The 283756-nt window shown below is 37.6% G+C and overlaps 2 protein-coding genes and 1 pseudogene across 5 annotated transcripts; 2 read left to right on the forward strand and 1 right to left on the reverse strand.

Annotated features, from left to right (window-relative positions):
• CERK (ceramide kinase) lies at positions 6356 to 50050 on the reverse strand. 2 transcript variants are annotated; one of them, XM_021384660.1, is made up of 13 exons: positions 49779 to 50050; positions 40236 to 40349; positions 39059 to 39181; positions 37082 to 37207; positions 36594 to 36657; positions 31427 to 31572; positions 23757 to 23831; positions 22482 to 22634; positions 20841 to 20946; positions 17580 to 17650; positions 12249 to 12451; positions 10032 to 10240; positions 6356 to 9080 (listed from the first exon to the last, which is right to left on the reverse strand). In XM_021384660.1, the coding sequence occupies exons 1-13, from the start codon at positions 49915 to 49917 to the stop codon at positions 8981 to 8983; spliced, it is 1629 nt and encodes a 542-aa protein (XP_021240335.1). In that variant the 5' UTR covers positions 49918 to 50050; the 3' UTR covers positions 6356 to 8980. The 2 variants fall into 2 exon arrangements, with proteins under 2 accessions (XP_021240335.1, XP_021240334.1); XM_021384659.1 differs by having other exon boundaries at positions 12249 to 12454; positions 49779 to 50048.
• Positions 74599 to 234170, forward strand: TBC1D22A (TBC1 domain family member 22A). 3 transcript variants are annotated; one of them, XM_021384663.1, is made up of 13 exons: positions 74601 to 74828; positions 77511 to 77567; positions 79188 to 79528; positions 80300 to 80479; positions 102488 to 102558; positions 107813 to 107941; positions 108852 to 108914; positions 112504 to 112618; positions 134033 to 134142; positions 145326 to 145401; positions 159519 to 159646; positions 197504 to 197599; positions 230924 to 234170. In XM_021384663.1, the coding sequence occupies exons 1-13, from the start codon at positions 74767 to 74769 to the stop codon at positions 231050 to 231052; spliced, it is 1557 nt and encodes a 518-aa protein (XP_021240338.1). In that variant the 5' UTR covers positions 74601 to 74766; the 3' UTR covers positions 231053 to 234170. The 3 variants fall into 3 exon arrangements, 2 of the variants coding, with proteins under 2 accessions (XP_021240340.1, XP_021240338.1); XR_002434349.1 differs by lacking the exons at positions 134033 to 134142; positions 145326 to 145401; positions 159519 to 159646; positions 197504 to 197599; positions 230924 to 234170 and adding exons at positions 116632 to 117033; positions 117927 to 118178 and having other exon boundaries at positions 74599 to 74828; XM_021384665.1 differs by lacking the exons at positions 134033 to 134142; positions 145326 to 145401; positions 159519 to 159646; positions 197504 to 197599; positions 230924 to 234170 and adding an exon at positions 116632 to 118178 and having other exon boundaries at positions 74599 to 74828.
• LOC110392434 lies at positions 279143 to 283293 on the forward strand (annotated as a pseudogene).

Genomic DNA, 283756 nt, shown 5'->3' on the forward strand with positions numbered 1-283756 from the left:
TCAGTAGAGGGAGCTGGAGGACTGTCGAACTTAAAACACTGAACAGCAGTTACCGCAGTAAGGCAGATAACTAAGTATTTACAGTAACATGTAGAATTATTAAACAATGTACTAGAGAGTTCAGTGTCATAATGTGATTTAAACACTAGACCTCTCCACTTCAGCTTAGAGTGTGGAGAAAAAGTGATACGTATATAACTGCGCGCAAAGGCATTGCCAGATATACTGCTGAAAGATATTTTCCTTTCCTGGATTGGAGACACTGATTTGTGATACAAAGGCTCTACAAACAAAACAAAGCCGTATTTCTTTCCTCATTGAAAGTTAGTGGCAATATTTCCAATATGGTGACTTCGGACTGCAGGTTCAGAGATTCAAACATGCACACCAGAAAACAACAGGCAGAGTTATCTATGCTGTCTCCATCCGGCTGTATTTGTATGCAAAATAATCTGCTTCTACCCGAAGGCAAATCTTGTGTGTGTGCAATTTTCTCTAGATGTGTCATTTTCAAACTCAGCATGCACTAAGCCTTTTTTTCTACTGAAACTGTTCCACCAGCATAGGCCAGGTAGCAACATTTGAAGCACTGTGCCACATACAGCTGTTTAGAGCCCCTCAGTGCTGGTGAGCCTTTCTGTACTGACATCACTGTGTCACCAGTGCCAGTGAAGGCTGAAAAACAAGACTTTGACAGGTGTCTGAAAAGAGGAAAATGAGGTTACAGTGAAATATCTGATGTTATTTACAGGTCTTAATACATCTATGAATGTGTCTGAGATTTTTTTTGGAGATGATGGCTTCTCTGCAGCCTCTGCTGCCAGTTGCCTCAGGCCTGTGAGTGAGCTCCGTTCATGTTCACAGCGAGACTTCAGGAGTCCCCTCCACGCCATGTCCATGCCACCAGGCAGATGGCATAAGCCCAAAGGACAATATGCTGCTTCTCCATCTTAACATTACACATCATATAGACCCTGCTGTCCTCTACAGAAGGACCCAGTGAGGTAATCTCTCACAGAACCACAGCATGGCTGAGGCTGGCAGAGCCTCTGGGTTCCTCTGCCCAATCCCAGCAGGGACACCCGGAGCAGGGTGCCCAGGGCCATGGCCAGGTGCCTTCTGGGGATCTCCGAGGAGGAGATATGCAGCCTCTGGGCAGCTGTGCCAGTGCTCAGCCACCCTCTGTGTCAGTCGTCCTCCTGCTCATGGGTCTGTTGTTATAGGCTGGTACTCATGAGAGAAGGGCAGAAGAACAAACAGGAGGCTGCAGAGTGTTAAATAGGAGTCACCATGCTAAGTGCATCAGTGCATCTCCAGAGTCAAGCTGCTTTAGCTATTTTCTAAACAAAGGATGATGGCTAAGTTCCTAAGGCCATCACTCATGAGAGCAGGTTTGCCATACCCTAAAGATCTGGGACTTGTGTCAGGACCTTACAACCTACCTGGCATAGCATAACCACCTAAAGCGGGCAACTTTTAGACTGCTGGCCAAGAGCTGACACAAGATCTGAAGGGCCAGCGCACTTGTTGCCAGGCCCTAGCCTCACCCTCACCTCAGTGAGTGGGCATTGCCTTCAGTCGGCTGGTTGTGCTCAGCCCCTGCAGCTCTGTAGTTCGGCAGTTCATAGTCAGCAAGTAATAAAACCACACGGTCATCAACAATGTCTCCACTCCTGCTAAAATGCCTGTGGTCTTAGCCTGGAGATAATGGCAACCTCATTTCATGATATATGTTTTCTGATTTCACCTTCACATGGACCAAAGCCTGTTGTTAGTAAGACATCAGTTTGATGAGAGTAGAAATCATAAAATATCCCAGATTGGAAAGGACTCACAAGGATCACTGAGTCCAACTCCTGGCTCCACAAAGCACCACCCAAAATTCAAACCCTATGACTGAGAGCGTTGTTCAAACACTCCTTGAACTCCAGCTGCTCGGGGCCACGCCTACTGCCCTGGGCAGCCTGTTCCATATCCACCGCCCTCTGGGGCAGACCCTTTCTCTAACCCCCCGACCCTCCCCTGACACAGCTCCATGCCGTTCTCTCGGGCCCTGTCGCTGTCACAGAGAGCAGAGCTCAGCGCTGCCCCTCCGCTCCCTGTGAGGAGCTGTAGCCGCCATGAGGCCTCCCCTCAGCTCCTCTGCTCTGGGCTGAACTAACCCAGGAACCAGCCACTCCTCACACACCTTGCCCTCCGGACTCTTAATCATCTGTGCAGCCCTCCTCTGGATGCTCTCTAATAGCATTATGTCCTTCTCATATTGTGGCACCCAAATGCACCCAGTGCAGGAGGTGAGGCCGCACAGCACAGAGCAGAGTGGGACAAGTCCTCCCCTCACCCGCTGGCAGTGCTGGGCCTGGTGCACACCAGGGCAGAGTTGGCCCTTTTGGCTGCCAGGGCACACTGCTAGCTCAGATTTAACTTGCTGTCAACCAGAACCCCCAGATCCCTTTCTTCAGGGCTGCCCTCCAGCCTCTCATCCTCCAGCCTGTACATTTTCCAGGGTTCTGCACCCAGGATGGTTCTTGCTCTTGTTAAACTTCATGCAGTTGGTGATTGATCACCATGTTAATTTGTTAAGACCTTTCAGTGAAGAACCTTTTCCTAACACCCACCTGATCCACTCTAGAAGCTGCTTCATGCCATTCCATCAAGCCCTCTCACTGTCACCAAAGAACAGAGTTCAGTGCTGTCCCTCCATTCCTCTTGCAGGGGACGTTTCAGGAGTCATGAAGATCTGACATGTGCTCCCCAGTAGAAATCTAATCCCACCTGAGGAGCATTAAAAACACAGTAAGTGTAGTGCATGTCAGTCATTGCCTTCCTCTTAAGGGAGCAAGGAGGCCCAGGAAGCTTTGGCCATCATCACTGAGAGATGGGACTGAAAAGAATTCAAAGTACAGAGATGTGTGCTTTTAAAATGGTACAGAATTCATTTCCTTAGCCCTCAACTACATCTCAGCAACCTTTGTTAGAAGGTAGAAATTGGAAATCTTGGTAGAAATCAGTAATAGTACCAGTAATCTCCCACAGTCCTTGCATGTTTAATACCAGATCCACCGAGTCAGACGGCCAGTAAGGGATGGGCTGTCAGCAAACTTTTTCATCTGCTTCATCCTCTTTAAATTCAGGTGATAAAACTGAGCACAATCCACTTTGCTAGCAAATTCCTGCTGAGTGTTTTCACAGCAGTGTTAACTGAATTTATCCAAGACCAGTGAGGTTTCCTCCAGCACACGAAGGCAGGGCAGCCAGCAATGGCCTTCAGTCCCAAAACTCAAGCAATTTAGAGGTGCAGGCAACATTTTTGTTGACTATGAGGATGAGACTGGACTGCCAAGTGTGCACAGCCACGTATCTTTCAACATTTGTGCTCATCTCATCCCCCTTCTGCTCTAAGCTGCTCAGAGGTGGGCCTACAACGAAGCACAGGCCCTGCGTGCTGCTCCCATTCAGCAGCCAGGGGACAGACCCCTCAGCACAGACAGCAGCAGGTGTCTGCTTCCTCCCTGCCTGGCTTTCCTCCACTGAGTCTGTACACACTTTTATCTAGGAAAAAATATGCATTGTTTCGTTAGCCCAAAGCTTTACCTACGCACAGAGGAGAGAACAAACAGCACAATCTGCCATTCCACTGAGAGAATACGCCCATGTTTGCTTTTTCCAGGTCCCTGCTACCAGGAAGCAGAGGATTTTCTGAAAATCTCTGATTGGAACTTGCAACTAAACCAACACCAGGGTGTTCAGGTTTCACCCATTTTCCCTTGATAATATCCAGCATTACAAGACAAAATGGATAAGAGAAGCACCTGAGAGCTGCTTGTTTTATTGGGTTGATTCTTCTTGGGGTAGGCCTTGCAACTCTCAGAGTGGTTCTTTCTTTGATAGGTATTGCTGAGGGGAGATACCTGTCCTAAATACATCCATCACAGCTTCAGACAGCATTCTATGAAGACATGATCTCTAGGAACTAACAGTACCAACTTTGATTGAAAACTATGCAGATACATGTTCCTTTTCTGCAGAGAGCCTGTCAATACTGCCTTTCTTTCTACAGAGTCACTTCTTTAGCAGTAAACAGAAATCAGCTTCAAGCAGTTTTTCTTGATATCGGTATTCTGCTCAAACACTGTTTTTTTCCTGCTCTGTCTGAATATTAATCCTGGCTAGGCAAAGAACAGTGGACTGAGAGGAAGCGCAGTAACATAGGTATGGGAACTCTCTTGGAGGGAATGAGTCCCTATGCCCAGTCTGGGCAGAACAAGCTTACGCTAAGGGCAGTTGAGTTAAGCAAGTAACTGAAGATTCTTAGCTACAAAAATCTTTAACATGATCTGTTCTGACAGCTAAGCTACTTCGCAGAACTCCCATCACTGAATGCTTTTAAGAACAGCTTACAGAAATACCCAGGAACAGCTCAGGGCTTTATGTATGCAGTCATTTTCTGTGGGAATTTTGCCCACAGAAATTACACAGTTTATGGATCAGCCCCTCAGCTGTGCGCGTTGCTGTCCTACAGCTTTAACCTCAGCATCACTGCCATGCTAACTCAGCCCTCCTCCTTGCTTGCTGCCCAATGGCCCCCTTTCCTGAAATACAGTTGCTAAATATTAACATGAAAAATAAATATTCAGCAGATTAAACTCATCAGCCATTTCAGATTACTGCACATTGCTCCAAGGAGTTGCTTTTACAATTGTCCTTTAGCACCTCTCTTTGAGATGCTGCTCTTCTGCTGAAGTTTGCAAATATAGAGTACAACTTTTTAGGATTATGTCTTCTCAAGAGCAATAAACCTTTTATTCTGTCTGCCAGTCATAAATATTCAGCTTCTGGTAATCTATCCAAGCCTTTATTGCCAGCTTCTCTCTGCAGTTAAAGTACACATGCCCAGGCAGTGCTTTCCAGAAAAAAAAAAAAACAACCAAAGACCCTGCCATATCTGTGCTTTGTTTTCCTATTTCTTATTTTTCTTCTAAAAACTTTTTTGCATTTTCTCATGATCATCCTTTCCAGGATTTGGCCTCCCTTTCCTTTTCCTTTTCCTTTCCCTTTCCCTTTTCCTTTTCCTTTCCCTTCCTTAAATTTGCATCACTTCTGTTATTCCTTCAGTACTTTTCCTTTATGGATAATCAGTTGCTCCCTTTTTTTTTCCCCCTGTTATACACTATGAAAATCTTTACACACAAACCAAACAAGTCAGCCCTATACCTTAGGTGAAACAGATGCCAATAACAGCAAGCTCTTCTCATGTAAGAGTCTTAAAGAAGCAAACACCTTCTGAAGACAATCTTTTGTCAGCAAATCAATATGTGCTTGCTAGGAACTGTTTCTAAACAGTAGGAAAATGAATAAAAAAAAATTGTTAATCCTCTCATAGCAGAGTATTTGAAAGGCCCAAAAGCAGACCAAATGTCCCACCTCCTTTAAAGCAATGGGACTAGTCACACATTAATTGAGAATGTGCATAAGCCCTGGCAAGATACACGCTGCATGTACATCAGTGGGTGAGACATGGACATGGCCTGGGGAAACTGCTGCTTCACTGTGGACAGAATTCATTTGCTAGAACTTGAACACCAGCTAGAATCTATTAAATGTGCTTAACTATCTGCTAAAAATTTGAAATAAGCAATGTGACTAAGACGAAGGATAAAATCCTATTATTCATATTAAGGCAGGAGTTCTAAAGAAACAGCAAGACAGACATGTTTGGAGAAATTTCTGACTCTAGATACATAACATCTTTCTGTTCATGAATATACGAGCTATATGGTGACATTCCTGCAAACACTGGCTTGTTGCATAACTTCAAAAGCAAAGTCTGTGAAGTGCTGAAAAGCATACTCTTACTGTGCCTACTGTTCACATATAAAGAACATGTTTTACTTCTTAGTAGGAAGCATACTGCATCAATAATTACTGCAATTCAAGTCTAAAAAGTACGTTTTTGGCATACAGTATGTATTAATTTAGTATAATATGTAGTCCATGTTTATTACAATGGTAGTTGTCTTTGACATTTTGTAGTTTACAATTTTTTAAAGCCAGTAACTCCAAATACTTACAACTAAGATTTTTCTTCCCCTTCAATCTTTAGTTTCTCTTAATAGGATTACATAGTTGTAGGAGCAATCCAGCCTCACTAGCTGCTTTTCTTCACTCTTAGCATTGCCTGCACTCACGCTGGCTGTAAAGCAGTGGTCAATGCTAATGAAAGCTTATGAATTACTTCGCTGCCGCTTTAACCCACCCACATCCATTACACTGGGTGCATTACCTCTGATAGGCAGAAACCTCACAACAGATATTTTCTTTCAAATCAAGCTGTAAAAAGAAGAAAACCACAGTATCGCTGTACAACATAATTTTATTTTTTTTTCCAATGAATTCCTTTAGCCTCATAAAACAGTACACATTTTCTAATCTTGAAGCCAGCAAGATTGGGAAATAAAAAAAAAACAACAAAACAGGGAATCAAACTTGGTTTTCCCATACTTGACTTTCATACTGAGACTACATTCTGAAGGAAAAAAACCTAGAATTAAAATGAAAGCATGTACTACGTACACAGCTCTCTTCTTAAAAATGAACTGGATATGTCATACAGCTCATCTATGCTGCTTTGCTAGTATAATATGCTACAAATAGAATTATTCAATTCAACTATGCAGCTTTCCTATTTTCTAAGATATTTTAATATGTTGCAATACCTTCAGTATTTACTTAACGCTTTATTATGATACTATTGAATGATCTTTTCCTCCTTCTCTTCCGGTGGCTCTCTTTCAGAATGGAGGCCTTCACTGTGGCCTTTTTTGGAAACACCAGGTGCAGTTTCAGACATTGCAAGTACTCAAAGCACTTCAACATCACAACCAGATTAATCCAGCATTTTTTTTTTTTTTAAGAGTCTCATGACTTACTAGCAAACTAATGGAAAAAAGCTGGTTAGTATTTCTGCTGTTCTCACAAATGAGAAATTGATCTAGATAGCTGTAACGCTTCATCTGTTGGTGAGTGGTATTTACACTGTCATATGCTAGCCAAGAATTACAGCAATTTGAAATCTTGGTTCTTTTACAGTATTCAGAGCTAGACCGAGCTAACTGTAGAACTTTTTAAACAAATTATACTTTCCAAAGGTATTTGTGTTTGTATGACTGCATCTTTCATTTTCCACAGGGTTCTTCATTCAAAAGTACCATTTCTCTTGCTAAATATGGCTTTAAAAATACAGTATATTTAACATTTTTGCATTACAAATGTCTGAAAAACATTGGGTAAATCAACTTTTCAAATCATTGTATTACTGAGGAAAGTAAACAGCACTACTTTTGGAAAAGTATTCAAGTATCTCCCTGAAATTTTATATAATGAAAAACAGATCCTAAACTTTGTATGACTGTACTTAAGCAATTATCATTCACAAATCTTTTTGGTTTTTTGTCATACGCAACAGTATGAATAATACTTGTAGCAACAATATAGCACATCATTTTGATATTACACAAAACTGGAATGTTTCAACAGAAAAAAATAAATCAGCCATATAAAACATATTTCAAGTGCTTCAGTAATAAACTGACCAATCACCATGGCTTACACAGAGCAAATATACAGGAAACATGAAACCAGCATAAGGTGAATGACAGAAATGCCAATAAATATACATGAATAGAGAATAATTAGCTGTTCAGATAGACACACAAAAATCTGAGATGCAGCGAGCTTTAACGAAGAGAGTGGAGGTTAAGTTCTGATCCTCATCAAACAGGAACAAATCTGCTTGACAAGAGGAAAATTTTGCCCCAAGACTACACTTTGGATGTGTGTGAGCCACAATACACAAATTCAAGTATAACTTAAATAATCACTCTGTAGTTGTACTTGATAGTCTAATGTATTTTCTGTAAAAACAAGTCAGCACAGTGATTTGTGATTTATCAGATGCCAGTTTCTTCCTTTGACTTCACGTCACACTTTACTTTGCTTCATATTTAATAAAATATTATTTTAAAAACATTCAGTCATCAAATAATATTTTCAAACTTAACATTCCAACATCTTATTTTGCAAAGACATTTTCATGTATGTTATAGAATCTCCAAAGAATTGTGTACTGAAGAGGAAAGCTTTTCATATGTTAATTTTAGCTATTTTTAAAATTGTAAAATTTGCTGGTGTTCTATAAGATATTTATATTTTCCCTTGCCTATGCCTTCCTGGTATTACACACACCCCTGTGAGTTGCTTGCAAGACATTTCAGTTGCAGTACACGGTATTTGGTATAATCCCAACAGTCATTAGACGCTTTATAATCCCAAACAGCAGCATGCAAGGAAGCACTTATAAACAGGATATACAGGAGAAGTTATGATCTATCTACAGATGTGCTTTTGTTTTTAAAAATATTTCTAAACTGTTATTGTTATTACTTAATGCCAGGAATGTGTATTTGAATTGCATTGATAAGTTGCAAAGTATTGTCAGAACTACAAAAGGAAAGATTAAAAAAAAAATATGCAAATGACAACACTGTTGTCCAGCATTTAAGCCACATGCAATATTTAACACTCCCAGCGGAACACATTCTCTCAGATACTGAAGATACCTTATCTTTGTATCCTGGTTTGATGGCAATATAAAGTTCAGTGTTTTATAACAATTACATATTATTGCAACACAACTGCTAAACCAGCTCTCTAAAAAAGCACAGTATTTATCAGTTGTTGTGTATACATATACGTACGCCAATTCTCTCTTCTCTAACATAACTTAGATTACATTACTCCAAGACATATTTTAATGACTACAGTGTTAAAAAAAAAGTGAAATAAAAAGTCTAAAATTATATTGAAACTATCACAAAAAAATCCTAAAATTTTAAAATACTTGTCAATTTGACTAAAACGTATATATACTCAATTTCCTTGAGCATTTATTTTTTTCTTCTCCTCATCGGAGGAACAGTACCTATACTAATTGTTCAATGCTACTCTGGCTGTAGGCAGCTTCATCTTTACAGTTTTCCTCGATTCCCCTTGCAAACAGTTTCATTAACTGGCAGTGAACCCTGAAAGAGATGGAAATCAATTAATCATACTTTAAAAAAAAGAAATGATGCTATATATTTAATTCTAATGATCTATGAATCTTGGGCGCTTGAACAAAGGTCCTCACTTCAGACTACAAAAATAGCCTTCATTCCTCTAACAATCTTTCCCTGCAAGGAAGGCTGCATGCTTTCACACTTCCATCACTCCTGCTAGTGATTTGTTCCACACATCAAGTTCCATGGGACATCAGGAGAAGATGACCTTATACAATATACATTGTATACACTGGACTAACTTAGATGCAAATATTTAGTTTTGCATTTTTGTTTCTCTTTGATCTAAAGCAAACAAAAACACACAAACCAAACAAAAAAAGCCCTTCAAATTTCAAGAGCCACTATTCTCTTCTAATTTGATTATCTGCAGAACTGCAAACTGCTTTCTCCATATGCCAAGGCTTAAGATAAGACTGGGCTTATCAGGCATCAAAATATACAGAAACACTGAGCATGTCCCATATTTTGTAAGACAGAGGTGTCAGTTAAGCAGCTATCAGTTGGTTTCTATATGACTTTTTAAAAATGGAAAAAATGACTAGCATTTTCCTGAAAAATACTCTGTTTAATAGAAAAGCTAGTGTTCAGAGTAACAAAATACTCCGTTCATTTAAAAAGAGTCCTCCCAACAATATCTCCAACTTCAGCCCTTCAAACATGTAGCATCAGATTCTAAGAACTAAGCTGGACTTCAAGGGTAGGGTTATCTCTCTCAAAGTGGTCATTTACGATAGATGGTTGAACTGGAAAGGACCCAAAACAGCAAAACCAAAAACAAATTAAGTTTATTATCAAAACACTCAAATATGCTGTGGTGGGGACATGTTTTGAGAATATCTTTATGAGCATCTTTAAATCAATGAAAAGGCTCAGTATATTTTCTGGTACATATAGGGAAAAATTGATGCTCACCTCACTTCAATTGCTGAACTGTCCAGAGTTTCTCCATCACAGTTCCAAGTGCTGTTAGCAATATTGCAGCAGCAGGCTGGATGATCTCTGCAGAACTGGCCAAAATGTTTCTTTCCTATGTCTGTGACACTGCTTTCATTGTCTTCTGAAAGCTTTGATGTAAATTGAAAACTCTTCACCCGATAAACATCTACAAACGAGAAGTCAAACTACAAAGAAAAAACAATCAATCAAAAAAGGCAATTACAATTATTTAAATATACTTGATACGTAAAGCAACTCAGCATGTCACATTCTGTACTCAGGAAAGTCTGTCATTTCCAATTTTTTAGAGAAGTTCACCTGAGGCATAGAATGACTTTTGTTTTTAAAAAACTGCACAAGCCAGAAAACATAAACTAAAACTGGAATCCTACTTTCCATGGTGCTCTTCAAGTAGCAGCAATACAGCCACTTTTTGGAAAATGAGGTAACAGGTTCTGAGATTAGAAGTAAATGGGATATAAGAACTATTAAAAAAACCTATAAAAATTGATTGTAACGTGGAATCTAAGTCAAAAAGGTTTGGCTTGGATCCTTCTACCATCCTTACAAATTGTTCAACTACAACTCTAAAGATGAGCTATTCTGAGCCTTATCCTTCAGCATTTAGGATAATCATAGAATAATCAAGGCTGGAAAAGACATCCAAGACCATCTAGCTCAACCACCCACCTACCGTCACCATTTCCCCACTAAACCACGTCCCTCAGTGCCACATCTAAACGCTTCTTGAATATTGCCAGGGTTGGTGATTCCACCAGCTCCCTGGGCAGCCCGCTCCTGTGCCTGACCACTCTTGCAGAGAAGAAATGTTCATAATATCCAACATGAACCACTCCTGGACCAACCTGAGGCCATTTCCTCTAGTCCTATTGCTAGTTACATGGGAGAAGAGCCCGACCCGCACATCACCACAACCTCCTTTCAGGCAGCTGTACAAAGCAACAAGGTCTCACCCGAGCCTCCTCTTCTCCAGACTGAACAATCCTAATTCCCTCAGCCACTCCCCATAAAGCTTGTGTTCCAGACCCCTCACAGCTCTGTTGCTCTTCTCTGGACGCACTCCAGGGCCTCAGTGTCTTTCTTGTAGTGAGGGACCCAAAACTGAACACAGTACTCGAGGTGCGGTGTCACTAGAGCTGAGTACAGGAGGACAATCACCTCCCTGCTCCTGCTGGCAACACTATTTCGGATACAAGTCAGGATGCCATTGGCCTTCTTGCCCACCTGGGCACACTGCTGGCTCATGTTTAGCCAAGTGTTGACGAATGCCCCTAGGTTCATTTCTTCCACACAGTCTTCCTGCCACTCTGACCCAAGCCTGCAGCGTTGCCTGGGGTTGTTTTGGCCAAAGTGCAGGACCTGGCACTTGGTCTTGTTGAACTTCACTGGGCCTCACCCCACTGATTCAGAAAGCACGTGAGAAGTGCAAAGCACTGCCTTGAATTCCATGGCAGTACGATTACATTACAAAAGTGGGTCTACAGGAAAGTAAGAGCAAAGGGAGATACTATACACCAACAAAATAAAATAATTTCATTTAGAAAGTAAGTAGGATCGGTTTGAGACTAGTTCTCTTTGATGTTTTTAAGAGATGATCTGACTGCAGGATTCAAATGCATACTAAGTTAGGAATAACTTTTGACTCTTTCAGGGATAGAGAAGTCTTGCAGCGAGGTCTTGACAGATTAGAGGGTTGGTCCATCACCAACCATGTGAAGTTTAACAAGAGCAAGAGCCGAATTCTGCACCCAGGACATGGTCAACCCTGAATATATGTACAGACTGGGAGATGAGAAGCTGGAGAGCAGCCCCGCAGAAAGGAATCTGGGCGTTCTGGTTGATGGCAAGTTGAATCTGAGTCAGCAGTGTGCCCTGGCAGCCAAAAGAGTTTTAATACCATCCAAATATTAAATACGTGGAAAATGTTATAAGACAGAATCCAAGTAGCAAAAGTGGAATTTGGTTAGAATGCTACGGCCCGAGACTTGGCTTAGGTAAAGTGACTTTTGTGATGGTACACATATTCAGATTAAGCCATACAAAATGCATAAGCTTTTTTTTTTTTTTTTTTTTTTTTAATATTTTGCAGGTATTCTTTTTGTCATATACAAACGTCAGCATTCACAACTTAAAACTTATTCTGGAGAGTTCATTGTCAAAAGGAATACACACCTGGTCATCTTGGTTTGTATGTCTGACAAGATAACGTAGAAAATCAAATCTGGAGCATTTACGAACTAGAATGAGGTCAGCTGAACCATCTGCTAAATGAGCTGCTGGTGAAAGACCTTTTGGACTTCGTGGACAGGCACAGCTCATATTTACTACATTGATGGCTAGAAATTTCCCTTTAATAACCTTCCAGTCTTCTTCATCTTCTGAAAGACATGAATGAACACATGGATATCAGATATTACTTGATCTACACATAAGAACAGTAAGAAGCAATCATCACCAGCATGGTAAAGGATTTTACTAGCCATGTTTATGCACGGCCAGTACATATCTAAAAAAAACCCCAACATTTCCAGATTTCATATATTAATAGAAGAAGTTGCTTCCCCTCCTCACACACCATCATTATCTTCTAGTGCTGCTTACCATTTCCGAGATAGGCATGTCAAATTCAAGATCAATGTATTTCGGTAAAATCACTAAGTTTCAGGCAAGGTCAAGAGACAGGCAGGTTATAACTCATGCAGGTTAAAAAGTTTAGGGGGATTTTTAATTTTAATCTTACTATTTAAGATGTTATTCTTAAGCAAGCAATGATGCAGAGACAGTGGTTTAGTGTCTGGTTTCTAACCCACTCCTCTTTCAGCCTCAATGCCACAGACTCTCTTGAAAAACAAACAAAAACAAAAAAAGATCAAAAGAGAGGAGATGACTCAGGGTTCAGGAAGTGCCAGCATGCAGCAGATCAGCAGCCCATTATGGAACTCCTCAAAAATGTCTGCAGATGAACAATATTAACAAAGAGTTGAATTTGTCTCTGCAAAATATTCAGAAACTGCTGGAAAAAAAAAGTGTTTTCAGTAATATAAAACTGTTCTGTTATATTAGACCTAAACTGACTTTAAATGCGTGATGAAATAGATACTGCCGGGAGGCAGAGGAAATTTCTGGAATGAAAATTGTTTATACTGGCAGCCACTGCACAGAGATATCTAAACTGTATTTTCTTGTATAAGGATAAAAATAGATTAAAAAAGCCTTTGCACTTTTACATTACACATGATTGCCTTCCTCACTACAATAAAAAAAAAAAACATAAAGCAGCCATACCACTATGTTTCGTCTCCAAATATAAGTGTGCTCAGATATATCAAATGAAGAACTCCACAGAACTAATGATCTCAGAACAGTCTGTGGAGATACACACAGTTCAAAAACTGTAGTCCATTAATGAAGTGTCACTGTAGATGATGGGGGTAAAAATTAAGCAACAAACAAACAAACAATATAAATTTTGTTTATAAAAGCTTGTTTAACCAATTTGATCATCAAACCACAGGCAGGTAGCTTTTGAGCCATATCAACTAATAGCAACTTAGAAATCTAGTATTATTCAGTTGCTCATGTTGGTATTAATTTATAATTAATTATTCAAGGTGCTTCTTTAATGAGATGATAGATGACTTGTATACTAGATATTTCATGTCCTGAAATTCCATTATTCTTTACTATCTTAGTTCTTAAATCTCACTATCTCAGTTCTTACATTTACTTTAGAGAGTCATTACCACCATTGTCTAGGTAAATGGTGGACCTAAGTTCTATAATAAACTTATTTTGAATTGACCTCTTCAAAGCTTTATACACCAGAAGAAAGAGGAAAAGGAAAAAAAAAGTACTGTAGCTCATCTTTGCTCTTTCAGCTTTTCTATCTTCCTGGACTATTTTTAATTATTTTTTAAAATGTATTGAAACTTCTTGCCATCCCTCCTTTTTAGTACCTGGAAAAATTCAACTCCAGGAAAACTAGAGTAGGATGGTTACGTGACTGAAGTCTTAAAGCAAACTAAAAATAACTTCATAATTTTTCCATCTAGTCTGTCCTCTCTATATTGTGATAAACAAATCAGTAATAAAAGAAATGCAGCTTTGTTAGATTCAACATTTTTGCATCATTTGCCAGAGTGGTTTTAGTATCAGTTATGTTTGCTTTACTGCCGATCATTTTTTATGTGCTTTCAAAAAAGACATTACAGAAAGAAATCATTTAAATTAGCTTCAAAATGTGTATCATAAGAGAGAAGACAGACACATACATAAAACTACAGAATGACTTTGTTCAGGCTGCAGGCAAACGATGAGACTGTTCTGAGATTATGGTAGCCAAACAGAATGTAAGAAACTACTGGAAACATGAGACATTGTGCAACCCAACAGTTATGTGAGAAACTGACAAAAGTTACAGGTGGTGTCATGCAGACTGTCTGAATTTCACAGGTGGTTAAGGGAGTTATTGGAAGGACTGCACAGAGAACTGAAGGAGACCATCTTTGGGGGAGCTGAACCTTGCAAATCCAACAGCACCTACTTAATCGTACCAGTATTGCACAGGTCATCCAATCAGAAATATCAATTTTCGGCACTGATGTAGCAAAACTGGAAACAATTAGGGAAATTTAGCTAAAAACAGCTGTTTATTTGGCAGATGAAAAGATTGGAGAAGGGGAAGAAGCGGACTAAGGAAGGACAAGTGCAGACAACAGGGAGATCAGGGGTCACTTGAGCATGAACGTGTACTGACCGGAAGCCCCCTTGATGTGCATGTGACCTGTTGAAAACTTCAAGTCACACTAACCAGACCTGAATCTGTAAGAACTCACAGTCAGAGCTGGAAGCCAGCTAACAGTGCTTGGTGTCTGGATTCTGGATGTACCAGAGTCTGAGGGACCCACAGACATACACAGTTCAATAACTAAGTGTATCTGTAGGTTCTGCTGCAAACTGGGTAAAAGATTCAGGATCTGGGCATTGATAGTAGAGAGACTTAAAGTACACACTAATATTTGAGGTATCCCTCAATACAAGCATTGTTGTGAATCAAGGCACTAAGGGGATGTGTATGTTCTACTAGCAAACTTCAGTCCTGATGAGGAGAGAAAGCAGGACTGGTACAGTTACGGTGCTCATGTTTTATGTGGGTATCTGTAAAGATACTGACATCCTGTCTGTGTTGGTGTCTGTGTGGCCTGCCACATCTGTACTGTGTGCATGTCTATGCCTGCATGGGAAAATGTGTTAATTGATGTTTCTTGGCTACAGCTGGGTACATGCACACTGAGAGGGGGAGAATGTCCCTGAATCTGAAAGTCCACAAGACTGTAATAGATTTAACGGACCATATTCATCACTCTGGAATCTCAGCTCATGCTAATACTGAATTTTATTTCATGCACAATGCTTATCAGTCATCTGTGTCCAGAACTATACAAGTGCTTTATTTAAAAGAAAAACAGGCACTCTCTGTTATAGAAGCAAGAGAACGGAAAAAAGACCCTTTAATAATGAAACCTTTTGCTGTTTATCTGAGAAGTATTAATAACTTGGTCCTGAGTGCATCTACATGTATTAACTTCTGAAGTATGGTCACTGTAATAATTAAGTCTCAATATACTTAGGGTAGAATGCCTATATACATTCTTACGTGGTGGAAAAGCACTGTTTAGTAAAAATTGAAGCACATCACTCTCTAAAGAAGCATAACTGCTCAGTAACAACAAAGTCTGGGTATTTATCACACCTTAAATAACCAACTGTTCTTCTAACCATTCTGCAGGATGCCTCCCTGTAATATCACAACTTACCTAAAATATCTTTTATACAGTAGGGCAATGATAAACAAGGGAGAAGGTAAATGGCACTCATTTCAACTGTCTGCTGTGTACACATACTGCCAGTTGCTGAAATCAGCCTGAAGTGTTAGCACTGAAAATTTACTTAGCACACGCACGCAGACTTCTTCACAATACAAAGAAATATGTTAAGTGATGGTCAATGCAAGCATTCTTTTAAACTCATCTGAACTGTACACAGACCAAGTATACACAATGAAAGAGTCAGCCAATACACTTTGTGAGTAAAAGCTTACACGGGTTGGTGATTTAAAATCTTTCTTACTGCAAGTCAAGAATAGTGAATTGTTATTGTTCGCTTACCAGTACTACATGGAGAAGAGACTACACAGCAAAGAAAACCAGCTACTGGAAGTAAAATTTAGGACAATGTCCTTCATAATCATTTGCTAAGCTGACTAAAGCAGTCAACTGCTCACTAACACGTATTTCACTTTCTTCAGCCTTTGCTCCTTTGCTGGATCAAAACTAATAACAAAAATAACAAAGAAACAAAAAAAGAAAAAAGACAATTTCTAACTACAATTACTTGCTTCTCCCTATGAAATTTTCTTACAGAAAAGAATCCCGGTATCAGATTTAATTCCTAAGAAGATATTATGTAAAGCAATTTATTTATGCCTAGGTTCAGTTACACAGGCTTTACAGGCTACCAGTGAATCTCTGCAGTATGATGATACTCTTTGCAAACAAATGGCTAGAACCACACGCAGAAACTGTGCAAAGTAAGTGTGATTACAAGACAAACTAGGTCATAAGGACCAATGTTTGTGTTAAGAAATTTATAGTTTTATGCATTGGACTCTGCAAGAAAAAAAGAAAGAGAAGAAAACAAGCCCCCAAGGTAAGGCTGCCTGTTGTTTAAGAGGGGTTATCTAAAAAGACAAACTGAGACCAGAGGCTAAACTTGGCCAACTGAAGTTTCATATTTTCTTTCTGCAGAGTCAAAAGTGTATCAGTGCTTCCTATTAGGAGGCAGTAATTGGACATAAAGAGATAGGAAGACTACTGCATAGCATCCAGCATGTAAATAGTTGTTTTAACAAAACAAAGGAAAAGGTATGCCCATATGAAAGTGTACACGTAGGGTCTGGAATGAAGAGAAGAGGATACGTATAGCAGAATGAGAGGAAGATGAGAAAAATCTCATTTAAATTAGATTTACCCCTTCATTTACTTAGAAATACCTAAAAATTCACTAGCTAGGTTATTATTATCCAAGTTCACAGCCTCATATGTATATAATAATGTAACGAAGGGTGACTTTTGTGTGAACAAACACTAAGCTGAATGCTCATCTATTCCGAAAGTTATCTTACTGAACTTCTTTCTATACTGGCTCACAGTTTATCAGTCAAATCCTACTCACAAAAAGACGACAAAGTCCCAGCTCACCAAACATATATTTCTTAAGGAAGCCCAACACATCAAAATATTTAAGTAGTTAATACAATGTCATCAGAATTGTCTGAGGCTTGGGTGGAAGTGATGCCTTACCATGCCTTTCATGTATTTTTTTTAAAACTTAAAAGAAACATCATTCTAGAAACCTGCAGTGACAAACACACTTGAGCTGATATATACTGAAAAACAGTAAGTTGCATAATACTACATCATTTTACTTTTTATGATAAATTACCTTCATGTTTGAATCCATACTTCTTGCGTTGTTCTGCCAGTTGTTGCTCACTTTCCTTGCAAACATAACATCTGAAAACAGAAATACTATTCAGTGCCTTAAAACAAAAGTATTCAGTTCAACTTTTCTGTGTTTTACCTAATAACAGTAAGAACATTCCCCTCTACAAGATGGAGCACAGCACCAGCAACCTTGATGTAGCATGAATCATGATAGCCCTGGAGACCCTACACGTACTTAAATACATTGCTAAAGATTATTGGAGGTCAGAAATAACAGCATTACATAGCCATAAGATCATACAGGTTGAAAGGGACCTCTGGATGCGGTCCAAACTTTTGCTCAAAGCAGGTCTGACAAGGAAAGGTTATTCAGTATGCTTTTCAGTCAAGTTTTTTAAGATCTGCTAGGATGGAGCCGTGAGGTCCTCCAGGCAATGTTTCAGTATCCAACTGCAGTAACAATAAAAAACAGTGACATACTGGAGCTAGTCTTTCATTTCACAAGCCCTGTAAATGGTCTGCCTTCTTTGCTGCAAGGACGCACTGCTGACATGGGTTATAGCCTGTTGTCCCCAGGACCCCCAAGACTTTGTCAGCAGAGTTGCTTTCCAAACTTTCAGTGCTCACTCAGTACTGCTGCATAGGACTACTCCACCCCAGGTTCACACTCCTCTTCCTGAACTTCACAAGGTTCCTGTCAACCATTTCTTCAGTCTGCCAAGATCCATATGAACAGCAGCCTTGACTTTCAACCTAGTGACCATTCCTCCCAACCTGCTGCCATCCATAAAACCACTGTCAGTTCACTCTGTGCCACCATCCCAGTCTTAAATAAAGGTGCTGCACAGTGCTGGCCCCTCTGTTGATTCCTGAGGCACACCATTAATAATTAGCTATGAGCTGGACACAGTACTCACAACCTTTCCATACAGTCTAACCAGTTTTCCACCTTACCACTAACGTAGTGTACACCTCACTGATTTAGTTTTAAGAATACTACAGAAAACACTATCAAAGGCCCTGCTAAAGTTAAGGTATTTAACACCCAGTGTTTCTCGCACATCCACAGGCAAAAAAGGCATTTCTCAGCCTTTCCCCTATCTTCTGCCAGTGAGTCCACTGCACCACTAAGCAGTAGGTCCACATTTCCTTCCACCTTTTATGATCAACATCCATAAATAATCGTTTTGTAAGACATAATGCTCTTCACATCCCTCACTCATTTCAACTCTACCCAAGCTTTGGCTTTCCCATTGGCATCCCCATGTTAAGCCAATGTGTCTGTGCTCCTCTAAGGTAACTCATTCCACTTCTAGCTTTTGTTTAATTCTCAGTTACATTTTGGTTTTGGTCAGGAAGATTTTTAGCATGTTTTTCTTTTTTCATCTTTACTCAAGTTTCTGCATATCAGAATGGTCTGTTCATGTACTACATACATCCTCAAAGACCAGTGAACTCTCCTAGACCTCTTTGTCCTCCAGTGTTGCATGGGATCTTGCCAAGATTCCTGAATAAACCAACATCTGTTCTTCTGAAATTCCAGGCTGTAATTCTACATTTTGTCTTGCTTGCTTCTCTCAGGATTTTAACCTTTGTAATCTCACATTAACTGCTGCCAAGACTACCATCAACCATTGCATCCCCCATCTTCATTTCCTCCAGCTGTCTAAAGGCATAGAATGGTTTGGGTTGGAAGGGACTTTAAAGTCCATCCATTTCCAAACCACCTGCTATGGTCAAGGTTGCAACCCACTAGATCAGACTGCCCAAAGTCCAAAGAGCTCATATGCTCACAGTACTCATGTGAGCAATCCCACTCTTTCTATGCAATCTCAAGGAGACACGAGCTCTGCAACCATGCATGGACTTAACTCCTCCTTTTTGTTTCACACAACATACTCCATGTGTTTGTGCTAAGGTACTTGAAATAGACACCCAGTTAAGTTGATATGACAGAGGGGAAGCTCTCACTCTCTAATGTAGTTTCTAGACACTTTCTCAGTACCATTTCTTCTCTCCAAGCTTTAGAAAACCTCAGCAAACCTAATCTGACCCTCCATACAAGGCTAGCCATACTGTCTGCAGAGGTTGCTCCACTTTGCCAGATGGGTGCCACTCCTCCCCAAAACTATGTTTTTCAAAGAATGTTCTTTAGTCATAAAAAACATCAGTCAGGTTTGCAGGTGGTTTCCTCCATTTCCTGCAGGAAGCAGTCTTCAGTGACTGTCATCCACTTCATTCATTCCTTGCATTGAAGGATTTGGGCTCTTGCCTCTGGAAAGATATTTTCAATCTACTGTTAATCTCCTCAGTTGCTAGATAGCTTGCTCACCTCTATGCTTTGATGACAATTCAGTGTTTTACCAAAACACACCTTTTACAGGTGAGGCTGCTATTGCCTCTAGACCCAGCTTCATGGAGACACATCAGGCACTCTTCCACACTGAGACCTGGATGACAGTCTTCTCCATCTGGAGCACCCCTGGCATCAAGACACCTGATGTGTCGGCACTATTGCTCTAGCTAGTTCCTGGAGACCACGTACTGTAGCATGTCACAGCACTATTACCACACAGTCTCAACAAATTCCATGTAGTCTCCCAGTTTCTGACTCCTCTGTACCCTGCTGTGCTGTTAGATGCTGTGACAATTGCTAGATTTCTGTTAGCTGCAATCATATATCAAGAATAATAAATACTGACACACAACTTGAAGCAAGAGAAAGCCAAGAGAAAGGAAGAAAAGCCAGAAGATTTAGTTAGGTCCCTTGACTGAATAAACAAATGAAGAACATCACACTGAATTTATAGAGGGTAATATTCCACAAAAAAAGACTAAATAGGCAGCACTCCATTAAATGACCTATCCTTACAACCACAAGTTGTCGTGAGACAAACAATTTATAAAATTGTTAGTTCGAATTACAGTGTGAACATTTGAGAATTTCTGAGTAATTATTCTCATTTTCAGAAGCTATGAGGCATCCAGAGTTGTCCTTTATTAGCAGTAACCAAGTATAATGCCCTCAGTATCTTTTTAACAGCATACTGCGCTGTTACACTTCATTTCATCTAAAACCGGGGAGTGGGAGGACACTAACAAAATTACAGTGTTCTCTTCAATGAGTAAACAAACTTCTTTTTTTAAAAAAGCGCATCTCTTCAGAGCAAGTATTTTGATATTAAAGAGCAACATTGCCATAACCTCTATTTACATACAGACATTATCAAACAGTACCCAGAGATAAACAGTAGCCTACCCTGTTCTGCAGCTATCTTTATCTCTTGGAGATCCCAGTGTGTGTTTTGCTGGTTGAAAAGAAATTGTTCCTTCATAGTAATGATGAGAAAGAAAAGTCTTGAAGCCTACATAAAAGAGGTATTAAGCAGCATTAAGCCTTTACAAAGCCACATTACAAACACCTCTGCTTACATCCTTTGACTGTTCTTCTCTTTCCTTCTCTAAGGACCACAAAAATAGTTTTTCTCCCCAGGCTCACTTCTTTTTGTGTTGTGATGTCTTAGATTGGAAAAGGACGTATTCTCCTCTTCCCAACAAAGAACTTACGAGTTTTTAAACATTTCCACTTAAGGCCCTTACTTTGATGTCTTTAGAAGACAACAGAAAATTTTAGTCATATGAAAAAACCAAAAAAGGCAAAAAATACTTCCCAGTAGCATAAGATTTGCCCAAATATTAGCTACCTGGGCTAAACCAGTCAGCTCGGTCCACAGTACTGAAATAGCAAAACAATTCATTCCAAGAGATGAATGTCCAGAACAGAAGAGTGTCTCTTTCCAACTGACTAAGAAAGTCAAAATGATTAACACAGAAAAGATATTACTTTTTGGGCAGCTATCACTACATGAGACACATCAACACATTTCTACAACTGATACAGAACAGTGCTGAAGTGCTAGCAATTTTACTACTGAAAAAAGATAATCAAATTTAATTAGGGTTGCTTTCAACATCACTCATGAGAGTTCAAAGCTTTTTAGTTCTTTCTAAGATCATAAAATACTGGAAGTATTAATTACAAGTTAATTTGCTAACTGCGCTATTTGGTCAAATTCAGTACTTTAAAAAGCAAACTGTTAATGTTATCCCTCAAGTTACAGTTTTACAGAACACAGTATCATAGAATGGCTTGGGCTGAAAGGAGCCTTAAAGATCATCTAGCTCCAACCCCCTGCCACGGGGAGGGACACCTCCCACCACACCAGGTTGCCCAGAACCCCATCCAACCTGGCCTTGAATACCTCAAGGGATGAAGTATCCACAACTTCTTAGGGCAACTTGTTTCAGTGCCTAAACATCCTGTGAGTTAAAAATTTCCTCCTGATATCTAATCTAAATCTCTCCTCTTTTACTTTAAAACCATTCCTCCTTATCCTATCATTAAGAGACCATGCAAAAACTTGGTCTCCATCTTGTTAATAAACTCCCTTTATGTACTGGAAAGCCCCACTGAGGTCTCCCTGGAGCCTTCTCTTTTCCAGCACGAAGAAGCCCAACCCCCTTGGGCAGGCTTTCTTCGTAGGAGAGGTGCTCCAATCCTCTGAGCATCCCTGTGGCCCTCCTCTGGACCCACTCCAACAGCTCTGCATCTAGAGTCCCAGGCCTGGACACAGTACTCCAGGTGTGGCCTCACAAGAAGAAAGCAGAAGGGAACAATCACCTTCCTTACCCTGCTGGCCACTCCTCTTTCAGTGCAGCCCAGGATACAGTTGGCCTTCTGAGACAAAGTGATTCAATATACTAGGTATCATAAGAAATTTAAAATCAAGTTCAGTCTATTCTTTACATTTAAAAGATACAGAGAAGCTTGGTTTAGAGAAGGGGTATCAACTGCTCCAATATGCTTACATGCTGACATGTAATTATTATGCTAAGTTACCTGAATAGTCGTATCTCATCGGACCCATCCACCGTTTCTTTTCACTGTCTTTTAAAACGTCTCCATAAAAACCGTAACCCAACAATGATACAGCGTACTTCAAAAATGTGTTGTTGTGATGCACAGATGAGACATCCAAAGGCTGACAGTCACCTACAAAGATAAATGCAAGGTTCTGCTAAGGCTTCTTTTGTTTCAACATGCAAATGTGATAATAGCTTTAATGTTACAGACTTTTTAAATATGTGAAGTATATTTATACACATGTCGTATATACATATGTATATTTTTTTATGCTTGCAGAAGGAGAAAATATTTTTGGAGGACTAGTTTCTTTCAATATTTAAAAACCATTTAGTATTAAGTGAAGAGAATGGCCAGTATGCTAGAAATATATTAAGAAGAATTTACACTCATGCTATGTAGGAGTGGGAAGGTATGTCATACAAGAGGTCAAAGCAGCATCTGTACATCTACTGAATACTAAATCCTGTATTTCATAGTAACAAGAGGACTCTGATGTCCGTGTAGTGGCAGCTCTTTAATCCCAGTCCAGTGGTGCTAAACTCTACATACGCTGAACAGCTTTAACCATAAGTAAGCAACAGAGAAGTATATGTATAAATCTGCAAGAACAGCTCCTAAGATTGCAACTGTTATGCATTCAGTAAACAGATAAAGTAACAATCATCTGGAAAATCCATCCTTATGCTTATACAGCATGGATATAACTGAAGACTATCCTGTATAATTTTTCAAATTAAGTATTAAGGACTACATGACTATGATTCTTCAGCATGTGGCAGATAGGACTGACATCACTAGTCACAATGCAGTGAATACACAAGCTGTCTCCACCTCCTTTAACCCCAACACAATTCAGGGACTCTATTACCTGAGGACTTGGAGAGTGGCAATGTCAGTATCTCTACTTACTGATGGCAATGTATCAAAAACTATTTACAGACAAATAGCTGTCTGCCTCCCTACTTCCTTCTCAAACATGTGATTTTTAGATTGCAAAATGGCAATTATCAGCTACTTCCAGTCAAACAGAAGTCACACTTGTAACTTGGCATGAAAGCATTAAATTGCACAAGATTACTTATACAAATAATGTTTTTTAAAATGTACATGCTACTCATGATAGCTTTCTTTAAGAGAGATTTATCATCCGATAATTTACACTGCTTATTGTATTTTTCTGCTATTTTAATATCATGCCAGAGAGCATGATTATATTTTCATAGCAAACAATGAACTGTGACCACCCACCTATAATAATATGAAGAGCTGATGTTACTGGATCAGAAATGCCAACAGTTGAATAGCATATGCAATCTGTTGAGCCTGAAAAATGAAGATCAAGAGATTACTTTATATCTTTTCAAAGCAAGTATTACTGGTATGGTCCTCCAAATAAAATCTTTATATTACTGCAGCCTGCCCCTTTGTATTTTATGGAACAAAATAAACATACTGACACAAATATTATGATTTATGTTGGAACAATAGCTTTCTTCCCACAGAAAGTAGAACCTATTTGTCCCTGTACAAAGGACCTCCAGTATATATGAAATTAATGTATAGCAGTTGGTGAAGGGAAATCAGGTACATGGGAAGATTATGTTACAGCTTTTGCATTCATTATGGAAGGAGGTGAAGGAAGGTGTACACTGATCTCAGGAAGAGATACCAGTTTCCTACGTTCTAGGGGAGTGCTCTAAGCCCCAGGCTGTCAGCATCCCCTCCCTCCTCCAGCTGCATCTTATAATCAGAAACTCCTGCTTAGTTTGATTATTTGAAAGTTAATAAATATTTGCTTTCAGGAATTGGTTTATAGATAGGAGAGCAAAGTAGACAGAGATATGCCTTTACAGTCTTCAGCAAAATATCTAAAAGCGTAAAAATGGAAGATTTAGGTTTCACCTGCGAATGCGAATCTTTTTTCTAACTACTTCAGTCCACTCCTCACTCAGTATGTCCACTCAGTATTAGCTGCCATTTAGAGACAGACAACATGCCCTCAAGCCCTATAAGAACAATCTAAGAGCCTAACGTGGAGTTCTGAATTCTATTCTGCAGCAGGGACTTTGAAGTCAGTGTCAGATGTACCAATGCATATAATTTGTTACAGCACCTGACTCCAAATCTATCTTGTAGTTTCTCCACTGTCTTTCCTCAAAAAGAATTCCCTGAAAGGGAAGGCTGGGAATATGAAAACAAAAACTTACTTTGTCCACATATCTAATCTTAGATTTGCTACTGATCTACAACATGCAGACCAGATAGCAATTGATTCCTAAATCAAAGTAAAACAGAAAATTAGGAATGGAAGAATGACCAATCGCTATATAAAATCCACTTTTGGACCTTCCTCTCTTTGAAAGAAATCAGAACATATACCATTACCAGTGGGAACAACAAAAAAATCCTTCTGCCTCTGACTCATTTCTCAGGTAATGGACATCACTTCCCCTATCAATTAAGTGCACGGAAGAAGCTTCTATCAAGCAAACATTATGCAGAAGGCAGCCACTGTGAGCAAGGAACAGCTGCAGGAGAGCAGAACTGCAGAACAAAAGAAACACTGTGACTACGATGTCTCTCGACAAAGATGGAGGTTCGCGATGCTGCAAGTGTAGCACTGCAAGCATATGTAATTGAATAGGAAACAACTCCAATTTCTTTCAATATCACATCAGAAAAAGTACACACAAAGTGTTACTGTGCCTCATATTGTCATCTATACTCATTAATTCCACTTAAGCAAAAAAGAAAATTCTCATTACTTTTAAAAAAAGATCAAACAAACAAAACAACAGCCACTAGAAGATATGACCTGTTTTTATTCTGCTAAATGCACAAGTCTAGTACTTCCTCCAAGCTTTCAACTTTCTCCAAGCTGAGTCTGCATTCTGCTACTAGAATTACCCTGAAGTCCATTTGGCACCTTGCACCATTTGAAGGGACGTAGGAAATAAGACATCTGCAAAATGCTGACAGCTACAACAGTAAGATTTACAGGCTCTACTAACTGTAGTGATTAGGCACCCCTTGACTATAACATCAGTTTAGGTGTCCACTGAACATGCAGGCAGCCGAACATAATAATCAAAATCTGAGAATCTATTTCTCATTGAAACTTGCCCTAAGGAGATTAACTCTGTTACCTAACAACGACCAGTGTCAAAGTGCTGCAGATGATTCTGCTTGGCTTCCAACTGCTACTGTAGTACACTAGATGCAGGGGGCTAGTACATTTCAAAGGGCACCACGCCACCATAGCTAAACAGCTGAATCCCAGACTAAATACCTAAAGTCTCCCAGCTAAAGAAAGTTCTCATTCCGAACATTTTAATACTAAGACCCTACTGAGAATAGTAAGTACGTAGAGGGCACAACAACTCCTTGGCCTTAGCTTAGCTGGTTCACGACAAAATAGGTCCGATTGCTTTGAATCTTTACCATACACCATGTACGTCTCATTAACCCATTTTCCCCAGAGGTTTTTATTAGGAGGTTTTATATAGCCACACAATTGCTATATAGGCAAATTCTTTTTTACATTCTATCCCTCTACAAATTTAAAAAAATTAACAAAATAATGATATAAAAATTAATAAAGGAAATCTTTTAGTTAGCTGTAAGGAGAAATGGTTAATATATATTTATTTAGATAATACAGCTTGTAACTCATACTCTCCATAGAACACTTTTGGTAAAGCAAAGAAAGTAAGGGGATGGTCTGCATTACAGAAAATGCAGTACAGTTAAATAACCAGATCCGTAACCAGACAGACCCTTTCCACTATATGTGTACGCAAATATTGTTGGACAGTTGTGAGTAGACAGATTGTCCAGACAGGTGCTCAGACACCACTTTATAAGCTTTAGATTGGTCACAGAACTACCAAAGCAATAAGTAAAAACATGGCGTCTTACTTGTTGTACGGAAGAATTCATGCCATATGATTCTATGGATAAAAATCAACAATTACCAGCTGAAATAAATGAGAGGAAAGCAAAGTGTTCAAACTAGTATTTTGAAAAATGATCAAGACTACTAACTTACCACTAATTTTCTCAAAACAGAACACACCCTGTTGGGGCTATGACTATTCATTTTCACACTTACATTGACAGAAAACTAAACAAATCCCAAAGAAGTGGAAGACTGCGACTATAGTACTAAACTAAGCAGATGACAGAAGCAACAGTCAGATGTTGACCCTAGGTAAGTAATGAATTTAATAACAAAATAGAAACACTCAATGCTTGTGAACATTGCGTCATGCAAGATGCCCATGACAATCTGGTCATGAGGCAGGCACACAGTATTTGCAGGATTCTCAAAGAGAAAGTAGCACCGTAATAGGACTTTGCACTGCAAATAAGTAGAATAACAGTTTTAGTGTGGTTCCTGTAAATTTTTACTATTTTTGCAAGTAATTTTTTTTTTAAGTCACCCTAATGATAAAATATTTAGTGAATCACTTTAATGGCAGAGCAACTGTGCATTCCTGGTTGAGTGGCTTGATGTTTTTAAACACCTAGAAGGCGACTTTTCTGGGAAGTGATTTTCAAATGACAAGGACCTGACACGTCCAGAAGTAAGCAGACAAAGTTACTGTTGCTGGGAAACATGAATGGTCTGGGCGTCCAGAAACCAAGAAATTGGTTTCACATCTTCAGAATGACAGGCTGGCTTAAACAGAAACACCTCCAGGGGACTTGGGGCATTTTTTGTCTTGTTTTATTTTATTTTTGGTAGATAATCACTTAAGCAGGAGTTCAGTACCACAGTACAACAAAAATAATAATAATGGCAAATTTAAAAGATGAAATTAATCTCGTCTGACTTGTCCTCATAGCAGTCCCAACATGTTCAGTGTAGTATTTAGCTCTGTCATTTCTGCAAGTATAACTGATTTAGAATTATAAAGGTGCAACACAAAACGCTGGACTTCAGCTTCCAAATTGAATGTATTCAACCTTGAAATGAGATGCTAACTAAACTGCAAAGATCATTAAATATTACAAATGTTATAACAGGGAAGACTGTGGATACACTGCAATCTTTAAAAAAATGTTTACAGCCTAGAGGGCAGTAGTACAGGGATCCAGTTACACTCCCTCCATGATTTCACTTCTATCTCCTTTTGAAACTTGCGAATGATCCCCCATTTTTCATCCAAGAAACCTTTTTAGTAGTTTTGAGCATTACTTTCCACAGTTACACATCAATATGCTGATTACATTCATTCCATATGCTTCAATCCTAGACATTAGGTCATATCCTTGACTGAAGCAAAAGCAAGAAGAAACGGGATATGCTAGAAGTCTCAATTATGACAGCAATTAACACTTTGTTTCTGCATGTTATGCAATCCTCCCTAGCACTTGAAGGATTTTTCCTCTGTTCCCAGTGTAGACTGTCAGCTTCTGGAAGGAGTAAAACCGCATTAATATTATGCCATAGCACAGTGTGCAGCGAGATTTTTTTTACCTGCTGAGATCACAAAGGCATTTAATCTGATCACTTCTCTTTTACTAGAGAAGCTTCCAACAGCAGCCGATAGCTTTGTCTCCTTCTTCTATGCCAGGTTTAGTTAAAAAAAAAAATTACTTTGGCTTACTCTATTTTACTCTAACAGTAAAATATGTGGACGAAATCTCAATGTCACATTTAAAAACTTAAAACCAGGGAGAACCTTTTATATTTATGTAGGCATACTACCACTCTGGATACAGTGAAAAACCACAGCTGAATTTGCTTTAAGGCTAGCTGGCACTAGCAGGAAATAGGAACCAAAGAGAAGTTTCTGTAGGTGCACTGTCTTTTAGTTACTGCGCTACAGTGCAGTCTGGTTGCTACAACTTCTAAGTACTTTCAACAGGAATTACAGTCAACTTACACTGGCAGATTTAAAGAATGGCTGCAGCTAATATAGAAATTTTGAAGTTAAAAAAGATATTTGAATAGAAGCCTTTATTCATGTAAATTAAAAAACAAGTTATTTCATAAAAATGTACAAGAAATCATAAGAACGGCTATATATTTTTTAACAGAAGATACATAAAGGAATCAGAATAGTCTATTGCCAGCTATCCTAAAAGGGCCAAGCAAAGGCTTTCTTCAGAACGCTAGAATCATGCCTTACAAGAATGATTAAATTTTAAGAAGACAATGGAGAATGGGATTCTGCCTAGGAAATAAAGCTAATTCCTCAAAAAAAGGTCATATAGATTTAATGCTAAAACACTTTAACATTTGTTTCATTTGTAGTTTCAAACCTTCATTCAATTAATTGACAATCTCTGAGCAAAGACCAAGTCCGCTGGATTGAGTGCTAGTTTCAATACAGACAGCCTTTACACAACAAAAGCACAGCAATGTGCCATGTTAATACAGCAAAACCACTGAGATGCTGTCACCTTACCCCGGGCTCCTATCAACACTGAATAAACTAAAGAGAATAAACTAGACTTTAGAACTTAATCGCTGGATAGCGCTCGTCTTCAATATCCACTGATGTGTTCTTAAGATCTTAAGAAAACGTTGGTTGTATGAACTGAAAAAGCATTATGGATGAAACTTTCCTCTATTCATAATTTGCGCTGCATTATTCCTTTTCACTTTTTCTTTTAGGATTGTTGGTTTAGCTAAAAAAACAACCAAACAAAAACCCCAAAGAAATACAACCATGTCTTTTTAAGGATTTCATTTATGCTGGAACAAACTCCTTGCACTACTTTATTTGGGAACCAAGGGATCTGCTGGAGTCAATACACGATCAGAGCTCCATCCCATCAAGTAAAGCACAGTACCTCCCAGCGGTCGCATAAGCAGCACAGAGGACAGCTTTAACTACAAGTTTCATCAGAGGCTGGAAAAAAAGATAAATCACACTGCCTTCCTCAGCACACCACAATGCACAGACTTGGCTATTTCATACACCATTTCAGGTCTCTGCGATAGTTACGTATGTTAAGAAAGGGTTCAGATTTGTTCAGTGTGTTTGATACTCAGACCAAAAGTCATATTCCTATAACAATTCTCTCGTATTTTCATTAATGAAGCATTTTAAGTATTGTATAAGACGCAAGGAGATCAAGGCGTGAATTATCTTCAGTGCTTCCAAAAAAACTAATTAACAGAATTTCAAGCTTCCTTATACACCACTATAAAGAATACTCAGAATAATGACTTGAAAATGTTTGAGCCTTTGCACTGATTACATGGTCGTACCTCATGTTAGTTCAGGAACACAGCATGTAGTATGCATTCAAACAGCTACAACAGACGAAAATATCCACAAAAACACTGAAGCACATCAGAGAAGAAAATAACTTGATACATGTTAGCAATACTAAAGCCTCAGTGAAGCTCATACTTTTTGGTTGCAGTTGGAAAAAAATGCATTAAGAAACTGTTGAAAAAGCAAGGTTAATCTTTCAATTTTACGATGCTTATAGCTCATTTCCTTTCCCTATGGGCAAAGAAATAGCTTTCAATAATGATGCTCTGTTTTTTCTGAAATGTCTACTTATTGTCATTACTATCACCAATAGCCAAATTTTTCTGAAACAAAATCATGTAAGCAAAAACTCTTTATCTAATAAACAAGCCTGAGTAAGGGAAATGAAGGGTGAAGGACTTCACATTCTACTGTTTTAATATACATCTGATTTTAATACAAAGCTTCAACAAATAAGATCAGAGTATGCTTAGATATGGTAAGTGCTACACAGAACTTTTAATGTGTTAGCTAACAACAGGAATGAAAAAATACAAAGGTATATTCACATTACAACCTGCAACCAATCCTTACTGTACTGCAAATGTAAGTTAATCTTCTTTCAAGCAACAATTCAGACATTTCGGTTTAAATGCATTCTTCACAAAGATACAAGGTGCATAAACGAGTCACCTAATGCCCGAGGATAGAAATATTCTATTTCACCTGATGTATTTTTATTGCTGATGTTAAATTTTCTCATAAAGTCCATGTTTTAGTTCTAGTCAGAGGCTTGTAGTATTTATTTCATATCTCAGTTCTTTAATTCAAATCTCAAGTGTCTGGCAAGGAAGAGAACAGCATACCAATAGCACTGAGAAGTGCACTTGTCTTTCCATACAGTCCTTGAAACTGCAGATGCCATTGAACAGTTGGAAGAATTAATATAATTTTGGACGGCACTGTCATGCAAGTGCCCTTTTCAAGGTATCCCACAAATTGGAGAAGTGAGATAACGTGTGGGCCACTCCATTTAACAGCAAGATTGATCCAAAGAGTTACTGTGATCGATGAAGAAGTAAGTTATCATCAAAGAAAAAAAGTGAATAATGAGAGTTTTCACAAATGCCTCTCAACAATAGTAGTCAGGATTGCCTGAAAATGTGGTTGAACTGTGAAGTTATAGCACCTCGCACCTCAAAAAAAGCAGCCAGGGCAGAAAATGCAACTCTGTCTGGAACCTGGGGACTGTTCCTCAGCTGCAGTTACTGAATGCTTTCTGTGATGACAACCGAGAGGGAAAAAAAAAAGGAAAAAACAAAACAGAATCAAACCGCTGTCAGAACACTGGGAGGTTCTCACTGCAATTCTAATTAACCTCGTGGAGCACACGGAACTGGAAAACTATTTTTTTTTCCTCCAGGTAAGTCTCTGTTCAATAGATTTCACTCATTAATGTGTTCAGATGAGCAAAAGCATTACTGTCAACATCTTACTTTGTATTAACATAAAATAAGACAAATTAAAAGAGAGCAAGAAAGGAACAATAAATTCTAGAACTACACATTTAAGACTTCATTTTGGTGTTTTTATGTAATACTACTGCTCGTTTCTCATGCTTAGGTCTAGTTTTGAGAAGTTATGAATCAGAAAAAAATTCAAGTAGAAATCAAAGAAGTAATCTGAAAGTTAACCCTTTCTTACCAGCCGGAATTATGCCAATCCTTATATTGCATTGGACTAACGGTGCTTTGGGATTATTTTGGTCTATGCCAGAGTCCTTCTGCATTCTTCCAATGAGACCATGCATCACTTCACTGAACATGCCGTCCCCACCAACACAAACAACACTGCCAGGAAACACAAATTAGAATGCACACTAACAGTCAATAAACAACACGGCAAATGTTCTACTTAGGGCATGCAACGCACATCAAAATAGTCGTCTTCTCCTCATCCACTTCTACAGACCATAATAGCCCACAGTCAACTTGGCATTAAACAAAAAGCAGAAAAAAAAATTCAAGCTACACAACTACAAATGCACCTAGACAGTTCTGTAATGTTTGAAAAATGTTGAAATGCAACCTAAAAAAACCTCTCTATTCTCTATTACTGTATGCAGACAGACAGATATCAGTGGAAAATAACCATACAAAGAAAACACTGAACAAGTACCTACAGCTTTCTAAGTAAGCAAACACGGCAATTAGATACCTTTACAAAAAGGGAAAGGTAAGTTAGTATTTGTAGCTTCAGGCAGAACTGATTTAACACTGCACATTTAATAGGGATATACATTACAAGAAGGTCAGAAACAGAAAAGCACATGCTTGCATGCTCTTTTGAACATGCTGCTAGCCCAAACAGACAGAAGTCATGTATATCTAAATAACCACTCATAACAAAGCAGGGTTCTAAATGTTACCAGAAGCAAAACTTTGGTTTGCAAAATTATTTCAGGTCAGAGTTGGTGCAGCAGCTATACAGATCCTCGATATGTTAAAGCTCAGCAGAGTCCACACCCAAGCAAATACTAGGAAGTAGAAAACTCTTTTACAGCAGCATATATTTCATGCACTATAATAAAACATCCACTCTGGTTAAAGAATGTTTATGATTTTGGAGTTCAAGAGAATGCAATTCAAATACACTTACAATGAAGATGTGACAAATTGAAACTTATGCATACATGATTTGGAACATTTACTGTTTTCTACAGCAATCATTTCCAATGCAAAAACTAACACTTACTCTTCCGCATAGTCAGCAATAGATATTGCAGAATGAGCACACATCCCACTGGACAAGTTAGTTGATTTAGTATTTAAGAACTGATGATTTAGATTTACTTATTACTGTATTTTCAGCATAAGGGAATCCTGAGAAACCAGTCATTTTTTATTCCATGAATGGAGAAGATAGTCTTATAAATACACTGTCCAACTCTAAGTCAAGACCTAAGAGACTGAGAGAAGGGAGAGAAGGGTTTTTGTTTCTCATTTTCATAACGAATTTATCTTTTCAAAGCTTAGCTACTTTACTTCTCAGCTTCAGAAACCTGTCTCATCTTTCTGAGCAGCCTCTAAGAGGAAGTAGGCAAGTTTCCATGCCAGTTTAAGGTCTATACTGTGCTAGTAGCATTCTTTAGGTAACAAATAGTATGTGTAAACACAGTGATGAGAGAATAATATGAACTTGTATTCCTACTGAGGGTAGATACTGAAAGTTGAAAAAAAATAAATCACATACACAAAATCAGCATGATGAAACTCACTGCAAACATCAGATCATCAACGTGTGAGACACATGTATGAAGGTACCTAATGGAGGACTACTGTAAGAGAGATCTTCCTAAAGTGCATCTTCCATTTCAAATTTATTTTTCTAATGGACTAGCATTTTACTTGTTAAAATGATATCAGTAAACTACAAGGGCTGATCTAAAATTAATGTTTCCTATTTTATTATGCTGGCCCATGACGTCAGAGGCAGATGTTGATGGTATGGCAGTAGGGTTTGAACCTTCCCCCCAGTCTTCCATTACATTTTGCTGCTGCGCTATGAATGGCAGCAGAGGAGCAGTCTCACAGAATGGTGTCTGACACAGAAGTGCGTATGAAGCAAAGGTGTGTCACTGAATTCCTCTATGTGGAAAAGATGACACCCACTGACATTCATCTACGCTTGCCGAAGATTTGTGGAGAACAAACAGTGGATGTTGGCACAGTGTCTGGAGTGATATGTTTCAGCACTGGCAACAGCAGTGAAAAACAAGCCACACAATGGACAGCCCTGCAGATTTTTATTTTTTTGCATGCAGGCATCACTGGTGAAAACATAGCTAACAATGGTGACTATGTTGAAAAATAGTGTTTCGTAGCTGATAATCTGCTTTATCAAATAGTGTTAGTGTGCTCTTTGTAGCTGCTGTAGTTTCCATGGAAATAAATAGGAGGCATTACTTTCAGAGTGACCTACGTAGATACACTAAAGGACCTGAGCAGCAAGTCCCACAAGACAAAGGAGTTTTAAACAATCTATGGTTCCTTCCGACCTCAACCTCTCTGTGAACTAATTCAAAATCTAGAAAAAAATGAAACAATTTTACATAGACTTGTTCCACTGTCATCCTTACCCATATCAGATCTACTCTAAACACAGTCATTATTTGCACAGTATTACAGCATGCTGTAATTGTTCCACATAACAACGTATAAGAACCTGCGCTGTGTTAATGCATGAATGAGTATGTCAAGTAACCATCTTCAGGGGAAGCTGCTCTACTACTGAACTATTAGAACAGTATGCTCACCAGAGGAAATTCATGTTAGGAGAAATGGGAAGAACAAATAGAAAACACATACAAAAGGTTTAAACAACATGCCTCAAGCACAGACATTCAGAAGTCTAGGAAGCAATTATCATTAGGAATCTCTATCTAGTTCCAAAAAATTCAAGCACATCTTTCCTAAATAGAGAATTTGGAAGAGATTAAATGAAGAATCTTATCACTCAGTGAAGGAAAAGTCACATAACATAAGTGATCTGTGAGGACAGGCGAACAACCATTGGATGTAGGAATCCTACACGGCTTTTCCTGTATGTGAGAAGAGTCAACTGAACTTGAAGAGAAACACACATATACATGATTCATTTTTTTTTTAAATTTTCCATGTAACCACATGATCTGCTGTTTAAAAAAGCATAAGTAAAATAATTACTTCCTAATGTTGCTGTTCACCACAGAAACACACCTGTACATGGTGATTAAAAGTCAGGCTTAGAGATACAGCTGGCATTTCCAAGCTAACTGCCATCCAGGCCTTGTCTGGGAATGGAAGAGTCAAGAGATTCTGACTACTCTGGCCAACTGTTTATCTCAGTCACGTTGAAGAAAGCAAAAGCAATCCCCTCCAAAACAAGATTTAAACTGAAACTATCAAAGAGAGATTCAGAAATCCTTGAAGAAAAAGTCTACGCTAGACATTGTTTGAATCTGTTAAAAAAATGTTTCAGGTACCACTACAATCAGTGACACCTGCTGTAAAAGCAAATTGCCAGCAGGAGATTATATCACATTTTAGAAGTTAACTTTGGAACAAGGAAGGCTCATTCTCCTTTTAATTTTGCTATATAGCAAATAGATGGTAGAACAACCTCTGTGTGGAACTAAACAACTCAATATCTGATTGCTAAGCTTCAGATTACTACCGTTATTCCTAAGCTTCTTAGAACATGCAACTACTACAGTTCAATCCAGATACAACACATGGTGAGATTCAGTAGTTTTCATTATGTGGGTTTTTTTTTTTTTTTTTAAACTTAGAGAGTTAACAATCTTTTTAGAGAGGCAAGGATTCTCTCTGCCTGTCTTCACACTTTGATATTACAGCATCACTTATAGTCCACCTCCCTTCCCTAAAAGTCACATTTGCTTAATGATTTATTTTTCTGTACCTCCTGAAAAATATTCACCCTTACTTTTCTGATGAAATGGTAAGTGGCCTTAATGAGAACAAAAACATGCACAGCTAGCAACGACACATATAATTTACATCAATATAAAGTGTTAGAACTTTCATGCTGAACTACTTCTCAATACTTGACTAGACTAAATCTATAAAGGTAAAGACTATAACACTGCAGTAGAGATGGAGTCCTCCCCTTTAAACGAACAAGTCTGGCTATAGGTTCTAGAATCTCATATGAGAGTAGCTTGTTTAGATAGCTGCTGACAAACCCTGCAGGCCATAACGATTACCATTTGGGGAATCTCTTCTTACAATAACCAATTCTAGACATTGACTTGCTTAATTTTCTACCCTATTCTGTATTGGAACTGCATCAACCTTCAGTACTATATACTTTATATACTTAAGCCAAACAAAAAGTTAAAAATTGTAACTATTTTTTTCTAAGTTACTCTCTTTTAATGTTTGCAAAATTAATGAAGTGTTAGCATGGCAAAAAGAACCTGCTCATTTTAAAGCAGTTCTAGGAACTTGTTTGAAGTCTAGGAATTCAATTTGTGAATTTAGTTTATAACTGTAACAATTTGTCAACATTATGCTCTTACTTGATTTACAGCCATGCATACAGATTTGCAAGAATACTCTGAAGAGATAAGACATTTTTTATTTTTCTAATTTACCAGCTTAAAAGCACCTGCCTCCAAGCACAGGAAGATATAACTTTAAAATACTGTAGTTATGAGAGCTTATTTACATAGGTTCTGCATATGTTTTCATTATTTTATCACTACATAACTCATTTCATATCACGAAACAGAACTGGAATAACTAGTTTATTTACTAAAATATTCTGCTTCTACAGCAGACATAACAACAGAATGCAATTTTACTGCTCAGCTAGGTCTTCTAAACCAGTAACTTCACAAACAGAACAAATACAGGTGAGAAATACAAAGCTAAATAATGTGACAGTTATTTGCACTTGGCAAAAGTGGTTTTACACATAGTCTAAATGCCACTAAAGCAATTTTTTGGACTCATGTATGTGCCAAGGTCATCTATACTATAAAACACTTCATGATACTTTCCAGGCTGTCAGAGAATGCCCAGTTCCTGGATCAGCAGAAGTAATCTTACACTGATCTGCACAATAATCTCATGCAAACATCATTATATTACACTTGAACATATTACGTGTTGAACATGTTTACTGAAACAGTTCAGTTTTCCTTTGATGCTCCTAAATGCACATCCTACTGTGGAAAAGAACACATCCCTGATCTTTGATCTGTTGCAAAAAATGTATCATCAATTAATGCTATTTTAAATTAGATATGAGAACAGATATTACAGAATATATCAGCTAATTAAAAAAAAAAGCAAATGAAGTGACTTACCCATCATATTTATTAATATTAACTTCAAATAAGTTGTCCTTAGCATGGTTAGCATGTTCAGTTACTATGAAGAAATGAAGAAATACACACTTAAAAATTAATGTTATAAAATATTGTTATAAAAAGGTATATGCATCTGTTAAAACTGTTATTAATTTATTAATAAGGATAATTATATTGCCAGTATGACCATAAAATCAACTTGCTCATAAGCTGTGCTTCAAATAATTTTATGCCAAAGAAAGAACTGAAAAACAGGGTAAATGTAAAAAATATTTCACTAAAAACTGTGCAAGTGAGCAATTGTTTTTAAACAGTAAAACTGAAAAAAAGAGGAAAAAAAGTATTTAATAAATGGAGAGATTCAGTGGCTCAGAAGTACCAAAACTCAAAAAAAAAAAACCAAAACAGTAAGAACTAAGCTACACAGAGATACTTTAAAGGGTCTATACAGTGTTTATTAAGATACAAAAACATTCATTACTCACTGACAACATCAGTAGAGATAGAAGCCAAACTGAAGAGTGGAGCGACTTTCTGTTCATAAATCCTCTTCCCTTGTCGTTTTCCTCCATATGGATTAATATACACAAGCAACTGCTTTGGTCTACACTCTGGTATAGAACACAATTATCTGTTAGAACATTTGCACTTCCTCAGACAATGTTCTATATTGTTATTTTAATAGAATAAACAGGTATTAGACCAATATACTTGCATAATAAATCCAGCAAAGTAAAGCTAGACTGTTTCTATGGTTTAAAGTTGCTAAAGGTTTAAAGTCACTAAAGGCCCAAAGCACTATTCTTTCTGAGAACCTGTTACCTTTCCTGAAATAGTTACCAACAGAAAAAACATTAGTACTCAGATGGAGATAACTGACCAGGCCGTATGTCTCACAGATTCAATTAGTGAGTGCACAAAACTCATTTCTTAAATGACTTTATTGAAAGACAGGTCCCCCGTGTAGCATATGCAAAAGAAAATCATTAGTAAGATGCATGCTTTCAATGCCTGTTCAAACAAGCATTTTTTGTTAAATATCTACTTTTAGTGTCTGAACCTTAAGTCCTTACCGGAGTCACATTTTAGGTGTACCTTTCTCTAGTCCCTTTCAAATGGAAGTCAGAACTCTGTTGTAGGTATCTTGACTCCACCCCTGCCTCCAGCCCACCTCCTGCTGCTCCTGCCTGGCCTCCCTGGACAGACAGCATCACTTTGTGTTGCCTAGGCTGTAGATGGGACCTGTTGCTATCCTCATCCTGCTCAGACACAGCTGAGGTTGTGCTACTGTTACCCTTGACTTGCCTTCTGTTGCAGAGTTGTTTTGTTCTTACTACTTCCTGACATGTATCAAGGTGCCTCTGACACAGATAACTCCCGCTAAACTACACTTAGCCTTCCAAAAGGTAAATTCCCTGGAGTTTCAGAAATTATTACTCAGAAGTCTTTCTACAAAAGGTATGTAGGTCATCCTGAAAATAATGACTCCTATTTATTTCCATGGAAACCAGAACAAATACAAAGAGCACAATAACACTATTTGATAGAGCAAATTCTCAGCTACAAAATGCTATTTTTCAACACAGTAACCACCATTAGCTGCGCGTTTTCATCAGTGACAAACAAGAGCCTGCATTTCACGCTCAAAAATCTGCATGCCCGTCTGGAATGCTGTCACCACTGCTGAAATGCACCACCCACCGCCCCACTGTGCTCACATCCACTTGTGGGTCTCCACAAACGTTCAGCAAGTGTAGATGAATGTCAGTGGGTGGGTTTTTTTTGCACAGAGGAATTCAATGATACACCTTTGCTTCATACACACTTCCACATCAGAAACCATTCTGTGAGACTGCCCCTCTGCTGCTGTCACATGGCAACAAAGCCAACAACATGTAACAGAAAGTTGGTGGGGAGATCCAACTTCTACTGCCATACCACCAGCATCTGCCTCTGACACTGTGGGCACACATAATAAAACAGGAGGCATCACTTTTGGAGCAGCCCTCGTACACTGTCAAAGACAGAGAGTGGATATGTGAAGCGGAAAAAGTCACCCGCAAGTTAACAATTACTACAATACTTGTCCTTGGATCTCCAGAGTACTTCAAATTTCCAATCTTAAACTTGTTCTTCCTCAAGAATAAAATCTTTTAAAATCTCTGCTACATTTCCAATGTGCCTCTATTTTGCAAAAAGAATTTACATCTAGGGAAAAGGTGCAAAATGCTTTTAGTCCTGACAGATGAGAGTAAAATACACATTTAGGACAGCTTAGGAAATACGCGTGATGCAAAGTAATGACAAGAGAAGTGAGACATTTCAGTTCCCACCACACTTACTCTTTGAGTAGAAGCTAGTCTCTAGAGTTCAAAAAGATATCAGAAATCTCAGAATAATCTTAATTGACACACATGCCCCTAAAATTGTGCTGCAAACATCAGTGCTTCAGTTGAACTTACTCTGCATTTCAAGTAATTCTTTCAGTGCCTGTATCCACTGGTTACACAAGTACTCATCAGCACACCAAAACGTCACATCTCTGCACCGCCAGCGGTGATTTCGGGCTTTTTTCACGTAATAAACTATTAAAAATAAATAAATAAATACATACATACATAAATAAGGGGAGACACAATGAGACTGTTCTGCGAAATGGCAAATCCATTTTGAACACATCTCTCAAACATCTGCCTTCTTAAAGAAGTGGTAATTAACCCCCAGTACACATTTCTGCAAATGAAAGGATTCAGAGCGTAAAAGGTAAAATTGAAAAAATAAGTGAAAACATCTGCTTCTAGGTCCTTACCTTGCCTCATAGCAGATACTAAAACACCAAATGCAACCCAATCTCCATAAATTGATACACAAGACATACACAAGTTCACAAAGCACAGATTTTTTTAAGCTATACTGAAGTCTGCATTTTCTACCCGATATAAATGGCCATAAGCTTATAAGGGTTTGGCATATACTTATATCAGCTCCCATGTAACCAACAGAACAGAGTGAATTTAATTTCATAAAGCTGAAGTTTGAGAAAAAATAGTTTAAAAATAGTAACAGAAAAAGGTTTAAATCTTCTTGTGCATTTTGAACTAGGTTGATGAGAAAGTAAGTGTTCTCACTTTTCCATCTACAGCATCACTGAACATTAATACAGAAGGACTGAAAGCAAAGAAAGCACTCTATAAGATAAACCTTTGCTTTGTGAGCAATCCCATTTGCCCTAGCTTTGCAGCACTGTTGCCCCCAAAACAATCTGAACATTTTCTTGGCACTTTAAAATCACAGTCAATAACACAAACAACACTTACAGGCACACATTCTGACAGTTAGGGATAATTAAAAAGAAAAAAAGACAAACTCCAAACGTTTAGGGGTCATTTTTCCAGCCTTCTGATTTTCTAGTAAAGCAGTATAAAGCAATTGTTCTACTGCAGATTCATCTAGCAGCAGAAATATAACACGTTAGCTAGCACTTCACTATGTAACCCAAATAGCATGAGTTCTTAAAAGAAGGGTTTAATTTTTCAAAATAGAAAATATAAACACATACTGAAAGACAGTTTATATACATCCTGTGGTATCTCTAACAAAATAACCAGTGTGTGCCTCCCGAGCCTCTATGTGCCTTACCTGTGAAAGCATGGGGCTTTGCCATTTTTTGCCATTTGCCAGTACTACGCTGCTTCTTGTTCAGTTCAGTTTCTTCTACAGCAATGATCTCAGAGGTTGGTACAAAACAGTTATCTGTATGAACACAAGGTTTTACACATCTACATCTTAAAACAGGCCCAGAATGATTATTCCTATACATGACATAGTCATACATTTAGAGCAACTCCTTCTTAAAGACAGTCAAGAGTGTAAGTAGAAATCTGCTGAATATTTCCAATTCCCTTTTGCATTTACTCAAAGCACACCATCCATAACCACCTATGAACTACCTCAATTAATGTTTAAAGTGTCTACAATTTCTGTGAAAGGTAGATATTCTGAGTATAAAAACATTTTTCGCATGAAGCCAAAATCCAGTAACTCTGCTTTCAGAGCAAGGAAACTGCCCCTTTGATGACCCCTAACCCAGATATTTGACAATGAATGGCACAAGCTATTTCAAAGAACATGCAACTAAATCTAGTGGCAAAGAGACTACAAAGGCTATCTGCCATTCTCAAGCAAGTAGATGGCTTATGAAAGAAGGGCATTCATATGAATTCTTACATCTTTAAATCCCATCAGACTTTAAAACTTTCAGATCTCCTAAGAAATATAACATTTAGAATTTGCTTATGTACTGTTAAATATATTTCCCTTTTATCAACTTTAATTCTGAAAAACAACGCTTTTAAAGATCTTTTTTTCCTCACATTATGAAAGAATTTCCTCCACCTACAACCTATTTTCCCTCTCTGATGGTCTCTCAATGCAATCCCAGTCTTCCTGAGTCCTGTCAAACAGAGGAGTTTGTCTCATTTTCATCACCACTTTCAAATTTCTCTGCTTTTATTTTAACTTAAAAAAACTGAAGTAGAACTGAAAATGCTGTGTATTTATGTACAAGCAAGCAGCATGAGTACACATGCATACAGAATTACAGAATCACCAAGGTTGGAAAAGACCTCCAAGATCATCCAGTCCAGCTGCTTACCTACCACCCGTAATTCCCACTAAACCATGTCCCTCAGTGCCACATCTAAACACTTCTTCAACTTCACCAGGGTTGGTGATTCCACCACCTCCCTGGGCAGCCCGCTCCTGTGCCTGACCACTCTTTTGGAGAAGTATTTCCTAATGTCCAACCTGAATCTCGTTGGCGCAACTTGAGGCCATTCCCTCTAGTCCTATCACTAGTTACATGGGAGAAGAGGCCGACCCGCACATCACCACAACCTCCTTTCAGGCAGCTGTAAAGAGCAATAAGGTCTTCTCTGAGCCTCCTCTTCTCCATTCTGAACCATCCCAGTTACCTCAGCCACTCCTCATAAGGCCTGTGCTCCAGACCCCTCACAGCTCCACTGCCCTTCTCTGGACACACTCCAGGGTCTCAGTGTCTTTTTTGCAGTGAGGGACCCGAAACTGAACACAGTACTCAAGCTGTGACCTCACCAGAGCTGAGTACAGAGGGATGACCACCTCCCTGCTCCTGCTGGCAACACTATTTCTGATACAAGCCAGGATGCCATTGGCCTTCTTGGCCACCTGGGCACCCTCTTGGCTCATGTTTTGCCATGTGTTGACCAACAGCCCCAGGTCCGTTTCCTCTACACAGTCTTCCAGACACTCTGCCCCAAGCCTGTAGCATTGCCTGGGGTTGTTTTGGCCAAAATGCAGGGCCCAGCACTTGGTCTTGTTGAACCTCATCCCACTGGCTTCAGCCCAGAGATCCAGCCTGCCCAGATCTCTCTGTAGGGCCTTCCTACCCCCAGGCAGATCAACACTTCCTGCCAGCTTGGTGTCATCAGCAACTCACATATAATATAGAGTTAGAATTATAATATTCTTTCTCATATAGAGACATAGCTGTAGATAATAAGAGATATTAGACAAAAACAAACAATAGTTTTGTTACTGTATTCTACTCTACATTTCCTATATTTCTTGCTAATTTGAACAAGTGCCATGTTGGTAGTAAGGAATGGAAAATTAAGAAACATTTTTCATGACCTCTTTGCAGTGGTGACTGCAACTCATTTGCTACTAATTCAGTTGGGTTTTTTTTCTTCTGTCAGCAGCTCCTCTCAGTTGTTGTATGCTGTCATATTCTACTGACAGCCAGAAATTATGCAAGTATGATATATTGGATACTTTTTAGCATTTGTGCTAGGAGTAGCAACAGAAGTTATTGTTCTATTAGACATTTTCTGTATTAAAAAAAAAAAAAGGAAAAAGTGAAAGCTTTCCAAACATACAAATAGCAAACAGATCAAAACCACTTCCAAATCAGTATTACTGGAAGCATTTATTTGGAGCATGTATTTTAGTATATAAAGCCTAACTTGTATTAACAACTTTGGACCCTGAAACCAGTTCTACTAAGCTCTCCTTACTCTTTAGGTATATTATCCCTCTGAGAATGACATGATTGTGGAAGTCCTGCTTTTCTAGCAAATCTCTTCACAGATGTGGCTAGAAAAAAACCCACTGAGAATAAGAACTTCAGTTAAATATGTGCACAAGAATTACGTATCCCTGAAAAACACATCACCGAACAAAAAAAAGAGGAACAAAACCAACAAAAACAAAACAACAAAAAACAAAACAAAAACCAGCCTGATCTCACCTTCCCTCTGTAAATCTGTGGGATCAGAGATAATCTTTCAGAAACTTCTCTTTTATAAACACCAGCAATGTCAATAATGTCCCTCAGTGCTATTTTAGCAGCTCTGCTGCTGACAGAATTCACCACTCTTATGGTATGGTCAAAAGCACACTCTCCCTAATACAGCAATTGTAGAGGGCCAGAAAGATGCAAAGCTCTCCTCTCAAATATAAACAGGTTATTCAGAAATTCCCTACTGCTTAAGAAAACTAAGCTTTTGTGTTTGAATAGAGCTAAGAATTTCTATCAGTCCAAATCACAGCATGGCTAAGGCTGGCAGGGCCCTCTGCATCCCTCTGCCCAACCCCTTTCCCAGCAGGGACACGCAGAGCAGGGTGCCCATGGCCACGGCTCCAGCTTCTGGAGATCTCCAAGGAAGAGATCTGCAGCCTCTGAGCAGCTGTGTCAGTGCTCAGCCACCTCCACTGTGCTGAAGTGCTGCCTCATGTTTAGATGGCACCTCCTGTGTTCCAGTTTTTGCCCATGGCCTCTTGTCCTGGCACCAGGCCTCTACCAAAAAAAGCCTGGCTCCATTTTCTTTGCACCCTCCCTTCAGGTATTTATAGACATTGATAAAATCCCTCTGAGACTCCTCTTCTCTAGGCTGACCAGGCCCAGCTCTCTCAGCCTCTCCTCAAAGGACAGGTTCCCTGGGTCCTGCATCATCTTAGTGGCCCTGTGTTGGATTCTTTCCAGTATGTCCATGTCTGTCTTGTACTGGACACAATGCTCCAAGTGTGGCCTCACCAATGATGAGCAGAGAGGAAGGATGACCTCCTCAATCTGCTACTGATACTTTGCCTAATGCAGCCAAGAACACCATTAGCCTCCTCAGCAGCAAGGGCACACTGCAGCCTTGTGTTCAACTTGGTGCCTACCAAGCGCTGAAAAAGAGAAATATGATTCTGTCACTACATAACTTAGTGTTAAAGAATCATAGAATAGCTTGGGTTGGAAGGGACCTTAAAGACCATGCAGTTCCAACTCCCCTTCCATGGGCAGGGCTGCCCCCCACCAGCTCAGTTTGCCCAGGGCCCCATCCAATCCGGCCTTGAGCACCTCTAGGGTTGGGGCACCCACAGCTTCTCTGGGCAGCTGTGCCAGGGCCTCACTGCCCTCTCAGAGAAAATGTTCCCCAACATCCAATCTCAATCTCCCCTCGTTTAGTTTGAAACTATTCCTACTTTTTTTATTCGCTATCTGCCTAAGCAAAATTCCATGTGAAATAACATGCTTTTTTCAACCTTTCTATCTAGATTCAAGAGACTGAATCTCAAGTTCAGAAAAGCTGAAGTACAGGTCAAATTTCTTAAGCTTAAACTCAAACAACTTCACGCATCTATGTTTTCATGTCTCACCTTGTTTAATGTCTAGCATACAAAACGCAATAATGACATGGAGTTGTCAAGCCAGAGCAGCTGAATGTAGAGACATGGAACAAAATAAAAATAAAGAAAATATTCCAATCAACAATCTTCCCAGTGCACTGGCTGTGCCACTCATCACTCACTCTGAGTCAGTGCAAACTGACAAATCACCAAAATGACACCTGTGTTAAATGTATACTACTTTTCCTCACTTTAAGCAAGTGGGAAGAAAAAAATCACATCACAAGGTGAACACACTGAGTTTGCTGTCTGAAAAAAGGAACTGAAGGTTGTGAAGTGCATTTTCTCTGTAAGAATGGATTTTTTAAGTGTATCATCTCTGTCTGCAACTCCCACAGAACAGTTCCAGAGCTTGCAAGCAAACTTGTTCAGAAACCAAGTCAAGATTTCTTCATTTATACCAACCATGTATTCAACAGGCCAAACCCTCTCCGAAATGTGCTAGCTCAGTGTGCCAGAAAGATATAAACAACCGTGATTACAACATTTAGTTTACTGTCAAGTAATCAGCTCAGCCCCGTGAGTACACCAGCATTCAGAATTAATTTACTAATGTGACTACTCTCCTGACTTAAAAATATTAATGACTAAAAACAAAACACATTTTTTCAGTCACTTTGAAAACTAGTTTACTGTTACAGACAGCACAAACAATAACTTTGGTGTTTTTTTTTTGGTCCTAAGTTTAAACTCTCCCATCACCTAGAGGCGAGAAGATAATAAGAAAGTTCTCCATCAGAAGGTATATTGCACTATATTGATCATACATTACAAAAAGTTGTGCTTAATAAAGACCAGGATAAGTGAAGACTCTACTTAAGGGTACAAAGCATAATTACAAAGAATTTACAAAAAAAAAGGAGCTGTGACTAGCATATTTCAGTACTAAAACGAGAAGCTACTTAACAAGTTGCATGTTTTTCCCTTAAGGAAAAAAGAAAAGGAAAAACAAAAAATAAGCAAACCATCAAAACAACAAGAACGCAACACGGTTTATGTAGAAAAACATGTACTGGTTAATTAAGTGTTCATCTGTGTTTGAATAATGCATGTTCCATTGAAAGCAGCAACTGCCAGGGCTGTTACTCCCCACATCCTACCAGCTCAATATAGACAGTGGAACATAAGCATGGTTCAGATTTCCTTACCAGCCCTCTGCCATTTGGGAACAAGTGAGGAAAGGCGACCTTGACATGGGACACATCAGCACACTGCAGGTGCTGGACAGACCTTGGTGCCAAGCAAGCCCACCTCTTTTGTCTCTGTACTGTGTTTATCAAACTGAGTGTTCTCTACAACCCACATCCTCAGAATGGCACTGGTCTTGTTAACAATGGCCCTGAGGTTTTCTCAAGGGGTTGTTTTGGCAGGAAAGCAGGAGAACACAGCCGAAGGAATAGAATTCTGAAGGAAGGAAAAAGAAGGGTGAGAGCACACAAGTGAAGGTACACAGTCCAGTGCCTACTTTGATCACAGCCCTCTTGCCTGTACTTTACAGTCACAACAACAACAAACAAAACAGAAAAGTGACAAAAGAATCTCATTCTGTGTTTGTAAACCCTTAGAACCAGGCATGATCCTGTCTTAGCCAAGACTTATAAATTCCTTTAATTATACACACACAATACATAAACTACAGAATTTTGCACACCAAATTTCATCACGTTACTTGAGGAAAAACAGAATGTGCCATCAGCATAAGGAAACAACAGAACAATAGAAAACAACTGATCAGCGCAGCTTTGCATAAGCTACTTATGATTTACAACTCAATCTCATGTACAAGTGTTTCAAGGTTGAAAAAGAACATTCTTCAGTGTTCTTGAAGAGATGTGTAGGAAAAAAGGTGTATAGCTAGAAGTGACTGGGAAGCATGTGAAGAAATTCAGATCAAGCTTTTCACTCTGAGTTCATACAAGTTCAACCAGAGAACAGGAAATAAGAACCTCAACACTGAAGAGAGCACTTGAAAACATGATACTTCTAAATAAGGGCCAAGAAGAGGAGGGAAAGTAAACAGTATGGAGGAGTTAAGGGTTTAAAAACATAACATGGCCCGAATAAGGATGTTACGTTTTTGCTATTACCTTCTCAATGACAGAATTAAAAGTAATATAGCTGAATTAACATTTATTTCTTCACAAGTGGCATTTTAACGTTTTTTTTTTCCAAAAAAATATTTTTATGTTGTGCAAAGAGGCAAAACCAGAAGATCTCCCCATATTTTACAAAATCACACTTTTCCTAAACACAACAGTCTCCGTTGCTTCCTATCTGATCCTGAATTTGGATGCAGAAAGGAAGAGGTAGATATTTCAGTACTTCTCCAGCACCTCTAACTATAGTTCTTGTTCCTCAGCTGTGAAAGTCTGAAAACTTTGACAAAATATGTACCAAACCACTTTAATTCACGCAACTAAGTGCAAGGCAGTAAATACTCAGAATATAGGCAGTTCTGATATTTATTAAGATTGTTTCACTGCAATGACTAGCTATCCAACAACAACAAAAATATAGAATGCTTCTACTGTATAATTAAGTCTCTATTTAGGCATACTGTACAACAGTCACGTAGTTAAATGCTAAACGCATGAAAGATACCAATCTTGGTCAAGCTACACCTCTGAAATTATACGCTTCTAACTAACCACCTTCCTTATTACAAAACTTATTTATATACCATCATGTACTTTGCTCATGTTTCCAATATAATTACAGAGAACACAATGAGCCATTCCAGGTCTTAAAAAAGCTGAAAAACAGAGAGACGGCAGTAATATAAAACTGTGACAGTACTGAAGCACAAGCTCAGGAAACACACAAATTAATCAGGGCGTTAAGAAGAGAAGTTACATCATTTACTGTATTTTCTCTACACATATTACAGCTGTGCTTCCAGAACACTTAAGCACTTCTATTTCTTCTCCCACTCCCCTTTTTCTCCTCTGATTCTACATATCTTTCAAAATCCTGTAAGCACAGGAGAGCAGCCACACTCAGTAACAGGCTTGCCACCTAAATAACCTCCAAATGAGTACTGCTTCAGAAATCACCTCAACAACGGCCTTGTTTATTATGTCCCACTCTGCCCCTTCCACTCCCAGGAGTCTGACATCCACCCTAGAAAGGGCTTCAGGACAGGCTCATATTTGCTTTCACCCACCAGAGTAATTCAAGAAAACTTGTTTATAAGCACTTGTAAACTTCAGAGATCTAATAATAGAGCTTTAAAGCTCCATGGCATTCTTTCACAGTCTAAAGCATGGGTGTCCAGTATTACGGCTTGCTTGGGCTGCATTGAGTAAAGAGAAATTATCTCAGGCTGCATATAAAAGATGTAATATAGTTAATGTATGTAACAAAACTATTTTTTTCTATTTTTTTATTAAAACATGTAAAAAAACTGAGCAACAAAACCATGCAACTAGTTGGTTGGGCATGTATGGTCTAAAGCAAGTTATCACAGAGTAGAATGGAACTGCCATTGAACTCGCTGTAGTCTGTCAGTCAAACAAATATTTCAGAAAGGGATTTTTAAGAAGGCTTTTTCAGAATTCAACAAAATTCTCTACAAAGCAGGGGCTACTTTACCTAGTGGGAGCAACAGTCCCCAAAAGGCTTTGAAACTTTGTATTTCACATTCAAAATTCAGATACATTCCTCCAGAATCATTTATATCATTTAGTTCAGTAGATTTAAAAAACTAATTTGTCTTCACAGCTTTAAGTTCATTTAGTTGTGCACCTAAAGTATCAAGCTACCGCTCTCAGCAATACTGCTGATAAAAAACTTAGACCATGTCAAACTGTATATGCACAATAGCAAGAGCACAATAACAAAGTATCGGTTTGATGTTATCATGGTAAAGAAAGGTATTCAAAACATGACCAAGTCGTGGTCATGTAAACTGCAACAAATTCACACAGTCCTCCCCTTTCCCTCTTCTTTCTTCAAAAATCATAAGTAATTAAGAAATTCTGAATTAAAAAAAAAAAAAACAAAAAGGAAAATAAACTTAAGTAAAGTACACTGTAAGGGAAGAACTATTTTACTACTCAGGTTTGGGAACTTGCCTGGGACTGGAGATATCTACACTCAGTCTTTCTACAGTAACCTTCTAGTCAACCCTTCTATCGTTCATTTAGTTCCTCTCTCTCTCTGTTTCAGTCCCTCCACCTCTAAAGTGAAGATGACAGCAGTTATCCACACAACGGTAGCTGCTGTGAAAGTAAGGAGGACGTTAACATTTTCAGATGTTCCTACATCGTCATAATAGGGACATACGAGTAACAGGAGTAAGAATCATATAAAAATCAAAAAGTCAAAGAATGTGATAAAATGCTACCTAAAAAGCGGCAAAAAGCTTGATGAATTGCTATTCCTACAGATACTTTCAGAAGTCATCCTACGATTCTGTCACACAAATTTGGCAGTGATCTCTCCCATCTGCACTTTTTAAAGTCAGCCCTATTCAAACCACACAAATGGGAAACTACAAACAACTTTGTTAGCACATTACAGACTATTGGAGTCTATACTAAATATTTTCAGAATGGGAACCCGCACAAGTTTAACTTTCTGTTTCACAGAAGCCCTTAGAAAGCAAACTACTTCAAGTATAACTACTTGGGAAAAACCAAAACAGAGACAATGCCTCAGCATGGAAGTGTTTTTTTAAGCTGTACCTAAGTCTGTAGATGAAAAGAGTCAATTTTAAAGTTCACAAAGTGCGTCATGTCCTACTATGATTAACGTAAATGCAACATTAAAAGCCACAGGCTGCCACGTATTAACAAGAAACAATAGGGTGAAATTAAACAAGCCGGCGGATTTCTCATCCAGCTGCAGGTTAGGTTCCTCCCTTTGTTATCAGAGCCACATTCCCAGATGCTTAACAGCACCCTCTGAAAGCAAGCAGCTCGCTGCGCTCACATCAGGTGCAGAGCTCCTCAGGGCAGCTCTCGGCTCCGTACCAAGGCAGGCAGCGGGCCGGCCCGGCGCAGCACTGCTGCCTGCAGGTGACAGCCCCGCCACTGCTCTGCCCCTGGGCGGCACGGCACGGCACGGCACGGCACGGCACGGCCCGGCCCGGCCCGGCCCTAAGGCTCCGCTGCCTGCCAGGTTCCAAAGGGCCCCGTTTCTTTAAACCGCCATCTGCCTTAGGCTGCTGGACTCTGAACCCCAGACGCTGCGGGTTACGCCGGCAGGCCCTTACGAGGAAAAGTCGCCCGACATGTGCGAGAAACACACAGCACAACAAAGCGCCCCGCGCGGGCAGGAAGCCGCGGAACCCGGCGGCGCTCAGGATCAGAGCAGCCCCGGGCCGCCCCGAGGCTGCTGCCCTCCCCCGCCCCACCGAGTAGAGGCCGGCCCGACACAGGCCGCCCGGCCCGGCAGGTGCTCCACGCCGCCCTCCTCCCCTCCGCGCGGCGCGGCCCAGGAGCGCTCCGCTCCCGCAGCTTCACTCACCGGCGCCGCGGCGCGGCGGGCGCGGGTCGCGCCAGGCCAGCAGCCCCCGCTCCTCGTCTAAGGTCACCTCCCAGCAGCGCTGCCCCAGCCCCAGCGAGGACGCGAGCCGGAGCCGCCGGCCGCCCGGGAGCTGCTCCATGGCCGCCGAGAGCCCGGGCCCGGCGCGTTCCGCTACCGCATGGCCTGCAGCGGGGCACCGCCGCGGGGCGACCCGGCAGCTAACGGCGCCCCTCGCCCGCCACTACCCGGCCTGGCCCCGAGGCGGGACGCGGCGTCAGCGCCTACGCCAGCGCCGCCGGGTCGGCCTCCGCCGCGCGGGGCGGGGCCTGTGGGCCGCGGGGTCGGGTCGGCTCCGTTCCGCCCGGCTGCAGTTCGGTCCCGCTCTGCTCGGCCCGCACGAGGCGGCGAGGCCTCACCACAAGAAAATGAGTTCAGACGCTGCCGAGCTCTCACTGCTGTAGTGCTTTTTGTGGGAGGATCAAACACCTCTCAAAGCGACAATGAGACAATGAAAGGGTAATGTGTCTGCCTGGGTAATCCCACAGACCTCTCAGTATAACCCTGCCTTCTCCTCTGTAAGCACACGTGTGTTTTCCTTTAGAATTGCATCAGATGGAATAATTCATTTGGAATACACCTACAAAGATCACCCAGTCCAACTGCCCGACCACCTCAGGGCTGACCCACAGATAAAACCTGTCATTAAGAGCATCACCAGGATGCCTCTGGAGCACTGCAGGCATGGGGCACCAACCACCTCTCCAGAAAGGCTATCCCAGTGTCTAACCACTCTCTCAGAAAAGAATTTTTTCCTGATGTCCAATCTGAACCTCCCATGATGCAGCTCTGAGCCATCCTTCGTACCATCCTTCGCACTGGGTACCAGGGAGATAGGACCACACCTCTCTCCACACTGCTCCTCCACAGAAAGCTCAGGGCAGGGCAGCCCTCAGTCTCCTCCCTTCCAGGCCTGTCACACTAAGTGCCCTTTGCCACTTCCCACAGGACATGCCTTCCAGACCAGAAGTAATTCTTGGTCCCATTCTTGGCAATAATTCCATGTGATTAAACTCTTGAGTCTTTGCTGCCCTTCACGTCCTCCATGGTGTCACTGTGAATCACAGAATCATAGAATGGCTTGGGTTGGAATATTCCTCCAAACATCATCTAGTTCCAACCCCCCTGCCATGAGCAGCGTTGCCATCCATTAGATCAGACTGCCTGGGGCCCCATCCCACCCGGCCTTGAGTGTCTCCAGGGATGGGGCACCCACAGCTTCTCTGCGCAGCTGTGCCAGGGCCTCACTGCCCTCTGAGTTAAGAATTCCCTTCTAACATCCAACCTAAACCTCCCATCTTTCAGTTTAAAACCACTTGTCTCTGTGAGCCCAGAAGCCTACTCAAAATACAGGCCAGAGTGAGGCAGTTCCTTTGCCTCTGACCTTACTGGAGACATGATTCTGAATATTTTCTACAGTTTAGAGAAAAAAAAATGCTGATCTGTTCCTACTTGTTTCCAGCCCTGGGCCTGGGCACAAGTCTCTGCTTCACAGAGGATGGCACAGAGCCCTCTGGCTTGCTTTGCTCAGAGCCAGCACAGGTCTAAATACTTCAGTTTGTAGAAGAGCACTCGAGCTGTGCTCTGAACCTTGCAGTGTACTTAGAGCATGTTCTGAAAACAAATGACCTAGTCATTTTCACCTGAACTATGTGTTTGGGATGGTCTTGAACAAGTATGTTTCACGTATTCTTGTCATCTTGTTCACTGATGCTTGAAACACACTTTCCTCTGGCCTTGAAAAGCACGATGTTATCACCTTTATTTTGTCAGACGCCTTGATATCTCATGCTGCCACATTTCCAAGGAAACTTTCCTCTGTCAACTATATTACTCATTACACTTTGGAATCCTTCCTCCCCACAGGCACCCAAGTACCTGTAAAGTTCTTCATACTGAGGTTTAAATTGAAGCTTGTTTGTCCTGGAAGTCTGTTGTGAGCATTACTTAGCCAAGTGCACTGCTTTGCAGCCATTAACGTCCTGCTGGTCCTTTACATTGTGCCAGCTACATCATCTGTTACCATCTACATAATCTGTAACCATCTATATCAACTGTTACCATCTCTCCTCCACTAGGACTGTAATATCCCTGGTCCAGGAAGGATCTTTTTGAATAGTTCCATATCTAGCATGTTTCACCTCCATTGTGTACAACAATATTATTATTTCTACAAGCCACAACAGTGACGTGGAAACAACAGTCTAATGCAGGTAAAATGAAACAGAACCTCTTTCAGTGCTGACCTCTTCAGACATGCTCTAGGAGCTACCCGCTGCAGTATTAAAAATATTATGTAGGTATACTTATTGTCATTTTAACAATTAGCAGATTAGATCTAATCTTTTATAGTCCACAGTCACTTGAATCAATATTCTTATGCCATGATCCACTCTAGCTAAAGAGGTAAAAAGTTCATTGTTTTTACATCTCTTCCCTATGATTCTTTCTTTTCATTCTTATTAACTTGACAACTCTTTTTGGCTTAGCTAAGGCTAAAACCTGCACATGTGAAACACAGAACACTAGCAGTCCCTCCAGCATTACACATCCACATTTCCTGTTTATATAAGAAATCCTTTACTTCTTGCTTGCACATCATTTTAGCATAGTAATGTTTCAAGCTCTTTTGCAGTACCACACAGTTTGTGGTGCAGGAACTCTTAACAGTGCTGTGTTTGCTGTGCTCTGACACTCTCTGACAGTTCTGTGAAGACCAATATTTACTTCTTCCCTTAGAAAGTGGCGGTTAACTTGGAGCCAACACAAAGATGGCTTCGTTTCCCTTTTCCTTTCCCTTTCCCTTTCCCTTTCCCTTTCCCTTTCCCTTTCCCTTTGCTTTCTTTCCCCTTTTTTTTTTTCCCCAGTCAGTTTTAGCAGTTTACAATTTTCTTTCCTAACGACAATTGAGAAAGAACTACTTAAGGGTGACTGACTTGGTAAGCTAAAGCATACAAGTGTCAATTATTGTTTTACTGCTTATTATATAACCCTACAATTACCACCGAGGAGCTGGAGCTGCAGAGGCAGCGATGCCAGCAAACTGCAGGATTTATAGCCTAAAATCTTGGTCTGAAGACAGATGATGACAGGGTTCCACCCTGAGAAATAGCATGGTTTCAAAAGCACCTCTCTTTGTTCACAGGTTAGTAGAGGCCACGGGAAGGGCTGCAGTTGTAGTTAACTCAGGAACTGTGATACATTGCATAACAAGCACTATTCTCAATGTCAAATGGAAAAAATGCAGAAAGGTAACACAACTTACAGGGTTTATATGGTCTCTATGACCCATTTATTTTATATAGAGAGCAAACAACATTTAAAGCTGCCTTTCTCTCCCCAGTGTCTGATTTTATAATAGGTCATTCATCTCTATAAAAAGTACTTACTCTGAGCAACTTTATGTTGCACTGAAGAGGATAATTATGTGACAATATAGGCAATCAATTAAGGAAGACTTCCAAGCAGGTACATCTTTCTAATTGACAGGATCAGACAGGTGCTCTTCAGCACAACCTACATTAACAAAACATTGATTTTAATCATTTCAAATTTAAGCTAAATTGCAAAATAATTATCTGGCTTTCTTCCAACTCTTTAGGAGGTTTACTGACTCATTAGGTCCTTGCAACTAATTTTTTCCACAGTGAAAATCAAGCATGCCCTTTGTATACCTTGGCAGAAGTAGAAGGCACTGTGTATGCAAGCTTATCTTAGACAGGGGAAGGTCTAAAGAGAAAAAAAAGTGAAATATCATAACCAGAGTGAAAGATGGATAACAGCCACAGAAGTGCATCAGAGATCAAAGAAGAATCGTATTCTACCATGTTTTCACTGCTCTGCACAGTTCTGTGCTGGAAGTAAGAGGGAATCAGATTTTCATGAATAACTCCAGAAACCACATGCAGACGTGATAGAACTCTTCAGCCACTGTGCCCTGTGCTCCCAGTGAGGTGGCTCCAGGACCCAAGAACCTTCGTGTCCCAGGGAACCTGCAGTGGTGCTTGGCCTCACTGAGGGAGGAGAAGTTCAAGATCAGTGGAGATGTTCCTAATACCGACCCTTGAACCTATGTGTGAGGCAGCTCCAGTCTTGCCCAAGTGACTGCTGGAAAAGTAGAGCGGAACTGAAACTGTAATCTCATTGCTCAGGAATTTAAGGCTGGAACCAAAGTCAAGGAAAAGCTGTTGCTTTGTATATTTTTATCATGCATTGAAACCTATGAAATATTTCTTTTCTTCCACAGAAAGAACTCCCCAAGAAAGTTTCAAGATAGCTGCTTGGAAGTTATCTTTTTTTAAAATTTTTTTTGTTTAATTTTGTTGCATCTCAGGAAGATTGAAGTACTTAGGATGAATCAAATTCTGTTCTCAAGTATGCATGCAAGTCCTGTCAGAACAGTGTAAATACAGTCAAAGACCACATTTGATTATTGAAAAACTTTTCAAAAATGGAAGCTAAAAGACAAAGTTAATAGAAGATAGAAAAATAATTCATTTTTAACATTAAAGTAATGGCTAATATTCTAATTCTCTTTCTACTTATCAGCAAACAAATACTAAAGAGTGGAATATTCTTGCCACTGATAGAAAGAATGACATCACTTTCTCTATAAAAATACCTAGTTATTTTAAAGCACTTCTGTGCTTATAAGTTTAAATTACAGTTATTATTGAAAATTATTTGGAAAAAGCTGTTTTAAAGGCTTGTCAGAAAGGATGATTGCAGCCTTTTATTCACTTGAACTAAAAGGTAATTGAGAGAAAGTTGTTGATATACTGGAGGGAATGGATCCAGAAGATAATTTTTCTTGTGAAGGGAAATGTCACATACTATTCCTGAGCCATGGAAATTTACAGATTCCTTCCTTTCTTCCAAATCTATCAAATCTATCTCGACATACTCTGTATAAACTACCCTTCACTGTGAAAAGTACTAACTAACGTTTGTTTCAAGCTGCTACAGTTGTGGCTTCCACTTACAGATAGACACAGAAGTACTTGATTGCCTGTATTTCTTTGATGACATCCTATTTTAATTATTAGCCTTTACTGAACTGCCTCAGGAGCTGTGAGACATACACACACCCCTCATGCAACTGCATCCTTTTAAGAAACAATGAAATTAAAGTAGGTTCTTACCTGCAGAGCTTGTAGGCAAGGATAACTGAGGAGGCAGAACTGAAAGAATGCTGGTAATATCCAAATGTTTTTCTCTTCTGTTCACCCTCAACTCTATCAGTTCTCCCAATAAAAAAGCATGCTTCTCTCTGCTTTGCCAATGTCTCTGATCCCTCAGAGCTGCTCTCAGGCTCATGCACACTTCCATGGAGCGCATCCATGTGCTCTTTTTTGCAGCTACATACAGACCCTTTCTACAGAATAGCTCTAACAGGCAGGTACTCTGGGCAGGCAGGCAGTTTTCTGTAGTTCCAATAGTAATAAACTATTATCAAACCACATATCAAGTTCACTAGTAAAGTCTCCTATATATAGTCTTAGTATAAGAAAAATCAGATTTTTTGGAGGTTTCTAACTCTGCCTGGGTGGTTTTCCTTAGCGCATTTACAGGACATGTGTGTGCAACCAGTGTCACACTTTGCAAATTTCAATAGAGGGCTCCAATCTCTGCAAACTGTCTGATGGACAATTAAAATAGCACATAAAAAGATATATAACACCTAGTACTTAAACAACCACAGAAGCATCTCTTCAAACAGCACCTATGGTCTTTGTAATTTTCAGTAAAATAAAATAGAAATACCTGAGCAGCAATGTCATTCAAGAAACTCAAATCACTTCTCATGTCAAAGAATCAGTGGACCAATGTTAAAATGTTAATAACTTCAAAAAATATAAACTGTGATTAGAATGTATATAAAAATAAACTACATTTATTAAAAAGTATTTCACTCTGTAGAGCTGCTAGGACCAAGACTGTACCTGGTACACGTAGACTCAGATGAAACATAAACCTAGTTTATACTGTTATTTTTTTTCTGTTAGTGACTGGAATGATGCTGATGTGTCATTTTTTATTATCTTTCCTGTGATCACAGGTAGATTGAGCTCACCTAGAAGCTTGTGAAATGCTTAATCACCACTCACTTCTTCCTGCTCCCTTCTTGACTTCTTGGAATCTTCAGTGCTTCAGTTATGTTTGGTTCTTGAGAATTTACCACCCATCAGCTGTACTCTGAAATACAAAAACTCACACCAATCTCCTTGGAAGACATTTTCTCCTTTTGACCTGCTATTCAAAAGCTCATAGTTTGTTAAGCACCTCTAGAAAACTACAAATAATTGCAGTTGAAAATGGATGTAGAGGTCCATCTTAGAAGTGCAAGAGGTGTTCTAAGACGTAGCCACTATTTGGAAGATAGGACAGTTTCTGCATGAGGAATGAGGATGTTCAGAAGGGCAAAGACTGAATTTGGCTAAACTGAAAAAAAATATGATGTGCTAAACTCTTTCTTGTGAATACCATCATTTTAAGTAAGGTAGAATAGACGACACAGACCTGACTTTCCTAAAAACGTTGATAAATTCATGTTCTATACTTAAGAAACTTTGCTTCATATTTTCATTTCTTCTATCCCTCCATTTCAGTTATAGCAGAAAAACAAAAACCAAATCAAACAGCAACAAAAAATGAAAAAATGAAACAAAAAAACCCCACAACCTTTCAGTAACAATCTTTCTACATAACACCCTTATGAGAACAAAATTAATTCAGAAAAGGTAAGACTATATATATATATACATATACATTCATACAGGTTTCCTCAGATGTATCAGTCTTTGGATACAACCTCATCAATCTTATTATTCATTCATACTTTAATTGAAAATTTACAGGTGCACAATCTTTTATTTCGATAATATCTACCTTTGCAAGGACAAAGATTCTGGTTGTAAATTCTTTTAAAGTTGTCTGGGGATTTAAGGTAGAAGAAGAAAGGTGTTGTTTTTTGTTTGTTTATTTGTTTGTTTTCATCTTCAAATGCTAGTGAGTAGTCTCCTGGAAATGGATGTGAATTAGTTCATGTGATTTAATTAATGATGTTACTTTGTGTGGTTAGTACTATATTTTAAAAACACAGTATAAACTAGAAGAAAATGCTTAGAAACACAAGTAAAATTCTCTTTAAAAAACTGAGCTTCTGAGTGATCAGATCAAAGATAGATTGAAGCAGTTTATTTGAATAGTGTAATTTTCACTTTGATTGTTTTTCAACTGAATGCTGAAGTAAGGATGGTGACAGCTGGTATAAAGTCTGAATCAGTGATGCTGGAACACAGATACTTGCCAATACTTTGCATAAAAGAAACACAAAGTGGAGCTATTTCTGCACTATGTCTTTTGACATCTCAGCATGCATGTTGACTTGAAATGGATTTCTCTCTTTCTGATATTCTGGTATCAAAATAAGATGGAAAGAGCAGAATATAAAATCAGACACAGCTATGCAAAAAAAAAAAAAAGAGGGCAACAGGGAACAGAGTATCTTTTCATCACTGAAATTAAATATTTAATTCCAGCAAACAAATACAATTAAGAGCTTTGCTGTACCTGACCTCATACTTGCTCAAAGGGAAGCCAATTATCCTGGGGGTAATTCTGAGTATGTTGAAAAGAAAATTCAGAGACTGAAGAGTAACCTGGTAAATATTTGTAATCCATTTGTCTTGCCTGACAAATGGCTGCCAAATTCATCTGGAGTCCACCATCTTACAGGAGACATTTCTAGAGCTGACTAGTCTACATGTCATACTAAATGTAATTTAGAAAAGTTGTAGATTTTGATGAAAGTGATACATTTTCAAATGATTGCACAGGGTTTTACTCAACGAACTCATTTTGTCAGAACTATGAATCAAATTTCACTGCAAAGCTTTGAAAAATCAATCATATCCAAGCTATCTCCAGACTGACAATGCACATAGTATTGCAAAAACCATGACTCAAAAACGTAATTCTAAATCACTGTAGCTAAGAAATGATAATTAGGAGTAATCTATGTTATGAAAAAGAACCTGAGTGCGAAGGAACCATTCAAGCCAATTGCTTTTATGGTTGTATCTATAACAACAAGCTATCAGGAAAAGAGATTACATTGTTAATAACAGATCCTTTGCTTTGATTAGAAAAGGCAATGCAATAATGAGACTTGAACTAATAACGCATTCATAATAGATTTAGCTGTGAGATACTTTTTCCTCTGTCACAGTAGGATGGGTGTAAAATAAATCTCTGCTGGGCCCAAACAGGAACTATAATAGAAACCAGACAGGCATTGAGATGAAATAAATATTCAGTCTAAAATGGACTTGTACAACATTTCATTCCTCTTGCTGTTTTTAGCAAATTTTGAGACCATGACTAGAATTCTTAGGACAGAAATGAATGTAATGCTATGTATGCCTTTCACAGCCAGCAGCCACTTGCTACTGAGAGAACATGTGTGACTTACCTGCTGCACCATATGGTTGATTATCTCAACATCACAAATCAATCCACCTTTGGAAGGAAGCATTTTGAAACACCATAGGATAGAATGCAAAATGGAGAGAGAAGAATAAGGAAGGGTTGTGTGGACTTTCTCAGTACAACCCAACAACTCAACCATAGGCTTTGCAGAAGTGGACAGCACCCGACTACGAACAGGGTAGGAGTAGGAGTTAAAAAAATACATTTTCCCTTTTTTCTCAGCACAAAAAACACCATACTCACGCACTGTTTCAGAATGCAAGCAATACTGTGTGTGGATCCCAGGGGAAATACGCATTGCAGCACTGACAGGAGCATAGCTTGAAGTTGGGTTAGAAAATACAAACTGCTCCTACGTAACTGAATCAATGCCAACACGTTTCTGAAAACTATCAGATAAAAAGCAACATGAGTAATGGCAAAGTAAAACTGAATAAAGACTTTAATGTCTTTCACTCTCTGAGAACAGTATGACTACAAAATGTATGTATGTGCAAGCACATCTGCATGCACGGCCAGCTAAAAAAAAAAAAAACATTCACCTGAACCTCCACATTTACCTGAATCTCCCTTCTCCGCAGGGAACCTGCAGGACTCGGTGACCTCTTCAGGTCCCTTCCCAAACCCCTGCAATTCTGTGATTCTGTGATTCATGCAGTGATAATGGTGTTAACACCTCCCCCACTACTTTACACTCCAGAGTAATGAGAGGATAACGCAGCCAGACTTCTTTACCTTTGAAACTTAATTTGCTAATCCTAAAAATCTTAAAAGTTCCTCCTTCTAGTTTTCTTCTTACTGGTAATTGTTTAACTGTACGGAGGGTATGATATATTAGAATAAACAATGCTTGCTTCCACAGAAAGTATCACTTCCTATAATTAGTTTCATACATATGAATAAATAACTCGCTTTTTGGACTGGCACAAACTAGTGGGTAAAGCTGACTTAAAACAGTCCCCACTGCCACTGCTGAAACCGATGTGACTAATGCCAGTCAAGAGGCCTTTGGGAAGTCAGTATGTCTGTGTGGGAAAGACAGATATGACACAATGCCTCAGAAAAGGCTCATGTCTTCTGAAACAACAGCTGGTAGTAAGGGTGTATACACTACAGCACCTAACATGGCACTAAATGTCTAGACTTAGGCAACTGAATGCCACTCCCCAAGTTTGACAACAATCTTAAGCACAGAGACCTCAGAGTTTTGTCATCTAAATCCTGGGATTAATGTCTTAAATATAGGAACTACTAGTCACTTATATGCATTTTATTTCCTACCAAAAGAGCAATCAGCAGATTGATGTTAAGACCCCTTGCTTCTCTGATGTGTGAGACTCAGGAGACTCACCCTGCTCTAGGTGTCAGCTAGTTCCCTGGGCCAAACATCTCCACTACAGGGGTGCCTTAATGCTTGGGGAAAAATGACAACCACAGACTAGAAGATATTTTGGTGGCAGAATCCACAAATAAGTTAGGAATCCGTTGTCCCTGAAGAACCACTGCAGCTCTCTTGGAGTAATATTTCTGATTTAGTTTCCTTCCAAACAGTATTTGTTTTATGAGTGCCACTACTGTCCTCAGAACTGAACTAAGACACAGCAAATGGAGACAGTCAAGGGATTTGCTTCAAAACCAAATTACTGTTCCAAACCTAATTGCCAATGTAGACCTGGTTACACAGTACCTAGGAACCTAAGATTTGGCCCAGGGTGAAATAGCTTCCGTTGTTTAGGAAGCATAATTTCTTAAAAAACCCAAACTCTTCTGCCTTTACCGGTCTTTGAACTTCAAATGAATTTCCAGGCCTCAGATCTCCTGGGATATCTGGTGTATCAAAGGGGTTACAGCAACTCAGTAATTGATGATCACTACCTGATTTTTCATAGTTTTGTGATGATATTTCAAGTTCCTGCACAGTACAAGTATTCAGAAAAACAAACAGGTTTCAAGCAAAATGATGGCTGAATTATAATGGCCTTAAGTTGATGTAGATACATCTCAGGGCCTTCAGGAGACAGCAGCTATTGTAGAAACCCTGTGCTTACCACCAAACTGAAACATGCTGTTTTTTAACAGTTGTGCGGTGGTGAAGATATTATCATGCCTAAGTAAATCTTGCATTCGCCCATCTGGGACTGAATCTACAGAGACACATAGCATCAGTATTTGGTTGTGTAACTTGTCTCACAATTTGTGTTTCCCCAGATCCACCTATGATAAAACACACTACTGCTTATTTATCCACTTCTACCATAAATATTTACAAATAGTCTTCTACAGCATCTTACATAAATCACACAGCATCTCGGATTCTTTTCATATTTATTTTACTGGGCAGCTACCTATCTTAACTGAGAGCTAGTGAAGTGGCAGTTCTGTGAAATCACAGTATTTTTCATCATTGTGGTCTCAGAGCCAAAGGTGTTGGTGACATAAGGGGGTAGGTGCTAACATGTTAACATTTGTGCCCATGTTTCACACCATGCAGAAGACTCCATTTTTTGGTTTGCGGATCAGAAGCATAAGCTGGCAAGGCGCATTCAGTCTACTGTGCTTCTAGGGTATCTTTGAAGTATTATTATTCATCCTACCTTTCACAAATTCCAGCTCACTGTATGGGAATTGCTTCAGCACTTACTATTGTTTATCCAAACAACACCTACCACTCGATGCTTCTGGCACAATGAGCATTAAGTCAATCTGACTAAAACCAAAAAGTGTCCACATGTATGTAGAATACCATTTCATTAACAGCAGCTACACAGAATCCTCCTGTGGCAATTTTCCATGAGTGGAAACCCATGGTTCAATGTATTTTCTATGCAAATCTCTGACTCCTACAGGAGCATGGCAAGGGTAGTAGTGCTGCATCACTTTAATTTGGTCAAGACGCTACTGTTGATTAGATGCAATAATGAAATTGCATAAGCACAGCAAATTTCAAGTTTATGTCTATCAATGAGTTTAAATGTGTGTTTTCTTCTTTAAGACATAATCTTTCATTGTCTTGGAGTCATCAGTATTTGAAAGCTGATAGTAAAAGCAGAAAATCAGCCTACAAAACAAATATCTTGTTTACAGCATACTACTAGTGAATAATTGAATCCTACATGGGCATTTTGTAGCCTGGAATGGTTCAGAAATGAATGCTATTGATTGTTTCAGTGCACCACCTAGTACAAATGCACAAAATAGTACAGACCATGCAGTCTCTAAGATGCAATCATCTCATTTGTTACTATTCAGTGCAGCAAGAAGGTTGGCTTGGAATTCTATTGACCTTTCCTGCAGCTGAGGACTGTTCTCTCAGCCAGCCATCCTTCCATTATGCTTCAAAATCCAGCTCATTTCTGAGTGGCCAAAGGCTTTCATCAAATCAATGAATGTTCCACAGATTTTTTTTCTCTTAGATGCAAAATGGTGGAACTTTAAGAATCGTTCCATGGCTGGTCAGAACATTTTAATTACAGAAGGTTTCATCACTTTATTACAATATTCTGAACGTCTTCAATCATTTTACTTCTTCGTTCTTCAAGTTGCAGTGCAGTTGACCTTTGTGGGGCACCAGTCTGAACTGCAGTAGTGTAGCAGCCATGAGTAACCGGGATATGCTGCCTTTGGCACTCACATTAATTTTGGACAAACGCAGAATGCTGGGCCTCTCAACCACCAACTTTTATACCCTTTTCTGCCATTATAACGTGCTAGTCCCTCCACTACTCTCACTACAGCCTAGAAATAACAAATATTAGAAACACAAAGCAGTTGAAAAATGAATTATCGTGATGGAAAGCAGGTTTTACTCAGGCTTTACAAACAACTTTTTATTACTAGGTATTAAGCAATTAGGCATGAATCAATATGTAGTATTTCCTGTATAAAGAGATTAAAAGCTTCCCCTTACACAAAAATACAATTTTCAGCTACAGATTTGTCTTCAGTCTGTTTCTGTAGGGCCATGAGATTAGAAATAGGAAGTTAAGACATGATATTTCTGAAAATTTTAATGTGAAAAAACAAGCATTCACAGCCTCGATATTAAAAAATGTAGCAAAAAGGAACAGAAATGCGGCACATCACTCAGGGAAGATTACTTTTATATTGAAGTCCTGAGAAGGAAATTAATCATTGCCGTAAGTGGGCAGAACACAGCTGGGAGTGGCTGAATTGCGTTTGCAGTGGAGGAAAGCTGAGCAGCGCTCTGTGAAGCAGCTCAGCTGGATTCCTGAGTGGTGAGAGGCTGCTAGCCACCAGCGCTTCAGAACACTACAGCAGTAAAAGCCCATGAAATGGCTGCAAGAAACTGTTTGGTTGCAGGCCCAGTGGGAATTTCCTCAGCTTTCAAATAGTGGGGACTGTATGCCAAGATCCCTGCAGAACTGCTTATCTTGAAAGTAAACAGCTGAATGTATTTGGCATAGTTTTGACTACTGCTGTTCAGGCAGCTTTTATATGGGTTTGTATGGGCACAACTATCATAGTGCCGGGGTTAGGAAAAATCCTTTTTTGAGTCAACATTCTTTTTCTAAATTTCCAGCATGTATGTATAAGGAAGATATGAACTGACAAAAATCTTATGAAATAGATACAGAAACATACAGAATTTTTAGTCCTCTCAAGCTGAAATCTCCACTTCCTTCCACTGCCCACCTACACTCAAGTGCAGCCCCGTTGGGTTCAGTAGAATGGGCTTTTCAAACTTCAGGAAGGATCAGTTTTGTCTTTTTGTGGACTATCTTTTTCCATGATAATCTTAAAGCTGTCAGTAATGTAGTTCCTGCAATAAACAGACTTTGCCTCCTAAAACACTACTGCTACTCTCAAAGTAGATAGGTTCCAAAAATTCCAGATTCGTATTAACTGCCCAGTGGTCATGCTGACATGAAAATGAGTCAAGTTCAAGCATCAGGCCAGAACGCTTTGATCTTCAGCTGGCTGACACCTGGGCATGCTGCAAATGATAACTGGCTTGATCCCAGAGAATGAGATTACCAAACCATTACAGAGCAGAACCAACCCCTCCACTCAACAGCTGTTTTGCTGGCAGACTCCAGGGACACCTCTTATTACAATCTCATAGAGGTATTAAAAGCAGCCTAAGGAGACAGTTGCTCTTTCTTGAAGAGGCATTATTAGTAATACAAATGTCATTTATTACGGTGTAATGGTTGGAAACACTGTTGATAAAGGAGGCACTGCCTGAGTCCTCCTCTGCAGGTAGGAAGACACTCCTGACCTATGTGCTTCCTTCCCACAGGAGAAATCACACATTGACTGTACAATACTTGGTCAACAGAGAACTAAAACCAGGACAGTGGGCTTTGACGGTACTTTGTATGAAGGGTACTAAAAGGAATTATTATTTTGGTCAGTTGTGATGAGAAAAAACATTGATCCCACAGGATACAGGAGTGAGATCCTCGTACATAAACAGTGATGCTACAATGAGTTCATTTGATTACAGGACAAAGGATAAACGAAGTAGGCTAATTGTAACAGAAAAGAACCAATCATGAAGCCCAATCCTCCCACAAAAGCAACGACTATTATTGTTGCTGCTATAAAAGTTCTCAGACTATTTCAGAGAACTAAAAAAGTCTTTGATGAAGTTTACAATCCTTAGAATCCATAGTATCTGTATGTGGACTGTTTGTAAAACCAATGTTTCTCTGAGCAGCGTGAAACCCTAACACTCAGATTCAGTTTCTTCCAGGCGTTGTATATGTGTACACTGAGGCGCACCTGTCAGGGAAAAATCTATAGCAGTGCAGTATAGATGAGCATCAGAAAGGAAGGCTGTGTGGAAAGGGAAAGATTCAGACACCAAAGTGCCTATTGCTGGCTCATGTCCCCAGGACTCCTAGGCCTATAAGAGACCTCTCAGGTATTGATCCTTTTTCCTTGGGATGAAAGGGATGAGCGATTCTCCTGAAGTCCGCAGGAGCTGATGGATGCTACAGAAGGCTTTTCACAACAGCACTGACAAAGTTGCTTTCTTGTTTCTTCTGCCAGAGGAAAAGATCATACAGCTTCACTGTTGAAATAAACAAAATAGCAAACTAACACTGAGCAATTCTCTTAACGTGAAGTGAATGCTCAGGCTGCTCTCACACCCCAGAAGTGGAGAACCCAAACTTTCCATACAAAAAGCAGGTTCTGCTTTGTTTAGGCTTGAAGAAAAATGTTGGAGAGGATTTTCTCATGATGATTCTGAAGCTTTTACAATTTAAATGCTACAATATACAGTAGCAGTAGGTAAAAGTTAAGCTAGAATGTACGTGAACACTTCAAGCTATTCAGCACCCCAGAACACAAGGATGAACCAGGGAACACTTTTGATAAATTTGAGCTGAATAAATATGATAGAAGCTTGACATTGTTGAGCTTGCTTCTTGCCAAGGGAGATATGCTTGCTATGATAACATCAATAAGCAAATTCTACTATAACAATTCAAATTAGTTCAAAACTACACTAAGTACTGTGGTTTTATCAACCAGTATAAGCAGACAAACAATGTCAAAAGTGGCATACACATCTGTAGATCTTGAAAGGATCCTCTCTTTTTCTTCTACCTTTTTTATTGAAGTTTATTAGAATCATTATTTTCTTTTTCAGTTACAAAAGGAAACAACTTCACAGAAATAACTGCCTTTGGGTACCTAAATTCTCAAATTGGATGACCTAGGATGTGGGCCAACTTCTGCTAAAGCCATCTCTGACTGCACAAGAGAACAGAAACAGTCCAAATGGTTTGACCAACCCCTTTTAATCCATTTTACTTGACTGCTATATACTGACATTATCCAAAATGATGCTGCTTTAGCAACTCTGAACAACTCTAATCTTCTCTTAGACTTGTTTCTCAGCAGAGAGCTGAGTTCACTGCAGAGGAGATCCCTTTGGCTCAGTTCCTGGCTTTTCACAACACTGCGACACGGAGGCACACGTCTGTCCTGGCCTGTCCTAGTCAGGGAGAGGTGGGCATGGCAGACAGCACTGGCACATGAACATGGAGGTACTGCGGCCAAATGGAGGCCTGGAGCACAGTGGGCTTCAAACACAACTCCTGGGAGGCTACAAGCCCTCACACTGCAGCACAGAGCTTCCAAGTATGTGCAGCCATATGATGGGGGACTAAATGTGAGACTTGTCTGGTACCAACAGCAAGAAACTGCTAAAGCCCTTTCCTCTCTTCCCCACTGAATTAACTGTTTGGATTTGAAACACTTCTTTTGCAAATTTACTATTGAAATACCTGAAAGATTGAAAACTAACATGGACCATCTGGTGCAATTTTTCTTGTTATCTGAGGCTGGCAGACATTGTTACAGATGAATCAACTCAATTGCTCAGCAGGGAGACAAATCAGGTTGCTAGAATTTCACACTATGGGAACTGCTTTGGAAAATGTTCCAACTATCAAATATCACCATGGTTTTGAGCCAGCAGCTCCTCATCAAGGTATTGATCTTTTGCTGGCATCACACCATCTTGTTGAGACAATGACACCATGCTTCCAGTGGAGCCAAAGGCACCCCGGCCCCTCTCCAGGTGTGCCTGAGCACGCTGAAAAGTGCAACCAGAGACGATGCTGAGGAACAGCACTGGCTTTGAAAGCAGCACAGGTTTGCCTAAGTTAGGTACTGACAGGCTACTGAACCACTGAGCCTGGACTAAAGGCAATGGTGCTATGGAAAACTCCATGGACAAAACCAAAGTCTACTGAAGTCAGATGTATCCTAGCTCAATCATTTCTTAGCACTAGATGAAAAATGATTGCTATTTCTCTACTATGATGGTTTTTTAATAAATTTTACTGGTTTTGAGCATGTTGCCAACTCTTGGCATTGAAATAAAGCAGATATTTTCTACCATTGTGCAGTGTGTAGCAGACGGAAAATTGGAATACTATAAAGAACTCATATAACTGCCGCTGTGGTGATTTATTCCCTCACTGCGCACAGATGTTCACACTTCAACTGGCTAATTATTTAAAAGGCAGGAAGAAATTGCCTGAGGTACCCTCTCCTAAGGAAAAGGCCCAGATTCACACCACCTTCCATGACACTCATCATAGAAGCAGTCTCATCTCCTGAGTTTTCTGTTTCTTTCCAAGACACAATACATCTGAAAACAGCAGCATAGATCTTAGCTGGGCTAAAAAGTATGGCCCTATTTCTTCATCTACACAGACATACGAAACCTCATTTTTAGACAGAGCAATTTAAGTAAGTTTGTTCCACCAAGTTTCCTCTTGCCACAGAGAAAAAATATCAATATTCTTGGTAATACTTCAATAAAACTACATTTTATTTCTATATAGGACTAAACATCTATATCAAAGTACATTTATATACACATGCCATATCTAAAACAATGTAATGTAACTGTTTCTCTATTGTAGAGCATTTAAGTAATACAACCCACAAGAGAGATGTAATAAGCAGAAATTCAGAAGGGAATAGCTCTGAGAACAATTCATAGGTTTTAAGGCTAGAGACTGTTTTGATCATCTCCTCCGATTTTCTGCTGGGAGAACATAGATTTTCACACAGTAAAACCTCAATCAAGCCCAAAGAATTGTAGCTGCACTACAGCATATCTTTCAGCAAGACATCCTGTCATGATTTTAAAGAACTTAACTTATGGAGAAGCTCCCACATCCTCTACCGAATGACACGTCTCATCTTTCTGCCCACGACAGTGGGGCTGGGATCAGATGAACATTAAGGTCCCTTCCAACTCAGACCATTCTGTGACTCTTCAGTGTTTTGATGGCATTTCCCCATTAACTTCTTCTAGTACCAACTTCCAGACATTAAATCATGTTATGACTGCTATCTTCTTGAGCACTGATTGCCATTATCATTATTTGCTGCTCTTAATTTTTGCCACCTACAGATATGCAGCACCAGTAATTTTAATTTTTAGGGCATTAATAAGAATGCTGGCTAGCATTATTTGAGAACTGGTCCAAACATATGGGTACCACAGACAAATTAATTTTAAAAGTCCATTTATCATAAACAATAAAGATGGCATGGGATCAGTTTGATATTAATTAGGTTAACAATTCTAGTATTATTATTAATGTGAGAACACAAGTATGGTATGACATCAACTATGAGTTTAAAGCTCTTATCATGCAGTATTTATAAAATTTTATTCACTGTCAAAAAAATATATATATATTTATGTCTCTGTTAAAAAACAGACAAAAGTTTGCCTGGTAGAAACCTGCTCAAGTTACCCTTGGCTAAATTAGTTAGATACTACCTCTTTGGACAAATCTTTCACAAAACAAAACCAAAAAGGAGAAAACACAGATGTTTTCAGGATTCATTAGTGTTTCAGTATTGCTCTTTTTCTATGGCTCAACTCTGTGGCTGACTTTCAGAGTTGGAGAGATTTTTGAAAAATGATGCATAACATATTTATTTCCTCAGGCTACTTGTGAAATCTTATTCTAATGACCGTGCATACCAGAATTATTACCACTGTACTTCAGGATTTCAGTATAAGAGATTAATCCTTTGAGCTCTTTCTATTTAAAATAGCTTTAAGTTCTGAGGAGCTGCCTGTGATTGCCTTATCATTTTCTCTTCGAAACTCAGGGCTTCTCTGGCGGTTTTACGTCAGTATTCTTAGTTCGTTTCTTGCACTAAGATTGCCAGTCCTGAAACAACTGTCAAGATCATTCAAGTGAAATTGCAATTTTTCATTTCAAGGTTTAGAAGCTAAGCTGTTCTTTCTTTTATTACTTTACAACATGATGATACATGCTGTGTTATACAAGAAAGTGATATGAATAGCAAAATATTTCATTCTCCCTTTCTGAGTTTTCCTTTTTCCCTTAGCTGAAAAGCTTCAACTATTCCTACTTGTTTCAGGAAAAATAACAGCCTCTAACTTACATTCAGGTAAAAAGAAAGAACAAAACTATGCAGGTTTTGATTTTTTTTTTCCAATTCCAGCAAAAAATTTAAATCAGGGAAAATATTTATCATTTTCAGTCAGTGTGTGCTTTGTAAATCCTAATACTAACAGAGTATACCTCTTGGATAAGTGGCAACACTTCAAAAAATATGGATAATAAAATATTTTGCTACCTTTATCATATTTTATTTCTTCCCAAAACTCTGGAATTACTCTTATTTTCTTTGCAACATAATTTTGCTTATGTCTCTTTCACCAGCGAACAGCATTTCTGCAGTAGCACTCAGTAATTATTTTCTACTGCAAATCATGCTAGAAGGATGCTGCTACTAGAGCTCCGGTTCCAATATATTTGCAATGCTCATCACTCTTACGAATATTTGCTCTTCTTCAAATGAACGTACACAAATCACAGAAACAGCATCAAGAAGTTCAGGCAATAAGGAACAGTTAATGAGACCTAATTTAAACATACCTCCAAAGTAGCAAATTCATTCCTCTTTAAGGAAAGAAAACATGATTTTGATACAACTCACTTGACTTGAATAATAACGGTAATGTACTATGCTGAAGATATTTTTGGATATTATATCTATGCAACACTTTGCACATACAATTGCAAATTCATATTTTATCTTGCATTTTTCAGCTACCTTACACTGTCTGGAATCATGCTACCACCGGAAAACTGAAAATATATGTAACACTAAAAAGAAAGGAAGAAGGCTGTTTTCAGTTTAAGGGTACATTTCAACTGCTACACAGAGAAACTCAGAAATGGATTAAAAAGCAAACAGTGAAACTGAATTACCTTCTAGTATACATTTGGATTAAAGAGAAATTAATTGAGAGCAAAAAGTGGTGGAAAAGCACGGTCAAGGCTCTGCTATCCTCGAGGGATATCACCAAAAACTAATCCCTGACATAGACACAGAAAACACGGAAAAGGCACTAAGAGGGGTTTTGAGGGATAAAAGGTGAGGTCTGTTTGAATTAGATATAAATGCCCAAGGAGAAGACCCAGGAGGAATTTCAAAAGGCGCTGGTGATAGAGCTGAATGGCCAGAGTCAAAACTAGAGGGAAAAAAACAAAAAGCTGCAGCAATCAGTCATGAAGATTACCAGAGAATAAACATTTGCTTCAGCTCTCAGGATAAATCGTAGGTGTAGATTAACACACAGTTTGATGCATACTAACACCTGAAGATATCTGCTGAAGATAATCCATTATCATGCCTCCATTATTCTTAAGCATGCGGGCAGAGTTAAAGATTCACTGCTGAACAGCTTTTTGACCAACAAATGGAAGCGGACAAGCATGTGATTGCTGCCAGTGTCATGCCAAATGCAGCACCTCCATGTTGAGCCGACTTGTAGGTTCAGAAGAAAATCTCCAGGAATCCGCCTTTTGCATTCTGCTCTATTTATTTTTCATGCCTTTCATTAAAGCAATAGTAGACAATGTTGCTATTCATTGGGACTCTGAGAAAAAAAAGTGGATGTGTATGTTCCAATGTTTGGCTTACTCTGACTTCTGGGAAATTTTATTGCCTATTTCCACATCAATCTGCAGCCCTACACAGGTCGACCAGCACCTCTTAAGCTCTCCCAAGAATTTAGGAAGATATTTTGGCCTCAGGAAAAATCATCTAATGCCACAACAATTTTTCTCTGCATCTTGTTTTGATAGCAAGCTAAATTTGAAGTTCAGAAACTGATTAGAAAAGTGTCATTCATATAAAAGAAACCTCTGTCAATAATGAACAAAACTATCATGGCTCAGAGCCAAATATGCAGTCATTTCATTCTCTGTTTGAAGTTCTGTCATGGTGCAGTGCTGTGTTTAAACCTTCACCATATGTTCTGACGGCATAGTAAGGTGGAATTTCACGGAACAAGAAGTATCTTGGACAGAGAACTTGTTACTTTCGCCAACTTCTCTGTCTTCTACCCAAGACTGAGGAAGAGCCCTCCCTCCTGAGCCATGCCAGCCTCAGCACTACATTGCACCAGCGCTCCAGGAGGAGTTCCACGCTCCAGGCCGTGGGTGAGAGTGCGCTTCCTGATCGCAACTCAGCAGGGGTACGCCCGACAGGCAGCACTAGATGATCTGTGTGACAGATAAGACTAAAGCAAAATTAAACACCTTCACCTAAAACTGCATTAAATGTAAACATGAGCACGGTCACTATTATTTTAACGAGGGACATATTTTTAAAGCTATCCACCTTGACTGCTCATCCAGAAGAAGACACAGGAGACAGACGTTTACCCAGAGACAGAAGATATTTATTTATGCTCTATGCTGTTTCATTATCTATTTCTCAGTTAGTTACTATAGAGTGTGGGTGTCAGTGCAAATGTAGTCTGTTCCGCATTCCCCTCCCCCTAAAATCTTGCACAACTCATGTAACAGAGAAGGCCATTTACAGAGAAGAAAGTTACATAACACTATGATGACTGCCTGCCTGTGACAATGACTATTCCTGGCCATCAGTCCTCTCACGGTGATTCCTTCCCCTTTTCTTCCTCTTCGACTGACTTCAACTTTCAGTACTGCCCTCCTGGTTGACCTTTACTGCTGCATCTCCCAGATCACATTAGCCGTGTTTTTTTTCCACCTGAAATGCTTGTGCTTCCCAGTTTTGAAGGACTCACGCAGACTATTTTAACAGAAGTCCTTCTGTCTTAGCTTTCACATTTGTTCTCCTTATTTGTCCCTTCTACTCAGATTACTCCCCACATGTATACTTCAGCACCTTATTTTATAGTAGAAGGGAAAAGGATAATTCTTTAATGTTTCTTTTTCACAAGTATTTTCTTTTTCACCATGAGGTTTACTGAACATCCAATTCTGATAGTGAAAAGTATATTACAGAAGTCTTTAATGACCACTCCTCGCTACGTCAGAGGGCCCCAACTAGAAATTTAGTTTCTTCACAGGCACAAAAAGCAGCATCATTCAGACTATTGTGCCTCTGCCTCTGGCTTTCCTTCACCTTTGGCTACACATTCAGTATTCCTTTTGTCACACACTCCTGTTCTATTTTTTTACTTTTCTTGGATGCTGACTGTGGTCTGCTGCAGTAATTAGGTGCTCACCATGATTAGGCCACAAACTTTGGCTTCTTCTCTCACATCAGTGCTCCTGAGAGCAGCTCTACCTTAGGAAACAGTTCCATTATGCTTCTCAACTCCTCCACCATATTCTTTTCTTCCTGTTCGCACGCCAGCCCTTTTGCCTCCCGTAGCTGGACCCTATTTCAGATGTACCCTCCTGCCACTTCGTGTGCTGCTTTTACAATAAAGTAGATGGATGAAGTGGTTAGACGGAAGGGCTCTCTCATCAGCCAACAGGAAGTGTGATCAGCTACCACAGAAGGCATGGCATATTATATTAGTTGGTTAAAGCAGTAAAGACTTGCAGAAACTAATGCTTTGACATGGAAGTGGCTAATTTTACTGGTTTTTACTTTTTCCTTACTGATTCAAGCAAACAAGACATGGATAGAGAGAGACATAGTCTTGTTAGCTCTTAGAATAAGTCACTTCAAACCCCACCTCACTGTTGCGTTTACGTTATAGCATGTTGCTGACACAGCGATGTAAGGATAAGCATGAAAAAGCACACTCCAGCTTTAACAACTTCATCAGCAAATCCTCCTAGTGTGTACATAGCTAAGCTATCAGGGGAGTGCTGTTGTCAGCTTGGATAATTTTCCTTAACATCAATCTACACTTTTCTGTGTGTCATGAGAAAAGCTGTACAGTATATATACCATACCTTCGCAGAAAAGTCTATCAACGTAAGTATACCAGCACAGCTATATTTCCTGAAGCTCTCTACAACAGATGAGCCGAAAAACAAATTGGTGCGATTGAATGTCCATTGAAACATCTGTTCATATATCTCACCAGCTCTCACACTAAAGAATAAACATCTTAGTCCCTTCTTTTCTCAAAATATCGCTACTGCAAGCTATAACTCTCCTCATTTTTGACCAGCCAAGAACACAGGTACATTTCTATATTTTATTACATACAGAAACTTCCTGAGCATCTTTATCTACCAACTGTATTTAGTGATTGAACTCTGAAAAACGGCCCCCAAAATTAATGAATTTTGATAACTCACGGCATTTTGTTCCTGCTAAGAATAAATTAGGTGTGGAATCAGTAACAGCTCAGTTTTGAAATGGCGCTCAGGACTTCAGAAGCAGCAGATCCTTGGAGAACCAGTATCCTGAATCAGTATTTTAGGGATAGATACTTCTAATACAAGATTCTATAAAATAGTTCAGAATATATATATTTATATATAAATAGAAGTTCTGTGTTACAATAAAAAGGTATGAGAAAGAAATCAAGCTGAACTAACTTATGTTAAGCCTACACTATAGTCTTGCATCCTTGTTCTGCTCTACCATTAATAACAGACTTTGTCAATGTGTACTCCCTATTCTTCACAATAGAAATGTAACTCCATCTGCACATCAGAATTATCTGGAGTATTCAGTTAAATAAATCAGTGCAAGAGTTATTTGTTTCTGGTATAGAACTTTTCACCGCATTGAAAACTTAAGAACAATGTAACACACACATATAATTGAAATGAAATCATGTGGTGAACTCTGCGCTGACTTGATTATGTAAATCAATAAAATATCCACTGCTAAAATGAACCAGAAGTTCCACATGGCTGCACCAGACTCACATAGAAGTTAAATGGCTTTGCTTCAGCATTCAGGCGAAGTTTCACAAAGATTACAGATGGCCTAGGCTACCCATCCCCAAAATAATTAAGTTCTTTTTAGAGAAATCAATAATAAGTAAAAAGAACAACAACAAAAAAAGTTTCAAAATCCATATTACTGCTTATTTTAGAATATATATTCTATGGATTAATCATGTTTTTGACTGTCACAAGCAAATGTATCTCCTTTTTATAGTCTAATATTGATGGGTCTAATGTAAACTTAATCTAACACTAAGCAAAGTTCCATTTGTGACCTTACAGGTTTCATTTTCACTTTAGCTAATCGACATGGTTCATATTACACTATGCTTCTTGTGCATTGCATTAACACTGCTGATACTCAAGGTCACAATGCATTACAAAATGCTTACAGATCCATAATCTTTAAGATGGATCTTATTTAAAGGACACTAGCAGAGAAGAAGATACAACACATAGCATACTCATCTATGAGAAGCACTGAAATCACTGGAACGTGCAGATTCCACTTATGAGCATGATCTTGCAAGATTTGCTAAACCAAGATTTTTTGTTAGTTCTTTGGAGGTAGATCCCAAAGCAGGCAGAAAACTTCATTATATTTTACTTTTAAAAAATTATTTGCATTTTACACACACACTACAGAACAAATGCCGGGTTATAAGTCACGCATCGTACTATGTGCCAACTTTGAGTTATGCCAGAACATCCCCTGCAGTCACTGATATATTAAATTAGTCTTGTGTAGAATGCAGCAAAAAATACGTCTATAATCAGCATAGTTTTCTCAGGAGTCATGGTCCAGAGTAATGTGGAAATACGCCAATTCTATTCGCAGAGGTGAGGCATCTTAGGATAAGAAGAAAAACCAAAAAGCAAACAAACAAATGTGGTTACAGTATGAACTCTAATCTTTAACGGAACTTTAAAGCCATGACACATTAAAGCTTTCCCTCTGTAACCACCCAGAAGATAAACAGGTAAGTAATTGTATTTATCAACTATGCACCTGACACAAACAAAAAAAAAGAAAAAAGGGAAATAATGATGTATTTTATTATAAAATGACATTAGATCAAATTTGATTGAAATCTGTCCTTGTATCTTCACTTGATGTCTCCTTCTGTTAACAAGTTATGTATTTCTTCACCAAGAGAACCGTGAGTTACTCTTAATATATATACACATACTGGCCCAATCAAGAGGATCTAAAGCCTGAAAGCATCGGACCCCGAGCAGCATGCAGCAAAAGCGGACTTTTGCCAACACTTCAGTTCATCAAACTAGGTACCATTACGGGTCGGTGCCCTGCACACCGAGACACGACCTGTAAGGGGTTCACAGAAAGGGAACGGAAGAAAAAGACACCATGACGCCGGAAGCCTCGGCATAGCTTTCCTCAGCGGCCACAGAACACAGAAAAAACACCGAACCCGCCACGAAGGCGCCCGCCATTATAGGCGGGGCGAAGGGCGCCGCCACCGGCCAGGCTCTGCCCCGAAGGCCCTCCCCACCGCCCCACACTCCCTCACTACCATTGGGCCGATGTTCGGCACCAGGCAGTACTCTCACTTCTGGTTGGCTGGATCCTCCGGGACGCCTCGGGGGGCGAATGAGGAGCGCCGTTGTTGCCCGGTCCCAAGATGGCAGCGCTCAGTCCAGTTTCTGGGGAAGGGAACTGGGGGGAGTGAACTCTGAGGGCGTGGGTCGGGGCTGCCAGCCGGGACGGAACGGGACGTGGGGTTGGGGATGAGGTGACAGCGGTCATGGCGAACGATGGGGGCAGAAAGCAGTTCTGGAAGCGGAGCGGCACGAAGGTGCCGGGCAGGTGAGAGGGACGGCGGGAAGGCCAGGGCTCTCTCGGGCCGGTCTCGCCGCCGCAGCCCCAGAGCGCAGGGCCTATAGCGGGGCGGCTGTGCCGTGAGCTCGTCCCAGGTCGTCAGTCCCCGCTACGCCGGCTCAGGCCATCCCGCGTCGCCCGTCCCTTTGGTTGCTCCTGCAGGGAGGTGACTGTGCCGTCACTGTCCTGTCCTGTACGGGAAGCTGGTGTAAGGCGTTTCGGTCCCTCTGTTGTTTTTCTGTTGACAGCTCAGTGCCCAAAGTCTCTCAGGGTTTGCGTCTCGGTTTGTGTTATCGGAGATCGCTGGTGGTCTCATAAGTTTTGGTTACAGCTTGTATTGAAAGCAGGCTGTGAGTAAATGAGTGAGCTGCGTTAGCTGAGTTGGCCTTTCCAAACACCCCCGAAAAAGTGCTGCGTGAGAAGCTAAGGAGCTGTGGGGAAAAAAAAGAAAGTAAGAAAAGAGTGCTGACTTGAAGAGTGGATAAAAAGGAGAAGTAAAAAGTCACTTTTGTTAATGGTGGATCTATAACAGCAGCTTTTCTGTTTTCAGTTCTGTGCCATATCATCAGTGCGCGCTCACGTTTGTAAACATTAGCTGTTTGAGTAGTGGATGAGAAACTTCTTTGTTATTAGCCAAAGATTGAGAGATAACAAAGTGTCAAAAAGAAACTGTAACGATTCCTAACGTCTCTGAATGGATTTGCAACTTTTTATCGTTGCAAATTAACAAAAGAACATTCAGAAAATAGTTGTAGACAAAAAACTTTCCTTTGTAGCAAACCGTGTGCAAACTTGAAAAAACATTATTGGTTAATGATGATAAGTGTTTTTACAAAAAGGAAGCTTGTTCTCTAATGCAGGCTCAGTTTGAAGTTCTTAGATCTTGCTAAAATTTGTAACCCGTATTACTTCTGTTCAGTGATCAAAGCACATAGTGGTTAACAGGTTCCCATTTTCTTTATGAATTTGATTAGTTGTACCTTGAAACTGAAATATGACAAAAAAGCTGTACAGTGTGGTTTCCTGTGTAGTGCTTCAAAATATCATGAGGTTCTACACTTTTCTCCTGAAGTGTGACGAGCTGAACCAGTTGCCATATCCCAGATGAGAGCTACAAATACTTTCTCCCATTCAGCATTTCCCAGGGAATATATCCCCCAAACTACATTAACTGCTTTAACCCTTACAAGAGCCTGATACTACCTGTTCAGATGTTTATTTAACAATGATGTTCGGTGCTCCCAACCTCAAACTGTTCTAACAGTGGAGTAATTCCTTTTTCTTGCATCCTTTTTTAAGGATGAGGTGTATTCTTGTTTTCAGATAAAGGTAATTTATTATTTATACCATTTACTTGAATGGTATAAAGCAATAATCTTGCTCATCCTTTAACCTCTACTCTCCCTTATCCATAAGCACCAACTGGTGGTAGTTTTGTTTGTCTAGTTATAAACTGCCTCTTCTGGTCTGACTGTTCTTCTCTCTCTGAACTTCCTGCTTTGTAATCTTACTAAGTCCATGTACCCCTGTGGGGATAAAACGTGTTTGATTTTCTTTGATTACACAAGCTCTATGAATAGTTGCAGTTAATTAATTTGCAGCCTACTGCAGATGTGGAAAAATGAGTATATGGGGAATGTGCTCTTGTTTTATTATGGCAGAGAGAGGATTGTTGCTTTCTATAGAGGTGAGTTTTCTGCATGTCCGCTCATACAGTGTCTGAAAGGAAGGAAAGATTTTCTGTGCCACAAAGGACAGTGGCTGGTGACACCTGACCCTCAGCTGATCCTAGAATGGGAGAGAGAGTGCAGACAGATGGCTGTGTAGTTTATAAACTCCACCCTCAGTCAGTTTCAGGGTGAATTTCACAAGGTAACTCTTTAGTATAAATCTAAATCTACTGCAATTTGTTATGACTGCAGTCTTTTTGTCTTGGTACGAACACAAATTTGCTAAGGTTGGACTTATATATATTTGTGGGGAGGGGATGTTTCCCACCTTTTATGTGGTTTTCAGTGCAGATTTGGTTAGATGTCAGAGTTGCATGTAATGTGCTTTTCTTACAGTCAGAATTGTGTAGTAATAGTTTTCAATGTGAAGCCACGTTTACTTAAAATAATATTGTGGCTGAAATCTGGAAGGAAATGGACTTCTATGACTCTGGATAATATGCTGTTTTGTAATGTTAGATGTTTTAATAAAATATATTTGGAAGTTAATTTATTTCAAAGCATTTATTTTTAGTACTCCCATGGCTTACGTTCTCTAACATGCCATCTTCTGTGTACTGCCTTTTTTTTTTCCCCTTAAATTGGTCAGCCTTGTGCATTGGTAGCTGTTAAGAATAGACTGGTTAGATTTTGGACCACAAGTATACGGATAAATTTAAATCTTCACAGATAACTCTTTGGGAGTTTTTGTTCTGTTTTATTCAGAGAAGTGATAAATCAGAAGTGAGAAAGTCTACTTGTTTTGAACTTTCCTAGACAGAAAAAAGAATTGGCTTAAGTTGGCCTGAGGCTTTTTATTGAGTTACTTTTGAGTACGCTTTAATTTCAGCTTCGTTGTTTTTAGTTGTATAGGGGATTCTATGAAATAGAATTCTACTAGAACACCTCAGTTCTGTTTATTAGTGTCTAATTAATATACACTCTCTCTCTTTTCCTATAGTATCCAACATGTATATGGAGCTCAGCATCCGCCTTTTGATCCGCTGCTGCATGGAACGTAAGTTAACCTAATATTCAGATAACTCAGGTGTTTTGGATCTTATCTGTCTTCTCCCTTCCTTTTCCTCTCCATTATAAGAGTATTGTTAATCTTCTTTTTGTGATTTTTGTCATAATTTTGACTTTTCTGACCTCTATCATGACTTCCTGATCCTTACCATTTTGTGAGTTGTGAAAGAGCTTTTCAGTGTCTTGTCTAACATAAATTGCAATCTTTCATCTCTTTGCAGTGCCTTAAAAACTTATAGTAAATACTTAATTTAGCAGATGAAGCTTATAGTTCAGATGTAGGCAATCTATTTGCATCTTTCTATTGATGATCTGCCTTTTTTTTGTATGTGTCTATCTATAAAATAAAAGAATCGGATTATGGTGTGGATTGGTTTGAGATGAAGGTGAGCATTTTCTTGTGGCAGTAAGTGGAAGAGATGTGACAGTAATTTAAAAATTTATTGCCTTAGATCATGATTATTGGGTATCAGAACACAATGTGGATGAAAAGGGCAAAATTATCATCATTAGTAACCAAATAAAATTCTTGATAATAACCCATAACTAATGCAGGTACATTATTTTTCATTTCCATATGGCTGAGGTGTTTAGGAAAATGCTTTATTGGATTCTGTCTGCTGCTGCTTTTTTAATTTTCAAATGTTTTTAATTTTATTTTTTGATAGTAGAGAAGCTGACTCAATGCCTAATTTAGCTGGAATCTGAAAGCTGATGTGATTGCTCTGCATTACAGTAAATGAGAACAAGGGCCAAGCTAGGAAGGAGTATCTGGTTTATCTGTCTTGTACTGTGTTTTGACACAAGGATAGAGTTAGCACCTGATCAGGGCATGCTCAGAGTAAGAACTCGAGGAAATATCCTGACTATCAGAAGAGCAAAGTTCTGAAGCAAATTCATGCTAGAGTGCATGACTGGGGAGGAATGATAGATCTAATGAGTTTTAAGGTGAGATTTGATTTGTTTATGACAGTGATTGCATTGCTTGATTGCTTATGATGATTTAGGATTAGACCTGATGACTTGATTGCTGCTGCTGCTTCTTGATTATGCAACAACTGCATGGAAGGGCCTGAAACCTCTATAGGAGCTTGTAAAGCAAGAGAATTGTAACGTGTCTTGTCTGTCTTAAAGTATTCCAGTAGTATTTCTTTTATATGACTTCGAGCTTTTATCTGTCTATTTTGAAGACAAGGAAAGGAAAGACTTGCTCAGACTGCATTCAAAGCCAGGAAGGGTGAGGTTGTGACCTGCCTTTCTTCTCAGAAATATTCCACTAGTTTATATCATGGTTGGAGACGGCAGTAACTTGAGTGGAGGGAGATAAATATCTGCTTCCTGTATAATGTCAAGCACTGGCTTTTTTTCTTTTTCTTATTTCCCTACCCATAGCGTATTAGAATCATAGAATCATAGAATTAGCTAGGTTGGAAAAGACCTACAAGATCACCTAGTCCAACCATCCACCTACCACCAATAACCCCACTAAACTATGTCTCTCAACGCTGTATCTAAACGTTTTTTGAACACCTCCAGGGACAATGACTCCACCACCTATTGCTTACTTAATTACTGATTCTCTAAACATTGTTTACTTGCTTTTTAACAGCTTGATAAAACCAGCTTCAAAGCCACCGACAACTCCTGTGAAACTAAAGAAAGTCAGCACCTTCCAAGAGTTTGAAAGTAATACAAGTGATGCTTGGGATCTCGGGGATGATGATGATGAACTCTTAGCAATAGCTGCTGAAAACTTAAATACAGAAGTGGTCATGGAAACAGCTCATAAAGTAATTCAGAATCACAGCAAGCTACAAGAACAGCATAAATTTCTGGAAGAGCATCTACAGGAAGAAAAACAAGTAGAATCGGCAGAGCTGACTTCAGTTGCATGTGGTGATAATAGGCTTGTTAAATCAGTCAGTGAAGGTCATACATCAAGTTCATCAGGTATGTTAAGAAATGTAAAAAGATGTGGAAAATCAAGTGGGGAGGTCTATAATATTTGCCTTTTAGGACATTAATCCCTTCCCAACCTTTACCACAGGTAAATATTATTAATCAGTATTAACTGATTTGAGGGAGGTACTGCACTCCATACTAAACTGTAAAGCTTGTCTATGAGAAATACATAGGTGAGGAAAGAATAATTAAACTTCTTTGTTTTCAGACTAGATATGTATTCAATTTTTGGAGGAAGTTGCACTATTTATTGTGTTTTAATGACTAACTGTATCAAGCTGTATGCAATTAATAATTCTACTCCAGTAGAAAATATTGTTTCTAAAATGCTACTGCATAAAGAATTTAAAGATGGAGAAAAAGTCAGTCATGGACTGGGAAGTTCATCTGATCGAATGATCTGGTCTGTGTTCTCGTGTAAATTTTTAAAGTGACTAATTGCAATGATTTCCCAATTTTTTTTATTTTTTTTTTAAAGACTGGTCGGGGGAATAAGGACAACTTTCAATTGCACAATGATTATAGAAATGAATTAACCTTGCTGTTAGTGTGATCTCTAATTGATGTGTTTTAATCATAGAATACTGCTAGGAAGAGGAATACCTCTGCTGTTAAATACAAGTAGTTTGCAGTTCAAATTGACGTTATGCCTTTAGGTTATATTTTTCTATTTCTCCAAAAGAGAATTCTGTTTTGAATTTAAAAGTCAAATTCAAGTTATTAGCTGAGGCTAAGTATTATGCTTCTTTCTCCCTTCAGATAATGCTAGTGAAAATTCTTCCATGCAGAGATCACAGTCCCTTCCACAAACTTCCACATCTCCTTTGGTGAGTGGAATGGCAGACTTCAGTACCTCAGTTACTCCTGCATTAACTGAAAGAGAAGCATCCCGATTAGACAAATTTAAGCAGCTACTTGCTGGCCCCAACACAGATCTTGGTGAGTATTTTCTTGAATAAGCTATGAATTCCATTGAAATAAATTATAAAACTTTCCTGATTGATGTATTGTTTTTCCTGATGGTTTGGTTTTGATCTAATTCTTTCAGCATTTAAAATAGATCTTGCAAAAGAAGGATAAAATATAGTTGAATGCCCGTTGTAATATCCAATTTGAATGCATCCTACTGATAAGTAGAATGTTAGATGCCTTCTTGTTCTATTGTCTTGCATCATTTCTTCTTAGTGGACAAACTTCTGAAAAAAAACCCACCAAAAAACCACCAAACCAAACAAAAATAAATCACAAAGTATAATTAGCTGTGTTTAGTGCTAAAGCCTGCTAATGAAGCAACGTGTGGTATAAGAATGATTCTTCTGCATAGAAATATGAATATGATAAGACGTGGGATTATTATTGCTTGTCTACTTAGCGAGCATTCTTCATGTTCAGACTAATACGGTAGCTCTGTGTCTCATCTGTGAATGCTGACAATATGTTATGTGAAAACAAATGTATTGTCAGATAACATGACTGTTGCCTTTGTCCACTAGATTTTAGCTGCTGATTAGTAAGAGTAAGTGCTGAGAGGGTATCGCAGAATCAAGTGGCTGTGTGTCCCAAGTGAAAATCTGGAGCAAGTAGGAAATTTGGAAGGCTTGGCTAGGCAATTTGATGTAGGACTTTATGTCAAAATAGTACATAAAATGATTTTGAGTTAGACAGTTCTGGAAGATATTTCTTGGAAATTTATGGAAGGAAATAGAAACTGCATGTTTACAGTTCTTTAATTAACACTTCATTTTCCTAAAATTATGAGACTTGTTCAATGTAACAATGCAGAATAGCCTAAGTTGTAGCTTTTTTTTTTCATTCTGTGATGCGTCTTAGGGTGAGATTGATGCTGATGAAGTAGAAGTAGGCTACAAACAATGCTAGACTAGACATAACACTTCAGTGAGTTATGACATTCTTATGAGATATGGTTGTGAATAAACTCTGAGGTGCTATGTAAAATATGTAAATTTGTTTTAAGCTTGCAAAAGATCGTCTAATGCTGCTTTTTCATCCTTTGATCCGACATGTTTTTATGTGATTGTGACTGATGTGAAAGCTCAGTTTTTTTTAAACACAGTATAATAGTAGAAACCTTGTTTACAAAAAGTTATAAAATCAGAGTGAAGACAAGACTTAACTTAAGTGTGCTCGAGGGGAAATGGCCATAAACTGGAGCATAGAAAGTTCCACACCAATATGTGAAGGAACTTCTTCATGGTGAGGGTGACAGAGCACTGGAACAGGCTGCCCAGGGAGGTTGTGGATTCTCCTTCTCTGGAGATATTCAAGACTTGCCTGGACACAGCCTGCTGCAGGGAGCCTGCTTTGCAGGGAAGTGGGACTCAATGATCTCTGGAGGTCCCCTCCAACTCCTACAATTCTTTAATTCTGTGATTTCACTTTTGCTTCCTAATTACATGTGAATACTTCCTCAGTAAGTGAAATTAAAGATTAAAGTAAAAATATATTTGTTGTGTCCCCACCCCACTCCCCCCCACTTTCTAAATTTCACACAAATATACATAGGAATACAAAATTTGAGTATATTGCTCTGGATGTCATTATTATAATGTGGAGTGCATCACATAAGATCTCTGTTCTTTTTGGTAGATTCCAGTAAATTATGCCTATTCTAAGTCTACATGTAGGGAGCACCTTGTTTCTCTTGCTGCGTAAGCATAAATTCATATGTTTTTTAATATGTTTTTTTCTTCATGAAGGAAATGTGAAGATAATTCTTAATGTTTGTGAAACTGTAAGTAGTAGATCATATGTAGTGCTGGGACTACATTACATATATTTATTAGGGTAAATGTGAGTTTGTGTGCTTATGCACATATATACACAAGCAAGTATATGCATGTGAACATACACGCAGTTCACTGGAATCTGGTGTGTACATGTGTGTATGCATTATTGGAAGATGCTTGTTCTAGCTCCATGTTACTTCAGAGACTATATTTAAGGATTGTTAATGACAGTATTAGTCTAGGAGACTATATAGACTGTTATTATTCAGTATAATGCTGAAAATGAACTGAGGTAGAACTACATAACAGGCTCCAAACTAAAATTTGTAGTGAGTAATGAAGTGATAGGTAGCTGTTTCACACACAGCTAGATTTTGTGTGTGTGTGTGTGTGTGTTGGAGGGGGTGAGGGGATTGTTTATCATGATGATCTGAATTAGCGGGCTATCATGATGGAGACATTCCAGCAAAAATTTCTGCCCACTTCTGCATCTTCTGTGGTAGCGTTGACTTTTCTTGGAAGCAGTAGTTGTATTAGCAGCAACAGAATATCTCTGACTTCGTTTTCTTGATACAGTTTTGCAGGTTGTTGAGAGAGATTGTGACAGGTTTTTTCAGAGTATCTAAAAAATAAGATAATCTGTGGACTGAAACAGTGTCATGTGCGTTTTCAACTCAAGCCTTTTCTCCTACGGTAATGTGAGAAATCAACACAGACTAAGAACATGAAGTAATACAAATGACATTGAAAACCTTTCATTCACACTTTAATAATAATTATACTATAGAGACAGTGTAAAAAGCAGTGTTAGTCACATATGTCAACTTGTGGCTGTGAAAGTGTGTGTTATTTTTCACCATAAAAACTCAGCAGTTCTCAAAGTGACATATGATACGTATGCATTTGGAAGTGAAGATTATTTTAGCCATTGAAATCTGCTATTAGACTTTGGAGTCAGGATTTGGTCGTTTGGTAGGTTGGATGTTATGAAGTTGTAGAAAGAAGTATGTTCCATCAGCTCCATCAAATTACACATGGAGAAAAATAATGTAATGGGAATGTACAGTTGTCAGAGATTGAATCCTCTGGTAGTTATTACATAATGGTTCTGTCATCGTATATTTCTCAAAGTTTCTGTGTGCAGTTTTATCTAGCCGACACTTGCAATTGCCAGTAGTTATGTGGGGTACATTCTGGTACGAGAGGAGATACAGAATGCAAACTAGGAAAAGAAGGGAAAAAAAAAACTTTAGAATTCTCTGGATTTAAAATAATTCATTCTCTTTGATTACTTAACTCTTATTTTGCTTCTTTATTCTATTTCCATGGCTTAAAAGTGCCTTTAACTCATTTCTAATGTTTTATACACCTGAACTAATAAACTTGCTCTTTTATTTTATGGCTGCGCTTGTAGTTGTTCTGAGTCTTTCCTTAAGCCTTCCTAACCCACTTTACTCCTCTGTCCTGCAGGTATTTTTGTTGTTTATGTGACAAACAGATGCAAACAATATGCCTTTTATCCATTTGGCACTTTTAATTTGCTGTTATTACCTGTAATGTAAGTGAGGAAATTATAATGTGAATTGGATGTTAGAAGTAGTTACCTCTATTGAAACAAAAACAAACAAACAAAACAACAACAAAAATCCCCAAAATACAAAGCAGTAATGACAGAATCATAGAAGTGTAGAATCACCAAGGTTGGAAAAGGCCTACAAGGTCATCCAGTCCAACCGTCCACCTATCACCAATACGTCTCACTAAACCATGTCCCTCAACACAATGTCTAAATGTTCCTTGAACACCTTCAGGGTCAGTGACTCAACCACCTCCCTGGGGACCCCATTCCAGCGCCTGACCACTCTTTCGGAAAAGTAGTATTTCCTGACATCCAGCCTGAATCTCCCCTGTTGCAACTTAAGGCCATTCCATCTCATACTGTCACTAGTTATAAGAGAGAAGAGGCCAACCCCCAGCTCACTAAAACCTCCCTTCAGGTAGTTATAGAGAGCGATAAGGTCTCCCCTTGCCTCCTCTTCTCCAGACTGAACCATCCCGCTCCCTCAGCTGCTCCTCATAAGTCTTGTCACTAGATCATAGAAGGAGATCAGGTTGGTCAAGCAGTACCTGCCCTTCATGAACCTATGCTGTCTGGGCCTGATCCCCCAGTTGTCCCGCACAATCATAGAATGGCTTAGGTTGGAAGGGACCTTAAAGATCATCTAGTTCCACCCCCTGCCATGGACAGGGTTGGAAACCACTAAGTCAGATTGCCCAGGATCCCATCCAACCTGGCTTGTTAACATCTAACGTAAATCCCCTCTTTTAGTTTAAAGCCATTCCTGCTTGTCCTATCACTATCAGCTTGTGTAAAAAGTTAGTCCTCGTCCTGCTTGCAGGATTCCTTTAAGAACTAGAAGGCTGGAGCCTTCTCTTCTCCAAAGAAGCCCAAGTCCCTCAATCTTTCTTCATAGGAGAGGTGCTCCAGCCTTTCAGTCATCTTTGTGGCTGTCCTCTGGACCTGCTCCAGCAGCTCACCATCCTTCCCGTTATGAGAGCCCCAGGCTTGGATGCAGTACTCCAAATGGGACCTCTCACTCTGTTAATGCAGCCCAAGATACTGTTGGCCTTCTGGGCTGCAAGAGCACGCTGCTGGCTCATGACCAGCTTTTTGTCCATCAGGACCTCCAAGTCCTTCTTTGCAGGGCTTCTCTCAATTAATTTTTTCCAGTCTATACACATCTGGTATTGCCTTGAGCCAAGTGTAACACCTTGCACTTGGTCCTGTTAAACCTCATTAGATTCTTGTGTGCCCACTTTTTGTGCATGTTTGGATCCCTGAGGATGGTGTCCTCCTCTTCTACTGTGTCAACTGCACCATTCAGCTTGGTGTCATCAGCAAACATACTGAAGGTACATTCAATTCCGTCATCTATGTCATTGATAAAGATGTTGAAGAGCACCGATCCAGGTAGATGACATCTGTTACCCTTTGTTTGTCCATCGATGCCGTCACATGCTTCTAGGTATATCGTTTGTGCTACAGGCGAAAAACATTCATGTGCCTTGACAGCTCTAAGTATAATATAATGCAAAGAAAATAGGGATAATCACAAAATTATGAAGTGAAAGCTGCCTAACAAGCTGAATCACATCACAGCAAGAATTGCGGGCTGGTAGAAGATGCCTGCTGTAAGAAGCGATTTGGAGAAAGTCTTGAGGACTGATTGCTATCTGTTAGATCCTATTGATGTATACTGAGTGCAAATTCAGGAAGCAGGATAGGACTGGAGATAGCAAGACAACTATGCTTGGGACACAACTGCAGAATAGATTGTAGGGTCAGTGTTTCTGTATAGCCTTCCACTTGTGGTACTGCAGGCCAGGTTGCTGAGAGGCAACAATTTACACTAGTTGTTTTGTACCATCTGCCTGTGCTCATTCTTGCTTTGCCATCAACCTGATTTAGATTTACTTCATGTAAAGCCCTGCCTTTCCTTGTAGAGGATTTTGCCTTACTGATTTAAGGTGGGCTTCTTGTTTTCAGAATCTCTTTCAGATGATTGCATTAACAGGAGTGGAGGGGACTCCAAAGCAGTGCAGGGAGATTGAGAAGGAACTTGAAAAGTAGAGTTTACTTTTTTTGTGCTAAGAGTGGTTTATACAATCTAGAATGTATATTAAACGGAATTCAGCACATCAATTATCATTTTTATTTGTTTATGGTTGATAAAGGTAGTAGTCTGTAACAGCATTCTGCTGTCCTTTAAAATTGTTTGTCAATCTGATGTTATTGAAAAAAATTCAACAACTGTACAAAACGTTCATTGAAATGAACCTGATTAATTTTCTTCCTAGCCTCATTAATTTCTCTGCATTGAACTGCATAGCCATTTGTCTTTATATTCTTGGCCCATCTATGTCACTTAGAATTTTATTGCCTCCCGTAGTTTTCAATTACGTGCAGTCGATCATTTTAGTGCATATTCTTCTTCCAGTTTGTTGCTGTGTAGGACAAAAGTAACAAATTCTGACCCCCCCCCCTTGTTGTGATGTGCTGTTAGTCATATCTATTTTTTCAAACTGTTATCACTGAAACGTATTCTCTCTCATTCCTTTGCCAGTCAGCTTATCTGCAGAACATGCATTTCAGCTAAGAAATTAGAATACAAGAAAACAAAACAAAACAAAAACCCACACAAAACAAACTCAAAGAGCAGTATTCTATCAGTGGCCTTCGAAACAGTTTTTTAATTAAAAATCTGAAATAAATTGGTGCTAAATATTCTTACATGTTTTTTTATTGTTTTCTGCATTTAATTTGTTCGTATTTTCCAAGCTTTGATGTAGTAACGTGGTTTCATGACTGTATGTAAAGTTTAACTTCCCCAGCATTACTGCTTTAGTAGAACATTTCAATTTCAAGGTAGTAATTTATCATTTTTCATTGTAACTAGGTGATAATAAGTTTTTCAAACAGTTTCTGAAAGGATTTTGCATAGTTTGTTTCTGGAAAAGTTACTTCTCCTTTTCTCAGGATATGTGATTGACATTGCATTACATAATAACTATTGACATACAAAACATCATATTCCTCAACTGAAAAGTTTCATGTTTTTTTTTGTTACTAGTTATTGTTTTTTTTAACTATTAAGATCCCTCTTATGGTATTATTAGTACTATTCTTAGCTTATATCTGTCCTATTATGCTCCGCTATCTTAGTTATACTGGAAAACTTCCTGCAGTTTTCTTTTTTTCTTTTCTTCCCTTCACTTTTTTAGTACTTTACACCTGAAAAAAATGTTGGCATCTTTTTCTATTGCTGCCTCTTTTCATATGTTGAAAACTGCTTAACTGCTCTCAATTTCTGTCTATATTATTTTTAAGTTCTTTGTATTTTTGTTTTGAAAAGGTTCATGAAAATGAACAGCCATTTTTTTTAGCCACAGGGATTTAACTGAAAAAGAGCCTTTTGGCTATTTTTAATTCATGATATTTTTGTTAGTTGTTTCATTTCATGTTTTCCATCCATCATATATTCTCAAAGTTTACTTGACTAGTATTTAGACTACATTTAAATAAATCAAGAATTTATGACTGAATATACTGTGTAGATAAATTCAATATGTCTTGATTTGTAATCTCTGTTTTAAGAGCTAAACACTGCATAAAAGGCATTAGAAAAGGAAACGCTGTTTCAGGTTCCTAGTGTTTGGTTATTTTCCTTCTTCATCTCATTAATTAAACTCTCCCCTTATATTTTATTGCACGTAGAGACAACTCAGTGTATTGCTGTATTTAAGTGGTTTTAGTATTTCTTCAGAGTAGATGAAAGTGTGTTCAAACTATGTTTGAACAGTGAATGTGGTGGTTTTCCTAGTACTTTATTATTATTTTTTACTTCCCTGTGTTTCCTCTTTCTGTAATATTTCTGATTTCAGATCTAAGGTTTATATTTATATTTAAATAGCTTAAAATACATATCTTAAAAAATATATATTTATATCTGTATACAAACCTGACTTCTATATATAATTTATGTAAAATTATATAAATAATTGAATATAATTATAAAATATATAAATACATAATTTATATATAAATATAAAAGGGATGTCTCTGTGCACTGGAGTTGGACTAGATGACCTTTAGCTTCTTCTTGCAATCATAAAATCATCTGAGTTGGAAGGGATCTTTAATCTCCCTCCTGTTTATGAGCTCCCTTTTAGTACTGGAAGGGCACAGTGAGGTCTCCCCAGAGCTTTCTGTTCTTCAGACTGATCAACCAGAGCTCCCTCAACCTTCTTTGTAAGAGGGGTGCTCCAGCCCTTTGATGAGCTTTGTGGCCTTGCTCTGATCCCACTCCAACAACTCCACATCCTTGTGCTGGGGGCCAAAGTCCTGGACAGAGTACTCCATGTGGGGCCTCACAAGGGCAGGTAGAGACAATCACCTACCTTGCCCTGCTGGTTGCAACACTCAAAGTGAGGCCGCACCAGTGCTAAATGTAGTGGCAGAGTTACCTCTTTTGTACTAGTCCAGTCTAGCTAGGAAAGAGTGAAGTACATCATAATTTTTGCTTCAGAATACATGGAGGCAGTTAGGGAAGCAATACGCATCTGCCTCGTAACCTCCAAAACTGTGCTAGTCATAAGTTTATCCATTTGATTGATCTGAAAACATCGATAATTATCTGCATTGTCCTCATTTTTCTTGCATATGGTTGTAAAATTTTTGGTGCACTGGCATTTAAATGGCTCTTTATTTTATGGAAGGCTTTACAGGTATCATTTCTTTTTCTCTCACAGTAACACCAAGGTTTGCGTAAATTTATTTTTTGTTCGACCAGGGATCAGAAGACATGGTAATATAAAAGCAAAAATACATTTTTCAGTATCTAGTCTGGCTGCAATCTAGTCAAAACTCTACAGTATTAGTTTTCATGTTTAGCATTACTTGAACATACAGCTTCAGATATCAGTTGTCTGGCATCATGTAGACTAAAGCAATTTGAATTGTAAGCTTTGTTCAGTCTTGAGGGAGATTCCTACTGAATTGCATAATAATATATAGTACTGGTGTTCTTTTTGGGTTGTATTAAATATCTATGTTTTGATTATATTTAACCTGATGGAAATTGGTTAACCAAGAAATAATTCCTGGAAGTGAATGGACCAAAATTGTAGTTGGAAGCAACACCTTGTTTGGGCAGAAAAATTTAGACTTGCGTAGTTGTTGTGTTTCTTTTGTTTTTAAACAAGTTGTTAATTTTGAGTTGAGCAAAGTTTCCTTTTCAATACACAACCTATTGCTGAATTAAATTTTTATTGGAGAAAAAACAACAAAACAACGGAGTAAAACAACACAAAAGACACTAAGATTGAAAAACTGCTGATCCCATTAACAAACAAGAGTCTTCTCCTTTTTCCTAGTTCTGGAAAATGAATCAGTATTCTAAATCTTTGCTTCTCAGTGCCCTTCTTTGTCAGCTTTCAAGTTTGGTATGACGTAGTGTGAATATGACACATCGTTGACTTTATAGAAGAGCACTAGTACCTAGTTTCTGGACTTCTTTCAGGAAATAACTATAAATTGAGGAGCCCTTATCTGAGTTTTATTAATTGCAGCAGCACAGCATGAAGAGTAAAACTGATTCTCTATTGTGCTGAAGCCCGTGGAGAACATTCTAGATTAAAACCACTGATCTGAACACCACTCAAGAATAAATGCATTTTTAACATAATCTTTTGAACCGCCGTGTTATACTCATCTTTTCAGCAAGATTAAGAGTTATTACTAACTCTCCTTCCAAATAGATTTGAATATAGAGCATTACAGTGGAGGCATAATCTTCAACTGATGATATGAGATTGCTGCCATTAAAATGCCATCCAAAAATTATCATCCAACTTCCTGTTGTACACACAGAACTTAGTTTGGAAGTTACATTTATTTGACTGTGAAAAAAATCATGGGAACAGGATATTCTGCTACAAATTGCAAAAGTGATTTTATTAAGAGTATCTTGCATGTCCGATAAGGTTTTAGCACACCATATAACCCTCACTGGATATGCCTGAGCATATGATAAACAATGCCATTTAGAGAGGCTTTTTTTTAAGTTTCTTTTTCTTTGTTGTGCTATCTCCCTTTCTTACCTGATTATGCCACAAAAGATGTACTTAAGCAGAAGCTATGTGAAACCTGTGTTACCATGTTAAAGGGAAGAAGTTCAGTATTTCTGTTGGTAGAGATGCTCTGAGGGAGCAGCCTTTCCTGCTTCCTCTGCCAATGTTCAAATGGTGTAGCAGGGAGGAAGTCACTAGGAGTGTCACCAATAAGGCAACCTTACTGATAATGATTATTGGTTAGAAATGGCCTCATGCTTCTTTTTATATTAATGGGAAACTACTCTTGTGATGCAATGTACTTTCACAGTCAGTTGAGGAGAACTTGTGTTGATTGGTGATAGAAAGTCTTACAGGAATTTGTTGTAATAGAAATGGGAAATAAGGGAAAAGCTTTTAAGCCCTTTCCTGAATCTTTAAACAGTTTGTAGCTCTTACTGAGGTAATTTTGATTCTTTACTTCAGTAATTCTACTGCAAATCTTATGTTCAGGGTAGGCATTGACAATGTTCTTTGACAGCTGGATGCTTGTGCTTGGTTAGTGCTGACATTTCTGGTGACAGTGAAAGGATTTCTCATTGTACATATGCGGTTTTTCTCCTGATGTGAACTATGAGCTAGGTTTATTTTCTCCAGCTCCCTCAGTGTTTGTTCACAAACTGAAATTCAGCCTTATTTCCTGTCTCCACTAATCCATGAAACATTTAGGAGGAATACATTGCAATCCTAGTGGTCTTCTCACTTTGAGCTAATAATCGCACATTAGTTCTTCTCACAAGTTGGAAATGCTAAAATGCCAGACACCTGAAAGTTGTGTGGAGTTCGTTACCCAAAATGTAAACTGTTTTGGGTGACTAAATCAATTCTTTCACCTCATTCAAGAGTGTATCTCTAGCCCTTTAGACATACTCCAAGTGAGATTCTTTGCCTGGTCAGGATCCTCTTTATCCTATAGAGTTTATCAGCAGCTTTCTTCTTTTGCCAAAGATACTGAGGAAAATGACAGAGAGAAAAGAGATATAGATATAAACATATATTCTGGAGATACGTATCTTTTAGTTTAATTTTTTTTTAAGTGGGAGAAACTCTTGTGGATAAGCGTATGAATTCTGTGACTCAATATTTGTGTTATGGCTTCACCTATTGAGTTTATTTCTTAGTGGGTTTAGTACTCTTCCATTTGCCTTTGTTTTCCTAATTTTCTGTTCACTTGCTTTCTTTTACATTCTAACACGAACCTCATCTTCTGCTTCTCCAACTCTCTGCGAAAAACACCTGGCAAGTTGTACTTTCCCGCTTACTTCTAGCAAAGATCCTGAAAAGGGTCTTAGCATGTATTTAGAACATTTGCTTGGACTTTATTTTCTGGTTTCTTCATGCATTAAGAATAACTCTTTGTTCCATTGAGAAGATTAAGGGCAGTGTTTGCCTGAAAAAAATTTAATGAAGCTCCTAACAGAGCTATTATTCATTTTGGAAACCAGTTGCTGTGGTTGCCATAGCAATAACAAGCCCTTTATTAAAGCTTTTTTTTCTATATGTTCTGCCTGCATTACAGTGCGCGGTTGGGGGAGCTGCAGTTCCATGAATCTGTGAAGTTGAAAGAATTTTCCAGCTTTGTATAGTTAAATTATCCAAGGAATTTGTGTTATAGGAACATAAAACATGTAAATCTAGTTTATCATATCTATTGTGGAATTGTTCATGCAGGCCATCACTTCATGCCGCCGATTACAGTAGCCTCAGTGAAATAACAGCTGTATCAAAAATGAATAATGCATATAGAAAAATTTGGAACTCCTTTAAATCTCATGATTTATTTTGTTTATTTATTTGTAGCTGATAGAAGGATGAACATGTAGTTCCAAGAGAAATACTTGCAGACTTTGTTGTTCCCCATGTGTTTGTTAGTTGTGATGGGTAGCAGTTGTAGTAATAGCTCTTGGTGTTATAAAGCTTGTAAAAGGTGTGTTTTCTTTGTATAATGCCCTGTGAAATATTTATGGAATATGAAGAATCTTTACATAAGCTACACTAAAAGCATAGCATCATAAGATTTCCTTTAGAATAATTGCTCTAAACATTTTCTTCTTCAGAGAGAATAAGTATGTGCTCGAGTGTATTGTACTACCAGATAGAAACATTTTTTTTTTTCTGAAATGAAATGAATTATGCCAATTTGAGACATTTTTTGTACAGTGTTATTATCCCTTCATAATAAGACATCCAAACCCAACAGTGTTTCTGCAAATTAAATGCTGCCTCGTAAGCAGAAGTGACAATTGGCTAGTGGTGGCAAATGGAGAGATTTTTTTGTTGTAAAATTTGTGGGGATTTATAAATACATTGATTGGTCACAGAATTCCTTAAAATGATGGGTCAGCTCAAAGACAGAGCACTAATGGAGCTTCACAGTGATGCTTCAGAAAGCGTTCTTGCAATCTGAGAGAGGGTTTTTATGAAGATTTTTACAAATACCTCTGTCTAAATTCAACTCCAAACCAATAGGTCAAACTTATTTCTGTACTTGCCCCTTTAGCACGTGGTCATGTCTGTGGTGAGAATTTTTTTGCAACTGCTCATTTTGGAGATAATTTAAAATAACTTACTTTGATATTCTGGAATTTCAAGAAAATGTTAATTTTATTGAAGCAAGGATATTTTGCAGTGCTATTTTAATTGAAAATATATGCCTGATTTGCAGGTGGAATTAAAGCTCTGTGAAGAAATCCTGTGCTGGGGAGCATGTTTTCAGCTCATGACTGTGAGAACTAATTCCCTTGCAAGTCTGTGTGGGAAAGGAGTTAGTATAATGACAATAAATTGAAATTAGGCTTTGAATAGGGATAATCTAACATTTCAACCAATGACAAATAATTTAATGCTTAATTAGATATTAAATAGAGAACAAGTTTCTAATGTAAGTACATTTTCTTGGTACTCTCTAAGTGTTGGTTGAGGATGGATTTCTTCTAATACCTTGATTTGAAGGGTTGCTAACTGTGAGGTATACATACGCAGTCGTACAGGCTTTTTACAAGACAGATCTCCAAGTTTGAGAGCTGCACCTTCACATCTGTGCTTCTATACTGCTGCGCTCAAGACAACAAAAAGTAATGATTAAAGAAAGTCTGGAGTTATATTTTTTCTTTTTGGAATTTGTTTGTTCAGGGAAAGCTTGTGTGTTAACATCAAGCTAATATTTATTGATTTTGTTCTAGGGACTATATATAATTTCCCTTTCTTTGGGTATTGTTTAAGCCTTTATCTATATAGTTACTTTTTATTCTTTTAAAATACTACTGAAATACTTTCTCTCATAATTATGTTCCAATTATAGTTTTGGAACGTGCTACATAGTGCAAAATCTTAATTTTAAAAAGCATTTGACTCATGTGCTATTACTGAGAAAACCCAGACCTGATGACACTTGTTTCTGAGCAGAATAATTTCTCTATGTTATAGACAGGTTAATTTCTTGGTGAAGTCAGACTGGCTGTGTGGAGGGGTGAAAATGTTGAGATGTGAAGCCATAAATGAATATTGAAAGCTAAGTCAAGTTAGATGTACTTGCTAAAGTTGAGTCGTTTGGTATTAATATGGGTTGGTGTTCTAGTAATACTAAAATGAGGAGGAAAAAAAAAAGCTAAAATGTCAAGGACTAACTAAGAATGAAATAGCTGGAGTATTTTGGTAGGCCTGCTGTTCCAGCTGTGCCATCTGACTTTGTCTTTCGGTTTGCACATTTCTTCTTAACACGTTATTTTTGGTGTCTTTACATTAGTTGGAATTCTTTCTTGTTATTTTCACACTATTCATTGACATTCATCCTTCTGTTTTGTGAATCTGATGGAATAAAGTCATATTTAGGGGAGAGGGTGACATTTTTCAGGAAAGGAAGGAAATGAAAATTTTGGTGGATGTTTTGGAGGGGAAACAGCTTCACCATGGAGAAAGCTGACACAGGTTAGAAAAGTAGTGCTTCACTTTTTCAGCCTTTCTGTATGTTTGCTTTCAAATACGTGCTATCTGTAGTATAAGCAACTGAGAGCTCTCCAGTATTTTTGAAGCTGTGGGTTGTGTCCCAGGGTTCTGAGCTTCTGAGGCTGTCAGGAGCCACGTAGCTCTGGTGGCAGTGCTCAAGGCTGGACACTTGGTCATGCACAGAGGAATATTTTGTATGTCAGGAGGGATTAGCTATGGGATGTCATGGGAACTAATAGCTTGACTTTAATTGTGTAAAGGCTGTTTATAAGAACAGTATCTTACCTGTTTTCTAACAGTGCTTTTCTAGTTTCTTGTTTGGAACGTGGAAACATGTTCTTTTCAGATGTCTAAGCAAATGGTTCTTTTCTTTGCGTAAGACCTTGGATTTATTTTGCTTGAGTTGAGCTTCTGACTTTGTATATTTTTGTGTTTCTTTTGTGTTCTCGACAAATTAATTTCTAACAATTTGCTCCCTTGTACATGCTGTGTGTTACATGTTGGTCAGTATGGAACTTGTTTATTTAAAAAAAAATGTTTTATCATTTACTGTATTTGGAAAATTCAACCTCAGGTGGATTTTCTGTTTCAAGGTACTATAGAATATGAATGTACTTAGCACTGCTTGATGGAAGAGTCTTCAACAGGAGACAAGGGAGGAAAAGGGAAGAACCAAGTGTTTAAAAGAAAAGCTATTGCAAACTGGATCAAAATAGTGTGGTAAAGTGCTGGCTTGCAGACTGGAACTTAGTATTTCAGTTTGGAGATAAAAACATAATGGTGATAATGATTTCATACTTATTCCTAGCTTTTTTTTTAATGGAGACTCTCAGATCTTGAGTATGAATGCAGGTACTTCAATTACATGTTATCATTTGAATTTACAAAATGATCTGATGGGAAATTTTTTAAGGATAAAGACCATCTTATGCATGTGTTTCAAATAAAACATGCATGTAATTCATGTATTTTAACAGTACTATTAGAACTTACCTTCACTGCCAATTTTTCATGTACATCTAAAATGGTATTTTGTATATGTACTTTGGTTTGTTCTTACTTCTCTTGTTACCAGAGGCATGTTTATTGTATGCTGCAGTAATCGTGTGAAGACTGAGTGGCTTTAGAGCATCTTTTTTTCTCCTTTGTCCTTTGTTGGGAAGGACAGGACTTTCCTTTTGTCTTTTTTTTTCTTCTCCTGTTTGGATGGTGTTGAACCTTCAAGGGAAAGCATAATGTGAATTGATGCTTTAACAATTGCAACACACAGGAGTCAGACTGTATGCTTTTTGGGTAATAAGCATGAAAGCTTGCTGCTACACCTGATAAGAATTCATGCATAACCTCTTTCAGTTGTAATGTGTGCTATCTGTCAGCTGGAGAATGCTTGTTGAGCTCACTGTAATGAAAAATTACAACCAGAATTTTATAGTGTTGGAAGAACGTGAGATTCTGGAATTTTGGAAGACTGTGAAATAGAACAGTAGCCATTGTTTGTACAAAAATGGAGTTATTACATACCAAGGGCTAATGGTATATGATGAAGCTAACTTAAATCTCTATTATGCAATCATCTGTCTAACAGATTCTGTACTGAAAGCAATTACCATACCACTTATGAAAGCAAAAATAGAAACAAAAGCCTTGAGAAAAATTCAGAAGGATCTTGTATGATGTGACAACAAAGTAGAGATTAATAATTTTAATAAAATAAAGATTATTAAATGCAAGAAGACAGCCTCCAAAAAAGTGAATTTCTGTGTCAAATAAGGGGAGTAGAAGAGAGTATCAGTCCTGACAGTGCATGGAAACACTGCTAAAAAAGTTTGAGAGAAACACCTTGCAGAATATTTAAAAGCTAGCGGTTGGTTGTTTTTCCAAATATATTTGGAGAAGGAACATAGCCAAACATTTTGTAGGCCCAGCAGACAATCCAGGTGTAAAAAGAGCACCCAGAGAGGAGAATAGTGTGGCAGGGGATCATAAACAGTTATGTTCAGCATGGAAGATGTGGGGAGCTTTGTACTCCCACATCCTACACTGTGGAGGACTATTCCAAGAATCTGTTTCAAATAAGTGTTGTGCTGTAAACTGGAAGCGTGTAGCCTTTCCTGTATGTTTTCTCCCACTTTGAAAAAGAGCAGGACCTTTGAAAATAAGTATCATAGGGTACACATGTTACTGTTCGGAATGGTAAGACAAAGCTCTCCTTACTTGAAGGAAATCTGTGTTCATTGTAGTCTAGTGTCAGGAACAAAAGTGATTTCTCTTAAAACTTGTTGAAATATAACATTGTTTCTCCTTTCTCTTTAAGTAATGTTATTTCAGTGAGGACTACAAGCATTTATTTATTTTTATTTTAGAAGCAGAGGTTTCATTTGAAATTGTGCTATAACTTAAACTCTTTAAACTATCCTTGCTTGGTCTTGAACATACAAGGGAAGCTCAGCTGTATCATGGAATTTCTATATATAGTCTTACTCGAATAAGCAATGTTTCAATTTGTTTGCATGGTTCCAATCTTCAGTCTTAAATGAGTTACCTTATAGTATGTGGTATCTTTTTCCTGGATGATTTGTTGCTGATTTCATATGCTCTGCATTATCTGAGTCTGACAGTAGACTTACCTTTTTTTCTTGCTTTTGCTTGTGTTTTTTAATTTTTATGTATTCTTTTTACTTCTTTGCATGGATTGTTTTTAGAGATTGGTACCGATATTTGTGCTGGGTTTTTAGATTTCTACTAGAGTAGAGTTGAGGGAGGAGAAAAAAATAGTAATGTGAAAGATTAGAGAGTTTAATGGAATGGAATGAGAATGAGAAATGGCATAAAAACAATAAAAACAGTTTCTCAGTTGCAGCCTACTTTCTATTTACTGTGTGTGCTATGCTTATGACAAATTTGTAAATAGTGTGTTGTTGTATCAGTAGCTAAAACTTGAAGCTTTAGCAAAATGATTTTGTAAAAAAGCCATAAATTAGTGAACATAATCTGTTTCCTTTCGGCCAGCCTACCAATAACACAAATAATTTAAAACAGGTGAAACAAATATATTCATGAATACTGCACAAGGACTAGTGGAGTGGTATGATACACAGTTGGAGAGCACCGGGTTTTGAAGACCTAAGGCCCTTATTATTAAACCAACACTGGAGCTTATTATCATGTTCCAGGGCGTAGAAGAAATGCACGTGTGATTTTTAGATGTATTTAGTTAAGGCAGATTTTTTATTCATAAAGTGTACAAAATACCATACCAAGTCCTTTTGGCTTTCAGATGAAAATGACTGGCAACACTGTTACTTATGATTCAGTGCTCAGTAGCTCGGGAACTTACTTTGACCAAAGCCCAGTCTGAATAGAAACTTGCTGCAAATGTGTTGAATACTTGTCTGCAGCCTCAAGCTGCTGACTGTGCCTGGGTCTGAGACTGAGCTGATTCACTAGGGCATGGAGAACTACTGGATGTGATGTGAGAAACTGCTGATCAGAACAACCCTGTGTGAGAGAATGACAGAAATTGTAACTAGCACCACATGAGGATGGTCCTTCATGAATAATTTAGGATGAGTTACACCAGGAATGTCCAAACAGTGCCATTACATGGAGGGGAACGGTGAGATACTTTGCTGGTTTTGAAACATTGTCCTTTCCTATGCCTGGGTGACCATTGCAGAAATACCAAACTTAGGAATGGTGTAGTGAAACTGGGACTGCTAGGCAATGAAGTAATCGGTGTGGTAGGTTAATTTAAGAGAAGACTGAGTTAGAGAAAGGTGAAGTAGAGGGATGATGATATCAAGTAGTAGGAAAGGGGGTAAGGTAAGCAATCCTATGACTGGGTGTTGCAGGGAGTACCTGTTGGCCATCTTGTGCTTGATCACTGACAGTAAGACCAAACCTGCTAAGACCATACCATGTGAGTCAAACTTGCTTTGGCTCTCAGGAGGACTTAGTGCGGTGTTTCTTGGCTGGTAAGGGAACACTGGGATGGGTGCATTGAGAATCCTGGAATCACTGTGTTAGTGCCTGTTCCAGGCCTACTGTGGCACTCTTGACTACCCTGAGGGTAGAGAGGCCTTGCAAAGAGATCTTGACAAATTGGAGGGCTGGGCAGTCACCAACTGCATGAAGTTTAATGAGAGCAATTGCTGAATTCTGTACCTGAAGCAGAGCAACCCCAGATAAATGTACAAGCTGGGGGATGAGCGGTTGGAGAGCAGCCCTGCAGAAAGACGTTTGGGTGTTCTGGCTGATGGCAAATTAAGAGCCAGCAGTGTGCCCTGGCAGCCAAAAGGGCCAACTGTGCCCTGGGGCACACCAGGCCCAGCACTGCCACTGGGCGAGGGGAAGGCTTGTCCCACTCTGCTCTGCGCTCTGTGGCCTCGCCTCCTGTACTGGGTGCTGTTTGGGTGCCACAACGTAGAGAGCATCCTAAGAAGGGCTATGGAGATGGTGAAGGATCTAGAAGGCAAGTTGTGTGAGGAGTGACTGAGGTCCCTGGGTTTGCTCAGAGCAGAGAAGCTGAGGAGAGGCTTCACTGTGGGTGCAGCTCCTCACAGGGAGAGGCATGGAGCTGTGTCGGGTGAGGTTTGGGGAAAGGTTCTGCACCAGAGCTACTGGAGTTCAAGGAGAGTTTGGACAGTGCTCTCAGACTTATGGTCTGATTTTTTGGGTGGTCCTTTGTAGAGCCAGGAGAGATGATACTCATGGGTCCCTGCCAACTTGGGATATTTGATGATTCTGTGATTCACTCTGAAATGAGATGTGTATTGAACTTTGTAATTTACGGTGCCTCTGGTCATTCACTGTCAATATTATTCAGACTGAGTGGTAATTCCTGCTTTTGGCAGTCATTGAGAACTTGCAGTTTTGAAGTGTACTGACTTCTGCAGGCTAGGAAATAGGAATTGTGTGTAAATCAGATTAATAGTTCCATCTACTGCTTGCTTAAGCAAAATTACCAAAACTGATATGATCTTAAACTGTAGAATAGGAATTTACAGTTTGCCTTTTAACCTTGATCTTCATCTCAGACACCTGTTATGGAGCTGATTGTTTCTGTTCTTTGGAATGCAAAGGCTTTGTTTTAACTTGGGCTTCTTGGATAGATTTCTGTATACGGCCAAAGATGAAAATCTTCTGAAGATGATCACTTAATAGCACCATTATGTAATAATTTATTTGTTGAATTATTTCTGTCCTTTTCTGCTTCCCACCAACTCTTCTCCATGTCTGCCCCTTCCTAAAAAATTAGTTCCTCAGTGCTAAATCCAATAAAGAACTAATCCTGGAGAAACAAAAAGCCTTCTCCAAATGGTAAGGTACTCAGACTTTTGTTCTGTTTTAAAATGGCTGTTTGTTTTTCATCTTCTCCTGATGTTTAAAAAAAAAATCCTTCAGTAGTCCATCTGCTTTTCTTTCCAACTATACTTAATGAAGCTTGTTCCTGTCCAGCTGTGCTCTGTATCACAGTCTTGCTGTGTGTCATGACAGAGCTGTTGGTGTGCTTTTTTTTGTTTGTTTGTTTTTCTTCCCTATCTTGTGCATTCTTGGATTTTTTTCAGAATCCATGTGTGGCTGTTTTCCCATTGCTCGTGACATCCAGTAGTCTTTTTCTTTAGAACTGTGCTCTCATTTCTGTCCTCAGTGCATCGTCAGCCCATCTCTGCCCTTGTGGTTAACAAATCTCTGTGCTCAGACCTAAATTTTATCTTGAATGGATGATCCTGAGTACTACGGCAAGAAATTTAGTATCAGTAAAGTTCATGAATTGCTTCTTTATCACTTCTTATCAGAGAAATTAATTTGCTTATTATATATTTCCCTTTGAATTCTTTGTGTTTTTAATGACAGCGCGCTTCGAATATAGTTGCTGTGCTAACCTGTAATGTGTTCAATTTGCACTTCACCCTCTTAATCAATGTTTATAGTCTGTTCAAGTTCTGCTTTTGTTGTTACTTTAACAGTCTCACAACATACTCTAGTAGTATAATATTTTTTTGGTGTTACTGCTCTTTTGCTCTTCCCATATTCTTCCATTGTGAATAAAATCCTATAAGTGAAGAACAAGGAAGGAGTTTGCTGGGATTCCTTGGAGTTTTGTGTACAAGTATGCTTTTGGGTTTCTTCTAACCATTCATATTTACTGTTCAGAGGTATTGTGCACTTTTGAAGGCATATGATGATTCTGCTTACATTTTGCTTCAACTCTAAGTGCTTTTCCTGATTTTGATATAACGTATACCCTTTGTATGTATTTCAGTAAGCCATGGAAGAATAATACATTTCTACTGTAAGTTGCCAAGTGGTCAAAAACCCCCTAGATTCTTGATTTTTTTTTTTTTATAGTTCAGAGGGAGAAATAATAGAAACAATAATTTTCTCAGTAACTCTCAAGCTGATGGTTAAAAATGCATGAATTTTATACTGTAGTATAAGGAAACTACTGTAACATTATGTATGATGTGTACTTGCTTCAGAAGATGAAATTCTTTTCTAGGCTGAGAAAAATCTTTTTGAAAGAAAATATATTCAAAGAATAATCATGTTTACAATCGCATTTAAATCTGATTTTTTTTTTTCAAAAATTATTGGGTAATCAGAGAGAGATGTGGCAGCAAAATTGCCCATGATGCAAAGTTACCTTAGAATTAAATTTATTATTAGGAGTTAAAAAGAACCTTTTTTAAAAAAAAACAACCTCAGGATAAAATTTTCTGGTGAGATGTTATTATAGCAGAACAAGTATGTTCAAAGTTAAGTAAAAATAATGAAGCTTAGTGGGGGGAGAACAACAGCAAACGTACAAAACGACCTGCAAAATCTGTTGTCTAGGCTTCAGTTTTAGAAGCCCTGTCAGTAATGTGGTATTTCAATGTTACTGATAGAAAATAGCCAAGCTGCAGAGAGGTGGTCTGATATCAGGAATAACTGTATTAAGCTGAATCTTTTGTGACTTTAATAGCTCAGGTGTATTCAAGTGTTGTTGATATACTGACATTTTACATTATTTTGTCCTCGTGAAACTGAGTAGGATTTTATTTTTCTGATTGTAGTTCTTGTTGCAGCCTTTCGATTACAGAAAGGCAATGAACACTTGGTCTTCTTGTATTTATTTTTTTCCTTCCAATGAACATTCTTAATTTTAAAACAACTGTGATGCAAAAAAAAAAAAAAGTTCATTGTTACTGTGTGGTATAAGAAAGCAAGTAAGTAAATTTGCATAATGTGTAATTAAGTTGTGGCGCACTTTGGCATGGGATATTGTTGATGCACAAGTATGAGGGGGTACAAAAATCATTAGACGAGCTCAGGGAAGATGGGCCTCAGCATTAAATGGATTAGTGAAGATACTTTTCTGAGGCTGAAGAATTGTTAGTTTGTTGGAAATCAAATAAGTCACTTCACATTTGACGTATTCTTGTACTTTTTCCTCTGATATTTGGTGTTCAAGTCTTTGGTTTGCACAAGGTGAGAATTTATCTTTGGTGATGCTTGATATGCTATTCCTAAATAGTTACGTATTTTGCTGGTTGTATGTAATACACCTCTTAATATAGTTTGTATTGATAGTAAAAAAAAAACACCTTGATTTATTTGTTCTTGCTTTAACAAAGTATCACCTTGTTCTCCTTCTTTTTTTCCTTCTATTGTAAAGATACAAATTCTTTAATTTAAAAACAGGACTGCAGAATTCACTGACTGCAGAAGTTCTTATTCTTATTACTTTGTTCTGTGTTTTTTTTTTTGTTGTTTGTTTGTAGGTATATAAGATTTTTTTAAAGACTTACGTATGGAATCTGAAAAACATATTCACTGGAATATACACAGTGAATTTAAAAATACAGAACTAATTGGAATAAGTATATTAAAAGAAATGCAGAATTTTGCTTTTCTGTGTTCTTTGGCATGTTAATAATTTGAACTTGTTTTTACCCTAATTTTCTACTCCAAGTAAGAAGAGAGAGAGCTACTATCTCAAGTAGATACCTCAAAAATATTGTTTCACAGGGAGACTTTCATGCATCTTTTGTCTTTACATTTTCAATGATTTTTCTATAACTTTTTCCCCCACAATAAACAGATTTCACAAAAAATGTGTGAAATCTCACAGATTGCTTTAGCTGGGTATGCTTTCTGATGAAGAGCTGTCGAGAGAGGAATACAACGTGCAGAATGAAAATATAACATTGAATTAAATTCCAGCATGCAAACGTAAAGTATCATTCTGCTTATGTAGCTGCAAATCTCATTTTTAATTAGGATCTATATAAGTTATTATACAATAAAGCTGAATCTGCCTTGCATATTCATATATGGGAAGTATATTTAAAAAAAAAACAACGAACAACTGGGCAGTAATTCAAAAAGCTACCTCATCACACAGTGCCTGATATCATAGTTATCCCTGCGGGAAGCAATTATCCACTGTCTTATTAACTCTTTAGAATTGCCATATAATTTGATTTCATTGAACATCATAAGACAACGTAATTAATGTAAACAGCTTTTTACTAATTTGAATATATCTGTGTATATTGATAATCATTTTTTTAGTTATCATAAAATACCTTTCTTTTAATAGAAGAATTACGGAAACTGAGTTGGTCTGGAATTCCCAAGCGAGTTCGTCCCATTGCATGGAAGCTTCTTTCAGTAAGTTTTTCTTTTGTCTTTTCATTTAGCAGTAATAGCTTTCTTCAAGAATTGCAAATATTTTTGCTTATGTTGTAATCCATCAGTAATACTTGAAAGCATTGTCTTGTTGCTGAACTGTAATAAAAGTTCTGTTCTTTGCTCAATTATAAGATAAATTTGTCAAAGTGAAAGGAGGAGAATGAGAAGTAGTAATAAATCATGCCAGCTGTGTACCTTTATTTTCAGCGTGGCTTTCTGTGAAAACAGTACTTATGTGATAAGTAGCCTCTTTCAACCAGTTTTGATCGAACATTGGACACTTGAAAGACAAGTGAATTCCTACAGTTTTCTTGAAAATAGGCACACAGTGAGGAAGCAAAGGCTATCTGTGTCCCACAAAAGGCTTTCATCTGGCTTGACATTACAGTAAGTACTAGACTCTTTGTGGAAAGGATTAGCGTTGTATTGAGGAAAAGCTGTGAAAGGAGCTTGCGTCTGGCCATTTTTCTGCAGTAGTTTCAGATGAACAAATCCAAAAGCTGCGATCAGTTACCTTGTGGCATTGATTCTCCTGCTCTTGGGCTTGAGTTAATTCAGGGAACCAAGCTGCTTGAAAAGCCAATCACTTGTTTACTTTTCATAGAATCATAGAATGGCCTGGGTTGAAAAGGACCTCAAAGATCATCTAGTCTCAACCCGCCTGCTGAGTGCAGGGTTGCCAACCACTAGACCAGGCTGCCCAGAGCCACGTCCAACCTGGCCTTGAATGCCTCCAGGGATGGGGCATCCACAACCTCCTTGGGCAACCTGTTCCAGTGCGTCACCACCCTCTGAGCGAAAAACTTCCTCCTAACATCTAACCTAGATCTCCCCTGTCTGTTTATAACCATTCCCCCTTGTCCTATCACTATACACCCTCCTAGACAATGGTTCCCCCTCCTGTTTATATGCTCTCTTCAAGTATTGGAAGGCCACAATGAGGTCTCCCTGGAGCCTTCTCTTCCTCAAGCTAAACAAGCCCAGTTCCCTCAACCTTTCCTCATAGGAGAGGTGTTCCAGCTCTCTGATCATCTTAGTGGCCCTCCTCTGGACTTGCTCCAAGAGCTCCACATCTTTCTTGCACTGGGGTCCCCAGGCCTGGACGCAGTACTCCAGATGGGGCCTCACAAGAGTTGAGTAGAGGGGGGCAACCACCTCCCTCTCCCTGCTGGCCACTCCTCTTTTAATGCAGCCCAGAACATAGTTGGCCTTCCGGGCTGCCAGTGCGCACTGCTGGCCCATGTCCAGCTTCTCGTCCACCAGGACCCCCAAGTCGCTCTCCACAGGGCTAGTCTCAAGGATATCTTCCCCCAGTTTGTATAAATACCTGGGATTGCCCCAGTCCAAGTGCAGCACCTTGCATTTGGCCTTGTTGAACCTCATTAGGTTCTTGTGGGCCCACTTCTCCAGCCTGTCCAGGCTCTTTTGGCTCACTGAGTGCTCACTCAGAACATCATCCAAGGTTTGTCATTGGAAGCAGGAGGAGTTTGGAAGTGCAGTAGCTTGTGAGCAGGTTGAAATACCAAGGAGCAGCACACTTGAGTGCTTCAGACAAGGCAGCATAGGGGAGCTTATGGGAACCTGGGGTTTGTTGAGTTTGGTGTCACAGAAGTGAATCTTTTTATTTCATTGTTTGTGCTATATTTATAAAAGGTTCTGTTGCAAAAATACAGTGTATTCCTGGTAGGAATATTTCTGGTATCAGTCTTTTCAGCCATAAAGCTTGTCATGGTAAGTGGTTTTGCGTGTTAGTTGTTTCTTTGTGCAAGGCCGAGAGAACTTGCAAAAATGTTTGTGTTAAAGAGAAGCAAAAATCTCGTGCTGTCTACTCTCCAGAGACTGTGAAAGACACTTTATCAGCAAATCTTCATGCATTTAAGAACTCTTTAAAATTCTGAGTTATATACACAACAGTTTAACACTATTGAATTTTTCAGAGAGTAGATTTAAATAGCTTTGCTTTTTATAGAATAAATTCAGCAGGGAACGTGAAGTATTTACTTCACATTGAGTTTGATTTCCAGTGACTGAAAGAGTCTGTCTTGCTAATGAGTTCCACTAAATTTGCAGCTTAGTTCCACTGATGCTAAATGTAGATGCAGCTTCTTAATGGCAAATATTCAGTGGTAACTGAGATTAAGCATGCAATGTACAATATATTTTAGTTCTGTTTCCAAAGTTGTCCAACATTAGACATTTTTTTTTAAACTTACGATGTCTATTGTGAAATATTCAGTCAAAAGTTTATGACTAACTCAAAATTGACTTTAAAACCTGATAAGCTGAGGCAGAAGGATAGGTTAAGTTTCAAGTAATAGTGTTAAAATATTTTATTAAAACATTTTTTTCAATGAGAAATATATGAAAATCAATATAATGCTGAAAAGCCATTGCTATCATGTTTACTGTTAACAGTTTGTAAATATCATAGAATCATAGAATGGCCTGGGTTGAAAAGGATCATAGTGATCATCGGGTTTCAACCCCCCTGCTGAGTGCAAGGTTGCCAACCACTAGACCAGGCTGCCCAGAGCCACGTCCAGCCTGGCCTTGAATGCCTCCAGTGATGGGGCATCCAGAACCTCCTTGGGCAACCTGTTCCAGTGCGTCACCACCCTCTGTGTGAAAAACTTCCTCCTAACATCTAACCTAAGCCTCCCCATCTTAGTTTAAAACCATCCCCCCTTGTTCTATCACTAATGTACCTGATTTATTTCTAAAACATAAGAAAAATACAACAGGCATTCTGTCCCTAAACAAGAAGCAGAATTGCTCAGGCCCGCTGTTCTTTTGAATAGCAAAGCAAAATATATGGCTGCCTTTGGAGGGAATTTGATGGATAAACTGTCTACCAATTTATACCCCGATGATATGTTGCCATCCTTACCGACTTTTAAAAATAAAACTTTTAAGCCGTAAAGTGAATGGGAAACAGGACGTGTCCTATTGAAAGATGACTTCAGTCTTTAAAACTGAATAATGGCAAAAGGACTGCTGAGAAAATATTGGTATCCTTGGAACAATCACATTTGATCTCACAAATGAATTCTTTTCTAATGGAGCTAAGATATCCTACAGGAAAAAAAAATCAAACTGCTGAGAATAAATGTGAGGCAGAATTCAATATTTAACTAAGTTCAGAGCACTGAGACAGGATATTAAATGTCAGTCTGAATCTTGAGGCAAAAGTTAAGCGGATGCAATTTAAAAATAACTAGAATCAGATGCAAGTCAGTACATCTTAAAAGAAATGGTTTTGCTAAAGCAAGTATGTGTTAAGCTATCTAGAATATAATACCATTTGTACTTAATTTATTGTCGTCTTATGAGAAGAAATTATAATACACTGCATATGTTTAATTATTTTAGTACAGGGATCTTTTCAAAAGTCTATTGATATTCTAGTGTGGTTTTTTTTTTTAATTTTACTGTTTTAAACAGAACAACATAGAAGTGGGATTTGATGTTGTATTGTTGTAGGAGAGTAATGAAATCAAAGTATTTATCCTCAGTGTGTTTAGCTCTATTGCATAATCAAAAATTCTTGCATATTACGTTTACCCTAATCCCTTTTTACTTGTCATGTTAAGGACTTAGTGAGGAAGTTGTTTTGATAGTTAAGTGCATAGCATCGTGTTAGTTACTTGTACTGGCTGTGGCACATTGTGTTAGTGCAAGCATGTGCTGCAGTTCTAGCATCACACAATGGCTTTGGTTGGAAGTTACGTTGGAGATCATCAAGTTTAACCCCCCCCCTTCTGTGGGCTGGCTGCCCCCACCAGCTCAGGCTGCCCAGGGCCACATCCAGCCCGGCCTTGAGCACCTCCGGGGATGGGGCACCCACAGCTTCTCTGTGATTTCCCTGAATGTTCCGTGATGTAATGAGGGTTTAAATTTATTATTATTATTATTTTAACAAGGAAACTTGTGGTTGAAAAAAACTGCTTCCTTTGTTTTACTGATTACGATTAGTATGATGATGCCTGAAAATGTGAAAGAATTTTTGTAATACTGGCAATAAATAATTTAACTTGACATCAATAGAAGGTACTAATCCTGTTTTTTTTCTTGGGTGGCGAGATCTCTTTTAAAGCCATTTATGTTTACAGTGATTCTTCTCCAAAGTTTATTTTTCAAGTCTGCCATGCATGTAAGATATGAATTGACTTTCTTTTTTTGCAATGTTATGTTTGAAATCAAGGTGCACAGAGGAAAGCATTAACTGTTCATGAATGTTAAAGAAACCTTTTGGCAGGTAGTAACATGAATAATGGTGTTTCTAGAATATTCAATTTATATAATAACAACATTTAATAGCAATGATAGTTCCTTTGAGATCCTAGAAATGGGGATCAAACTGGACAGAAGAAAATGAGAATGGATTTTTTTTGTAGAAGAATGGCATCTTCAGGCAGATTGGAAATGAGTTCATTGAAGGACAGTTCAGATATACACTGTTGCATTAAGTGTAACATACAAACTGCCTATCTGACATACTATTTCCTTAGCATGACTGTACCTTGTGAAAGATAATATTCATAAACTACTTTTGGGAAACAACTAAGGCAGTGTGTACTGATGACCTTATATCCAAGAGTCCAGTTCTTGTTTGTGCTGAAACTTTTCATAAACTCTTTAGATGAAATGAAAACTTGAAATTATTATTTTCGTATCTGAAACAGTGAGTTAAAGTAGCTAGAGTATTTTAAAGCTTTCCAACAAACACACCATTATATTATGATTTTAACTATAATTTAAGCAAGTGTATTTGTAAATGTATATCATTCATACTTTAAAGCAACTCAGATATGCATTTCATTGAAAAATTGAATAAAATTGCTCAAATAAGGGCCATGTGGGAATGCAGAAATTAATGAACTCATGTAGCTTTACATTTCTCTGAAATTATTTGTTTTGAGCATTTTTTTATTTGGAAGGCAAACATCTTAGAATTCTTGATGAGAAATTGCTTTTGAAAGACAAAAAACTTGAAATGTGTCATTAAAAAAAATGCTTTTTTTTTTTTTAGTAAGGTCTTGCTTTCTGAACTTTGGTATTCAGTTACAATGATTAGAAAACTGATTTCCTGAGGTATTATTCAGACCAAAATAGGACGGCATTGTACTACATTTGTTCATTAGCTTTCCTGTTGCATATAATCAAATGCTAACTGTCCTTTTTGTGAAGCAAAGAGTAAGATCCTTTTCTTTTCGTTTTTTTTTTTATTTTTCAGGGTTATCTTCCTGCAAACGTGGATCGCAGAGAAAGCACTTTACAAAGAAAACGAAAAGAGTATTTTGCTTTTGTTGAACAATACTATGATTCCAGAAATGATGAGAGTCATCAAGATACGTACAGACAGGTAAAACATCTACTGAATTGCCTTTTACCTTCATTGTCTGCTAAAGAACTTGAAGAGATTATTTTAGAAATTTGCTATTGTTTTTATTTATTTCCTTAAGCTTACTTCATAGTCAGCTGTCCAATCAACTGTTTTCCTACATTTTGGAAGCAAAATTAATTAAGTCTATCTCAAAATATGAAACATTTTTGTTTGTTTTTTAAAATAGAAGATTTCTTTTAATGTCACACTATGCTGCGTGGCTATAGCATTTATTCCTCTGTTCCATTTAAGAGAAATAGAGATTACAAAGCATTCATTTCCTCTGAGCCTCCTTCAAATGGCTGAGAAGATAGTACAACATTGACTTTTCCTTTCTGACTCCATGTTCCTGCTTAAGAAATTGAAAGTTTGTGATATTTAATTAGCATAAGTGTGTCCAAATTTCTTGCCTCCTCAGTTAAGTAGATAACTTTTCTTCTACTATTGTATTAAAATGAATAGTTTGCATCACAAAGTATTGACTTAAGCAGTCAACCTTACCTTAGGCTTCCTTAGGACAGATTAAATGTGTGTACAATAACATCAGTGGCTTTACATATGCAGTAGTATGTTGTTAGTCATAGTTACACCGAGGCAAGGAGCATTGCCAATATAACTGTAATTTGCAAACAATCAACATTAATATAAGGATCTTAAAATGGGAAAGGAAATTATTGTTTCCTTTTTTTCTTTTTTTGAATTATTAGTTTTAATTAACAATGACAAAGATTTGGTCCTATAGCTTTGAACTAAATTCATGTCATTCCTAAAATAATGATACAATGGGATTATAACAAATAGTGTAAAATTGTATGATTGTTGATTTTTTTGTTATTTAAAAAGCATGCTGTTGGCTCTTTTTACAGTATTCTTGCTTCTGTCTAATTAGATTCATATAGATATCCCGCGCATGAGTCCTGAAGTTCTAAGACTTCAGCCCAAAGTAACAGAGGTAAGAATTATATCTAAATAATGTGAGTTTCAGGTAACTCATTTTTTAAAATGAATTTGATATCGTAGTGTTCATTGTTATTTGTTTTGAACTAATTCATAGCATAGATCCTGTTTTTCTATGTTTTTGTCAAAATCATTGAAGGTCTGAAAGCTCTTATCATAAAGTATTCTACTTAAGAAATTCTCTTCTGCTTGAGTTTAGGAGAAGTTATTTTGAATTTGACATTGTATGGAAATAACCCATTATTTGATCTTCCTTTTAAAATCAGTTTTATTACTTTTATGGGAGTTGTGTAGGTTGGAGGGTGTCAAGCAGAATGGTAATGCTTGAGTGAGGAGCAGGAGGACTTTTTCACACAGAGGGTGGTGATGCACCGGAACATGTTGCCCAGAGAGATTGTGGATGCCCCGTCTCTGGAGGCATTCAAGGCTAGGCTGGATGTGGCTCTGGGCAGCCTGATCTAGTGGTTGGTGACCCTGCACTCAGCAGGGACATTGAAACTCGATGATCATTATGGTCCTTTTCAACCCAGGCCGTTTTATGAGGCTATGAATAGCATCCCTTGAAAGAGGAGGAGAGAGCTGTTGAAGGTCTTCCCACATATAGTTTGATTGAGTCTGCTGAACTTCTCTGTTATAAATACTTTATTTTAAAGATTAGTGACTTCAAGTGTAGGGTTAATTAACGTGAATAGTCAAAATTCAGTAGTCTGTAATTTTATGTGTTCAATTCTGGTATTGTCTTTAATTGAGTTAGGTTGAAATGGAGGTATATGCCTATTTCCCATCTATGCTTGCATTATTTGGGAGAAGTAATTTTGAGGAAACAAGATTGAAAATTACTACTTAAAATTTCCTTCACCTCTTTTATTGGTTATTTGAAGAGGAAAAAAAGCAAATTCATAGAGCTTTCATGATTAAAGCTTTGGAAGTTTTGGAGTTCCTCTGGGGTGGCAAAACCCACAAGAAATTCAGAAATCTGCATTTAAGCTAATGGATTCTTCTTATGTATATGAATACAGTTTTTACTATTATAATGAATGAGAGTTAAATTCAAAAGAGAATAATTGATCGGTAATGACATCTCCTCAGATGTGGTGGTTCATACTAGAAAAGTAATTCCAGTTTCTGTTGCTGGTTTGGAAATCAAGAAGGAAACCTTTTGGGAAAGTGACTTTTTTCTAATGAGTGCTATTTGAACGCGGTGATGAACACTGTATAGAAACTTAAATCAGACTGCCTTTAAGGTATTCAGTGCTCATTTTTTGCGATTCAAAGCAGTAAATGAAGCTTCATGAAAATGAGTAGGAAATTGAAAACACTATTTTAGCGCATATTTGTTGGATTTCTGATTAGATGCATTTGGGGATATTAAATTTGGTATGCCAATTACTAAGTGATCCTTGCTGCTCAATAATTTACTGTTTAAAAAAAAAAATTAATAACCCTCCCTTTACCTTATTTTTCATTTCTAGATTTTTAAAATGCTGTGAAATCCATGAGTATCTCAGTTTGAAGTGCAATCTATATATGTTATCTGATTCTGAGGAAAGGGAAGGGAATGTTGGTATTGTAAATTTGAAATTGTTTGACTTAACATGCCTTCATGAACAGCACTGTTTTTTATCGCTTCTACAATGGGTATGTTGATAGGTATCTACTGATATTTTCTTTTTCTCATTATCTGTATATTTTTTAACCCCACTACATAAAAGTAAGAATTTATAGCTAAGTAATAAGAATCTTGGCTAATGAGAGTAAGAGGATTTTTTTGAGAATGCACTGCTGAATGCCTCTTTTTCTGCCTAATCTTTTCCCCAAAACTGAAGCTAGACCAAGCAAAAAAGAAATCTTTATGTCACTTCCCACTTGTGTTTTAAATTGGATGGCTCCCAGCACAATTCTTAACTATTCTCTTCTGGTCTCACTGAATTTATTTTAGATGTAGCTGTAATGGATCAGATGCGAGCTGCATTAGGGTTTGTGTTTCAGTACCCACAGAAGCTTTTCACTTTTGTTGCTGTTGCCCATATTTGTTGTTCTGTGGATTTACAGCACTTTGCTCTTGTGTACGCCAGGGAAACTAGGAGTCATGGCATCATAGAATGGCCTGGGTTGAAAAGAAGATCTGGGAGGTTAAGGAAAGTTGATTCTGAAAGTATGTGGCAGGAGGCTAGATGTTGATGCTTGGAACTAACTTTCAAAGGGAAAAGAGCTGACATGTTCCAGCTTCAGGTAGCATATATGGAAGCCTATAATGGACCTTTCAAACACCTGGATGTGAGTCAGATATGCCTAAGCATTTCCTTACCTGAAAATGAGTGTAAAAGGGATCTGAAGCTAAAGAATAAGTTTTTATTTAAATCCAAACTAGAATAATTAAATTCTTAAGCTAACAAAAGCTTGAAGTGAGATTGAACAGAAATGTAGGCTTCATAAACTAAACTTCCTCTCTTTATTGTGTCCATTCTGGGCAGATCTCTCGAAGTGCGAGCATTCATTGATTTCTGGGTTTGCAGCAAACTCTACTCAGTCTCCTCAGAGTCCTTACAAATTCTCTCCCTTTTCAGTAGTACTGCGGCTTGCTCTTAAAATTGATGTAGTCCTTTTGTTTGGTGACCTCTCATGCCTCTGCTCTGCTTCCCTGCCCGTCTCCACTCTGACTTTTTTTTTTTTAACCAGACTTCCCAGAGAAAGGGCAAACTTTCTTTTTGCTTCACAAGATTATCCTTGATTGAGTACTGATAATTAGGGTAAAGCATATCGCGACTTTCACAGTGCTACTCATTTGCAGCCTTCTGAAGAAATGGACTATTTTCAGAAGTGAACAGTCATAAGGAGATAGAGTCTATCACAGACCTAAGTTTTGGTCGACATAAATTCTATGATTGTCCTGCTTCACATTCTTCTCATGTTGTCCATCCCATAGTCAGACTGTGTGTGTTGCGGCCTGTGGAGCTTTTGCAGTTCCTAAGCAACACGTGGTTCAAAGAATTTAGGGGCTGAGGTTATGTGGTAAAGGGTTGCCTTATTTCTGCATTTCCTGATTTTTTCAGATGTTTTATTAAACAGTATATGTGCTTCTGAAGTCTAAAACTCAGTAGTGCAATATTAGGCAAGCATAACTATTAAGGACTTTATTTTTTGGCATGTTATTAAAAAATTCAAATTAGATTAAATACTTGTTTCTGTTACTTAACAAGTAGGATATTACATTGAGAAAGTACTTGTTTCTAAGGGGTATATGATCATGAAAGGGTGATTTAACCCATCAATAATGAGGAGGAGTTTTGTATCACTGGAAAAGCTCCAGTAAGTGCTGCTCTACTGTAACTGAAATATATGCTAGTCTGGTTTTAACATATGCTAATACCCTGAAAGTGCTTTTTTTAAAAAATAACGTAGAAACATAGTTAATGCTGGCGGTTAATTATGGATATCATTGTTGATGTATGCTTTTATGTATGTATTAGTATACTTGTAACTTTGTGACATCAAATCAGTTGTTGTGCACTTTTCAAGAGTCTTGTTTAAAATGTGCTCACCACTTGATAAACTAATTGATCGTTTCTTTAACTTTTTTTCAGATCTTTGAAAGAATTTTGTTTATCTGGGCTATACGTCATCCAGCCAGTGGATATGTTCAGGGCATAAATGATCTTGTTACTCCTTTTTTCGTAGTCTTCATTTGTGAATATATAGGTAAGATTTAGCATAATACTGTATTACGAATTGGTACTGGTTTTTGGAACAGCACATTTGTTTTAGCGTGAATAACATTTTGGAATAGTTAATCACGACATAATTAGAGACATGAATTTAACTATAAGTATTTTTGACGATAGATCTGTATGGTTCTTTTAAATATATACTGAGAAGCAATCAGATTTTATGTGAATACTGAGTGGATTATTTCAAATATTTGTCAAAAAAAAAAAAAACCAACCCAAAAACCATCAACAAACTGCACCCCCTAAGACTAACCAACCAATCAAAAACTGTCTGTAGAAGTTGCAGGCAGAGGAGTTGTCTTTTGTCAGATCTGGAAGTTGGCAAAAGGACAGTTCAGCGTTTGCTTTCATCTTTATTTCTTAACTACAGATCTAGTTAAGAAGTGCCCCATTCACCTTTCTCTTGATCCTTTCTTTTTCTTTCATGGTTTAATTCTCCCTTTCTCTCTAATTCATACATATCCAACTGACTAGTTTTATGTTTTTGTTGCTATTTTTGTTTTAATGAAAAGTATTAGAAAATACATTTGTTTTACTTATACGTGAGCTATATTATATATTTTATATGCTGCCCAAGACTATTTCTCTTCACTCAGCGTGGCCCAGGCAAGCCAAAAGGTTGGACGCCCCTGTTCTAATTGAGATGTTTTTGTGACAAAGTTAAATATGAGATATTGAATAAGCTGATGTGGGGGAAAGAAAACTCCCCAGAACATTTCCCCTGCGTCCTCTAAGAGGTTCCCCACAAAAACAAACAAGCAAAAAACAACCCAACCAACAAAAAAAACTTGTGAAACAAGGAAAACTTTCTTGAGTGGCAGGGAAATGAAACTAAAGAGATCTTAATAAAGTAGGTTTGTGGCTGAAGGAGTAGCAAACTGGAACTGGGGATTGAAAATTAAGGCAGTAGTAATCAAGTTTCTTTATTTAAGAGCTCCACTTTTCCAGGGTTAAGAGTACTGATACCAGTAGTAACATAAACAGCTGTATTTCTGTTGAATGTATGACTGTATATGTAATTTTACTTTTTTCAGATTTTTTATGTAGGAAACCAATTAACTGCTCATCTCTTACTAGCACGTTATTCATATCTTATGCTTACGGATTAGTATTTAAGTTTTTGTGAACGTTAAATGTATTGCTGATCATTAGTAGTAATTCAGTTGGCATTTTACAACAATAGTTCGTCAACAATTTGAATATTAGAACACATATAAAAGGTAAGGTTGAGTATGTAAAAAAAAAAAAAAGGCTATGTTAAGCCAGCTTGAATTAAAACTGCTTTCCTTCTGTTTCTATTTGTCATACACACATACAATATCAATGCTAATATATAAATGAGCAGCATGTTATCTTCCTACTTCAGTGAGACTGTATACTGTGGATTCGTCATCTTCTGCCATCTCTCTGCAAGGTACCCATTGGTGTCTTAATCCAGATTGATTAGATTTAATGAAGGACAGTTTATCCTTGAGTGGATGAAAGACTACCCATTTACTCATTTGCATGGCAACACCTCTTGCATTGTTCATTTCTTATTTCATAGGGGGACATTTCATTGCTAAGCAACTAATGAGAACTACTGCTGCTTACTCCCTAATCATCTCTTAAGTAGGGTAGTGGCCCACTCCTGAGAGTACTTGCAGTTTCTGCCTTTTCCTCCCTCATTTGACAGAAAATGGAAATGTTCTTAATGATCCTAGAACAGTAGGATTTCTAGTAGACTTTTGGGTTGTTAATTGAAATAAGAAGCTCAAATGAGATGTGATTAGAGAATTGATATTCCATGTTAAATAGACCATTTAATTAATATAGTAAATAAATTTGTCTTTACCACCAACTTACGTTTGCAGACCCTGGTGATTGTTAATGTATTTGCCAGCTTGTCAGTATATTCATATAACACGGCATAGCTATTTCAGTAAGTTTTCACTGAAGGAAGGCAGAATTTAAAAACTAACAACTGTTACAAGATAAGTGCCTCTGAAAAGGTGTGAATCTCAGAAAGCTATATTCTAAAAGGTCATTTAAAAGTTCATATCTATGTAGAAAGAACAATAGTGAATTGAACATATTTTCTTGAATATATATAAGTGGTCCTGCCTAAGTGCTAACAGCACTTATTTCCCTCAGTGACATACAAAGACATTCTAAGATTTGTCTTTAAAAAACCTTTTCATTTGAGTCTTTCAAATATAGCGAAGTTGTACTGAGTGATTCATTCAAGTTAGAATGAGTAAGAGTGTGCAATTTACTTAAGCTTGAAACAGGGACATAACATTTATGAAGTAGTTCAAAAATCTTGAGGTTTGTAGTAAAATTTCAAAAATATTCAAAACTCAGAGTATGAATTATGTTTAATTTAGATAGGAAACATGCAATACTGTATTTGTGTCTAGTGAAATAGTTAACTGCTAAAGTATTTAATATTTACTTCAGATTTTGCTTCCGTTCTTATTTCGGGCTGTGATTTTTAAGTGAGTGTTGGTATGTACCTTAAATTGCTTTATTTATTGCTTTGCTTGTTTGTATTTTTCTCAGTTTTACTGAAACCTTTGTGTTGTTCTTCTGAGTCCTGATTCATCCTGTTGGAAGTAATAAAGCCTTTTATTTTGGAATCTTTCTGTAACAGAAAAAGGACAGCGGAGATTCCAAAGGTTTATTAAAGATTTAGTTATTATTATTAATAATGCCATTAAAATAAGTCTGTGCTGATTAGGTCATTTCACAGTATATCCTACTAGTGTTTATACTCAGTTGTGGTTTAGTCAGCTATTTTGTTGAGACAAAAACCCTGGTTATTTTATCCATATGACAAATATGAGAGAGACGTTAATACTTCATCTCTCAACACAGCTGTGCTCTGCCATGGATGTGCAAGCCCCTATTGGAAGTGTCACCGAAGAACTTTTGAAGATTAAAATACCGTGTTTAAAAGTGATAACTTATTTGCATAGTGGCATATTTTTTCATTTGAATCTGAATGCCAAAAAATAGATCCATTGATCTTTTTATAAGGATCAAAGTCAGACATTTTTATGGATAAGTTTCAGCATGTGGTTTCTCACTTTTAGAATAGGTTGAATGACTGAATGTAGGAATTGAATATTTTAAATGCTGAGTGTATTCTTACACTGCTGGAAAGGTTGAAAGTATGATGAAAGAGTAATTTGGTAATGTCTCATTAGTTCTCCACTCTGCAATAAAAGCAGAATATTGTATCATTTTCAGCAAGATAAAACTGCTGTCAAACCAAGCCAAGAGAGGCACAACTGCAGATACAGAACATTTTAAAGAAGGAAGGTAGTCCTGCTGGTCCCTGTTGGAATATGGCAGGCTTAAGATCTCTGGCGTAAATTAGGAGAAGGATGAATTCAAATCTTAGGATTTTTTTACCAACATGATTTTGTGTGTTGATCTAATTTTTTTTTTTTCCATTGAGAAATGCTAATAATTTGTGTCCTTATTCTGCTGTGATATAGCAATTTTTTTTGGAGTTTCCAACGTTAGTGGTATGGGAAAACTATTTTGTGCTTCCTAACCTCCTACTTGACATAGCACCATTATATTCTGTGATTTTAGAACAAATGCTAATAAATTTCAAGGCAGCTTTCCTGAAAGCTCTCTGTTACAAAGAGTTCTCAGAAATATTAGCATAATGTCCAAAATGTGTGTGTCAAACTGAGTCCTGTCCATTTGGATGCACATCCAGAGGCATATTTTTGTTATTGTGTTAAGATACATTATCTGACTGCTCACTGTTTACTGATATAATATGAAGAAGGTAATTTTACAGTGGATTGGATGTCCTGTTTCAAGCTGCCAGACATTGCTCCCTTTATACACTTCTGTGTTACGGAGTTCCTGTTGATCTATGTTGTTTCTAAATTTTGCTGTACTGCACAGTAGCTTGTGATTCCTTACTCCTGGAGTCAGCTATGTTTTTACTGCATCTAATATTTCAGTACTACCTGTGCATTTCAGTAATTTACTGGGCCTTAAGTGTATACCTAGAACCACATGAAGAACCTGAATTTACTCCCCATCCACAGAGAAGAAAGATCAGGGCAATCACCATCATAAGGATGCGTGTCAGGCCATTGGTAAATGGGATGGGTGCTTCAGATCACTTTGCAACAGCTAACAGTGTTGGATCAAGAGGAAATCAGGAGTTAATAGCAAGTCAAGGGCAGAAAATGAACACTCTTGTAGCACTTTATCATTTTGTATCGGATAAAGAGCATAAAGAAAAATGAAGCTGCTGAAGACTGGATTGATGCTCAAGATCTTGCCGACAATTTTCTTGCAATAGAGGAGCTTAGGACAATTTGAAGACGCTCACAAGAACTTGTGAACTGAAAACTTTGGAAGCAATAGTCTTACCCCGTAAGTATTTTTCTTATAATCTTAAATCTTACATGTGGGTTTGTTACCTGGTGTTTTTATAAATGGATACTGCCACATGACTTTATGTAGTAATTTTTTCAGGCCCAAATTGTAATGGAATTGGCAAGGGATTTAGTTACAGAGTAATGTTACTGTGTGAACATGTGGGTTGATAGATCCTGTAAAAGCCATCATCTGCCTGTATCTCCTTCACTTTTCTTTCCATTCCCTCTCATATATATTACAAGAAGTCCTCCTGTCCTTACCACAAGAATTCATACTTACTACCACCTTCTTCCATTTCTTTTTAGCATATCTGCAGAAAACAAATAAGTTTAAAAACATTTATTCTGTTTTTTGCCAAAGTTCATTGAGCTCTATATCTAAAATAATGATTTTCATAATATGATTGAAGTGATGTTTTAGAGCATTGCATCATGACTGAATCTGAGGTAGTTCCTCAGTATTTATATATAGAATATGAAAAAAACGTAAATTTACAAACATATATTCTTTCCAGAAAAAATTGTAATTTTTATGTAGTAAATAAATCTGTTTAGAATGTATGTCAAATGATGAGACAGTAATCTCTGAATTATGAGGCAGTAAGCTATAACTAAAGGGTATTAACCCAATGACTCCAGATGGCTGTTACAAGATAGACCTTACAAGAGCAAGCTGAAACCTTGCCTGCTGCTGTATGTAATGTGAGACCATTAAACTTCCTTTATAGACAACTATAACTTTCTTACTTGATTGTATCAATTTACTCGTTATTGGAGAGTTGTGTATTGGGATTTGAGATGATAAAATGGAAAATATGTAATGTATTTGTAGTTACTCTATGAACTATAGGTGTATAACCGGCTTAATGGAATACTTCCTCCTTACAGGCCCTTCACGAGATTGAAGACTGGCAGAATCATCCTTACTCTCTTCATGTTTACCAGGAAAGAAATGCTTCCCAGAACAGAGCTCCTAGGAATATGAGGATTTTCTTCAGTGTGAGAAATGAAAATAATGCATTTGCAATTTCTGAATTCACCAGAACTTTTCTGAAAGTCTTGGAATTATGTTATTTAACAAGCTTCCAATGTTATAATGCTTTTTTTTGGCTGTTTGAATAAATATGTTTTTGAACAACACTGTATTAAAGTGTTTTTATTTATAATTTATTCGAAACTTTTATGAAATTTATGAAACTATGATTTATGAAACTTTTACAAATTAAATTTGTATGAAGGCACTGTTGTGAAGCATAATTGACGTTTTAACATTTTATTGCTAGTTGAAAGTATTAAGTAAATACTTCCTTACTTTTCCTCATTGTAAAACTTTAGTGAAAAACGATAAAACTATACAAAATATTTAAATAACTCTTCTATAATGTAAAAATTCAATGCCACATGTTCAATTTAATCACATTAAATTTTCTATCCTTAATACAAATCACCAGTAATGTAGTTTGCACATACAAAAGTACATTTTAGTGCTGCTTCCTAATAATTTCTATGACATTTTATAGTTATATTCATTATATCAAATGAAATTGACTGAAATTGTCATAAACATGAACAGTCATCTTTGAAATACTCCTTGATAATTGAGTGAAATATTATGTGTGATTAAGGGGATGGGAGGATGGCAGCAGCATAGAATGAAGAAAGCTCTCACAAAACTATTTTAAATTCAAGTCTTGAGAATACTGACAGCCCAATTCCTATGGAGTCTTCTTGGAGACCTCTAGAAACCACCTGGATGATGTGGTCCTGGGCATCCCACTCTTGGTTGTCCCTTCTTGAGCACGTGTTGTGCCAGATGGCATCCAGAGGTCCTTTCCAACCTCAGCCATTCTGTGATTCTGTAATTCCATCTTCTGTTTGAGCCCCAAAAGCTCAGAAAGCGTAATATGCTTGCCTCTGTAAAGATAAGCAGCACACAGTTAGCTCAGTGATGTGAAACTTTGGACTTGCCTCTCAGTTTTTGGTGCCTTCACATAATATAAAACTCTTAGTATATGTGTATGTGCTATGTATATATTTTATATATTTTTTTTTAAATTGTAATATGACACAGAAATTGTTCAGCATGATCTAAGCTTGCTTTCAGGTAAATGTTGTTAACGTTATCAATTATTAGGAATGTTTTCTTGACTCTCACCCTGTTTATATACTGTCCAGTGAATGTATTTTGAAAGTGGTGCAAGTAGGTAAAGAGAGAGAGGCTTGTGAATAAAATAAACCAGATTTGAATACGTTGTTGTATGATGTTGCCGCCTTCTTGCTTTGTACTATGGCAAAGGTTGACAAATAAGCAGAGACCTGTGTTGTGCCTGTTCACGGGGCTGAGGACTTGATACTTCCACACCAGCCCACTGCCTGTGCTGTGTGACAGCACTGAGTTGACTACAGTGGGAAAGCGGCTGGAAATGTTTGGGTGCTACAATAGTGTCCTAATGATGTTTCATACCTTGCTAAGCAGCCTTTCTGGAGCTAAATAATAATTGATCCTGTTTCTTTCTTGTGGTTTGGCTTGTTCTGCTTAATTTAGGAGCTTCCTGAGACCCTTTTCTTCCTTATATGATTTATTTCATACCACCTATCAGAGTCCTCAGTTGGAATTCAGCCATTCTTTTTTGTTTGGAGCATGCTAATGGCCCCATTAGTTACTGCAGTTTTCAGACTGTTGTTTATGGTCCTGTTAGAATTCATCCTTGTGAAGAAGCAGTCTATTCTGAGAAGTTGTAGTCACTATTAAATACGTGCATATCCTACTGTGATTCAGAATTTATTTTTCTCATTTGTCAATTTAAATTTTTCTGAGGTGTTGTAATGAAAAAAAATAAAGCAACCATGAAGTTTTCTTCAGGAAAACTACATTGCATCAAAGGAGATTAAAAAAAAAAAAAAAAAGATATATAGACTTATGTTTTTGTGATTTAAAAAGACCTTAGCTCTCTTTTGCTGATTAGCTAGGTTATATTTTAAAATTGTTAATTTGTTTTTATGCATGTCTCACTCAAGAAAAATAAACAATATACAGTGTTTGAGCAATTTTCTTATTAATATATAATACAGTTTTTCAGGCCTAATTTGGCAAAGAGATCTTACTAATTTATGTCCTTCTGTTTAATGTAACCGAGTGGAAGAATCTATTGAAGACTAATAGAACTATTTGAATTATTTGTCAGCTAGCAGTGTGTGCAATTTGATGAGCCCTGTGTAGTGAGCATTTCATTCTGGCTTAGAGTTTCCGTTAAGGTCTTTTTTCATACAGGTGTACTCAGAAGTATGGTTGGGATTTTTACCCAGGTATACACTTCACATGTAGCTTGCAAGTAATAAAGTTTATTCACTGACATCTTTCCCTAGTTTTTTTGTTTTTTTTTACTTATTGCAAGCCAGTGATGGCATTTGGTACCAAATATATGAGTGAATCTGTCTGTATAACCTCTCTCTGAATCTATTTCAATCAAAATGAGATGACTTATCTACTTAATTAATAGAATATTAGCTAGTTGTACCAACTCAATTAGGGCTGCTGGTATTTCTTAAGAGTGTAGTAACCTTCAGAGGGCTTGGAACTGTGTGAACTCAATTGAATGATACGTGCTGTAGAATTCATCTTCTTCCAGACCCCACTTGCTATTTCAAGAGGTTAATGTACCCTGCCTTCATTTCATTGCTCTTTAAACTTAATAGGGGAGCTGCATATTTGAGTAATTCCAAATCAAGTTTAGTTGGACTGAAATGTGTTTGCTTTCCATATGCATAGATCACTGAGCTCATTTGGGCTAGCTGTTGTCAAAATGAGTAGTTTTACTTCCTCTTTTCCAGCCCCAAACAGGCATTCCTGTTTCCCTTCTTCAGTCAGTATTGGCTTTTCTCTAACACAGTGGATCTGTTCAGCCACACTGGCAGGAAACTAGCTCTCTAATAAAATGAATAAATTAAACTCAGAGATCAGAGATGAATGTCAGTGCTGGTGTATGAATAAAAGGATGTTGAGGAGGAAGAGAGCAGCAAGATCTGCTTAATGCCATCTAACTCTTAGATTGCTTTAGCTGTTTTCATAAGCTGTGCCCTTGTAATAAATATTTGTGAATTCTGGTTATTTTTCACTTAACAAGTTGAGAAGCATTCATAAAAATATTTCAAAATGCAAGCTACGGTAGGGTAATAATCTGTATTTCTAGTATACTTACTTTCTGTTACTGTCTTTAATGGTCTCTGTTACTACAGTAGACTATTCTCTTTTTACAAAATGAATTCTTCTCATACTCTTTGTTTCAATTTTGTTTTCACTCTCTTAAATATACCATCAGATTTACTAGCTAATTAACAGTTCATCTGAAATGGCGGATGTACGATCTGTCTATGTAACAGACTTTTTTGGAGAAAAATTTGCTGATAATTAGGATTACAGAGTGCTATGAATATAAATTTTTTTAGTTACCAGTTTCAACTTCAAGGTAATTTAAAAAAAAAATAAGTGCAAACATATTCTTTGTCCTAGTTCCCCTGAAAGTCTGTATCTTTGAACAGACAGAGGTTTCTCTTCTGAAACTACTTGAATTGTTTGAGTAAGATTTACGTATGACCTTGCTGTTTAAGATCCTGAAGTCACAATTGTACCCCAAGATCTTCCTGCTTGAGGGTTTGGATCTTTTAAATCTCTGAATTTATGGGCAAAATGAACAGCAATCTATGCTTTCGAAAGCAATATAAGGTTTGTCTTCCTTCTTTGCTTGTCTTACCACACATAGAATTATTTTTACCATTACTTCTAACATTTCTCATGTGATCTAAGTTTTTTGATAGTAGTTTTGTGTTATTTCCATTTATAAGCCAAGTGTTTGATGTCTCTTCATAGTGAACAAATGGAGAAAACTCCAGTCAACTTCATAGTCCTCATTAAAACAAAAATCAAGTTCTTGAAAATCCATTTGCTTAACCACACAGTTCTCATGAATGCTGAATATTGTGAATGAAGTGTAAGAAAATGTCTTCTTTAGTGTGATTAAGGAAGTATACTAGTAACAGTGCTGAGCATTTAGCTATAAGAGTGTTACAGCTGAGAAGTGATATGTTCCCTTAACTTCACTCTCCTCTGCTGGGGAAAAAGTCAACTCATTTTAAATAAAAATTTTCTTCAGCTACCTTTTAAAAAGGTGCCCAGCCATCTGAAGTTGAATAAGCCTAATTAAAGTTAGAGTTCTCTGGCTGTGGTTAACAGCTATCAAAAGCAGAAAAAAAAGAAGACATTAAAATTATCCTAACTACTGAATTGCCTGTTATTTTTAGTTCTTTACCTGGGAAAAAATTAATGTTTTGAGTAATGGTATTCATTGCTCATAGCATCTTGTGAATTTTGGTTAAAAAAAAAAATCATGTGAATTTTTAAGGTATCTTAATCTTTTAGACTTTTCTTAAGCTTTTAAATTGTCTTCAAAGAAAAGGTATTCCATGTAGCTAATAATGATAATATGAGGAATAGAACAGAAAAGTTTGACAAAATGGAAAGTGGTAGATTTGTACTAAAAGTATATTAGAATCTGCTCAGGTATTTAAACTGAAAAACATAAATGATTTGTTTTGAGTATTCCTTCACAGGAAAACTATATTATATTAAAAAGAAACTTGGGAGGAGAGGAGAAAGTGTTTCTAAATGCAAAAGAGATAAAAAATGCCCCTTTCTTTTTGTTTGTTTTTGCAAACGTCAGCATTATTTTTGTAGGACTTTGAGTAAGAGAGGCCTTGTAATTAAGAAGAAAATATCTGAGTCATTCAGACTTGTAATTTTAGAAAATGTTCTTCCTTTGTCAGAGAGACATCTACTGTGTAGGTGTGCTCTGAACCCCAGAGCTGTCCGTTTAATCTATCTGAGAAATTATTTCAAAGCAGTGATATTTGGTGTTAGGGCAACTACTGGAGAAGCAAACAGCATCTCAAAGATTAAACTACGTGTCAAAACGGAGGATTTATCAGACTTATGGTTTCTGTTGACTGGTAGTAATTACTACCCGGTACCACTATTTGAATTCCTTGTTGAATTCATCTTGAAGACACTGCCATACAACTGCTTTTCTTGTTAATTAGAAAATTAAATGAAAATTTGTGATCTTTTTCGTTGTTGGCATGAGATAGTAGCTGAAAAATTGCTGACATTTTATACAAGTTTTGTTGAATCATTTATGTCTGTAGGCATAAGATTACCTTTACCTTCTTAGTCTTCCAAACATACTCTCATGTTCTAATACAAAAATTTCTTATAGAAACTAGGGCGAAAATAACTGGATTAGATTTTCTTATACCTCCTAGTATCTAGCTGTGTGGACTCTTTACTTAAACGTTTCTTTTGGAAAAACTTCATATACCCAGTCTTAGGAACAGAATCAGAGGAACTTTTTACTATACTACTATTTTTACTATAAGAGATATGTTGAACAAATCCCAAAATTAATAAGAAATTTCTAACATCAAATGGATTTCATCCAAGGTTTCTAACCAACTGAAACCAATGTTTCTATATTATGGTAATACTTGCTTATAGATGATGAAAGCAACTTCTGTGGCTGTAAACTTATCTATCCCTAATCAATCAGTTGGTCTGGGGCCACACAGATTCATCCTGCAAAAACTCACTTGGCATTGTTTCCTTTTTTTTTTTTGCTGGCTGTAGATTTTCAGTTCACTGTATGTTTCGTCCAAAACTAAGCATGCTGCCTTCTGTATTTCACCAAGGGAAGTATTTCATTAATTTAATTTTATACTGTGATTAAACACATCATAAAAATTCTGAGGTACCGTAATACTATTTTGTCTTCAGTTCGTGTTGTCTCATAAGCAGAATCACTTTTTACATCAGAAGTTGTCTCTGCTGTCTATGTTTATTTCACATCATTTCACTACTATCAGGGGTTTCCAATCTCTTCAATACAGCTTATGAGGTCATAACAATTGCTTTGTTATTTATTTACTTAATATTTAAAGTGATATTTAATTTTGATTTTCTTCAAATGCAGATCAACAGCTTTGCTGGTGTTCTACTTTAAGCCTTCATACCTGAGACACTTGTCTGGATTTTCTTCTGGGCTGCAGTTAGTGATCACTGTAGTTCATCTTATTTTAATGATTATTTTACATTTTCAGGTGAAAATCAAAACAGCTGCAAAACTTTGTCACTAGGAATCAGAATGAGTTGTAACTGGCCTACTTATTGATTTTAAGTTTTTGAGATTTTCAGCTAGTTCTGAGATTCATCTGTTAAAACAGTCTGGTTTTGTATTATTGAATTGTTTATGTCTAGCTCTTCTGTGGTTTTAAGGTACTCTAAAAAGTCATGGAAAAAGGAATTTTCTTCCCCATGTATATATTGTATACATATGGTTTAAAGTGACCTGTTGGGATATTAAACAGATTTTCAGTAACTGTTTACATTGGCAAGAGGAGAATCTTGCTTATGTATCTGCAACTGCTTGATCTCTGCCACTTTGTTCCTTACCTCAGCCACTGACTCGGGTTGCTTTTACAGCTTAAGGTTCGACTAGCTTGCATCGCTAAGATTGTATCTGGATTATTATTAATTTTTTTTTAAGATATGTTATAAAGCATTACCGGGGCTGAGTTCCTCAGACAGGGATGTGTGCACCTGTCTCTTCCTCAGTAAATGGATGCTCACTTACCAGAGGTTGTTGCCGTGTCCTAGCAGGTGCTGTGCCCCCTGGCCAAGAGAGGCCTGTCCTCGATGTGAACACAGCGTTGTGTTTTAGGGTACAGTTTTAGAGTAGGCTCATAAACTTGGCGTTTTTCAGTCCCTCCTAAGTGCTGCCATGGTACCAAGGTGACATTTGCACCTTTCTGTCTTCTTGGCTCCAGTGAGAAGCCCGTGGACATGTGAGGAGAGGAGTTAAGCTGATGATGATGACATATATGTGTATACATATATATATATATATATACACACATATACAATATATACATGGGGAAGAAAATTCCTTTTTCTATATATATATTTATATATATATATGTATATATAAATATATATATATATGTAGGTCCTTCCAAAAGTACTGCTTCCTATTTATTTCTATGGAAACGGCAACAGACACAAAGAGCACAATAACACTATTTGATACAGTAAATTCTCAGCTTCAAAACGCTCTTTTTCAATATAGTCATCACAATTAGCTGTGCATTTTCACCAGTGGTGAATGAGAGCCCGCATGCCGCACTCATACAAATCTATATGGCCATATGGAATGCTGTCACCACTGCTGAAATGCAGCACCCACTGCCTCACTGTGCTCACATCCTCTGTTTGATCTCCATAAACGTTCAGCAAGCTTTGATGAATGTCACTGAGTTCCAAGTCAGATGCCATTTTGTCAGACTGCCCCTCTGCTGCCATCTGTTGCGCAGAAGCAAATTATAATAGAATACCTGCGGGAAGATTCAGCCTCTGTTACTGTATCGCCAACATCTGCCTCTGACATTGTGGGCCAACGTAATAAAATCAAAGGTATTACTTTCAGAGCAGCCCTTGCATTTATACACTTTTGTGTATGAATACGATTACTTGATGTGAATACTGATTTTTCTGAACATTTTGCATCTGTCTGTGTATTTTGAAGTTTATTAATGTAACTGTTTAAAAAAAGAACCTTTCTTTTGTGATGCTCAGTGCACACCCTAGAACTGTAAAAAATTAATGAAATTGGTAGTATTATGAAGACCAGCTGAGAGAGCTGGGGCTGTTCAGCCCTGAGACGAGAAGGCTCTGGGGGAACCCTATAGCAGCCTTCCAGTACCTGAAGGCGGCCTACAGGAAAGCTGGGGAGGGACTTTTTATAAGGGCAGGTAGCGACAGGATGAGGGGAAATGGCTTTACACTCGAAGAGAGTGGATTTAGATTAGATATTAGGAAGAAATTCTTTACTGTGAGGGTGGTGAGACTCTGGAACAGGTTGCCCAGAGGGGTTGTGAATGCCCCCTCCCTGGAATCATTCAAGGCCAGGCTGGATGGGGCTGTGAGCAACCTGGTCTAGCTGGGGGTGTCCCTGCCTATAGCAGGAGGGTTAGAACTAGGTGATCTTCAAGGTCTCTTCCAACTTAAACCATTCTATGATAATATTACCTTAAAGTAGTAAATTTCTGACAAGATAGAAATATCTTTTTTGGATTCTACTGTCTCTTTTTGGCAAGTAATTTCAGAACTAATAGACTTATACTGGGAGGAAGTCAGAGTTTACTGAGAAGTATTTTATTGTATTCTATTTGAAACTATAAACTGGAGATGTTGCATCATGAGAATAAATGAAAAACAAAAACTTCAATAATTATAGAAGCAGTAAAATGAGATTGAAGAGAAGCCAACGGATTTCTGCAGGTGTAAAAATGAAAAAATTGTGAAGAAGGAGAAAGTTAATTACAATTAATAAAACTATGGGAGAGGCATGTATTCTAAAGAGAGCTGTGTATTTTCGTTCTGGCTTGTGCATTCATTTTACTCTCCCCGTGGTCTCTGTATAGTTATAATTAATGATCATTTTTCTATAGTGCAGAAGCACAGAGTTGTTTATACTTGCAGATCTAAATCTTCTCAATCATGCTTTCAAATAGACTGGGAAATGACTTTAATGGCTTTTGGCATCCAGTTGCACAACTTTGTGTGTTTATTATGAAGAAACTCACAGGACGAAAAGCTAAAAGAGAATGAATTACTTAAGCAATGATAACATGCTGTACAAATTGCAGAAGCATAACATTCAAATACTGTTGATACAGATCAGTAACATCTTATGACCTATGAGAAAGTTTTCAAATTAAGATAATTCAATACTTTAAACACAGCTTTAAGCACCTTCGTTTTCCCTCTCATTTTCAACAGTATATATGGTTAATCAATGCTTTAAAATGTTCAATTCAGGTACAGTTTTCAGAACTCTATATGCTGAAACTTTCTAACTTAAATGGACTTTGATTGGAGTTTAAATACAACAACTCTTTACATAGAGAAGTAGAAAAAACTTCTTAAAGAAATTGAATTTTTTTTCACCACCATGGGGATTTTTGACTTGCTTTGAATTTAGAAAATATGAAATTTTGAATTTCTACTGTAAGCTATGGAGGTGTAAAACAGAAGTGAAAAGTACTTAAGAAGACCAATAACCAAAGAAGGAGAAAGAAATAAGTAATAATAAGTAATAAGAAATAATGATAAATACTATTATCATTAAAGACATTTGTGAACTGATTTGTGTGTTCTATCTTTGGTTAATTATGAGAAAAGTTTCCTTAAATTACAGTTGTACTGAAGTACTTTGCCTTTCTTATGTTTACGTAGGAAATAAACTATATTCTTTACTTTTGTGTAGTTGTTTTCCTGTGGAAAGCATATACTCTGTTATATCATTATTTCCTTATTTTAATGTTAAATACCTATGTAGTGTGTAAAGTTGTTTGAATATCATGATAAAAGCGTGCAGATTTCTTTCTTTCTTTCTTTGTTTTTGCCATTGGTTTCATTGGGAAATTATAAATTGCAGTAAATTAAGATAGTTAAGGAATGCACTCAACAATTAAGCAAGATAAGAAGTAGTGTTCCCTTGGCAATCAGAGTTCAATTTGCTCAAATATGCTTCTTTTAATTCAGTATATGGCAATTTGTGCTTAAAAAATGTGCAAGTAATGGATGTTACTCATGTTTTCTGCTTTAAATAAGGCAGTAAGTTTGTAAAATGTTTTGCTGTAATGATGTAGGACATAAGAATTATGTACTTCATTGTTTTGTATAAACGTGTTGCCCACTACTGTAGAGCTTGGATTTGCAGCAAACTGCCGCAATCATAGGCTTGTATGTATAATGTCACTGAAAAGCAGTTATTTTCCCTGCAATACATTTTTCTTTTAATTTGAGAATTTATTTTGATGTTCAGTTGAATGCTAATAATGGGTTAAAACATTTTTTTCATGAGTGTGCATTTATGCGTATTGTTATTGTTGCCTGTAAATGGTTGGTGAGCTTTACTTGAGAGTAGTAAATTTTTCTGTCTTTCATCAGTGAAAAAACCAAACCTGTGAAGCTTGAAAGTGTTCATATTAACATAAAATTTCTTGAATAATGTTTACCATTGTAGTGCTTATCCAAGTTGAAGTTAGTCTGGTTAATATTATCCACATAATGTATTAAATACATTAGTATTTATGGGATTATTCAAACTTGTTCCTTTTTCTCATCTTTTCTATGAAGTAATTAAGTGCAGGATGGTGTGCTCTGTCATTTCCAGGGAAGAAGTCTTAATTGTATGTACTTGTTAAATTCATCCTCCCATATGCAGTTATACAGACAAGTTTTAGATCATAAAATACATTTTGGCCTAATACAGTTTTTTTTCTGTCTGGTAAATAATTCCTATTTAAATCTGTACATTCATTTATAAACTTTTTTGAAGGCTCTTCCTTTATTAAAATGCAGTGTTAGAAAGTCTGTCTTTAAAATGCACTGTAATTTCATACCTTAAAAATTTTCTGGTGTTCAACTACATCTGACAGAGCTTCTCTGTGTAAAACAGCTCTTGTGTTACCAATTTTGGAAGTGCTTTTAAGTGCATGAAACGTACATTTTTGTAAACACCTATATGTGGAATTCCATGAAATATAATGCTTTTTACTTACTGTTGTCACAGATTTTTAAAAAGCATCTCTTCTGCTTAAAGAATCAGTGCTTACTGCCTCTGAACATAACCAGTCATACTGAATGTAAAAAAACTGTTCACGTGCTGAGTTAAATTTAGAATTTTCTGTTTTTTTACAGTATCCATAAGGTGTTATATAAGGAATTATATTTAATAGAAAAAAGGTCTATCATTTATCTATCTGCACCGATACTCCTGTGTCTTGATACGTCAGTCATTGATCTTAAAATTTTTAAGTGATTTTTGTCATCTTTTTTGTTAGGATCTGTTGCTGTGCAAAATTTTGAGTTCTTTTCATAGTCGCTGCCCCCTGTTCTTTCCATAAATAATACTTTCAACAGTTAAAATGTCATAGGACAATAGAAGTTGAAAGGAACTTGAAGAGGTTATCCTGGGCAGTGTCACACCCCAAGTTAGGACCAGCTGTATCTTGGACCAGAGCTGTCTGTCATTTTAAGACCTTCCAGCACAAAGCCAGGCATCACACTGAGTCCCACATACTGCTTTTTTCTGTCTTGTGCTGCAGGGAGTCTGGCACCAGAACCCGCTGCCTGTTCATTGCTGTCATCTCCTCTCCTCCATCACCTGTGTCTCCTGCTGAGATCTGCTGATCTAAATAGCTCCTTGCAACTGAAACCAGTTACTTTGCTCTGTCACTGAGTAGTTAGGAAAATTTAGTTATTTTTTCAGTACTTAAATTATGCATATTTAAAGACTATTTTATTCATCTCTTTAGTTGTCATTAGTATTAAAAAAAAAAAAAAAAGACTCCGTTTTTCCACACTCAACACGTTTTCTAGTGTATCCTCCAAATCCTCTGTCCCTGGGCCTTGCTTTAGACTTCTTTGGGCAGGCTGTGGTTATGTCTTTCTGATCTTGTTCTTCGCTCTGTGTATTTGTGTGTATGTATATACGTAGGCTTGTTGCTTAAAAAAATTAAATGATAAGCACAAGCTAGGTAATTAAAAAATGTGGTTTGGGAGGCAAGTTCAACCTTTAATCTTTCATTTCCTATTCTCCAAGCACCTTTTGAATTTCTCAGGAAACTCCCTTATCAGACATTCTGTGTAAATGCTCATCAGCATCCTGTGCTCGTCATGCATATTGGATGCTAATTACTTACTAGTCCTCTAATTTGGTATCACACGCACCACTTCCCTCTGGCAATCTGTTTTCGTTGACAGCAACAAACCTATTGAAGTGATTACTTTGAGAAGAATATGCACTGAACGATGTGTTTTTTGTCGCTAAAATATTTTTTTTTTTAAGAAGAGCTGTCATCTTAAAAGCTTTGAACACTGCTGTTTCACCGTGATGTCATTCTCAGGGATGTGGCTTAAGCTTTTTTTTGCTAAATGTAACTTGCATTTACTGGCCAGATTTCTCACATGTGTAAAAGTTTGGCAGCCAGTTCTGTGTTTTGTTCTATGTAAGTTCTGCAGGTCAAAGACCTGTTGGTTCCACCTGGTTTATATGGTTGTTTTGGTACTCTATTTTTGTGCTGGAGTTGTTGAATCAATAAATACTTCTTATGTATTGAGCTGTTGCTCAGCTGTGTGCCTCTGAGGAGCCTATGTATTTTGTTTCATTTACAACGCAAGCTGAGAATTTCTCTAAGTTTCAAATAAATTATCACTCTCAAAAACAAATGTATTTCTGTGTAGACACGTGCAATGAGTTATGAATAAAAATTAAAGGCAAGCTATGGACTACTTATTGAGTGAAAAATATTTTGTCATTAAAATTTGGTCTACAAAAAGCTTGAGTGGAAAATCTTACTGGCAAGCATGCAGACCCATTAAAGGAAGTCTCTTGATGATTTGCTGGTTACTGTTATGCAGTCTGGAGTTAGAGAGTAAGTATGTGAGTTACTTACTCTTTTGCAATAGAACTAATTGTAGGGTCATGCATTAACTTTGAGCATAAAAATTAGGTCAAAGTAATCAAGCCTACAGTGTTTTTGGAGAAGGTGATTTACCTTGTTATCCAGGTCAGCGGAGATTATAATGGTTCTGTCATATACAGCAAACTAATATGGAGACTTAATGAAGTAAAATGATTAATGATAAAAATGTTATTCTTCTTTTGATGTATGTAATGGTATATATCCTGCTTTGTATTACATCTTTAGGATGCAGATGATCTGAAAACAAGTGTAAGATTATTAGCAGAGTTTAGACAGACAAGTTCACAATACAGGCTGTGTGAGAACATGGCTTCTAATAGGGGAATATGTGAAATGCAGTAAGCATTACCTAAACTTGGACTGGTGAAATGATTGGGTTCTTTTTATTTTTTAATTTTACCTTTGTGACTTCACTATCACAAAGACAGGGAAGTTTTTACTTTGTTAATTAATCCTTAACAGCTCAAAAGCTATTTCTATCAGATAAATACGTAATTAGGAACTTTTCAATGGGAGATACTGATGTGGTTATGTAAATATTTAATTAGGTAATTGTTACTGAAAGAATTTACATTTAAATGCTCTATTATGTTCTGATCCCCTTGGAAAAATGCTGCTTCCATGTGACAATGACTAAATAGCTGTTCTGTAAGTCTTTGAAAACTGAGTTTGGGATGGAATAAGTAACATCGTATAGATATGGAAATATTACTATGTACCTTGGAATGCAGTCGTATGTGTCTGATTCTGTAGTTTGTGTTCTTTGCTGGTAACTTTTAGGTAAAGTCTATCTGAAGCTACGACATGTACAGTAGATACAACAAAATACTGCAAATGCTACACAGACAAGTGCCTGTGATTTCCCTGCAAATGACTGCAACATCTGTATACTGTGGACTTGAGAATATGACAGTTCTTATAAACTAGATGAGAAATACATTTACACAAATTAATGCTTCATAAAAAAGAACAGTTTTAAGATGTTCAGAGAAGCCATGCTTCTTACATTTACGTATGTATAATTTTGTGTATTGAATGTGTGTAAGGAGCAATCATTCATCAAACAGGTTTGCTTTGGGTTTTAGAACTTTCTTATCTTTTTTATACCACCATCCATTTTAGCCTCTGCTTTCCATTGTCGTGAACTCTTCTGAGTTTTCAGTATTTATTTCAGCACAGAATGTCTTCATAAATAGAATTCTCACTGAAGTTTAAATTTTCCATTTCTTTAATTAATGTAGAAATGTGTATTGTATGATTCCATCTGTCTGTAACAGCAGATATATTTACCCACTGTAAAATTCAAATAGTTTTTAGAAAAGTCAAATACACTTGAAAGACAATGAGAGATCAGATTTGAACTTCATGTTATCATTTTGAACAGCTTCTACCAGATTTACTGGCTAGGCTTAACCTCATCTCAAAACCTGTTTTCAATGGACACAAGTCATCGTCTGTTTAGTGTGTTTATATTCAACTGTCAGTGGAGAAGTGAATGTGTAACTAGTTGTAATTTAATTATTTTTTATCCATCTATCCACTGCCTTTGGGAGTGGATCTAGTTAAAGCCATTTAGAAAAACTTATTCTTAATACACTGTGGGAAGTTTCAGAAGCGCTCAGTGGCATTCAGTAAAGAATAGCTAATTCCACACTTACAGCAGTGCACATATTCACATCAGCATGTCATCGACTCCATGCTACAGCAGTTTTCCTTCAGGCAACTATTTTAGTGTCTTCTACAATTACATAGATAACAAGATAAAAATCTCCACAGGAACCCGAAGAAAATTAGAAATGTTACTGTGAGACTTTGTAGTTGGGACTTTTTATGCAATGTTTACTTCCCCCAAGATATTTATGAACGTACACATTTGTCTGCTGCTCTTCCCCATATTCTTCTTACTTAATCTTTATACTACTGTCCATTCACATTTCAGTCACTGAAAGCAAATTTTAAGTTATCTATAACTAAAATTTGCAGTTCTGTTTTCAAACAAAATTCTTAAACTGAAATAATACTTTGTGGCATCTACTTTTGAGATGGTTATTTTTACTTCTTCTATTGTTTGTTTGTCTTTTCAGTGCCTTCCACTCTTTTTCTTTAATACCTCTAGCGTGCTTGTCTTCATCCAAATAAGCCCCCTCCCTATGCCAGTAAATTTACATGCATTTTTTTCCCCTTAAAACCACATGGGAAAAGAAATATTTTGCACTACTACCTTTATAAATCAGTGCTAAATATGTAAAATGGTATTTTGCATATTCTGTCAATCAAGTATTCTTTAATGGAGCTTGTCATGAAAATGGATGGCCTATTTTTATTTCACCAGAAGTGTGGGTCACTTAAATATTTAGAGTCAGTTTTGAGCTTCCATAATAAAGTGCGGAGCATCCATTGCAGATCACTGAGCATTTGCTTGCTTCTGGCTTTTGTGACGCTTTGCCTTCCTTATTAGATTTAGTATCTGGATGACTTCCACAGTGTGGGCATACGCCACATTTTAGTCAAAAAATACTGATTAATATAATGGATACAATAAATATACTTCTTAGCCAGTATAATGGAAATTGGCATCCCTCAGGGGTCAGTACTGGGACCAGTGCTCTTTAATATTTTTTATCTATGACATTGTCAGGGGAATCGAGTGCATCCTCAGCAAATTTGCAGATGACACCAAGCTGTGGGGGGTGGGATGTTATCCAGAGAGACCTAGATGGGCTGGAACAGTGGGCCCAGGTGAACCATATGAGATTCAACAAAGCCAAGTGTGAGGTCTTGCACGTGGGTCGTGGCAACCCCTGCTATCAGCACAAGCCGGGGGATATAAGGGTAGAGCACAGCCCTGCTAAAAAAGATAAGTCTTTTTCTTTTTGTATGATTTCCTTCGGATTCCACATGGTTACTCGAAAACAAACAAACAAATCCTCCTTGAAAAGCTATAGTCAGGTTTTAAATCATTTTACTGGTTTTCTAAAAGGAGTATTTTGGGGCTTTCTTCTGTCAGAACTTGAAACGTTTTATTGTGTGTGGTTCAGACATAAATGTTCTGCAGAGATTGTTCACGCATAACATGAAGGCTTCTGATAATCCTCTTTCAGGTGTGAAATATCTAGAATGAAGTAATTTATTATATATTAATTCTGGTTAACCAGGCATGATTTGAGATTTTCACAGTCTGCAGGAAATTAAGTATTCATTAATATTTAAAGCCATTAGACGACACAGTTGAGCAATAAATGATTCATTTGGTCCCTGCTTAAGTAAATGTTCGTTGAAGTTTCTGACTAGAAGATAAGTGGTGCTTGTCTTTGTTTTCAGTTATTTTCCTCATCTTTGCTTTATTTATTCTGTGCACTTCATTGACTTGTCTTTTTCTCTCTCTCTTCCTGAAACAGAAGAAGAAGAAGTGGAAAATTTTGATGTTTCCAGTCTGCCTGAAGAAGTACTGCAGAACATAGAAGCTGACAGTTATTGGTGCATGAGCAAGTTGCTTGATGGCATTCAGGTAAATTGATTTTTCCTGTCCGTAAGTAGTGGAGATAACTGATTAATGTCATGGCTTTGAACTGCTTTGAGGTTGTTGAGGAAGAATGCATCTATGAAAAACAGGGGAGGAGTAGATTTTCCCACTGGAGAAATCCGCTGCAAATTCGGCATAATATTAGGAAAAGAAGTTCAACTTTTTTTTTCATCGAAGTGTCTACATATTTCAATTTATTATGACTTGCTAGAGTCAAAATGTCCAGTTCTAGAGTCACATTATGCATCTCAGTCACCAATTGTACAGAAGGTTTCCTTAAGTCTCCAAGTAAAAGAGTGCCAGTGAGATTCTGAAAAGCTGGCTTCTATATTTAATCATTTTGAAGTGATTGATATGTCATCCTTTAAACAAGGTCTTACTAGTTCCTGGAATTATTTTCATATTTTTAAAATGTCTGGTTTAGGCTAGATACTTCTGCAACTTCATTGAGTGTTGTCTGAATTTGTTCAACTTAGGGAAGCTATTAATATGGGCACAATTTTGTCATAAGTGCTGCAAATAACAGCAGAGTGGAGGATTTGTGGGTACTTGTTAGTTGGATCTACAAACTAAGCGTGCAGCTGAGCATCTTGTATTTAGGCAAGGGAGGAGACAGTACAGACTGGCAAAGATTAAATGGTCATCTAAACATCTGTATTTGATATTTAATGTTTAAAACACTTTGTACTGCATTGGCATTGCAGCAGTAAAGCAGATACTTTGGACTTTACAGAAAAGTTATCTGAATTAAATTGTATAAGCTTTATGTTGCAATAGACGTAAATAGTATGTCTCTAATACTGTTTTTCAGATCAGTCATTCGAGATAAACATTCTGAATCTTGTAGAAAGTAAAAATAATCTGACTCTTGAAAGTCAGAACATATGCAAGAAAATAATAATCAGTGTGTCTTTCTGGGCTGTGATGAGATCAAAGCTGACCTTTGACAAAAATGTGAAAGTTTCCAAAAGGTGTTGATTTCTCCTTTACACTGGCAACAAAGAATGTTAGCGATGTTCAGTAGGCAGATGGTTGCAGTCAGGGTTCATTTGCTGTTTTCAGTGAGCTGATTAGAAAATAAATTATGGTTACAACTATTTAGCACTTCGCTGCTGCTGCTTTTCTTTTTCTAAGTGATGTTCATACCATCTCTTTCTGATTATTCCCTGATTTTAAATGAGCTGTGCGTACAGTGTGGAGGATCTTTGCTTTGAAATTGTTTCAGTAGTATTTAGATGACGATAGAAGAAATTGTTACAGGGATAGCAAAACTTTGGTTGATAAATTCCTAGCATTTCTTAAAAGATGAGATAATGGAAAAGTGATTTTAGAGCATATGATGGACTCAATCCTTTTGATAGGTCTCATGTAACTTACTTAGTTTTCAAATGGCTTTTGGACAAATGCTTGGAAATTGAAGTGTTTATTTCTCCAGTTAATTTTAATGCACTGAAGACCATGGAGGTTGAACTTATGTATCTGGAAAATGGCTATCCTCCAATCATTAATAAATCATGATTAAATACCAGTAACAATAAAAATTCCTGTGAAATGAAGCTGTAATTTTCAATGAAATTATTGTTATCGAGATTCCTGATTTTGATAGCATTTTTTGGATAACTGTTTTTCACATTTTAGTACTTACTGTTTTTAAAAGTGTTTTGACATATTCTTGCTTATTGTGTATGTTTTGATATGAATGCTTAATTGACTAAAGCATGTTGCAAAATTAAACTCATAACAGAATTTATTTTGTTATGAAATTGAGTCAAGAAACTGAGGACTTTAACTTCCATGAGGGTATTTTAAGTATATTTCTCCTTGTTCAATGTCAACTGAGTAGTAGCTCAATTTTTGCGTATCATCATTGAAAAAGGTAGTCCTTTTATCATATTGATCCCTGTAAAAGATGCTGCTTTCCTTATTTTATCCTATTTAAATGACTATGTTTCAAAATATTTGACCACTTATCAAGAATAAAAGCCAGAACTTGAAATCTTCTTGATGAAATGTGTGTAAAAAATATTTTACAATTTCGTCTGATTTTGGAAAATCTGTCACAGGGCCTCTGCTGTACTTTTCTTCTAGAAAACGAAATTTAGAGATGACGTCATTTCTCCTTAAAATTCTGTTTTCATACAAAAACATCAAGTGCAGATAAACAAATTATTGAAACTAATTGTAATGGAATTAAACTGCATTGATTAAAAAATGTAAGCTCATACGTAAATGGAATGGTTATCAATTGGATGTATTTAGGGATGCACTCATCTATCAAAAGCAGACTTGAAATATTATGCTAGTGGTGTGACTAATGATGTTACAGTTAATTCTGCAGCAGCACTCTGCAAGACACACACTGCAGAGTGCTGCTGAAATAAAAGATTTTGCTTTTTTTTTTCCCTCCCATTCTGCTTTCTTGTCTCCCTGTGTGTTGATACCCACTTTGCTGGTCTGATAAAAGGGTCATGTTGCAGAATGAGTTTGCTGGGATCACTAATCCAGCTGGAAATTATCTCGTTGAGAAGTGGATAAAAGACTTTTACTGAGCTGACTTACATTCTAGATATGTGATTGTGGGATCCACTGAAGGGAGACAAGGACTAAATGGGGACTAGGGGGGTAGGACAATGTGCAGTCATTAAATTTAACATCAAGCCCAAAGTGCGTAAGAGGATTTATATCAAGCTAATAAACCTATGCCCCTCCCTGCTCCTGAATGCTCATTCCTTTGTGATCTCTTGCTGAGAGCAAGAGCTGTGAGCTGATTTATGGATCTGAATCACTTGACAACACAACTAAACAAAAAAGCACACATTGAATACCTTAAACTGGCACTGTAGCAAAGAGATGAGTAGAATTACCCAGCAGGGCCAAGGCATGATCACAGCAGCGAAGACGTGGATTTACTTTGACTGGTGTAGATTCTAAATTTGTCAAGCCTGTCGCTAATATGCAATAAACTAGATCATCCACTTTAGGTTTCTCTGCTTCTCAGTAAAGTTGCTGCTGATTGTTTCTTGGAAATAGTTCTTGCTATTCCCTTAGTATTTTCCATGTAATCTACTATACATACATAGTGGAATATCTTTACAGCCAATCAGCAAAAACTGCTCTTTTCTCACAAAGCTACAAAACCCAGGGAAAAACAGGCATTAAAAAAAAAAAAACAAATCCTAAACAAGGTCAGTGCTTAATGTTTCCTATTTTCTATGAAAATACCTGGTAAGAGACTTATGTATGACAGCTGATATTTTGTCTAAAATGCCTGAATAAATGATGCAAGGATTTTAGTGAAGAGGAATGCGTGATGTCGTGGCAGTAACTGCAATCTAGAAATCTGTGCTGAATAGACATAGTATATTGATGAGTATAGGCTTTCCATTTGGGGTTGGCCTATCAGGAGTGGATATGTTTAAAGAGCTTACTGTGATAACAGTTAGATACTAGGATAATTCAGATCGGAAGGGAGCTCTAGAGGTCATCTAGTTCAACTTTCTCAGAGGAGGTTCAAATCTGAGATTAGTTTTCTCAGGGCTTTGTCCAGTTGGATCTTGAAAAAGTCCAGGAATGGAGGCTGCACAGTCTCCTGCAAGGGTAACCTGTTCAAATGCTTGACTGTCTTTGTATTCAAAGAGTTTCCCCCCACTGTCCTATGAAACGTTTCATGTTTCAGTTTATGCTGCTTGTCTCTCATCCTCACAGTATGCACTATTCAAAAGTCAAGCTCTGTCTTCTTGGTAACATAGGTTTTAGCAGGCTGCTGTTAGGTACTTCTGAAACCTTCTTCAGTCTGAACAGCTCCAGTTTTCTCAGCTTCTAATAGGGAATGCACTCCGTCTTCCTCAGTATCTTGATGGATCTCCACCCTTGTTCCATTTTATTGAGGATTTTCTTGTGTTGAGGTTCCTCGACATGGTCTTGAGCAACTTGCTCCAGGTGACCTTACTCTGAGCAAGGGTTGGACTAGATGGTTCCTGCCCAGTATCAGTGATTCCACAATGAGTGCTGAGTGGAGGTTATCACTTCCCTTGAACTACTGGCCTTTGCTACCAGGGCCCTCTGCTGGCTTATGCTGGGCTTGCTGTCTGCTGGGGCTCCCAACTCCTTTTCACAGAAATCCTTGCCAGCCAGGCTGTCTTCAGCTCGTATTCTTCCAAGGGACTCTAACTTATAAAGACAGGTTTCTGAGAATGCGCATGACCATGTCCAAAATGTGTCTAAAAACACCACTATTTTTGGTAATATTCAATATATTACTTGATTCACACTTATTATCCTTGATCAGCATTTAACAATGTTTTAGTAGATACATCCAGATTGCAAGCAAGGATCATGTTTTTTCTATCTGGTTAGTCACACAAACTACTTTGTCTTATGTGGCTAGTTGAAGAATCTGGAGTGTTTCAGATGTCAATCCATTATGCTTGTGATAAAAGCCAGTCTTCTTTGGAATACTTCTAAATTGTAGGTGATACATGAGTACTTCTGCATTTTCACCTTTAGGAATAATGACTGTGGACATGAGAAAACGAGATAGAACTTATCCCACGAGTACTTTTTTCCTTTCAAGTTGACATTCGCATACACCTGTTTTAATTAACTTTTTTTATTACTGCATCATCCTTTATAACACTTTCCTCAAAAGAGTCCCATTAGCATTCAAGTAAAAAGTTCACATAGATCTGTGCCTCCTGAAAATGTAAGATTCACATATAAAATTAAGTATAACTCTTCATTTTAAGTTCAAGTGTAATGGTAATAAAATAACCAAAGGAGAAATATATGCATTGCATAATGATCTAACCAGATGTATTAAAAATAGCAGTAAAATTTTAATATCGTTATTTATCCAGGCCTGGGAATTATTAGAATAAAAGGGAAATAATTCATTTGCAGGGACTGTAATGCGATGAGGTGTACATTGGATATTTCTGTGGCTGATTAAATAGCAAGATTTACAGTCTCCAAAGGGAATCCTGCAGAGAAAGTTGTTACTAACCTGTGCCTCAAATCTTAGTTGTAAATGGATGAATGGAGTGCTACTTGGAAAATCTTTCAAAGGGTCTGTGGGAACAGATACTTAGCATGAATATTCAGATCAGACTTTGAGACGTCCGTACAGAAATAACACTAAAACTTCTGAAAATTCCTCCCAGGACCTTTCAAAGATCTATTCTTAAGAAAAAAAATAGGTCAAAGATAGCTTTCATAAAACTTCTGCAAGACAAAAGTCTTTCTAAACCATGTCTGTATTTCACTGGAATAGCCAGTTATTCATAGCTGAACTAGTTTTAGCTAGCCAGATTAGAGTTGTAGAATCATAGAATCACCAAGACTGGAAAAGATCTCTAAGATCATCCAGTCCAGCTGTCCACCTATCACCAATACTTCCCCACTAAACCATGTCCCTTAGTACAACACCTAAACAATGATAAATTGCAGACATGTCTGTGAATATGGGATTTGTTAGCTAAGATAGACATATATAAAAGAACATGTGTTGCAGCTGCCTGTCTCTACCTCTTATCTGTCTCTTATATGGACCATGTGTAGTGCTTGTGTGGTTTCATGCACTGATCGAGTTTCTGTATCATGAGTGTTGCAGAGTCTGTCTACTTGAGCAGATACAGTGGTAGCTTATCTAGGATTTCTGGGTATACTTCAGCTCAACGCTCCATTTAGCTTAGCTAGCTAAGGTGCTCTTTCCTACCACTTTCCTCAGCTGAGCCCAGCACTACTAGTGTGGTGTGTTCAGAGGAAATGTGAGCACGTGATATTACTTGTAGACTTATTTCCCAAGCAATCTCCACTAACAGTCTCAGCTAACATTGTATAGCTGATATTGAAAGACAGTACTGCAGTTGTGCTCGTTTCTGTATTAACAGTTTATGATGCCAGTAGAAACGCATGTTTTAGAAATGTGGGATGCCTGTCAGGACTTTTCAGAAATGTTAGAGAGCTTTTTTTCTTTATTTAGCTCTTCTAGCATTTGAGCTGCATATCCGTGCTGTGTATCTCTTCCTGCAGTTACGAGCTCTGTAACTCCATCTGGGTGACAGAACTTCTGTATGGTAATAACTGTTCAGTAATTTCCAGAAATCCAGAATGTTCATTTTATGATAGTGCCTTGTCCAAGTTAAAACCTGAGAATGACACAACATTGTCTTCTTTTCTTTGAGCTGCAACTAGACTAAGAAAAAAAGGGAAAAACAGTGTTTGGGAATGGATTGCTTTATCAGGGCTGTGTTTTAAAACGCTTAAAAAAGTAACAGCTTTTTATTTTAGAATAAAATTCCAAGTTGAGTTTTAAAATTTTGTAGGTGATAATATATATAATGGTAGGGATGACAGCTGATGTCTGCAAACATACTACTCTGTTTTGCTGAAAGTGAGTTTATTGTTGAATGCGGACTGCTGTTCTGTGGTTATACTATACCTTGGGATTACTCTGAAATGTTTTCAGTATTAGTGGCTTCCATAAAGCTCTTTCTTACTAGGAACAATTTAAAAGTGAAATATTTGTCATCTTCAGTTACAAACATGAGATAATTTGGGCTAAGTATGTTGACCAATTAAGGCGCTTGTGTCTGGTAAGGATTCTTCTAATAATTTTAAATGGGCAACTTTAACATTTGTAATAATTACTAATCAAATAATATCTCTAAATGGTATTTATCTCTTTCTTTACCTATGTGTCATATGTGAGACTGAAATCTCTGAAGCATGTGGCCCAAACAGGTGCTTCAATCCAGTATTTCTTCTGTATTTGTGCTCAGATATCTGCTTCTATTTTTCTGATGTACTCTGTTAGAATAAATGCTGTTTTAAACTTCATATGATTTAAGGAGATGATTTAAAATACAACAAAGGTCTAGAAATTTTTCTGTACGCAGCTTGTAACTTTCTCAATTTGAGATAGTTTTATTACACTGTTGAAAATTAATAGCCTTAAGGGCAGACTTTTTCTAAAGGTAAAATATATACACTATTGTACCATTCTGTGCCTTTTCTGAAGGACCTTCAGATCATCAAAGTCCTTTGTGAAACTCTTCTTCAGAGAAGTCTTTGAAGACTTTATTAGTACCTGAGGAAAAAAATATATTTTATTCAATAATGTGACCATGCCTGGAAGTTAATAAACCAAGATGGTCAATAGAGTTGTTGTAACTACTTGGTGTTGGAATGTAATTAACGTAATTGTTATGTTAGTTCTACTCTTTTGAACTAACACTAACACTAATTAATACATCTGCTGTTGCCTGTTCAAAACTTGAAGGAGTTAAAATGTTAATTTAAAAAAAAAAAAAAGCAAAACTGCTATGGTCTTCTTATACAGAATTGTGGCTCTGAGCAGTCCAGGGCTGTGTTTTGGTTGCTGATGGTCCAGTCTCTGACAGATTATTTCAAAGTAGATCCTGATCTATTCTTGTACCACAAACTGACAGTTGACTTCAAGTCTTTGAGTGTGACCATCCTGTCAATTCTTTATCCACCCAGTGGCCCATCCGTCAAATCGCATCTCTCTCCAATTTGGAAACAAGTATGCTGTGTAGACTTTTTTTTGGTTAAGTTTTCGGAAGTCAGGTTTAAAGGTTCCAAAGGTTGAAATACATGTTTTACAGGAAGCATTTTGGAGTAGTTGTGGAACATACAAATTCATTTCATCTTCTAACCTGGGAATGGAATGGAATAGTTCAGTTGGAAGGAGCCTTCAGAGATCATGTAGTCCAACTGCCTGACCACCTTGGGGCAAATCAAAAGTCAAAGCAAATTAATGAGTATGTTCCTCTTAAGCCATTTTTAATACTCAAAAATTCCTTACGTGCATTTTTAATAATGTAAATCAGTGAGGAAGGTCAGAGGATTTAAAAGATTAAGATTTCTGATATGTAGATAAGAAATATTGTTTGAAATTTGATAGTACATAAAAAGGACCAAGTAGAAATAGTAATCCAGTATGTTTTCTTGTGTCTGTGTAAGTACATAATGTGTTATGTATCTGTTTATGTATACATATTGAAAGATATGTATAATGTGTACATATTACTTATGCATTTACTATATATAATTAATAATATAATGTAGTTGTGTTAATGTATTTATATGTAATGTTTGTATTTCTTTTCTTCTGTGTATCCTTACAGCTACTTTTGTAATACACCACATGGCCATCACCAGTACTGTTTCCTTTCCCACATATAATTAAAATAATTGAAGTCAGAAAGATTTTCAGAATTCTTATGGACTTACGGCTGTGCAGTGCATGTAGTACTTTTTAAGAGATTTAAAATTAAAGTAACAGAACTGTGTTGAACTGGGTTAACGGTTGCTTTGGATGCACCTTTACGACATGATTAGAAGGCATCTGTGTTCTTTTTAGCGTGCCGTAAGTTAGTAATACTTTCAAGAGATAGCTGTCAGTACTGTGGCTGTGTATGGTGATTAGAAATGGAGCATTTTTGTTACAGTATACATCACAGTGACTTACCTCTCATAAGTGGTTGAAAATGCTGGAACATTGTACTAACTTACTTCATATTGTAGACAATTAAAATGCTGGAAGTGTATGGTATGAATACTCCAACATCTGAAGATTATTAAGAATGAAAGTAGGACCCATCCTAATTTTCACTCGATACCTCTTCTTCAGCATATCCACAGAAAATGTTACTGTAGAACTTACTTGCTGAATTATACCTTGTTGTCAGCTTTCAGAACAGAGATAGCAAAATGGATGGGATTTGATTCCCATGGTGATTTTTGGAAACTCTGTTATTTCTCTCTGCTTTCCTTCTGTGAGTATAGGATGATTGTTCAAGTTAAATTTATTCAGTACCTTTTTTTTTAATTTATTTATATACATTTCTTCAGTGTGTTCACTTTATTTTCACATTCTAATCAGGTTTATTCAATTTAGAATTCTCTAACCTTAAAAAAAAAAAAGTAAAAATTATCTAATGTGTTCATTTCTTCTCATATAGTAAAGGCTGCAATTGAAGTATTTTATTTTAAGATTTAATTATGTTTTTAAGGAAAAAGTCCTGCCAGGCCTATTTGTAGTTGCAGGGCAGTTAGCTATTAGTCTCTGCGGAATAAGTACCGGCAATTAACACAAAGATTTGAGAGTGAAGCAAGTTTTGAGCCCTTGTGACATTATAAAGTCTTAACCTTTGGTATTGTAAGGTGAAACTAATTATATGTTGGAGTCTGAACTAGATATTATAGCTATTCAGCCATGAAGTAGGTTAGCATGGTTCACTGAAAGTATGTTGGAAGCTATCTGAGCAGAATGTCAAGGAATTTAGATTTAGAGATTTAGTGCACAGTAATGTGTGATTTTTTTGTATTTATCGTAGGTTCTGTTGTATCTCACGCTTGGTTATACGTGAATACTTTCTAGACAAAGTCAAGGACAGAGGTTAGCAATAAGGTGTTTTATGTTAGCTGTTTGCTGAAGATATGTTGAGGTAAAACAATCCTGTTTGCTGTTCCTTAGGACTTTTTCAGAGTTAGCCTTTTGCTTCGTGTAGATGATGAGTTACACAAGGAATAAATGAGGAAATACAACAAAAACTGGAAAGACGAGTAATGTAGCACACCTATGAGAACCCATAGGCATGAGGGGGAATAGGTAGGAGAGCTGAAATACTGGAACATCTTTTTCTGCAGAAGTTAGGAGAGAACTGTATTGAAAATGTGCTCTATAAAGAGCTGTCAGTGCTCGGTATAAAAACTTTGGTCCCCTGAAGAGCTGTTATGCCAAATTTGGAAGCTGATAAAGCCAATTAAATTATATGTTAGAAAAATTTAAATCTTAACTTCTGAACTTCTATATTGCCCTGAGAAATAATGAGTTGGATGTGTTTTCCTTTAACTCTGTTACTTGCTTTTTCCTTTACGTGTAAGCATAAAAGGATTACGAATTCTAGATGTCAGAATACTTTCTTACGTTTGCAAAATCATTTTTTCACAGTTTCAAAAGCTTCAGAGTCAATTATAAATATCATAGGAGGGAATATTGGTAGCATAGTTTAATTAGAAGAGAGGTCTTGGGAGCCAACAAGGATGCTTCCAGATAGATGAGTCAGCACAAGCAGAAGAGTAATTCAGAACTGGGCTCATTTGCAGCTGAAATAATAAATAGGAAAAGAAATGAGTAGGCAAAGATGAAATACAGTGAAGAACAAAATAGCTTTAAAATCCAAGTTTGCAATTTTGGATTGCATTTCCAGATGTCTATAGAGTAACGATGCTTTGTGAAAGAGAACAGTTTCAGATTCATAGATGAGAGCTATGATACTGCTGCAGCACGTGGGAAGAGCTTAATGATGGAAATGGCAGTGTTCTACTGCTGCATTTGCTTGCTTTGTGAAATATATGAGAATACTTTTACAGAAAACTTATTATAGATTGTATAATTGAGTACCGTGCTGCTGTACTTTGAATACAGTACTACTTCTGGAACTTACAGTTAACTTCCTTAAAAAGTAAATTAATCAGTATATAAACAAACACAAAGTCTAGTTAGAGTTAATGCATTCAGACAAATGCACGCAAGTGCCCTGTCATTTTAGCTGTACAGTTCGTATGTTAGATTTTGGTGCATGATATTAACTATGACCTTACGTTCAGAGCAGTCATGTCTCCATTGAAATAGAGTTTTGATTTCTCTCACTGCTGGAAGGCATTATTCTGAATGTACAAGGATCAAATTTATATCTTATCGCTGATTAGGATCTAATTTTCATATTTCCTACCTTATCTGTGTTTAGAATAATAAATTTATGGGGGGGGAAAGGGAAGGCCTTAAAAAAATCTGTAACACGACAGCTTTTGACATTTTCGAAGACAGCCTTCTGAAGCTCTTTAGACTTCCATGATGTAGTTGGAACTTCAGGGGCTCTGGATTAGCAGGTAGTGAGCAGATGATACAGCAGTAGCTGTAAGGTATGCTGTTAGACACAAGGACTCTTTATTAAGATGAGGGAGTGTGATGATTAGCTACTGAACTGTGGAGACAGACTTAGGAAATACAAAACCAGAACTTGATCACTTTAAGCAAACAAAGATAAAATTTAAAAAAAAAAAAAAAAGAGTTAAGTAATTGGGGGAAAAGAAATTCTAATTTTTCATAAACTTATATTTGTATATGGTCTCTTCTTTAGGATAATTACACATTTGCACAGCCAGGAATTCAAAAGAAAGTGAAAATGTTGGAAGAGCTTGTTAGTCGGATCGATGGTAAGTTTAAAAGCTAACCTAATTTCTAAATAGTGTTTCATGGAGAGGGTTTAGTTAAAATGTTTGCAAGAAGTCAAACCAGCATCACTGCTGCTCTCTACAGTGGTGGAGTAACATAGCCTTCCTCAGATGAGGTGTCACACTCGGTCAATTTGTGGCACACTGGCCTTTGAAAGATCACTGTCCTGTATCATTTAAAGGAAAGCTACTAGAGCATGAGCCACTTTCATTACTTTTTATTAAGGCAATATAATCAAAATTCAATGGCAATTTCTTTGCAGCAGAGTAATGACCACATACAAAAGGCAGCCGGTATTCATTTCATATTAAGCTCAATGATTGTTGTAATTCGGGCAAGTCACAGTGGTTGTTTATGGCTGTCCTTTGGCACTATGTTTTGTGCCTTTGTGCATCATTTTGCTATCTGGAATGCCTGAATAATTTCTCTGTGGAATCCAATTAATTATGAACTCTGGAAATAACATCTTTAATATTATAGATAAATTACAGTATGTGCAGGGGCAATTTGAGATTATGCTTTCATGTTTTAACAGGGCACTTTGAAATATTTTCTACCTTCATCCTTAAAATAATTCCCTTCATGAAATGCTGACTGTCATATTGCTAGAGCAGAGTTTAATTAAATGAAATGCAAGAGATAATGCTTGCCCATTCTAAACATACTCTCTTGGTAGTTTGTTAAATTAATGAACAGAGTATTAACAAAATGTTGCCAAGCAAAACCAGCCATATATTTGTGACTCTAGCCTGTCAATGATGAAATAGAAAGTATTTCCTGAGTAGTTTAATATTTGATAATCTGTGTGAAAAGATTAATTTTGTCATTTCATGTTTTTCTTGTGCCAGTACTGACCGTAACAAATTTGGGTTGGCCTGCGCATATTTGCAGCTTAAATTTTGATAAAGCTTTTCATGACCTTTATGTATTCTTAGTTATTGAAAGATAAGAGCAGCAGAGCAGTGTTTATGTAATATTGTAGTGTAAATGTAGGTGTATATAAAATTGTTGTATGTATTTTTTAATAAATTAATATTAAAAATAAAGGGATGTTTCTATATAAAGTGTAGAAAAATGTTTATTTAAAAAAATTTCTAAAGTAGTGTATTTTTGTAACTTCAGGAATCACCTAACTGCTTTCAGTATGGATTTTCATGTTATTTTATGCTGATATCAGTATTGATGGTTAAATTTCAATTATTTATAGAAACAAATGCGCTTTATAAAAGTGCATAATTACAATACCTGCAAGTAAACATCATAAATATGGTCAATAAACTATGTAATCACATATTTAAAATGAAAAATACCATTCCTAAAACTGATAATAAAACTCATTCTTACTTTTTAAGAAAAAATAAATACACAATATATTATTGTTTGTTTTATAAGAAAGGAAGAATTGCTGAGGGCTTATTTGTACCTGCAGTGTTTTGGGTATTTAGTTAAATAACTTGTCTCAGTGGATTAAGTTTGCAAAGGATTATTCTGAAGTCTTTACACTTAAATAGAAGAAAAATAAGGCAGTTGTAGCAAATACATTTTTCTTCCTAAACTGTACTTTGTAGAACAGTTTAATTGCAGTTTACTGACTGTAATTAGTAAACTAACTGCAATTAAAATGTCTTCCTGATTTTTATTTGATATGAAATAATTTTGTGAGGTCTTTAATAAGACTGTATTTAATAGGAAATTGTTGAAGTACACCAAAATTGCGGTACCTCAGAAATTGCAGTTGTTCATATATCTTTCTAAGTGTATGCACAGCAAATTCTTAATATTTGCTGATGTAAATTGTGTAGTATTTAAGAAAGGATGTAACTAACACAGTGGGTATTTTACTTTGAACTACAGGGTATAGCAGATCCTATGTCAATGTCTGTGGCTGTAAATAACACCCAAAGTGTTTTAAAAATAAAGATGGATACTGACCAATTACTTTTCTGGATTAGAAATGCTAATTTTCTGACAGTTTTTAGTAAAGGTCATGACTGTTTGCTAGTTAGTGTTGACTCTTCACACTGTACGAAGCAGTTACAAAGCAACATTTTTGATTACTCGTAATTATGGATAGTTGATATAGTTGAATAGTTGAAGACAGCTCCCTTTTTTGAGTGGTGTAGTTGGAGAATGCAAAGCAAAGTCCTAACTTTAAGGAATTGATTGCCTTATAGCAGGTATATTTCATGATGTGGGTTATCCATGTGACATGTGTAGCATATGTAGGAAAGGAAATCATACGTTAAAGGAAACTATTAAACTTAACTAATGGGGATTATGACATGTAAGAGTGAGGAAACTGAATTCAGCATTTTTTCTGTGAATAATAGATGGTGCTATGAACTATTTTATAAAGCTGTTGTTGCTATTTGAAAAGTAAGCCTGTAAAATTTCATTATGATTTATGCTATAGAATCTTAAAACTACTTAGGTTGAATGACTCTGAAAGTCAGTGGTCCAGACTCCAGCTCTCATCTGCAAGGATGGAGATTCTGCAGCTTCCTTGCATAAGACTCTTCAAGTCTTTGACTACCATCAAGTGACTACCAAAAGTCATTATGAATTTCTTTTAGTACAAGTAAATAGAATCTTCCTTTACGGAATTGGGATATAGTGTGTTTTATCAACCACTCCTCCCAACTTGCTTTCATCCATAAAACTACTGGGAGTGCAGTAGGTGCTGTTCTCCCAGTCATACACAAAGTTGTTGCATAGTATGGCACCAGTATTGATCTGTGAGATAGGCCATTTGTAACTGACTGCCATTTAAGCTTCGATTTGAAAAAGATTTTTTTAGTATTTTTAGGGCCATTTCTTTTCGTGTAGAGGAGTGTCCAGCTATTTCCTTTCTTTTGCCAGAAAAAAATAGACTGAAATACATGAAAGATTAAAATAAGGTTTTAGACATTACGCTGGCAGTAGTAGATGTGCACTGCTATTTCAACCTTTGGATGATGTCTCAGGTAAGGGATCCTGACCTGACCTGGTTGGATTTTTTGACAGAATGATGATACAGTTAAATTAAATGTTATCGTTTCTTACTCTTTGTTTCTATGTGCTTTTTTCTGTCAATCTTCGTATTGAGTCTGCTGTACTGTAGCTAAATAGAAGAGTATGCTTGATATCAATTTAATAGTTTTGCTTTAAAAAAAGAAATTGTATGGTTTATCGTAACTATAAATATGCTAATTACTAATTATGATTATTGTGGAGGAAAATAATGTTCCTGTTGTTGCTGTGTCACATTATTTTCTTGATGGTGAATAACTGAATGGTGAAGAGAACCTTAACATAATAAGTAGCTGCTTGAGTAGATGAAGCTTGTGCAGCTTGTTCTCTTATTATAATGGGTTACCAGTGTATGAAAAGTGATACCTAACCCTTTGGAGAGTGTTAATACATTATGTTAGTGATTCAAGCAACCTTCATTAACCCAGCCTCATGGATCGCAACTCCTCTCAAAGTGACTGTCCTTGTGTGTACAGTGCAAAACATTGAATTAGACTTCAAACAATCAAGACGTTCTGTTAATTTAATCATAATCTCAGCCCATTTAAACTCCAGAAAGTATTTTTAATGACCCATGCGCTCAGTGGAATTTTTCACTTTATTAACAAAATATTTTTATAGGTAAGACTGAATAATGTTTTGTCTTCAAACTCTGTCTCATTTTTCTTCTTGTCATCATTATTCAGGTCTGTCTAAGAATTTTGCAAAAATTTTGCAAGAGAGGATCGGTAAATAGCTCAATAATACAAACTATCTCTTACAAGTAGCTACATTTTCTATTTTCTGTAATGTCAGTGGAGCTTTTCTCCTGTAAATCATGAATAATCTGATGAGTTGTAAAAAGCTCATACTCGTGTGTGATGCTCTCTTCCACGATTGCTTCACTTTGGCTTGAAATCAAGGAGACGTGTTGTAGGAATGCCAAAACTAACTCAGGATTTATGTTTCCAGAATTTACAGAAGTTTAGCATTTACCTGGTTTCAGACTTGGGAGAGTATCAGGTTCTTCATTTTACTGAAAAACATCTGATAATTACATAAGAGTGTCAGGTAGCCTGTGAGAAGGCTGAGCCTTTATGTGTAGAAGTAGTCTTGGTTCTTCCTAAAAACTGACAAAAAATATAGGTTGTTAAAATGGCATGGCATTCTCTAAATTAGCAAAAGAGCAACTTGAGGAAAAAAAAATAAAACAGCTTATTACATTTTTATTATTTAAGTTGGATTCTGATTAGTGTTAGAAAAAACGTGTAAGGATGGTATTCACAACTCAGAGCCTAGTATAAATATTCTCCATCTTCTGTGAGGATAATTTTGAAACATTTTATTCTAAATGTCTTAGAAAATAACTCATGAAGTTTGCATTTATGTGCTGAACAGCCTATGTTTTCACAAAATCAAAGAGTTGTAGGGGTTGAAAGGGACTTCTGGAGATCATCTAGTCCAACTCCCTGCTAAAGCAGTTTCCATTGAGTAGGTTGCACAGGAAAGTGTCCAGACTGGCTCTGAGTATCTCTGGAGAAGGCGACTCCACCGTCTCTATGGACAGCTTGTGCCAGTACTCTGTCACCCTCAAAGAAAAGAAGTTTTTTGTCACGTTCATGTAGAACTTCCTGTGTTCCAGCATGTGCCCATTGCCCTGCATCTTGTCGCTGGGCACCCCTGAAAAGAGCCTGGCCCCATCCACTTGACTTCCACCCTTTAGATATCTATAAGCATTGATAAGATCACCTCTCAGCCTTCTCTTCCCCAGGCTCAAAAGCCCCAGGTCTTCAGTGTTTCCTCACAAGGGAGATGCTCCAGGCCCCCAGTCATCTTTGTGGTCCTCTCCTGGACTCTCTCTAGAACTTCCCTGTCTTTCTTCATAATTACTACTTTTTTGTATTGTTTATGTGAATATTTTAAGTTATGCCTAGCTATAGTTAAAATGTTTTTTCACTGTTTAAAGCCATGGTATGTTAAGGAGGTCTTTTTCATTGCTGTGTTTTTGTAAATGTATTTCTTTCACATTGATTGAAATACAAATTTGATAATGTTTTTTTTTTTTTAAACTGTTCTTGTCAAATTAATCTTAACTTCACTAACCATACTTTATTTATTTCTGTCTTGGATTGTAAACATCTTGGTCAGATGACTGCATTTCTTTCAATAATGCCATAATAAGGACATTTTAAACAAGAAAATTGTTGTAATATGCTGTCATTATATGGCCTTAAGTTTATACTGTACGTATATTTTAACTGTTTTTACCCCCCAAAAAAAACTATATAAATCTTTTGTATGTATTTCTTTGTTGTGCATATATGTGCAAATTAAGTTCTTCATAAGACCTAGTGAATTTACAAGTTTTCATTTTTATATATTTATTTGGTTATACACAGAAAAAGCTTATTTTATTGCAGAATTCTTGGTACTCCTATTTTGAAGTATTTGCTTTAGGTGTGTCCGAAAGATTATTTAATATTCAGTATTAATGTATCATGTTATGGTTTCTTATTTAATTAGGCATGTTAATAATACATCCTTCATTAGTATAGAGCTAATGGACCTGGAATTCTTCTATCTAATGTCCATTTAGTTGAGAGTTAGTGTTAAGAGCTGTGTACTAAATGGCTGAACATTCACTGGGATTCCCGCAGTTTTCTCTGTATGTTGAGTTGGCACCTAGCATTTGGCAGATACCATTCTGAGAGATAGACAGGCCCATTCCTGTAGAATCACCCAGTAGTTCAAATACAAATGTTTCACGGTTTTGCTAAGATCTTAATTTTGCCTGATGAATTATGGCCAAAAAGTGCTTGGAGAAATGTATTTGGTAGCTTTTATACTTTTAATAGTCTGTATAGATTATTCAGTTTCTGTGCTGACTGAACTTTTTAAACAGTGGAGACAAATGGTTTTGATTTTTTTTGTTTTTGAAAATCTGATTCTCAAAAAGACAAAATATCAGCCAGGGCTAATACATTTACTTATTTAACAACACAATAGGTGTCTGCTCAGTGTACCATGATAGATATAGACTAAATGGTTTGTTCAGTTTTTAATTTGAATCTTGGTTGTTTGTACAATGAACTGAAGATGACACTGTGGTGATGACAATTGATCAATCTTTGCTATATATTCAATCATGCTAATGATTTCTTTAAAGTATGGTTAAAGAATACTTAACCGTGTGTGCAAAATTATGTTCATGTTTAATTATGTTGTAAAGCATTTTACTGACACCTGTAATTTTCGACTAAAATTGTATCTGGGGGGAAAAAAAGCCCCTATTGTAATAGTTGTGAAGACTTCACGTTCTTTAAATCTATTGAAGCCTTTTGAATTGGAAGGGAGAATAGAATTTAGTTAGATCTTACTGCTGCTGTTGAAAATCAGTGATTAATAAGGTCATTCTTTATGTGTCAGCTTGATGCTGAAGTGATTAAAAAACTTGTAGGCATTTCATAATTGTTTTAAATTAATTTGTGCCGTAAAGCTCTTTTTCATTTTAACAATGCCATCTTATTTTTTATCTGATTTTACGGTTGTAATTACTGTATTATACTTTAATCTACTCTTAGATGCTGCTCACTGGGCATTATAATTATTTAATATATCTTTTAAATCATATTTTTATATTTTACTGAGGAGTTTACATTTATATGCTCTTCAGGGTTCAGAGATCTTAACAAGAGTTAATTAAGAGTGATGTTAAAATCATTTATAAATTCCTGACTTTTGTAAACACTTTGACTTTTAATTAGCCTAAACTTACCATTTTTGTGGCAAATTAAGAAGTAAAGAAAAAAATAACATGATCTGAAATTTAAGAAGTGTTGGACATAAACCCAGTTATGAATGCACACAGTTGTGATTTAGAAGATTTGGCTACAGAAGTCTACTGAACGCTTCTTGGAAGTAGAACTATCTGATCAAATGTGCTTCTCGTCATTATTTGTTACATTTTGAATATTAAGGTCAAGTTCCACCTGGGTCACCAAGTGTATTTTTAGCTTTTAGCTTGCATGATTTACTACTTGTGTTACTATTAGTGTTTTTCCTAATAGTTTTCTCCGTTTTCCTCTGGATACTTCAGAATTATTACATGCCCTTGTGTCAGTTCTCCGGTCTATCCCCCTGTCCATTTTCTGCTTTTGCTTTGGAATCAGTCTCTTGGGTTTTTCCATATCAGTTGTATCTTTTGTATATGAAGAAGATACTTGTAAAAGTCCTAACCAGTAGCAGTATTTTTAATGGGCAAATTTCAAATAGACAATTATCTCTAAGCTGTAGGCCACAAAGAATACAATTAGGTACTACATCTGGTCTTCTGCCAGTCTTGTTTTCATTTTGTACTGCACTTTTCAGTTTTTTTTTTAACAACATGATTATAATTCTTACAAAGGATGAGGTAAAAGGCAAACTAATTCTGGAACAAAAAACCTTAAATGCTAATTGTATCTATTTGGATCCCTACTAGTACTGGAAGCAGAATTACGTATCATAGTGAGTGCTTACCTTCAAGTGCAGATTTGTGATCACTTCTGAGTGTCTTTTTCGAGTCATCAAGAATTTATGTTGCTTTTAATGAATATTAATAAAAATAATGGAGATTAATAATAACTCATGGCTAAGCTGTATTCTTCACAGAATCACTTTTATTCAAATTTTAATTAATTCAGGTTGAGGGTTTCTTGTTGGTTGTAAGCTTTAATCTGCGTCTGGAGATATCTGTTGTTGAGGTTTTACTCCAAATTCATATCTCTGTCTCCCATAAACACACTAGTTTTGAACAACGTGGAGCTGATTTGCAAAATAAAGAATGAAATGCAGAACTTGCATTTGGTAGGCAGAGTACTGTAAAGGGAAGCACTGCTTACCAAAACCAGTTTTGTCAAGTGCATGTTGTAAGTCAGGGGCAAGCAGCTCATCACAGGATTCTGCTCTCACAAGTTTACTCTTGTGGGTGACGGCATTCACAGCAAGCAACAATCTTATCCAGTATGTTACTTGTTGTTTATGTCACAGTACTGTCTGTTTTTAATAACTCTCCATGCTTTTAGAAAGTTCAACCAGTTAGAATTGCTTACTTTAACACTGCATTGATTAGAATAAAATCTTGTTGGTAGGTTGCTTGGTTGCTTTCCTCTGCTAAGAAGACAGTACTAAAGTTTTGTAAATGGTGACAAAGACTGGCAGTCAAGTACCAAGTCGTAGCATTATGAAGAAACTGGAAAAGAAATCTGTTACTTTACACTATTTATAGAGATTGTGTGTAACATCTCATCCCTGCAGTGGGCCATAAAAAGTTTTCTGTAATTGAAAAGTTGCAATACTACACTGGGAGGAAAATCACTGTTGCCAGCTCAGGTCCATAAAAACTGTGGCAGTGCTACATAGTGGCCATTTCCTATTTGTAATCTAACAGTCAGATGAAGTCGAGACTTGCAAGCATGTCCCATGTGAGTTAATATGAGATTAAGCCATGTGATTTTCTTTTCTATAAATTCGTCCTTTAATGAGGAGCGGCCAAATTTAATTGATAATCAGGCAAGTAAAAGACAAATGTTTGCATTGTGGTGTGTGAGAGAAATCTTATCAACCATGAGGCAATGAAATGCCAAACGTAGTATTTGACTGTCATGGGGCTTTTTAAACATTTAAATATGAAATTGCTGTAACCTATGTTATGAAGCTTCACTGTCAACATTAGCTGACAAATTGAGTGAGTTAATTAAGTCATAAGTAATAATTTCGTACTACATTTGATGTGGGAAGAAAGGTGTCTGGATTTTAAATTCAAAAGACAAAATACAAGACAACAAAAACAGCTAGAAAATTCTGCAGCTGTATTATCTGTTTTACAAATGGGGAGAAGAGAGGAGGAAACATTTGGATCACACTGGTCTATTTATCTGTTTTGTAAAAGTGTCTACAAAAATATTAACTAATATTAAATAGTAGGGGGGAAAATAGATGAATAAGATGGTGAATGAAGATCCTGAGTGTTTTTTAAGCAATTCTTAGCTCTGAATTGCTGTTCAATCTCCACTGCATTCCTCCATAAGATCATTACCTGCCAAAGAAATATTTAGCTATTTTTATTAAAAAACTTTTCATCAATCTGTATATTCATTCAGGGAACCTTCAAAAGAGTCATTAGAAAATTAATAGAAAAATAGGATCGTATGTTAATTCTGCAGTAAACTTTATGTATTTCAAAATGAAAGTTTTAAGTTTTGAAACAATGCTTCTTTTGGGTGGCATGCTTTGTCTGCATTATTATCCCTAAGATCATTGATTATAATTTTTTTTCAATGTCAGTCATTTTTAAAGTAACAAAGTGACTAATGCAAAATCAAGGAGAATTTGACAGCAAGGATTCTCATATGTAGTTGATGTGGAAATTGTTTTTTGAAATGTCAGTCCTCCATATTGTTCAATTTCTTTGGCTTGGCTTCCATCACGTTAGTGTCTGAATTTTTAGATTATAACACTTGACTTTATTGGCATGGCCCAGAAAGAAAAACATCCAGCTAGAGTACCATTTGAAATTGAGAGTGCTTGTATATTTCTGTGGCACATTTTCATGCATCAAGTAGAAAGGCCACAGGCATTATTCTCCATGTTAAGAAGAGTGCCAACAAAGCCTCTGCCATTATTTTTTCTTTTCATTTTGGATTGGTACCAAAGGAGATACTCTTGTAGCCAGTGTAATCACTTCAAGAAGAATCTTAATGAAGACAAATACATGCTTTTTCTTCCTTCCCTTGTATTAAAAAGCCTGTTTATTTATCAGATACATGTTAATTGCATTTCAGGTGATGTTTACGATTAGTCTGTTTTGTATTTACTTTAGAAATATGTATAAAGTGTTGATAAAGTGGAGTTAAAAATGAAGTGCTGAATTATGAACTATGAAAAACCCCAAACTTTAAATCATTTGCAAAAATGTCAAAACTAGATTTAGAGTCAAGCATCAGAAAAGATTGCTAGGGTTGATAGGAATCTTTAAATAAAGATCATCAATAAATGGCTAGTACTGCAAAGTAATAAATTACACAGATGCATGCAGTGGCTCCATGCTGTGCCACTGTAATTTGGCAATTCAAGCATCATTTTACTATTATTTTGCCATTCCTCTTTGCTTAAGTAGAAGCTTTCAGCTGTTATTGTGTCAGTGTCCCCCAGTCAGGTCAACACTTCAGTCGTCATGCTTTTGTACAGGTTATTTTGTCCTTAACTATGCTTTAGTTTTTCAGTCTGTAGTCACATACCACTTTAATTCTGAAATCAGTAAAACAGCATGAGAAGCTGGCGTTAAACAATAATAAATATTTTATGTATATAGCTTCTGCTTCCATAAGAAATTAAAATTTTAGCTGTATGCTACATCATTAGGTACTCATAATTAATTTCAAAAAATTTTGATGAATACATAGAAACATAAGTATTTTGGCTTTTAAAAAGATTAAAGCACTTGTTGATGTAACCTTGTAGTGAATAGGTGCTGCAAAGATTTTTAACGGAGATATGATGGATAGAATTATGGCAGCAGCCCAGATTTGTGAAACAGGGAGGATTTGTGAGACATACTTGACTATAATTAGTGTTTAGGAAGCCTAAATGTGATCAGATTAATATATCCAGTAAGGGTGTTTATTAAAGTTATCAGTAATCAAATATGCTTTTACTGTGGTACATGAAATACACATTTTTGGTGGAATGCTACTTAAGAAAACATTTGTATATTGTACTTATTTTTTAAGGTTTGCTTCACCAAAACCTTTTCTGTGTACATAATTATTTGAAGTACTGGGAACCTTATTGAATATAATTCTTGTTTCTTTTGAATTTTGATATAAGTTGTATTTTTTTTCATAACTATAACATAATTTTGCTGTCTGAAAATGCAGTAAGTGTATTCTTATAAAATACCTGAGATCTGAAAGTTGACAGTGATTACATAACTTGCTTGTTCTTCGCCAACTTGTGCTAATTTTCAGTGAAATGGAAAATTTAAATTTAGATTACAACTGTCGTAATTACCTTTATCAGCAAAATAGCCCCTACTGACAATTACTTAAAAAGTAGGAAGGATGAGCCTTTTCAGTCATTGCGTTTTCTATTCCAGTCTTACATCAATTGCGTATAACTCAAGGAGTTTGGTAGTCTATTTTTCAAATTCTTTAGACTAGAAAACAACTTCCAAGAAATTCATTATGAATATTAAACACTAGTTGAAATATAAAAACTGGCACAATTTATTGTTCTTCATTACTTCCAATGGCTGCAAGCAACCGAATGAAATACGTTTCTACTCGGTGAAGAACAAAAATGTTAGGTGGTGTTTGTGAGTTAGTACACTAGCTAGAAATAAAACTGACTGTTTTTGCATTCTACTTGATTATCTAAATGTTGTAGTCTGCAATATAGGTATCTGAAATAAATTTAACATAGTATCTCACTTCAGTATATGTGGCTTGAAGCTAAATTTCCAGGCAGACACGTGATAGTGGTTCTGCGCTTGTTAGTACCTGCGAGGCATGCCAGGCCTCTAACTGTGCTGAAAATGAATATCAAAAGGTGTTATTAGTATGTAAACTTGTACGTTTTAACTGTCTTGTTTCATTCTTAAGTTTATTTTTTTATGGTGTCAGGACATGTAATTACAATAGTTGCCTTCTCCTTTCAGCAGTCTTTCAAGTTGAGAACTTCTTCAGCATTTTACCGAAGGATAAAGGATTCCACCACGCAGAGTTCCACATCTCGTGGAAAATTCATTTGTTGATTTAAAAAAAAAAAAAAAAAAAAAAAGAGTACTCATTGCTCTTACACAGGCTGATCGTGTCATGTCACACAGACCTTAGAAACAGCCTTAATGTTGTCTCTATCACAGATGGGGTACATGGTGAATTTTGCAGAAAGCCCTAGAAAGAAAGGTTTTAATGTGATGGGAGGTAATTAGGTTTGTAAAGGTGGAAGATTAGCCACACGATTTTGAGATTGGAAGGCAGAGGTGACTGTGGGTAGTGGGATATCCATCACAAAGTTCTCCTGTATGAATAATTGTAAAAATATTTAAGTGTATAGGCACAACATAGAATAGTAATGTAGTAGTACTTCTGTACACAGAATGGCTGAGGAGAGGGATTATCTGGAACTTGATGAGATCAAGTAAAAGCCTGGCACATCATAACGTCTCCACCCTCATTCTCTAAGTGATCACATCCTGTAGTAGGAGTTCAGTCTATTGTGTATTAGCAGTATCTGTTTACCTGTTCAGTGTTATATTTAGAAATGAAATAAAACATCTGAAGATTTACACGCTTTTAAGTATAGCTACAAGATTAAAAAATATAAATAAATCCCAGAAGTAGCGGATATTTTTAAGATGTTCACAAACAATATATTTTGCCTGTATTTATACAATGGAAGTTTATGACTTTAAAAACATAGATAATTTAGCCATGGGTAGATAGGAACTACGAGAGTGCCTTGGAAATGTATCGATGCTTTATGCATATTTATGGGTGTTTGTTTTTGGACACTTTTGGAGCCAGTGAACATTTGGTGTAATGTGTTGTGACTGTTCTTATTTGTAAAAAAGCTTGCTGTTGGTTGTTTTTAAAATCTGAAATATTTTTACTTCTTCCATATTGAAACAACTTTCAGTTTTCTGAAAGTCAATTGGCATATTGACTAAAACTTTCATATAGCCTTAAAATGTTTTTTGAGAAAAAGAATTATAAAATTTCAGCTTAAGCCTTTAAGCTGTCACAGTTTTCAATAACTAAAAATAATGATTTGTTAAACTGGTATTACTGGGCTCATCTACAATCCTGTGCAAACATGTTCAAATTTAAATAGAGGTGTCTTGAGTGAAATTTATTCTGTAAGTTTTTACTCTGTGCTCAGTCTTCTGTTATTCTCTAGCCTGCTTGCTTCAACAGGGAGGCCCCAGGAAGCACACTGGGTTATACAGATGGACAGCTGATCTTTTTGGTCAGAAAGATTCAAATAGTTCAGATGTTTTCCAAAAGCATTTAACCAACTGCTATAATGCATAATTTAACTTCTGCTACCTTAATCTTTATACAACGTCTTGTTAACAGTGCCACTGTACTTTTGGGATTTTAGTTGTTCATTTAGTTTTTTAGTGCCTTTTTAGCTCTGATAAATACGAAATTTGGAAGATCAGTGTGTTCTCACTATCTTTGCTTTTAGCATACCTCTGTGAATGTGGATGAAGGAGGATACAGTAGCAAGAAATCTAATAGAGATGTCTTATTGAGGCCTTAACAAAGACATCCTGTCATACATTTATATTAAGTATAACTACTGCAAAAATGCTAATGTCTTAATTTATGGCATGTTAGCTAAAAACACTTAACAGAATGTTTGTGACTCTTTTGGGCTAAATTTTGCTAAATACGTAGTAATCAAACTAGCAGATTAGCTCTATTAAAGATAGAAATAACTCATGCAAGTCCTAATCTCTCAAATTGATACATTGATATGTACTTTTAAAAAATTTGTAGTCGTTTGATATTAAGAAATTATTTAAGATGCAGTTTAAAATTTTCTCATTCTGTTTTGCATGCGTTAATCTCAACTTTCTGTTTCAAGTGAATACAGTCTTTACTTATTCTTTCTTTTATACTTCTTTGCCCTTTTATTATTGTCTTCTTTTTATTACCAGTGTTTTAATTTTGGAAACGGTTATGTTATTTGCTAACCTTGTTGCTTGTAGTCCTGCCCCAAATAATTTATAATCTAAGAAATTAGTGAATATATATCTACATATTCATTTCATTTTATAAGTTTGTAGATTATTTTTTGTATATTGAGAAGTTGTGACTTTTTTCTTTTTTTTTCTTTTGATTGTGAACCATTCTTTAAGTGGTCCAAAGGAAGAAAAATAACTCCAGTGTACTGTGTGATTAGTTGCTTCTCGTGTTTCTGTTTGTAATTTTATGTATTTATTTGCCTGCATCACCACATTTTATCTGTTTGGGATCAGAAGATTATTTAATTTTTCAGATATTGCTTTTGATAGTTAAGGACTTTAGAAAAGATTCAATAAAATGTTGGTTTATTCTATCTTTAGAACAAGTTCATAGACACTTGGATCAGCATGAGGTGAAATATTTGCAATTTGCTTTCCGATGGATGAATAACTTACTGATGAGAGAAGTCCCTTTACGGTGTACCATCAGATTATGGGACACATACCAAGTAAGTACTTTATTACACTTCCATAACTCTGACTGTATGTTTTCAACATGCAGGTATGTTTCTGTGTTATTCTTCTTGAACCTTTTGACTTAGAGTCATAATGATAAGAGAGAGTCTTCAGTGATCATTACCATTTAGAAACGTTAGAAGTTTTCAGTCATCTTGCTCTTAGAAAAAAGCGCTGTATATCATATCAATTTGTAGTACTAAAATGTACCCCCTGTCAAAGCAGGGGTTAATGACTATACCTCTTCTGCCTCTTCAGAAAAGCGAAACACTGAATTTTGTTTAATCAATGCCCTCCATATATTCTGAGTTCCAGGCTTCACACTCCCTCTCTAACTATTCATTTCAAAACTAGCATCCAGCTCTCCAGCACTGAGAAATGCTCATCCTTCTGTAATTTGTCTTGTTCTATTGTTTATCCAGACAAAATTCCTTATGTTGCTGATCTCTACTTGAGGCAATTAGTTTCCTCAATAATTTCTTCTCAACTGTCAAGTGAAAGAATTGGTATTAGTGAAAAGCTGTTAGCCTGTTCTTAGTTCTATTTCTTGGTGTTCCAGCAGCTTCCGGATCCAATTTTTAATTATTTTTAATTATTTTAAGTATTTATTTAAACAGTAGACTTTTAGCAATGGTGAGGAGCACTGCCAGGGGACAGCTGTCTGGGTAGGGCAGGCTGCCTGGTTCCTTTGAGTCCGTACTGGGTGTCTGTTCTGGCTCCCCCACTTCATGCAGACTTCCAGGGTGGCAGTGAGTGGCTTTCCTACTCTCCCAAGGATACGAGAACAGCAGCCTTTCTTTAAAGAGGAACCCACTGTTGTTTTCACAGGAGGAAACCTTTTTTCTCCTTGCTCTTCCCTTTTTACTATCAAAGCTGGAGTAATGCCTTGTCACTGAGCTGTACGTTTTCTTCAGTTCAGAGAAAATATGGACTAAATATTGATGTTCCCAGCTTAAATTACAACTTGGTCATTCTCAGAATAGGGCCTGTTTTCCCATGAACTACATCAAGCGGCTTCAGGGGAACAACAGCACTCTTAATAGTCTTCTGTTGTATATTTCCAGGTGTGATAGATAACTGTTGTTATCTAGAATGGTTAGAACCATGCTATATCTATTGAAGTCTTTGCAGTTCTTCCATTAACGTTGTGACAATAGGATCGGGCACTTAGATGATGCCCAGATCTGTCTTGGTTTGAATGGTAATAAAGGTTCTCTAGCTGGTATCATATTTTTGTCTAGTTTAATTTAGGATTCGTCAGTCATTTGTTATGCTCTGTGAAGTAAGTCATTGAACATACAATCCAAAATACCTGTGGTTGATCTAGTTAAAGTGTAGGGGTGGAGGGAACTGGAAAGGTTCCCAAATCCTCAGTTAAGTAAATGCTCTGGTATTCTGTAGCTGTGTCTCTGAAATCCACTAAAATTTATCACTGTCTTCTGAAGCAGAACTTTGTAAAATAGGAAAATTAAGGACATTATGCATGTTGCTTACAAAGAATGTGTTGCAAGAGCTTCTTAGCTGTAAATATTTTGTTTTCCTCATTCTTTAACCCAAATTGCATTTTAATGAGAGTGAATTATGCCTTTTTTTACTTGATTTGGACTTTATGTTTTTTGTTGTTTTGTTTTGTTTTTAAGATAAATGCTTGAAGTAACACATATATATATTATATATAAGTTATGCCTAAGGCAGTTGCATTTTAAATCTATAGAACTGCATTATATGGATGGTCATAGATTTTGTCAGATGAGAAAGATTTCCCAAACCAGTAGTGTAATATAATACCTCAGATTTATCTTTTTGTTATCTCTTGCCTTTTTATCCTACACTTTGCCATCTTTTTTTGGCATAAAGAATTGGTAAACTAAGCTAGAATGGTGGCTGAATAATTCAGGGCTTATGCATGTTAGTTTTATGTTTGTTCCTTTTTGGGGGTGGGGGCAGTTACTGACACTGATTTAAAGATTTCTTTGCGTATTTGAAACAACGACTAAAATGACTTGACATTCTGCATTGGAAACTGGGGGGATATCTGTATGCTCTACATCTGTCTATGCTGTTCAGCTCTAAACAAATATTTTAAAAGGTTTGGTTTACTGTCAAAGCCTCTGAGGCTAACCTTGATTCAGTTAAAGACATTTTATAGAAGTTTGCATCAACTTTTTATTTGGGCTGATTTATTTCTTAAAATGTGTGTTTTCTTTGAGGCATTTTTAAAATCCACTGTATTTATGTAGCTGTGTACATTTCTCTTAAATTCAAAAAATCATTACAGTGGTAGCATCCATTTGAAATGCTTCATCCTTTCCTAGAAGTGGCAATACAAGTATCAGGCTGTAGAGTAGTATAGAGTTAAATTTTAACTATCGGGGAAAAGTCTTGTCTTTTTTTTTTTTTTTTAGAAAAACTGTGCTTAAATATTGAGTTCAGAACAATATCTGATTTCTGGGCAGTTGGGATCTGGAAAGAAAACTCTTAACAATGCCATTACATTCTCCTGATACTCGATAATGTAATGTTGTACTGACTGCTGTTTGAGATGAGGTAGTTCTATTTTTCATTATACTGTTGGTCTTCTGGCCTGATGTTCTTACACAAATTACCTTTCTGTGCTGTCATTCCTGCAGTGATTTCTCTGTGTAAATAACTCTGTAGGAGTACATAATTTGCTTGAGAAAAACTGTTAAAAACTTATTCAGACTTTTGTGTTGGCTGGATGTTAGAATTTACGTGGATCTGAAATAGTTTGAGAAAAACAACAACAAAACAACAAGAAAATGCACCAAAATGTGAATTTAAAAAAAGGAAAGCTGTAGCAGCTATATATATTAGTTTTCAATTTAAAATATATTGTGGCAAGTGCCATTTGAAAGTGTAGATTTCAAGTGTACAGCCTAATATTTAATTCTCCCAGGAAGCCTTTTTGTTTAGTACCACTTTGCTGACTGCTGCATAGCCAGCTCTCTAGTAGGCTGATGGAGCTGAAATGAATTTAATTCTTGTAGTCTTTGGATACACTGCAAAACAGGTGAGTGAAGTTATTGCTATTTACAATGCACCAGTGTCCTACTTTGCAGCTTTACTGTATTCTTCTGTGAGGAATGCTTTAGTGTTACCAAGATATCTTAAGGCTTATCTGGAACCATGAAAAATAAATGCAAATAAAAGCATTTAGTAACATCATGCAAAATGAAGTTCAGGGGAAATATTGGTGGTAGGTGGATGGTTGGACTAGATAGATAATCTTGGACGTCTTTTCCAGCCTTGGTGATTCTGTGATTCTAAGTTTTTCACAAAGAGCGTGGTGAAGTTCTGGAACAGGCTGCCCAGAGAAGCTGTGGATGCTCCATCTCTGGAGGTGCTCAAGGCCAGGTTGGATGGGGCCGAGGGCAGCCTGATGTGGTGTGTGGCAACCAGCCCACAGCAGGGGGTTAGAACTGGGTGGGCTTTGAGGTCCCTTTCAACCCAAGCTATTCTATACAATTCTATAAAATGCAAAACGGTTGAAAGATTTATGAAAGGAGTAGGAAAAAGGCAAATTTAATATCACACAATATCAATATTGATAATATTAGTCAGCTAATTTACTGTCTCTGTGCTGAATTAGGTTTTTCTCCAAGTTCCTGAACCCCCTTGCTTCCTGGTAATACAAGTTATCTTTATGTTAGCCCAGTTAGGGAGCTGATGAGTGCCAGAGTCAGTACAAGGGAGGACAAACAGGATTTCCTTTCTTGGTAGATAATGCATTTCTCATGCTACATCCTGATGAACAGGGAGTGTCCATTGCTGTTGACACTTACTATGATGTAGTTTATACCTTTATTCAGAAGTCCTACAAGTGGTCCAGAAAAGCATATTTTTTTCCTTTTTGTAATTATTTCTTCCTTGTCCAAGAGGCTGATGCTTCCCTTCTTCAAAATAAATAGTATTTAAGTTTTCTGAAAAATGTGTGTCTTCATTAGACCAAATATCATTGCAAGTATTTGAGTAGCCATTGACATACTTTTCTTATACAAGGAGAGATTTAAGTTTATTTTCTCTCCCTCTGACTTGATGCTAATTTTTATTGTTGTGTGTCTCAAGTTGGATCGCTGTTGACCAACGTGGTAACATATATGCTTTTTTTCCAGCTTTGCTTGTTTGTATCACTTGTACAACTTATTCATAGCTTTTGTTTGGGAGGGATTTTCTTTAAATACAATCTAATGTTATTGCTTCAAAAACAACATAGTTCTTCCATTTTATTAGTCAATGGCATGTCTCTGCAACATTTTGCAGCCAGATTTATTTCTTAGCATTAAGGCTATCCTCAGTAAGTTTGTATCTCTACCAAACTATTCATTTTCAAGATGGTTCAGTAATTTACCGAGTAATGCTACTCTTACCCTGTTATTTTTGCCATTTCGTTTCTTGTATTATATTTTTTCTTTAATTCATGTCCTCTTTATGTCTTGTTCCACAACAATTTAGTTCCAGAGTCTAGCTTAGTGAAATGGTTGAAATATGTGAATATTTAATATCCAATTACTTATACACGAGTAGGATCATATCTTTAAGATTTATAGACATTTGTCAATTTGATTGGAGCTGACCAGTGGGTTAAATGTTTTTGAAGTGGGAGAGACAGACATGGTGGAACATAACCTTTCCTGCCTGGACATAAAATGCAAATTTGAAAGTTTAATTTTCTTAGGAGATAAAATTTAATTTTCTTAGGAAATAAAGGTAAAATACTGCTAAACTTACTAATGGCTTCTTGTCCGCATGAAATATACTGTAAGATAATCTCTTGGATTCAGAAGCATCAGAGGCCTCTGGAGCCTGCAAGTCAAGTTACATCTTCCCCTTTGATTCTGCCATTTCTTGTTTTGTATTAGCAATTTTTTTTTTCTACAGCTTCCTGCCTGAGAGCTGGAATTCATTGTCCTGCTCTCTCCTGAACTGAGCCATGATTGTCCCTACTTTCCCTACAGTGGACAATTCAAGAACACCTTTTCACATTATCTTCTTTAAAAGTAATTCTAAAGATGTAATTAAAATCAAAATTAGATCTTGGACACTGAACATGAGGGGAATTTTAATTATAAGGTTTGCAATCTAAGTATTTCTTTTTCAAACAAAGCATCCTTACTCTAACACTGCTTTTGTGTTCAAGTTAGTATTTTCCCATATGAAACTAGTCTCCTGATGCATATAGCTTCCCCCTCAAGCAATTGAGAAGTTTTTTTTACTTTTTCAATCTTTGTCAGCCAGCTGACTCTCATCACCTTACATCACGTGGCTAGTTATCTGCCAGGACGACTTTGTTGCCAAGGCAACTTCCCATTGACAGGAGTTTTGCTCATTAAGACTTTATTTTGGCAGGCAATTATATTTCAGTGGCATAACACTGAAGTCAGTGACCTCTTATTGTTTATCTTCTGCTAACTGCAATCTGAAGTAACATAAAACTGACAGACAAGAAGGTAAAAATGTTAGTCAGAAAAAGTTTATCTTCAACTTTGAGTATAACTTTTTGTACAGACTTGAACACACATAAGAGTTAAGTGCTCTTGAGTACCTACTTTTCTGACCTTTAAAAGCACTCATTCATATTTATATAAGTTCTCAGGATTTCTCCTAGGAAAGAAGAAATCTAAATGCTATTTGTTGAATTACAATAACGTGTATATACAATTGGTATTCTTGTTGATTATCAAGGTATAGTTTATTAATTCCTATTTATTTTTAATTTTTAGTGAGAGACAAGGGTCTCAATTTCCTTGTGCAAACAAACTAAGCAGATCTTGGTTTTGAGCTGGGCCACAATCTTGCTGTACATTCTGATCCCAGACTGTGATCTGCAGTTATATATCCTCATCTTCCCCCCATACTGCCCCGTATGCTTTCCTCAGCCACCAAGGTTTTAAAGCAAACAAGCAAAAAGAACAAAAGCAACCAAACTAAAACAAACAGGAACCAACCACCCCTCCCCCTCCAAAAAATACCAAAACAGTGAAAAAAGTTAACTTCTTCCCCCTATCAAATTAAAAAATCAGCTTTATACTTCAGCCAGCCCATCAGATTTCCTAACTGTTAGCCATATCATTCAATATATTTAATCTGCTTAGACCTCTGCTTATTTTCACATTCTTACTTTCCATTACAGGAAGAATCAATCTTGGCACTGTCTGTATCCCTGCTCAGATTCTGTAGTACCTACAGAGAAGGTTAGAGACCATGAGGTCTGAGTATTAGGTTGCGTGTATAGTGACATTTACCTGAACTCTCATGAATAAGCAGTAGTACTAGCAATTATAAAACTTAAAGTTAATGCCTGTAGTAGGTACTTAAATATGACTCTGCAGGAAAATTGAAGCGATCATCTGCCATGCCTTTGGATGGGTTTGCATATAACTCATGAATACATGGACATTAGAAGTCTGCTGGACCTGAAATTCCAAGATTCCTACCTTCTGGTCTTCCAACCTGTGAGCTCACAGGAAATAGAATCATAGAATGGCCTTGGTTGAAAAGGACCTCGAAGATCATCTAGTTTCAACCCCCCTGCTGTGGGCAGGGTCATCAACCACTAGACCAGGCTGCCCAGAGCCACGTCCAGCCTGGCCTTGAATGCCTCCAGGGATGGGGCATCCACAACCTCCTTGGGCAACCTGTTCCAGTGCGTCACCACCCTCTGAGCGAAAAACTTCCTCCTAACATCTAACCTAGATCTCCCCTGTCTGTTTATAACCATTCCACCTTGTCCTATCACTATACACCCTCCTAGACAATGGTTCCCCCTCCTGTTTATATGCTCTCTTCAAGTATTGGAAGGCCACAATGAGGTCTCCCTGGAGCCTTCTCTTCCTCAAGCTAAACAAGCCCAGTTCCCTCAACCTTTCTTCATAGGAGAGATGCTCTAGCTCTCTGATCATCTTAGTGGCCCTCCTCTGGACTTGCTCCAAGAGCTCCACGTCTTTCTTGCACTGGGGGCCCCAGGCCTGGACGCAGTACTCCAGATGGGGCCTCACAAGAGTTGAGTAGAGGGGGGCAACCACCTCCCTCTCCCTGCTGGCCACTCCTCTTTTAATGCAGCCCAGAACATAGTTGGCCTTCCGGGATGCCAGTGCATACTGCTGGCCCATGTCCAGCTTCTCGTCCACCAGGACCCCCAAGTCGCTCTCCACAGGGCTAGTCTCAAGGATATCTTCTCCCAGTTTGTATAAATACCTGGGATTGCCCTGGCCCAAGTGCAGCACCTTGCATTTGGCCTTGTTGAACCTCATTAGGTTCTCGTGGGCCCAGTTCTCCAGCCTGTCCAGTAATAGTAAAGGTGGGATTTAGTTTGACAAATGAATATAAAAATATAGGTATCTTACTGTAGGTCTGTGTGTGTACTGCTGTGTCAGGTATCAAAGATTCCAAGTTAGTGTATGGAGACGTGGTGTATAAAGACAGGGAAGCTTAGGGAGAGATTTGCCATGGCTTAGAGAGGCTGGTCATCTGAATCTCTTTTTAGGCTCCAGTGACTGTATTGACCAGATCTTTATTACCTGTGTCACTTAAACTGTGTTTGCAGATACTTAATCTAAAAAGGAGAAGCTCCCTGAATTTCTGGGGGGGAAAAAAAAAAAAAAAAAAAAAAGAGAGTTAAAATTCCTTTCATAATGCTTGGAGACTTGCTAGACATTGGTTGGTGGGTGGTGAGCAATTGCTTGTGCACCACTTGTTTTGTGTCTGTGTATGTATGTATATCTGTAAATCTATATGTATGTCTGTGTGTATATATATTTATTACTATTACTGTTTTTTCTATCTTTTATGTCTTAGCAAATATTTTTTATCTAGTAGAAACATGAGTTCTACTTTGTTGGTTGATTTCTTTTTTTGATTCTCTCCCTCATCCCATTAGGAGAGTGGGAGTGAGCAAACAGCTGTGTGCTGCTTAGTTAAACCACAACATATACATAGGGAAGCATTCAGTTTTTTCTTCATTCAACTTCCTAAGACAGCCTCTGGTGCTATTGAAATAGATGGCAATTTTTCTGTGGATAAACAGAAGTTAATTGCACATGCAGAATGGATAACATGGAGTATTTTCTCTTCTGTGTAACTTAAAGGATGTGAGTAATTTCACTGACTTCAGTTGAGCAAGTAATGAATTTAGTTAATTAAGCATGTACTTTGAAGTGATCTATTGATCAGGATCTTGAAGCATTTTATAGGATGATAATCAAATGTTAGATGTAGTCTAGAAAATAGTTTGTTTTCCTTCCTTTCTACTTTGAAGTAGTTTTTCTGTTTCTGCAGGAAATTTTCAGTAATATTTTTTAGCCTGAAAAAAAAAAAATGTTTTTATACAAGAAAAGAGAAAATGTTCTCTCTCACATATGCTCTATATGCTCTTTAATTCTGTTCATCTTTTACATTCTGTACACACTGGACTTTCATAATACTTTTCTGTATTTTCTAAGGTAGATTTAAAATGAGTATCTGTAGTCTCTGTGTAGTCCTTTACTCACTGAATTATGTTTCTTTCTGTAAAATTTTGTAATGAAACATATTTTGAAAATAACTTTATGAACAATTTATAGTGTTGTATGGCTCAGTGGAGTATGCTGTGTGAAGTTCATATAGCCAGTCTTATTTAAAATATATTGATTTATATAGAAGACCTCAGAGGTTGAGTCATCTAACTTTATTCTCTCCTTTTACCAAGCTTAAAGAATTAAGGTATATTTGGGAGAGAGCATAAAATGTCTTTTGTGAACAAAATAGCAGCTAGGACTGAAATATTTCTGTTTATATAAATAAGAAAAGTCAAGATTTCGGAGTGTGAATGTGATTGATAATAAAAGCTCCTGGCTCACCTATTTTCACAGGATTTATAGTTCTTTAAATAACCCCTTTTTATGATTATAGTTAACTCTTCTTGTAGTGGTCTATAATGAGATGTCTACAGTGAGATGTGTAGCTTGTTGGACAAGATGAAAGCAGTTGGTGGTATGGTAGCAGTTGAACCTGCCCACCAATATTCCATTAGATTTTGTTGCTGTGTGAAAGTTGGCAGCAGAGGGGAGGTCTGACACAATGGTGCCTGGCATGGAAGTGTGTATGAAGCAAAGGTGTGACACTGAATTCAATCATGTGGGAAAAATCTGCTGGTTTAGAGTTTTATATGTGTGGCATGCAGGCTCTTGTTCATCGCTGGCAAAAAGGCATAACTAATTTTGGTGATTGTTGAAAAGCAGTGCTTTGTAGCTGAGAATTTGCTCTATCGAATAGTGTAATTGTGCTCTTTGTACCTATGTTAGTTTCCATGGAAATGAATAGGAGGCATTACTTTTGGAGCAACCTACAATATACAAGCTAGTGAATGTTAGTGAGGTGCATTTAAAGACTGACTGAACAGCTGGGCCCAAAGGCTTGTAGTAAGTTGCACAGCGTCCACTTACGGGCAATTCGCTAGTGACTCTAGTGACTAGGACTCAGTACTGGGACTAGCACTGTTGCATATCTGCATTATTGACCTGTCTGAATGGCTGGAGTGCACCCTCAGTAAGTTCGTAGGTGACACAAAGTGAGGAGGCATGGCTGATATGCTGCAGGTTGGGCTGCCATGGAAAGGGATGTTGGCAAGCCTGAGAATGGTGCATAGAGGAATCACATGAAGTTCAGCAAGCAGAAATTCTAAGTCCTGCATCTGGAGAGTAATAGCTAAGGCACCAGTATACACTGGGGGCTGGGGAGCTGGAAAGCAACTTTGCTAAGACTGCAGTGCTGGTGAACACCAAGCTGACTATGAGTCAGCAGTGCACCTTTGCAGGAAAAAAAAAAGAGTAAACAGTATCCTGGGCTGCATTAAGAGGAGTGTAGTAACCTGTTCTAGTTCATTCTAGACTGAAATTCTTCCAGTGTCTGTTTAACATACTATAGTTTTTCTAACTGCCAGCTCAACAGTCTGAAACTGGTATGCGACATTCAGAGGCTTCTTCATTTTTTGCTATGCAAAATGGTAATTCTGTAAGCCAAATAACGGCTTTAGTAATAGGTAACTCTGCAAGTTTGTCTTCAGGGGCTTTGTTTGTGGTAAACTCCCTCACTGTTGATGAAAAGTACCTTTAATGAAGCATGAAAATGCACAGACCAATCTGATGAGTGCTGTCAGCTGTGTGGTTTTTGCAGCCACATGTCCTTACAGCAGAGTTAGTAAGCCTCCTTTACTGCTTGCTTTAAAAATAAATTTACCTTAAATGCATTTGAAAAAAAAAAAAAGAGAAGTGTAAGCTTTGTTTTATGCAAAACAAGAGAAAAATAGAAAAATAATTGCCAATATAATTGCAGGGTGTTCAGTTAGAATTGATTCAGTTTAAGTTATGGTTTGCTGTTTCACCCTTTCTGCTATTAGATGCTGTTAGAAAAGAAAAAAAGAAAAGGCAAACACACCATTACAGGCAGTGTTACCTGAAACTTCTTTAAGCTCAGTGGTTCTGGGCTTTTGTCTCCTACTCATTATGATCTTTAAACATGAGAGTAAATGGACACAATTCTATTACATCCTATTTGTACTTCAACTTCTATATTGGATGCAGAGACTCCCTTCTATAGGTGCTGTGTGAGTAATTCAGAATTCCCAGGGGGAGAAGCCAGAGTGCAAAAGGAACTTTGCACGGGTCCTGTGGCACAAAATGGAACTTCTTGTTCTTCCCCCAGAACCATTTCCTTCCACAGCTTCACTTCCGTGCCTTGACACTGCAAGTTGTTCAGCATTTTAAAACAGTAATCTACTTAATTTTCTCAGGTTCCTGATGGTAGTACCTGGTTGTTGGTACCTAGCTGCAGTACCTAGGTACTGACATTTCTAGAAGTGAACACAGCAGCTAAACAGTGATCAACATTTCATTTTTTTCACTTTTGTTTTTGATGGGTTGTTGTTAAAACTTAAACAGCTGTAATATAATATTAACACATTGCATGGTTCTCTGGTTCCTTGTTTTAAGTTTATTAAGGCATCCATAGCTGATGTATAGTTGGTGTGGACTACCTTAATATGGGAATGTCTGATGTTTCTAAATTGCATAAAACTTAGAAATTTTATATCAGAAGTGTTTATGAACAGAAGTGCAGGCATTTTGTTACATCTGAAAATGAACAACAGAATTTGAAATAATACAGGATATGATTTATATTGTTGTGCATGATAAATTTCTGAATAGCAGAACTCCACGCAGGCAAGGAACAAAATAAATTAGTATAAAATAGGATTGTGAAATTCAGAAATAAATCTCTGGTTGATGCCACTTTGCAAAACAGGCAGTGTCACTACCATACGTAAAATAATTAGTACGTATTAATGACAAAATCAGCTATAGATGACAGAACATTAGACTACACTGAAGATAGTAGGTTGAAGTATATAGATTAACCTGCTCTGCTTTGAGGCAGAATATTTTAGTTACAAAGCTTTTCAGCAGCCAGCACAGAAAATCTGTTAAGCTTTCAGAATACTTTTTAACTCCTTTTCTGGATGTAAAACGTACTACCTACACTCAAATGCAACTTTTGTAAGAAATGACAAACCAGTACTTCACAAATACAGCAAAATCCAGTAAAAATAGTTTATTTATAGTGTGGGTACTTGTGGGATTATGAAATGTATAATTACTGTTTGTTTCTGGAATACAGAACATTATTAGAACTACATGAAATATTAACTCCTTATCTTCTTTCTCCTACGTTTTTGCTCCTTGTAATGACTGCTTCTTCCTTAATATTCTGGCCTTTCTTGTTTTCCTGATAAATGACAGTCTTGTGCTTTGCTCTGCCGCTTGGATTGCCCTTGACTGTCTATGCTGAGAGCTTTTCTGCCCTTTCTTCCAGTCTCACAGGGTTTGTTGGCCCCCCTTTTTTTTTCTTCGATTCTCTATCCTATTCATGGGTGGTCTGAGGCTTTCCTTATAGCTTCACTGTCAGCTTTATGCTGATGATATGCATATCCACATTTTTTTATTTCTGATCTGACTCCCCTAGTTAAGATACGTATTTCAGAGTGCCTGTGTGATAGTTCTCCCAAGATAGTTGATGACAATTACCAATACCAAGAATTCATTCTTTTTCCTTTTCTTCCTCAAAGCACTTAGTTTTCTTATTTTGTAACATTTCATAGTAGATCCTGTGCTGGATTTTTTTTGTTCACCATATTTTTCTCTTGCATTCTCCAAAGTACTTTCTACTTCCCCCCACAACTAAAAAAACAAAAAACCAAAACACAAACAATAACAGTTCTTATCTAATATGAAGTGTATGAATTTCTTATATGAAGAGTATGAATTCCTTTAAATCAGATAGAATATGTAATTTGATGCTTTTGTCATTACTCACATCTTCCATCTTTGAATTCCTTCATTTTCTTGTCATTTTTCTCTATAGTTTATTCCAATTTGTTTTTTTCCTCACTGGGGCCAGATGGGATACACCCAAGGGTGCTGAGGGAGCTGGTAGAGGTGATTGCCAGGCTGCTTTCTACCATCTATCAGTGGTCCTCGTCAACCGGAGAGGCCCCAGATAACTGTAAACTTGCTAATGTGACTCCCATCTGTAAGAAGGCTTGTAAGGAGGATTCAGTGAACTATAGGCCTGTCAGCCTGACCTTGGTGCTAGGGACGGTTATGGAACAGATTGTCTTGAGTGTGATCACACAGCATGGAAGGCCCTTCAGAGGGATCTGGACAGGCTTCATAGCTGGGCTGAGGCCAATGGGATCAAGTTCAAGACCAAGTGCTGGGTTCTGCACTTTGGCTATAACAACTCCATGCAATGTTACAGGTTTGGGGCAGAGTGGCTGGGAAGCTGTGTGGAGGAAAAGGATCTGGGGATGTTAGCAGCCAGCTGAACATGAGCCAGCAGTGTGCCCAGGTGGCCAAGCATCCTGGCTTGTATCAGAAATAGTACAGGCAGCAGGAGCAAGAAGTGATCATCCCTCTGTACTCAGCCCTGGTGAGGCTGCACCTCAAGTACTGTGTTGAGTTTTGGGCCCCTCACTACAAGAAAGATGTAGAGGTTCTGGAGTGCATCCAGAGAAGGGCAGCAAAGTTGTGAAGGGTCTGGTGCACAGGTCTGATAGGGAGCAGCTTCGGGGAACGGGAATGGTTCAGTCTGGAGAGGAAGAGGGTCAGGGGAGACCTTATCACTCTCTACAGCTGCCTGAAAGGAGGTTGTGGTGAGGTGGGGGTCAGCATCTTCTTCCAGCTAACAGCAACAGTATGGGAGATAATGGCCTCAAGTTGTGCCAGGGGAAGTTCAGGTTGGATATTAGGAAGGATCTTTTCTCAGCAAGAGTGGTGAGGCATTGTAAAAGGCTATGTCCAGTGAGGTGGTGGAATCACTGTCCCTGGAGGTGTTCAAGGAAAGGGCAGATGTAGCGCTGTGGGACATGGCTTAGTGGGCAATATTGGTGGTAGGTGGAGGGTTGGACTAGATGATCTTAGTGGTCTTTTCCAACCTTGATGATTCTGTTATTCTATTCTGTGTTTCAAGAATTAATAAATAATAAAAAATATAATAAATAATTATAATATATAATTATAATAAATAATAAAAAAGAACAAAAACAAAACAAAAAAGCCTACCCCACTATTTCTAAGTGAGTGTAATCCTGTGCTAAATTTGGGATGTTTTTTGCCTAATTGGGATTAATATTTTTATATCTGAAAATGAAATAATGCTAAATATGCTACAGTGTGAAGAAGTTCTAAAATAATGCTAATGTACCATCAGTTATGAACAGTAGTTTTCAAATTAAATCTAACTTCATCTGTCATCTGAACTTTCTTGAGTATGCATTATTCCACTAAACATCTACCACCTTCAGTAGTTAGGATACACTTCAAAACAACTCAAAAAAATTCTGCGTGGGAATTTTCAGTTTCACACTGGTTAAGAAATTAAGTTGTCCTTCTGATGTTTCAGATCTATGAACAGAATACAGAATGTGTACTTGAAAGTACAGTTTGAGAAATATTACATCATCTTAGTGATTACTCTGATTACATATACAAATCAGTTATTACTAGTAATTTTAGCTCATTTTAAATGAATTAATTTTTCTAATATCTCTAAGCTTTTAAAAAAAATTTTGCCTGTTCTATTCATCTACTTGGAAAGATATGTCTATGTAAGAACATTCATTTCCATCCTGTACATAACATTGTTGGCTGCACCCTAATTCATTTTCACTGTGCGCATATTAAAGCAGTTAAGAAACTCATACATGGGAGGCAGTGAGTAAGATTCATTTCAGATAACTCAGTTGTCACCAACAGTGTTCTGTAGTGTAGTAATATCTTCCAGTGAGGCTAAAAATCAAAATAAAGCTGTGTAAAGCACTCAAGATAAAATGTCTGAATCACAGCTTCAGCATAATTACTGTACTGTGATAGTTGTTTTCATGACTTTGTAAACAATGACATAGTTTATGAATAAATTAAAAATTACTGTTATGGAAACCATATATTTTAAAGACAGTGACTCAACATCTGCTACTGCTGTTTTTAAAAGCCACAATGATGGTGATGATTGAAGGAAGATGAATTTCAATACAAACTGGAAGGATGTGGATTAAATGCCACAATTATTTTTTCACAAGATAGTAAAAAAAAAAAAGACTTTATTACTTTGCATTAAATAAATTTTAAAAACAGAATAGGGTTCTTAGTACATATTAACTGTTATGTTTGAGAAATATGAAGTTTAGAGTTCATGCAGTGAAATAGAGGTTGGATTGTGCATTGCCAGTAGCACTAGTTGTCATTTGTGTGTGCTGACAGAGGTTGCTAAAAATGCTTTTGGGAACTTAATTTGAAGATGACGTGTGACCTTGTGACTTTTTTTTAAAGTACATAGGTTGTTCCAAAAGAAATGCTTCCTATTTATTTGCATGGATGCTACAACAGTAGCTTCAGATAGGTAAAGTACAATAACACTGATGGAGCAAATTCTCAACTAGAAAACACTGTTTTTCAGCATAGCCACCACCATTAGCTATACATTTTTACCAGCAATGAACAAGAGCCTGCATGTCATGCTCAAAATATCTGCAGCAGCAGAGGCGACCCATTGTTGCAGTTTCCACTGCTGAAATGTACCACCCACTGTCTCACTGCAATTACATCAACTGTTTAGTCTCTGTAAACGTTCAGCAAGTGTCAATGAATGTCAGTGGGTGCAATTTTTTTCTGCTTGGAGCAATTCAGTGCTACATCTTTGCTTCATATGCCTTTCCATGTCCAACACCATTTTGTCAGGCACACCCTCTGCTGCCATCTGTTGCACAGCAACAAAATGTAACAGGATATTGGTGGGAAGGTTCAGCCTCTTCCTGCCGTAGCACCAACATCTGCCTCTGGCATTTTCGGTCAACATAATAAAATAGGGGGCATTACTTTTGGAGTAGAAGGATTTCTACTCCAAATCTCCTAATGGTGATATGCAATTCAAAGGCAATGCCTTGGTTGCTTTGGACATTGCATTGAGGGATTAAAATTAAATCTAGTCTGAAGCAAAATCCAAGACTAAATTGAGTGTGAAGTCAGTAACCCAAACCCAAACTACTCTTCATCTTTATTCTCATGAAATAGCATCCTAAACTGAATTGTCTTGAAACACTTTCTAATAACAAGGACAAAAATCTCATTTTTTTTGATGTAGGTAGTGATGCTTTTTTATCTGGCTTTTATGATACCATCAGGTTTTCAAAAATACTTTAAGGCATTTGCGTGGAGGAAAATTGTGAAGTTATTTTCCATATATAAACTAGTTACAAATTCCATGTACTTTCCAAAATATAAATGCATCTCATCTAAAAAACATGCGGGTAGTTATGCTTCATTTTGGCTAATTTATTCTTTTGGTGAGATGACTGTGTTTGTAAATGCCATCACCCCTATTCAGTATACTTCAGTTCATTTTCCATCAAAATTTTCATTGGAAAGATTTTGTATTAATGCTTTTCAATTCAAGTGCTGTAGCATCTACTAAGAAAGCTGTAGTGCCAGTATTTCTAAGGACAACGTATGTTGTTGAAACTGATTGATTGTGTTAATCTAATCAAGCTGTCAAAGCAATCCTTCTTACAACATTCTTCATAAACCCATTAAGTATTTGAACCAGTAAGCCTTTTTATGCCGTTTCTTCAGCAGGAAGTAAGCATGGATGAGTCAAAGTGAAAAGGATTTAGAAATGAGAATGGCAAGCTGATATGAGGCAGGAAAACCCATATCCTACCAGTTACTCATCAACAATACTTCAAATACAGTTTGTTAATGTATACCTGATACTTTAAAAGATCGAATGTGCAAATTTTTGTAGAATTTTTTTAATTCTGAATTTCTGTCAAGGACATTTTCTCACGCTTTTCTTTTTTTGAGAATAGATGAATATCAGTGATTAATACAAAATCCACTTTATCTCTCTTTGTGATTACTTTTCAGCCTGTGGATTAAGTCATGTTTTAAAACAGAGGTCCATTATAAACTTCTAATTTTGCTGTGAGGTATTTTTCTACTGACTACATCTGAGATTTTCTTACCAGGATTTTGGTAAGAATTCCAGTAAACTTTCATGTTTGGAAATATCTAGAAAATAATGACAGCACAGGGAATATCGGGGTAATTCTATTTAAAGATTGACTACAACAGAACTATCTTTGGGTTACCCAAAATTGTCTTTTGTTTATTTTCCATTGTGAAGGAACTTAGTCTGTTATTATATACGTAGGAAAGTAATTGAGTTGCTTTCAAATGCAAATAGAGATTCTATTCTGTTTCCCTTTATTTTGTATCTCAACTGAGAAGTATGATTTTCTTGTGTAAGAAGTGGAAAGTGTTTATATTAACATTTAGTTTCTAACTTGAGGAACGATGCTGAAGTCATCAGAAGACATCTGTGTATTGTTCCTGTATGTTCTATCTGTATTTCTGTTACATAAATGTTATACATTTAGTTGTTGACATATAATTATTTAGTATCTTCACAAGGGATCAGGAAAAGAAGGGGAATAACACAATAAGAAAGCTTGCAGCTGCTAACAGGTTATTCAGAATAAGCATAGAAGTGAATTTGTGAGGCAAGAAGAGCAGAAAAGTGTTCTGAGATAGTGTAACAGGGATAAAAAGACACTCGAAATTTCTATTTATGCAAGTTTAAAGTGACAAAGATTTGAGGAGAAAAGGGAAGTCCTATTTTTGAACATAATAATTAGCCATGAAGTCTGTGTTGCCACTTGGGAACGAGAACTTGAAGTTATAATGCCTTTATGAAAATGACAGAATAGCAAATAAAAGAGAGCTTAATGTTTATGGTATATGGCTCCATGGCATTCCTACAGAACAGGATCAGGATTGGAGGAAATCCAGAACTGCTAAAAATTAAGAATAGTTTTTTCTGGGAACAGTAACATAACCCAGGATTCCTTATCATGGGTAAAAAAAAAAAGTAAGTAGGAAAATACAGAACAAGCGTACAAAATATGTGTGGTATAAGGAGAAGTTGAGTCACATTTAAAGGAAAATATCATAGATAGGAAACTAAGACATGTCAGGTTCAAACCTAAGATAAAACTTTTTTTATGCAGCACACAATTTATTTGTGGAACACTTTATTGCAAGACTCTGTGGGTCCAGAATTTTACTGGGATGTAAAAAGTGACTCTTAAGACTAATCTGTCATTAGATAATAAACAGATTCTAACATATGGCTCAAGAAGTCTCTGTGTTAAGATGATGGAGGATGGGAAAATGTTGCATAAAATTTGCACCTCCCTGAGTTTTGCCATGGTGATGACATTCAAAGATAAATTATTCAACGTGGAGATCCTTTTTCAGTAGCCATACAGGACCACTGAAGCTGTGTTGACAACATTTCGATACCTTCCACATAATAAAAAATATTTAGCAATGTTTTTCAAAACTAACTGAATGCTAATAAAATGTCTTAGATATATCATGCAGGAGTTCCATAGATTGTCCTAGAGAGAGCAGTGGGATAACTCTGGAAAAATTAGACTGAAAAAGCTATTATTTTTTAACAATTTTCAGCAGGCTCCAAGTGATGCAGATGATGGTTTTTTTCTGTAGAGAAATGTGTTTTTTTCATACATTGTAGTCAGAATGTTTCATATTACATTTGGTATATCTAAAATTATACGAAGAAATCTAAAATGGACATGCAAAAATAGGCAGCGTTTTTTCCTTTGCCTTGTTTAGCAACTTTTAATATTGAAAATGAAGGCTTTCTGTCAATTTGTGTATTTAGTCAAACATAAAATGTTTGTTTGCTACATACCAATATCCACATTTTCATGTAAATCTTTTTTTTTTCCCAGTAAAAACAATAACTAAAACATCCCATCCCTAGTTTTTTCAAATATTTTTGTCTGCTCTTCTTTTCATGCACATTTTATTCCAGCACTTGACAGTGTAACCCTGTAAGGAAATTAAACTTCCTCATTTGGTCACCAAATACATGAGGAGAGCTGGCCTCTTAGTTCAGTCTGTTTCAGCAGGTTACCGACAAATAAGTTGGTGAAGTGAACTGTTAAGATAAAAATCAATACAAAAATTTAATATAAAATCTGGTTTGTGTTATAGGCAAATAATGTCTTTTCCAATTAAGTCAAGAAAGCCTTTAGTTAGATAAACAATTATTCATCAGAACTCTGCTGGGGGGAGGATTATGACGGATTGTCCTTTTCATGAGAGTAAACTCTTATTCAAAAGAGATGGTTTATTATTAGGATTGCTCACAGAAGCAAGGGCTACATTGTTCCTCTGTATCTATTTCACTGGATACTTTTCGTGGTCTCAAGAAAACATTAGATTTGGCCTTCAGCTTCCAGTAATCCAGTTTTCATTATTTATGTCTTACATAGTTCCACATTCTCAGAAGATAGATCTTGGAAGCATTTTATTCTTCTTATTGGCATTAATGCCAATCCTAAACAGATTTATGTAGCATATATGTTTGGAAATATGTATACTTTTAATTTCTAACTTGACAACATTCTTCAAACTTCCTCAAAACACTGTGGAAAGGACTTTCATAGCATTCAACAACATTAGTAAAAAGCCTAATGTTATTCCTTTGGCAAAGGGGTGGGAGAAGAAAATGCAGAGAGTGGGAGAAATTTGTTGTCTTATTTTTAAATAAAATTGTGTCATGGTTTGGTCTGGTTTATGTGACAAGGGGGCAGAGGTACCCACTCATGGATCCCCACCCTGAGGGGTGTGGGGAAAGGAAAGATAAGGTGATGGACCTGGATGAGGAAAACAGCAACAAGCTAAAGGAAAAAAAAACTTAGTTTTCTAATATAGTAGTGGAATGTGAGATAATACAATATGATTGAAATTGAAGCTAATGAATAAAATGCAAAAGAGAGAGAGTTTCCAAGACCGAAGCCCTTATTCTAATGCTGTAGGCCAAACAGCCACGGAGCAAAAAGGGCCAACTTGTTACTCCCGGTCTGTATTATCTTACCCTCCAATTGGAAAATGGAAAAATGAAATCTTCTGGGAGTTGTAGTTCTGTCTTCTCTTCTGAGACCAGGAGACCAGAACTCCTGAAGCTTATCGACAATCCACGGAACTGAAGCATTATCTCTTTAACTCCCAGTGTACTCCGTGATGTAATGATGAGGAATACTGATGAAAAACCATGAAACCATGACAAACGGTTTAAATAAAACAGTCATGTTAACATGTTTTTCTTTCCTGGAGAACTTCCATCTTTTTGAGTCACAAGATCATAGAATGGCTTGGTTTGGAAAGGACCTTAAAGAACATCTCGTTGCAGCACTCTTGCCATAGGAAGGAACACCTCCCATTAGACCAGGTTGCCCGAAGCCCCTTCCTGCCTGGCCTTGAATGCTTCCAGGTGGGACATCCACAGCTTCTCTGGGCTTCAAGAGCCTCACGGAGAAGATTTTATTCTTTAAAACAATATTGAATTTGTTTTTCTTCTAGTCTGTTCTTTTGGTGTAAGAATGAAATACTGCATTATTAGTTTCTTTATCATATTGCCAAGTGTGGGTCATTAACAGAAAATTATAGAAAAGTAGAATTATGCTACAGGTGCTTTTGTTTTAGTAAAAACTACTCTCCATAAAAGTAACTTTAATATTGCACATTTTGATATTACAATGTAATGAGTATCTTTTTTTTTTTAGAGTTATTTGAATTTATATTTGTATGATTTAAGCTATTCCCTTCCTGTATTTTATCATCTTATCCTTTTTCAGAATCATCAAGTTGTTCTAGTTTTTTTTCCTGGTTTTATTTCCAAAAATTGTACTGGTATCACTAGAAAAGTAGACCTTCTGGAGTTGAATCTTCATTAAATATTTTACTTACCAGTACAGCGTTACATTTTTCACTTTTGTTCTTTTTGTGCTTCACTGGTTTCAGGAATGCGAATAAATATATTCAGAAAAAGCTTTGTATTTAGTGTTCTTGGAAGTAAGAAGTTGAGTACATATGATATTGTGCATCCTGAAGAATTCTTGACTAAACCACATGGTTAACTACAACCTTAGTCTCATGCTAAGTGCTGAAATTGATGGCCAGGAGTTCTTTAATGTTGTGTAAAAACAGCATGTCAACAGTGCTGAAAGGACTTTAGTTCAGCAAACGTGTCTTCCTGGAGTCTGCTTTTGGCAGAACCTAGTTGTTTTAGGTAATGTTATTTACTGAAACACGGTGTGAGCTGCGGGTGCTGTATTGTCTCAGATACTGAGAGGTCTCTAAACGGCCTCATTGGAAGCAATCATTTCTGTTGTGGTCCATTTCCGCCTGTGATGTGGTTCACATTAACTGCATTCATGTTACTAATAATTATTTGTAAGTCTACAATTCATATTTTAGTTAATGTTCTAGTTGCTCACTAAAAAAATAAAAATAAAAAAAAGATCCCTTTTGTAACTTCTTTTGATGCCTTCCTTCTCTTCCTTGGCTAAGAGTTCTCTATATAAATTACTTAGGAAGGATATCACCAAAATTCTATGTACTACACTCTAGCACCATGGAAGATGCAATAATATTAGCTATGTACTTAGACTGGGGAAGGCCTTCCAGGAGCTGCTGCTCCTGAGTTTTGATCTTTTCACAATAATGATTGCAAAGGACAGGAGAAAAAGACATTTAAAACATTCCTACTGGAAAATTTGCTGTTTATGTCACTGGATCACTGTATCTCCTGAAGGCAATGTCATCAGCTGAGTCACTCCACAATGCTGAGATGTCAGTTCATGTTCTATAAACAGCGTTCAGAAGCTCGATTCACTTGCCACATTAATCCTTTATCCCTAAGAAGGGACACAAAATTGCTCCTTTGGATAGGAGTTTGATGCTGACAGATATCTTACAGCAGGGATATTTCATTGTATTCCTGTTTGATCTAAAATGGACTGTGGAATGTAGTGCTTATGGAAATTGTCTGCTTCTTGTTAAATAATAAAAGGTGTTTAGAAGTATATAACACCGTCCTTTCTCTTGGTTCTTAATGGAAAAGTGTAGAAATCTAAATACACTCACGTGCAAAGAAGATGTTTTTTTAATAAAAATTCTAATTCATGGGGAAAAATCAGATTATCTTAGTGAATATAAGGAAGCAAATAAACAGTTCATAGAATGAGTGGACATTGCAAGCTAGTGTTAATTTAAAAGAGAATCATAGAATTGTTTGGGTTGGAAGGGACCTTTAAGATCATCTAGTGGTCCTCCAATCCCCCTGCTATAGGAATGGACACCTCCCACTAGACCAGGTTGCTCAAAGCCCCATCCAACCTGGCCTTAAACACCTCCAGAATGTCCTAAAAGAGAACGTTCTTAGGATAAATGCTGGTATTGTTTGCTGAATTTCATGGTGTCTTTGCAGCACTCAGCCACTCTTCTTATCTGATAGAGTTATGCAAGATGGTGGTGATTTTTCAGTATCATTATGAAAGTAAATGAGTGAAATTTAAAAGAAAGAAGTAGTAGAAATAACTCTTTTAGAGGGAAAATGCTGTTTTATAGCTGGTTAGAAAATGTTTTTTGTCCTAACTAGCCATTGAAATATAAATTTTCCTGAAATGTATTATAGTGCATTTATTAGTGAAAATCACCAGTATACTTGAGCTAGAAAGATGCACTTCTTTTCTTCCTGTTACAGCACAGATTACAGTCATGGTTGATTGCTGATGATGTATTTGAAATTAAAAAATTAAAAGTAACAAAACCTTTGTCCTAGTCAGCACTAAAAAGCAATGTTAAATTATGAATGACAGTTCAGTTTCCTGCCTGTGCTGTCTGATAGCTTTGTAGATGTAGTAATCTAGATTCCGGATGCATAAAAGTAGAGATTTCACACCAGGCTAAACCCTGTGTTTCTGTTAAAGCAATATGCACAACACTAACAGTACAGAGAAGACAGGCTGAGCTACCAACAGATTCTGCTTAGAATGTTGACATTCATTTTTTGACTGTATCTCTTGTTTTCTCCTCTTTACTGTAATGAGCAAGAACAATTCTGTACTTAAATTCTTGCATCAATAACATTGAAAGAGTTTAATGAGAAATGTATATTAATAGATGAGAACTGAGTATTAATAGATGAGACATACTGTATTGAAATTCTGATCTTTCTCACTAGTAGAATAATTATTCCGCCCATTCCTTTCTTCTGACAAATGGAACACGACTGCTGTCGGTTACCTCTATTATTAATTATATTGTTTATATCAACGATAAATACTTTATTAACCTGTTACATGCTCTATTTAGTATACTATTCTATAGGTATGTTTTTTAGCGTTTGTCCCGAGCATTTATTTATTTTTGTCGTGCTTGCATTCCTCTGCAAGAGTGAGAGAGTGTGAAAGAATGCATTCAGCAGTGTCAGATGAAGCTCATTGCTATGCTAACAGCACGACTGTACTCCTTTAGGAGGGCATTCAATCCTTGGCATTCATTCCCACACACTGATGTGATAACAGAATAAAGGAGCTTTACAGCTGATTGAAGTCAAGTAGTAGGGCCATTGTAAAGGCTCACAAGAAGATTACTGATGAATACTATTACTGCTGGAGGCTGGACTAGCAATTGTGTATGTCCAGGCTTTCTGACAGAGAGTGAATAACAAAAGTATATACTAATAATTATGAATTAGCTATGCCCTGTTCTTTTAGAGGGAAGGTGGTGATGTGTGTCTGACTTCAGCGTGCTAAGAACTGTAGGACTTCCCAAGAATGATTCGGTTTATTTTAAGTGGTAGTAGGAATTGTGATTGTAGTATTTACTTAATTTTGCATACCGGAACAAATAAAAATTGGGCATGAAATTCTGTCTCAGTCTGGAGTCAAGAGGTGTTTTAGCACTTCAGGAAATAATGGAAATCCCATTTTCCCCATTTTTAAACTGCTATATCTTCCTTTTTCTTAGACAGGAGACAGATTGAAGACTTTGAATTTATTCCAGTATATCAAACATTCTTCGCTTATAAAATGAGCAGATGGCTGAGATAAAATCACAGACTCTTTCATGGTTTAGTTTGGTTGAACTTTTTTGAAACTAAAATACTTCAGTTTTCTGATTGTCTTTTCTTGCAGAGAGTATAAACGTCAAATACCCAGCCTTACTGTCGTTTTCTTCTACTATCCTTTAAGTGGTGTTGGAAATAGAAGATACAAGAACTGTGTAGGAATTCTGTTGTATACAAGAGGGTAGGTCTTACCTGTCTGTACTACCTGTACTACAGGTTGTTGGATACTCAGAAGGGGGAGGTGAGTTAACAGTCTTCCTTCATTTGAAATCACTGAAAAAAGTATCTTAAAATTATCAGAAGTCTGGGTTTTATTAAATAGCAGATATTAAATAGGATTTTATGACAAATTAAGAGAGAAATAAAAGGAATTTATAGGCAACTTTACCTCTATTCAGTGTGTATTTCTAGGACAGTTCTCCTTCCAGGTTTGACTTTGCATTGACAAATAGTATAGTGCAATTAGAGTGCGTCTATGGAAAGAAACTCTGCAATGCAGGCCATGATTGTTTTGCATGTGTTTTGCACCGTAAAGAAAATATCAATGCACAGGAATGATTGTGAGATGTATTTCAAAATAACGTTTGTGATCCAACCCAAAACTCTGCAGTAACTGTGCCATTAATGTCTTTCTGAGTACTAGCTAGCTAGTCAGAGTCCTCTTTTGCCTCCACAAGATTTATTTCATCAAACTCTTTGCTTCCTGAGCGTCTCATTGGTCTTTCTGGCTCTTGTTGGCACAGTCCCAAAGTTCTTTCTCATTGTTTCTCTTCTGTTCTTCTATGTCATAACTGGAACCTTTCCTTCCTAGGTGTCATCAGTTGGTCTTAAGAGAAACTCTAGAGAGATCTCCATTCCTCTCTGGAGGCATCCCCTTGACCTCCTGGTGTCTGTTTTTTAAAGAAATATTACTCACACAAACTGCAAATGTTTCTTACCAAACCTCCAGTCTTTCATAATCTGACTCTTAAATTGGATCATCTCAAATATCCGTGTGATTATTGTACACTGCATTGTATAACTTCAGTATGTCTTCTGTTGTTGTTGATAGATGACAATAATTAGACTCTGTATAGTGTGATTTTTTTTTGTCCTTTATCTGTCTTTGAGAACAATGACTAATTCTGGTGATTGTGTTGATACCTTGGAAAGGAAAAGGTATTATGAAAAGTAATAAATGAAAATGATGCTTCCAACCTACATTTGCTCTGAATTTGTTTGTAATGGAACTTTTATGAAACACAATAAATAGTATTGAAAATGCAAGTTTTATGTAGTGACTTAGGAAACTGTAATACCTTGAGTAAGCTAAATAGATATAAAAAGCTATAAAGCAGGTTTTCTTGCATTCTGGGAAGAAATACATAATTTATTTCGGAGGGGAAAACATATAATAGTAGATAGGGAATGCTTGTGACTTCCTGCTTCTTTGTTTAAATACTGTCAAGTCAGTTATTTTTTCTCTTTTGCAAAAATTTATGGTTAAAAATAGCCAGATAACCTCAACCGTCTACCTTTTTCTTTTCTTTGCATAAATGGGGAAAAGATTTCTTGAAACTCGTTTGTAAAATACTAAATACGGGTCAGCTCAATATAAACTACATCTTCCAAATATCCTTTCATAAATGTAGGTGAAAAAAATTGTATATGTTGTTACTGAATATCTTTTAACAAAATTAACAGTAACATTTTCATGATAGAGGCCTTAATTTCTAACAGTCTTCCTCTTTGTTAATAAACAGTTTTTTTCTTCCAACTAGATTTTTTCTTTGTTTGTAGTTACTTATCAAACCTGCAGAAAAACAGCATGTTAGAAGGAAAATAAATCACTCTGTCCTTTCCGAAAGGTATAAACAGCATTCATTAACGATACTTTCTTAAAGCTTAGATTGCAGATAGAGAAAAGTTGTCTCTTGGGTGTGTTTTAGCTTCAGTTGAATATTTCAGGACAAATTAAGTAGTTGATTATAGTTGTTTTATTTTTAAATAATCCAGCATATGCTTTTTAAAAAAAAAAAACATTTTCATAATTAAAAACATTTTTGAAATTTCTATAAAAATACAATTTGAAATACTTTTTTGTTGCATTATGCCTTGCCACTTTTTGAAATTAAATATTTAAGCACAGACTAAGTGCCTGTATGATTGTGGTATATATATTTCTTGAAATATCATTTTTCTCCCTTTCTCTTTTACTATTTTATATATTTTTAATCATTACTTAAATTAATTATTTTTGTCACCTGCCCTGTAGCGTTTTTTGGAAACAGAAATCTGATGTTTGAATCCCTGTGGGCTCTCAGTGAGCATTACGTGGCAACCTCTTAACTTCCCACTTATTTCCATAGTAGCAGCACCTGTCATTTTTCATAAATGAGTATTAATTTGGTTTATAGTTTAAGATTCCAGGGTTGTAGTGGCTTTTCACAGCCTTCTAGTACTAGCTATGCTTTATTGAGATAACAGGAAAAAAAAGCAGTTGTAGAAATGTTCTTGGTAGAATACTGTCTCAAAATTACGTGATCAAATACAGACTCTTGAAAGGTATCCAGGATCCATCTTCAGCAGCATAGAGCTTGCTTTGAGAATTGTGAAACTTTTGGAATCATGTAGTTATTTAACACCACTGCTTCTATCCCTGAACCTGTCCCTGCGTCTGGACAAGCAGTTTCTGCATGGCTCTGGGAGTCTCTTCAGTGTGTAAATCTTAACTAGAACTTCAGATGAGCTGATTTCTTTCTTTCACCGCTCCTTTTGGAATGCACAGTGATTGGTTAGAGCACATTTTTGATAATAGCACTGTACTGTATCCACTTTGGAATGAGCTACAAACTCTGTAGGTAAATGGTGAGTTTTGTCTTTCTCAGGGCCATTCCACGATTGCAGAAATTTTATAGTGGTAAATTTTCAACACTAGCTTCGGTAATAACGTACATGAAAATTTTTTTTCCAAAATGATATTGGATGATCAGTACTGGCCATCATAATAACTCTGAGGAGTTGGAAGTCAATGAATAGCAAAATATACAAAGTAACTGGTGATGATGGGGCTTTAAGCGACCTCATCCAGTGGAATGTGTCTCTGCCTAAAGCAGGATGGTTGGAACTAGAGGATCCCTTACAACCCAAACCATTCTGTGACCTCTGTAAAAAGCATTTTAGCTAGGAACCAAATGAACCTGTATTTGAGCTTAAATGATGTCTGAGCTGTTAAAACACCTATACTGACTTAAACTGATGTTTTGAACATACAGCTAGACATCCTGCTTTCCAACAGAAGTATATCCTAGGCAAGTTTAAGCCCACCTCACTGGGTTAGCCAGCCTGCTGTAAAAGATTGCCCTGCCTCTTCTAGGCAGGTGGATGCCATCCCTTTCTAACATTTTATAATCTTCATGGGAAGCCCCATTGTAGTAAAACTCCAAACCCTTACACTGGCACCAGCCATGCAGCTGGGGGTTGGCTTGTGTTATATGTCTATTTTTGTCTTTCCTTTTTACTGCAACTGGCAAAACTGAGGAGAAGATAACTTGGGCACCGATGTTTTTCACTTGCACTCCTGGGGCTTCATAATGTTCTTTGAATCTACCGATGTTCCAACTTCCAGTGTCAGTCATGCCCACATGAAAGAGCAATAGTGGACTGGCACTCTTTTGGCAAGATCTCCTGGATCTTGGCTCCTGGGAGGCAGCAAACCTCTAGAGACTCCCTGCCAGACTGGTGTAAATGATTAGTGTATGGTACAACTGAACTGGAGAAAAGTATATATGTTGCTGTCCACTAATTGGACAGGGCTCTTCTGGTTCAAGTCAGAACATTTGGTTTTCAGAGATGAGAGTTACAGCATCAGTGTTATCCTCTAAGAAACCTCGATAAAACAAATTGCAACAACTCTGCAGGTGTGTTGCCATTCTGACACAAGTCTTTTGTTTCATGTTGCAATCTTTAATCAGTGGTACAAATGTGAAGACTGATCGTTAGTGCGGACTTTGACTTGACTGTTCTGCTGTCCAGCATGTTTTAATTTTCAGCATTGTGAGAAGATTTGAATCAAAGAGCTTCCCTTGTTTCAATGTCCTGAGAGAAATTTAAGTATTAAGGAAGCTGTGGCATCCGTTGAGCCATCTTAGCATCTTTAGAACAATAATGTTATTGACAGAAAATATTTTTGTTGGAGCTAATAAAGTTGTGCTCAAGTCAGTTACCTACTGTGGGTTTCTCATTCTGATCAGAATTCAGCAAAGCTACACCCTGTCATCACTGTTATTCTATTTCTGTAAAAATCAGTTGATGGATGGAAGTAGAAATGGTCTGAAGAGGTGGTTTTTTTTAATTATATCAGCTTGGTGAGCCTTTTGTATTAACTGTTTTGGTAAGAAGCAGCTTATCTTTTTCATTCAGACAAGATCAAGCTCCTGGTGATAGCTATTAAGTGTCTAATGAATTTAATTAAAATACATGCATTATTAACATTTCCATTTGTGATATTGAGCAGATACTTGGAATGAGTAATGGTGTTGGCTTCTCAGTTGCTTTTGACAGCCACTCTTTTATAAAGCTGCAGTTTTGCACAGTCACTACTATAGATCTTGTGTGCTGGAAGTAGCTGAAAAGCATCTGACTAATGTTTTCAGTTGTTATACTTCTGTCTAATCTGTGACAGTTAAGATACTGCTGCATTCAGCAGCTGCTGACTTCAGGTTCTGTGGCATTTTCAGTATGATAGTTTTAGAAGCAGCCGAATGAAGCACAAAGCTCAAAGGCCAAAGAATGTTGTTAAGCAGTTGTGTGGTCATGAAAAGCAGAAATTAGATCATTGTCATGAAATCAGATTGAACATTCAGGAAAGTTGCCATCCATTCAGGTAGAGACTGATTCAAATAGCATTGCTCTGCAAGGAAGCAGTATTTTCATGAATAAGTGTATTCTTTGCAGGCCAGCAAATAGAGGAAAATATTGATTCCAACTATTTCCTAGTCTCTAGAGAAATACTAGTGATTGGAAATTAAAGATTTTGTTGCTAGATTTGTAATGTGGTTTAATGGTAAGAGAAGGTTATTAAAAACAAAAGTGTGGTATCTTGACCATCTTCGCAATGGTTGAACTGAAAACCTTTGTTGTATTCTTGACTATATGTCATGGCTAAGCTTGGAAAGCTCTATCAGATTAGAAAACTATTCTTTGTAGACAACACAAGAGGTGCTAATATAAATGCTGTTTTCTATTCAGAATATAAATTAGAAATCTGCCAAAAACATTTACATGTTACTTTGGCATAATGTTACCTTGATTTTACAACTGGGTGTTTGAGGATTGCAGGGTTTCAGTTCATCCAGAGTAGGGTGCCCAGGACCATCTCCACGTGGCTTCTGAGTATCTCCACGGAGGAGGCTCTGCATCCTCTGTGTGCAGCCTTCTCAAATGAGCTGTAATCATTCATTTCAGTGTTTGTTGCAATCATTATACCAACTTCTGTCCAGAAGTTGAATGTTTAAACCTCCGTATCTGGAACTGATGTGTGGCCTGACACCGATGAGAGGATATCTTTGAAACACATTTTGTTAGTGTGCCAGTAAGAATATTTTATTTTCTGAGAAGTTGAAGTAAGCAACTGTTTTTAATACTGTTATTTAGATGCTGTTCATTTCAGTTTAGTCTTTTGGCCTAAATGGGGTATGTATTTGTATGGTTATTGAACATTTTTTTTTCAGTTGTGAAGTAATGATCTGACACTTCTTACTTTATAGTTATGCTATGAATAATTGAATAACTTTTATTAAAGCTAATAATATGATAAAGCTATAGCCAACTAATCAAGCAATTGTATAACTATTATACAACTTTCAGTATCTTTGAAATTCTGAGGCTAAAAGCTCTAGTGGTTGTCTTGATCGTGGATTACGTATTTCTGCAAAATGTGATAACCAATGAATATCTGCAGAAAAGGATACCATTGTGCTCTCCTTAATGAACTAACAATTTAATACAAAAAAATCAGCAGTCCTATTATTCAGAATAAAAGGCTACATGTAAATGAAGCCAATGCTGAAACTGTATTTAAGCAATGCTGACAGTTTCTCTATTGTATCCATTAATTAATTTCCCAGCATCGAGGTTCTCTGGGAATGAGTGGCAAAAATAATTAGAATTATACATGAGGTAAATAGTTTAGAAATGTAAAAGGTGAAATCGGGAATTAGTTTAGTAAATATTAGGCACACTGTTTATTTGTGCACATTTACCTTTTAAAAGCAGACTGTGGAGGGAGTATGATCTGGTGTTGATTAACGTGATCTTCAGAAGTTCTTCTCACACGTGGAAAAGTTGTCATAAGTGGTGCCTGTATCTGTACTTTCAAATCAGTAGTCTGCCTAAAATAGGTTAATATTTGTAGGAAAATACTTTGCTTTAAAGCAAAGTTCTTCAGCATTAAATCAGTTGCATCATATTTTTACTAATGATCTGAATTTAGTGTGTACTTCGTTAAGGTAAAGCGTGTCTTTAAGGAGAATTCTGTGAATAAATCTGTTTTGGTTTCAGTGCAATGCAGCTTTTATTTTTTTCCACCACATTTTCCAACTAATTGGCATCAAGTCACAACTTGAGAAAAAAATTAAATATTTCAAATTAAATTAACGATTTCAGATGTAATGAATGTGATCTTAATTACCAGAAAGCTTCAAAACAAATTTATTTCCAGCTAGACAGTTATGCCTGAATAATTGAAGCCCAGTGTTAAGCCTAGCTTAAAATAAAAGAAGACTTAAGGTTCTGATAGCCCAGACATGCATGTTATTGAAAATATTTTGTCTGGGAATGTTGATTCAAATCTGTCTTATAACCCACTAAAAAAACCAAAAAATTTCAAGTTTTAGAAAAGATTTTCTTAAACTTAATTGTGCCAGGGGGTTACTAGTCTGTCAGTTTTGCTTTTATCCTTCCTTTACTACGCTTCAGCCTTTTAAGAACGGCTCAGTCCCTACTTTCATAACTTCTGATTCTTGGGGATTCTTGCGGAATCAAGTTTTTACTCGTGTAGATAGTAATAGGACAAGGGGGAATGGTTTTAAGCTCAAGGAGGGAAGGTTTAGATTGGATGTCAGGGGGAAGTTCTTTACAGAGAGAGTGCTGAGGTGCTGGAACGGGCTGCCCAGAGAGGCTCTGGATGCTCCGTCCCTGGAGGTGTTCAAGGCCAGGTTGGATGGGGCCCTGGGTAACCTGGTCTAGTACCAGATCTGGAGGTTGGTGGCCCTGCCTGTGACAGGGGTTTGGAACCTTATGATCCTTGGGATCCCTTCCAGCCCAAGCCATTCTATGATTCTGTGAGTCTCTCATGCAAGAAGGATTTTAAGTTACAGTGTGGGATATCTGAGTAAATTAAAGATGCAAAATGAATTTCCTCAAAATAGCCAGAGGGTTAGATTTTTCAGGCATGTGTGCATTTTTTGAAAAGACTGCAGCAAGTGTCATGTCTTCATATTCTCTTAGTTTATATGATCTGACTACCCAAGACTTTTTCAGTGGAAAATACCCAGGACTAAGGGTGTATAGGGAAGCGTGTTCTTCAGCTTTATGCTCATGTAAGAAACAAAATACACTGTATGCTTATGTTTCTTTCTGTTAGAGGAAATGAAGGGTGTGTTGATGCTCACTGTTAAAGGCTGAGGGACTCTGCTTTAAGAGATTATGTTGTGCCGTGACTTGGTAAAATACTTAGATACCATATTAATGGCTCTAACCAAAGTACTTTGTTCCTTAATATATTAAGTCTAGTAAATGAAAGAAATCATAGCTGTAAGTTATCAACCACTTTCTACAACTTAAGCTGTGTAAGTTATCTGCTTTTGTTGATAGGGCGTGTAATGTTACGTGGTTGTCATTTGTTAATGAACCGGCACCTTCCTAGAATAAATCCATTAGTTATTGCTGCTGAAGCTTTTGATCTTAAATAGTTACACAGAAGAAAAACTTGCAGAAAACAATAATTTTATCTTACTAGAGGAAACAAAATTATGTATATTAGCTTGGATTTTTATGTATCATCCCTCACCGTTCTGTTGTTAGTTGGTACTTAAAATTGCTATGATTGATTATCCTCATAGAATTTCATGCTCACGTTGCTATGTCTGTTCTTGCTATATTCTGCCTACTCATAGCTAGCACGGTTGCCTTTTGCTTTGTAGAAATTCAAAACAGTAGATATAATAATACTTTTTCCAGTATACAAAGCACAACTAATGGTCATTCTTCACTGCATCTGAGAAAGGGCTCACTGATATGGCAGATTACATAAAAGAAACAAACATGCTTTCTGGTAGTTTATCTGTGTGTATTTCTTACGTCTATGTATACGTAGGCTCTTTTCAAAGTAGTATTGGGAATCGTGTTTCAGAATATAATTGTTCTTGTGTAGAGTTCAGCATTATCTTTGTATCAAAGGCATTCTCCAAGGAAAATGTCTTGATGTCTTGTTCCCCCATCTTTTATAAATACACACGAGAAGAAAAGTGACTGTAAAAGAAAGACACGTTTCTGTACTGGTTGTGAAGGTACCTCATTCACCAAGAATCCACTTGACATCCTAGCATTCATGATGAATTCTTTACATCAGTCACATTGAGCCACATGACAAACACAGTTGGTTTTTTTTTTCCTCCCACACTTCATTTTTTTGGAAAAGCTAGGACAAAAAGTCAAATACACACCTGAGGTTGGTTATTTTTAATTCTATTTGAACTGAACATGTTAGCAAGTGAAGAGAATTTAAACTTTGTTCTCCAAATACAAGCTACCGTGGAAAGCTATATGAAAGATGTTTCTTAAAATAATAGTTCAATCAAATCAAGTAAATAGTGCTCAGTAGCATCCTTTTTGTTTTATATTGATTGTCTTACCATGAATTTTGCATGCGGTATACAACATTCTTATGAGGCAAAATATTGATTTGAAAATAGTTCAGTGGTGATGTGTATTCCTTGTGGCTGTGATTTAACAGCGGAAATTTATAGCACAAATTTTCTTTTGGGAGCTGTTGCCAAGTTGTTGTTAACCAGATTGGAGAGGCCAGCTACTAATTTTTATGAAAACTGGCTTATCATTCAGTTTTCAGCATAAATCTGCCAGAGTTAATATAACACTGTAAGATACGTTTTTGAACATTCCTAGCTGATGTTGGAAATGTGAACACAGTTCTTGCAAAGGATTTTTTAAAAACAGTCGTTCTATAAGGGCCTTACTAGAAGGAGTAAAGGTTAAGGTAATAACTTTTGCACTGTATTTTTGCTGTACAGGATACTTCTGATTTGCTGTTGGGATCTGAAAATGCTGGTTTCCATTACATTTTAAAGTGCTGTGAATTTTGCTTAGATCAGACTGGATTTTAATGAGAAGGTAAAACAAATCCATAAATTTTCAGATTAATTGATGGGTGCTTGAATTGGAAGCAGCTGCTTTTAGGTCCTACCTGTAAGTGAGACTGTGATTTGTTTTATCTTTAAAACCTAAACAATTCAACTTTGTTGCTGCATTTATTTTTGGATTAGATTCAGTTTAGACAAGTGTTGTTGGTCACTTGTTACTTTTGGGACAATCTCGTTGGGGATAGTCAGGGTGAAACAAAATCAATAATAGAAGACAATCCATAATGTGCTAACTGAATACTAATAAATCTTTTTAATAGGTATTTTTGTAACTCCTGTGCAATTAAAGGGATTGCCCCTGTATGGATACTAACTATCTGAAAGCTAGAAAACAGATGGTATGAGTCAACAGGCAGGTTTCAAAATTAAGGAAAATTGCATGTAATCTACAGTTTTTGATGAGACTTCAGCAGTTTCTATTTAAGTGATGGGGAAAGGGATGGAGGAATGAAACCATAAAGTTTGCTGACAAGACTGAGTTATTCAGAGTAATAAGGGTTGACAGCAAGGAGTTGCAGGACTTCATGGTCTTATAAACAGACAGGCAGTAAATAGCAGGTGGAATTCCATGTGGACAAATATAAAGTGATATTGTGTGTGTGTTTGGAAAAATCCTAACTTTATCTGTGCAACTACGGGCTTCAGGATCGTTTTCTACACTCCAACAGAGGAGGAAAATACCAACAGCAGATAAGAAAGAATAAAAATAAAAGCTAGAAATTATTAGGAAAGGAGGACAATGTATCATTAATCAGCTGTATGTTTGTGTTCTGTCTGCTTCTTACTTGCTGTATACATTTTGGTCCCTATTTCAGAAACAGAAAATTGCAGGGAAGGATGCTTAAGAGTCCTGAATAAAGGTAGTAGAACCTGTACACGAGGAATTGTGGGATGGACAAAAAAAAACACTCTAATGTGCAGAAGAGGCAGGGGAGATGCTGGAGTTACAAAGGGAGAGATTATCAGAATGAAGATAGTGAATACAAAGGAGTTGTTCATATTCTAACTGTGATAACTGAACAGCTTTGAATAGAACTAGCGGGTGTCCATTTAAAAGCAGACACGCTGTATAGTATATATTTGGAATTATTTGCTGCAAAATAAAGCTCAAAGTTGCAAAAATCTTTGGATAAATAAGTTATGGTAAATGTAGATGGACCTCTTAACAGTGTCCTGGTGCCGTATTGGTTGGACTGGAGCTCTGAGCCTCAGGTTTGGGGTGGATTGATTCTGTACTTAGGAAGCTGAAGCTTCCAGGTGATGGATCGCACTTTCTATGATGATCCTACTTTTTCTCTTTTTCACTCTTAAATGTAAGGAAAATATTGAGTATTTGGGGTAAAATGACTTTAGCCTCTTTATATCTGTCTGCTCTTGCTTATGTAGTAAGAACAATGAGTTACATAAAGTTATTTTATTCATCTGAAATCATAAAATGCTTAGAAGTCCTTAATTCTGAACCATGATGTGAGTGTTAAATGTGGTATTTTATTACCTAACACAGACACAGTTTTGTAGCTTTAATCATGCCAAGTACTTCAAAAATAATCATGTATTATGTTTACCCTCAGCAAATGTACCTACCCTCCCTAAACACTGAAGCATCCAGGGTATGGGAGGCAGGTTAGACTAATCGCTGACTAGACAATAATCAGTCCTGTCATGCAGCAAAATTTGCATTCTTACAGTGATTGTCTAAATGAGGAAGTTAGGGGACTGCAGTATAAAGAACACCTTTCATTTCAGCTGTAGAGGAGATCCAGGATTTGCAGAGCAATGAGATATTTGTGATGTTAACAACCAAAATGATTTTTATTGATAATGACAGATGGTGCTTAGATAATGTGCCCTGAATCGTCTGCAATATGTTCAAAATAAGTCTTCTGGAAGGTTGTACATCTGTCTTGAGATCTTTTGCTAAAATATTTAAATCGAGGTCATTGTTTACATTTGATTTTAAATAGCTTTTAGCTTGCACTCCGTATTTCTGTACATTTAGAGATCAAACTGTTCATAACTTCAAAAGCTACAAATAGAGAAGTATAATAGGTAGCAGGTGTTAGAAAAGGCAATTATGCATTAGCTGTTTTACACAATTTCCAAAACTGTCTAAAACTATCCATTGGAAATACTTTGTAGCCCAGGCTTATCTCTGAAGCATGATGAGTTTTTAAAACTATAGGGACATATGCATTTTTTCTCTAATAAATTGCATGTTTAAACCTATTTGGTTTCATTTAAAAGAGCTGAAGAAAATTGTATTGGGGGAAAAAAAGGCTGAAGAGAAAAATTTCTTCTGTACTTTCGGGTATTTTTCTGCAATTTTTCAAAAACAGTTTCAATTTCCATTATTACAGTTTTGAGTGTATTTGCTGCTAATTTTTACCTTGACTTTGTGGTTATGGAAGAATTCTTATTGTTATGTGATAACATACTAAATTCTTGGGCCTAAGATCAGAATCTTAGATTATTATCAGAAAAAAAAAAATACTATGATGATTTAATTTGACTGCCTCCACCATTTCTATATGAGTTAGTGTAACAGCAAAATTAACAATTTTCACAACAGCTTCTGTGAATTAACTTGAAAATAGCATTTTAATTTCCAGATAGGTTTCTTTAATCCTCCTTCCTTCTTCCCTACGCATTTCAAAAACTCATATATTCTTAGGAGAATGAGGAGAAAAAAGCTAAATTAATGTATATGTTAACACCAGAGCAAATTCCTTTCTGTTCCCTTTTTCTTGCTCATATCATGTCATTAAAGAAATACAAATCTTTATTGCCTTCTGTTACGATAGCAAATAACCTAAAACATAAACTATACTCATTAATAATTATTATTTTAAATGAAATTTTCCTGCCTACAGACTATTCAGTCTCCTACTTCATCTTCAAGAATAGTCTTCCTCTTTTCTGTATTTCCAGTATGTCTGTACTTTCCTGTATCTGTTCAGGAGTCTCAGTCCACCTTTACTGGCCTCAGTTCTGTAGCTGCCATTTTCCTCCTTCCCCTTTGGTTGCAAATAATAAGGCTGGTGCCATTTCTTGGGATCTCCATTCTTTGAAGGAAATCTGAATGCAGAACATAGCTCACCAAGCAGTACCACCTTTTTCTCTCTTCTGTGTTACTGCTCTTGTTCCTAATATGCCAGAAAGTCTTCACCAATGCCAGAATATCCTTCAGAGTAGAAAGTGCTGTTCATGTGTGGATGTGATGATGTTTTCTTGCACAGGCTGTTGACTTGCTCTTAAGAGCTCTCTCTTTTCATTGGACTTCACAACCCTGATTGCTTTCCAAATTAGAGAGATACTGTCACTTCTATGGGACTATTCTGTGTATTCCAGAGAAACCGAGAAGCTTCTCATGTATGGATAAATGCTATTACTTTAAAGGACATTTTTAAAATTCATGTTGCAAGTGAGTAATTGCTTGTAATACAGTGCTGAGAAAAAGTAGAACATAGTTATTGTTTCCAGACTTGATTTTAAACATTTTAAAATATTTTTTCATCCTTTTAAAGAAAATTTTCTAAAATATTGTTTATGCCTTGGTTATAAAAGATTGTTGTGAAAAACCCAATTTAAAAATATACAGCATGTTCTTTGAATTTACAAAATAAAGTAGGAAGAAGGTTGTTTTCTTTGAATTGGCTTTCTGCATTTCTACAGTTATCTTTAATAGTTTAAATATTGCCATAATAATATCTGATGTGATAAGTGGTAGCACCACTTCTCTTTCAAGTATGTTTTCTGAGATACATTTATGCTTTTACATATGGTAGATCTCCATCCCAACAGAAATGTTGGCACTAAAGTAAAAAATGTGGGTTTTCCAGGAGGATTGTAATAAGTACATGATTCTGTAAAATGATAGCTTTAATATTGTAAATTGGACATCTCTTTGTTAAAGACAAACTCTGGAGAGTTCTGGTCAAAATTACCATATGCTTTGTCTGTTCTGGGATTTTACATTGTGCTAACTTACCGTGTTATTCAAGTATAATTTTCCTAGAATAGGAAAAGTTATCAAAGGATATTATAATCAAAATCTTCCTTTTCTGTAACTAACTGCAGTTTTAAATTTAAAACTTCCTTGAAAATAACTGACATTATATCTTTTCATGACTCTTAATGATTTGGGCAGTATGATCTATAGTAACTGCTCACATCGTGTTTGTACCAACCCCTGTAGTGCTCTAGAATTACTGCACTTCTGTCAGCCAGGGGTGGACAAGTAGGAGATGGAGGATGTTTTTCCTTCTCCTCTGGTGAGGGCAATAAGGTTACATTATCATGCTGTTACAAATGCTATGTGGAATATTTTAAATATTGTGTGTTTCTCCGTTTAATAGAAATAAAATAAATATATTATTATATCAAGTTTTATATAGTAAGTTGTTTCTTCTAATTCAAGTTGTTGACTTCCAATTCAGTCAAATATTGACCAAGATTTAGTTTTAATAATTATAAACCATAGTTTTAAAGTGTTCTTGTACTTAACTGTAGTGGAATTTTTAATAAAAAGCTATTAATTTCAAATGGAGCTACTGTAATCTTAATAATGGAGATGAAGGATATGTTCATGACACAGCATAGATAGTACTGTACTGGATAACATCAGAAATGGGAGAAACACATCTGTAAAGAATGAGTTTAAGTATGGGAAGTACATTCATACTTCACCTTAGTTCTGGTTACAATTATGAATAATTTTGTCACAGGTAAAATACAAACATATATGTGGTAGCAATAGAAAGCAATTTAGGTGACACACGTAGCTAGTAGTGAATGTCATAAAAATACACTTGGAGCGCATCTTAATTGGAAGTATGTATTGTAACGCTGTTTTTTCTTTATTACTTTTATTTTTTCTAGTCTGAACCAGAGGGTTTTTCTCACTTCCACTTGTATGTCTGTGCTGCCTTCCTTGTGAGGTGGAGGAAGGAGATTCTGGAGGAGAAGGACTTTCAGGTAAGTAAAGAATTGAGTAATACAAAAATGTGTGGATGTTTTTCAGTTGCAGGGAGGAATTTCTTTAAATTCAGGTTCCAAGCATTATGTGAGGATGAATTTATAACAAAACAGTAACACTTGCAACAAGACTGAAGGTGTATGACTCCAAAACTGTTAGGCCTGAAGTAACAGACTACAAACAGCAGCAAATATGTGGTCAGAAAAAAAAGTTCTGTTTATACTGAAACAGACGTTAAGAAAATGATTTCTGGAGATACTGTGGTAAGTAAATCCTAGGTATCTCAGAAAGAAATTTTCTGAAAAGGTAATGGGAGTTTTTTTTAAAGCTTAAATACAACACTGGAGTTACTTATTTATGAATTCCCATCTCTGTAATATAGCAGCAAACTCCAACAAGATTATGTTTCTTCTTTCAAAAAAGCAAGGCAAGCAGCCCTCAAAAATAATAAGCCTGTATTTCAGGGGCAAATAAAAGGGTTGTAAAAGTGTTTATTTCAGGTCCTACATTTCAAAACCTTCTGTTTGTCCAGCGAAGAGCATATCTGGTAGTTGTTTGGAATGGGATTTGAATACTGTAAATAGGCAAATAATTTCCATACCCACGTAGAAGTTCAGTTACATTTGTGAACTGGTGACAGTTCCGTTTCAAAGCAATACTTTATATTTAATTTTACTCTCTGATACACATGCGGTACCTAAAAGGCATTAAAGGCCTGTTTCCAGGCTGGCTGTAAACAAACCACACTGCAAAGCTGACACCGTTTCCTGCCCCAGGGAAATGGCCTGTTACCAGCTTATTTTCCCTTCAGCTGACTGAACTCTGTTGCCCTGTACAAATGAACCATTGTATGAATCTGTGTATCATTTTATCTTCCTTCATAAAACGATTTCTTCAGAGCACTTTAACTGTCGCTGCCTATCTTTGCAATAAACAAACCCCTAAGGGCACGGCGTAACTACTTTTATACTACCTGATAATGCCGTCAGATTTTTTCATTTTATGGTATTTTGTCAAAAATAATTTCAGTATTGGTAGTCATACCTCTCAAATATAATTGTTCACGGCTAATCCTATTAATTTATTTTCCACTGATATTCTGAATCAAAGTTCAGAATATTTAGCATATTATAATGTTAACATGACATTTTCGCTTCTCTATTGGATACATTGCAACTATGTTTATTGCACTAATCTCAAGGTGAAGTGCTGTGAAGATTTCTGTTCTTCTTACACGTGTTCAGATTAGTTCATTAATATAATAAATAAGATATGCCTTTATGGTTTAATTTCTTGTAGGCTACTTAAGGTACATAAATCAGTAACACAATGGAACACATTTATCATACTGCTTTAGGTCACTTACCACATAGATAAGGAATTAGTAACTTTGAAGTTCTGTATGCTATTGCTAGTGTTATCACTGTAAAGCTTCACCATTATTGTACAACATCAGCTTTTAAAATGACTATATGAAATTGTTATAAATTCTCCAAATGATGCTTCTCCCCCACAGGGGAAAAAAAAAAATCCACTCTTCTTCCACTTTGTTATCAGTAGCTGTATTGTAGATCATTACTTATTCTATGATAGCTGCTCCAAAAGTAATGCCTCCTATTTTATTATGTTGGCCCATGACCTCAGAGGCAGATGTTGGTGGTAAGGCAGCTGCTTTACCAGTAGATGTTGAACCTTTCCCCCAATATCCTGTTACATGTTGTTGCTGTGGGACAGATGGCAGCCAAGGGGCAGTCTGACAAAAATGACGTCTGACATGGAAGTGCATATGAGGCACATATGAGGTGTGTCATTGAATTCCTCCATGCAGAAAAAAATGGCACCCACTGACATTCATTGATGCTACGGAACATTTTTTGAAGGCCAAGTAGTGGATGTGAGCACAGTGAGGCAGTGGGTGGTGCGTTTCAAGAGTAGTGAAAGCAACAGTGGGTCACAGAATCACCAAGGTTGGAAGAGTCCTCCAAGATCATTCAGTACAACTGTCCACCTACCACCAATATTTCCTCACTAAATCATGTCCCTTGGTGCAACATCTAAATGTTTCCTGAATACCTCCAGGGATGATGACTCAACCACCTCCTTGGGCAGCCTGTTCCAGCACCTGACCACTCTTTCAGAGAAGAAATTTTTCCTAACATCCAATGTGAATTTCCCCTGGTGAAGCTTGAGGCCATTCCTCTAGTCGTATTGCTAGTTACGTGGGAAAAAAAGGCTGAGTCACTGGAGAGTAACCTCCACTGGTGCAGACTTTCATGAGCGCAACATGCAGGCTCTTGTTCATTGTGGGTGAAAATGCATAGGTAATGGTGTTGATTATGTTGAGAAATGGTGTTTGTAGCTGAGAATTTGTTTTATCAAAAAGTATTATTGTACTCTTTGTACCTGTTGCAGTTTCCATGGAAATAAATAGGATCTCAAATAATAGGGTTTTAAACCACACTGAAAAGTTAGAACTTCAGTATATGTTGTTGGATGAATATGATTGCATTGAATTCACATTATTGAGGAGTCCTAGGTATAGTGCATTTTGCACTGAAATTTTGAGGTTTATAAAATATATCGAGAATCATCAGTGCATACTGTACAGTCCAATCATTTCTCTTGCACACAGTGTGTGTTTTATGCATTTTTCTGCATATAAAATAACCAAGACAGGTCTGCTAATCAGTTAGGGTGCCTGGTTCCTTAGTGAATGAAAAAACTCATGAGAATTTTAATTTTGGTCATGTTCCAAATGAGATGCTGAGCGGGTTTTGGATCAAAGGCCAATTTTAAAGATTTTGGTTATGCTAGATTAGGCAATATTTTTTCTTATTATTTGTTGAAGTATGTTATCAGTAGCATTACAGACAGAACAAAGATAGAATATAACCTTTGCTCTTAAGAAACTTGTTTCTATGATCTTAAATCTGTCTTTCTGCAACCTAATCAATTAATAAAAGTGTGTGACATTTATTATTCCTCATATGTACCAATTAATTCTTACATACTAAATGTTCACCTGTACATGGTAACAATCCCTTGTCATAGACAGCTTCTGTGAGTGCGAGGTTTTCATTTTCATTTTTATTTATTTATTTTTGTTGTTACTGTCATGTAGTAATGTCATGGCTGTGGTAATGTTATGAAGTGTTAAAACTCAAAAGCTACTACTTGGTTCTTGATTTACATCTGTAGAAGGAATCATTATAGTATTGTCTTCGAATTTGACTTACTGTCACTCATTTTCCTAACTACGGCTGTAATTCCAAAATTTTCCTGAATTCATGGGAGAAATATGAGTAGTTGATAGTGTTAAGTGATAAAACGTTCAAGCATGATTTTGAGCATATGTAGAATTAAAATATTAATAGAAAATATAGCTGTTGAATTTAATAGTGTCAGGGACAGCATATTTGAAAGATTTGTAAGGAAACAGGACACTAGGGACCAGATTTATCTGTCATACTGAATATAAGTTAATAGTAATGTTGGACTGATACTAATTTAAATGTTGGATATTAGAGATTTAGTTCAAATTTTCAGTATAAGTAAGTTATAATTTTGTTGACATAGCTAAGCTATAAAAATATATTCAGTATGTTGCAGTAAGGAATCTGTCTTGCAGATGTTTTTTTCATCATTCTAGGATACAGGCTTTTCTATCCAGCAGATATTTTCACCCATGCTGTCATTAACCCACATCTTTATTACTACAATGTCCTTTTCTTTGGCGTTGACAAATGCATTTTTGCTTCATTTATATTCATGCAGACTGCGAAGAAGCTGTAAAGATCATTTTTCAGTCCATCATTTTTCCTTGCTGTTCACCTTCTGTAACTTCCTTTCCTATGTGGCACCAAGGAAAAATAGGTGGTTTCTATTTCAAGGCCGTTAATGGACTAATACCAACACCTTACATGTCATCTCATATTCTGTACTGAGATTTTGACTGCCAGTTTATCAGCCAGTGATGACAACCTCATCACGTGTTCCAGAGTTACCGAGAAAGTGTCTGTGCTATGTTCCATGTTGACCATCTTATTTAAATGGAACACGTAATGCAGATCTTGCTGCTTTTCTCTCAGTCCTAGTAAGTTCTATTTTTCTGTGATGCATGGAAGAGATTTGACAGGTGGGCTATGATGCTGTTATTCACATTCACATCACCTGGTTTTGTGTTGGTTCTTTCTACCTTTCTGTGAACTCCTGTCTCTTGAAACTTTCTTGGGTAATGAAATCTTCAGATTAGTGATTGTCCTTTCTTCTGATTTATATAATCTTTAAAATAATGATTCTTTAATCTGAGTAAATGCTAGGGAGTAGCTTCATTGACCTCATGAGCAAAATGAATGTATACACAGTAGTCTTTTCCAGTAAAATGCTGAAAAATGCTCTTGACTTTTAAAAATGCTTCATTAAATTGAAATATTACAAGTTAATGTTAGTTAAATGATGAAAGATGAACCACCGTCTTTATACCTCATATGATGAATAACATTTTAAGGAAATGTAGGTTATTATTATTACTTAAGCAAAAGCGTATGCCTTCTGAAGTTGTGATCAGGTTTATTCTTAAACTGAATCTTCATTTTCTGTGTATGTTTGTCTTAAGATGGATGCCTGTTTCAGAGGCTGCTGAAGCATTTCACAGTGCCTGTGTTTGCATGAACGTCATTTAGGGTGTATTTAGGTTACTGATGCAGTGAGCACCCTCTGCCCCTTAGGTTTGTTTTGCCTTTCCTTCCCTGCTTAACAAGCATTGAACTAGAATCAGCATAGTTCACTGCATCTTACCACTCTTTTGAAATCTCAGCTCACTTTTGAATGCTCTGGCCCCTTCTTCCGCAGGCTAGCCAGATAAATTGTGGATGCCCCATCCCATGACATGCTTAATACCAGGTTGGATGGGGCTTTGGGCAACCTCATCATAGGGAAGGTATCCCTCCCTATGGCAGGGAGTTGAACTAGGCGATCATTCATTTCCCTTCTGTTCGTATTTCTACTGAAGTAGATGCTTGCATTTAAGCTAAAATTGCTTGAAAAAGTTAAAATGAAATCTGCTTCTCTACACTTGTCAGAGATGTGTATTTGCATCAGGTACACAAGTTAAATAATGTAACTCTGCACCTTAAAATGGGATTGTAAGTTAGTTACAGAGGTGACAAAATAAAAAGATGCCTGGAAGACAAATTACAGTCTTTGAACAATATCTGCCTAGTGTTAAGATGCTTTTCTTCATGTGTCCTTTTATGTTAAATGACCAGGTAGTATTACTTCACGATCCTTTATGAAAGATAATTTGTGCAATTTTATACTGCTGCCTCCATGAGTTACTGATTTTAGTTTTAAAAGTTGAATATGAAAATCTTTCCTGGTGATTATGTGCTATAGAAACATGTAAGATATCAGAACTATGATTTTATACCATCTATTTATTCTCAACTACTGTAATATTTTTTTCCCAGTCTTTTTTGATATTGTTCCTATTTTATGATAAGGATTTTTAAACAGTTACTTTTTCTGCATTATCCTTTATGTAAGTGCAGGACTTCCCTCGTTATATGACATGAGCTGTAACTAAAAAAATATTTTTAATGTAGCTTCTTGTGTGTATGGTGCTAGAAATTTAGGTCCCATTGCAACTGCAGTAGAATGCATCTCTTTTTTTTAAAAAAAAATAAAATATTTTTTTGAGCATCATAAAAATGACCAATATATAATGGATATTGAAGAAAAGATAGATCGGAAGTGGGGAAGTGAAATTTGGTTAGTAACAAAGGTAGTTAATTGCAAATAGTCAGTGCTGCTGAAAACTTAATGTCTCCACAGTGACTATTCTGATTTTTATTTTTCAGTTAATCATGAGTTTATCAGTAGCTGGAGTACGCATTGGACAATAGAAATAAAAAGCAGTATAACACACATTCTAGTAATGAAGCCCACAAATTCAACCTTTTGCTTGTGAGGAATAATAACTCTTTTAGGTTGATACATTCATCTTTATGTTGAGGGACCCTTCATCAGCAGCTTGTCCTGGCTACTCTAAGTTCTTACACAAGTTAGGGCTTTTCCCTGTTTCTGATTCCCCATATCCAACAGCTCCTTACCTATCTACCTGTCTCCTGCTCTAGACACAAACTTTCTTTCAGAGGCATTGTGGTTTTGTCTTTATATCCTGGTTACAACTTTTACTTTATGGCCACTTGTCAGAGGAAATCATTTTTGTCATTTTTCAACACGATTAATATATGTATTTTTATATTTATTCCATAAAAGTCCTTTTAGCATTTGTTCAGAAAATTTCATAAAAGATAAGACATACTTCAGTTTGGACAGGATCCCTGAAGGCGTCCAACTTGCAGCTCAAAGCAGTGTCAGCTTTGAGTTTAGTCCAGGTTGGACAGGGCTTTATTCAGCTGAGTCCTGAAAACCTTAAAGGACAGAGACTGCATGACCTAAATAGATCCTTCTAGGTTTTGCATTATGTGTTGTTCCTGGGAATTGCAAATATCTTAATGTTTCAGTGCTGAATTGGAGTCAAACTGAGATAGACTGAAATACTAAGCTGAAATCCTTATGGCAAACAAAGATCTGGTAGGATTTGATTTAGTCCTGTTGCTTTTAGAGGAGTTTTTGGAACAGAGGAGTGATTACCCCTCTTCTCTGTAAGCTCTATAATGAGATGGTTTTGCAGTCCTGGATCCTGTGTCCTTGCTTAGTCCCCCCCCAAGTATGGGAGGTAACAGGGCCTCTTCTGTGAATTTATCAAAAGCTGATCAGCAGAAAAGCGTGTGAGCGTGGAAATATTTCTAACCTACAGAGCCTGACTTCTGACATTGCTGTGATTTTATTCCCTGCTGCGAGCACTTTTGGAAGGCATTCACATGTTGCAAGAAATGGGAAGCTCTGTTTTAGACTTTGAACATTATAGCTAGCAACCTGGAGTTGAGTACTGGAAATAGGCAGCTGGGAGTTGGCATTGTTACATCATTTATATTCACAACAGCCAGCTTGCAGTAAGAAATTACTGACATTATTTATTATTTTTGCATACAAAGAGCTTTAACAACTGAGAATGAGAGCATAGTAAAAATTGTATCACAATCTCATCTTGTACATAGACAAAACATCAGTTGTCTTTTGGTCCCACTCCAGCTATTACAGCTTCATTTCAACTGCTCTGTTCACAAGCCTGCTCAACTTAATTAAAAGCTTCAGCATCTTTTGATTATCATGAGTATCTTGACTTAATCTCCACCGTTGAGTATACTGCAAATCACATGCAGGAGACATTTTATCATACAGTCTTAGAAATACAAGTTCAGTCCCATAGAAATTATTGTGAAATTTTAGTCTTGATCTAAAATGGAAGGGATGGGCTACGCCATGCTTCTCTTAGCTTTAAGAAACTAGAGGCACTTGCCAGGAGGAGGACTTGTCCTCTGTCTAGAAAGTAGTTGGAAGTTTCTGACCAGTTTATATGGTACACTAAAAATGGTTTAAGAACTGTGAAAAAGAATAAAACCCTTAGCGTTACCCTTTCTTATCTCTGAAGGTTCAGTGCATTTCTGTGACTCTTTTTCTGATGAGGCTGTAGGCTTGTTTTTCCTATTTATATATTCTTTCTTTGTTCTTGAAATCTTGACTTTAAATGTGCAAGACTGACAATAAAAATCTGCAAAAAGAAAAAAACCACTTCTGATAGATATTTAATTCAGCTAGCAATATGTATATTTTTATACTTTAACTCAAATCTTCTTCTTTCTTTTGCTTGAGCTTTTAAGCCAAGAGTTCTTAGTCATCTGACTTTTTAGAAATAATCTGTAATTTATTTCCAGTGATACAGATATGTTTTAAGTTCCATACCTGCATTTGACATCTGCACATCTATTTCTGTTGCCTTCTTTCCGTGCAGTTCCCTTCCCAGAAGTTATAGTTAAATCTTTTGCAATAGTTGCAAATAGTAAAATTGCAAGTTACAGTGCAATTTTATTGAATTGAATGTAGCCTAAGTATATATATATATATTTGTTACTGAAACTGAGAAGTTACTCTGTGCTATGAACCAGTCTAATATAATAAGTCAGTGGAAACTCAGCCTTACACTTTCCAAAGCAATTGAGCAAAAATAGAGGAAGTCCTAGGGAAGCAGGTTTAGCTGCCCACTACAGCTACAACTTACCTTAGGAAGTCTAGTTTTTAACAAGCCCATCTCTCATTCCAGAATGTTTTAAAATAATTCATTTGTGATGAGGTTGGATTGCCAAAACAGAAAGTTTTCAAAATCGTTATTGAAGGAGTTGAGTTCTGTAAATGTGCATACTTCATCATTGTTCACACTGACCATTTTTGTCATCTTTTGTAAATACTCTTTGAGTGCTGTAATTTAGTAACTTTATTCTCATTTCTACCCTCTGTTTTAAGCGTATTTTCAAGGCATATAGCTTTTACCAAGTCATTTATTACACAGGAGTTCAACATATCTGAAAGTCAAGATACAGGGTTGTAATAGCAAGTGCCTTCTTCCCTGGCACATTAGTTGAGAACATCTAAAAGGGAACATGGTGCATCACTGTTAAAGTTGTTTTGGCTGTTTCTGCATTTAAATGTGTAAGAGGTAAGAATACAGAGAATTCTTTTCCACTAGTAGCCAGCTTGCAAATAGCTTGGAAGTACACGTGAAAAGCAAGAGTCTTAGGAAACCTCATGTCACTTGTCAGCAATTTAGATACTTATTTTGACCCTGCTATTTGTCTTAATTAGCTACATTAAACCATTCACATTGTATTATTGGCAGGTTAAGTTTAAAACTGTGTATAACGTGCTAATGTCTCTTTGAGATTATAACAGTTTTCCTAGAATGATTAACATTGATTGCGATAATGTGCAAAAATTTGCTACACATAATGGAAATAAATCATTTGTACACAAGTGTATAATGCTTTCACCTTTTTTTATTACTGAAAAAAGTCTGAAGAAGAGTCATTTATAATCCTCAGTATTTGGTCTGTTTTTTCGCCTTTTAAGTATGTGCGCCACTTGAAAAATTGCATTTGGACCGTGTTTTTCTTCAGTTCAAAGTAAGTTATTGTTTGGATAGTTTGCTTTTGTAGTCAGGGGAACATGTTGGATGGTGGATGAAATTAAAAAGCTTGAGCACTGAAGTGCATTTTCATGTTTGAGATTTCATGTGCAACATACAGCAATTCATTAAATTCTGCCCTTTCTTTCATGCAGAAAAAAATATTTGACAACAGATTTAGTGTAGTTCACAGCTAAGGTTGTAATGCTGTGTGTTGGTAAGTCTGAGTTGTACCTCTTCTATTTTTCAGTGTTCTTCAAAAAAGAACAAAGCAGCCATGTGACAAAGTTAGCATTCTGTTGCATTTGCTAATTCAGATCTGTGCTACATTTGCTAATATTTGTCTTCCATGTTTTTCAAATATTAAACTTCTAAGTAACAAAAGAAAAACGTTAGCCAGGTTCATGGTTTAATACATATATTATATGTAGATATGATTATGTTACAGAGACCTGTTAAACTGAAAATTGGTTAATGATGTAGTTAGGCTTAAGGTTTAATAAAATAAAGCCAGTTGTATGAGCCATGTATAAATCAGAGCTGAAGCAAGTTTAAATTACATTTGTAGTCAGTGGAAGAGTATGGGTGAATCAGCTACTCGTGATGGCACCCTACACTCTGTAAATACTTATTTCACTCTCTTAATTTTAAAAGGTTATGGCACTGACAGACACTGGGGTTTTAATTCCTACTATAAGAGGGACCTGGACAGGCAGGAGAAGTGGGCCCACGAGAACCTAATGAAGTTCAACAAGGCCAAATGCAAGGTGCTGCACTTGGACTGGGGCAATCCCAGGTATTTATACAAACTGGGGGAAGATCTCCTTGAAATCACCCTGCAGAGAAGGACTTGGGGGTCCTGGTGGACGAGAAGCTGTACATGGGTCAGCAGTGTGCGCTGGCAGCCCGGAAGGCCAACTATGTTCTGGGCTGCATTAAAAGAGGAGTGGCCAGCAGGGAGAGGGAGGTGGTTGCCCCCCTCTACTCAACTCTTGTGAGGCCCCATCTAGAGTACTGTGTCCAGGCCTGGGGCCCCCAGTGCAAGAAAGACGTGGAGCTCTTGGAGCAGGTCCAGAGGAGGGCCACCAAGACGATCAGAGAGCTAGAGCACTTCTGCTATGAAGAAAGGTTGAGGGAACTGGGCTTGTTTAGCTTGAGGAAGAGAAGGCTCCAGGGAGACCTCATTGTGGCCTTCCAATACTTGAAGAGAGCGTATAAACAGGAGGGGGAACGATTGTTTAGGAGGGTAGGTACTGATAGGACAAGGGGGAATGGTTATAAACAGACAGGGGAGATCTAGGTTAGATGTTAGGAGGAAGTTTTCGCTCAGAGGGTGGTGAGGCACTGGAACAGGTTGCCCAAGGAGGCTGTGGATGCCCCATCCCTGGAGGCATTCAAGGCCAGGCTGGACGTGGCTCTGGGCAGCCTGGTCTAGTGGTTGGCAACCCTGCACTCAGCAGGGGGGGTTGAAACTCAATAATCTTTGAGGTCCTTTTCAACCCAGGCCATTCTGTGATTCTATGATTCTATGATAAGAGACATGGCCAGTAATGGAGGAAGGGAAGCAAATCCAATGGAGACCGCAGAATAAAGGGAAAAAACTAATTCCACTTGTCAAGCTTACTGTTGTGTGGAGAAAAACTGGGGAACACAGTGTTTATGAAATTTATATTACTTGAAAGATGATGTCTTTAATTCTGAAAGTTTCAAAGGGAAAGAATGCTTTAGCATGCACTCAGTCTTCAGGGACAGAATTTACTCGGCTGTGACTGTCCCAAACCCTTTGTGTGCAACAAAGTGAAAGCTCTGAAACATCACATTGGGAACGTTTGGGTGAATGCTGAATGTTCCTCTGAACAACAGAGAAAGGAGCTTGGGAAAATCTTTATTGACTTCAGTCTTTTTGGAAATCTTTAGTGTGTAATAACCTGTTGTGCTCAAGCCCAATAGAACATAGACTTCCTTCTCCAGCGCTCAATTATTTTATTATTTTGGGATTTAAGGATTTTAATATCATAGCTTTGTATACAATATGTTTTTGCTGGAAAACAAACCCATGTGGTTGAAATGAAAAGATTTTCAAATGTACAAACAGTACGATGCCTAATTTCTATTTCTGGACATGTTAATTTTAATTCCTGTTTAGAATTATCTAAATAAGCCCTAGAGGTTTTATTTTCAGTGTGTTTTTATTTTATTTGTATTTATTTTTTAAATCACATTATGCATTCTGTATAGTCTTGCCAGTAAGTGATTTGATGTATTTTTTTTGGTCTGGACTTTTCTATTACTATTTATTTTCTGTATTGACTAAGAAGCAGAACAGCCTAAAAGAAAAAAAGTAAAATGTTGCCAGCATATTTCTCGGTCCCTGACTACTCTCTTCAGGATCAAAAGAGACTTCAGGATCAGTGTTGAGAGTTATCTGAATGTGGAACTTCAGAGTTTATTAGGGTAACAATGGCTTACCAATAAAATTCTTTCTCAAATTGTATGCCATAAAAATTGTAGGATCCTTACACTTCGGTCTTGTAAAGTTGACTACCTAGTGTTACATATCTGCAAAGTTCAGCAGCTTACCAAAATCTTTATTTCATTATACTCCCTGAAACTTGCATATTTTGAATGTGATTAAATTGATCCCATTAACCTTGCAGTGTTATTGGTCAGGTTTTCCTATTTGCCCCAGGAATTCATTCTCAAGTTTTAATGGAAATTGCTTAATGAATTTGTGCTAGATTAAATGCTTTTTTTCTCTCGTCCTCATTAATGTTGTTACTTTAATTGCAGAAAAAATGTTTGATATGGCTTATGTCCCTTACTTGATTGTTTTTGTCTAAGACTGTCCTTGCAGAATGAATTGACACAATAGTCCTGGCAACAAAAATGAATACCAAATGCAACTTTTGGAATGAGTGAGACTGACCTGGACTGAGTATAGTCTAATCAGTGTCGCTTCAAAGGAGGCTTCTTTAGGAACAGAGACTGTAGTTTTGGGGTCCATGTATTCTGATGAGTTCTTAAAGTATTCATTTAATGATGGCTATTTAATGATCCATAACAATAGTTGCCTGAAGTGAAGAGCTGTACTCAAACTTTTTTTTTTTTCCCCCCAATGCCGGCTTATGTAGGTTACTGTTCTGTTACTGCTGGAGTAAACTGCAAAGCAGAAATTATGCAAGTATCACTCTCCAGACCTATGGCAAGCAAATAAAGTTACTTGGTCAATATTTAATAGTGAGAAACTTCCTATGTTAATCTAATTATTTTACAAGAGTAATAAGCATTTTAAGTAACTCACTGTCCTGTAACTGTTTCAGATCAGAAAATAATTTTAGAATACTGTTTCTGAAGTGAGTTACATGTTTTATTGCTGGTGGTCTTTTATTTAAAACGAAACAAAACAGAACTGTAAACATGCTCCTACAACTGATGGTTCCCATATATATTCATTTTTCTCCCCATTATCAGGATATCACATAGGGCGATGCCAGCCAGAGAGACCTAGACAGGCTCTTTTTTCACAATAAGGGTGGTGAGACACTGGAACAGGTTGCCTAGAGATGTGGTGGAAGCCCCATTGCTGGAGACATTCAGGGTCTGGCTGGACGGGACTCTGAGCACCTGATCTAGCTGTAGGTGTCCCTGTTAATTGCAGAGCAGTTGGACTAGATGACCCTTGAAGGGCCCTTCCAACTCAAATGATTCTGTGATTCTGTACAGGGTGAACCTCTTTAGCAAATCTGTAGTGTTCAAAAAAACACATTTTTCATGCTGCTAGTGTGCAAACAACGCAATGAATCCAAAATTAAGAAAAGGTAATACTATACTAGAACTCATAAATCAATGGCTTAATCAAAATCAAATTGGTAGAAAACTATTTTTTATTTCCAATTCCTTAAAGTAGTTTCACATAAAGAGGAGAAATACTGTTCAGGGAGAGAGAATTCTTGACAGTCTCTAACAAATGTAGTCATTTTGTCAATAAGTTTATTTGAATAACTTCTGCTAAGCTTTTAAAATTGTTTTCAGCATTTTTGTAATTGCAATTAATTGAGATGCTGGAATGGTTAAATAGTTCTGATTGCATCTAAAAATCACACAGTATGTGTATAATTGAAATAGAATTCTATTTCACTTATTCTAGGAAAAAAGAATGAGTTGAAAAGTATATACATAAAATACAATGGATATGAAGAATATGATTTGTCTAACAAGGCTTTGGGAAAAATGCAAGAGTAAGGCTTCATTTTTTGTTCCGTGAAGTAGTTCCTTAATAGTCCCCCGAGTATTTGGCTAGCTTTAAGTAAAAGAGAATAATAATTCAGTTTTGACTTCAGTTGAGTTATTTGACAAATTCCACTCAACGTTTTTAGTAAATGCTACTGTCTAAGAGTTAAATGGTACACAGAGAGAAAAATGCATAGTCTTCTGAATATTCTGAGTAGGACCTCAGGGATCCAAAGGTATTCTTGCTATTACAGAAATACAATCATACTTCTTTTCAAAGCATATTCACTTGGGTATATTAAAAATCCATACAAATAAGTTAAATGAATAGGCTTCAAAACAAAAAATGTTTTGCAAATATGCAAAGGAATTCAAGTATAATTTGCACAGCATTTTACCAAGATGACAAGGTTTTACTCTTTGCATTTTATAGTTGAGACTAATGCATGTCATTGTAAATTGTGCATAATAAGCTACTGGCAGCAAATGAGATGAAAAGGCTGACCTGAGGTTTTTACACCCATATTTTGGTACCATCCTTGCTTTTAAAAACTGCTAGTTATTGCATTTTGGATGTGTTATTTTTAACTGATCATAAGTGGGTACCAAAACCAGATTAACTAACTCAAAGACTTAAAGAGGGCTCAGGGTGATTGAAGAGCTCAGGTTATTGAAGTAGTCAGAAAGAAATGCAATAGATTAATTTTTTAGAAACATAAAATGAGATTTTAATGATAAATATTATTATTGGCAGAACTACAAAGATATCAAATTTTGCTTCATTGTTAGGAGGGAAAAATAGAAAAAAAATCATCTAAAGCAGAGAAGGCTGTGTATGCTATCTATTTGGTAAAAATTCTGCTTTTTAATGTATTCATCTATGTATCTTTCAACTGTAATTAGTGCCTTGAAACAGCACCTAATGTGTAATTTTCCATGATGTTTGAATTATTCCCCACTTAACAGAACAGTACACTCCTTGGAACAGGAAGGTTTTTTTCACTCTTGCAAATTTCACTGAATGTTCTTATCAGTCCAGACTTCATTTTTGCTACAGTACAATTGTGTTGTATCTTGAACAGTTTTCTTCATAATTAGTTCTTTCTCAGAGTAAACATTGAGTGTGTCTTAATTGCAGAATTATCATACTTTGCTTTCAGTAAAGTTACGTGTCGTTAACAAACTGAGCCTTAGGATAAAAGTATCTGTATGATAGTGGACATTTAATATAGAAAAGTAATGCCGAAGTATCAGTGTGTCAACAAAATACACTGAAACTAATTCAGCTAAAACTGATGTGATGAATGCCAACTGAAAGGAGAAAGCTGACCAAGAGAAAATGACTAACACTAGCAACATGAGACTGGAAGGTGTTTTTATTTTATAATGCCCATTTCTTAAGACTTAAAGGGAAATGAATTAGACAATAAATATAAATTTAAGGAAAAATGAATTGATCTAAAAATATATTAATGGATATCACAAATGTGCACAGACTGGAAAAGTTCCCAGTTTATTTCACACTCACTAAAGTCTAGATGTTCAGCAAAAGAAAGTCAATATTCAAAATTATACTGTATAACAAAACAACTAACTAAATCTGATTATTTGATCGAAATTAGAAATTCAAATGTAAACTTTTTGATAGAAAGTTTATTAAGTAGTCATTGCAGAGTATTCTTCAGTGGTTGGAATAAGGAGAAACTAGAAAGTGAGATCTGAGCTCATATTTCTTATTCATGATATTTTTTTGTGGCCAAGTCTTGAAGTTTTCATTCTGTTTTGAAAGGTGACCACATATTAAGGCAGCTTTTTACTCAAATACAGTCCGTCATTATTTTCACAGCAGAGGAGGGGAAGGTCTGTCTCTCTAATTGATGAACTCTGTTGAATTCTGTGCCCTCTCATTACAGACATCATTCATTCCTGTATAAACCTACTTAAGATAATATGTATTTCCAAAGAAATTAGCAGGACCTTACACTAAACACAGTGTCTCCTCCATCTCTTAATTAACTTATATCTGTGAAATCTAAAGTGCAAGTAAAGCTTTAAAAGGTCTGTCAGTGTTTATGTTTCCTTTACAGTGGATATGTTTTAATCTACAGTTAGTCACTAATTCACTCATGTTGTGAATTTAAAATAATTTCTTGCTAGCGAGTTTATTGCACAATCCTTTAACTGAAATGATAAAATTAGTTACAAATGTAGGATTTATGTTAATTTCATGATTTTCACGTGTATGTCTACCTAAAGGATGCATGTCTCGGTCTGTTTTGCTTAAAAGCAGTAGCCCTATGGCATAGTGTTCCATATTACTACTATATTCATTTATACTGGAAATATTTCTGGAAGCTTATACTAAATTTCATAGTATTTTTTTTATAGTTGGATTATTATTATTATTATTATTATTATTTTTTACCCTGGATCCAAAGAGGGTCAGGGTAGAAGGTACACTGTAACTATCAAAAACGTGGCAAGAGCAGCTGCAGTTAGATGACTAGCTGCTAAAAAAGCAGCTGTAGCTATGTCTCAACTGCAGATGGCGATGTCTGCGGGTGATGCTCTGGTGAACTTTAATGTATCTTCTATCTCAGCCCATTCAGTCTGAATTAAAAGCATAATCATACACAAGTTAAAGATTTTGATGATTTGTTAGGAATCAGATGTGCCAATTTTAAAATATTTTATGCTTTTAACCTTTTTTTTTTTAATTTAAGATTTTCCAGTTCTATGTATCATCTATATCCTAAGTGTTTTGTTGTGGTCTATGAAGATGCAGGGATAGCATGGTTTGATTAATAGAAATGTTTTATTTGGAAATGTTCTGATCTGCCTATCTGACATAAGATCAGGTATTAAAATCTACAGCCTTTTAAGTTCTGGCTTTGTAGATAAAATCTCCATTTACCTTTTTCTATGATTTTTGGTTTCCCTTAGGAAATGAGAAGGGTTCTTGTCAGTGGTCCAGAGGGTGACATTATAAAAGGGAATGATTAATTTCTTTTCCTGCTGTCTGGGCTCCTACCAATCTTTTTCAAATAATTTGATTAGAATTGATGAATAGAGTTGAATAGAGTGAAAGAAGAAGCACTAGAAAAATCCAAACCGCAGAGTTCCTGACGATGTAGAGAATGCAGCTAAAGAGAAATGGTTTGGATCTAAAGAAGAACAAGAACTCTGTTACAGCCTCAGTTTTAATGCTATTCTCTTGTGACTAACAGCTAAACCTTTCAGTTGGCAAAATATGCCTGTGTGTTTGGATAATTATTGAAATAGAGTTGTGTGTGACTGTATCTCAATCTTGTATTGCTTCTTTAGCAAGAAACTAGAATTACTTTAACCAGAAGTATAGACTTTATGTATCTTAATGTAGGCAAGCAAGTGTTGCTTCTTCTTGACATGTAGTTCATCATCTGCTCTGGCTCTCTGACCATAATGAAGTCTCCTATCATAAAGTAGTGTGAGAACAGCATAAATATAATGTAGTAACAGCATGATTTAACAGCATGAATCAGCAGTGGACCGTTGTGGCTTTCCAAATCTGTACGGCAACTTTGCTATCTCAACAGAATGTTAGAAAGTAAATGAGGTAGCATTAGGTTTGGAGTAGTTCCAGTCATCATAAGTAGGCTGAATTCATGCCTCACTGGTGCTGCAAGGATGCTGTCTCCTCCTGTTTCAGTCTTGCTGAGCGTGTTATCGTCTCCCTTGTGGGAGTATGATCACTTACCAGTAAGTGATACACTGGAGGTCATGGCTATGAAACTGTAATGAAAGAATTTGACATTTTATTACCTTTATTTATGTTTTCTTTACTTTTCAAAAATAAATTTGCTCCAGTTAAAATTATTTTACACATCTTTTGTTTTAACTGTTTGGATATTCTTGCATATTTACTCTTGCTTCTGTCAGGATTGTGAATACTCAGTTACTTTATGTTGATGTATCTATCCTAGCTTATCAGAACTCTTAGTGTAGAATTCGTCCTCTTAATGGGTGGGCATTGTTTTACCCTTGAGAATGCTGTCTGAAGGCGTTTCCTAATTTTCAGAAACACTGTAAATAGGGAAGCTCCAAAGTATCAGAGGATAATACTGTAAAGAGACTGTGGTTTGCTCATGACCCCGGTGTGTCCAGCTAACAATAGTGAAAAAGATGTTTGTATTATCTGCAAAAGTAGCTTCAACTTTATTTCCTTTTATGGATTTTAATGGCAAGCGTGTAACATGAGGGTTCTTCCTGTCTTCGACCTGTTTTATTCTTCTGTCATAGAAAAATATGTCAGAAGAAAATAATACTGCTATGCTCATGAAGATGATAAAGGCATATTTTTAGTTATATGTATTAAATATTGTCTGAGTGTTTTCTAATTATTATTATCTAGTTACTTATCCAGTTTTCTTACTATCAGTTAAGAAGAGCACATGCAACTTTTTTTCACCATCATTCCTATCCTAGAGCTTCATTTCTATTTTTCATTTTGAAAAGTGTATCTACATTAGATAACAGTCAATATATAATACCCAATGTTGGCTATGAAACTTCATTTTATTCATTCCTGATATTTTGATGAAAATGTGGAAGATAATCATTTCTTACTGGGATCCATATTTTTTTGACTTTTAAATAGAATTTAACAGCAAAAATGACTTTCTAACTGGAGGACTAAAAAAATATTTTTAGTTAATTATATTCAAGGACAAGTTTACCTAGTGAGGTTCCGTGGGAGTCAGTAATTGGCAGAATGCTATTCATCATTTCCACTGATGTTTGAAAGTATCTATAAAAAGCTGATAATAAAAATCTGTGGATGACATTCTGACCGAGTGAGAAGGACAGTGCAATTATATAAACCAATCCTGAATCACTTGTCTAATCTGCCTCTAAATGCAAGCTGCCTTTTGATACAGTCAAATGAAAAATTTTTTGCAAATATAGAATAAGTAGAATATGTCATGCCTCTGGACTGAGAGACAATATGGTATGGCTTCTAAAGAGATACATTACTGACAAGTATCACAAGATGAGCTCCCAGAATATGAGAAATTTAATAGAAAAACAATCCTAACACACAAACAAAATAAGTCATGAATTTCGGTATCTCTTAGGCACTCTTAGGTGCTAACATCTAATAGATGTTTTTTCCTGATAGAAAACAGGTTTAGGTTTAGTTCCTATTACCTACACAAGAGGTCAGACCAAGATAAGTAATGATCTTTTCTGGCTTTAATATCTATGACTCTACTAATCAGCTCAAAATTTCTGTTTTGTATCTGTCAAATAGTACTCCCACTGACGTATATGATTACTGTCTTGCTTAGAGACAGACAACATCTGAAATACTTGGAACAACTAGACAATGAATTGGCCTTAGAATACAATTTTGAAATGACAGCCATCATTTCTTAAGCATATATAATGTTTTTGTCTTCACACAGTTACCTCTTAAACATTTTGATATCTATGAAGACTAATTGGCAGATGAAAAGCCCTGTTTTCATTAAAAAGACACAACAACGCAACATTTGCTGAGTAATCTCTGCATTTAATGTAACTGAACTCTAGAAGCAAGTGCATTTTGGTTTGCCAGTATCTTCCTTGTCTTGAAATCCTATATGAAAGGACAGGAAATACATACACGTTTTCTGCTCAGGGCTTTTTGGCTCTAAGGATCCTCAGACCCCTTACAGGTCTGACAGTGCATTTGCACACTGGGAGGATCACCTGGCAAAACTGAGGCTCCCCTCTGATCTTCAAGCATTTTCAAGAGCCCTGTTTGGTCTGACTGCTGCCTTTTAAGAAAGGCAGAATCTGATGCTGGGTGTGTATAATCTGGAGAGATTTCTTGTAAACCTTGCTTTATGGCTTGTATTTTACAGAGATTCTGTTGCTATCAAAGTTTTAAATCAAATCTTCCACATGATGAAAATCTGATTTTATTGGCCTGTAAGTTTCCAGAAGAAGCATTTTCTGATTAATGTAGGATATTTTTCTCTCATCAACCAACGTTTTTATATAGTTTCAGTAAACACCACAAAGGGATCTCTGCGTTGTCTCCATTTCAATATCAAAAGCATTTTCATGAACAAAGAAAAAGTGTTCTTCTTCCTGAGCAATTTAGGTGACCTGCTAAACTAAATGCACTGGCAGGGCTTCCATTTGGTTAGTAATTCACAGCTGTCACTGGAGACTTCTCTCTACAAAGAAAACTGTTTTCTTTCCATGTTTATTTCTTCAGCAGAAACTGTGGCATAACAATGTCAATTATTGGCCTTATCAGTGTGTAACCCTGGAGAAGACTAAAATCACAGGAGCCTGCACACTTGACTACCAAAGTCAATCAAAACTACTGATAAGAGAACAAAGAGAAACTAAAAGCTTTTAGAGTAAGAGCTGAATAACAGAATGAAGTGACATATGACTTTCTTTGAGACGAGCAGATGGAGGAGGATTAACTATATTTCTTTTACTTGTCTGTTTTCTCCTATGGTTTCCTAAATGCTCGTGCATGTAGATTTTGCACTCTTACAACAAAATTGTCTCATTTCAACAGCAAGACAGTAAAAATAACACATATTTAAATGCCTATTGTTTTGTCATCTACTTGTAAACAAATGGGATTTAAAATTCTTCCAGAAATGTCATTATAGCACATCTGCTATTTTCTTCTTAACCTCATGGTTAGCTCTTTCAGCTGTCATGAAGAGGAAGATCTCAACTCATTTGCTCTGTATAGTAAATGATTTTTGCACTAGATATCCTTTTACAAAGAAGGATGTGATATCTCTAAACTAGCTAATGCTAAGCAAAATGCACTTGGTCTTATGTTATGCATACTTAACTGAATGGTACTTGCTTTCAAAAACTAGCTAATGCTAAGCAAAACACACTGGGTCTGATGATACACAGAACATCCTTTATCTACTCCAGAAGCCCAGTGAACATAGTGAGGCGGTGGGGTGTTTCAGCAGTGGCAACAGTGATGGGAAACACAAGCTGTGTTCCAGACGGCCGTTCACAGGTGTAACATCACAAAATGAAGAGCATCTCAATCACCTCATCCATGTGAATTGGCAGATTATGGCAAGAAAACTGTCTACAGAGCTGAATGTTGGCTTCAATGCATTGGAATCAATGGGGGCAACATTGGTATATCACAAAGTTTGCTCCAGGTGGGTCCCACAGATGCTCACACAGGAACAGAAAGAGCACTATATGCAAGTTTGTCAGGACCTATTGAACCAATGCAAAGCTGGAGGTGACAGTTTCCTGGACAGTTATGGGTGACAAGATGTGGTGTCACCACTACAAGCTGGAGTGAAAACAGCAGTCCATGGAGTGGCATTATGTGAATTCCACATTGATGAAAACGTTCAAGATAGGGCCTTCAGGGGCTAAAGTGATGTGCACTATCTTTAGGGAGAGGAAAGGGATGATCCATCTGGATTTCCTAGAACCTGGACAAGCCATCAACACTGACAATTACATCTTGACATTGAATAAACTGAAGGCCCAAACTTCTAGAGTCAGGCCAGAGAAGAAGCAAACCTTTCTCTTGAAACATGTTAACACCAGCCTACAAACTATTTTTAAGACCATGGAACACACTACCAATTTTGGCTGGACTGTCTGACCACACCCACCTTAATGTCCAGATTTGGCACCTTCTGACTTTTATCTGTTCAGGCCCATGAAAGGTGAAACTGTCTGGGCAACATTTTCCTAGGAATGACATTGTCATAGCAGCCTTGAAGAAGTGGGTCACATCCTCTAGTGCAGATTTTAATGAGTGGGGCAGGCAGGCTCTTGTTCATCACTGGTGAATATGAATAGCGGTGGTGACTATGTTGACAAATAGTGTTTTGTAGCTGAGAATTTACTCTATTGAATAGTGCTATGGTGCTCTTTGTATCTTTTGTAGGCTCCATGGAAATGAATAGGAGGCATTACTTTTGGAGCAACCCATGTATTAAGATTTGTCTTTACAGTATGGAAAATTTGGAATTTTGACTTGCTAGATCTTCGATGAAAGATCTGAAGCTGCTTCACAATTGTCAGGCTGCCAATCCATTTTTCTGGGTACTGATAACTTGATGAGGGGCCACTGCTCTATAAGTGCAGATTTTTGGAGAGTTTTAGAGCATAAACTTCATTATTTCCCTGCATGTATGGGCTAGAATTATGAAAAAAAGGGACTCATGGCTAAGCACTTTCAGGACTTTAATCTTGGAAATCTTAAAAGTCAGCAGTCAGGAAAGATTAACTCAGCCCGTTGTCACTGTACTGAAGAAACATTCAGTTCTTTTCTCGTGTTTGTGTCTGGAGGCTGTTCCTTTGTAGATAAGCAAAGAATAAATTCTGCATTCAGCTGTTGATTTGCAACTTCTATTTTCCATTAAAGCTGAGACATTCATTATCTTATATTGAAATTTGATCTCAATTTCTGGTTGGCTAAAGCTGAAATTGTAGATTTCTATTTCTTTGTGAGCATTGTGATGTTAAAGAAAGGGTTGTAAATATTATATAAATAAAATGCATTAGTATTTTGATTGTCTTAAAATACCTTAGGATATTTTGTAGGTTCTTTATGGCTTTGCTGAACTGCATTTAGAAGCCTGAGAAGGTGGGATGATTACTCATTTAGAGTGCATTTGGGATGCTTTATAATGGAGGGTAAAGATTTAAGTTATAATGTAATTTTGGTGAAAGATCAAAAGGACATAAGTTGTTTCACTTTGATTTATAAACCATTAGATAAATTGAGGTTTGGGAGCACCTTCTGCATAAAATAACAGGAGATAAAGAGCTTGATAAATGTATGTGAGTTACTGTATGATGCAATAAGATTAATCTTGGTTTGCATTTGTTGTTGTCCCTACTGAGAGGCTGGGAGATGTCTTGAGCATAATTCTTAATGGTATTTCTTGCATAGTATTTATACTGTTTTGGAAGATATTCATTATTTAGCTTATAGTATACAGTTGAGTTATATTTCTTTAGTTGAATTACTGTTTCCATATAGTTTTCTTGAAGCTCTGCTAAAACTTCTTTCCTCCTCATGCATAATTTCTTCTAAGAGTTATAAAGAACATGCATCTTGATATACATTTTTATCTTAAAGCATCAAGAAATGGACAGGAGGCTTGTGCTTTTGTATGTTTAGGAGACCTGTGGAGCTTGGATGATCCTGTATCTTGCGCTCTTGAGCCTGCGTGTTTTACTCACCAAGGAGGCTTAAACTATTTCTTGATATAACACTGTTCTTAAGCTCAGAGCTAGAGACTTTGGGGTTAGTTTTAATTGATTTTGGTGAAGTTTCCCAACTTCATTCAGAAATTCTCGGTTATGAGACTCTCTGCCCACACAAAGACATAGGAATTTGGGCAGGTTTTTGTTTGTCCTTTCCTTTAACTGCACTCATGAAGGTGTTTTGTTTCTCCTCTTCTGCTGCTACAGTTTTGCATGTTGGTTCTCCTTATTAACATCCTTTAGTCTGCTACAGGTGCACAAATACTTCATGGTTTTGCCATGGCAAGTGTGGAGCGATTATTTATTACTCAGAACAAAACACCCATACATGGCTTCCTGAGATGTGGATGACAAACACATGGATTGGCCTCTTCCCTTCCTATATTCCTAGGATACTGACAATATTCCGCTTCAATTATGTTTTGAGACTTTTGTAGTTAAAAAAAATATACTACTTTTTGACATTGTGAATTCTGAGATGTTTGTTGTGTGTAAGTTTGTGTATCTAAGACAGCACTGCTTTGTGCTAAGCTAGAGGCAGTTTTGCATCAGCAATCCTTAAAATTCTTAAAATAATTTAAAAATCTGCTCAGAACAATTTAGAATACTAAATATCTTTTGTCAAAGCATACTAATTCCTATAAGTCTGAAATATATAATATTTTGATACACTCTTGTCCCTGTGGTTCATTATATTCAATTCATATTTCATCATTTTCTTTCTTTGCTTTGCTGTCCTTATAACTATTCATACAGTAGTGTTAAGATTTAGAAGTCATTGTAAAGAGGGGAATATCAAAAGGAGTTTGGAGCAATGAAAACTGATCCACTTAACATGAATTGCCAAACTCTGACTCATGGCAAATCACTTCAGAAACGAAATTGCACCATAATTGCTCCAGTCTTGATAGCTACAGTAGATCCTTTGTTTGGGTGGCTTTTGTTTGTTTTTAATAGAATGATTTCTGATCTTCATCTCTTTTTCTTGGTTTGCTTCTTTTTGCATGTAGCTACTGTCATGCTGGCAAGCTTGGGCTTTTATTTTTGATACAGTTTATATTTTGAGATGTAAAAAAGACATATGTCTCCAAATATAGCAGCATTATTTCATATAACAATGGCAAAAAGTATAATCAGAGTGGTTCTGGACTGTTTTGCTTTGTGCAGAATGAGTACTGAGAAACCTTCCTGGACCTTTCACAGGATACTGAATTTTCAAACGATATTTCTAAAATGAATGTTCTATCATCTCTATTTTAAAAGTAAGGAAGAAACTGCAGCTCTTGTAGTTTAACTGGCTGATGTTTGAATTTACATCTGTGTTTGAGTCAGATGACTTCCTCTTCTTCCTTCATTATTGAACTTTCTTTATCGATACTTTAATTTCTCCTGTTTCACTTGAATATAATTTTGAAGCGCACCTGTAGATAACTAAGTTTCTTTAAGAAAATTACCGAGCATGCAAAGTTGTTTCCTGATACAGGATTTAGGGAGTGGGCTTACTTCTTGTTTTCTTTGCTGTTTTTCTTTGAAAACAGTATTAGCTAAGAGGCAGTCCTTTAATACACTCTTTTTTACCATAATAATATATGTATTTTTGTATCTATCCTGTTAACTGTTAACTCTTGTAGATGAAAATGGAGATGTAAATCTTTTCTTCAGCTAAACGAGCTCAGCTTCTCTGACGTAGTTCTTTAAAACCACATATTTTATGATTAGCAATTAAGAATGCTAATGACTTGCAGAACAGAACCTTAGTGGATGAAACAGGACTTTAATTGCCATTTTAATGTTTTTAATATGCTGAATCCAAGACTCCTTTTCAGCAGTTGCGAAAAGAGAAACATGAAAGGGAAATGATAAGACCATTAACTTTTCACAGGCTTTCATTTTTAGATTGTTAAGGTGGGTTTCTATTAAGTTCTTCTTAGGAATGTGAAATTAATTATAATAGCATGCTTCTGTATGTTTTCAGAAGATTAACAGGAGGTTGTTCGGTGGAAGCGTCGCCGCCTATTTTTCACCAGTGTCAGAGCTGTCAGCCCTGCCTATTGACCAGCTTCTGAAGATGACAGCTGAGCCTTATCTGACTATTGTTATTTTTTTACTTTTGGCAAGGATTTCTTAGAGAACTTGGGAAGATTTTCAAACTAATTAATGTCAAAGAAGTCAATTGCATAAGACTGAATTTGCTAATGCTTTTCAGCAGTGAGATGGATTTATTTGTAGCAGTATATCTCAGATCGCAAGTAATTTTAAAGTATGACTCTTAGTTCAGAACAAGAAAGTGCAGCCGGACTGATGATGTTTAAGTACTAAATCATGTGCTCAACAAATAAATATATACTTATTATGTATTGATAAATATGTATTTAATAGGAAATTCATTACTTAGAGGGCAGTGAGGCCCTGGCACAGCTGCCCAGAGAAGCTTTGGGTGCCCCATCCCTGCAGGTGCCCAAGGCCGGGTTGGATGGGGGCCTGGGCAGCCTGAGCTGATGGGGGGCAGCCAGCCCATGGCAGGGGTTGGGGCGGGGGGCTTTAGGGTCCCTTCCAACCCAAACCATATTGTGATTCTGTGTATCTTTTCAGAATTACTACTTGATTGTGTTGCTGGAAGTAAACTGACAGCAGGAGAAAAAAGGGCTTTTACCCTATTCAGATTTTTTTTTAAGTATCCATGTTAAGATCGAGCAAGTCTAGTTAAAACTTCTCGTCCGTAGTTGATTTCATTCTGTTCTGATTTCTGTAACCTCTAGTCCATTGGCTAAGATGTCACAATGTAGAAAAGCAAGGTCAAACTTAACATAAATAAGAATAATTTCATAATAGGCAATTCTTTAAAAAGAAAATGTAATAATCATTTCAAGAATTTCTTGAAGGATAATTTAGGTAATGAGCAATACATAAATGTACAAGAAAAAACATTTTAGTATTTAATATACTAAGTTGAATTTTCACTATATCAGGAAATACTGAATTCAATTTTTTTTTCCCTCAAATAGTCACAGGATAGGATGCAAACTTTTATATCTCACTGATTTATGACATGCCAAGAATGTGCATCTCCTAAGACCTTCAGACTGGGTCTAGTGCAGGCTTAATCTTAATTGCTCCTACCAGCAAACAGATAAACCAGTGTTTCTGCATCTTCTTCTGAAGAATTTAAGTTCACCCATATTGCTTGAAATTGTGCCAAGTGGGAGGAAGTTACTCCAGTGACCAAACTCAAATGTTTTGTGCTATCTCAGCTATCGCTTTTCACCTCAGGAAACAATCAGCTGTACTGCAGAAGAATCTGGGTTCATGGAAGCCTCTTGACCTATATCTGCAGGAAGTGTTTCTTAAACTGCAGTTTAAGTTATTTCTTCCTACTATCTGTTTAATACTGGATTTTGAAATCTCAGCTGTCTCAATTCCAGCTGTGGCCAATATAAATGAAATGGTTTCTCTGACTCTGAGATGTAGGTAATTAATAAGAATTGCAGCACTCCAGAAATATAGTTCATTATTTGCAACCCCAGATAGCAGAGACAGCTGTAGAAATGACAAGTGGCAGCAGCATAAGGAAAAAGCTGAGCATATTGAAAGAGGAACTACAGTACTCAAGAAAGAAAAAAGAACTCACCTTAGAGCTCAAGTCCTACTTATTTGGGGTATTATGTATGAACAGCAAGGGGCAGAGAAAAAGGAAAGGCAGCTGGTAAGGCAGAAGAAGGTCAGTGAGGCTTGGCAGTGTGCACTGCACTTGTGTTTTCATGGCACCAATCTGCTCGTTTGTTCCCACTCTAATAACAGGCCAGAGGAGGAGGGCTTGGACAGAGCTGGGCAGGGTGTGCTTCATCTTGAGTCTCTGGGAAGAGGATCAGAGGCTAGGACAGCCCATTACCAACCTAGCAACTGCAGCAGTTGCAGGGGCTCAGCCAGGCACATCTTCACTGTGCAACACAGGAGAGGGTTGGAGTCAACGGATGAGATGCCCACTTTGTACTGGCCATTCATGCCACCTTTACCTTTCACACTTGGCAATCCCAAATATGAGCATTTTGAAAGGAAAAAAGGGATTAGATCATTCTTATGTTATGTATTTATTTTGTCTGTATGGTGATTACATCTGTTTGGTAAAAAAAAATAATTTGAATTGTCCAGTTCTGTCTGTCTCTATCACCACATTATAGAATTCCCCAGAAAACATGTTAAGATTTAGAATTCTGTTGAATGTGTGCATGTATGTGTATGCTTATTTCTGTTTTGTATTATCTAAACAACTAAATGAGCAAATTTTATGACACCAATTCGTTTGTTCCTTAGCTTGACTCAATATTTCCTCTAAATAAATTTTAGTAGTATCTCACTTCAATTGTTCTTTAAAAGTAAATGCTGCGGTCTAAAATTACAGGAACAACTTTTGAGGATGCATGTAACTCTCATGAAGAAGCAGTTTAATCAAATGGCCAGCATAAATTTTGCAGTGTTCCATATGTAGGTGTACTGTGTAACAATTACAGCACTTGTTCAAAATAAAGCTGTTAGCAATTCCTTATTAAATAGTAAAAAATTATATATAAAGCTAATTTACCTTCCATTTAGTTCTATGCTATCGTAAAGTCTAATACTGTTAAGCTCCTGATCATAAAATATAGTAAGACTGCAGGTTCTGCCTATCAGTGCAAAATAGAGCTGTTGTAGACCAGAAGTATTCAGACCATAATTACATTGTAGTTAGCAGCAGGAAGGATTAACAACTCCTGAAGAAAAATACTATACTTTAGGGTTGCCCTGATTTGTTAAATTAACAGACTGGTTCTCAATTTTGACTTTAAATACTAACTATTAATTTCCACAGTGTGTCTGAGTTTGAGTTTAGGTACTGCTGTTTTTCCATTAGCTAGAAATAAAAACTCTGTTATGTTGCTAGTTTTTATGTTCAGTTAAGTTAGACATGCGACACAGCAATAAGCAAAAGGAATTGGATGGAAAGCTCCTGTTGTTAGACCCAGAATGGCAGATGCCACCTTCCCTTCCATCTTTGCAAGACGGACCTGGAGGCCCATCTCCTTGTTGTGGATGGAGCCCAGTCCCTGGCAGTTTCCCACGTCCCTTTGGGCTGACTGATATAAATGTGCAACGTTTGTTTGGAAGTCAGCACGATGGTGCTGGGTCAGGAGCACTGCCCTTGTAGAGGAGGAGATGGGATGTCACAGAGGAAGTGCACCAAGAACTCAGTGTCAGAGAGGCAGGGTGATCTTCCTGGCTTCAGGGAAAAATGGTGTGTGTGGCAGTAATACAGAGGTCAGGTCCTAGTAGGGACCCATCAATGAGTTCAGCTCCTCATCCAGATGGATGAAGTACAAGTGGATTAGTGGCTGCCATTGCTTGTTTATGGCACATACCAGCTGCTATTGCCCTCAGCTGGCTGGGATCTCTGCAGCCAGAGAGCTGTTGTTTCCTTCATAAGGCAAGCTTTGAAGGTGAGCACTAGATACAAAGAGGAGACTTAGAAACTGAAAAAACAATAAAACACAAAACCCTCAGCTTGGAAGTGAAGAAGCGCGTTATAATTGTTAGGGGCGATAGACTAAAACAGAGATGGGCACTGTGAACACCTGTGTAAACTAATTGTATCTTCCAGACCCTGGGAACATTTAGCCTTAATGAAGAACAAGACAAAGTATATTTTGTTATTTATGAAATAGTTTGATATATTTATACATTGTTTTAAAGGAGTCATTTTTTCCTTTTCTTGGAGAGAAAATAGCAGACAAATCATACCTGTAATAGTGAAGAAGGTTAATACATGGGAGGCTATCACGCAGTTCCTCTTCTGCGAATGGAACAGAAAATTGGCTACAAACAATCAATGTTCTAAGGAGTGGAAAAACACTAGGATGCATTCACAAACAGAAGAAAAAGAATAAAATGTGTAGCGACTGCACTGTGTTCTACAAAATCCATATACAGGAAAAAAATAAGTTATCAATTTCCTTGTTTTGTGGTAGTTTTGTGGATTACATTGAGTGTATTTTCTCTGCCCATGTTTCTTTCCTAATTATGTACTGCATTATATTCTGGGACTAAATATTCTTCTGTTTGTGAGTTAAGTATATTTAGCATTCTTCTATCGTGCTTTTGGATTTCTTTTCTAATTAAGCCCATGTCCCTTAGAAAATAAAATACTAGAAAACTTCAGTGTGGAAGGGACCCCAGGAGGTCTGTAATGCAATCTGCTGCTGAAAGCAAGGCTAGACACAGAGCTAGAGCAACATTTTTTCTTGTACTTGGTGGGGGGAGAGGAGCAAATCTGTGCAGCTCCTCAAACTTCCTCTACATCTTTCCTCTAAATGTTGCTCCTGCGCAGAGACTTGTGTATTCCCAAAGCTGGCTCAGTCAATCAAAATAGGCAGTAAAGGAATCACTGTGATTTCATTCTCTGCTGTGTTAAAGTTTTTAACATTTTGAAAATACTCTTATTTTTCTCTAAATCTTACACCGAGGTACGAATAAACAGGAATTAATTTGGAAGGGTTTTTGTAAAGGTTTTTTGATTGTATGTTTAAATTAAAGTTACACCATAGGTTGGAAAGTAGCTGCTGGTTGTATTCATCTCAAATACCCATGATCCTTTCCCAGTTGGGAAGAAACCTGCCACTGTCAGAATGGCAAGGAGGGAGGGAGGGTGGGAGTGCCTCTCTCCAGTGTGCCATGAGGAGGGAAATGGGTGGAACTAGAGCCGTGCTGGCAGGCAAGCTCATGGCCTAGGCCTTAGCTGAAGAAATGAGTGTGGCAGTTTGGTGCAGGTGAAACTTGAGTCATCTATTTGCCAAACGTAAAGGTTGAAATTTATGCTGTATCTGTTGGAGTTGCAGCTAAAACATAAACAAACTTTGGAGTGGGATTTTGGAAACCCCAGCTCTGCTGATGATCTGCTGGCTGCCCTTGGGCAAGGTAGTTTCTGCTGTCCTTAGTTTTGTCTGAGGGAACTAAAAATACTGATGTGAAAATGCTTTACATTTCAAAAGCCCTGTATGAAGACTAGGTGGCATTATTGTCACATTTATTTTTGTGACATTGCTAAGGGGTATTAAAGCTGATATTCTCAAAGAACTGTTGTGGTTCTTTTACATGAATATTACATCTGATAAAGGGATGGAGAATACAGGTATTACCCACTGACAACCACTGCTGCAGTTCTCCACCTGGGCCCTTTTCACAGCTGACCCAAGCTATTAGAGCCTTCAGCTGATAGTTGACTATAGCAGCTTGTGGCTCTGGCTCTTGGGATTGCTAGTTTACCTGTGTCAGTCACAGGAGACGATCATTATAACAGCTCAGTGTTAGACTCCTGTCAGTGTTACAAAAGATAAATTAGTTTAAGAACAACTCCTAAGCACTGCTAGAGAGTAAATACATGGAAGTGGTGTAAAGTCTTATGCGGTATTGGTTTTCTTGTGTGTGACACATGGCACCAGGGTGTGAATACTCACTGACTTCTAACAATATAACCCACCAAATTATGAGAACTTGAGGTGCTGAAAGTGAGTGTTTAAACTACTTTAAAATCTTCTAGCATACAATAATATGAAAGATGTTAAAATGATAGCTGGGGAAAGATGGAGGTTATAGTTGCTTGGAAGTCAACTTCATCCTACAGCCAGATCTAACAACTAAATCTATCAACTCAAATTACCTTAAGTGCTTTGAAAAGGATGACAACTATTTTTATTTAAAGGTATTAAAAGCCACTGTTAAGTGATTTTCTTCTCAAGTACTTAATTTTAAGCTGTGGTCTTGGTCACTAGTACTTCTGTTAAAACATTGCCGCCTTAACTGCTAATTTTTGATGGACTGCTACATAATGAATTCTGCAAGTTAGGATCAATGGAAGCGGGTGTGTGTGGGGAAAAGTGCATTTTTGCTCATTTAAAAAAAATGTAAAATTTGGGAGTGGTGATTGTTCTGTTTCCACATACAGACATATTAGATAATTTTCATGAAAAAATACCTGCTCAGATAAGTGGTTGTAATTTGAAGCAACTGAATTAAGTGTGTAAAGAACATCAAGATATTTTTCAGCCCTTCAGCCTTGATAGTTGGTGAATCATTTCAGTGAAAACCGGAAAGTATCTGACGGATTCCCCAGCCAGGTGACATTACAATATGATTTAAATTAGGCAGAAAATACAATTCTTGCAGTGATATTTTACAAATACTGCTTTTTCTTTCTTTTTTTTTTAAACTTAATTTTCTTGCTCTGAAATATATCAAGCAGTTTGTCAGCAGTGTGTTTTTCTGTTAAGTATCAGCCCAAGTTCATAATTCAGCATATTTCAAAGAGTGTCTCATATATTTTAATTCTGAAAGTAAATAAGAAAGCAAATTTAACCAGTTAGCATGGATGCCTTATTTGCACAAGGATTCAAATGGATTTTACTTTTTATTTATAAGAATAACAATTAAAATGGAATAAATACTCTTGAGTCATTATTCATACGGTCATCTTTGCTCTTTTGCAAGTATACAGTGTTAAATCGAGCAGCTTTAGATCATCTTCTCATGGATTCTTGCAGATATTGATTATCGTATGTTTGTACTTTTCAGAACCTAGGACTTTGGAGAGTTTTCTGTTTGCTGTTACTTATTTACTTATTCATTTTTAAGCATGCTGCATATTCCATATTTGTTTGTTTCAAAATTCTACTTTGTACTTTCAACTACTTTGTATTTTCAACAAGCTGAAGAATACATTTCTATCTCAGACACTTTTGAAGCTCATTAAAGTAATAGATCACAGATATATAAGCCACATCTTAGCGAATCACTCAAGCAGTGTTTCATTGTGTTGGCAAGTTAGGCCACTTGGATTTGTAACACATGTTCACTGGTCAGTCTTTGTGTTTGAACAGTTAAGGAATGATCTTTTTCCCTTGATAACAGTGGCAAAATGCTCAGTTAAGGGGGAATGTGTTTTGACAGTCAATGCATTACTCTGCCATTTCTTTCTGTATTTGATTATGATGAAATTATGAATGTTTGCAATTTATCATAGAAATATTAAACTAGTTCTTCATCGATAGTGCTACTTCTCCAAAGAATATCAAGGAAGATTAAAATGTTTGAGGTGATTGGCAAGTTTTTGTCAAGAGTCTCAGACTTCGTGATCAATTGTAATTTTGAGAATGCATCCAGTTGTGCAACTCCGTGCTCTGGAGGCCAACAATACTTTGGATAAGCAGCAAAACAAATAGATTGAATGACCTTTTGTTGTTCATTAATGGGATAGGAAGAAAATTCTTTTTTTAGATAATCCTTTCAAGGGATCCTTTGAAGCTCAGTCATTGGAATTCGATCGCTGTGCGCCATCGTTCAGTATAGAACTACAGCCCTGGAGTTTGGGTCTACCAGAGATTGCATATGTTTATTGTTGCTGCAATAAAACATGTGCCCTCTGAAAGCAGGAATCCACATTGTAGGACCTTTTAAAATAAATTCAGATTATCATTTGAACTTGCTTTTATTTATGAAATTTCATCTGTATAGATATATCATCTATACTGAAAGAAATTAATTTAAACTAGTAACTCTTTCTTGCTGTACTATATACATAGCACACCTAGCAGCACTAGAAAAAGCCAGATATTCTCCATGTTTGGATGTGAAAAGACTAATTACAGTTACTAACTGTAACACTTTTGTTCATGCACTGGACTAACCTGGATTTCTAAGTAAATATTAGATTCAACGTTGATGTGCAACGTAGTCAGCGACAGTGTTTTATCTGTGGCTGTTTGCCTTACTTTCCTGGTGGAGAGGTTATAGAAATTCTTAGGGATTAAACATTAAATGAATATACTCTAGCTTGTTAAAGAGGAAATGTGAATGTGCATCTTGTTCATACCTAGCATAGCGATGCAGAAGCAATCTGGGCCACAGGTGTTACAGACTGAAAGTTACAAACTGTCTCCCAGTTAAATGCAGAAGACGTGTGCAGTTTTAAAGACCTGTACACAAAAGAACATGTGAAAACTTCAAGAGCTTGGTTGGACCTGGCAGGTGTGTAAGAAGTGTCACGGTGCTAAAACCATATAGGAAATAGGATAAATCTGAGGAGAGACTGGTCCTGAGTTAAACCATTTTGGACTTAGCTCAGAACTGAGTTTCTGGTACTTTTTTGTGTGCTGCAACCTGTGAGAATTGTATCTCAACTACAAGCTATAAAATGAGAGTGATAACACTATTTTCATTTTAGAAGCATAAGATGATGGTTCTAACACAGTTCATGTGAGTTCTTGTTTGTTTGAACCCAGCAAGGGATTTCCAACCTTGGTCAGGCATACTGCCAATATATACTCATACAAGGTAATGCAGGTAAATACAGCTTACCTACCTCTCACTTGGAGATTGTAAATTCTTTCACTCTTATGATACACAAAGAAACTGAATTACTTCCTCTTGTTATATTTTATTTTATTTTATTTTATTTCTGAAGACTTGAAAATAGACGTAGATCAGATACAACTAATAGCTTGTTTCTGATCTGAAAGATTGAATAGCAAGTATTTCTTGCTATAAAAGTTATAGGAAAATCACTTAAGGGGTTCTCAGGATTGCTTGGGATACTGAGGTGCTGCATACATGTAAGTAATCATTCTATAATACATAGCTATTATAGATATATTTATGTATATATATATAGCTATAGCACTTGCATTTGCAAATATACATTAATTTCCTTTTTTTCTCTGTTTCCAACTAGGAATTGCTGATATTTTTACAGAATTTGCCCACAGTACACTGGGGAAATGAAGAAATCAGTGTACTCCTAGCAGAGGCCTACAGACTGAAGTTTGCGTTTGCGGATGCCCCCAATCATTACAAGAAATGAATGCAAAGAGCCAGAAATTAAGACCAGTGTGTTCTTCAGTATTATTGCATCTGTTGTTATGATTGTGATTTCAGCTCATTGCTCTTCCATTTGAATTGAGATGACCATTAAAATTGTGTTGGAATTCGGAAAATGAGAACAGAATACCGAAGAAATGGACAAAAAAGGATACTGAGTAAATGAATGAATTTAACTTAAAAGAGAGAACTTTTTTTGTTCAGCATGAAAAATTAATTCAGACGTCTGTCACATAATTGTCTTCTTTTTTTCCCCTCCTGCAATTCAGTGAAATGGAGTTGAATATATGTTGAGCAATTCTTATACATACCTGAGTCTTAAAATTTCTTACAGAATGATTTTGTGATTGCTTCGTCGCTACCTGTCATGACTTTATCAGGCAGTGTGAATTACTTACGTTGGGTAAAAAAACAAAGCTCTTCACAGTCACAAAGACCATTTGAGGAGCAAGACCTGTGTTCTGAGGTCTGATTATCACCAGGAGGATGCTGATATTCTCATACCATCTTTCATTGTTCCACGGAGTGAGGTTATAATGGAGTGATATAATAACATAAAAGGTTGGAGTGGAAATTGGTGGCATTTTCTAAACATTATTCAGTATCGTTGGGTGTTGTAGAAGGTTTTTAGCCATACAAAGAAGTGACTTTATGCCTAAGACTCATCAGTAACACTAACATAAATTCCTCTTTATATATTCTGGAGTGTTTTTAAAATATTGAATGGAAGATGTGGTATTGTTATAATAATTAAAGCCTTTCTTTCAAGGCCTTTCAGTTTTTCATTATTAGAGTTCACTTTTAAGAATCTTATTAAGAAGCTTGGTTTACAAAGTAAGATATATTTTTATCTCAGTTGTTGCCTTATTCTCCATTTCTAGCGTATTAGAAAAGGAAAATGAATATATCTGTCCAAAGCTTATTTGTTAAATAATTTAGTACCTTTTTTCTTATTATTCAGAGGAAGCGAGAAGATATTCCCAGTAACTGTACACACAGCTCACTTTTACAACATGAGCAGAATAAAAATCCTCTGTGACTGTGCAGAATGAAAGCAGTGTTTCTTGAAATAATTGTGGGATTCTGAATAATTTCTTTAAACTTACACAATTTAAGTTCAGTATTAATTCTCAAGAAATCTTTTCAGATATGAATTCTCTACTACATATAAATAAAGTCATGTTAATTTGCGCCTGCCATAAACACATGGGTTATTAAGGGTGAGACTTGCAATGAGCAATATAGTAGAAGCTCTGAACGTTCATCAGTTCAGTTCTATTGTTGCAGAGTGTCACACAAAAAGTGTAGTGCACTTTAAGTTTGGGAAAGAAAAGATTTTCAAGAGGTATTCTCATATGACTTGTTATTGGAAGCTTATTTTAAAGTTCTTAAAAATACACAGATATGTATTTTGATGAAAGCTTTCTAGACATATTAGTTACATTACTTATTTTAGGGGCTTTAGTTCTTGACATTGACTTTATAATAAATAATAAGGTGTTTCAGGGTAAATAGAATGAAATACATGTGATAACGATATCTGTATTTTAAAATTGTATGAACTCTTTGTTAGAAGAGAAAGCAGCGAATGAATTCAGAAGCAGGAGGGTTTGCTGACAAGGATGCGTTTCTGTTCCGCTGACATCAGCTGGGGTTTTCAGTTATGTTGGCCACACATTGATGCCTCCTGGATTGCGCCGTGCCTGGAGTCTGTAGTGGGGCTGCATTTCTGAAGTGCGTGCACGTTGTTTCTGTAAGCTCACGGTGACATGCTCTGATGTACTGAGATTTATCTTTATGTTTACACAGAATGTCATATTGTGCCTAACAGTATCTACCAATAACAGAGTAAAAGAAATTTATGACCATTTGCTTTAGACTTAGTATTCGCATTAATTTGTTAATAGCAAAGCATATTATTGTAACTAGAGAGAAGACACACAGCATTAAATGTACAATGTTGTACAAGATTTCTATAATAATTATTATTTTTTAATTGAGATGTTATTTAGGTAGTTACATGTAACATTGAAAGTTGACCCAAAGTTGTCTGCAGTGTCAGATGCTTCTGCGTAACGTACACGAGACTGGATGCATAAAATTCCTTAATCGGGTCCATGCAAGTTGCCTGCCACGTCTTCCAAATTCAGCAGCTATCTCTGAATTCCCTTGGAAGAAAGCATTACCATGGTCACCTTTACTACTGTGTCTGTGTCAGAAGTTGAATATTGTACATGAGCACATTGCTTTTTAAGGATAGTGAGAAGTTTGCTCGTATCAGCACTTATTTATATAGATACAGAATTTTCTGGAAAATAAGACATAGATATATAAACAAAGTTTATGTATCTATGCAGATAGGAATCATTTGCAGTAAATAGACGGCCAACATTTATGTAAAATTTCAAATGTTTCCATACTTTTAAAATTTCCATAAAATGTTTCAGTAAAAACAGAACCAACCAACCACATTACATTGAGCAGTTGTACATCTCAGGAAGAATGTCATTCCAAGCATAATGCTACATGGAAAAGGAAGTAGCCTTATCATTGTTACATCCCATGTGCTTTTTGTTTTTCTTTCAAAATTCAATGTTCAGAATATTGTAAAATTCCTTTGTAATATGTATTTTCTTATGAAGGAGGCATCTGGACACATCACTGGTGAAACCAGGCAGTGATTTCCTAGAACTGATATGAAATACTGAAATTGCAGTGTCTAAAATGTGTTAAAGGATTTCTGTAATAAAAGTTTAAACAGGAATGTACAATGTAAACAGATTTATGACTACAGTATTTGAAATATGTAAATAGTAAACAGATTACTCAAGTATGTAAATACAATACACGGGATAGGATAGAATTGTAAGTTTGAAATCTTATGTAACACTGTAATATGTTATAAGAAATTAATTGCATTATTTTTTTGCTCAGTTCCTTATGGAAAGGCCCATTAATTTGTTTTTTACTTCAGAACTGTATAATAAAAGTATCTGAGGTTCCATTGTATGCTTCTGACAAATATTAACACTGAGGCACTGGTTACAACTCTACAACTGATGAAAGATGAGGAAATAAATGCATATTTATGAAGTGCTGCATAGAGTGGAAAGCTTTTTTATTGTTTTCATCAAGCGCATTGCGTAATACATCAAAGTGTGGTTTTGGTGTGTTTGCTTATTTTTTATGGTCTCAAAACTCTTTATCACAACAGCAGATGCAATTGGAAAAGCTCTGTTCCTGGGTATGTTTCTACAACTCTCTGCCCTTGTGTCTTATAGATTGTGCAAGTTAATGAGGCAGACAACTTCCAGAGGTTTGTCTCTGCATGCGCCATATACAATGCAAGGCACTGAGCGTTTCCTGCAAAAAGGGAATGAAGATGAATTGGATCGAGCAGTGGAATTAAATGGGGGGAAGCAAGTAAGGGAAAAGCGAATAGAGCGGCAGAGAAATCTGTACATCTCGGGTTGGTGAGGAAGGAGAGGAAGCTTCAGCTCAGTGTTGGGAAGCAGCATGAGGTGGCAAAATGAGCAATAAATTTGGAAATGTAACAATGATTTGATTAGATTAGCAAGCAAGGAGAGACGCCTTGCTCATCTGGGGAGCTCAAGTCCCTTTCACTAAGGAGAGTAGTCTGAGACTTCCAAAATAAGATGGATCGGGTGAGAAAATAGACAAGTCTACCGATATGGAAGGCAAAGTTACTGGCTTCTCTGTTTCAAAATGCACACAGCATCTAAGGAAAAAAGGGAGGCAATGGGATGCGGTGGGCAACCTTTCTGTTATGTGATTGGGTACTGATGAGTTATAATCATGCTGGATGAAATTTGGTTCTCTCCATTTGCTATAATCTTCTGAAGATCCTGCAGAAAATCAACAAGGGAAGATTCTTCAAAGACTTCCAAAAGCAGATGGTAGTAAAGGTCCTGAGGTCTCACAGAGTGGTGGGACACAGCCAAATGCCATTTGATTATGTTCTTGTACAAAAGCAGCTCTTAATATCTATCTTATGTATGGGTAGGCATGCCTGAAGTGAACTGCAACAACAACAAGGGCTTTCCAGAATTCCAGTCTCCACTTCAAATCCCTTCTTTGTGAACATGATGGGGGTGAGGGGAGGGGAGGTAAGTGCTTTGTAGTGCTTTAAAATCTTTGGAGATGGGAAAGCAGAGAGGAGGTAGAAAAGCTCCCAGTCCAGCATTGGTGCATGGCAGATGCCATGCCATGGGGAGAAACTCCAGCTCCAGTGGTTCTGTTCTCTGCATGATGGAGAGTGAATTTCCTGAGCAATACAATTACAGATGGATTCTGGTTTTGTAAGTTAAAACTAAAACCTTGCATCCCATCTGATTTTTCAATCTTAGCATAGCTGAGGCAGCACAGGAGTAACTAATTAAATTGCTATGGCACTATGTCAAAGAACCTTTTAACCTTCAAAGTCTTTTGCATGTACCCCACAAATGAGTCAAGACAAGGGGCCAGAATTAATAAGAGGCTGGGAGAGATGTGACACTATGGGAAGTGCCTCAGAGTGCTCTGAAACTTCGACTCCTTTGGCCAAAGGAGTTTCCTGCAGAATTCTGATGAGAACTGATGTGCACTGTCAGTAAACACAGTGGCTTGAACTGGACTTCCACATTTATGCTTGTGGACAAACTTCCTCCACACAGAAAATTAAAGTCTCTAATTGTTACCATTAAATATGCAGATCTTTGGAAACTTACAGTCCAGGCACAAGCTTAGAAGTCAGAACTAATACACAGAAAGTTTTTCGTTCCTAGTGCAGAATTGCCTAGAAGCGTATGCCAGAAAGTGCCAAAATGTCTACTGGAAATCTGCCTTTGTTATCAGCCAGGTAATAATGATTCTGTATTCCCTTTAATTTCTGATTTCTAGAAAGGATGGAGACAATGTACTTCTTGAAGTATTTGAACAACTTCATCATCAGATTGAGGATCCTGACAGAGAGCGTTTTGACATTCAGGATATTTATTTTCATCTTCCTGCAGAAGGAACTGAGATTTCCAGAGAACAGTGCCTGCTACAGTCCATTTGATTAATTCTGCTCGCTGTTTTAGCAGCATCAAAAATACGGAATAGGTAGCTGTCATGACAGCTCACATGAAGTAACACGATGCCCAGGCTTATCAATAGTTAGCTGGATATCTCACTCATAAAATGTCATTTTAGCAACTAAGGCAGCTTGACAATTTTTCATCATCTTTGGTCTAAAAAATAAAGTCAATAACACAGGCTCAAAGCAGTGCTCATAGAAGCACTTTTAGACTTCAGTTAATAATAGGATGTGTAGCCGGAGAAAAACATGTAATCCTGTACCTGCTTGATCATGTGAAAAATGATCCTAAGACATCCATGTGGATTTGTTGGAATCTTACAAAATATATGACCACACGGAAATAAATAATGCAGCTTTTGCATGCAAGATTAAAATAAGTTGGCATGTCGGTAAAGAAAAGATTTTCTTGTTCTGTGTTTTCTCAGATATTTTGCCATTGATGCATCTGTGGAAAATTTTCTCTAAGTTTGAAAAAGGAGTGCATTTGTCTCTATTGCTGCCATCAGAACACGGGGCAGCAGACATCTCTGTGTGCAGGTGAAGCGGTCATTATGTTCTGAGCACGGAGGCTACTCAAGAAACCTGGCATGAATGTTGCAAGGGTGAGGGCCAGCCGGTGGGTGAAGGTGCGCAGTCATCCTCCGTGGTGTAGAAGCAGCAGCAATTCACATCACGCTGACTATACTTCTTCCACTGTCTGGGAAAGAGGAAGAAGAACAAAGCTCATCTTTCCCCATCATGGTCACGTGTGTTTGTGGAAACTCCTGTTCTTTATGGAAAAACTCTGAAAGTAAGACAGAACATGCTGGCAGATTAATTCAACATTATAACAACTATAGCCAGCAAAGGATACACAAATCCAGCAAGCACTGCAGAAGAAAAGGAGTGAGTACAAAAGTCTGATCCATCCTTGAGATGTCCAAGGATAAGAGCACTGGTTAAGTGACCACTTTGTCATGTCACATGTATGCAAGCTGTTACCTTTCCAGTTTCCGTGTCAGAAGTGCAGACCTCTACATGTGAGTTTATCACACTCTCTTTTTGCAGTCAATGAGGAGAAACAGGTCCTTCCCCGTGCCTTTCCCTGTGCCTCCCAGCAGAGCTCTGAACTATGCTAAGTAAATGGTACCTTCAAGGTTTTTCTGCCTCCCCACTGGCACTACAGGAGTCTGGGGGTGAGCACATATTTAGATGTTAGTGTTGCCATTTTGATATTTTGAAGTCAGTTGAATCAATCTCAATTAATTTGAAATATTTCTGTACAAACCTCAGAAAGAAACAAACATAAATTCTGTCAAATGCATTTTAAAAATGCACACTTGAAGTTCAAATTTTATAATACGCATGAACCAAATAAGCTATAATCTGAAGGACACATATTGGCTTGTTTGGTGCGGGCACTGTACTGTAACGCCAGCCTTACTTAGCTATGCTTTAGCTGCAGCTAGATAGCGGCTCAGCCCATTAGCTTGCTGTTTATATTTGCTATCTTTCCTGCTGTGAATAAACTATAGCCCTGTAGCACAGCCAGAGAAAAAGCTTAGTATCCTTGCATGCAAATTGAAATGAGTGAAAAAATAAATGTTGACAAATTACTTCATTTTAAAATGGGATCTTCGCGCTGGGATTTTCTTCCTACCACTTGTTATGTAAATAAATATTATAGGCTGCCAGGAAAAATTTATAGCAGACAATTTCCCATTGTGTCTGACCAAAAATAATAGTAAAGGTAGGGTTTGCTAAAGTAGCATCCAAAGTATATAAAATCTGTTTGAGGCAGCATGGAAGGGAAAGATCCTACTTCAAGATAGGGCCATGCATTTCTCGGCGTCCTGGAAGAAACTGCCAAATGCTATTGGGAACTTTCAGCTGGGAGTGAGGACCTGAGAAATGCTCAAGGGACATCCTGCTTAGCTGATCAGATCCTCAAACCACAAATTAACATGAAAATGTGTTCATATTCTCTGGAAGACACAAACACCGTGCCAGCAACAACTTCACTATTTCTTGACTGAAGGTGTTCTTTCAAAAAGCAAACAAACAGAAACCCAAACAACAGAAACAACAAAAGAAACTCAACCCAAGTAACAGAAAAGTGAGCAACCCACCAGTAATGTGTTATTAATCCACAGAAAAAAAGAGCAACTTAATGATTGGTAACTACACCTTTTGTTGAAGAGTACAGATACCAAACAAAAGCATTAGCAATTGAAACTAATATTAGAGATGGCTGCTCAAGTTTAGCATGAGTTCAACAACTATCCAAAAACTACTTGCCTATAGTAGAAGGTGAGATATGGTGCCTACGTATCAGAAGTGAGACTAGTTCTCACAGGCTTTCTAAACCTTGCATTCATCTATGGACTTATATTGTTTCTTCAAAAGACAAAATAGAAAATAAGATTCCAGACATACCAAGTATTCATATCATAGAATCATAGAAAAGTTTGGGTTAGAGGAGACCTTAAAGCCCACCCAGTTCCAACTCCCTGCTGTGGGCTGGTTGCTGCCCACCAGCTCAGGTTGCCCAGGGCCCCATCCAACTTGGCCTTGAGCTCCTCCAGGGATGGGGCACCCAGAGCTTCTCTGGGCAGCTGTGCCAGGGCCTTACTGCTCTCTGAGTAAAGAATTCTCTCCTAATATACAATCTACATCTCCCCTCTTTTAGTTTAAAACCATGTCCCCTTGTCCTATCACTATCAGACCATGTAAAAAGTTGCTCTCCTCCTGTTTATGGGCGCTCCTCAAGTACTGGAATGCTGCAATGAGGTCTCCCTGGAGTCTTCTCTTCTCCAAGCTGAACAAGCTCAACTCCCCCAGCGTTTCTTCATAGGAGAGGTGCTGCAGCCCTCTTGTCATCTTTGTGACCCTCCTCTGGACCCAATCCAACAGCTCCACATCCGTGTGCTGGGTGCCCAGGCCTGGATGCAAACTGCAGGTGCGGCCTCATGAGGGCAGAGCAGAGGGGGACAATCCCCTCCCTCTCCCTGGCCACTCCTCTTTTGATGCAGTGCAGGATACTGTTGGCCTTCTGGGCTGCATCCTCTTGTTAGCTGGACACGATGTAGAAAGTTTCTCTAAGACAACAGTTTGAAGTTATCAAGAAGATTTAAAGGCAACTGCATCAATTTTTATTGACTGAGAATATTCTGACAATACATCTTTTCAGTCTAAATAATTGTTTTCAGTTCATTAAACTTCTCTAAGCTTTTCACATAGATCCTTCCTGACAGACAAGCCAACACCAGTTTTCATCCAAACTCTTGAGATTCCAGAAATTGTTGGAGAAAAAGGATGGTTCAGAAGGAACAGGTCCTGTAATTGCTGATGTTTTATGGAACTCATCCAAGGCATCTAGGTGGATTGCATTAAAGCAGAATGGGTTGATACAGCTACAATAAACATACATTTGATTTCAGACAGCATTGTTTTGGGATCCGGAGGCTCATTTGGTATAAGAATACATGTGATGGGCAATCTGTTGATAAGTACTACTAGCTATGTTTTAAACTCACTGCAAAAAGTCCCCTTGGAAACAGTGATATATACTTTTGGAATTTTTATCAAATCCCATTTTGGACCTTAAGTGTTAGAACTGTAAAAGTGTCTTCCTAGGCTTTCGTATTATGTAGTAGCTTTTTATTGTACTCAGTAAATATATTTGAGTGTTTAGTAATAGCTCAGACTTCAATCTCCACTTTTATAGAGTCTTCTTTATAAGCTTTTTACTTTTTTTCCCCACAGTAACAGGAGCTGCTGAATGAGGAAGTGATACTGCATCAGCTTATTGAAAAGCAAGTGATTTTAACTTCAAAAGTAATTGGTAGGTTTCTTTCTCACTTGGCCTGAGTGAAAGGATGTGTAATTCCAGGATCTGAAATCAGGTTCCAGTACCAAGATTCTTTTTTATTAACGGAAGAAAACAAATTGGGATAAAATAAAAAGTACTGATAGATCTGAGGCAGCCCACAGCATAAATTCTGCCAGTTTCTGAATGGAGACTAAGTGTTGCTAGTGTTTAAAGTGCAAATTAATTTCCTCTCTAGAGAAATGAAGTAGCTTAAAGCTATGAAAATCTCTTCCATGAGCAAGGACTGCTAAAGAAACTGCCAGTTAAGACTACTGATGGAATAAATGCAGCAGAGGAAGTAGATTGCAATTTATGGTGACTAGGCAAAATAGATCAATGGAAACAAAATACATCTGGAATTTCCCACCCTACAGTACAAGGTGAAGAGAAATAACCTGGAAGAAGAGAGAGAAAAGACATCAATGAATTCGACTGGATAATTATTCAAAGAAAAGCAATCCAATACATCTCCAAACCAAATAAAGGTACTGGCATAATTTGTATCACTTTGGATAGAAATATAAAAAATAAAATAAAATGAAGGAAGTCGAAGAATAATGTTGTCACCCAAAACCTTGCTGCCAGCTGCACTCAGCTGATCTCCTCAGGTTGCTTCCAGGGACCATGAAGAAACAAAGACAAGAAGAGAACTGACAACCTCTAACCCACATCCTGCTCAGGTCACTCTGGGAAAGCAGTGTACCAGGAGCTGAGACAGCCTGGCCAGCCACATGGAAATGGACAAAAGGAACAGCTCCCCACCCCACGCCATGCCATTTCCATGGGAAAATATGACTGGCACAACTCTTCTGCTGTTTGAACTAGAGTTATGCCCAGGAGCTCTTCTTGTCAATGAAAGACCCTGCCTTGGTCAATTAGAGACTCCTCTGTTACAGCTCTGTAATGCCAGCACCTTAACGTTTCACTGACATGCTCTGATGCTTCAGGAAGAAACACAGACTCCTGAAAAATGCAGTAATTTATCCTGCTAGACACAGATAGTGATGGCCACTATTTTGATGCACTGTTCTGCGCTGAATTCATGCAGGGATTTCGGTGCTGAAGTCAAAGTTTATAAAAAATAAAAGATTTCTCAGCGGTGCCAGCTAAACTCTAGCGGTTTGCTGAAATTGTATATGTGCATCTTGTGCTGCACATCTTCAAAGAACCTTATGCAAAGTGACTGTTATTTGAAATATTTCTTTCTTTACCCTGCTCTGTTTGGCAGGGATTTACTTCTTTGGAGAAAGGTAGCTGTACAAAATCTTATCAGACCATCTATGGAAACAGAAAAGCTCTTGGGGAATGTACTCATTTGTTTCTTTTGACTCAGGCTCACTGCATAAGCAGAAAAGCTGGGTGGGGGAAGCCAGCGCCGCTATTTTTATTGCTGTACATTTTGCAAACCTAAGCGTCTACCTTTCTTCCAAATTAAAAAAATATATATATCAATAGCTTCTGTGTGATTGAAAGAGAGCTTTGGCAGAGCTGCTGTGTGAAATAATAATAATAAAAAAGCTGTTTTAAAAATAGATCTCCAAATTTGTAGAGGTGTCTCAGATCTCAGAATGCTGTGGCTGCAAAAACACTTCAGAGCCGGTACACGGGAGGGCGCATCTTTCCTACGATTGCACAGAGCCAGAAGCTGCGCTCCCAGCAATCAGCTCCTGAGCAGTAAGCCTTTATTCATGAGCACGCCAAAGAAGACTTCAGCAATGAAGATTCTAGCTATAACATAAGCATGGTAAAAATAAACGTAGTCCAAAACCTTATGCCACACAGGAAGAGTCATATTATAAGCCAGCCTTCAGGAATGACTTGCTTTCCTTCAGTATCAGGGTCAGTCAAAAGAAATTTGCTTAACCTGCGATGATGCCATTTTCAGAAGCAGGGAAACCTGGCGTGTCTTTTCTCAACCTTTTTGGGGACTGGACAGACCTTGCAAGACCCAGCTGCAGGGGAGCGAAGCTGGCAAAACGTGGCCTTTAGTGTACTGCATGTTATGCTTTGGCATATGGGCTGAAATTCTGTGCGGGAAAACAGAGCACTGAAAACATGCACCATATGGTAAAATCAGTGAAATAATAGCAGCAGTAAGACATAATTCTCCGTAGTAGTACTGCGTCTCATTTAAGATGTATATTATTGGATGTCCCAGTCAGAATTATGGTCCTCTGTGTGAGGTATTTGACAATCACTTTGCCTTCAGCAAACAAAGCTGGGAAAACAACAAAGACTGGGATTTGAAAATCCCAGCCTTCAGCAACAAACAGCACAAAGCACAGTCTCATAGCACTTTGTAAATGCCTCTGATCATGGGGTTTATCACTTTCCCACCTGTATGTTCCTAATCTAGCTACTTAGCTTCTGCAAGCTCATTCAGAGAGTGACTATCTGAATCCTTCAGCTGTTCTCCTTGAACAACACCACAGGGCCAGATTTCGTGTCTGAAACTTGGATCAATCCTGAAAGAGGAGGAGATAAAAAGAGTGTGTAGGGATGAATCCCATCTAAAATTTCTGTGGTTTCTTGGTTACCATGACATATTGGCCAATGGTGTGACAGAGCAGAAAAGCAGGGTCATGCCCCTGCCCTGTTTTTCCACAAGGCCTCCATGCTGCAGTGGGGAGACCCTGCCCAAAGCCTTGCAGAGAGACAGCTGGCCCCTAAAAGTTCCACTGCAGCACTTACATCACCTTGTCCAGTTTGAAGTCGTTTGTTCAGCCACCGATCACCTCTCAGAGCAAACACTTCAGAGAGGTTTTCTCTTGGTCTCTGAAATCGGGGGTGCCATGGAGCTGCGTTACCCCACGTCAGCACGCCAAGGCCTGGTCCTTGGGCATTGCTCTCAGCAGCTATAGCAGTGCTTCTGCTAAACCAGAGCAATCAATTAAACCCGCAGCAAAGACAAGCGAAGCCACCTGAAACATGCTGACAGATGAAGAGAGGCAAACAGATACCGGTAAGGCTCCAGATATGTTAAAATCTGCAAACTAATTGTTTCAGTAATGAGATAATGCTTCTAAGATGGCTGTTTGGAAATGCAATGGCCTGGAAAATGGAGGTCAACAGAACAACAAAAAGGACAACCAGCCTAGTTGAAAGAGGAGAGCATTTGATGGAAGTTATTTAATCACCAAACTAATTCCTTATCTGTTAAGTAGGGAATGCTGGTTGGGAATGCATTGGAGCGTGGTAAGTGTTGAAGTCCTAACAGCATGTAAGTTAGTCGTGCTTTGGTGTAGCAACACAGCTTCTGCAGCAGAAAGACTCCTCTAATATTGTTTTTCTCTAAAAAATAATAAAATCTCCAGGACCAGAAACAGTATCTAATAATAATAATGTTTTTGTTCAGACCAGGCTCACTTTCCATGTGTGGTACGCTGCCTTTATATTTTACTGTGTACTTGATGCTCTACCCTAGTGACTGTGGTCTGAAAGCTGATGGCAGGCTCTTTGGCCTGTCAGGAGACTGCCAGGCTGCGCTGGTATGTGGAGTCCCTAATCCTGGTAAGGGAGATGGTGGGCTCCTGAGTTCCTTGCCTGAAGGAGCCTGTGAATGCCTGCACATTGCTGCTGAGCTCCTCCGCTGCCCCACAAAATGACCCTGTTAAGGTGAAGTTTAAAATGCTCAGATGAAAGACTGTCCTTTAGAAAAATTCCTCCTGTCAAAACTTGTCACTATGTCCTATAGCTCTGCTGCACTTTAACCTGGCCTAGAAAGTGTTTAAGTAGTAGCAGAGTTTTCAGTGTCTTACCATCGTTCTATGGCATCATGTCATGTAATTCAGACCAGTTCTTCCAGAAAATCAGGAAACATCACTACATAATGTGGTCAAATATGACCTGACTTATGAAAAGGCTCCAGGAAATAATATAGCATCCAATGCAAGAAAAGGCAGTGGGACAATAAAAAAGCAGGAAGCTATGTTGCTCATTGACAGGCACAGTCTGCAGGCAGACAAGCTAATGGTAGCTGGGATTTTGAGCCACAGCCCTTCGTAGTGTTAGCTCTTCTGTGCTTTTTAATGTTTTCCACAGATATTTTTTCAAAAGATTCACTTTGAATTTTGAATATAGCGCTTAATCTTTCAGAAATATACAGTTAAAATTGAACTAGGAAGAACAGCTGCAGCTGTCCCTCCCAGATAAGGAATGGGAGTATTCAGCTTTTTGTTTGTGGCAGAGAAAGCCTGGAGACTGGCCAGTGTTAAGCTATAGCAGCACTGAAAGGTAGGCTCTGCATATCACAAGTTTGGAGGAAGTGGGTTAAGTAAAATGACCTGCACAGATTAAGCAAAGGAATGTTAAGAGAGGAGAAAACATAACCATCAGATATGTAGCTAATCAGCCTCATGAGGTATGAGGAATCCAACGAGTCAAGAGTGGAGTCAGTAAATAAAAAGAAGCCATGCTTCAGGGTTAAGAATGTTGCTGATTTAATATGAAGTGATTTAACTACGTGTCTTTTCTGTTAATAGACATTTTAATAGCACAGTCTGGAAAATCTGATCATATTATTTTCATGTTCTCTGGCAAATGATGCAAAGACTATACGCATGGAGAAATGCGCTGGAATGTGTAATACAAGCATAAAATCTATACCAAAAGGTACACTGAATATCAAAATTCAAGATATAATCAAACTGTAATAATTTTTTTTTCTGTCATTAATACATTTTCTCAGCTTTGATGTAGTGGATCTCCCTCAAATGCAGGATGAATCTTGAAAGTAATAACTGTCAGAGCTGACGCCGTTCACTACTGATTTGCTAGTATCGTCTATCGGATAGACTCTCGTTAAGCCTGTGAGTCCTCTTTCGACCAGGATGACAACCCGGGGGAGAGGAAACACAGAACATCTTAGTTGATAAGAAATCTCTGTTACCCAAAATGGGAAGATGTGTATCTACAGGGTTGCAAAACAGCTTGTGTTGCCTCCTGGGAGGCGTCAGGATGTGCTTCTATGGCAGCCCAAGGCAATCTAGGACTAGGTTACAGCAACCTGTGCTTTCCCTGGGACCCAAGGCTGCACACCTCCATCCCCTCTCTTGCGTTAGCCCTGGTGTCTCTGGGCTTCACAGAGATCCTCTACAGGGAACTGACCTGGCTGAAAGCTAACTGTTTTATTTAATGGTAAACTTTCAGTTTTTTCAGCTTCCTGAACCATTTCACTATGCAATCAAATGAGTGCCTGCACTAAAGTCACAGAGGAGAAGGGCATAAAAAGCTGGAAATGGGCAGGATAGTGAGATCATAGCAACCCTGTTGTAAATTAGCTTAAACCACATGCTGAGGCTCAGGCTCTGAGTGGGAAAGGCCACTGAATCCTGATCTCCTGTGAGCTGTTAGCTAACCTACCCTCTCTTTTTGAGTGCTTTCAGGCCTTTTCCTTGCTTTTTCCTCTGCTGCTTTTTTTCACACAGCTTGAAGAAAAGTGTTATTTGCTGTAAGCAGGCTGCCTTTATCTGCTTGGTGTTTGCCACTGATCAGAAGGGAAAAAACGCTGGTGTGCCTATTCTGTTGGACCCATGGAAAGGAGACAGCTGCTATGAGGGCAATGCAGATTACAGCCCAGCAGGAGGGCTCGGAGGGAAAAAGACAGTAGCTGTTCCTGGCATTTAGTCTTCAAACTCTGGTGTATGGAAAGTAATACACTCATCTTCACTTGTTGGGAATGAAAATCATCACCTTTGCAGAGACTGCTTATGAGCCCTGGGAGGGCACCTGAAGGACTCTCATCTCTCCTCAGCAGGCTCTTCCTGGAGCTTCTTTACAGCCTTGTCCTTTTTCTCTCTGCTCCAACCATCTCCTTTACTGTGCTTCCCTCTATTTACTGTTTATTAGCACCTTACTTTTTAAACTAGGGCAATGTTTGCATACTTTCTCTTTTTGCTTATATCAAAATGTTTTTATCTCTTGACTTTCAAATCCCGCTCTAGTCAAATCTTTCTTAAGTCCTGTCTTGTCTGTTTATTTAAGCCTCCAGAAATGAGCCTCCTCTCTTTGGTTTGCACATCCCATATTATAAATCTTGTTTAAAAATTCACATGGTAATTCTTACTCCTTGCTGCCAAAGCCACTGGATAAATCCACGGACTCTATTATATGACAGCACATTCATTATGTATAATTACAAAGCATAAGAGATGTTATTCAGTGTTGTTAGCTTGGCTACACTGGAGTTCCAGCACACATCTGTACACAATTTATAGTTGCTTATAACATATGCTAGCACACAGCGTGTGAACAGCTAGAATGTAAGCTCAGATCCTGTGTGAGGCTCTTCATGAATCTACTCACAGCTGCTGCCTGTAGTGCTTGCTCTTGAGAAACAGGAGCAGTAGGGTTCTGCTCAAGGAAAAGTGAAGACTGGGGTCACAAATGCAGAGACTCTAAGAAAATGACAGAAAATCAGATAAAACTTTAAAATAGTTTTTATTTTTCTTCAAATACAAAGGACTGAACAGTGGGTAGTTTTGCAGAGTTATTTCTGAATATTCCATTTTTAAAATATTTTTTTAAAAAGAGAAAACATTAATGATTGTCTGATAAAAAAGGAAATAAACTCAAAGCATGGTAGAAGGTGGTGATTATATGGTGAGTTAGAATTGCAGTCCCTATGTTGGACTGACATGGAGCCTCTCAGAGTATGTTCAAGGGTCTTACATTAACATTAAGCAGCTGCTGAGATCTTGTTTTTAATAATAGACAATGTTATTACACTGAAGAGTACCATCACTGACATCTCCAAACTCATACTGGAAGAAGAACAGACTACTTTCATCGTATTATTCACTATTTTGTATGTCAGCACTGCCACTTTCGCTTTCGGGCTCTGGAAACAGACCTCATTTACTTCTGTGTCTTATGCTCTGCAGTAGAGTCTTTTGGGCAACAGAGAATGCTATTTAAAAAGTAGCCCTTCACCTCTTCTAAGTTTCATGAATTAGAGCACACTACTTCTCCTAAATAGACTGTAAATAATCTTTTTCAGTAGCTAATAATGCAGGTATTTCTGTAATTTGTGAAAACCAAACGGTGTAATTTCCCAGTGAGGCTGATGGAAAGTTTTTCTGCTCTTAATATTTCAGACAGCTGAGCTGCAGATTTGCTGTCCTCCGTGCCTTGAATTAGCTGCATAATTTATACCTGTGCATAGTTTGAGAGGTGCTTCCTAGAAAGCCAAACCTTTCAGTATCTACCTTCACAGTTCACCGAATGTAACTACCACCCTGCAATCATTTTTTGGTATTTTGAAAAACCTTGTTCAGAACTACAGCAAAAACCTCCAGCAAAAAAAGTTAAAAATGTGCCACTGAAATGTCTCTCTATTTAATTCCAGCAATGTAAAAGCATGTGGCTTTCAAAGCAAAATATTCCCAATTATCTACAAACGTTCCACCTAATTGTCTTCAAAGTCAAGTTTGTAGAAGAGAGGATGATCTAAGGATCCCCAAATTATTTGTAATCTCAGAGACTGTGGTTGACTGGAGACGTGGTGGAAGCCCCATCCTTGGAGACATTTAAGGTCAGGCTGGACCGGGCTCTGAGAACCTGGTCTAGCTGCAGGTGTCCCTGTTTGCAGGGGAGTTGGACTAGATGGCCTTTAAGGGTCCCTTCCAATTCAGATGATTCTATGATTCTATGATTCTGTGATCTAAACTGATGGTCAATAATAAACTGCACGTATCAGTGTTGGTTGTGACATCCTACTGAACACGATTAACAAGTTGGATATACATGTAGAGCGTGATGTTTACATGTGAAAATGTTTATTCCTGCCTTTATGTAACATCCTTGGGGAAGTCCTTATGATGAGTCAACACTTTATTAAGACTTAGCCTAGCATGACGTTTTCTGGTAACTATGGCCAGCTGAGAGCCTTACCGTGCTTTACCTTTGGTTGTAACAGGTAATGATTTTGTGTAGAGTAGGTAGAAATATCTGTGCTTGAGCTAAGGAACAGTAAGTCAAGGAGAGTTTTAATTCACAGTAACACATGAAGGTAGGTTGCCAAAGAAAACAGGACTCCCTAAATCTCCATCTCTTTCCAAGGGTACAAATGGAGGACATGATGTTGGATGAAAGTGTCCTCAACAGAAGGGCTGCTAGTGGCTGGCATCTTCTCAGCTGGACCATGCTGACAGAGCAGCCACGTGTGAGGCATGCTTCGTTTCCCTTCATTTCTGTCCAACTGTTCCCACAGACAGTGGAGTTGCTTTGCTTGAATTTGGTAGAGATTTGCTGTTGGCTTTTCCCATCCAAATTTCAGAGTAACTTGCAAAACTGTAGGGTTCCATCATTTCTGGGCAGTGATCTTCAGGAAAGGAGAGTAGATTCCTTCTCAGGCAAACTGAACCTCCACACTTATTCCCATGAGTGAAGTGCAAAGGTCCAAGAGAAAGAAGCATCCTTTAGTGGACCAGGAAAAGTGCATAGCAGACAATGGGAAAGTGGGAACGATGAAGGAATGAAGGAGGCCAGTGCCACTATGAACCAGGATTGCACTGCTGAGCTGATCCAAGTAGTCCAAGTAGGACCTGGCACACAGGTAGCTTGTCTCCCCAGGGATAGAGCACAGCCCTGCCGAAAAGGACTTGGGGTACTGGTGGATGTCAGCTGGACGTAAGCCAGCAATGTGCCCCTGCAGCCCAGAAAGCCAACTGTATCCTGGGCTGCATCAAAAGCAGCACGGCCAGCAGGGCAAGGGAGGTGATCTTGCCCCTCTGCTCTGTGCTGTGAGACTTCATCTGGAGTACTGCGTCCAGATGTGGAGTCCTTAGTACAGGAAAGACATAGATCTGTTGGAGCACAACCAGAGGAGGGCCACAAAAATAATCCAAGGGATGGAACACCTCTCCTGCGAAGACAGGCTGAGAGAGCTGGGACTGTTCAGCCTGGAGAGGAGCAGGCTCTGGGGAGACCTGAGAGCGGCCTTTCAATATCTAAGGGGGGGATACAGGGAAGAAAGGGACAAACTCTAGCAGGGTCTGCTCTGACAGAACAAGGGGAAATAGCTTCAAACTAAAGGAGGGGAGATTTAGATTGGATATAAGGAAGACGTTTTTTACAGTAAAGATGGTGAGGCACTGGAACAGGTTGCTCAGAAGGGTGCTGGATACCTGGTCCCCGCAGACATTTAAGGTCAGGCTGAATGGAGCTCTGAGCACCTGTTCTAGCTGTAGGTGTCCCTGTCCATTGCATGGGAGTTGGACTAGATGACCTTTAAGGGTCCCTTCCAATTCAAATGATTCTATGGTGCTATGATTTAAATGTTTTTATGATCTTGTTTGTCATGCACCAGGAGGAACTTAGCACACTGATCTCAGGGCTGTGAAATGAATTCAGCTTTATAGCTGATATGTCTGAGAAAGAGCTATTTGTGACTTTATGTTGGTAGCCATAGAAATCTCTGTAATAGTGAGCTCTTTTGTTAATGCACCAACCAGAATTATCTATTTTTATTCCCTCCACCTTAGGAAGCAGTTCCACTGGTCAGCAATGGCAGTCATCAATGAGCACCCCAGAATTCATATGTTAAACAAAGTGCCACTCATGAAAGGACAAAACAGTATCCTCTGGCTTCACAAAATCTCTGCCTGCTTTTTCCAGCTGTGCTGAAAACCTTTTTCCCATTTAAGCTAGTACTTAAACGGATGTTCATCACCAGTTGAGAAGGATTCATTTGGAGGTAACACATCTTTCTAAAAGATTTGCTAGCTTAATTTTCAGAAGTATTGTGCTTTTCTGGATTCTGCTGATGATAATGTAGGCTGCAATTTTTCTTACACCGAGGGAATCTAAGTGTCCCAAATAAAAGCACCCGTGCTGAATGACAGAATTACGGAAATTATCCAAATTCTGTCAAACTCAATGGAAGCCTTTCCACAGACCTCCAAGAGAGTTTGACTCCATGTGTTTGTGACCAAATTTTATCTTCACTCCACGGTTTCTCAAAGCACACATGTTTATTCGTAGCCAAAAGTGATTACAGGTCACGATGTCTTCACATAAAATTTGACCCCGTATTTGAAAGGAATTAGTTTCTCCTTGGGTAGTACTTATGGTGAATTACCGACTTACTTCCTTCAGAGTGGAGTTGCTTATCTTAAAAAAAAAAGAAAAGGGGGTTCTTTTTTTTATCTAATCTCAGGACTCACTCGTATCTCTTTCTTGAACAGTTGCAGTAAATCTTAGCAGGATTATCAGAGTTTTACAGGCTTTTGGAAGCTTTGGATTTGCCTTCATGCTGTTAGGCAGTGCAAGCATGAGAGGATGAATCTGCATCACAGCTAAACACCTGCCACTTCAAATCCTGCAGTGGCAATGAGGGTGTCCCAGTAGGATCATCCAATTTCTGCAGCTTACAAAACACATGATTTTTCCTGCAACCACAATAAAACTAATTCATGTTTTGTCACAGACTCACTACATGGTGCTATGATGCAGATATAATATGGGAAGGTTGGAGGGTACAACGGAATAAAAATGAGTTTGCTGTGAAATTAAGTAATACTATGATAGGAGAGATAAAGATAACTTAAAACTAACGCATTGTCCAAGGAAGAGGATTAGGTATTATTCCATTTGAGTAGAAATGCCTTTGGCAGGCAATTCTTACAGATCTGGAAAAGGTAAGTATGTATTAATACAATACTACTACTGGTGAGGAGCAGGAAAAACAATAGTTTAGTAGAAGAGTGTTGTCAGCGAGGTGCAGGCTGCACCAGTACTCCAAAAAATCTGCTGCTTCTGCTTTTCCGGAGGAGAGTGCTGTGTGGAGGGCTGAAGGGAATCTGTAGTGACAACAGTGAAGAGGAGTGAAATGTCATCCTCACCTCTGCATTACTTCCCAGATCTCTAGGTAGGTGACAAAGAAACACAGATGCAATAATTCAGTGACAATTTGGGTTGTTACTTGTTTTGATGAATTTGTGCTCTTTAAATAAAAAGCTGTTATACATTTTAATTAAGAGGAATGAAGAAGTCATTTGTGAAAAGGTTCAATTACCTAAAAAAAAAAAACACAGCAAGGCTCCAATTTCACGCAAAACTTCACAGGATAAAAAAGGCCAAGTATGTCTTTTAATTATAATGCTATTTGATTTATAATTACACACAGAGATGTTTTATTAAAAAACATTCTTAAAAAGATAGCTTGTGCCAAGCCTTAGTAATATGCTAATATTTAATGCCAGCAGCCAGGCAAAAGAGGCCTGTTTTCAGAACCATCTCTAATTATTGCCAGGTAGTAGATAAGCCGAGATTCTTGAAATTAAAACCCAAAGAATTTGAGCGCAATCAATACTATCTTGAATGACTACTGACAGCAGCATCATATCCTATTGGAAACAATTTGAAAACATCCACTGAAAAGAACTTGAGTTTACATAATTCATGAAGCAAACAGTGAAAATAAAATAACTGTGATGGTAATCCTGCCCTCCTCACCACCATTCTGTGGTTCCTGGCTACACAGCATGTGCTAGATCTAACACTCTCCAGACCCCCATGTATTCCAATTAAATTTACCCAAAAGACGTTTCCCCCCCCAAAGTGATAAATTGCTGGATTAGTGAATTAAATACATCTCTTAACAAAGCTGGCAGAAGGCAGGGAACAGACAGAAGTGACTGGCATCAGGGAGAGAGGAAAGCAGGAAAACAAGATGAATGAGTAAAAAAGAAAGAGATCGTCTCCCTCTTGGCATGCAGTGTGCAATACCACGTCTTTAGATATTGATTGGAATAGGGATATGGAGCCCAAGTGCTTTTTCCTTTTACCTGCCTGCTTTACTGTCAGTTTCTTGAGATAAAAAGCCTGAAGTAACTATTGCAAGCTGTGCCTATCTTTTCCTATGATTTCCTAAATTGTTTCTATTTCTAATTCCTGTACGCAAATGCCACACCATGTCAAAACTGTGAGGCAACAATTTCTTATGACTAAAAATCCCGATTTTCCTGCATATGAACAAAAGTTCCATCAGTTTACTGCTGATATCTCAATTTGTATTGAAGTGGCATCTGCCAACACTTCCCTACAGGTGACCAGAGTGGAAGAGAGGACAGAAGCGAAGGCTCTGCAGGCTGAGGGGCTGCTCGTCACATGTTTTTTCAGGGCATTTTTCCATGCATATTTTTCTCTTTCGATGCAAGGCTTTCCACACCCAGCCTGCAATTTAGGGGACACACAGTTGCACTAATGAAGCTGTTAACCGTGTTCTAAATAACCTGTGCAATTAATTATTTTTGAGTACTAGTCTTCTGTTGCTTTAAAACAACAACAACAACAAACACTAACAGCCAACCCACCAAGAAACCATGGACTATCTCACTGATCCAGTTTTGAGTATGTTCCCAAGATTCCCACACAGCTGAGGTTTGCAGTCAACTGCATTGCAAAGGAAGGAGTAAATGAACATCCCAGGAACTTCTACTGCTCCTGCTGTGGTTAACTGGCATCTAATCACTGCCTGAGACTGGATAACGGAGGTGGGTGATCCCAGCAGTGTCATTCCAGTTTCCTCATCCCCTTTCTCATTTTGAGACATAATAGTAGCAGTTGCTGGTCTCACATTTCCATGCAGAGAAGGAATTTCCCATCGATACTGCTGCTGTGGTGTCTGCTCTGTCTCCTGGATGTTAAGAGGGGCACTTTACTTGCCTACATTAAGTTGGAAGTGACCTTTAAGGAGTTTGCCCTATAGTTCACTCTACGGGAGTTTAAGTAATTGGCAGCAGATGAAGAGGCTGCTCTCAGCAATGCTTTCTGCAGCTGCAGTGTGTCTCAGACCAGTATAACAGAAGAACAATGACTTTGAGGATTGGTGGTGAGATGCCTTTCTGTGCAAGTGCTAGGCAGGGCTGGCTTAGCTTCGGGTTCTAGCAGAACAGCATTACTAAAGCACTTCATTCTGGGTTTTGTTGCCATGTCAGGGGCATAGTGAGGGCAGGCACAAAGACGACTACTACTTATCAGGTGAATACTTACGTTCCTCAAAATTACACAGAAATTGAAAGTACTTCTGCAAAAATATTTCAAAAGTATGGTACACAAAACCGACTTGCTTTTTTGGTCTCACTGGAGTTACATTAGCACCTTGTTAAATACTCCATTGATTTTAGAATTGCTTTAATGGGCTATCAGTGTGTCACGGTTCTGAGTGTGAGTATTGATCTCAGCTGCTGGTTTTGCACCAACGTTAGATGTTACACAGCAGGGGTTTTTTTCAAAGTCATTTTATAGGATATTTGATAATCATGTTCAGGAGCATGCCCTTTTACTTGCTAAGCATAACATTCTAGGTATTTGTTGACAACAGGAGACTGAGGCACTGAGTCGTGTTAAGATGTCCTCTTCCCATTCTTTAATCAGATGTTTTCCTCTGACATTCCTTTAGGACATGTTAGCTTCCTGTTAGTACTTAGAGACGTATTCACTTGAAAACTGGTTTTGTTATATTTTATTCTCTTTGTTTGGTAGAGTAGAGTCTTCAGAAATGGTAAAACAGGACCTTTTTGTCACTTCCCTTTCTTTGACAAGACTTTCGTTTTTGCTCCAATGAAATGCAGCGGCACTCAGCATTCATTTTAATGGCTGATGCTCTTATTGTTTGCATATCTAGCTACCCGTCAGTTAAATGCAGGGAGGACAAAAGCCAAACGGATTCCTTAATGTGTGCACTCTGGGAAGTCACACTAAATGATCTCAACTTTGCACCACTGATGCTTGAGAGTGCCCCAATTGGTGACACGCACATTTCAAAATGACCTTGACTATCCAGCAGCCGCATCCGCAGCACTAATTCCCTGAATAACAGGTTGACTGCCTTCAAATGGAGAGGGCTGGAAAAATACTGCTGCAGCCAGTAAACTTCCCATGTATTTTTCAGTTTTTTTCTCTACCAACTGCTATTACTGATCACCGAGAAAGAATTTTCTTTGTGTCTCTGCATGAGGCTCAGATCTTTGGATGTCTGACACAGCTTACAGGTTTTCAGTCCTTGAGAAAATGATCTGTCTTTCCTGCGTAACCAGAGCTAAGCAGAAAGAATTAGTTCATGATTTCTGAAAGAGGGAATAAATGTGGCTATTGGGTATACTTTTGGAGGTAGGAATGTGTTCCTATTTATCTATAACTGACAAATGAAACAGTGTTCTTGAAGTCCCTGCAGAGCCCTGCTCTGTCCCACTGCTCCTCGAGCACATCCGTCTGCAGTGCCAGCAGGGCACACTGGCACAGGCAGCTGCTTGAAGTGCTGGTTATCACTAGATAACAGGTAGCAGATATGGACAACAAGGGAATGGCTGAAAAAGGCATTCCTTGAATATTTCAAAACTTATTTACTGCTAAAGAGAGGGGGAATACCTGAAAGGGGATATATTTTATTATTTTTTTCTATTTATATATATAATAAATATGTGTATGTATGATCTAGAAGAACAATAATGGCTTCTGGAAAAAACATCTCAAGATTTATGAGGCAATCAGAAGAAAAATCATTGTAAGGAGTGAAGAATGATGATTAAAATGAGTGAGCATTTTTGTCGCTCCTGTTCAAGAAAGGGGATTTCAGTGTTGATTAGGAGCAGGAATAGTGCACTAGAATGGAGGAATGAGAAATGTGCCTTAGAGGACAGGAGCTCTGCTTCTTTAAGCTAGCAAAATCAAAGATAAGGAGGTGTGGGTTTTTTGTTTGTTTGTTTGTTTTTCTCTGTAAATTCATCAGATACATATGAATAGTCCTAGAGAAAACTCTGAATAAACAGCAAAGTGAGAAATTAAAACAGCTGCTTGAAAGAGCTTCAGATGTGATTAGCAGCTGGAGAACGTGCCTAACAATATCGAGTTTTAAGACATTATATGATTAGCTGCATCAAAAAGGACAGAGAGATGGCAGTGTCTAAGTACCTCTCAGGAAAAATATATTTTGTACCCAAGAGCTCCTTAAGCACAGGAAGGTCTGTGAACAACCAGTGCCCTGAACTAATGCTAGGCAAGTTCAGACAGAAAACAGAACTCATAACTTCAATGTTGGCAGTGATTATCTCTCACAACACATTATCAAAGGAAGTGCTGAGTGGTTCAGCTCATAATATTTATCTGGAAGGGAGCATTTTAGCCACAGTTACAGCTCCACACAAATGGACACTAGGTGAAATTTCACAGACTGAAAGAGGTAATCACTGTTGTGAGCTTGAGATCTACAAACATAACTTAAGACAAAACACAGAACATTCTGCTCTACAGGAAGAAAAATGCAGGTAAAAAATAAAAGGCTTATAGGCAAGCACCTCATCTTTTTCCTCCTTTTCTGAATAAATTTGGTTCAATTTATGTTGGCTGTTTCACCTATAGAGATTATTCTCCTGCTTTCTATCTCCAAAGTCATTTCATGATGTAAAAACCTTCTTGATAACCTTTTTTAATTGGAAGAGAATTGAATATACACAAATGCATACAAAATATTTTGCAGTAAAAAGAAAAAAAAAAAAGAGTCCAGATCTTTACTGCATAGTTTGGATATAATTGGTTTGTTGTTAATTGCAAACTGATTGGTTTACAAACTGAATGACTCACTGTGTGACATGGCAGCAGGCGTATATGCCAGAATGGCTTTCATGTGAAAAAAACAACCACCATAATTCAGAGACAGTTTTGCTCAGAATGCTTTTCCAGCTACTTCCTTGTACTACATGAAAAAGAGAAATGGATGCTGGCAGTCCAGGGCCAAGCTTGGAGCTGAAGCCATCTTCATGAGGTCACATCTGGTTTGCACAGAGCTCTGCTGCTTAGACCTGCAGGTAGAGGATGCATCCATCTTTAAGTCATGACAGGCAGCTGAGGGGCTGTGGCACTTCTCTTGCCTTGGGTCCATGAGCACACACCTATGAAGGCTGTAAAATACTCACAGCAGAATGAGAACCATCACTGGTTCCTATACATTGAATTTCTTCCCATCCTTCCCAATTTTCCTGTGTCATGTAAGCACTCATCTGTCAGCTTCATTGAAGATCTCTAGTGAGAGCCCAGTAAATTCTCTGTACAGCTCCAGAGAGCTGCAGAATCGAATGGTTAGAGTCCTTCGTTAGGAACCTACCTCCATGAGATCACCACAGGCTCTGATTCACAATGTAATCTATTTTCTGCTAATAATGAGATGAACTGAAGTAACTGCAGAGAAATTCAATTAGTATTGTAGCTAATAAAAATGATCGTTGTGATAGAAAAATGATTCATAACTGCAGAATGTGCTTCTGCATGTTTTTCATTCCTTAGCCTGCACTAACTCTTGTAATTTAATATATCCCCGCACTTCCGAACCACACATGGCTTCCCGCTCAGTAGCAGCCATGGTTTGTCTCCACACTAGAGTGTTTTTTTCAGCACTACTTCCCATGGTCAGCTCCTTCTTCCATCAAGGGCAGTGGTGTAAGACAGGACTCCAACATACGCTCTGTTTTTGAAGTACTGTCATCTGCTTCTGCACACAGCAAAGTCCATAGAAGAGGATACCTAACAGTCAATTGCAACTTTTCTACAGCCATAATTCCCATGCTGCTAACCAGGCAACAGCCATGGTGGGTGTTTCAGCCATCCGACTTTCACAGAACCACAGATGTCAACTGTCATCTGTGTGATAGTGTTGTTCTAGTTTTTTACTCTGCAAAACAGACTATAACCTGCTAATGAAAGATGCTGAAATACCTTAACGAGGGGATTTTCACACAGGCACTGATAGTGCTCAGTGGACGTGGAAGAGTAGCGTGTAATTGGCTCTTGTGAATCTGAAAGGCTCTTTCTCTCTTCGTGTCTTTTAGAAATTATACTGTGCTCTGGTTGTAATTATCTTTCACCTCTGTTGGCAGAAAGAATCACTTTGTATTTCAAATTGTTTTTCATATTTCTATTTCTGTAATTAAAATCCCACTATATTACATAAGCTTAATACAAGATAATTGGAAACAAACTCAGAATTTTCAACTAGATGAAGAGAAGCACACTTCCTTTTGAAGTGTGCAATGTCAAAGGGACAGATCCTTCTCCCTCCTCCTGATCCTTCTGAATTTGCCAGAAATGTTGCTGCAAGCTTTATAGAAGTTATGGTAAATCCCACTGACTTCAGTAATTGAGAGCTGGAACAGGAAATGTTGTATTTAGGAGTGGAATTTTGCTCCAAAAATGTTTTCCCAATAATCCTGGTAATGCTTTTACTGATACAATTTGAAGGTTCCGTTATTTAAGCACAATAACACATGCCAGCATAAACACTTAGCAGTTGATGACACAAAACTGCTGCTGCAAATACATTAACATTATTATTTTTCTGTCATGTAAAATTCAGACTGGAAAGAATGACAAGAACCTGCAAGTAGATTCTGGCCTTGCAGCAATGAGCTTGAACAACCACCAAACACTAAGTAGCATCTTCTGACTTAATTTGATTAACAATTTGCACGTGTTTTGACTACTACAAAGTAGACTGTAAAAAAAAGCTGCTTGTAGTATAGTTAATCTCTGGCATAACCAACAGGAGCCTGATAGGAAGGATTAGAACAAAAATGACTTATTGTTGTCCATTAATAATTCATACTCTTTTATCTGTATGTGACTGCTAAATGGAAATAAAATAATTGGCTGAAAATGTGTCAAATATAAAACTTGGTGCAGAGCACACTTATGTATCCCATTCCCCAAATTTTCAGTTGCTCTACGAGATGAGCTCTTTCTACTTGGAAGTGCACGGCCACGTATAGAAGAAAACATAGACATAAGGTAACAGCTGCAGTAACAGCACGATTTTTTCCTTAATCTTTTCTGATAAATCTCAACCTATCTGAATCAAGTTATACTGTTCTACAGGGCAGAAGTATGAAGACATTCCTAAAAGGTACATCTTTTTAATGATTACATGAATACTACTAAAATTTAAACGTCCACCAATATTGTAGAAATTCTTATTTCAGCTTGAAGTGCAGATACTGACCCAGGTTTTTAAATTACAGGAATAAAAGCCTATAATCTCCATACATACATGAAAGAACACAGGGGGCCAAGGGAGAAGGGGAGCCTCAAAAACTCAGTCTGAGAAACAGCCCCTGGTCTCGTCTTGGTGATGGACAGTCAAGTGTCTGAGAGCTGGCTACTGCAGGGACCAGGAGGTCCACACTAGCTGATAGGCAGTCAGGGGCTCCAGGGGCCATCTATGGGGTGGATGGTGTGTCCAAGCCCTGTTACTGGAGGCATCACAGAGCCCAAACCAGGAATGAGTATTGCTTCCTCCACTCTTGGACTCCCAGAGGGGATGGCAGGGAGTTAACACAATGATTAAATATGTTGCAAAACCCAAAGCCTTGATCCTTCCAGGGGATACCCAGCTATGTATTTGTCAATAGTTTATGGGCCTGTTAGGCCTGGTTCCATGACTAATGGGGGGGGGGGGACCCACAGACCCACACCCTGGGAAAGGGAGAAAAGGGGAAAAGGTAGGGAGATAGATAGGCCTAAAAACAAAACAGCGGCAGTGATCTGAGGAGGAAAGCTAGTTTACTAAATAAGAAATCGGAATGCAAAATAACACAATATAATAGAATACAATTGGAATTGAAGCTAATAAATAAAATGAGAGTGTCCAAAAAAAACTGAAGGCCTTACTCTAATGCTGAAGGTGAGATGGTTAGGGAGCGCGCACCTCAGATGAGCAGAAAGGGAAAAGGGAGGCGTCTCATGGTATGTCAACAGTTTTATCTTTCCCTCTGAATGAAAAAGGGAAACAGAACAATGCAAAATCCTCTGGGAAATGTAGTTCTTCTTCTCTTCTGAGAACCAGGTACCCAGAACTATCCACGATCCATGGAACTGGAGCATTAAATCTTTAACTCTCAGTGCACTAGATGATGTTATGATGTGGAATACCGATAACAAAAATCATAAAACCATGAATTTTATTTTCAAAGAAACATGGCAAAATATTCCCTAAGACACTCTCAGATGTGAACAACTCTGTCCCCATTTTTGTTGCTGAAATTGAGTGTCAAGCAGGCACGTGTGGCCAGGGAAGGATGTCAGTGGTAGCCCATCACAGAGGCTGTGAGGGTGGCTGCCCCATGAAGATGCCAGCCGGACTGCTGCAAGCTCTGGCAGCCAACTGGAGGTGCAGACAAGGGAGAGTGCCCGGGGCTGGACCAAGCACTCTTTTCTCCCAAACTAGTCCTTACCTCCACTGGTGAGGCTGAGCTGTTGACTGAGGCTGCAGGGAAAAGCTTTCATGATGGCACTGGAGAACCACAGCAAGCTATTTCCACTGAATCTTTGCTGTGCTTCTCCAGTGTGTGTCTCCAAAGGCGTCTCACCTCTTGCTTTACATATTAAAGTATGTGTTGCCCTTTTCTGTATCTGCCAGTAGGCAAACAGGTATTATCACTGAGATTGAAGGCAGCACTTATTTGCAGAATAATCACTTCAGGTTGCATTTGAAGTGGTCCCTTTTCCTCCTTACCATGATTTTCTCTGTTTAGTTTTGCTTGAAGCATTTTCTAACAGGCTTCTTCAGCTCGCCCTGCGCTCCCTGCTGTCACGTGGGCAGGCAGGGCCACTGCTGCTATTTGACTGCACATCCACAGCTCTTTCCAAAAGATTGTTGCAGGCCCTGGGCACACCAATTTCTCAGCATATGTTTAGCTCTAAACTTGTAAGCTTTACTGCAGTCATATTTAGAGACTTTTAGGCCCCTATCATCCCTACCTCATCTGTGAGCTCTGTGCCAAAGCTCTAAATACAATTTTAAGAAACCTTTGAAAAAGCCCACAGTCATAGGATGATGCAGAGAGGCCTTAACCACCTCCACCCTTTCTGCTACTTTGAAGAGAGCCAGCACAGACTCTCACAGTACTGAATTTGTGGGTGTTTCCATGCTCTTAGTTTTTCTGGGGCCAGACATTCAAGTCAGACTTTAACTTTATGCGTATAAACCCTCAGGTGCATGGGGCATTTTACTGATGGAAACCTAAGGTAGCTTCAGTAATTCCAGGGTCAGTGGCAACCATGCATGCTGTAGGAGCCATTTTAACTTGTGTGTTTCAGTGTAGTCCTTTGGTCTATCTGTGCCTTAATTCATTAAATCTGCAATACTTATTTCCAAACTTCACTTTCCATTCTGTTTAGAAATCTATAAAGGATTAAAAATGACACTAGCCAAAACCTGCACTTAAACTGTTGTTTTCAAGAATATGTTCTTTTCTTTAAATGTATTATTCAAACTCAACCTTCAGTTGCTTTGCTGTTTTGGAAGTGCTGCAAAATGGAGAGCATATTTCTGAAGATTAGATTTAGCTTTTGGTACTTCTTTGTATGAGAGTGGATTAATTAAGGTACAGAAAAAATAAGTGGTTTTAAAATTTATATCATTCTTTTTTCTATTTTGCATTTTTAGAAAGGAGACAGACTTTAGAGAGCTTAAACTAATACCTTGATCCAAAGTAGAAATGCAAAAATCTCATGAAATTTGCAGAAATATTCTAGATAGCAAATACAAGTAGATAAGATAAATGTGCAAGAAAGCCTGGCTTACTGATAACTTCCTGAAACTCAGTCACTCCTTGTCAAGTTTATACATCAAAAAGTTGATGTTCAAGAGATCTTAATCACCTGCTATTCTAAGAGGAAATGAGGCTGCTTTGTAGGAGGTAATACATAATTATTTTTATTTCCTGATAAAATTATCTTAACCACCCAGTATATATGGCAAGATCGCTTTTGAAATTGCTCAGATATTCACATTAGTAAATTTGATCCTTGCACTGGGCTTTTCTATATCCTTTTAATATCCTTCCACTTCCCCATTTATTCCAGTTTCTCTGGTATGCTTTTCATAAGTATTATATATTCTAGTATGAGGCTTTATAAATACTTGGACTCTATTCATTTGCAAAGTGATATTTTAGCCTGTATTTTCTCCTATGTTACAAGAAACATACCATTCTATTGAAAAGCAAGCTAGAATGTATGAGAAGCAGAAGTGTGGGTAGTCTGGCTTAATCTGAGGGTTGGCAGCTGAATATCATGGGGGAATTATTCAATGGAAGGCAGGCAGGGTGGCTTGGTACATCTATAGACAAGTACTTTTTAAAGTGTAAATTGGCAGGTGAATATTTCTGTCACTGTTATTTTCTCTTGCTGAAATTAAATGTCATCATTTTGGGGCACAGAGCTCCATGCACTGGTATTACAAAACTGTAAGGCTCTGCTCTGTGAAAGACCAAACCCATGAACCCTGGTCCACCTGAGAGTTTAATTTCACACTTAAATTTAAATTTGCGTTATGGTTGGACTGGAATGCACACATGCTGAACAGTAAGCTGAAGTTTAAGTGCTCTGGTGCAGCATTATGCTTAGCATCCTGCAAAGCTGAACTCTAAATGCCTCCTGACAGTGGTACCAAAAATAAGTTATGGGTCTGAAAGATGCTGAATCTTCAGTCTGGAGAATAAATATCATGCATATATTAGTAATGATCACAGCATGGGCATTTTTTAAAAGGGGAAAACCATAAACTGTGTCCAAAGATTAGTGGAGGGTGACTGTAGCTACTTGCAGGATTGCTTGTTTCTGCAGAACTAAAAATCATGACATTTATGAATCGGAACAACAGGCATGAAACAAATTTCAGTATAATAATGTTCAGAAGGCAAAATGTGTAGTTTTATCCAAAAATATGAATGATGGCAACAACTGTACTGTTCGTAACACTGGAAACTGATGGAAATGAGCACTGAAGAGAGTTTAGAAAAAAAAAAAACATTCAGGGATCACACTGAGGGAAAGAGAGACTGAAAATGCAGTGGGAGTTGACAAAAGAAACCAGCACTGATAAAAGAGTTCTCAAGAAAAGGCAAAGTAGTGATTTTTGAATAAAATGTCATACACCTTGGAAAAAAGGGGCTTAACAATTACTTTTACGGAAGGAAAAAATGAGGGGTGGTACAATGAGCGATGCAAGTGGATCAAATGAAAAAGTAATTTTTTTTTTGTTAAACAGAACAGTTATGATCATTGAGATCATAAATCAAATAGCATAAAAGGCAGGAAATGCAGCAAGGTGGGGAGTGGTGGCAAGAGCTGAGCATAAGGGAGGGATGCAGTACTATGAGTGGAGTCTGGAGCTCAGTGTGTCACCATAATGACATCAAAAGAGAGAAGGAAAAAAAAGCAAAAAAAAAAGGAAATTAAGGAAAATTGCAAATTTTTCTTAGCTACATTCTGGAAAGAACAAAGTTTTTTTGAGAAATAGGTTGTGAAAGATGTGAAAAGGCAAGGAGAGAAGGCAGGACCTTTGTTTGCAAGTGCAGCATGAAAGTGGGGATGTTCAGACAGAAACACTGTGATCAGAGATTTCTGAGGCTAGAATGGACAGTCTGCTTTTCAAAGTCCCATTGTGCTTAAGATCAAAGGATGGCCAGATCATTTTAGCACCACAGCTTACAGATAAAAGTAAAGTAGGTTTTGAGACAGGCATCTTCATTATTAAATGGAGGATTATCAGCTGTGTTAACACTGCAATTAACATGCTTAGGAGCGGATGAAGATGATGTATAATTGTTTGTTTGCTTGCTTTATGCTGTTTTGCCTCCCTGGGCAATCCAATTCTTTTAATGTAAAAGTGACAGCTGAAAACTGAAATCTGATAGCCAGCAAGTCTTGTGAATACAAGGAGAAATTTTATTCAATGTCTTTCTGATGGCTCCTGCACGCTTCTAACTTTGAGGACCAGAGCTGGTGCAGAGATCTTCTTGTCGTTCCCAAAACTGGGCCTCCCCTTACAACAGGTAAAGAGCAGGGCTCCCCCTGATTTATTCTGTTTTCCCATCTCCCCATCTGCTCAGACCTAGATCCTGCTTCCTAAGCTCCTGAAACACAAGGTGACAATGCAGAGGGCATCCATCCACAACCATGGAACAGGCTCTACAAGCCCCGAGCATATCCTGCAGTCAGATACTTCTTAGAAACCACAGTGCCTATTCTCTGACACTACTGTAAGAAGCAAGAGTTCTCCTAACTGTAATAAAGTAGAACCTTGAAAACATCTTTTCTAGAGAATGTTTTTCACTTGCGCACATCCCTTCAATTCTATGGAGAACACCCTCCCTGCACCTGAGGTGCTTTGCAGAGAAGCAATTTGCTCTGTGTAGTTTGGTCAGCAAGCTTGTTTATGAGTAGTGTTACACTGATAAAAAATATGAGAAAATTTAATTAGGAAGTCTTACGAGACTATGAAGTCAACATTTCCTACCTCTTAATCTAATAGTTAACTAATGATCATCATCCAACTCTAAACACTTTCCCACATTCACAGCAGTATAAACATACAAAGTACTCTCTCAGCTGAATTTCAGACATTTCAGATTTATGTATGTGCCATTAATTTATAATTCTGTCCTGTGCAATATTTCACCTAAACATTAGCAATTCTGTCCAGTAAGTTTTTCTTTCTGACCCAAAAGGATTATTACCAAATCATCTTCTCTAGAAAGAAAACAACCATTAATCTGTTGAAAATTAATCCAGGAGAGTAAACAAAATCATTAAGAAGTTAGGTGGAATCAGAATATGTTTATCGTCTGAGTTGTGCCACGCTTAGGTCAGCAATAAAAATTTTGGCAATCCATTGTACAGGCAAACAGAATACTTTCATAAAAGTTACTTGGTAAAGGCTTTGATTTTTCTCTGATAATGATCTGATTTCATTACCTTTACATACCAGGATACACTGGCTTAATTTTCATGTGAGAAAATCACAGTCAGTGGCAGGAACATTTCTGTTTGGCTGCAACTTCAAAGAGCGAATGAAAAATTTAGAAGGTAAGATCAATAGTTAGAAAACGAATTTCATCTTAACAAGGCAGCTTACGGCTTGGAGCCATGCAAAACAACCAGAGAAGCTGTGACTTTCAAAATCATACGGGAGGAGAAAGGATAAAACTCAACTCAACTCAATGAAACAGCTGTTCAAGCTAAAACAAAGAAACACGACAGGAGAAAAAATGCCCTTCTTCCTCCTTTCTCAAATGAATGGGAGATAGAAATCAGTCATGGAGTCTCAATTAATCTTGCCTTCCAGGCTGCTTGGGCCACCTGGGCCTCCCAAGTTCACAAGTTCCCATGCTACTGATGGCTGTCTATAAGCTCTTTCAGGAGTGCTGAGATCTGACTTTGGAGCTGGTTCCACAAATGGACAAGAGCACTGAAGAAAGGTTTGCCATTTCCCAGGCTTTTGCATCACACAGTGGGAGTATTGTAGGAAAGAGGGAAAGCAGCTTTGGGCCCCCAGTCCCAGGTAGAAACTAATACCTGGGAGTGAGTTCAGTTGAAGGCCACCATGGGAATAAGGGCCTGGAGCACCTGACCTGTGAGGAGATATGGAGGGAGCTGGGCACACCCAGCCTGGAGCAGGGCGGGTATGGGGAGGCCTGAGAAGATGAAGCCAGGCCGTGCTCCGGGTGCAAGGCAGGAGGCTGAGAGACAACAGCAGGTGCAGGCTGAAAGAAGAGAGGTTCAAACGGGATACAAGGAAAACCTTTTTCTCCATAAGGATGAGGAAGCACTGGTGTAGGTTGCCCAGAGCATTTATGCGATCTCCATCCATTCAGCTTTTCAAGACCCAACTGGATAAAGATCTGTGCAAGCTGATTTCCATGATGAGCAGGAGGTTGGTCCAGAGACCTCCATGTGTACAGGACTTCATAGCCTGCTTTCACTGCAGCATCTCATTTTTGCTTGCCAGCTGACCTGTCGCCTTCACTGCAATTTGGATCTGATACCCATTTCTTCCTGTGTGCAGAGAGGGAAGCCCATACCTGGGGTGTAGGAATTGACATTACTCAGGAAGCGAATATTCACATCCATGCAGGAGTCCAACCTGGAGTGAGTAATAAACTAGATCATGAGTGAACAGCTACTAATTAATTTGCCTATATCACAGCTAGTTTACAGGCTTTTCTGTAACTTGGAAAGCTGCACTACACCTACCCGCTCCCCACAAACTGCTGTCCTGTGTGACTGATTTGTAATCCTGGAAATTAAATGAGCTTAATTCTTTTATGGTTGCAAATTCCACACATTAAAAGCGGGAGTTCCCAGAGGGAATTCTAATGGCAGGCTCCAGATGGGGCAGGGACAAAGTAACAAACTATAATTCCACTCATGGGTTTGAGGATCAAATCCTATATCCCTCCAAAGGATGTAAGTTGAATTTGATGCTCAAATCCCAAAGCATTTTGCTCAGCTGCTGCATTACCCTGAACACTATAGGAACATGGAACTTTGCCTCTGTGCGTGCTCCCAGATGCTTTATATGTGACAATATTGTGCATTTTGGCATCTGTGTTACACCTGAGTCCTTTCAGGTTTCACCAAGTGGAGGCTGTGCCATCTGTCTCAGTGTGGATGTTTGATGCATTCAAAGTGCTCTCAGCCTAGTGCCTGGCTCAGAAATTGAGATGCTCAGTTGAAAGAGTGGGAAAAGGAAAATCTCAAGTTTCAGCCTTTTTCTGAGGACTGCTGATATATTATGCAGGATCAAGTGAAACACTAACCAGGTTGTAAAATGCATACTGTGGGATCTGAAATGTAGGACATCACCCCCCAGCAAATTCCCTATCTGTCAAGGTAGCAATCCAAGCTCACTGCTGTGAGCTCTTGGTGCTTCAGCTAGTTTTGCAGCTGTGGCTGCACCATGACTCGTTTTCAGTAAAAGGGTCAGAGACTGTCCTCGGCATGGCAAGGTGGCTTAGTCTCCTCTGGGGAGGTAGGTCTAAAACTGCAATGTTTCAAAATATGCAGAGATGAAGGAAATGAAACAGACTGCATCCTAGGTAAGAGTTAAACACCGAGCAACTGTTTGAAAGGACTGGAGGAAACCTGCTGCTTTCAGAGAAGATTTACCCCTGGGCAATGAGTATCTCAGGCAGGATTCTCCAGATGGAAGGAGATGGAAAAAAAGAGAGGACAGGAACAGCAAAGGAAAAACCTGTTCTGTATCCTCGTGGCTAGATAAGCAGCTTCTCTTTTGACAGGTTTAGTTTGTGATATTTCCTCAGGCATTTCTTCAGAAAAGAACCCAAATTCCTAAAAATGGGGCCGTAAGACTGAGCACCTCATCTCTTTGTGAATGGGGCTGAGGTGTTTGTAATTCAGAAGCAGCCCATAGCTCATTTCTCAGGAGTCTTTCCCTTCATTTCAGGGCAGGGATAGATTACATAGAGTGTTTGATCAGGTTTTATTTTAAGTTGAGCCTTGGAGTCTCTGACATTCTATAAAGGGCCAAACAGGCTGAGGATGCTGTCGGAAGGACAGCTGTTATGCAAACACAAATGTGCTGCCCACAGCCTGATCCCTTAATAGCTTTCCACCACTGTATTATTTTTCTCACTTTTACCTCTCAGGAACTTTAAGGCCATATTTCCCTTATCCCACATCTTTCTGCTACTCAGTCAGTAAAGGCTGGATGGACAAAAGGATCCTTGCTCCTTCACACCTCTGCTGAGTTAGCTGTGATGTTTCAGGTACCCATTCCTGCTGCTTTTACTTTACTAAGGGAATCATTACAGGATTTCATCAGTTTAGTGTCTATTTATGGATAATTTACAAAATATAGAACAGTTGCCTTAAAGAAGATAAAAGATGAAAACAAGAGAATATTTAGAATTTGAAACAAAGACAGCTTTTTAATTGGCTCCTTATAGTGCTTTTAACTACCTGGATGTGTTTCCAGGCAACAAGTTGTCTAACTATATGTGACCAGCAAGGATGTCTGCCCTCTTTAACTGTGCTTAAAACGATCCACGATGCCTGTAGTTATTTTCAAAAGGCCTGGAAGAGCGAATAACCTCCTCCTTTATGCGTTTAGTCGGAAGATTTGCTGGAACTAACTGTTCTAGTCCATCTAACTGCATCACTGACCTGACATAATGAAATCATCATGCAGGTTTTCTATTTCAATGAACATTTTATCCTCTTGCCTCCTAGAGAAACAAAGGTCTTTCTCCGTAGGAAATGCCCACTCCAAAACAGGCATGTCACCTTGTCATCATCTATTAGCTTTTGACAATTATTTCCTCTCCTTCCTATTTCATCATGTAAAAGAATGAGACACTTTTCTGAGCTCTTCATCATTAAAAAAATCTATGTAAAATAGAGCATTTATGAAATCTGTAATCAGAAATCCTGCTTTGCCTCCTTAGTCTAGCAAGTCCTAAGCTGAGCTGCTGCTCTGACATGCTGAGATGGGAGAAAAAGTGATGAATATTGTCCACAAAGCATTCACACAGTACCTTTTCTGAACAGATTGTAATTCAGGATGTAGCATTACTTTCTCCATAGAAGCACAGTATGCAGCTAGACTGAGGTTATATTACAGTTTCCTGATTACTCTTGCAGAAGAGAGAAGTTTCCAGACAGAGTTAATATGAATCTAACACCAAAAAACTGATAGTTTGCTTGGACAGTTCTAAAGCAAACAGGGTTGTTTTCAGCGCTGAAAAGAAAGCTCTGAGGAATGTATATTATAGTTTCTCTGTAGTTTGGGGAGTATCCATAAATGATTTAAAAACTGCTTGAGGCATGCATTTACATGGTTAGGGCTATGTCCATCCTGCTCCTCTCATCATTTGAAGATTTCTCAGGGGTGAAGGAATGGAGGATGGGTGCTGAGTGTCTCCTAGTGAGAACATTATATCTGGATGGCACAGCACCATGAGCTGGCATTGGTGCTCAAGGCAGCAGCCTTGTAGTACACCTCTCCTGTGCAGCTTCTACCTGGCTTTGCTAGTGCACTGCCTTCACCCTTGTGCTTACAGCTCGTGCAGTGCAGTAAGCCTTTTGTCCCCTCTCCTACCCCTATTTCAGATTATGCCACTTCCCTGTCCCAGTCTACCACTCGGTTGCATAGAGCTTTGTGCCAGGGCAGAGAGGCGCAACAGCAGGCAGGAGAAAGGGAGGAAGCCGACAGGATGCTCGGAGGCAATGCTGGCTAATGCCAGCTTAAAGCACTCATGAACTTGTCACCTGAAACAGGCCATTGTGAATAATGAGGTGGAATTCCAGCGATACTACACATTTTTTATGGCGGAAGGACAAGTTTTTCTTTATGTTTAAAGATGATGTCTTACATAATTAAAAAGTAAGGCATTTGCTGCAGATTCTTAATAGATTCTTAGCACTTAATGGAGTAAAACAATTTATTATAGCCGCTTTATTCTGTTCTCCAGCTGCACATGTCTTGGGTTCAAAGTACGGTGTTTCACTGCAAATTCAGACTGCAATAAAGGATTTAGACTAGCTTTTGGCCAGGCAAAATCTGACTGAATCAACACAAACTCTATTTAAAGAAACACATTTCCTTAATTTTACCTTGAAATCATGTCACAGGTTGGATACAGATTTCAAGAAAGAAACATTATAATTATAAATAGATAACCACAGCTTCAGGCTGCACCATTTGTTACTTCAATCTCAGTTAGGTCCATAACAATATTTGTGTTCAGAAAATCCTCAAGAGCACGGGAGTGCATTTGTTTGGCCTGTTACACGCAAAATTGCTTGTTGCAATACAGGTGCACTTTTAAAAAATGTGACTCTCTGTGTTTATGACTGCTCAACTGAAAATATCACAAAGCTGAAATAGCACTGTCTGGTTATTTGAAGGAAGACAGATGCTAAAACAATATTCATGTTATTTAACACACTGTTTTTCCTTAACGTAGAAATCCACTACATTTCTTCAATTTACATATCACAGTTCTTTTCTAAACATCATCCACACCAAAACAGGGCTGGAGACATGGAAGCAATGGCATTACCTGAAGATCTCATCAAATAAGTAACAATTTGTTTTCCTTGAACTCTTTTCTTACAGGCTGAACTCTGCTGCAAGGGTATAGGTTAAGAAGTATCCCAAATGTGTTTCAACGCACAAAACCACCTCTAGCTGTTTCATCTCTGCCACAGGTCAGTAACAGGTGTCTTTGCTCACTTCAGCACCAGCCATCAGCTGAACAGTAGGTATCCCTGCTATGATCAACAGCTCATGAGTATATGTATTGGCCTTTGAGACAAAGTGCATTACTTTTCACTGGTCCTGCACATGAGGTTTGCATTCTGTTGTTCAGCCTATCATAATACAAACTCATTATGGTTCAGTAAAGTATAGTTTGCATTTGACCAAGAGGCACACGCAGATGAATCTCATGCCTTGGGGTTAGTTGCCTTCCAGTGCAATGTGTCTGTAATCCAGTAAATCTCATTTAAAGGAATTATTAACCTCCTCCCCATCCCCCTTCTGCTAAAGGGAATGGATTTCTCAGATGATCTACAGCTCAGAGCAGAATTCACTGATCTTCTTATGCAGGAGCTTAAAGAAAGTTGCAGGTCTTCCTTTGGATTTTCAGAATGGGGAGGACATAAAGCCCCAGTAAGCTCATAACAGATACTGCTTCCCTCTCACTTTCATTGTTGCTGGGGTCATGTGCAGGAATCACCACATCCAGTTCATCTGAACAAACTGTGCAAAATGAAGCTGTTATTCTTTAAAGAAAACATAGATAAGGGCAATGCTGAAAAGCAGCTCTACTGTGGTTTTAACTATGAGTGACTTAGTGTAGTCTAAGTATCTAGTGAAGGGCTCTCCATCTAGTTCTGTCTAAGGATGGAAACTTCTGATCGATCTAAAAGCCTCCCCTGAGTTTTCCAGGTTTCTGGTATGTGTTGCAGTGTTACAAAAACTTATTGCTCTATTTTGGAGTGAATTCAGAATTGTGACTCTGATGGAAGGGTCATAGTCACTTGACATTTCTCACATCATTATCATAGGGTACAGTCAATATAACCATAGGTGCTTATGCCACTAACTACATCTCTATGGAAAACTGAAGTTTTGGGGGAAAAAAAAAAAAAAAACAACTTTTGCTGAAAGTTAAGAGTCTTTGTGATGTGAGGTATGATATCATTCTACATATTTTGGGCCCAGAAAATACTAAGTGCATAACTCACACTTCTCAGAACCAGAAAATGCAGAGTTAACATCCAAGCATACACATTTTTCTGTATATCTGCTGGATGCTCTACTTCATCCGTAATACATATTTACATTTGACCTTTGAACTACTTCAAACTGGAAGGAGAAAGTGTTATTAGAGAAACATAACTGTACCAGCTAAATTTTATATCTCCATCTTTCTCTCTTTTTGTTGTTTGTTTAATCTCTTCTGTTTTACATGTTTATGTGAGCACTAATATTGTACTACGCTATCGCTTTGTGCTTTGTTAATGGAAAATCTCCTATAGAAGTATAAAATGACCCCAAATGGACATATTCTTAAGGTTTCTTACTACTTGTCCAGACATAAACAACTTTCAAAATTAAGCAAGCTTATTTTGTCACATGCTGACTATTTATTATCTAAATATCAGAAACTGAGTACTGAAGCAGAAACAAAGACACTGTTCTACTCAGTCACCTCAGAAATATGCAAGACTAGAAAACAAAGTGAAAACATCCTCACCCTGTGACAGTGCTGGCCACAGTCTACCAGGAAGAAAACAAGCATCTGTCTGCCTCTTTTTCTTAAACCAACTACTGAAAAAAAAAACCACCCAAGTGACATTCAGCTTCTAACACTTTTTTTTTTTATTAGAACAGACTAGAATGACACTTTTTTTTTTTTTTTAGAAACTCAAGAAGAACTGAAAATAAAAAGAGACTGTAATTCTTCTACATCCTGTACCAGGCTGGGCAGTTTTTTCTTTCCAGCCCTGTTCCTGTTGTAACAAATTTCAGTAGTTTTCTGGTTTGAATAATCTTCCCCCATGCCACTGGGTGTCTCACATAGTTCTCTTTTCTTTGGCTCTAGACTGACTACATTTTTGTTTTCTGTTCTTCTCTCCCTGTTTCTGTGCCTTAGCAGCAGCTTGCTTGCCAAGTCTGTCCCTTCCCAACAGCCCAGCTCTTCTCTCCTGCAACTTGTTCCCACTGAGTACATTCAGCTTCTATCAGAAAAGGAGAAACGCCCGCTGCCTGTGAAATATTCCTCTTTTGCCAAAGCCCAGTGGTCATGGCAAAGCAAACAAGCAATCATCCTACCTGTAGCTCAACCACTGCCTTTTTTTTTTTTTTTTTTTGAAGGAACTTAAAAAGCACTAATTGCAAACCAGAAAGTTAAACAGATGCTATTAATCACAGTCCCACCCAAGCACCTGGACTGCAACACTCTCTCTCTACCTCAGCTCTTTTCTCTCTTATACATTTTTTTTTCTGTACTCCTACCTCTTATTGCCTGCCTGCTTTTTTTTTTTTTTTTTGGATTTTCTGCAGTCTGTGTTAAAACCAGTCAACTTTATTAATTTTTTTTCTTCTAGTCCAAAGATGTAATGTTTCTCAGATGATCTAATTTTCTTTCTACTGCTCACTTGTAGATTGCTTTTCATAGTGTCACAGAATCCTTTAGGTTGGAAAAGACCTTCCAGTTCATCTAATCCAACAATCAACCTGACCTACAGAGTCCCATCACTAAACCATGTATGTCCCATCATGTCAGGTCCACACATCTCTTAAGTACTTCCAGGAAAGAGGAATCCACCACTTCCCTGCATAGGCTGTTCCAGTTCTCCCTAACGTTAAATCTAAACCTCCCCTGGTGCAATTTGAGACCATTGCTTTGTGTCCTATCACTTGTCACCTGAGAAAAGAGACCACCACTCTCCTCTCTGCAGGCACAGAGATAGGTGTACAGAGTGATGAGGTCTTTCCTTATTCTTTTTTCTACTTTTCTTCCTTTTCACTCTGGAATAATATGTGTTTTCTTTGCTTACCTGAAAGCTAGTATGCTTTTTTTTTCTTGATTATTTTTATATATTCTGAATCTACTTATCCCAGTCTTTCATTCCCAGATGAGCTTTGCAATGTGGTTTTGTTCCAAACACCATCTCAATCATAGTTTTGAACACGAGCTAAGGTGTATCCAGACCAGATCCTCATAGGGAGTATGCACCTTAGGTGTGCTCATATTGATGTTGATTTATTTTCATTTAATCCCGCTCTGAATTTGCTTGCTCTTTTTTGTTTCTCTAAATTCAGTGACTTTTGCTTGCTTGCTTGTTTGTTTGTTTGTTTAACATTTCATGTCTTACAGTTCATGGCTTAGATTGGTGCTGGGTAATGCTGACTGCTTCTCCCCTTGTTTTTTTCCCCATTGTTGACCATTTACTGACAGCTGTGTATTTCCAGGACTGGAGCTTTCTATTTTTGCTTGCCTCCCTACTACCCACATTAATCTCCATTCTTGAACTCCTTATTTATTTTTCCCTTTATAGCACAGAAGCTTTATCTGATCTGTCAAGCTTCTTTTATAATTGTGTTCATATTCTTGACCTTGTCATATATTATTTTCTTTATAAGAACACGGGAATTGACAAATCAAAAACCAAACAATGATTCATCAAACCTATGAGCTTGTCAAAGAGGGCAAAAAAAGCTCACAGAATACCTAGACAGGGATACAGTGTTATATAAGGGTTCATAAATCCTCCTTGGCTTCCAGCATTGATCAGTTTGAGCCCTCAGCCTTTAGATTACATAGTTTACAGTTCTTATTTCAGCTAGTATAAATTACCTGTTGTCTTTCTGTGAAGGCATATTTAATCCTGGTTAAATTTTACTAATATTTTGGGTAAAAAGTATTGTGTAAGTTATTTGCATATTATATAAGAAGACTTTTTCAATGCTGAGAAAACATCTCCTTACAAAAAACAGCTCATGGTTTACTTTAATATAAACAAAACACCTCTAAGAAGGTATTTCATTTTATTTGCCACTGGCTAACTGTGCTTTCTCTGAGTTAGGTTCCTTCCTTTTCCTGCTTTTATGTATCACTCTCATCATTTATACTTTTATTAAGAATACTAAATAATCTGAGGCGCTCACCCTGTATTTGTGGCGTACTTTGAGCCCCTAAAGCAACAAACAGCCCACCCATCCAGTCCCTTCTGCCCTGGTTTGTACTGATTCCGCTTAGGCTTTTGTAACATTGTTTGCTGGATCTCATAATGGTCTGCTCACAGAATGAGGAAAATCTCTCATATTTCTAAAGTAAATAGAACAGGTCCCCAGATGGACAAAAAGGTTATTTCTATAAATCTGCAGCAGGAAAACACACAGGACAATGTTGCAGGGTCAGTGCTGGCAAGCTCAGCCATAAGACAAGGACGGAGAGAGTCACTTTAGAAAGAGAGCTTTAAAAAGACAGATTTAGGTAGAAGGTTTTAGATAGCTTAGATAGCTATCTAAAGGAATAGCTGTCTCCTTAAAATTTCAGCTTTTTGGCTGGTAGAATCACCAACATTGCCGATAAATTTTTCTTAAATAAATACCAGGAAAAGATCCAGTACTGCTCTCAGAAATATCCTTCTTAAAATATTTAGGCACTTAGCTTTGAAATTATCCTATTGTTTTTGCACGCTTTTCTTTTCGCTAATAATAAACAAGTGAGTGAGAACAATATACATAGGTGTAAAACAAATGAACAGAATCATAGAATTGAACTGTATAGCATGCCAGGCTGGAAAGATCATCAGTTCCAATTTTTCCATGGGAAAAGGAAGCCCAGATGAGATTTCCTAGCATCCTGTAAACCACATCTTGAAAACTTCTAGTGTTAGAAATTCTACCACATCCCTGGGAAGGTTGTGCCAGTGATAAATTGATTTCCTGGCAAAAAAATATCTGGCTTGTATCAAGATGAAACCAGCAGCCATCAGACATGCAGCCATGCTGTTCCAGTTACGAAGTGTGTGTCCTGTTCAGAGCAAATACTGTGATATGAGCGTCATTTGAAACTTCACCTGTAAGTTCAAGCAAAATGATACCAATATCAACATCAAGGATAGCTCCCCAGTGCTGTAGAGCAGAGCCAGCAGAGCCATTGGCTTTCACTATCAGAAGACTTCTTGCTTGGCACAGCAGGATCCCAATGAACCACCATCACAGCATCCCATGTGCCAGCCAGGAAACTTCATGGAATTAATCTCTGAGCACCTCAAAATCTCCATCCCAAACTGACTCAAGATCCACACTCAGCTTATAATTTAGTGTGATGTATTCTGAACTGATTTAACGTTCCATTACCCGTTAAATCAGCTGAATCATTATACTCTCATCAGTTTTAAGATCAGAATACAAAAACTCCAAATAATGTGTTGCATGTTGCATTACACTTTAATTAAATAAAAATAGTTGGGCTGGTAACTGTGGGTCAGAAAATAAATTTCCTCCTTTTGCTGGTAGATAGCACTTATTTCATCTCCACCCACTAGCACTAAGACTCATAGGATGAAACTAACTTGTCATATAAAAAAAACTGTGTCAGAGATAGTAAAATTTTTTTGTCATCTCAGTTCCTTCTGGTGTGTTCAGCCCAAATAGGTGACACATATGAACATTTGCTCTGTTTAGGTGCACAGGATGCTCCATGGCTCTCTTATAAACCTCCAGAATTATTTTCTGTCTTTTCTTCTGAAAACAGTGCCCAGAGCTGCTTCTTTCTACAGTTTATTTATATGAACTTTGACAAATTCTATGTACAAATGATGGTACTTAAACATTACCCGTGTTTTTTCCTTGTTTCCTACCAATCACAGCCCCGGAGGAGGTTTGAGTAATTCACTTTCACTGATCGCATATAAGCAGGAACTTCTGATGCCATGTGTTGTTTCCTAACGCAACCTTGTTAATCAGAGAGGCACCCAGAGAGACCAGCTGCAGGCAAGTGAACCTTGGCCATGTAGTTAGTGTGTTCCAGCTTGTCTTGGTAGCTTCTTGGGCCCCACTGTCTCATAGCAGAAATTCAGCGCAGGCAATGCTTGCTCCCTGTTGTTTGTGAGGAAGAAAGTGCCAACATGCATGGACATGCTCTAGCCTCCCAAACCAGAAAGGTAAACCCTTCTCTGTATTTGAAGCATGTTTCCTACATCTGTCTGAAAAAGCATTTGGTCATCATTTAGTATCATTACACTGTTGATGCATAGGTATTTAAAAATGAAAGTAGTGTTGGCTCTTTAAAGGAACAATAATACATTTGGTCTGAATGATAGCTCCTACGGACTTTTAATGGTTACAAGACTGAAGAAACCATTTGCTCTTGAAAGCTTAGCAGCTGATTCAACACAGGCTGATTAGATAAAGAAAAGAGAATGGAAGGATAATAAATAAAAGAGCCCTGTGGTGAGAATTCTAAGGAAATGAAAAACACTTTATTGATAATCAATCTACGGTAGAATTTGATAATGAACTCCTGTATAATAAGCAGCCCGTGTGCTCACCCTGCCACTGGAATTCTAATGAGGAAGATAATACATTAAAATTAGAAGTTTGCCAGTGAGTCTGTTATTAAAACAATTAAACATTTTTAATGCAAGTAAACAGAAATTGTTGCAGTCTGTATTTCAGAATCATAGAATAATCCAGGGTGGAAGGGACCTATTAGGATTATGGAGTCCAACCTCTAGCTCCACACAGGACCACCCAAAAATCAAACCCTATGTCTGACAGCATTGTCCAAATGCTTCTTGAACTCCTTGGGGCATCAAGTGATTGGGCTAGGGGCCGTACCCATCGCCCTCTGGGGCAGAATCTTTTCCTAACCCCCCGACCCTCCCCTGACACAGCTCCATGCCGTTCCCCCAGGCCCTGTCGCTGTCACAGAGAGCAGAGCTCAGCGCTGCCCCTCTGCTCCCTGTGAGGAGCTGCAGCCGCCATGAGGCCTCCCCTCAGCTCCTCTGCTCTGGGCTGAGCAAACCGAGGGACCTCAGCCATCCTCATACACCTTCCCCTCCAGATCCTTCACCACCTTCATAGCCCTCCTTTGGATGCTCTCTACTAGCTTTATGTCCCTCTGATATTGCGGCACCCAAATTGCACCCAGTGCTGGAGGTGAGGCTGCAGAGCAGAGTGGGACAAGCCCTCCCATTTCCTGGTGGCTTTGCTGGGCCTGGTGCGCCCCAGGGTACAGTTGGCCCTTTGGGCTGCCAGAGCTCATGTTCAACTTGCCATCAGCCAGCACCCCCAGGTCCCTTTCTGCAGGGCTTCTCTCCAATCTCTCTACCCCCTGTCTGTATGTACCTTGAGGATTGTCCCATTCCAGGTGCAGAATGCAGTACTTGGTTTGTTAAATTTCATGTGGTTGGTGATTTCTCAGCCCTCTTAATTTATCAAGATGTCTCTGCAAGGCCTTCCTGTCCCCTACTCTTTTGCCATTAGGATATATATTTTTTTATATTATTTTCCCTGACAACAATAAGGCTAAGATATCCTTTGGATATGTGCTTTTAAGAGTTTTATGATCATTGTTTCTTGAACCAGATGAGACTAATCTTGATGAAATAATTGAGTTAAACACCAATATAAGAACATGCAATTATGATATATTTGGCAGTTAAAATAAGCTTTTCATACAAAGCCAGGGGAATTTGAGTATGTGATGGTGGGCTGGAGTCCCTCCATATCTTCTGGATTACATAAAAGTCCTCTGTCCTTGAAGACTATTGGCCTGTGTTCTTCTGTAAGTTAGTGTGTGCTTACCTGACACAGTAGGTAAAATATCAGATTTCTTCTAGCATACAGAGAGCTATGATCAACCCCTTGCTGTGCTCTACTGGAATGTGTGCTAACTTGAGCCATCCCCAAACATATGCGCTGGTGCTTTCCCATCTTAAGCCACCTTCCAACGATGCTTTTATGCTTCAACACTTGCTGAAATTCCATCTCAGTGGGTATAGTAAATCCCATCAGCTGCTTCTTACCAGTCTGTCAAAACTCTGCCTCGTTGTCTTATTTAGCTACTGTTTAGCTCATCCCATGTTGCTTTCATTTTCTTTTCCAATGAGGTTACTGCATGATTGTTTTCTGCTGATTCTGCCAGCCGGTCACTAACTGTTTTCAAACAGGCTTGCCACATCACTTCAGAAATTCATGCTGTGCTCTTCCTCTCTTCTCATTCCCACCACATCTATCACTGAAGCTAGGTCCCAGGTGGTTGCCTGGAAGCTTAAATAAGTCACTGTGCTTCGTGCACCATTTTCTAAGGCTTTATTTCCTCTCACAGTACCATACCCTCTTCACTTCTGCAAATGCAGGTTAAGCAGTTGAGTGGTAGACCTCGAGGTGTGACTTTAGACTTTCCTATTTCTTTGAATAGTTCAAAGTGAATTTAATACTTCAGCTTCTACAAGCTCGTCAGAATATCCCGTATCTGGGAGGTCTGTGTTGGCAGGAAAACAAGAGGAAAGAAATGAAAAAGGAGAAGAGAAGGACCAAAACCATTAATAGAGTACTTTAGGGAGATAGCTTAAGGAGTTTTAGATTTCTAAGGCAGTCACCAGTAAACAATGTTCTCTAGAATGAAAGCTGACTTAAATACACATACCAAGTTTCATATGCATTCTTGTGGCAATTCTTGTGGCAGGCAGGTTTGCTATTTCTGAGGGGAGAAAAAACATTGAAACTATAAGTGTCAGGCCCCCCAGCACCTCAAACCTCACTTGGGATCTCCATCTGTGAATGGAATTATGAAACATATCTGTACAGCTTGTAAGTTAAATGTTCACAAATCATAATCAAGTGAAAAGATTTAACAGCATTTAGTACAGAAGAGAATATAAGCATTGAGCTAAAACATAAGAGACAGGAGATGTTTTGGTCTTGTTTATACGCATCAGTCTTCTGTTTTACTGCTACTCTTTTTAACATGGGCACACAGATTCATCTTGAAAATTCTGTATGCTCTGATGAGCCATCTCAACATCAGTGCTATTTGGAGATCAAATCAATAAAAGAACTACTTATATAGGAAAACAGAACACAAACCCTGAACTACAGATGTAATAGTGCAAAGTATTGGAGATACTGAAAAAATAGCATATTTACACAGCAGTTCTAGAGCTTGGAGAACATCTGATTTTTTTCCACTCAGTAGTATTTTGAGGCTGAGGGGGTAGCAAAGATTGTTAGAATTATTACAGAATGTGATGATTCACATCACATGTGGCAGCTCTACATACCAGACATACATGAATCTGTGCCAGTTTCACCCAGAACACTGTATGTACTAAAGCTAGTGTTACCCAATAGAATTTTTAAGAACTATATGATACATGTTGTGGAGTTCCAATCTCTGAACTGTCTGCCAGTGTGAACAGGTTCCACTGCACTAGTGTCTTAGGAAACATTTACATTTCTTTACTTGCCTATAAAACCTAGAAAATTGAAGAGTGATTGCATGCTTGTTCTATTTTAAAGAAAAATCTAGGCTTATAATTTTAGTATCCAGGAAACTGATCCTTACAACCCAATTATGAGACATGGTTCTTTTCTTGAAGGGGCTTCATAGCTTTTCCTTCATCCTGTAGGTGCCCCCCATTCTTGATGACAGCAGTAATTTCCAGTACTTTCCTAAGTACTTTTGTAGATGATAGTGCTCTTTGTTCCATGTCATCAAGCCAATATAGAAGAGATTCCCCAAGGTAGGTCATTTAGCCATTGCTTTTCCTCACATCTCTTTCCTACAAACAACAATTTTTTTAATATCCATCATCTGAGACAATAACTGGGGGATTTTCTCCAACCTTCTTACTCCACTGTTTCTCACTGTTTTGCTTCAGTTACAGCATAGTCCATGAGGGCTTCTGTCCTTCATTTTCTCCAATATCTAATGCAGTAAGTTCTTAATGGGGCAAGACATTGTGAAGGGAAAGGGAAAATTGTAGGAGTTACACTAATATGATTGGCAATATAAAAAAAGAGCTGTTTTCTTTAAAGGCTGCTGCTCTGTACGAAGAGGGCTGAAACATACTTTGTACCCTGTCTTTTCCTCCATGACTTACCTTTTAGTATTGCTAAGGTAAATCTCAGAGATAAGAGCCATCTGGGGCGACTGCATTAAGATAGATACTGTTTCCAGGGAGGATTCTGTTGATGGCATTCATGTAGGATGGTTTTCCATTCAATTAAATTATCGTGACCAGTCTGCCTTTTTTATCCAAGTCATACAATTGGCCTTCATCAAAACAAATGGCTTTCTGCAAGAAGATGAGATCAACAAGTGACATGAAAAAATAGTAGTAAGTCATACATGATAAATAAAGTTCCAGGAAAACTGAGGGTGCTTTTCACCACTGTTCCCAGGAAAGTTCAATTTATTTTTCCCCCAGGGACAGATACTGCAGCTCATGCAGTAAGGTATTGTTTTTGTCAATTACTGATGATAATGATGCATATTTCTGAGCTGTTGAATTATACTTGAATTATATTTCTTGGTTACTAAGCAAAAATAGGATTGATATTTTATTTTTTAACGTGCTTTTTAAGCTGGTTGGATTCAAGAACAAGCTTGTTTTCTATAATTGTCTAAAAATAGAATCATGATTAATCTGTAAAATTCCATTTATTATTGGTAAACATTCTATTCATAAATATGTTTTTGTGGACTTCTTTCAGTATTGCATTGTAACAAATTCATGCTTAATAATTGCCTAAGTTGATAGTTTGCCTATCGGGAACTGAACTAGTTATTTTTCTCAAGTTGAAATGTCAAGTTAGAAGGAGTCTTTTACTCCTTAATTGAAGATACTTCTTAAAGGAACGCTAGAGAGGAAGGAGTCGCTACTGGACAGTAAGTGGAGGAAGATTGCATTAAGAAGCAATTATTTATCTCTATATGATAGAACTAATTTACATCTGTTCACAGCCAGTGGGTGGCTGATTTTGAGAGAGCCACAGAACTAGACCTTTAAAGAGAACCTAAGCCATCTGTAGCAGCATAGCACCACTTTAAGGCATTTTGCCTATTACATACTGAAAGAAGCATTCATGGCTTACTGGCCTTTAGGTGGCCTGAAGATCATATGGTGAACTTGTATCCAAGCTTATTGTTAAGCAGTATGTACTTATGCCAAATCATTAATACACTGTTTGGATTGCTTTTTCTCTCCATATCATCTTTGGCAGAAACTGGAGTGAAATGGTAACTTAAAAGCTTGTGAATATGGAGGATAGGAAATGACTTAAATTTGTAAGGATAGGTGTGTTAATAATGAAAAATAGAAGTGAAGTTTGGAAAATGGTAGAAATATAATTTAAAGTGTTTCTGTCCTCATGTCATACAGTTCTCAGGGACCAGAACAGTACAACAGTTGATGACCTAATTTTTAAATGATCTCTGGTGTTGATCACATTTGGCCTGGTCTGTAAGAAAATGCTGAACTCCCTGTAAAGAAACTGTGGACTGACTTCCTATTAAAACCTGATCACTTCCCTTGGTATCTTAGTGAGTTCTGATTTTTTTTTTAATGCTTTGTCTCAGCTATAGAAGCTTAGCTTTCTGAAAAGTATAGCATAAATAGCTGTCTTGATACACTCCTTGAATAGCAAATAGGTATATTTTGTCACATGAATGTTTTTATACTAGCATATAACTTACAGTGTTCTGTCATTGCAGAGTTTGCCTCCTAAACTTCTAGAGGAAGTTAAACTTGCTCATACCAAATCTGTACATGAATTTCGACACATGGAGAACAGCAGTAAAAGAGATTTATACTCAGAGTTTATTACAGATGAATAGAGTCATGCTGGAATCAGGCTAGAAAAGGTATGCTTACTGGTAATAAGTCCTCTGTTTAAAGTGGCAAGTCCCAAGTTAGACAGGATATGTGATATGCAAGCAGAACAAAAAAATTTACTGAGGCAATGAAGTGAGTATAGTTTCCAGAAGGATTTTCAAGGGAGTGCTGAAGAGTTAGTCGTTCACCTCCAGATGAAGTTCAGCAAGAGTTGGTTGCCAAAGTCCCTTAAGCTTTCTTATACGCAGTATAACTTTTTTTCATGCAGTAACTCTACTGGAACTTATTTACCATCACCGAGAAAGGCTCATCCCTTTTTTTTCCACTTTCCTTTATATTAGATGGCATAATTTCTTGGCTTTATTAGTTAATGAAGGTGAATGTCTTTCATGTTTACGATGCAATTGTGTTCTTTGTTTTGATCACATTATGGAAATGAAAGTGTCCCTATTATATTGTCTGCAGGCTCCTTAACAAAAGTGTGCATTACCAGAGTCAGGCTTCTTTTCAGTGTGGGAGAAGATTATTTGCTTCAGAGATATTCTCATTGTTATCAACAAAATTTATAGGCAGTTTGGGATCTACAATTCTTTTTGTTCAATTCCAGATGGTTTTTAAAGATTGTAACTTAAGACTTGCAGATCACATTGATTCCTTTCTCTCTTCAAGGTCAAATTTCACAGACTTTGCTCTGTGGCCCTCTTTGTACTTGCAGCCACTACTGGGCTTTTTCAGGCTGCAAACTGGGAAGGTTCAGCTGTACAAGAAGAAGAACTATGCAACAGGGGATGTATAAAATGTATATTTTACATGCTGCTATTGGGAAGATGTATGGCCTCAGCATGGCTGTTGGTTGACTGACCACTAAGCTCCTTCAATAAGAATATCAAGATGTTTATGCTGGAACATCCTACGGATGTGCAGAGATTGATCTTTTATAACTCTTGAGGAAGTGCTGTGTAGGTATGACCATGCCCAAGTGGTCTCCATGGCTAATTTACCTGCAGGATATCTCCCCTGTCACTGTGCATTCTCTGACTACTCCATGCATTCCTGCAATGAGATAAGGTTGGATAGCAAGGTATGTGTACAACCTATGGCTTTTCCTTTCAAGATGCAAGAAGGGCTCTGGTGCTACTTGCACTGGGGTGATGGGGAGTTATAGGGAGCCTAAGTTCAGGCTGAATGCTGGTTACCTGAAACAAAAAATCTGAACATAATACACTGGATTCTGAGGGCCTTTGAAGCTCCATGGTGTGGAGTTGCTATCTCTTACCGCACCTTCTTTGGCTAGCATACATGCGCATGTTGTGTGTGTGCACATCTGCATGTGAAGGAAGATCCCCATGGCAAAGCTCTGTGAAAAGCAGGGGAGCAGCCTCAATTGTCCTGCGCCATAGCACAGAGCTCTTTTGTTATGAGGTCGCTGATCTGTGGTGGACCAGATATAGAATCACAGAATCATAGAATGGCTTGGGTTGGAAGGGACCTCAAGGATCATCAGGCTCCAACCCCCCTGCCATAGGCAGGGCCACCAACTTCCATATCTAATACTAGACCAGGCTGCCCAGGGCCCCATCTAACCTGGCCTTGAATACATCCAGGGATGGGGCATCCACAGCCCCTCTGGGCAGCAATGAGTCCCCGGGCCCTAGCAGGATGAACATGAAATGGAGTGGGCACTCTTCGGAAGACTCGGAACAGGCCTAAGCTGCATGACAGAATAACGTGCTTCAGAAAATCAGCTGTGAGAGAAGAAGAACCTCTAATTCAGCATCCTATTGACACTCAACCTACTAGAAGTGAAATTCCACTTGCCCAGGCACTTGTTGATGAATGTTGCATGAACTTATCAGAAAAAGAAGTTATGGATGTCTTTGAGAAAATGATGGAAGACATGAATCTAAATGAAGACCGTAAATCTCCTTTAAGAGACAAGGATTTGTCCACAAAACATGAGATGGTTGACAAGTACATTTCTGCAACTGCCAAATCTGGTAGACTGAAAAACAGCAAACATGAATGCACCCTGTCCTCGCAAGAGTACATTCATGAATTGTGATCTGAAATTACTGAGGAAAAGCTTCTTAACTGTCTTGAGTCTTTGCGAGTGTCTTCAGCCATCTACCCAATTAGCTGGGTTAACAGTTTTGGACATGAAGGCCTTGGACTTCTGTTGGATGCCTTGGAAAGGCTTCTGGACAAGAAACAGCAAGAAAATATTGATGAGATGAATCAACATAAACTTATCCAGTGCCTCAAAGCATTTATGAACAGTAAATATGGATTGCAAAGGATTCTAGGAGATGTAAGAAGTCTCTTACTGTTATCAAGAGCAATTGATCCAAAGCAACCGTACATGATGACAGAAACAGTGAAAATACTTTCTGTTATATACTCAGATTTGCATGGTATGGGCTCAGCAGCCCCAGTAACTTTAGAAGAGCATAAACACACCTTACCCTGGGAAATCCTGATGGTGCCCAGAGACACAGACATGCAAGGAGATGCAGGAAGCACTGTCATGGATGTGACAGCAGCATTTAGCCTTCAGCAACAAAAGCCGTTTAAGAAACATCTTTTCCTGTTTTGCTGTAGTAGCACCCACATTAACGACATAGTCTGTTGTAATTAGGCGGTTGCGAGGACCCAGCCCAGGCCATTGAAATAGCTGTTTGTCGGTGTGAGGAGGGAGCTGCTGCCGTGCTAGGCCACTCTCTCAGTGCCAAACCACAACCGTTGTGGTGGTTGTTTTCTGTGCAACCCACGCGTGCCTATACTTCTTGGCTCGAGATTCTGGCAATGCTGCTTAGAAAAACTCGATTGTTTTCGCTACGAGCCCTAGCAAGGGAGCCTGATGTGATACATTTACAGGGCCTGTTTTGCAATGTACAGCCGCTCCCTGAAGTCCTTCTTGCAGCATTACAAGATTTTGGGGGGAAAATTGTTTATTCTGACTCACTGCCTATTTTTAATTTAGCAAGACCCCTCAGTATCTCTCTCCAAATTCGTGTTCAGACTTCCCCGTTGGATGGGCCTACATTATTTACAGACGCTTCTTCAATTACTGGCCAGGGGGCAGTGGTCTGGCAGAGTTC

Source organism: Numida meleagris, chromosome 1, assembly GCF_002078875.1.
Source record: "Numida meleagris isolate 19003 breed g44 Domestic line chromosome 1, NumMel1.0, whole genome shotgun sequence".
NCBI classification, from domain to species: domain Eukaryota; kingdom Metazoa; phylum Chordata; class Aves; order Galliformes; family Numididae; genus Numida; species Numida meleagris.

Excerpts from the sequence above, each read along its gene's own strand:
- CERK (XM_021384659.1), bottom strand. The coding sequence starts at position 49,917 with ATGGAGCAGCTCCCGGGCGGCCGGCGGCTCCGGCTCGCGTCCTCGCTG. Across the intron at positions 12,455-17,579 it reads GTATGGATTCAAACATGAAG|AAGATGAAGAAGACTGGAAG; the intron begins GTAATTTATCAT and ends CATGTCTTTCAG. Across the intron at positions 9,081-10,031 it reads AGTTCAGCAATTGAAGTGAG|GGTTCACTGCCAGTTAATGA; the intron begins GTGAGCATCAAT and ends CATCTCTTTCAG.
- TBC1D22A (XM_021384663.1), top strand. The coding sequence starts at position 74,767 with ATGGCGAACGATGGGGGCAGAAAGCAGTTCTGGAAGCGGAGCGGCACG. Across the intron at positions 77,568-79,187 it reads GATCCGCTGCTGCATGGAAC|CTTGATAAAACCAGCTTCAA; the intron begins GTAAGTTAACCT and ends GCTTTTTAACAG. Across the intron at positions 107,942-108,851 it reads ATCAAGATACGTACAGACAG|ATTCATATAGATATCCCGCG; the intron begins GTAAAACATCTA and ends CTGTCTAATTAG.